Source organism: Alnus glutinosa, chromosome 13 (assembly GCF_958979055.1).
Source record: "Alnus glutinosa chromosome 13, dhAlnGlut1.1, whole genome shotgun sequence".
Classification (NCBI taxonomy): Eukaryota; Viridiplantae; Streptophyta; class Magnoliopsida; order Fagales; family Betulaceae; genus Alnus; species Alnus glutinosa.
This window is the reverse complement of record NC_084898.1, coordinates 1,194,781-1,458,963: the sequence shown is the minus strand read 5'-3', so window position 1 is coordinate 1,458,963 and position 264,183 is coordinate 1,194,781. Positions and strand designations below refer to the sequence as shown.

The following is a 264,183-nucleotide window of genomic DNA, read 5'->3' as shown; positions in this document are numbered from 1 at the left end:
GCCGTTGATCAAGTCCAGCCTACCAAGTTGGAGGATAAACAGTCGCTTGCTGGTGGTTGCCTTGACATAAATACTAGTCAAATCTGCTGAAAGGGTCAGGAAAATGCTCAAATTATGGATTTCCAGAACGTGAAGATCGGTTGAAAAAGATGGCTTAACTCAAAGTCTTTGTAGTGGTTGGGCCGACAAGGATTTTTTACCATTTCTAATGAAATTGTAGAGTCCTAAATGATGTAAATTTAGACTCTCTTTTTTTCATTAAATAGATTGAAAATTATTATTTATTAAAAATTGTAATAAGTTAACAATGAGAATTAAGTATATATATATATATATATATATATATATATATATATATATATATATATATATATATATATATATATATATATATATATATATATATATATATATTTTGCTTAATATCGTAGAAAAGTTTGGATAAAAAACTGTCTTTTCTTTTGATTTACTAAAGAAGAAACATCTCTTCAAAAGTAAAAACAAAATAAAAAAAAATAAAAAAAAACTTTTGGAATGATTTTTATTTTTTATTTTTTATTTTTTTTTGCTGCCTTTAGGGGTGTTAGATGAATCTAGTTGCTCGTGAATTCGGCTCCCTTAAACTTGATTCGAAAAATAAATGAGCCGGTTGTGAACACAATAATCTACTCATATATTAAATGAGGCATACTTGTATAAACCCAGCTCGACTATGACAAAGCTCGTGAACTCGGCTTGTATAAGTTTGACTCGACTCGTTCAGCTCGAATCGTTAACTCACTCATGTGTGAGAGTGTGTGTGTGTGTGTATAATTGTAGTGTATAAATATTGACATAGTAAACATAATATATGTAATACTACAAATGTTCTATTTAGAATGTGAAATATAGATCAAAGTTAAAAGTATATTGAATTTTAATATACTTTTTTAAGTAAAAAATATTATAAAACTTCAATCAAGCTTGAGAAGAGTTCAAACCCCTCTTTTATGTATTCAAGCCGAATTCGGCAGATCCAAGCTCAGCTTGGCTCAGCTCGAATACATCCTTAGCTACCTTAGTAACATGCCACATTTTTAATAAATAGCATTTTCCAAGTCATTCGATGTAAGGAATAGCCGAAATTTACATAATTTTATAATATACTTTGAAATTATAGTGGATCCTGACAAATTTATATCCGGGCAAAGTTTTCCTTCACATTTGATTAAACTCATATCTATTAATAGAGCACATGATTCTCACGTGTAGTTTTAATAAGATCATTATAACATTTAAATTTCACATGCATTTCAAAATATTCACATGAAATTTACTATTGACATATATCAATGTATTAGACATATATCAATCTAACAGACTGAATGAAAGAATTTTATGCATACCAATTTAGAGAAAACTTCATCACCAAATCAAGAACCTACCCTTAGCAATTGTTTGGACTCTTTCTCACCTACACCCCCCCACTTTCACCAAAAAGCTGGTGATCATGTTAGCTCCACTTGCAATTTGGCTACAAAATTGGATCAAATAAATATTTGGTAAGAAAGTGAATGGGAATCATCAATCATGGATAGAGTTGCAAGTTTCCCAACTGGCCATGTGTTAAAGAGATATATAGTTGTTAGAGGATATATTTGACAATACGTTTCATTTTTCTGACATTTTTATATGCACTTTACAAATATACTATTTTTATTCTACTTCTTTTAAAATATTTCATTTTAAAACTATTGTAATATGAGCATTTAAATGTGTTATTGTTAATTGTATTTGAGATTTATATAAATCTAATGTTTTCTCTAGTACTATATGAATTGAAAATAACTAAGAGCTAGAAAATTAGAGAATACATGTAATTTTACCGCGCACATATCATTATGACTTGCCCTACTGTTGTGGAAGTAGTGGCGGCTTGGAAGGCTGTAGGCTTCTACAGTGATTTGGGTTTTTAACGAGTGGTTTTTGAAAGAGATGCACCGAATATAGGGAATGCTTTGTGTCAAGAAAACTTGTGATGGAGTTGTTTCGATCAATTAATCGAGGACACTCAAGTGCAATTAAATAGTATCCACTCATGTCTTGTGCGCCACGTTCACAAGGAGGCTAATGAAGCTGCTCATCGGGTGGCGAAGATGGACATTCTTCGGTCCTTGAACCAAGTTTGGAAGGAAAAATGCATTCTTTTTATTCAAAGTATTGTACTTACTCATCAAGATGTTTCATCTTAATTTTATGTTTTCAAAAAAGAAGTGAAAATATGAAAATTAGAGAAGATAATTATTCTAATGAATAGTAAATATTATCATCCAAATGCATATCCTCTAGAAATGATATGCGTGAATTATTAGTTCTTTTATTATTTCTTTCTTGTTCTTTCGGTCATAATCTTAATTATAATTATTATTATCATAACAGGCACAATTAGGTGAACCTAGAGCTCATTATGAGCTTCATCTTAAAGCATTGTCGGTTCACGTGTCCAAAGTGTAACCCCTTATTCATTGCCTTTGACTGAAGTAAGGGTATCCAATGACATCCCAATTTATTTTATTTTTTATTTTCTTAAAAAAAAAATTACTAAGATTAATTATTTTTATATATACGAGGATTGAGAAACCTTATTCCAACAAGTCTCTGATAGCCTATTCAGTAGTTAGGGTAAGTGGACTTTAAAAATGCCTTCACATTTGCCGTCAATTCGGATAATAAATTGTTGAAGATTCAAATCCATCTATTTAATAGGATAATTTTTTTTTTATTTATTTTATTTCTAATTCAATCTATTAAATTAATATATGTTTAAAATTCATTTTATTCAATATTTTTTTTACATTTTTTAATTTAATAAATTGAATTGAAAAAAAAATTATATTCTAACCCGATTTAAAAGAAAATTTATCCATAAAAATATGCCTGTTGGAGGATAGAATAAAAAACAACTCATTGAAGACGATAATATATTTTAACTAGCCAAATAAAAACGATGAACTGTACTCAACCAAAGATATTGGGAATAAAAAATTCTCACTTGTGATTAGAATATCATAACCATCCGCAGTTCACATCCCATGAATATACCCAAATCTCTTTGGAATAAAGTACAAAAAAATAATTATTATAATTTAATTCAAACTCGACCTATTAAATCTCACTTATTGAGAGTTTAAATAAATAAATAAATAAATAAATTCGCTACTTTAGGTTCATTTGAGTTTGTAATTTTAAAAAATGTAATTTAAAAAAATAATTTTTAGAAACACAATTAATTTTTTAATAAAATTACAGTTTAACCTTTAAAATATCGTAAATAATCTTTAAAATTTCACGTTTTAAAAAAAAATCAAATTCCAAACGATTTATATTATGCGATTTGATATAAAATCGCACTTATTATTTACGAAATCGCAATCTCAAAAACACCCTTATTCCAGAGACTCAAAATTATTCACTTCCTTGATAAAGCTTCATATGCAAGATGAGCAGCGTCTAGTTTTAGTACTCAAACTGCCATGCATCCTGGATTTATTTATTGTAACACCCCATAAATAGAAGTAGTTCATCTTTATCACTTGTACTTATACAATACATTGCAAAAGAACAAAAAAAGGACAACCATTAACAGCCCTTATACAAAAACATCTAACAAAGCATATGGGCTGCTGCTGCATATTCAAGCTTCCACAACTATATATTTGATCTACAAAACTCTCTTTTAATCTCCAGAGTATTGTAGTCAACCAACTGTCTATCCTGCTATTCTTTACCATCACCTCCTTTTCTTTTCACTGCCTGTGCTTGTTTAAGTATGCATGTTTATTTTGTTGCTCAAGGGTTTTGTCCCTCAAATATATCCAAGAGAGAAAGTGCCTGCAGAATTGAAACCAGAAGAAATGGTTTAGAACCCGGAAAACTAAATCTGCTTCCTGATCATCACAATCTATTAAACTGGTATGTGTTCTAAGTTTGGAGGAAAACTTTGTCTTTTGGGTTACCTCTGGGATGTTTAGCTCAAGGCGGAATTTAGGGCCATCATAGTGGTGAAGAACTGGCCTGAAGGAGTCCTCTTCCAGTGGCTCACAAACTTTCCTTGTAATAACTTGGACCTGTCAAAAACAGAGTAGTAAATACCAGATATAAATAAGCATATCAGATGCTTCAACAAAATGGTAACACAATTTTGACATGAGAATATGATTGAGACTATGATTACCTGAGCAGGGAAGCGTGATTCACCAGCGCACTTTTTGTCCTCCCAAGCTGTTGGATCAATGTTTGTTCCTCCAAAGCTTGCAGCCTGGAAAAAAACCATAATTTATGAGCCTGACTGCGCTAAATTTGAGTCAAAGAAATCTTGCCTCAAAGTTCATGAAAACTATTTCTGAGAAAATTAAAATAAGGAAGATATATACAAACCTCAAAAACTCCATGGAGTTGGTGAGTGGAGTAGTTGTAAAGGAAAAGGGGCAAGCCTGGAGTTATAGCCCGAACTGAATCTCTGTAACGTGGAGGCAGGCCTGGAAATATTTTTCAAGCACAAATTTAGCAGCAAATAAATAACAATCAAATAGTTCATATTTCGACTTGATAAGAGCAAATAAATTCCTAAAATACTAAAAGTTAAACATGATTTTTAGCCCAAGATTGGGATTTTCAGACTGATTTGAAGGATATTCTTTCACCCACAGGAAAACGAAGTAATATTCATTTTAAAAGCACAATAAAATAGAATAATCTTAACAGATAAATCAAACCAGATCCCACAAAAAAAAAGATACTGAGAAACAAAACCCTTTAACTGCAAGATGGAGAGCAAATCCATAAAAAGACAAGAATAAAAGCAATCTAGAGAGTGATCCAATACAAAACATCTCCACAGTCTCTTCAAGACGGGTTTTGTGGTTGAAATCATTCAAAATATGCAGCTTAAGACTAAAATTCAGGTCCATAACCATACTCGAGCAAAACACCCAGAAGATAAACAAGAATTCAATTTAAATAGATAGACAAAAAACAGATAGAGAAAGAGAAGGGGTACATACCAAAGAGCTGTCTTTTGAGATTTTCTTGCATAGTATCATTGTTGCAGACAAAGATATAGCCACCAACGGTTTCATTCCTAGGCAAAGACTCAGATGGTGGAAGTGTCTTGAACCTCTTGTCCACAGCACTCTTACCATCCTTCCCATCGTTATTATTATCACCACTGTTCTTCTTAGCAGTGCTATTCTTCTTCCCAGCTTTTCCTCCATAACCATCTTCACCCTTACCACCATTTTTGTACCCCTTAACATTCACAACATTACTGTTATAACTATGATACCCTGGCTTAGAATAAATTCCCTTGTCGAATCCACCATTAATCCCAGGACTCTTCTGAGATCCACCAAAAGCTAGACCATTTCCATTGCTGCTAGCCCCCATCTTCCACCCATCATTGAACCCATTAAAATCAGTCACCTTTGGCTTCAAACTGTTCCACCCATCGTTGATTCCATTGAAATCAGATACCTTTCCCTTGAAACTGTTCCACCCATCATTGAATCCATTAAAATCAGACCCTTTAGGCTTCAGACTGCTCCACCCATCACCGACTCCATTGAAATCAGACCCCTTCGAGTTCAGACTGCTCCACCCATCATTGACTCCATTGATGTCAGACCTCTTCGGCTTGAGACTGTTCCACCCATCATTGAACCCATTAAAGTCAGAACCTTTTGAACCCAAGTTGCTCAGAGAGTTATTATTAACCTCTCCACCAACCCTGATATCAAAATTCTTCCTTTCCTCCGGCCTCTTGGTCGCAAGATTAGTGCTCCAAATCGAATCGTTCACCGAAAGGTTCGCCAAATTCGAGTTCTGCACCCGAAGTTGATCACTGAACTGCCAAAACGATTGCTGGTTGTTCTCCATCTCCATACCCAACTCAAAATTCTCCCCAAACAGTCGAACCCTTTAGAAAAAAACGAGAAAACTCTATCTGGGTATCACAAAAATATCAACTTTATACACTATAAACAAGAACCCAGAACAGAGTAAGAAAAGCAGAAAGAAAGAGAGAAGCAGAGGAAGTGATAAAACTTTTTTCTGGTGTGAGAGAGAAAGCGGGTGGGCAAAGAGAGTTAAATATAGGGGGAATTGGACTACGAATAAGAGAAATTTCGAGGAAAGAGAGACTGAAAACCAGAGGGATAACGTGTGAAATTGTCAAAGTAGAGAAAGAGAAAGGTCCAAAAATGGACGGATTATTAATCAAATTAATCTCGTCGACAAGACAAAATAAAAGCTGATATTTTTGGTGAACGAATAGGTGTGTGCCAACGTCAAAACCGCGTTTTTTCGGAGCGAAAACGGCGACGTGGCCGATTAGGAGGAGAGAGAGAGTGAGTGTGTGTGTGTGTGGGAGAGAGAGAGAAAGAGAGAGTGGGGGGAGTTGGGGACCGGGGGCGTTGATTTTGGGTGCTTTCTAGAAGGTGTAGGAGGTTCGTGGGGGTTCTCGTGTGCGCCCGCGTTCACACTTCACATTGGACTTTTGCTTAGCTGCTAAGCTTTGGAAGAGGTTGGAAGATACGCGTGTGACTCTAGGCCCTGTTTGGTAACTGGAGAGAAAAAATAATAATTTGAATAGGAATAAAATGCGATTGATTTGATATAAAATAGAAAAAAGTTTAATATTTTTTATGAAAATGTGAAAAAAAAATTATTTGCAGTAGGTTTTTTTATTTAAATAATAATAAAAAAAATTGATGTAATATAAAAAGTAAAGAAAAAAAAAAAAGAAGAAGAGAGAGGATAGATGGGAGTTTATCAAATAGGGCCTCTGCCTTCTGAGTTGAGAGCTTTCTTTGGCTCCGTTCCAAGTAATGCTAGAAAGAATTTTTTTTTTTTTTGTTTATTTAAAATTGACATGTTTTTCAAAATCATCATTTAATTTGTAATAGAACAACATTAGATTTTAATCTAATGGTAATTTTAAAAACTACATAAATTTTGGGAGGAGGCAAAGGAGGCACGATGAATCTTCATTCTACCATCACTCGTATGTCTTTTTTTTTTTTTTTTTGAACAAAATAGCATATGCCATCATATATTAATAAATAAAGTCTCAGGGCAAAGACAATAACAAGAGGTACAAGACCCCAATACCCTAAGCCAGATAAATCTGACTTGAGGTTTGGTGGTGGGCCAGTTTGTCATTGTGGATTGAGATAATTATTTTTTTTCAAATGAAATTGGAGAAAATCTCCAATTGTTTTACTTCGTTTATTAAATTTGAGTAATTTTGTTCATCACCCTTTTCACATTCCTCAAAGCCTATGGGGTGGTTCTTCTAACTAAAAAATTAATCTTTATGTGCTAAATGTTATGGAAAATCACGCGAGATAGACTTTGGAGAGACGAGGGGATGTGAGTGATGTATAGCATTACTTATTAAATCGACATATGCTTTTAAAATAAATGATTTTTATATTAGTAATGCTAGATATTACACTTTTACCCTACTACTATTTCATCCGATTGACATGGTAGTACTAATCAACTCTTGGATTTTTTTTTTTTTTTTTTTTTTTTTAATTAGAACTGATCAAATGGTTGATTTGTATTGTCATGTTATCATAGTAGGAAGTGGCGGGATAAAAGTGTGGTTTCTAATATCACTCTTTTTACATACATATTTTAAAGATAAATGCTAAAAACCATACTACTATCCCACAACTATCTTATTCTCCTGACATGGAAAGGTATAGTAGCCCTTGATTTTTCTTTTAACAAGGTATGATCTTAAGGGTTATTTTTAGACCCTGCCACGTTAGCTGGGCAATATAGTTGTGAGATAGTAATGTGTTTTTTAACGTTACTCTTTTCAAAATTTATGCATACACTCTAAAAACATTCAATTTAATATATCAAGTAATGCTAAAAATTACACTTTATCTTACCATTATCTCACCTTATTAACGTGAGTCGTGACAGTACCAATTAGCATTTAGAATTATGTTTTTTTTTAAAACAAAATGAGTGATTAATACTACCACGTCAACCGTAATGAATAATGATAAAATAAAACTATAATTTTTAATATTATTTTAATTGACTATATTGAAGAGATTTTCTTGGAAGATGAAAACTTGGTGAATGAATATATGTGATTATGTTAAAAGTCAAGACCCATTTGCGACAATTTCGATATGGACCATGGGATGCAGCATGGTCTTTGGCAGCAGATCGAAATTGAAAATGAAAATCATCCCCACAATTAGGCCAATAATGACTTTTTCCAGGTCAGAGTGAATGACTTTAAAGGAAACCTAACTCTCTAACAGAGAAATTAGAGGAGACAATTAGCATGAGCTCTAACTCTATCTCTTCTAGAGGAATTATTTATAACTAATTCCAATGCAGCCTAATAAAATTATCATTAAACCTTTTCAAAGTCATCCACTAAAATTAAATTAATATTGTGACAAAAGAACGTTCACATTCGGCTCAATAAATTTTAACTCAAAAATATTTATATTTTAAGATATCTACTTTTTCTAGAGAACAAATGAGAGAGAGAGAGTCAAAGAAAAGGAATTAAGAATGAAATAAATAATCACCTTGACCCCGGCCAATCAATTAACCTTTACATAAAAATAATTATAAGGTTATAAGCCCGTTAAGTGGCAAGCATCCAAAGAGCCACTCCCATAGAACCTCCAATAAAAAGGGGCACACATCTCCAGGTACGTGCATTCTTATTCTCACACTTTATTTATTTTTCTCTTATAGAACCATTTATTGAGTTAAACATTGAAGGCTCCCCCAGTTTTTCAAAACTGACGGCATCGCTAATCCAACCATCCAAAAATAAGCTTAAACAAGAATAATTTGTTTAGTGGGATGTGAATGATTTTGGACTTTTTTTCGACCATCAACCATCAACCATAAGCTCCAAGCCCATCTTAGAAGGAATAATATTTCAACTCTCAAGGTAGCTTAAGGCACTTGATAAAACTATCAAACTCCCTTTTGGGATGCTCATAAAAATTAAAATTAAAATAAATTAATTAAAATTAAAAATTAAAAATTAAAAAATTTACTTGCTTTGGGGATTATTGAGACAATATAAGAATTTTTGGGGAACTCATCACAAGAATAACATAACATACAAACGAGATATGGTGGAATCTACACGTGCTTGAGAAAATTCCTTAAGACCCCTTCGACCATTAAGCGTAAGCCCTAAGCTTACCATGGCAAGTGAACCTGAACTCCCATGATAGCTTAGGAACTTAAGCTCCAAGCTTGGTTGGTAAATAAATAAACTACATTGGAGTCGAGTTTTTACAAGTCAAGTCGAAGTTACTTACAAACAGTTTTGTTCATTTACGACCCTAGTTAAAGTTATTCATAATGTTGTTTTTTTAAGTCTTAACTTGCATTTATGCTCTATTTATTTTGACGTAAAATGTTTTCTGTTATAAAATATTTTCGAAGAAATTAGTTTTTAGAAAAAAATGATTTTTTTAAAAATATTTTCGGCATTTAGCCGTACGAAAAAATTACCAACAACATAAAATAGAATCCTGTAACGTCCGGTCGCCATCGCTAAATTCTACCCAAACTAGCTGGAATCTTGTTTGTCGGAATCCAGCAAAGTCACTAGATTCCAACAGAAATTTCCAGATTCCGACCAAACTGGTCCGAGAAAAACGATTGGAATCCGGCTATACTAGCCGGAATTTGATATGCCAGAATCTAGCAAAGTCACCGGATTCCGACAATCTAATACTAAAATTCGGGGATCTTCAGTGGTAGAGTCAGTTACCAACAAATTCCAGTGCCCGACGATTGTGAATTTCCATAAACGTGCTTGCAAGAGTGAAGATTTTAAAACTTTAAATCCAAAAATCGTAAATCGTTTTTCAAAAATTAAGAAAGGTTTTTACGGTTAAACTGAAAATGATTTATGTTGATCATTATTTTCGCCCCTCACCAAACACCGAAAAATGTCGAAAATATTTTTCAGAAAACATATTATGCCAAAACAAATGAAATATTAGTGTTCGTTTAGTATAACGGTTTCAAAATGAGCAATTTAAAAAATAAATAAATAAATAAAAATAGCGATCTTCAAAACCTAGTCAATAAAACACGTTTTTTTTTACTATTAATGTAAGCTCCAAGACTATCTGAAAAGAGTACCTATTACAAATTCCTTGAGGCCGCGTCAAAATATATAACATGGGCCAGCCACGAGAAAGCCCAATCACCTTGTCTAGCCAGCCATTGCTCTGATTCGATTAATTAGAATATTAATTAAAATGGTTAAATATATTCTTTTGTATTCATTTAAGCTTTTTAAGGTAATTAATAATTTAATACTTTACGTATTAAATTTTACTTATTGATAATAAGTTTGAGCCCGAGCAGTAAAATATTAATTAAAATAATTATATTTTATATTTTATATATATTTTTTTTGTCTTTTCAAGCTTTTAAAATTAGGGGAGATATAACAAATTGAGATTAACAAAACAAAAATGTCCCAAAGCTTAGTACTTTCTTTATTTTATTTCTTAATTTTTGTCAATTGTATTTTAGAACAAATTTAAGGTCAATTGTCAATCATGGAATCAGCTGTTAGCCTGTTAGGTAAAAAAAAAAAAAAAAAAAAAAATCCTAATTAGAATATTAAATCCTAATTATACTATTTTTGGGCAAACTTATATCTCATAATACCATATATTTACTATTAAACTCATTTAAAAATTAAAAAAAAAAAACAAAAAAAAAAAAACGAAAGATATGAGTATTTCATTGATTAAAGATTACAAGGATAAAGCTCTTACATTACAAAGTATAGAGTTCTACAAAATCATAGGCACATGTTATGAGGTCATATAATCAAAAATATTTTCTCTTAAATTTTGTAAATTGTAAATGTAGACCTCTTCTTATTCCTATATTTCTTTATCTTATTATTTATCATGACCACTTTCTTGTTGCCTCTATAGAATATTTTTTTAGGGTACCAAAGGGCATGTTTGGTATGAAATATATTAAAAAAATGAATAATTATTATTAAAATTTAAAAAAGTTTAAATTTAGAGGAATAACTATTTCTTATTTTGAGGATTAGAAAAGTAATCAAGCAAATGGAGTAATTGTTTCATTCCCGCTCTAATCTACGTACCAAATGTGTTCTTGGTATGCTATCACTAGATTGTTTACCAACCCCACCCATACGCCTTGACGTAAATTTAATTTTTTTTAAAGTCATGTCAATTTGGGAGATAAAAGAAAAATAAAAAGATAGTATATAATTAGGGTTGACAATTTTTGACACAATCCGTGAACCTGACACGAAATTAAAAGGTTAAGGTTGATGAGTCTGCTCCGTTTAATTAAATGGGTCGGGTTATGGTTAATTTATATAGCTTTACTTTCATGCTTCAATACAACTTAAACTCGATACACGACATAATAGTAGGCAATTTTTTACATGACCTACGAACCCAATACAAAATTATAGAGTTAGGGTTATGGGGTTGATGAATCTGACCCTTTTAATTAAATGAATCGTGTTAGAATTAACCTATATAGTCTTACTTTCATGCTTCAATATAACCTAAACTCGACATACAACATAATAGCAGGTAATTTTTTACATGACCCATGAACTCAATACAAAATTAGAGGGTTAGAATTGTGGAATTTTAACCGTTTAATTAAATGGGTTGAATTATAATTAACCTATATAATTTTGTATCCATATTTCGACACGATCGAGTCCAACACAAAAACACGAATTACGTCCCTCTATATAACACATTTGGGTCATTTTCAGTTCATTTGAACAAGAAATGAGCCGGTTAGTTTAAATAAAAGGGCAAAGTTGTCTTAAAAAAAAATATAAAAAGCCGATTTTACCCTTATTTTAATTCTAACGACCCTCTCCAGTTCATTAAATGAACAGTTGTGGATCCTTGTCCCTATACAACTTTAACAGCATTAACTGCGCATCCCCTGCCCCACGTTCTGACCAACAGCCTTTGCGGCAATGCAGAAATTATTCAACACATTCGGTGCCACATGACACTAATTCCACATGGGATTAGAAGTACGGATAACTCTTCCACCAAACACACAGACAAGGTCACATGAAGTAAACAAAGCTGCAAGAACGGTTAAGACAACCATCAATGGGCAGTGTCTGTGTCTCTGCATTGAAGTGGGGGTGTTTGATTTAGGTGGTTAAGCGGTTGAAAAGAAGAAAAATGAGGGAACTTCAAAGCCCTTCTTTTGATATCATCGCCCAAGCTTTGTTTCCCTCCCTTCAAGACAGTAAGTGGCGGAGAATCCAACCCAACAAACTACAACAAAAGCAGAAACAAACGTGCACTGACAACCCAAAGCTCTCTCTTACTTTCTTTATATCTGTCAAATCCGTCCTGTTTTAGAAAGAAGCAAGACAGGCAGAGAGAGAGATGGCAGGCATGGCTGCTGCTTGTTCCTCTGGTGTGATGTTCAGAGCTAGAGAATCGGGAAGTAGTAGGGCTTCTCTGTTTCAATACAGAGGGCTTAGGCCAGGGGAAAACAGCATGCACATGGCTTCAGCTAGGCCTAGGTTGGGTTGGTTCATTTCTTCTCCAGGTAAGTGCCAATCATTCTCCAATAAACGTTTGCTATGAATCAATGTAAGTTCACTGAGCATGGAAAACCCCATTTTGGAAAAATGCCCCAGTGATTGAGAAGGAAAGACTAACCATAGCTATACCGTTTCAGGCCTAATCTCAATTCACCAATACATTTTCATGAATGTAGTGATTTTTCAGTCCCAGTTTTTCCCTCCTTTCCTTTTGAAATTCCTATGTATGTATTGGTTTTACTTTTTAGGTAAACTTTATAGGTCTGAGAGCTGTTATAGTTGATATTGGATGATCTCTCTTTCATGGGTTGGTTGATTCTTTCTCCTAGTAACTTTTTGGGTTGCACCTAAAAGTGACAATTTAAGGTCTTGTTTATGTATACATGCATCAGCATGTGTCTGATATGAGCAAAAACCAAAACAATATCCTAGCTCGCTCCTGATTAGAATTGATATTCCTGCAAAGGAAGCTTTTTTCTCTTAGTACCTTGGGTATAAAACATAGGTCACTCTGCTTTGAGGATTAGTGTCATGGTTGGTACTTTCTTACAGTAGCGGAGTGAGGGGAAGAAGGGTGGAGATTTAGAAGTTTTGGAGAAAAGAGAAAGCATGGGAGAGAGAGAGAGAGAGAGAGAGAGAGAGGATGGAAGAAAGTCAGATATCCTGAATGTTTTAGAAAAGAACATATTTTGGGTTAATAGAAATTTTTTCGGAGTTAAATTTCATATTTTAGAAAGAAATAAAAAAGCCCAAATATTTGTTCATACCTTTTTTTTTTCCAGATTTTTAGGACGAATAAAGTGGTTATTCAGATTTTCACAGAGAATTCATGGGGTTTTATTAAATTTTTTGGGGGGTCAAATGGGGATATTATTATATTTCTGGAGCAGGGGAGGTTATTCAAATTTTTAGAAATCACTTTTTCCGATTTTCTGGCTCTGCTTGTGCTCTCTTGTCTTTAATATTTGTACTCTTTTAATTCAACTTTGACGTCTTGTGGGGCATCATTATCTTGGGTTAATAGCTAATACTAGATTTTGATTTCCCATTTTCAGCTCCAAAATGCAGAAAAATCAAGGCCATGGCTTCAACAGTTTCAGCTCCCAAACGAGAAAAAGATCCTAAAAAACGAGTTGTCATAACCGGAATGGGCCTTGTGTCAGTTTTTGGCAGTGACATTGATACATTCTATAACAAACTTCTTGAGGGACAGAGTGGAATTAGCCTAATTGACAGGTTTGATGCTTCAAAATTCTCCGTCCAGTTTGCAGGTCAGATTCGCGATTTTTCTTCCCAAGGCTACATTGATGGGAAGAATGATCGCCGGCTAGATGATGCCTGGCGTTACTGTTTAGTTGGTGGCAAGAGGGCCCTTGAAGATGCCAACCTTGGAACTGAGGTTCTTGACAAAGTGAGTCAGATTTTATTAGTAGTACAATTTAGTTTTCCAGTTTGTAGATCATTCATTCTTTTAAGCTTAAACTTTTGGGATAAATGGTGATTTAACATAGTATCAAAGTAAAAGCTTTGAGTTCGAATCTTGTCTTCGTCATTCTCCTCCCACTTCAATTAAATATTCCACATGTTACGATTTTCTCATTTGCATGTCCTGCAACAGATGGACAGAACAAAGGTTGGAGTTCTAGTGGGATCAGGCATGGGAGGCATAACAGCTTTCAGCGCTGGAGTGGAAGCTCTGGTCCAAAAGGGATATAAGAAGATCACACCATTTTTCATTCCTTATTCCATCACCAACATGGGGTCAGCATTGTTGGCTATAGACACTGGTTTAATGGGACCTAATTACTCCATTTCAACTGCTTGTGCAACTGCAAATTACTGCTTCTTTTCAGCTGCAAATCTCATCAGAAGAGGTGAGGCAGATATCATGGTAGCTGGTGGGACTGAGGCTGCAATCACGGCTACCGGGGTTGCCGGGTTTATAGCTTGCCGGGCTTTGTCTCAGAGAAATGATGAACCCCATAAAGCTTCCAGGCCCTGGGATAGAAATCGTGATGGTTTTGTTATGGGAGAAGGCTCTGGTGTGCTGGTAATGTGACTTGGCTTATGTAATTCTTCTGTTCTTAAAAATATGTTAACTTTTATACTTCTAAGAGTACTAATTTTTTGTAAAACATTTAAGATTATGGAGAGCTTGGAGAGCGCAATGAGAAGAGGAGCTAATATAATTGCGGAGTATTTGGGAGGTGCTATAACATGTGATGCTCATCACATGACTGATCCTAGGTCAGATGGCCTTGGAGTTTCATCTTGCATAACGAAGAGTTTAAATGATGCTGGAGTTTCCCCTGAAGAGGTAAAACCACTCCTTTATCTCAAGGCTGAAAGTATTCATCAACATTTCTATTGAGATATATACAAGCTGTAAGGCCAACTAGATTCTGATCTAGACATCCTAAATCCATGATTCACAGGTGAATTATGTGAATGCTCATGCAACATCTACACTAGCAGGGGATATGGCTGAGTTTAATGCGATCAAGAAGGTCTTTAAGGACACATCAGAGTTAAAGATGAATGCGACCAAGGCAATAAATTAATCTGAAGCCCATTTCATGTGAAACCAGTTCAAGAATTTTAATATGATCACGGCTCAGCAAATTTTCTCTTTATTTTAGCTCAAAAATTACATTTTTCTATTTTAGCTACTCACTTTTTCAAAGCACTTACATCTCATTCTCTATTTTAGCTATTCAATTTCACTATTCCATTAAAAAAAAAAAAAATTCTTATTTTTCTTATTATTATTATTATTTTTTTTTTTTTTTAAAAAAAAAAAAAAAAAAAAATTGTTTGGTGAGTATACATGTAGCAACTCACCAATTTTTTTGTTAAAATAGCTAGCCGGATATAAGTGATTTTTCACCCAAATTTGCATTCTGCCTGCTCATCTAATTGCAACCTAGCTAATTAATTGTTGTTTTTCTTGTTTCAGTCAATGATTGGACATGGCCTTGGGGCTGCTGGTGGATTGGAGGCCATAGCATCAATAAAAGCAATCAGCACTGGTTGGCTGCATCCCACAATTAACCAAGATGTACTACCCCTTTGTCCCTAATTTTCATATTCATGTGCCTCCATTTAGCTAATTCCAATGGTTCTTTAATGCATTTGATGTTTATATATTTCTGTTACTCTTGTAGAACCTGGAGTCTGATGTTTCAATTGACACTGTCCCAAACGTGAAGAAAAAGCATGAAGTTAATGTTGGTATGTCACTACTCTCTCTGTCATCATCTTTCAGGAAATAGTTATGGCAAGAAAAAGCATGAAGGTTAATGTTGGTATGTCTCTGTGCATGTGGGTGTGGGTTTTTGAAAAATGATGCAGGTTTTCATATAGCTTCTTGTATGTCGATCAACTGTCAATGGTTAAAAATTCAAATATATAACATGATGGTGGGAGAATTGCTTTAACCTATAGCAACAAGAAGCCTCTTTTTTTCTTTTTTTCTTTTTCTTTTTGCCATATACGTTTGAAGTATCTGTATAAACAACAGAATACATACATCCAAATGTTGTCTAATTAAAATTTTCTATTTTCTGCAGCAATCTCTAACTCATTTGGCTTTGGCGGGCACAATTCAGTAGTCGTCTTTGCGCCCTTCACACCCTAAATAAAAGTCAGCCCTATTTTCCCTTTCTATTATACTAGAATCACCCATTTTTAGATGTTAAAGTTGTCAAAAGCATAAAGGAGGTTATGGATTCGAATCAAGCAATCTGTAATGAGTCCTGAAGGCAATGTTGCCCTTCAACGATGTCCATGTATCTCATCATTGTTTTGATGAATCAGAATTAGTCATTTTTTCAGCAAATAAAAGGTTGATGCCATTTTTCCCTTTGTTGTTTTTGTCCATTTGTGGGCTTGTCTGCTTATGATGGAAATTTTAGAAACTTATGTCTAGTGGTTTGAATTGTCAGATTCAGGAATAATAAGGATACTATTGCCTTTATATGGACTAATGGATACAAAATTTCCTTGACCTTATAATCAAGGAAGACTATCTCTACTAGTCTTTGGAGAGAAAACTTACACAAAATAACAAGGACAGATAAAAGAAAAACAAATCATTTTGTTCATCATGTGTCCAAAGACTCCAAAATGCACGAAAACTTTAAGAGATTAGTCAAAGAGGGTTCCGGCATAGTCGTCTTTCGAAATTATTTCCTTGAAATGGCAGGGGAGGTCATGGAATTTGACTTCAAAGTCTTCCCCTCTGGAATTGGAATCAGAACAAGGATGACTTGTGAAGCTATGCTGCAGTTATTTGTGCAAAGTATATTTAGTTACAGAACTATTTCCTGAATTCTGCCATCATCTTCCATTAGCTCTTGTCATATGAACTCTCCATCTTCTACAATTTGAAAGATATTTCAAAATTTCTTTTGTTCATTTGATGCCACAAGTTAAAAGTACAGAAGTGAAATATATGATAAAACAAATCCTGATTATCACATAGTGTTTTCCTTTGCTTTTCTCTCTACTGATGGAATATCACATTCCACCAATTGGTTAAGAAAGAATGTTAAATCATACTACAGAGAATTGCATATCAGCAGGATCTAGTCTAGCAGCCAACCTTGCAACTTGCCAACAAAAGTTTTGTCAAAGAATCACTTCCAACAAATAGTTTTGGCTGCTTGAAGTTACTCCCTAAGATTCTACTCGTAGATAGCTAAGCACTAGATTAAAGTAATCCAGCCTTTGTACCGACAATTAAAGCCAGGAAACCCACTAACTTGGTGCTGATTACTGTACTGGCTGCTTAATACGACCAAGCAGATGGCTAAGCTTGATTTTGACACTTGACAATTAGGACTCATTCACTCCATCATCTCTTTTCATCTATTATTATAACTAAACCCCCTATTCTTAGGGGTGGCAATTCTTGTTCGCGTGTCGAAGTATGACTATAAGATTATAACCCGACTCATTTAAGTAAACGGGTCAAACCCCCTCAACCCTAAGCTACTAATTTTGTGATGGGTGTACGTCGGGTTTACGGGTCATGTCAAAAATTACTAACCCCAAATCTTAATCTGATCCATTTAATTAAACGGGTCAAACCCCTCAACCCTTACCCACAATCTCGTGTTGGATTTGTGGGTTTAATAAAAAATTGCCAGTCCTAATTATTTTGTTTTTCCTTTAATAATAAGAATAGATTAGGTTATCATTAGGGATAACTTTTTAGTCTTCTTCTCATCCTAGGCTCAAATTATAAGGGCCCTTAAAGCTGAAGCATCCTGAGCTTTATTACATAGTATAATGAAATGCTTTGTTGTGAGAATATGCCTTTGAAAGATCCTGAGTTTACTTCTGCAATTCAACTCAATTATGTATTCTCATCTGACTTTCGAATATTTTGTAACCATGAATAAGAAATACTTCAATCTGAAAATTATTAGTCATTCTATCCTTGCCTTTTCCCTTCCAGTTCAAAAGGGGAAACCCAACCAACTTGATGCAGACTGCAATTTCTAAGTAAGATTACCTTTGAATATTATGTCTAAAATAATATGGTTCTGATTCCCAAGCATATAGAATAAACCTCACATTCAAAGGGAGAGCTCAATCATTTCTTTTATGATATTTTAGGTTAAATTTCCTTAAATAACCAGATACATACTTTCAGACCACAATTGACAGAAGTTGAAGCATAAAAGAGGCTGCTATCAGGTTCATTGCCCTAATGTCAAAAGATGAAACATTGTTGACCATGTCCATGCCAAAAATAAGGGCAACTTGGTTATTAAATTACTAGTTATCTCAATAGTTTTAACACTACTTTAACTGGTAAGATAAATACGTAAAATATTTAATTGAAATTTGGGGTAGACCAGAATCTCTACTTTGATACTAGTGTATCTCCTCTCGCCACGCCACCCCTGATATTCTCGAGAGGGAATCTCCCACGATTGCAAGGAAGAATAGGCAAGAGTCTTGAAAACCCTACCAGAAAGAGGCAGGAACGATAAGCCTATAAATGAAGAAGATGAAGCTTCATCCGGCATACTCAATTTTCCTCTTCCGTTTGACCATTTTTGCTTTCTTCTCTTGCTAACTTAAGCATCAAAGGTGGTTCCGCCGATACCTCCAGCGAACCTATCTAATCCACTTGTCTTCCTCGCACGCTTTTTCTCCAAGTGGTTGGAATGCGGTCAAGTTAAAACATCAGTTATTCTAAAAGCTCAAAAAAGACACATGAGTTTTAGGCCATATGATGTGCTAGCCTTTCAAAATCCATAGTACACAATTGCTCCAACTCTTTGCCTAACAATATTGGTGCTTGGATCTTTGGACACCATAAAACGACAGGGTACAAGCTAGTGGAGGACCAACAAACTCTACTAAGCTCATCATCAACTGGAGGGGTTGAACAATATTGGCTCCTATGACATAAAAACACTACAATATTACCTCTATAAAATGTGTCCATTACCAAAAAACCCACCACTACCACTGCCCAACAAATTCTGAATCCAAAACACCAATTATTCAACAGGATCAAGACCCCACAAACAAAAGCCAAAAAGAAAAAAGTGTACAAGAAAATCAGATCATGGTGATATTGAGCCCTCCAGCACTAGAAACTACAATGGAATCCAGACAATACAAATGTCCCTTACAAAATGTTTCTAAGTGACAATTAGCACTTCAAGCCCTTTACGGAAATTATTGCTTTGAGAATAAAGATTTGATGGGAAATTGTGAATGAGTAATGATCCCACCTTCATCATTTTGAACTGATGTGGTAATATCCATCCATCCTTATTTTATTATTATTATTATTTTTTGTTTTAATAAGAGCTTATCCAAAAGCTGATGAAGAGTGTCACATCAGCTAGTAGGATGAAGGTGGAATAGGGGTGTGATATTTTTCTTTTTACTCATTACGAATTCAATTATTTAATTACATTTAACACTCTCTTAAAAAGTGAGACACAACATGTAGATATTTAACTGAAATAGAAAGTACACTGTGTAGTCACGATTTAAATCACTACTTATCCCAAAACTTAACCCGATAAAAAAAGATAATTTAATTAATATTTTAGCATATATATATATATATATATAGCCAACCAAATGTTGAGAAAATGAGCAGAATTTCTATGAGCAAGATAGACACAGTTTTGGGAAAAAGGGACCTCACCAATCTTTGTTCCAGCAGCACCCACATCACATTTTCTTTTTGTGATAAATACAAAAACCACATCACATTAAGAATATTAAATATAGTTGGTCGAATGCTTAGTGAACAATGGGTCTTCTTCTAGTGTCATCAACCTCAATTTGACTGGAAGAATATCAAATTCAGCATGATCAATAATATGGTTCAACAACTAATTATGCTTAAAGTTCATATTGTTGGTCGGTAAACTAACATTAATTGTAATCCACATCCTCATGAAATATAGAGAGAAAATTAGTGCAACTCCATTTCCCCTCAAGTAATATAATAGTACCATGGCCTATATATTTAGGTTCTGCAGAGCTCAATGGAGAAAAAGAAAAGGGTGCTTGTCTTTAATAAAATCTTATTCACACAACCATGCCATTTGCTAACATCATGCTCATGCCCTTGTGTTATGATCTTGGTGGAGCTCAATATAGGATAGGGTCGGTAATTTTTGACATGACACAAAATTAACGGGTTATGGTTTTAGCGTAATAGGATTCGAGTCAAACTGAGTCAACTTGATTAGATACGATTAATAAACTAGTTGATCTCGAGTTAACCTGCTTAACTCACAATTGACCCACATAACTTGTATAGATTTAAATTGAATTTCGGCTCGACCTAAATCACATTCTATTAATAATTAATGTTGATGCTTAATGAGGAAGCTTTATCATGTTATTTGTTAAAATGTAATATTATATTCTTTATTGACGTGTTTGTTTACGTGAATTGAATTTATTGGACTGTAATATTATTTTGATCGGATATTGTGCTGAGAAGTTGGGTTATTTTTATCAATTATGATTATAGATAACTGAATATCAATTATTCAATTGATTGCCACAAATCTAGTTGTAAATATGTATAATTGATATAATTTATGCTTATAAGATATGCAATTGTGTTAATCGGTTCATACCAAGAATTTGGGTCAATTTAGCTTATTCATATTCAACATGTCGAAATGGGTTGAAATAAGTCTTGTTCAATCAACCTAATATGATTTGTTTATTAAATGAGTTATACGGTTTAGATTACCCATTTATTTAATCGGGTTATGGTTGACTCATTCGATTAAATTGATCAAGTTATAATTTATCCATATAGTCGTAAACTTATAGCTCAATGCGAACGAACCCGACCCATGAACCAACATTGCCACCCCTACTTATAAGGTATAGAGTATGGGTACTAGATTGAGCTGATCTAGTATGGGATAGATTTAGAAAAAGCTTTGTAGGATAATCGTATGCGTTAGATTTGTACGGCGACAATCTGTTATTCACATATGGACATATGGTTGTTGTTAAAAGACGGTCGTTCATGGGTCGTTTTGTTAAAGAATTTTAGAGGCGACAACTAGTTTGTTGGGTCTAAGTTTGTCGACACAGCAAGTCTTTCTTATACAAAGTTGCAGAGATAATGTGGCCGACTTATCAAATATAAATATATTTTATATATTAATGTTGAAAAAATGATAACTTTGCGCTCACTTGTCCAACTTATTTTTTTATCACATTATTTTGCTAGTCAAAAATAGTAATTTACAATGAAATAAAAGAACCTTTTTTTTTTTTTTTTTTGAAAAATTGCACCATTGGTGATTGTGTTTGGCCTAATTTACATATCGCTCCCTTGGATATCAAAATTAATTTAGAAATCCACGTAATTGGCCTAATTTACAAATCGCTCCCTGAAATTAAATTCCGTTAAATTTTTTGATAAATTTAATTGGGCGTCACGTCAGCGCCATTAAGATGGCAACACGTGTCACTCCTAATTTGTAACTCAACTCAAATTTTAAGGAAACTTTGTAGGTTCCTAAAAATAAAATAAAATAAATAAATAATCTTAAACTTGACTATTTATTTAAGATAAATTAGATTTTATTTCATGCATCTTGATCTACCAATGACAAAGTGATTTGCGGCTCTATTGATTTTATTTAAAAGGGTTAATTACGTTTGACCTCCTTGTTATTTAAAGACTTTATTTTTTTTTATTTCATGTGCTTCATTTCGTATCGTTGATTGTACTTATTTTATGGCTAAAAACAGAAATAATACCTCCGTCCAACTTCCATCCAACTTTTATTCATAAATTGATGGAAGTCTACGTCATTGCCTTAAAATTCGACATATGTCCTTATGCCTAATTAAAAATTAAAAAACTAAAAATATAAAAAACATTAAAACAAATACTTTTTGGAAAAAAAATTAAAAAAAAAAAAAAAAAAATTGTCTTAGGGTTTGGCATTAGAGATGGCAGAATCACCCATATGGGCCGGGGTGACCGAACCCACCCCTAAGCCAAAAGGGAGTTCCCGAAACTACCCATAGGCCAAAAGGGGGTGGCTCAAGGCTCTTGGGGGTGATTTTCAACCACCATCCATACCGAAGCCACCTTTCAATTTTTTGTTTTTTTTCCTTCAAAAAGTAATTTTTTAATGTTTTTATTATTTGAAGTTATTATAATTTTAGTTTTTTAATTGTTTTATTGTTTATTTTTATTTTTAATTGGACATAGGACACATTTTAGTTTTTTAAGGATTCTAATGTAGACTTCCATCCATTTATCGATGGAAGTATCATCCATGTCTTTAATCATAAACAACTATCTGCAATATAAAATAAAACACATGGGGCAAAAATAAAGTCTTTAAACCACATAGGACAAAAATATATTTTAACCTTATTTAAAATGACAAACTTTTATTTTAAATTGGGTTGGAGAAAATTTCTTTAACCTATATTATTAAATTGATATTTATCCTTAGACCATCTCACATGCTCTAAATACGAATGCTAATTTAATAGAGATTGAAAAAATTTCCGCTAATCCAATTTGAAGAGAAATTTTTTTCTTATTTAAACTCACATTACTAAACATAATAGAATAGCTCATGCTTTACATGGGATGTCCAACTGAAAACTTTGAGGAAAAAAAGAAAAAAAGAAAAAATTAATATCAAACTTTTGAACAAATTTGGGCTACCTCTAACCAATCAGATTAAGAAAAAAAAAATCCATTATACATCTCAAATAATTTTTTTTTTTTAAATAAAAATAAAAAAGTGAGAACTTCACTTAATTGTACTGAACTTTCACTATTTTTTTTAAAAAAGATATCTGAACTTCAAAATGTCTCAATTTATAGTATTAATTTTTCAGCAAGTTTCAATTAGGGGTCCTCCGTTAGGATTTTCTATTAAACCCTATCAATTTTTTCAAAATAACCCTCATTTTTTTAAGAAAAAAAATTGTTAAGATTTAAGTATTGGTTAGAATTTAACGGAATTTGCAAAATACTCATTCCTGAATCTTTGAAAATTTTTATAATTTTTTTTTTTAAAAAAAAAAACACAAGGGTATTTTGAGAATTTTTATAAAATTTAACGAAAAATCCTAACGAACGACTCTTAATCTGAAAATTAGATATCCCAAATTAAAACATTTTTAAGTTCAAATATATTTTTTCAAAAAAGATAAAAGTTCAATACCGTTAAACGAAGTTCTCTTTTAAAAATATAAAATAAAATTGTGGAAGGAGGCCCATGGCCTGGTCTCCGGCCATGGCTCCAAAGTTAGACTGAAATTTTTCGTTATACCTTGTAGATAATTAATAAATAAATAAATAAATAAAACAAAAATATCCAGAAAGGAGACCCATGACTTGGTCTCCACGGCTCCAAGGTTAAACTGAAAATTTTCCTCATAGATAAAAAGAAATTCAAAAATAAAAAATGATGGAAGAAGACAGATGACCTGGTCTCTGACACTCTATGGCTCCAAGGTGATAGACTCAGTTTGACCGTTGGTCTCCGGCCATTGAGACCCACGATAGGATCTATTGACTAGTTGTTACTCTTTTTGCTTTCATATAATTGGATTTGTTTCTCCTTTTAATTTATAAAAAAAAAAAAAAAAAATTAAAAATTAAAAAAATTCCTGGGACTGTAACTGTAAAATTAGTGAATTTTTATTACTTGATACAGCTTTCAATCTTGAGCTGGTCTGATCTGGAAGCCATCTTCCCATCGTGTAATCTAATACATTGAACTAATTAAAGCACTAAATTCATCAATAATTGGGTTCCCTTTGGCTAATAGAACTGTGGTAACATGGACTTTGACTTGATTACTGCTAATCTATTGTGTTTGACCAATTGTATGCCATTTCTATGACTTGCTTTTTTAGTATAATATTCGAAATATATATATATATATATATATATATATGGTCAGTAAAACTAGGAGGTATCTTGCTTGGTTAAAAAATTGTTCATGAATCATAATTGTGTGTACAGCTAATTGATGTGAGATGCTTACATCTAGATCTAATTGAAACCATAGCAAAGACAAAGAGATATGAAAATCCAATTAATTAAACTCAAAATCAAGATAAATTGGTATGACACTTCAAAGTAAAAAATAAAAGATAACCAAGGATGGAACCAAGGGGTCGGGTGGCCATTGCCCCTCTTTGTTAAAATTAGGTTTGACCGTTTATTCTTGTTTTGAACTTCCGATGAAAAATCTCGGTTCCGTTCATCATGTTGAAATATCAAACTGATCAACGGTCTAAGTTAATGAGTTGTTCATGATTTTTAGATGGTGCTTTTTGTTTTTTGTTTGAAAAAATGTTCTGATACGACACAAAAGTAAAAGTAATTTTGAGTGTTTTGCGTTTTGGATTTTTGTTGACGTTTTTGTTTTAAAAACATATATAAAACAAAAAGAAGAAGAAAAAGAAAAAAGTATTATCAAACAACCAATGTAGAATTCCTTGACCTAGGGTATAATCACAAATTGGGACTATGAGTATGAGAGGGAACCCTATTTTGAAAATTTTTTAAGATTTTTTTGGCTGGGCAGCTGGTTTATACCCTAACTGTGGTCCTTCACATAAATTAGGTTAAGCAAGCTGTGGCTCCATGCTTCAATGGCATCTAATTTAACTGCTTCATATAAAGAAGAGAATGTGGAGGGGTTAGGTCCCAGATGAAAGTTGTCATGTGTCTACTGGTGAATGCTGCAGAAAAAAATAGTCCCTTTCTTCTGCAAAGGAAGTAGAAAAAGGAGGGAAATGAGGGTCCAGTGGGTCTTAAGCTCCACATCACCAAAGCAAAGAAGCCCTAATCATAAGATCCAAGGGCTGACAAAGTCTCAAAATGAGGTCAAAAGAAAGTTAGGGTTATAGTACCTTTGGGGACCAAAATCCCACTCAGACTCTCACATTTCTTTTCTGTCTATTTTTATATGCTTACATGGAAGCAATTGTGAAGGGTAGCTTCCAAGCACACATAGGCTCAAATCTTTTCCCCTTCCCCCATGATTGTCCTCACATGGATTCCAACCCAAAATGCTTCCTTTTAATGTTTTTATAAGACACCCTCCTAAAATAAACTACTCTTAAACAAACCTTAGTTGCTTTCCTTTTAGTAAAAAAATATAAAGGGTTTGTAGGGTACCCCACATAAACAATGACAAATCCTAAGATGGGTAGAAAGGGCAAAGTTAGGAGAGTGTCTCAAATTCAACTTGCTGGGTCCTTTTGGTTGCAACTTTGCTTATTTATATATCAATCTGATGCAAATGAGGTCTCTAATTTGTGCAGGCTTAAGGGCAGCCAAGAAACCCCAACCAATTTGGTCTCCACGTGGGGTCTGCATACACATATGACTAGCCCCACCATGCCCCAATTGGAGAAATGAGAAATCTATCTTTCTCTCTCAACCCAATTTTAATTTGATTGCTTTGTAGTTAAAGGTTTCTTGTCTCTTTTTCTGTGAAAAGACTTCTTGTCTTTAGTCCAAGGAGTGACAGTAAAAAAGTGTTCCTGGTTTAAGGGGATGGTGGGGGAAATCCGTGGCATGTCCCATTGGATAATCGTAGAGGCCTAGAGGGGATCAAGAAGAAGCTGTCTTTATTTTATTATTTTTTTCCTTTCCTAATTTTCTCTAAAGAGATACTGTTTGCATACCGGGTACAAATCTTATCAAGCATGAATATATTGTCCGACCTATTTAATTAAATATATTGGTTAGAGTGGACATATATACTCCAATCCGCTAATTTCATATTGGGTTCATGTTTTAAATGTCGTGTGTCGGGTTCGAGTCGTGTCATGTGAGACATGAATATAAGACTTTATATGTCAATTCTAACCTAATGCATTTAATTAAGAGAGTCAGACCTTTCAATCTTAACTCGTTAATTTCATGTTGAGTTCGTGTCAAATTTACGGGTTGTGTAAAAAATTGTCAGTCTTAATTGTCGCATGTCATATTCAGGTCGGGTCGGGTCGATGCATGAGTATAAGACTATAAATGTCGATTTTAAACCGACCCATTTAATTAAATGAATCAACCTGTCAATCCTAATCCAAACTAATTTCGTGTTGAATTTGAAGATGGCAATTTCTCAATTTTAGCCCTCAGTGATCAATTTATTAGTTACAAAGCTTTTCTTGAAATTAAGTTTGAAGAAGTGTTTTTAATTCAATCTATTAAACTAATATAAGTACAAAATGTATATGAGAATTACATGTTCTACTAAAAATGCATGTAATTCTAAATTCATTAATTTAACAGACTGAATTAAAAAAAAAATTCTTCGCACCGAACTAAATAAAAACTTTATCCTTTCAATATATGGTATGGTTGACAACATAGCATCATCCCCCACTCAAATTTCTTATACTCATGATGAAGACACGTTTTAGATTGCCCTAGATTTGGTTACTGTTCGATTGATCCAAGCAAGGCAATGTTTGAGTACCCTTTAGCATACCAATATTTGTTTAATAGCTCTAAATATTGAACATATCTTATAAATTGTTTAGTAGCATATCATATAATAAAATATATATGATATGGTTGATTTTTCGGTTTATGATCATATGCTTTGACAATAGAAGAAAAAGAAGAATTTTGTAGATGGTACTTGATAATAATATACTTGATTACATAGGCATCATTCTTGCTCAATTTCAAACTTGGAAAGGTATAGAAACCTAAATATTTTACTCTATTTTTATTAAAACAATTCACTTGCATTTAGACTATATTCCTTTTTCTTTCTTTTTTTCCTAGGTTTTATTTTATATCTAATGAAAGAGAAGCGTGTTTGAGGTACTAGAGATTTTTACTACAACTTCGTTACAAAGTGATAGGACAGTTCAGTTAAGCAATAAGATTTTACAGGTAAATTTAATAATTTAGTGACTAACATGGTAATTATCACGTGGACTGTCACATCAGTTTGTAAAGAGCTTGTAATAAAAACTGTAAAATTTCTGACAATGCTCTTATTAATTATATCGTAATCACGTCACGGCACCCGATAACTGGTTTAATTAGGACCACTCAATCCCCAACCCTTTCATCAATTTTTCCAATTATGTTAAGAAAAGGCATTATAACTTCCCCAATGGGGCAAGGGTCACCAATAAATTAACATGTCCTATATATTATCTTAATCCATATATAATTCAATTATCATATTATATAAACAATAATGGACAGGTGTCGGGCTATAAAGTTATGTATAAGAAATCTACAATGGGGCACAATTATGTACGGGAAACAGGCAAACACACACATAACCCAAGTGTGATTGGTTTGTCTTTGCCCTCAATCATGTTCTCTGATTAAAAGGCTAAAAAAGGTTGGAACACCTAAGCTAAAATGATGCTTATCCTCACCACTAAGCTAATTATTTAAGAAACCTTTGCTGACTTGGACTCAACAAACTCATACTGTTTCCTTGGTGTCCTGTCCTGAATTCACACTTGCTAATATTTATTGATTAATGGTCAGATTTGAATGAATATTGAATTAGCAGTTATTTTCTGTTAATTTCGAAAATACATGTATGTTAATAAATTAACATTAAAACTGCTACATTTTGACATTATATATAACCGAAGTTTTCTTTTTACCAAACTTTCATCATTTTTTAAAGAAGATATCTGAACTTAAAAACGTTTTAATTTATGGTATTCATTTTTCGGAAAGTCTCAATTAGGGGTCATCCGTTACGATTTTTCATTAAATCATATCAAAATTTTCAAAATACCCATCTTTTTTAGGAACCAAAAAAAAATATTAGGATTTAAGTGCTGAATAGAATCTAACAGAATTTGCAAAAATACTCATACCTCAATCTTTGAAAAATTTTATAAATTTTTTTAAAAAATAAACACAGTGAGATTTTGAAAATTTTGATATGATTTAACGTAAAATTTTAACGGATGACTCTTAATAGAGACTTTCCGAAAAATTGATACAATAAATTTAGACGTTTTGAAGTTCAAGTATCTTTTTTCAAGAATGGTGAAAGTTCGATACCCTTAAGTGAAGTTCTTCCCTCCATTGGATCTTGGAGAAGTTTTTGCTATAACCCAGTGTACACCAATTGAACACGTGACATTTATCACAACAGTCATTAAACAATTAAATTTACTTGTTAATTTTTTTTTTCACCCATGTGCCATGTAGGATGTCCGTATGAAAACTGACACGCAAGTTTATAAGAAACTATAGTAAAAATTATAATATATCAAATATTTTTAGTTTACAGATTGATGGTCACAAGCAAATCATGCATTATTGCTTTTAAGGAAAAGCAAATCAACAGGCACTGTTTGTTGAATTAACAACTAATTAAGCACAGTTGGTTAATTGTATTGTGATAAAAGGACATGAATCAATGAAGGGCTTCCTACAAGGTACACAGGACTGATAGGAGGCTCCTAAGGATGCCCACGATGTCAAGTTGAAAAGTACTTGAGCAGGAAAATTAGTATTTGATCACATCCAGAGGTCAAAAGTCATTGTGAAAAATAGTATTTGATAGAAGCAACAAATTTAGAATATTCTTAGCAGCTTTAATTTCTCTAGCTATTCAAAGTTCCAACTAATTGGAACTAGGAATAAAAATTCTCTTCATTCAAGATGCTGATTTATTTGGTCAAGTATAATTTTTTATTTTTTATTTTTTTAAAAAAAGAAAGGTCGCGTTGGAGCATAATTGACCATTTTTAAAAGATTACGGCTAAGAATACTACAATTATTATTATAAGTTTTTTACAAACTAACAGAGAAATTCATGTGACACTTGGCTTATTAGCCACTAAACAAAATTTACTTATCAAATTTTATTGATTTTATTTTGTTAAAAAAAAAAACTCTTCCCTTTCAAAATGTATGTTCGGTTTGTTTGTTAATGCATTTTGGAGGGTTTTTTTTTATTATTTGAAAATAATTTGGCTTAGGTGCTGTAAAAAAACTACAACATATGTGATGTAGTTTTTTTAATGGTTTAGATTTAATTCCAAATTATCCGTGAGAAAGAGCGAGAGTGTGAAATTAAATCTTGACATTTGAAAAAACTACAACACATATATTGTAAACATTAAGATGAAAACAGTTTTGAATGTTTTGTGAGTATTTTGTGTTTTATGATGTTTGTTAATACTTTTGTTTCAAGAATAAAAAAAATAACAAACAAAGACATTATATGCATGCCATTCCTTGTTTAAACTAATTGGTGATTAGGAAAGAACAAATAAAGTGGTGGGGTTAGGCATCTTGCATAAACATATCACATATTCTTCTAGGGGACAAATAGTTGCTTAAGGTGCCAAAGATGCAAAGTAGGAATAGAAACTGGACATTAATTAATCCCACGCTGAATTTAACAAATCCTCTCTTCCTTTATATTGTTCTTCCTAGATGGAGCAAAAGCAACCTAATCCCACGTAAGACAGCATATGTTATTATTCTTGTAATTTGCATTTTACTATTGTCAACTTGTTCCGCAGGATCGGTGTGCTTATTTTGGATTAGAATCTCTTACAATTAGCTGTCTGAACTGTGTAACTGTATTTAACTCGAATCGAAACGAGCACCTGAGACACATACGTTATTATTCTTGTGATTCGCACTTTAATATTGCCAACTTGTTTTGTGGGTCGTGTTTAACTTGGATCAGAATCTTTTTAAATTTAAGCGCCTAATACGTGTATGTTATTATTCTGGTAATTTGCAATTTATTATGCCAACTTGTTTTGTAGATTGTGTTTAACTTGGATCGAAATTCTTTGCAGAATCTCTTTATTGGCTGCTCGAATTGCATGCGCACATAGATGGCGGGTGCAGAGTCCACCAACCCTAGTAGGTAAGTCTTGCAAATAGATACCAAGCTTTACACCTCGAACTGTCCTATGCAAATAGATCCACTTACGCTTTTTATAAAATTACATGCAATTCGAACAACCAATTATGAAAAAACTTTATATATATATATATAGATCATGGATGATGGCTGCTGTGCTTGTGGTGCCAACCTTTGAAGCACAAACACCGACACAAAGCGTGGGTATAATATGTACCAACACAAACGTGTCGACATTTTGTAAATTCTAGAAAAGATAGAACAAGACATGGAAAGAATACGATGATAAATATTATATATATTTTTCATCATAGATAGCTATTGCATGTGACAGATCTACCATTTATATATATATGTATATGATGATCTTGTTAAAAGAATATAAAATACAAATAAATGTTACAACATCGTACTTGTCATATTTTATGGAGACCATAAATACATACTGATCTTTTGTGTTTAAATAAACTAACATATATATTACTACTTTAATTTCTTATACTAATCATAATTACTGTTAAAGAGGAAATAAAATATGACTGTTAGCACACAAAACAATAATATATTAAAATACACAGCAGAGAAAGAAAAAAAAATAGACTTACCTCCGGCTATATTTTCTCAAGCGAATTAAAGAACCTCGCCAACAAAAACTTTGAACAAATATTTTAGTAGAAAAGTATTTTCTAACTTATGCCCACTAATACTTTAATTATTCATTCCATCAAAGAATAAAAATCAATTTTATTTTTAATTCCGCAAATAATTTTTTATTTGGAATAAATTATCGAGCTCCCTTAATTTGTGTATGATTAAACGGTATGTACGTGGCATGTGGGCCAAACTTAAATAATTAAGAGATTTCTAACGATGACAACATGTTCATTATTAAATCACCACTTATCTAAAAGCTTAAGATTATAAAAAATGATAAATTTAATCATTTAATTAATATTTTAACACGTTCTTTCACATGTAGGCCAAACAACACATAAAGTATTTTAACTAAAAATAGGAAGTAAATTACTACTGAATCAAAATTTTGACTCAAGACATTAGCGATATTATGTTAAATCATCGGTTATAAAAAATAAAAATAAAATTAAAAAATTAAGCTGAATTATAAGAAAGGTAGTTGTTCATGAGTAAATTTCTGGTTTATAAATTCAAAAAATCGCCACTATTAAAGGTTTGAAGAATGCCATTCGACGCATGCTTTTCTCCCAACTTGCTACCCATAATATAATAGGTTGCATTTATCACATAAAGAATGCTATATAGGTAGAAATTTTGATATGAATTGTAAAATTATATATATAAAAACTGTTTTTGAGGAGAAAAAAAATAAAAAATTAGGAGTCTATCTTATAAAAATATAATTTTTAAAAAAATTGGGAGGCTGAAGCCCTCCCTACCTTCTACCTAAGTTTTGCCCATGCATATGTGGTAAGAGAAAAGATAGGCAACGAGATTATTAAGAGCTTTGACATTTTATCAACAAATAGCACAACAAACAGGGGCGGAGTCACCTTATAGCTTGGGGGGATTTTTCCTAAAAATTAAAGTTTTACTCTTAAATTGTTTATTTTTTTAGTTTTGCCCCTATTTTTTTTTTTCAATTTTGTCCCCACAATCTCAAATGCTAGCTACGCCCCTGACAACAAATCTTTGGAATAATAATATTTGTAAAAAATGCTTAGAGTGCTATAATTTTCATACAAATTGGTGTGGCAATACATAATAAACGTACTATTCATGTCATCTTCTCATGAGTAGTGTTAGAGGTACTATAACTTTTATTATAAAATTATTTACAAACTGATGTGTCAATGGTGAAATAATTGAGCAAAAAATATGGCTTATCAATTTCTATTAATTATTTCAATTTTCACCAATTACGTATTTCCAAATCAATTTGTAAATGACATTTTAGTAAAAATTGTAATAATTCGAGTGTTTTGCTTTACTCATTTAACTCTATCTCTTTCAAACAAAATGAGGATGCCATTTATTATACCACTTTTTTTTTTTTTTAAATTTTTTATCCAAGTCCAAGAGCACTCACTTGAAATTTCATTTTTCAAATTTATGTAATAGTTTAATTTCAAAGAATCTTAATCCCACCAACGGCAACCTCCATTCATAAGACTTACATTTTTAATAGAGCGCGTAATTTTTACATACATTTACTTTAAAGACAAATATCATTTTAATAGATACTAGTGAAAGCATTTCCTCTCACTCGAATTGGCGAAAAAAAATTCTGATAGATGTCGGAATGAACCCAACACAATAACCAAGAATAACCTTTTAAAAAATACATGTTGATCGTAAATCATAGGTGTGAATTTGTACATAATATTCAATAAAGAGTAATAATATTCTTCACACTCATTTCATGCTGTCAATGTGTTGTGTTTTAAGTGTCTATCAATATCAACTACTTTTTTTATAAATAATTGACATAAAAAGCTATTCAAAATACATTATGATAACTCATATAAAATGAATATAATAAATAAATGTATTCCCTTTCTTTTGATAGAACATTCAAGATTTCTCTTTTTTTCACACAAAAAAAAAAAAAAAATTAATGTGGAGGTGGTCCATCATCCAAACTCTTCCCCCCTCCTAGATCCCATCGAGAATTGCATCTAATAATGACTAAGGAATAGGACATCATGGCAAGATTATACTCAGATTGATCCTAAATGGGGACCAACCTTCATGGCCATTTAATTTTTGTCCATATAATCGGGGATGGAGCCAACTTTTAGACTTTGAGGGGTCAAATTGAAAAAAAAAAAAATTGAGGGGGCCAAAATTTAAAAAAAAAAAAAAAAGGAAAAAAACTTAATTTTATTTATTTTTTGAAAAGCTTGGGGCTTGGGGGGGGGGGCTTGGACCCCAAGCCTTCACCTAGCTATGCTACTGGATATAATTACCAAACTCATCATTCAATTGTATACAACACTTTGATAACTATGAATTTCAATGATCAACTTGCATTCATGGGACCAACCCTCACTATACACGACTTTTCTCACTACCAAACCCATGAAATTTTAGGCAACTTCACATCCATAACCATCTGTTTAAAATGACAACTCTTTCAAACGGTGACCACCTTTCTCTCTTTCATCGATTTGGATCGAGATTCTCTACAATTTTTTTGTTTGAATTGTAGTGTTCAAAAAAATAAACCCCACCAAGGACATTTCACAATTACATGTTCGATTACAAGAAATCTCGAATTATTGGGAATCTCATGAATTGATTATCAAAAGCTTTTATTTTGATTCGGAAACGACGCAATTATAAAAAGATCCGGCTGAAAATCCCGTAAAAATGAGAGGTGGTGGAAAAGTGAGAAAGATGATGAGACGATATGGTGAATAAATTTCTATTTTGTTTTCTCATAATAATAATAGAATATGTCATTTGTTTTGAAACGGCGTCAAATCTAGTTATACCTAAACATTTTCATAAGACTCTTTCTTAGCCCGACACGGTGTCATTTGGCTTAAAAATAGTAAAATTAAGTCTAAATTACTTGTTAGAAGAAAAAAAATTATCTAAACCACTTGTTATTTTTACAAGAAATTACCTATTATTATTATTATTGTTATATTTTTACAATACCTAAATCAAGTATATAATAAAAGACAAACTCCCCAATATTTCGAAAAAGGAAACTAAACCAAACGACACAGTTTCCAACGCCCTATAACCAAGCGAGGGGCCACAAGACTGAACCACGTGGGACCAGCGAGACCGCACGCAGATTAAAAGAGTCAGATCCAACGGTTCCACGTGTCCACTCGGGCCCCACATCCCAATGGCAAGCCACCGTAATTATCCTTAGTCTTGCAGGTCAAACTCAAATCATTAATTCCCACAAAAAAAGAAAAAACAAAAACAAACACTGCCGGGTCGGCTCGAGCCAACGCTGTTGCCTGCTTCGAAGCAGACAGCGACAGGGACGGCAGCTAACGGTAACGGAAATACACCACCTAACGGCTACCGTTACTCCCTCTCTCACGCATCCCAATGTTTCCGTACCACCAACAAATCATGTTAAAAAACACTCCCCGCCGTTATCACACGGCACACCCAGACGTAGTGCTTAGTCTCGCAGCTTTAGAATAAAGTATCAATTTTTTATGAACAATGGAGCAATTTAATTATTTAATTAGCATTTTACAATACAATGACGTCAAATATTTCGGGAGAATCTTTTATTAGACTATAATATAATATATCAAGATATTGTTCAATTCAAAATTTTAAATTAATAAATTTTGAGTTAAATAGTATTTTATTATGATTTAACAACAATATATATATTGTATTTTTTTAATGGTCCAAATTTAATTACAATTTTTTATTATTATTATTATTATTATTTTTATGAAAAACTTGAAATCAAATCTAAATCGTCGAAAAACTACAACACATATACTATAGTTTTTAATTTTTTTTACAGCATCTAAGCCAAATACATTATATTGATTAGTTATACTAACGATATCTTTTAATTACGTAATTTAATTACTTTTCACTCATATTTGTATATTCAATAATTTTCTTCTTACACGTGAATCTATCGTCATATCGATTATACTCTTCCTCGAGCATAAATTCTTCTACCAAGTATCATGCAATTGTCATTAATTGCTAAACGCTTGCAACTATACCACAAAACATGAACTTATTTTCATGGCGTTTTTTAAGGGATGATTACACAATAACAAACATGGTCATTCCATGATCACTTCCTCTATGAAATTATGGCATTGTTTGTTGTAGGGAATTTATGGTTTAGCTTGAGAGGCTATCACTCATATCGACATATCGTAGATTTTACATGGATAGAAGAGATTTCTGATGTTATCTCCGGTATTGTTTATAGTGAATTTAGTATCTCTACTTTCCGATTTCAGTTTTTCTGAGAATTATATAAATGTAATTTTTTATTTTTTATTTTTTTAAAAAAGAGAGAATAATCCTTCCAAACACTGATATTAGTTTTTCTTTAGAATTCCTACATTATTAAGTCGACTTTAATCGTGGTAATAACATATAAAGAATTTTTGGGAAGTCTACTTGCATTCATAAGCAATTCCTGCTGAATCATCAGCTTTGATATTAAAAGTAAGAAATTAACTCATTGCAGTCTTTTAAGAAATCATGATGGCTGCTAGGACTATTAAAATTTTGTTTTTTTACAAATTTTCTTATCAATTAACGTGTCGGTCCATAATTTGATTCTTATAAGCAGAAAAAAAAAACAATTAACTTGTTAACTTAATTAGTTAGTGGATATATTGCCAACCACATGGTCTTAATTATTTCACTAATTATAAACAGTCGACCTGCCACATCAATTTATAAAAAAAATTATAATAAAAGCTATAATACTCAAACATTTTTTCAAAAGATTTGGCTTAAGTGCGGTAAAAAAACAATGCAGCATGTATTGTTAGTGACGGATTTGGAGGGGGGTTATGTCCCGTGGCCCCTACCCATAATATCTTCTAATTTCGTTCCTGTGTGTTGTAGTTTTTCAACTATTTAAATGTAATTTCAATTTTTTCATAAACAAAAAAAGAGAAATTAAATCTGGACCATTAAAAAAACTGCAACACATAGGCTATTTTTTTTTTTAAAATGGACCTAAGCCAAATTATTTTATAAAATCATAGTTTAACATGTTAATCTCTATTATTTTGATAGTTTAAGGAAGTTTCTGTACTTTTAACTTGCAGAAGAAAAGGAATAAAGTGATGTTTCTTAGTATTTTGATAGAAAATGATATGTTTAATAGTTTAATTAATATTTTAACATTTTCCGTTGGATTCGTCGTTCCGTTTACCCGGGTCCCTCCGGTTAGATCATAACTACGGTTAATTAAGTTAGAGAGAGAGAGAGAGGGAGAGAGAGAGAGTTACAGTTAAAGCAAAGAAAGTCGCGTATAATAAGACGCGCGCAAAGCGGATTTGGGGATTCTTCGAAACGGCGTTTTGCAGAGTGTGTGTCCGAGTGTCGTAGAGAGAGAAACATAGAGAGAGAGAGAGAGTTTCTCTAGTGAGAGAAAGCGGCTTTGCGAGCTCACAAGGTGGTTCCGTAACGCTTCTGGGAGAGCCCAAAGGGTGGTTTTGCGTTACGCTTTCGAATCGATCCCAATCGTTACAGAGAGATAGAGAGCGAGAAAGTGTGACTCGGTGTAAAAGCGCAGGATTGGAACCGAAAAGCCGGAGCTTGAGGTGATAAAATCGTCTGAACGGCTTCGGGTTTGATTATAATTGGTGGGGAGTAATTTAGTGCTGATTATTGTGGGTGCTGTTTGTATATAATGAGGTGAGATACGGGGTTTTGGAGGGATTTTTATCATTTTACGTGAGGTTTTATTTTTGTTTTTTTTGGGGGAATTTCGGTGTTTTGACTCGGATTTCAATGATGGCAAATCGAAGCGGGTCGTTTTCGCAGTCAAATGTTTCGGCGGAAGGTGAAATGGCCGTTGGTTTTTGAAAATTTTCTTGGGTTTTCTTTCTTTTTCCGGGAAAATGTGAAAAAAATTGCCCTTTTTGGTTTGGTTTTCTTAGGTCGTGGAAGGGATGGGCTGTATGCGGAGCTATGGAAGGCTTGCGCGGGCCCACTCGTGGACGTGCCTCAGGTCGGCGAGAGGGTCTTCTACTTCCCTCAGGGGCACATGGAACAGGTAAGTGTGTTTGTATGTGTTAAATGCTATATCTTTGTGTTTCGGATCTTCGGTTCTGTTTGTTTCGGTGGAAAAGTGTTTCTCGAAAAAGATGGGGGGTTTTGGTTTTATGGGGGGATCCTTTTTGGGGTCTCGTATTTCCCGCAGGGGCACATGAACAACTGTGTGTGTGTTTAATGCTATCAGCTATATCTTTGTGTTTCGGATCTTAATTTCTGTTTATTTCGGTGGGAGGTGTTTTCCGGAAAAGTGTTTCTCGAGAAAGAAAGAGTGGGTTTCGTTTTTATGGCGTTTCCTGTTTTGGGAGTGTATTTTTTTTTGGTGTGAATTGAAAAAACTTGCTATTTTTGGGCTGTTTGCAGTTAGAGGCATCAACAAATCAGGAACTAAATCAGAGGATTCCACTGTTTCATCTTCCCTCGAAGATTCTTTGTAATGTTATTAACGTTGAGCTACTGGTATTTCTCTATTTGATTTTCTCTCTTCTTTTTTTTACCCTTATTTTTTTGGATTTTCTGTTTGGTCACTGAGAAAACGGGGGAAAGAAAATAACGGGTTGGTTTCCGGCGTGTTTCAATGTATGGGTTTTATTAAACATAATATAAACCCAGATCAGCTGGACCCATTAGTTGAGTTTGGCTCATTTGAATTGGATTTTAGTTTTATGGGTTCCCAAGTGATTGGAACTGAAGTTCCTAACACAATTTCTATTGTCTTTCTATTTTCTGCATTTTCTCAGCAGCCAAACGGAACATTGGAATAAATTGTAAAAATTGTCAGTTCGGGAAGAACTTTATTCATTTGTTTTTTTCTTTTTTGGTGTACTTTTTAGGCGGAACAAGAAACAGATGAGGTTTATGCACAAATCACTTTACAGCCAGAATTAGTTGTAAGAAGCAACATCTTTCAATGTTTGGTCAGCAATTTTTTTTTTTTGTTGCTTGACTGGAATGATTCTAATTGTGTTGAATCATTTTTAGCAAACTGAGCCTACAAGTCCTGATCCCTGCCCTCCTGAACATCCAAGACCAACGGTTCACTCGTTCTGCAAAGTTTTAACTGCCTCTGATACAAGTACCCATGGTGGGTTTTCCGTTCTCCGCAAACACGCCACTGAATGCCTTCCTCCACTGGTAATAATTTTCTTTGCATTACTACATTTGATTTTTCTTTCTTGGTTTCGATAATTCCATGTTATTGATTTCCATGTCTGGATTATAATTCAGGATATGACGCAGTCAACCCCGACCCAGGAATTGGTTGCTAAGGATCTTCATGGTTATGCATGGCATTTTAAGCATATTTTCAGAGGTTACTAATTTCATCTACTTATTACTCTTGTCCTTGTGATTTTGATTTGGTTCTATTGATCTCGGAAGAGATGGGGTTTAATCACTCATCATGAGTTGGTTAAATTAATTCGTAGTGTTAGACATGCTGTTTGAAAAATCAAACAAGATAATCTGTTTTCACTCATATTTCTTCTTTTGTGATTCAATGGACAGGTCAACCGCGGAGACACTTGCTTACGACAGGATGGAGTGTTTTTGTGACATCTAAGAGATTAGTTGCTGGGGATACCTTCGTATTTCTAAGGTATATGCCTTTTCTTTTTTTTTCTTTTCTTTTTCATCTTGTCGCATAATTTTATTTATTTTATATTTTTTTTTGAAGGTCTCAGTTTATTTATATTATTTCTGGTGCTTGCTAATCTTCTTGTTAGTTATATATTCCATTTGTAAAAAGCTTTAATTCATTAAGGAATTGCTTTTCTAGGGGAGAAAATGGGGAGTTGCGCGTAGGGGTGAGGCGCCTTACCCGTCAACAGAGCAGCATGCCATCGTCTGTGATTTCGAGTCAGAGCATGCACTTAGGAGTGCTTGCAACTGCATCTCATGCTGTTGCAACCCAAACTCTATTTATAGTCTATTATAAGCCAAGGTGTGATATGTTCCTTCTTTCAGACAAACTGGAAAAAGACCTTTTCTGTTGAATAATTATTGTAGGGTATCTTATCATTAATTTGTTTGCTTTGGTTAAAATGATCAGGACGAGCCAGTTCATAATAAGCTTGAACAAGTATTTGGAGGCTGTTAACAATAAGTTCGGAGTTGGCATGAGATTTAGGATGAGTTTTGAGGGGGAGGATTCTCCGGAGAGAAGGTAATAAAATCCTAGTACATAGGTGCTATTAGTTTGTTCGTTGTCCGAGTTTTCTTATAAAGATTCTCGACTTCTTGTTCCAAATCTTGATTGGTTAGGTTTTTGGGCACAATAGTTGGGGTTGAAGATGTTTCTCCTCACTGGTCAGGTTCAAGATGGCGATCACTAAAAGTAATTTCTTTATTCCCTTCTTCCTCATTGTTTCAAATTAATATGGCAATCAGATTTCATTATTGTTTTCTTCATTTTATTAGGTTCAATGGGATGATCCTGCATCAATTTCAAGACCTGATAGGGTTTCACCATGGGAGATAGAGCCCTTTGTGGCTTCTGTACCTGCAAGCCTGGCTCAATCTGCTGTGGCAAAGAACAAAAGGCCCCGAACACCCATTGAAATTCCAAATCTTGGTGAGATTTTTGTTTTTTTTCTTCTCACCCATTTACTTTTTGTATTAGATAAGCTGGTTACATTCTAAATTCCTCATCTTTCTTCTCTCTCTCGTATAGACAATACTACTTCCACTGGATCAACTCTTTGGAACCCTGGATTGTTGCAGTCCCATGAAATGACACAATTTATGGCTGAAGGCAACAGAAGTGAAAATCATATTATGTGGCATCCCAAGCATACAGATATTAATAGCAACAACAACAGCAACTCGATTTCAAGGCCTCAAATTGATGGGAGCTGGTTATCTTCTCCTCGTACATGTGTTACTCAGCATCTTTTTCAGGACATGGTGGACGATAGCAAAAGTGTCTCCGCTTGGGCTGCTCTCCCAAGCTATTCAACTCCACACTTGTCGAAGCTAGAGAATGACTCATTTCCTGACCCAGTTGAGAAAGCAAAGAAAGCTGACACTGCTACGAGTTACCGGTTGTTTGGTTTTGATCTAATTAATCACCCTACAAGCTCACCTAAAGTAGAGAAGGCAAATGCACAACCTATCAGTGTCTCTAATGGCTCCACTGAAAGACATGTCAGTACCCTGCCAGCAACTGATTCAGACCATAAGTCTGATCTATCGAGAGACTCTAAAGACACGCAAGTGGGACAGATGCAAGTACCTCCAAAAGAGATTCAGAGCAGGCAAAACTGCTTTGCTTCAACTAGAAGTCGCACCAAGGTGCTGAATGAGAAATATTTTGAAACTTAAATAAATCTATTCAAGAGTTTGTGGCCCCCTCTGCTAATTTCTGAAAATTTACTTTTTGTGTTTGTTCTTCAAAAATGCAAAAGGTTCAAATGCAGGGGGTTGCTGTTGGTCGGGCTGTGGACTTAACCATGTTGAGAGGATATGATCAGCTTATAGACGAACTTGAGGAGATGTTTGACATCAAGGGAGAGCTTCACCCTCGTGATAAGTGGGAAATTGTCTATACTGATGATGAAGGAGATATGATGCTTGTGGGCGACTATCCATGGCAGTAAGTTCTCTTTCAGTACTATCTATCACAAAATAGAATTTGCTTCTTACTGAAAACTGTTTGGAAGTTTCTATATGACATGTTCCTCAGTTTAGTGTTTTTTTCTTCTGTGTTATTGACTTGCAGAGAATTCTGTAACATGGTGAGAAGAATCTTCATATGTTCTAGTCAGGACGTGAAGAAGTTGAGCACAGGAAGCAAACTGCCTGGCTCTTCGACCGACGGTGAGGGCACGGTTATAAGTTCAGATTCAGCCGAAAACTGAAACACTCGACTGTCATTTTGTTCTGTTTATTTGTTTTTTTTTAAGGGTTTTCATTGTTGTTGTTTGTTTGTTGGGGGAGAAAGTTGGTCTATTTTTGTGGTAGGAAGATGTGTGAAGTTGGAGGGGGAAAGACATTGGGTAATTGATAGCTCGTTTTTTAGAGCTATAGCATCTTGAAACTCAAGAAAGCTCATTATGCAGTAGCGGGAGTTTAGGGAGTGTAGGCTTAGAATGTTGTGAATACTTATGGAAGTCTTGGTGGGTGGAAGTGGGGTTGCTGGTGAGTGGGACTGACACTCACCGTGATAGCAGGATGCTGAATAATTGGACGCAGGAGGAGGGGGAGTGGTGGGTAGGTGGGCGCTGGTTGGGTCTCTGTTTCTTGTGATTGTAAATACATGTGTTTTGGAACTAATCTTCCTCTTTAGCCACTGGAAATTGGCAAGGTCCTGTTACTCTTACTCTATCAGCTCTGTCTTTTTTTTGTTTTTTTTTTGTCCTTTCTTCTCTGAGCAAATGGTACAAGAAAACGCTGGAGCAAACAACACAACAGAAAAAAAAAAAATCAAATAAAAAAAGGATCGACAGAGGAAAAAGGCTGAGAACAGGGGATTACCTAAGGAAGGTTAAGGTCATCTAGTAAGATTATGCGTAGGTTAGTTTGCACTGTAATGAACTTTTCGAAATGATTCAAAATCCCGCGAGTTTTTGAGATAAACAGATTCAACTTCCAATTAATTATCTCAGATATTCGTATTAGTGAAATAAAGAAACAATTTTTAGGAAGTCACCCTAAAAAATGATGAGAAATGCTACATGTTTTATAACTCGAGCTTTACTAACTAATGTGGAGCTTATTCATTAGAGATGATCAAAACAATTAATAAAAAGAAATGTTACGGGTACGAATGAATAAACTTCACATTCTCTTAGTAAGACTTCTTTTATAAAAAATTAAGTATATGTAGCATTTCTCACGTAATAAAATAGCCTGATTGGGTGGTGACCTCTTGATTATTGGTTAGCCGGCTATCCTTCCTGTTGATCGTAGCGTGAAGGTGCGTCATTGTAGAGCTCTAATGAGCTGGACAGAACTTGTTCAGGAAATTGCTTTAGGACTCCCTGTTGGCCCAAGACCACCATTTCTACTTTCTGTTCTGCCCCTGTTCGGTTCATTTCATTTTTATGTCATGTTTCTGCATTAACCAGCGACCGTGTTTGCACTTCTAGCATTCATGGGTGGAAGTTCAAAGTGAAAAACAGAGAGATTAGCTGGTTAATACACACGAGAGTGAGCATTTATTACAATTTTTTTTTTTAAAAAAATAAAAATAAAATAAAAACATTATGCAGCAATTCAATCACTAAACAATGAAATTTATGTTACGCAGCAAACAATATGCAACATACTACTACAAGGATTGGGACCCCTACAATTTCAAAGATTCTAAAATTATGAAATTTAGGTCATTCATCGCATTGAACAGCTTGAGAAATGCCACTTGTTAAATAAATGGCATTTCTCAAGCCGTTCGATGCAAGGAACGTCTCGAATTTTGTAGTTTTAAAATTTGCAATTTTTTTTTTTTTTAAAAAAAAAAAAAAAATTGTAGGAAATCCTTCACCTACAAAATAAGTGGCATTCCTCAAGTCGTTCGATGCTAGGAATGTCCTGAATTTTGTAATTTTAGAATTTACAATTTCTTTGAAATTGTAGGAGATCCTTATCCTACAAGAAATAACCTAGTTTGCAAATGTATAGTTCATCACATTGAAATTTGCTTAACATAGTTTACTGTTAAATCACCACTTAACTATGGACTAAGAGTTTGAATTCGGGACATTTTTTCTAGTACTAGATTAAAGCACAACTTCTAACAAAAACTTAGGCTCAAAAGAAATAGTGAATTTAATCATTTAATTAAGAGAAATACTAGAAACCACAGTATTATCTCATAATGCTGATATGTCACTTCTAACCAACAATTCAATCAATCATTGTTAAAAAAAAATCCAAGAGTTGGTTGAGACTGTCATGTCAATATTGTGGAATAGTTATAAGATAAAAATGCAGTGTATAGCATTATCCTTTAATTAATATTATAACATTAATCATGCAATTTATTGTTCTTTAATTATATAATTTATTCAAGTTAATTCAAAGTGGAAAATTAATATGTTGCAGGTATCTGAGTCATGGTTTGTATTGTATGTGTTTCTTTTCTTAAGAGCATACGGACAAGATTTCCTTGACTTGTTTTAGCAGTATACAATCATGTCATTCACAAAGGATAGGAGGGGTAAAAGCAAAATATATTATTATTATAATAACAACTATATTATCTGAGTTATTGGGTAATGCTATTTAGTAAACTATTATATAATTTGGATGACATGATAGTGAAAATTAGTCTTAATTTAGATCAATAAGCTAAGACTCGTAAAAAGAAAAAATCAATGACTTATCGTATTACCGTCTACTAAATATATAGCATTTTCTTTTTTATGTTGTTATATAGTTAAAATCAAATTAATCTAGTCGTACTTTTTGAGATTAGTTTTCTAAACCCAATTCATAATCTAAGCAGTCTTCTAATTTAGAGATTATAGTTATTGGTGAATATTGATAATGTCATAATGAAATTGCTCAGTATGTGCTAAATTGATTTTAAAAATTATTTTCATATATAATTATTTTCTTTTTGTTGGGATGAATCCAATTTGGACAACCCTCGTATTCAAAGCGATGGGCCATAGGCCTACTTGAGGCGGTTTTCTCAATTTTCTCCCGAACTCAAATTTTTAAGTTAATATTTTTATGTTGTGAAGATTATTATAGATTAATATGATTGAATGAAAAAATATATATAAAAAAATATTTGTAATTTTCGTACGTGCCAATTAGAAGAAAAACGTTTTACGTCGAAACAAACAGGTCCTAAATTTAGCCCATTAACCTTGGGCATCAGGTCATGGGTCTTCTCATGGGCCTTGCTTATGCCAGCATCAGGTCCACAGAAGTTTTACATTTAACACATGGATATGTAGTTCTTCACGCGGCAGCATTTCTTTACAAGATTATCAAAATTAACGTGGTGGACACGATGAGGTATGAGAAGGGGAAAAACGATGCCCCCAATTCATTGCTATCCTTATCAACATATGAAATCTTGGTGGATTTTCTTTTCAATTTTGGGTCTTTTAAAATGTGAACAAATATAATTAAAGTGATATAGGACGGAATTTACTAATATTTTCGGTGAAAACAAAAATAGAAAAGATGTCAAAAATAATATTGAAGCAACACCGTTTGATTAGAAGTTTACATGTTCCCAGACAATGGAAGTACAAAAGGAAAGACTTGATCGTCAAGCCATGATTTTATTTTATTTTATTTCCTTATTTAGAATTAAGACTTTATTTTCTTTACTTACTAGGATTAGATTTGCTTTATTTATTTATTTTCCGTATTAGGATTAGATTTACTTTTACTACTAGAATAAGGTTTACTATTGTTACTAGAATAAGGGTCCGTTTGGGTTTGCGATTTCAAAAAGTGCGATTTAAAATAACGATTTTAAAATGTGCGATTTGAAAAAAGTGATTTTTAAAAACGCAGTTAAGCGTTTGGCAAAATCACAGTTTAGCCTTTAAAATTGCGAATTTACCTTTTAAAATTCTGCGTTTTCAAAAAAGCACCATCTTATCTGCGATTTGAAAAAGCAAATTTTCTGCGTTTTCAAATCGCAATTTTTAAAAACGCAGTTCCCAAACGATCTATGTTCTGCGATTTGGTTTAAAATCGCACTTATTGTCTACGAAATCGCAATCTCAAACGCACCCTAAGGTTTACTATTACTATTAGGATTAGAATTACTTTCTCTACAAGTATTTCTTTTCTATAAATAGGCTTGCTTATTATGTAAAACTCAATCAATTGAATTGTTATAAAATCAGAAAATTCTCTCTCAAATACTCCGCGGAGTTTTATATTTCTTTAGCCTACGGGCTTGTTTTTATCTTTTTGGGTAGAAGACGAAGGCGCTTCTCTTTGCAAAATCAAAGACACTGCTTTTTGATTAGTTACCTTAATCTTCCGCTACGTCATAAAGAATGATTAAGAGAGATAAGTCAAGCTCAGACATCTTTTAACAAACATACTACCTACTTACGATTGGAAAATAAATGTAATGATGTCAATGTTTTACTTTTCTTTTTTGGGATGAACATTTCTTTTTTAACAAACAAACTACGTACTTACAACAGAAAACAATATTTGTTTTTGGATGAACAATTATTGAATTAAAATAAACGACGTACAAAGAGGGAAACCATTAGCAAGGACCACCAAAGAACAAACACCCAAAAAAAAAGAAAACAACAAAGCAATACAAACAACCTAGCTGATTGTTCACTCAGGTTCAAGGAGAAGATTGCCAAAAAAAAAAAAAGAAGAGGAAGTTGCCAATTTCATCGGAAGCTATAAGATAAAAGCCAAGTCAGTTGCAGGTCCAGGTTCAGGTTTAGTTTCAAGTTCACTTAGCATCCACAAACAATCAGGGAAGTAAGGTCTAGGAGGGTGGACATTGAATTTGCATTGACTACATTCTAGGACCACATCATCTAAATCAATTAGACAGCCACGACATATGGGAGAGTCTTTAGTCTTCTGGACAAATGTGAGAGGGTGCGGGTGATATTCACTTGTGTAGGTACTTCCAATTGCCATGCATGGATAGTTCTCCAGAACACATTTAGGGTGAGCAGGGAAGTCGCATTCTTTACAGTAATAGAACCAGTGCGTCCGGTCTCTTTTTTCTTCGCAAATTAGACAATAATATTCTTCAGAATCATCTTCAGCAACGTAGGTTAGCTTGAGGAGATGTGTATCATATTTATGCTTCGATACTAGTGGAAGATTTGCACATCTAATTCTCAAGATGAAATCGCAACTGGTGCATATGAATACATACTTCTCGTTGTCCTTGGGACAAGCTTTGCATTTTCTATTCTTAAGGTCCAGAGCAAGGAAAAAGTGATGTTGATGACCTTTGTGTTTAAGCGTTTCCGAAATTGAACCGCATTGAACGTCAAAGAACCTCCAAAGTCAAACAAATTCAGGACAATTGTAGGTGAAGCCATGATGATGACGAGAACAAATATTGCAAAAGAACACCCCACTATTGGTAGGTGTCGTGGGAGGAGGGTGAGAGTGCAAAAGTAGAGAAGTCGGTATTACTCAATCGTTGTGGGAAGTTCAGCACATCGAGTATGGAGAAAGAATTGGCATTGAGCACAGCTGTAGAACAGGGCCGAAATTATGAAGTCCGTACACCCCTCACAAAGCTTACCATCCTTGACCTCATCATCGCAGAGGATTAACTTAAGTTGATGATCATCATGACTGAAATGTTTGATCTCCTCAGGGTGAGGTCCTTTGTCCTCTGCTTGATTAAGCGCCTTGATTATATCAGTTGAACGTCCAACGAAATTGTTGGGAACCGACTCACTAGTCGTAGGCGACTCCTCCTTGTACATATCCCAAGAAAGTCTTAGGCATTCCGTGTGGATGTGGTAACTACATTTCTCGCAATTGTAAGCTGCATACTTTGTATTTACCTTGTTGCCGCATATTCTACAGAACATGTTTTCACGCTTATTGATTTCATGAGGAGAATAGATGAGGTTGAGTAAGTGATTGTGTAGCACAATTTTAATGGTGCGTGGAATTTCAGCACATTTTTTGTGAACCAAGAGTTGGCAGATACTACATAGGTCGACGATGCCCTTGATTAAATTTCCTCTCCACAAGCTTCGCAATCGAACTGGACCCGCCACTTCCAAATGGGGAAGAATTCGTGTTTGTGACAGTCATTAGGATTAGTTGGCAAGCAATAATAATTAACACATTTGATGTTGAGTTGGAAATCACACGAATTACAAGTGTAAAATAAAGAGCGATCGTGAGATGTACAACAAGCATCACAACGTTCATTATACTTCCACTAGAGAGAAAGGGTATGGTCTGGGTGTAGAGGGTGATTTATCTCCTGAGATAGCTCGACACATGATTTGTGAATGATGAAGCCGCTGCATTCGGAGATGGAGCATTTGTAGGCGGGAGCACCCAATAGTACTGGTTCACCGCACACAAAGCAAACAACTTGGTTGTTGCCATCATTTAATTCCAACTTTTCTGTGAAGTCCAAGCAATGATTGTCGCTGTATGAAATGTATCTATGAACGGGGAGGTTACCACACTCTACGCAATTGTGGAGGGAACCCCATATTGGTTTGTTGCAATGCGAGCAATCAACTTTCTTCTCACCATCTTTTTTTGACTCTTCTTTGTATATCAAGTGGTGCTCAGTATACAACCAATTGTCATGACCGCAGTACTTCTCCATCTCTCTGAAGATATCTCTCATTGTCTGTGCTCTTACAACCGAGAGGGAGAGGGAGAGGTGGTTAGAAACTTAGAATTGAGAGAGCATGCAAGATAAAGATGATAGGTCCCAACTGAAAAATGTTTGATGAAATTATTAAAAGGTATATGGGCAATGAAAAAACCTGTATCCATACTTATCTTCCTTCCATCGATTCCAATAGTTTAGAATTTTGAGGGCAATTTTGGCCCCAAAAAAATGATCATCCTAACGTGACCAAAACGTACCATACACAAAAGTTACTAAACTTGGAATAAAGATATATCTTTATTATAAATAAAATAAAAAAGGCAAGTAAAGGTTGGCTTAGCTTGTACTCACTGAATACTTATTGATGACTTGGCTCCAACTCATCGAATTTCGTGTTAATTAATTATAAAAATAATATATTCTCCTTTATTAACACCAAAATCAAAAGTAAACCAAGGAAAAGCGATATTATACTTGTTAATCTACACAAAGAATATCGAATTTTAGTTTGAATGTAATTGCATGAGATAAAAGCAAGAGAATTGATGCAAATTAAGCAAGTGGACAAAGAAGAAAAGCCTACAAAACTTGCTTTTAGTATCCCCAAACATATTTTTGGGGCTAATCTAAATATTTAAAACTTTTTAATTAAAATATTATAGATTAATCTGTATATCAATACGTAGATTGTTAATGAACTCACGAGACATCTTTAATCTTCCTCAATATTAATCAAAAGCTTGCAACTTGACTTTTTAAAATGCAAAATCATCTTATAATTAATATAAGAATTAAACATATATATTAGTGAAGATCGGTGATTATTACATGAATCTATATTAATTAATTCCAATTAGAGATCACTAGCTGAAGTCAAATTCTGACTCATGAGCTAGGCATGCTGTGTTGTTGTGAGACTGAACAACTTTGTATATAAGTTTCATTTTTTGATTATTAGAAGTATTATTTAATAGGTTCCCTTTACGGACCTGCCCGATTTGTCCTTTTAGTATTTTGTTACTTGCTAGTTGGTTCACATCAAATTCTGTGTTCTCTTAACGCTATTTTCATAACGATATTCTCCTTATGAACGTACACCAAATGTTGCCAAATTTATTCTAGACTTACTTTTTTTTTTTTTTTTTTTTATTGTACACAAATTAAGAATATCGAATTTTAGTTTGAGTATAAAGTGGAGTAATATTGCAGCATGTGATAAAAAGCAAGAGAAATGATGCGGGGTTTTCAACCATGTCAACTTTTTCTTTTTCCATTTTCTTTAATTTGCGTCTTAAAATCCCATTAATTCCCACCCATCCAATCTCGTATGCAACTGATAATATAATGTTTACATATTACCTTAACGTTACTGCAGCTGGTTGAGCTCCGGTCCATGTCAAGTCCCGTTGGCCCTCGGGTCCAACAAGGCCTGTTTACTTTTCGGGCTGGTCCGTAACCACCAATGCCGCGAAATTATAACTAGCCTCTTATTTTTTAGGGGAATTTTTGACCGGTTGCCCCCTGTCTGTCGGGGTGCATTATGACAAACAGTAGGACCACTCTAACAATGACTATAAAGGAAAATCTTCACCTTTTTGGGACTAATATAAATATCATATTCTTGGAACTAATGTAAATATTTAAAACTTTTAAATTATTTTTTTGAATTTGTCAAAAGTAAAAAATTATTTTTGTCTTGTTGCGAGTTGCGATCATGAGTCAAGTTATGTGCAGGTGAGGATTAAAATGGGAATGCCTCCTCTATTCTTGCTTGTAGAAACGGTCCATCTATTAAGATTATGCGCAGGTTAGTTTGCAGTACTGTAATGAACTTTGCGAAATGATTCAAAATCCGGCGAGTTTTTGAGATAAACAGATTCAACTTCCAATTAATTATCTCAGATATTCTTATTAGTTAAATAAGAAACAATTTATAGGAAGTCACCCTAAAAAAAAATGATATTGTTACGACTCTCCACAACAACTACATATGTAATTGAAATCAGAAATGTCCCTGTTCGGCTCAGAGTTGGTTGTGATTGCCACGTCAATATTGTAGAATAGTTATAAGATAAAAAAATGTGGTGTATATCATCATCCTTTAATTAATATTATAACATTTATCATGTAATTTATTAATTGTTCTTTAATTATATAATTTATTCAAGTTAATTCAAATTGGAAAATTAATATGTTATCGGAGTCATGGTTTGTGTTGTGTGTATTTCTTTTCTTAAGAGCATACGGACAAGATTTCCTTGACTTTGTCTTGACTTGTTTGGATTCATCGAATTCTTTGCCTATGGCTTTCGTACTTTTACAATTAATTTCATGATTGTATTGCAATGACAACTATGAGAAAGAGGGAGGGATTAAACATGCTCAATTGGTTTTGTTTTTTTGTTTTTTTTTTTAACAGGAAATTTTTTGTAGTCTTTTCTATAGTACGTACTTGAGCCGAATCCAATTCGGACAACTCTACGTAAAGGTTACGAGCCAGATTGAAATTTCTTCTTATTTGGTTGCCATAATTTTTCTATGAAATTGGAACAACTTAAGAGAAGGGGTTGTCACCGTGGGGCCAGGTGAGTCTCACATTCTAGGTTGCTGTCGTTGCCCGAGGTAGGTGGGCCTCATAAACCCATCTCTCTTAGAGTGCTCAAATTTCTTAAAAATTCTAGCAGCCTAATAATACGAGATACTCTTCATGCAAGGCTTACCTACTCTGAACAACTTACGATGTGGGGCCACTTGCTGGGGACATGTGAGCTCTATAACACCTGCTTTATGAGACTACCTGAATTATATGCAGTTCGTACAATCAATTAGAGGAGATCCCAATCCAAAAGAATTAATCATTGTTGAGAGTTCCAAATGCTTAGACTCATGCATAGTCCAGTTCTACCAAATATACATTTTTTAACGAAAAATATTTTACGTCGAAATATAAAACTTTAATGCTACAACAGAAAACATTTTTTTTTTTTTTTTAAAAATTTTTTGGATGAACAATTATTGAATTAAAATAAACAACATACAATTACAAAGAGGGAAACAAACACCCAAAAAAAAAAAAAAAAAAAAAAAAAACAAATTGCGTTCTTACGGAATCTATGTGTACTTTTTGATTCCAAATTAATAGATCCCGTAAGAGAGTACTGTTCTTTTTTGGTGTACTTTTTAGGCGGAACAAGAAACAGATGAGGTTCATGCACAAATCACTTTACAGCCAGAATTAGTTGTAAGAAGCAACATCTTTCAATGTTTGGTCGCAATGTTTTTTTTTTGCTTGACTGGAATGATTCTAATTGTGTTGAATTATTTTTAGCAAACTGAGCCTACAAGTCCGGATCCCTGCCCTCCTGAACATCCAAGAACAACAGTTCACTCGTTCTGCAAAGTTTTAACTGCCTCTGATACGAGTCCCCATGGTGGGTTTTCCGTTCTCCGCAAGCACGCCACTGAATGCCTTCCTCCACTGGTAATAATTTTCTTTGCATTACTACATTTGATTTTTCTTTCTTGGTTTCGATAATTCCATGTTATTGATTTCCATGTCTGGATTATAATTCAGGATATGACGCAGTCAACCCCGACCCAGGAATTGGTTGCTAAGGATCTTCATGGTTATGCATGGCATTTTAAGCATATTTTTAGATCGAGGTTACTAATTTCATCTACTTATTACTCTTGTCCTTGTGATTTTGATTTGGTTCTATTGATCTCGGAAGAGATGGGGTTTATTCACTCATCATGAGTTTGTTAAATTAATTCATAGTGTTAGACGTACATGCTGTTTGAAAAATCAAACAAGAGAATCTGTTGTCACTCATATTTCTTCTTTTGTGATTCAATGGACAGGTCAACCGCGGAGACACTTGCTTACGACAGGATGGAGTGTTTTTGTGACATGTAAGAGATTAGTTGCAGGGGATACCTTTGTATTTCTGAGGTATATGCCTTTCTTATTTATTTTATTTTATTTTTATTGAAGGTCTCATTTTATTTATATTATTTCTGGTGCTTGCTAATATTCTTGTTAGTTATATATTCCATTTCTAAAAAGCTTTAATTCATTAAGGAATTGCTTTTCTAGGGCAGAAAATGGGGAGTTGCGCGTAGGGGTGAGGCGCCTTGCCCGTCAACAGAGCAGCATGCCATCATCTGTGATTTCGAGTCAGAGCATGCACTTAGGAGTGCTTGCAACTGCATCTTATGCTGTTGCAACCCAAACTCTATTTATAGTCTATTATAAGCCAAGGTGTGATATGTTCCTTCTTTCAGACAAACTGGAAAAAGACTTTTTCTGTTGAATAATTATTGTAGGGTATCTTATCATTAATTTGTTTGCTTTGGTTAAAATGATCAGGACGAGCCAGTTCATAGTAAGCTTGAATAAGTATTTGGAGGCTGTTAACAATAAGTTCGGAGTTGGCATGAGATTTAGGATGAGTTTTGAGGGGGAGGATTCTCCGGAGAGAAGGTAATAAAATCCTAGTACATAGTTGCTATTAGTTTGTTCGTTGTCCGAGTTTTCTTATAAAGATTCTCGACTTCTTGTTCCAAATTTTGATTGGTTAGGTTTTTGGGCACAATAGTTGGGGTTGAAGATGTTTCTCCTCACTGGTCAGGTTCAAGATGGCGATCACTAAAAGTAATTTCTTTATTCCCTTCTTCCTCATTGTTTCAAATTAATATGGCAATCAGATTTCATTATTGTTTTCTTCATTTTATTAGGTTCAATGGGATGATCCTGCATCAATTTCAAGACCTGATAGGGTTTCACCATGGGAGATAGAGCCCTTTGTGGCTTCTGTACCTGCAAGCCTGGCTCAATCTGCTGTGGCAAAGAACAAAAGGCCCCGAACACCCATTGAAATTCCAAATCTTGGTGAGATTTTTGTTTTTTTTATTCTCACCCATTTACTTTTTGTATTAGATAATCTTGGAACCCTGGATTGACGCAGTCCCATGAAATGACACAATTTATGGCTGAAGGCAACAGAAGTGAAAATCATATTATGTGGCATCCCAAGCAGACAGATATTAATAGCAACAACAGCAGCAACTCGATTTCAAGGCCTCAAATTGATGGGAGCTGGTTATCTTCTCCTCGTACATGTGTTACTCAGCATCTTTTTCAGGACATGGTGGACGATAGCAAAAGTGTCTCCGCTTGGGCTGCTCTCCCAAGCTATTCAACTCCACACTTGTCGAAGCTAGAGAATGACTCATTTCCTGACCCAGTTGAGAAAGCAAAGAAAGCTGACACTGCTACGAGTTACCGGTTGTTTGGTTTTGATCTAATTAACCACCCTACAAGCTCACCTACAGTAGAGAAGGCAAATGCACAACCTATCAGTGTCTCTAATGGCTCCACTGAAAGACATGTCAGTACCCTGCCAGCAACTGATTCAGACCATAAGTCTGATCTATCGAGAGACTCTAAAGACACGCAAGTGGGACAGATGCAAGTACCTCCAAAAGAGATTCAGAGCAGGCAAAACTGCTTTGCTTCAACTAGAAGTCGCACCAAGGTGCTGAATGAGAAATATTTTGAAACTAAAACAAATCTATTCAAGAGTTTGTGGCCCCCTCTGCTAATTTCTGAAAATTTACTTTTTGTGTTTGTTCTTAAAAAATGCAAAAGGTTCAAATGCAGGGGGTTGCTGTTGGTCGGGCTGTGGACTTAACCATGTTGAGAGGATATGATCAGCTTATAGACGAAATTGAGGAGATGTTTGACGTCAAGGGAGAGCTTCACCCTCGTGATAAGTGGGAAATCGTCTATACTGATGATGAAAGAGATATGATGCTTGTGGGCGACTATCCATGGCAGTAAGTTCTCTTTCAGTACTATCTATCACAAAATAGAATTTGCTTGTTACTGAAAACTGTTTGGAAGTTTCTATATGACATGTTCCTCAGCTTACTGTTTTTCTTCTTCTGTGTTATTGACTTGCAGGGAATTCTGTAACATGGTGAGAAGAATCTTCATATGTTCTAGTCAGGATGTGAAGAAGTTGAGCACAGGAAGCAAACTGCCTGGCTCTTCGACTGACGGTGAAGGCACGGTTATAAGCTCAAATTCAGCCGAGCACTGAAACACTCAACTGTCATTTTGTTCTGTTTATTTTATTTTATTTTATTTTATGGGTTTTCATTGTTGTTGTTTGTTTGTTGGGGGAGAAAGTGGGTCTATTTTTGTGGTAGGAAGATGTGTGAAGTTGGAGGGAGAAAGACATTGGGTAATTGATAGCTCGTTTTTTAGAGCTATAGCATCTTGAAACTCAAGAAAGCTCATTATGCAGTAGTGGGAGTTTAGGGAGTGTAGGCTTAGAATGTCGTGAATACTTATGGCAGTGTTGGTGGGATGGAAGTTGGGTTGCTGGTGAGTGGGACTGACACTCACCGTGATAGAGGGAGGGATTAAACATGGACAATTGGTATTTTTTTTTTTTTTTTTTTGACAGGAAATTTTTTGTAGTCTTTTCTATAATACCGAAGTTGAAACCAATTCGGACAACTCTACCTAAGGGTTGTGGGGCCGGATTGAGATTTCTTCTTATGTGGTTGCAATAATTTTTCTCTGAAATTCGGACAGCTTAAGAGAGGGGTATGGGACTAGGTGAATCTTGCATCCTAGGTTGCCGTCGTTGCCCGAGGTAAGTGGGCCTCGTAAGCCCATCTCTCTTAAATTGCTTGAATTTTTTAGAAATGTGAGGGATGGAAGTCCATATTCACGAGTTACCCTTATTGATATGTTAAATCAGCAAAAGCGATGGGTCATAGGCCCTACTTGAGATGGTTTTCTCAAACTTCGCCAAACATCAAAAACACTTTACGTCAAAATAAACAGAGCCTAAGTTTAGCCCATTAATATTGGGCATCAGGTACAAGGGTCTTGTCATGGGCCGAGCTTATGCCCAGCATGAGGTCCACAATCAATGAAGTTTTACATTTAATACATGGACATGATGAGCTATGAGAAGGGGAGAAACGATGCCTCCAATTCACTGCTATCCTTATGAACACATGAAATCTTGATACAAAAGATGGGTATGCACCAAAGCAATTGAAGAACGACAATTTGGAAGAGGAAAATTAAAACAAAAATGCTACCAATTTAGAGTATCTAAAATGATGTATCTTGGTGGATTTTCTTTTCTATATATTTTGGGTCTTTTAAAATGTGAACAAATACAATTAAAGAATGATTAAAAGAGATAAGTCATGCTTAGACATGCATCTATTAACAAACATACTACGTACTTACGGTTGAAAAATAAATGTAATGATGTCAATGTTTTTCCGCTACTACAGAAAACATTATTTTTTTTGGATGACCAATTACTGAATTAAAATGAACAACATACAAAGAGGGGGAACCATTATCAAGGACCACCAAGGAACAAACACCCAAAAAAACAAACAACAAAGCAATACAAACAACCTAGATGCCAACGTCATCAGCAGACAAAAGGCCAAGATACTCCACATGACACCAGTTCTCACCTATACCTTCCAAATTTCACTTAGTGCCCACAAACAATCCTGGAAGTAAGGTCTAGGAGGGTGGATATTGAATTTGCATCGACTACATTCTAGAACCACGTCACCTAAATCATATTCACAGGCAGGACATTCGGAGGAGTCTTCAGTCTTCTTCTGGACAAATGTGAGAGGGTGAGGGTGATATTCACTTGTATAAGTACTTCCAATTGTCATGGATGGATAGTTCTCAAGAGCACATTCGGGGTGAGCGGAGAAGTTGCATTTTTCACAGTAATAGAACCAGTGCATAGGGTCTCTTTTTTCTTCACAAATTAAACAATAATATTCTTCATAATCATTTTTAGCAGCGTAGGTGAGCTTGAGGAGATGTGTATCATATTTATGCTTCGCTATCAGTGGAAGATTTGCACATTTGATTCCCAAGATGAAATCGCAACTGGTGCATACGAATACATACTTCTCGTTGTCCTTGGGACAAGCTTTGCATTTTCTATTCCGAGACTCTAGAGCAAGGAAAAAGGGATGTTCATGACCTTCGTGTTCAAGCGTTTCCGGCATTGAACCGCATTGAACGTCCAAGAACTTCCAAGGAAATATAAATTTAGGACAATTGTAGATGAAGCCACGATGATGAAGAGAACAAATATTACAAAAGAACACGCCACTCTTGGTAGTTGCCCGTGGGAGGAGGGTAAGCGTCTGAAAGTTGACAAGTCGATGTTGCTCAATTGTTGTGGGAAGTTCAGCACATCGAGTATGGAGAAAGAATTGACATTGAACACAGCCATAGTACGAAGCCGAAATTATGAATTCCGTACACCCCTCACAAAGCTTACCATCCTTGACCTCGTCACCACAGAGGATTAACTTAAGTTGGTGATCATGACTGAAATGTTGGATCTCCCTAGAGTGAGATTCTTTGTCCTCTGCTTGATTGAGCACCTTGATCAAATGAGTTGAATGTCCAATGGAATTGTTGGGCACCGACTCACTAGTTGCAAGTGACTCCCGGTGGTCATGCTTTAAACGTCTTAGGCATTCCGTGTGGACATGGTAACTACATTCCTGACAAGAGTAAGCTGCATACTCTGTATTCACCATGTTGCAACAGATTCTACAGGACATGTCGTCGCGCTTATTGATTTCATGAGGAGAAGAATAGATGAGGTTGAGGAAGTGATTGTGTAGCTTAATTTTGACTGTGCGTGGAATTTCAGCACATCTTTTGTGAACCAAGAGTTTGCAGATACTACACAGGTTGGCGATGTTCTCAATTTCCTCTCCACAAGCTTCGCAATTGAACTGGACCCGCTTCAAAATGGGGACGAATTCGTGTTGGTGACAGTCATTAGGATTAGTTGGCAAGCGATTAGCACATTTGATGTCGAGATTGAAATCACACGAATAACAAGAGTAAAAGAAAGAGCAATCGTGAGATGTACAACAAGCATCACAACGTTCATTACGCCACCACCGGAGAGAAAGGGTATGGTCTGGGTGCTGAGGGTGATTTATCTCATGAGATGGCTCGGCACATGATTTGTGTATGACGAAGCCGCTGCATTTGGAGACGAAGCATTTGTAGGCGGGAGCACCCAATAGGACTGGTTCGTCGCACATGTAGCAAACAACTTGGTTGTTGCCATAATTTAATTCCAGCTTTTCTGTGAAGTCCAAACAATGATTGGTTGAATTGTATCTGTGAACGGGGCGGTTACCACATTCCATGCAATTGTGGAGGGAACCCCATATTGGTTTGCGGCAGCTATCCCACGAGCAATCAACTTTCTTCTCACCATCTTTTTTCAGCTCTTCTCTGTATATCAAGTGGTGCGGACCAACCAACCAGCTGTCATGACTGCAGTACTCCATCTCATTGAAGATATCTCTTACACGTGCTAGTCAAAGCACACAACCGAGAGGGAGAGGGAGAGGGAGAGGTGGTTAGAATTGAGAGATGATGCGAATTGCGAGATACAAAAAGATAATAGGTGTAGCTGGTGGGTCCCAGCTGAAAAATGTATTGATTTTGAAATTACTAAAAGGCATATGCATGGGCAATGAAATTACTAAAATGTATTTGATGAAATTACTAAAACCTGGATCCATAGCAATCTCTCATGTCCATAATCATCTGGATGCCTAATTATTCCATTTTGTCATTACAAATCTATCAAGCTTGTAGGTCTAGAATTGTTAATTGAATATGAAATTTTAGTTTGAGTGTAAATGCATGAGGTAAAAGCAAGAGAAGTGATGCAAAGCAAGTGGACAAAGAAGAAAAGCCAACAAAACTTGCTTTCAATATCCCCAAACATCTTTTTGGGGTTAATCTAAATATTTAAAAAAATTAATTAAAATATTATAGATTAATCTGTATATCAATACGTAGATTGTTGATAAACTCACGAGACATCTCTGGTCTTGCTCAATATTAATCAAATGCTTGTAACTTGACTTTTTGAAATGCAAAATCATCTTATAATATAATAATTAAATAAACATAAATATTAGTGAAGATCGGTGATTATTACATGAATTTATATTAATTCCAATTAGAGATCATTAGTTGAAGTCAAATTCTGACTCATGAACTAGGCATGCTGTGTTGTCTTGAGATCTAAACAACTTTGTATATAAGTTTCATTTCTTGATTATTAGAAGCATTATTAAATAGGTTTCCTTTACAGACCTACTCGATTTATCATTTTTATATTTTGTTACTTGCTAGTTGGTTCACATCAAATTCTGTGTTATCTTAATGCTGTTTTTATAACGATATTCTCCTTATGAACACCAAAATGTGGCAAATTTTATTCTACACTTACTTTTCGTTTTTTATGGAGGGCAAACAAAAATTTCAAAAGTAAATAAGGAAAAGCAAAAGAAAGCTTAGATGCGGTTATTGTACACAAGTTAAGAATATCGAATTTTAGTTTGAGTGTAAAGTGGAGTAATGCAGCATATGATAAAAAGCAAGAGAAATGATGCGGGGTTTTGAGATGCTTCCCTCAACCTTAACGTGTAAACCATGTCAACTTTTTCTTTAATTTGTTTCTTAAAATCCCATTAGTTCTCACCCATCCATGACCAAAATATGCTTAGACAATAGGGCCGTATAAAGATTCTTTCATATTTGTTGTCTGAATTGCTAACAAATGTTTTAACAAAATTTGACTCTAGTTAACTTTAATGTGACTGGAAGAAATTTATAATTTACGCCAGCCATAAAAATTGATTTTACATTTTTCCTAAAAAAAAAAAAAAAAAATCAAAGGCCCTATCAACAATATCTCTTACAGGATATCCCAAAGTATACAGAGACAACCTCATTATTTATTTTATATGTAAAAATAATTTTTTTTAAGTGCTTGAACGCACAGGAAACTTTGTCGTTGAGCAATAATATGCATAAAAAAATAGATATAAAAACAGTAAACTATGTGTTTGTAAACAGCCCACGTAATACGTTGGGTTTGAGTTATATTTATTATTGATTTGATCCTCATCACTAAACTAATTTTTACATTTACATGATATACTTAAATATCTTGCTCGCACTCTTTCCTTTGTTAAAAAATTTCCTCCTTTCTAAAAAAAGAAAAAGAAAAAATTAACAAACAATTCAATCATAAAACATTATTAAAAACACAAAATCAGTTTTCATCTTTATGTAAAATCAGAATATTTTTTCAAATAAAAAAAAAAAAGAAAAAACCTGCTAAAACACTGATGTGCAAATTTTAATACTCACAAACGCACAAATCATTTGCAATATAGTGTATGTGCAAGTACGAGGTTGAATCCACAGGGAATTGTGTTGTAAAAATTAATTTCTATTTAAATTAATTCTATTTTAACATAGTTCCGAATTTTGGGATTTTATAATGTAAAATAATAAACTAAATAAAAAATGAATTAAAAACAATCATTAAAAAAAAAAAAAAACTAAGGTTTTAGAATCCACCTCATCATATCAAATAACACATTCTTGTATTTTATTCATACACCCGATAAACAATTAAGACATATTCATTGTTCAAGGTTCTGTAAAAATTATATTAAATCATTTAATGAATCCAATTTAATAACAAATCACAACGAATATCCAATTGAAATCAAATCATCCAATGTATTCATTTTGATAAACAAATCACAAGAATATCATCTTTCAAACAAATCATTCGATGTATCCATCAGTTAAAACAAATTGAATATTCAACTTTTCGTAAATAATCATTCAATTAAAAGACATAAATATCGGAGTTGCATAAGATAAAATAACAAGAATGAAAGTATTATCAAATGTGAGGTTTCATCATCAACCTTAGTTGAAAAATTAGCTACTCATCAATAAAAAGAAAATACTAAATTTTGTTAAGAACATAAAAATAAAAACTTACAAAGAATAGAAGCCAAATAACCAAGTTGCTGCTATGTATAATGTTGGGATGTCCTAAGTGGTGCCTAGCATGGGGTATTTATAGTAGAAAATTAGGTTAAACTCAACTTTTACAAAATGACACATCTACCCCTCTAAACCCTAATAGGAGAAAAGAATGCTAAGGTTTAGGGCCATATTTTCAAAATGGCACCTCTACCACTTAAAAAACCTAATAAGAGAAAAGAATGTTAGAGTTTGGAGTGTCTGCAGCCGCCAAGAACAAAGAAATTCGCGTTTTTATATTGCGGGACATTTATGACATAGCAGACTTTCGAATTAGAAAAATTATATTTCACAATGATTTTTAGAATTTTCAATTATCTTTCCAACACCGCTAATTTTACTTCAATCCGATACTTGAATTGAAAGTTATGATCAAAATACTATGACTTGTGTAGAACCTAAAATGTAATCCAATCCGATTTTGACTTATTAGAATTTTTTCTAATTTAATCTATTAAACTGTACATATGCAATTCTTATATGCATACATGTTCTATTAAAAATTATATATGAATCATATGCATTTCGAATACATGTAGCTTAATAGATTGAATTTATGAAGAAAAAAAATAAAGAACCTTATAGCCTTTTACCTATAGTCTGTTCCAAGTCTAAAGCCACGAAGGATTGAAGAACAAGCAAGATAGATTGAATTTATGAAAAAGAAAAAGAAAAATGAAAAAAAGAAAAAGAACCTTATAGCCTCTTACCTATAGTCAGTTCCTAGGATTGAAGAACAGGCAAGAAGGTTGTTGGACCATCAAATTTTGGTCTCTTGCATCCTTTTCATCAATCATGCATTTCTCCATCTCGTAAATTAAGGAGTCCAAATATACAATATTTGGTACTCATCAAACACATTAATAAAAAAAAGTTCTAATTTTTCTTTAAATTAAGTTGGAAGAATTTTTTCTAATTTAATCTATTAAACTATACATATGCAATTCTCACATGCATACATGTTCTATTAAAAATTATATAATAATTATATGCATTTTGAATACATGTAGCTCAAATAGATTGAATTTATGAAAAAAGAAAAAAGAAAACAAAAAAAGAAAAAGAGCCTTTTACTTATAGTCAGTTCCAAGGCTAAAGCTACGAAGGATTGAAGAACAGGCAAGAAGGTTGGTGGACCATCAAATTTTGGTCTCTTGCATCCTTTTCATCAATCATGCATTTCTCCATCTCGTAGACACCTTGAGCCTGTTCTTTTGCAGTGACAATATCAACTTGCCGCTTTTTTGATTGGAGGAAGTTTTTCATGTGGAGGCCCCCATGCTGTGACCTGCACCGATCAAAGACATCAACCGTGGAGGGGGAGGCGGGGCAATATCCCAACTTCCCCTTAAATGCGAGAAAACCCATTACAATAAGTGTAATCAAAATCTATCTCCACTTCCTCCAACATTTGAAAATATTTTCTATTGTTTCTTAAGAGTCTAGAAATTCTCAATTAACTCTCATAATTAACATACTTAGTATTTATTTCTTTTCAAAAAATATAAAAAATAAAAAATAAGACACTTGAACTATCAATTGATTTTAAAATAGTTATTTGGATTTTCGAGTGTGCTAAAGCGACCCATCAAACTATCAAAGTGTGCAAAAAAGACAACTTTTTATTATATTCCTATAATACTCTTGCCATGTGTCATATATTCCATTAAATAATAATAATAATAATAATAATGTAGTATTCAAAAAATATGTACACAAGAGAAGAATAGAGAGATTAGTTGGTTAATACACACGAGAGTGTACATTTATTACAATTTTTTGTTTTAAAAAAAAAAAATATGCAGCATTTCAATCACTAAATAATAAAATTTATGTTACGCAGCAAACAATATGCAACATACCACTACAAGGATCGAGACCCCTACAATTTCAAAGTCTCTAAAATATGGAATTTATGTTGTTCCTTGCATCGAAAGGCTTGGAAAATGCCACATTTTTAATGGGTGACATTTTTCATGTCGTTCGATGCAAGGAACGTTTCAAATTTCGTAATTTTAGAATTTACATTTTTTTTTTTTTTGAAAATGTAAAAAATCCTTATCCTACAAAATAGGTGGCATTTCCCAAGTCGTTCCATGCTAGGAATGTCCTAAATTTCTTAATTTTAGAATTTACAATTTCTTTGAAATTGTAGGAGATCATTATCCTACAAGGAATAACCTAGTTTGCAAATGTATAGTTCAACACGTTGAAATTTTCTTACCCTAATTTACTGTTAAATCACCACTTAACTATGGACAAAGGATTTGGATTCAGGACTTTTTTTGGTACCAGATTAAAGCACAACTTCTAACAAAACATTATGCTCAAAAGAAATAGTAAATTTAATCATTTAATTAAGAGAAATGCTAGAAATCACAATATTATCTCACAATGCTGTAATGGCCTGATGTGTCAGTCTAAACCAACCATTGAATTAGTCATTGTTGAAAATAACATTCAATTGTTGGTTGGGACTATCATGTCAACATTGTGGAATAGTTAAAAGATTAAAAAAAAAATTAAAAAAATGTCAATAAATCAAGATGTAATCCTCTTGGAAATTACTGACGGTAAGCGTAGGTCTTTAAAGTCGAACCGTGCACCTCAAATATTTGTATTTCTCTCTGTCACTTCCTCATTTTCTATTTTATTTTACTATTTCAAAACACTCTACATATTATTTTTTACCACTATGTTCATGTTCCAAGCATTTGGTCATCCTTTTAAATTTAAGGTGTGCATGGTCATACATTGCATTTAACTCAATATATATATATATATAGTCCGTTTGAGTTTGTGATTTAAAAATAGTAATTTTAAAATATGCAATTTGAAAAAGTAGTTTTTAAAAATGCAGTTAAGTGTTTGGTAAAATTATAGTTTGGCATTTAAAATCGCAAGCTAACCTTTAAAATTCTGCGTTTTCAAAAAAGTACCTCCTTATCTGCGATTTAAAAAAGTAATTTTCTGCATTTTCAAATTACAACTTTTTAAAAACGTAATTCCAAAACGAATTAATTGGTCTTAAAACTTTGTATTATATGCGGTGCGAACATGAAACCTTGGTGATAAAGCATGCAGGAATAAAGCAGCTGGTGGGTCCCAGCAAAAAATGTATTGATGAAATTACCAAAAGGTACGTATATGGCCAATGAAAAATTGAGATCCTAACGTGATCATCTTCCTTCGATCGGTTACAATAGTTTAGAATCAAAAAATGATCATCCTAACATGACCAAAACATACCATACACAAAAGTTACTAAACTTTGAATAAAGATATATATTTATTATAAATAAAATCAAAGAGGCAAGCAAAAGTTGGTTTGGCTTTAACTCACCAAATACTTATTGATGACTTAACTCCAACTCATCAAATTTCATATTAATTAATTATAAAAATATTATTCTCCTTTATTAACAAGAAAATAAAAAGTAAACTAAGGAAAACAAATATTAGACTTTTATTCTAAACAAAGAATATGGAATTTTAGTTTGAGTGTAAATACATAAGATAAAAGCAAGAGAAGTAATGCAAAGCAAGTGAACAAAGAAGAAAAGCCAACAAAACTTGCTTTCAATATCCCCCAACATATTCTTGAGGCTAATCTAAATATTTAAGACTTTTTAATTAAAATAATTTGAATTAATCTATATATCAATACATATATTGTTAATGATAAACTCACGAGACATCTCTAATCTTCCTCAATATTAATCAAATGCTTACAACTTGACTTTTTCAAGTGCAAAATCATCTTATAATATAAGAATTAAACATAAATATTAGTGAAGATCGGTGATTATTCCCTGAATCTAAATTATTTTCAATTAGAGATCACTAGCTCAAGTCAAATTCTGACTCATGAGCTAGGCATTCTGTGTTGTTGTGAGACTAGACATCTTTGTATATAAGTTTCATTTCTTAATTATTAGAAGTATTATTTAATAGGTTTCATTTACGGACCTACTCGATTTATCCTTGTTACTTGCTACTTGGTCCACATCAAATTATGTGTTTTATTAACTCTGTTTTTATAACGATATTCTCCTTATAAACATCAAAATGCGGCAAATTTTATTCTACACTTACATTTCTTCTTCTTTTCTTTTTCTTTTTCTTTTTTTTTTTTTGTTTAATTTTTTTATGGGGGCAAACAAAAAATTCAAAAGTAAATAAAGGAAAAGCAAAAGAAAGCTTAGACTTGTCATTGTACACAAATTAAGAATATCGAATTTTAGTTTGAGTGTAAAGTGGAGTAATGCAGCATGTGATAAAAAAGCAAGAGAAATGATGCGGGGTTTTGAGATGCTTCCCCTAACCTTAACGTGTAAACCATGTCAACTTTTTCTTTTTCCATTTTCTTTAATTTGCTTCTTAAAATCCCATTAATTCCCACCCGGCCATCCAATCTTAAATAATCAAGTTGGTAATCTTTTATCTTTGATATAATGATAATTTTGAAAGTCACTAATATGTATTGATGAAATTACTAAAACCTGGATCCATAGTTATCTTCCTTCAATCGGTTCCAATAGTTTTGAATTTATAGGCCAATTTTGACCCAAAAAATGACCATCCTAACGTGACCAAAACGTACCATACACAAAAGTTACAAAACATAGAATAAAGATATATCTTTGTTATAAATAAAAGCAAAGAGGCAAACAAAGGTTGGCTTGGCTTGGCTTGCACTCACAAAATACTTATTAATGACTTGGCTCCAACTCATCGAATTTCATATTAATTAATTATAAAAATATTATATTCTCCTTTATTAACACTAAAATCAAAAGTAAACCAGAGAAAACCAAGATTAGACTTATTATTGTACACAAAGAATATCGAAAATAAAGAGAAGTGGACAAAGAAGAAAAGCCAACAAATTTGCTTTCAGTATACAAACATATTCTTGGGCAATGAAATTACTAAAAGGTACGTATATGGACAATGAAAAAGCCGAGATCCTAACTTGATCATCTTCCTTCGATTGGATTCAATAGTTTAGAACCAAAAAATGATCATCCTAATTTGACCAAAACATATCACACACAAAAGTTACTAAACTTGGAATAAAGATATATCTTTATCATAAATAAAATCAAAGAGGCAACCAAAGGTTGGCTTGGCTTGAACTCACCGAATACTTATTGATGACTTGACTTCAACTCATCGAATTTCATGTTAATTAATTATAAAAATATTATTCTCCTTTACTAACACCAAAAGCAAAAGTAAACAAAGGAAAAGCAATATTAGACTTTTATTTTGGACAAAGAATATGGAATTTTAGTTTGAGTGTAAATACATGAGATAAAAGTAAGAGAAGTAATGCAAAACAAGTGGACAAAGAAGAAAAGCCAACTTGCTTTCAGTATCCCCCAACATATTCTTGGAGCTAATCTATGTATTTAAAACTTTTTAATTAAAATATTATGGATTACTCTGTATATCAATACGTAGACTATTCATGAACTCGCGAGACATCTCTGATCTTCCTCAATATTAATCAAATGCTTGCAACTTGACCCTTTGAAATGCAAAATCATTGATAAGAATTACATAAATATTAGTGAAGATTGGTGATTATTACATGAATCTATATTAGTTCCAATTAGAGATCACTAGCTCTGGCTCTTGAGCTAGGCATGTTGTGTTGTTGTAAGACCGAACAACTTTGTATATAAGTTTCATTTCTTGATTGTTAGAAGTATTATTTAATAGGTTTCATTTACGGACCTACTCGATTTATCCTTGTTACTTGCTACTTGGTTCACATCAAATTATGTGTTTTATTAACTCTGTTTTTATAACGATATTCTCCTTCTGAACATCAAAATGCGGCAAATTTTATTCTACACTTACATTTCGTCTTCTTTTCTTTTTCTTTTTCTTTTTTTTGTTTAATTTTTTTATGGGGGCAAACAAAAAATTCAGAAGTAAATAAAGGAAAAGCAAAAGAAAGCTTAGACTTGTCATTGTACACAAATTAAGAATATCGAATTTTAGTTTGAGTGTAAAGTGGAGTAATGCAGCATGTGATACAAAAGCAAGAGAAATGATGCAGGGTTTTGAGATGCTTCCCTTAACCTTAACGTGTAAACCATGTCAACTTTTTCTTTTTCCATTTTCTTTAATTTGCTTCTTAAAATCCCATTAATTCCCACCCGGCCATCCAATCTTAAATAATCAAGTTGGTAATCTTTTATCTTTGATATAATGATAGTTTTAAAAGTCACTAATATGTATTGATGAAATTACTAAAACCTGGATCCATAGTTATCTTCCTTCAATCGGTTCCAATAGTTTTGAATTTATAGGCCAATTTTGACCCAAAAAATGACCATCCTAATGTGACCAAAACGTACCATACACAAAAGTTACAAAACATAGAATAAAGATATATCTTTGTTATAAATAAAAGCAAAGAGGCAAACAAAGGTTGGCTTAGCTTGGCTTGCACTCACAAAATACTTATTAATGACTTGGCTCCAACTCATCGAATTTCATATTAATTAATTATAAAAATATTATATTCTCCTCTATTAACACCAAAATCAAAAGTAAACCAGAGAAAACCAAGATTAGACTTATTATTGTACACAAAGAATATCGAAAATAAAGAGAAGTGGACAAAGAAGAAAAGCCAACAAATTTGCTTTCAGTATACAAACATATTCTTGGGCAATGAAATTACTAAAAGGTATGTATATGGACAATGAAAAAGCCGAGATCCTAACTTGATCATCTTCCTTCGATTGGATTCAATAGTTTAGAACCAAAAAATGATCGTCCTAATTTGACCAAAACATATCATAAACAAAAGTTACTAAACTTGGAATAAAGATATATCTTTATCATAAATAAAATCAAAGAGGCAACCAAAGGTTGGCTTGACTTGAACTCACCGAATACTTATTGATGACTTGACTTCAACTCATCGAATTTCATGTTAATTAATTATAAAAATATTATTCTCCTTTACTAACACCAAAAGCAAAAGTAAACCAAGGAAAAGCAATATTAGACTTTTATTTTGGACAAAGAATATGGAATTTTAGTTTGAGTGTAAATACATGAGATAAAAGTAAGAGAAGTAATGCAAAACAAGTGGACAAAGAAGAAAAGCCAACTTGCTTTCAGTATCCCCCAACATATTCTTGGAGCTAATCTATGTATTTAAAACTTTTTAATTAAAATATTATGGATTACTCTGTATATCAATACGTAGACTATTCATGAACTCGCGAGACATCTCTGATCTTCCTCAATATTAATCAAATGCTTGCAACTTGACCCTTTGAAATGCAAAATCATTGATAAGAATTATATAAATATTAGTGAAGGTTGGTGATTATTACATGAATCTATATTAGTTCCAATTAGAGATCACTAGCTCTGGCTCTTGAGCTAGGCATGTTGTGTTGTTGTAAGATCGAACAACTTTGTATATAAGTTTCATTTCTTGATTGTTAGAAGTATTATTTAATAGGTTTCATTTACGGACCTACTCGATTTATCCTTGTTACTTGCTACTTGGTTCACATCAAATTATGTGTTTTATTAACTCTGTTTTTATAACGATATTCTCCTTATGAACATCAAAATGCGGCAAATTTTATTCTACACTTACATTTCTTCTTCTTTTCCTTTTCTTTTTCTTTTTTTTGTTTAATTTTTTTATGGGGGCAAACAAAAAATTCAAAAGTAAATAAAGGAAAAGCAAAAGAAAGCTTAGACTTGTCATTGTACACAAATTAAGAATATCGAATTTTAGTTTGAGTGTAAAGTGGAGTAATGCAGCATGTGATGAAAAAGCAAGAGAAATGATGCGGGGTTTTGAGATGCTTCTCTCAACCTTAACGTGCAAACCATGTCAACTTTTTCTTTTTCCATTTTCTTTAACTTGTTTCTCAAAATCCCATTAATTCCCACCCGGCCATCCAATCTCTTATGCAACTGATAATCAAGTTGGTAATCTTTTATCTTTGAGTACACGCTAGATCTGTGGCTTTTAAAATTGTGGGACAAATTATTATTAAATTTTCGTATAATTATAATTTTAAAAGTCGCTAATATCTATTGATGAAATTACTAAAACCTGGATCCATAGTTATCTTCCTTCAATCGGTTCCAATAGTTTAAAATTAGAGGCCAATTTTGACCCAAAAAATGATCATCCTAACGTGATCAAAACGTAACATGCACAAAAGTTACAAAACATAGAATAAAGATATATCTTTGCTATAAATAAAAGCGAAGAGGCAAACAAAGGTTGGCTTAGCTTGCACTCACAGAATACTTATTGATGACTTGGCTCCAACTCATCGAATTTCATGTTAATTAATTATAAAAAATATTATATTCTCCTTTATTAAGACCAAAATCAAAAGCAAACCAAAGATAAGCAAGATTAGACTTATTATTGTATACAAAGAATATCGAAAATAAAAAGAAGTGGACAAAGAAGAAAAGCCAACAAATTTGCTTTCAGTATCCAAACATATTCTTGGGCAATGAAATTACTAAAAGGTACGTACACGGGCAATGAAAAAGCCGAGATCCTAACTTGATCATCTTCCTTCGATCGGTTACAATAGTTTAGAACCAAAAAATGATCATCCTAACGTGACCAAAACATACCTTACACAAAAGTTACTAAACTTGGAATAAAGATATATCTTTATTATAAATAAAATCAAAGAGGCAAGCGAAGGTTGGCTTGGCTTAAACTCACTGAATACTTATTGATAACTTGACTTCAACTCATTGAATTTTATGTTAATTAATTATAAAAATATCATTCTCCTTTATTAACACCAAAATCAAAAGTAAACCAAGGAAAAGAAATATTAGACTTTTATTCTAGACAAAGAATATGGAATTTTAGTTTTAGTGTAAATACATGAGATAAAAAGCAAGAGAAGTAATGCAAAGCAAGTGGACAAAGAAGAGAAGCCAACAAAACTTGCTTTTAGTATCCCCCAACATATTCTTGGAGCTAATCTAAATATTTAAAACTTTTTAATTAAAATATTATGGATTAATTTGTATATCAATACGTAGACTGTTGATGAACTCGCGAGACATCTCTGATCTTCCTCAATATTAATCAAATGCTTGCAACTTGACCTTTCGAAATGCAAAATCATCGATAAGAATTAAACATAAATATTAGTAAAGATTGGTGATTATTACATGAATCTATATTAGTTCCAATTAGAGATCACTAGCTCTGACTCTTGAGCTAGGCATGTTGTGTTGTTGTGAGACGATATATAAGTTTCATTTCTTGATTATTAGAAGTATTATTTATAATAGGTTCCCTTTATGGACCTACTCGATTTATCTTTTTTGTATTTTGTTACTTGCTAATTGGTTCACATCAAATTATGTGTTCTATTAACTTTGTTTTTTTAACGATATTCTCCTTATGAACACCAAAATGTGGCAAATTTTATTCTAAGCTTACTTTTCTTTTTTATGGGGGGCAAACAAAAAATTCAAAAGTAGATAAAGGAAAAGCAAAAGAAAGCTTAGACTTGTTACTGTACACAAATTACGAATATCGAATTTTAGTTTGAGTGTAAAGTGAAGTAATGCAGCATGTAATAAAAAGCAAGAGAAATGATGCGGTGTTTTGAGCTGCTTCCCTCAACCTTAACGTGTAGACCATGTTAACATTTTCTTTTTCCAATTTCTTTAATCTACTTCTTAAAATCCCATTAATTCCCACCTATCCAATCTCATATGCAACTAATAATATAATGTTCACATACTACCTTTAAGTTATTGGTTGGGCTCCAATCCATGTCAGGCCTCGTTGGCCCTTGAGTCCAACAAGGCCCATTTACTTTTCAGGCTAGGCCGTAACCACCAGTACCGACAATTATAATTAGTTCCTTAATTTTTCAAGAAATTTCTAACCGGTCGCCCCCGGTCTGTCGGGAGTGCATTATGACAAACAACAAAACTACTCTAACAATGCTTATAAAGGAGAATATTTGCCATTTTGGGACTAATGTAAATATCATATTCTCGGGACTAATGTAAATATTTAAAACTTTTAAATTATTTTTTTGAATTTGACAAATGTGAAATATTATTTTCGTCTTGTTGTGATCATGAGTCAAGCTAGTATTTCTTTTTTCTTTTCTTTTTTTTGAGTAAACACTAGATATATGGCTTTTAAAATTATAAGACAAATTATTATTAAATTTTGATCTAATGATAATTTTAAAATCCACATTAAAAAGTGTAAGAATGAAAATGCATGTAACATTTCTTTTTACCTTTATCTTTTAATGCCCTCTCTTTTCCTTTAGTAAACATAGCTGCTATCTTTGAATGTCAGAAGAAATTTATAAGTTCTTTTAAATATACTAGTTAGATGGCACGTGCAATGCACGTGTTTGGTTCCCGGTGTTATGTATCACTATAGTTGTTAACATTATATATATGATATTGTAGAATAGATTTAATATCTAGATTATTGAACAAGTATATATTGAATTTTTAAAATAAATAAAGTAAAACTATAAAATTTAGTAAGTATGATATACCAAAAGAAAACAAGAGTTAATTTAGATAACACACATATGTTGTTACTCTTGTTTCCAATACCAACAATGCCAAATCTATCATTAATAACCTGAAAAATTGATACAAGATATATTTAAGTTAATAAAGCAATTAGTGGTGAAAATGTTCATTCAGTTTATCTGTATTACTTATTCAGTCCAGAGAGATCACTACAAGACGGTTCAACAAATATCCAAATCAAGAATGTATACATAGCCATACTCCTAAGTAAAATATAGTTAGGTGTCCACCAAGAACATCTTACAAAGTAGTACTCAAAAAAGTTGTGCTCAATAGCGATCCCTGGAGCCAATAGACCGGCCCACAGCCATAGAACCAATAAAACCATCATGAGAATAGAACAGAAAGAAAAACAAAGAAAGAAGCAATCAATACAAAACAATCATACTGCTGGGACTCCGCCTTTTATGGCGAGGCGGCTGCATCATACCAAATCAGTGAAAAACACACAAACATACACAACTATGAGTAGCAAACCATGGCCTCAGTCCATGTATGCAAGATATAGCACCCAGCTTCTCATTTTCTAACTCCTTTTTTCTTTCTTTCTTTTTCCAAAAATTAAAAGCCTTGACTTACCGAAGTAACTGGAGATCTGGATCTTGATTGAGATCTGTAAGAAGTCCATAAACAACCCAATTCAATATCCCGAACAATCCTTCAAAACTTTGATCCAAGCCTCAACCCCAGTTCCATTTAGAGTTGCCACAACCAAAGGAAAAAAGAAAAAGAAAAAAGAAAAAAAGAAAAAGAAAAAAGAAATGAAACGAAAGATTTTGCATAACTGTTGAAAAACACTACAAAATATTTTAAAATGTTTTTGGTTTAAGGTTAAGATAAAAGAACAAGGTTAACCCATGAAAGATAGTTCTGGCTTTTATTTCACAATAATGAAAAATATGATGTTCATATTCTTGTTCCATTTTCATTAAAAGAAATATTAAAAAATAATTAGAAAAGGGGGGAAGAACCCTTGTTGCATAAAGAAATAGCAGCAGCAAGGAAAACTAAAACAAGGATAGAGGGAGAATGCTTGCCAGCCAACCACGGCACTGTAAAGAGAAAAAAAGATTCCCCAAAGATTGAGCAAGTCCCCAGTGCTTATTGTTTTCCATTACATTATAAGCCTTTAGCTAAAAAATTCAGTGGGTAAGCAAAATTTTAGCTAAAACATCAGCTAAATGGATACTCGGTAGGCAAAGTAAATTTTATAGGTGTTAATGAAATCTTCCTACTCTTGACTCACCAAAAGAGAAGAAAGGTAGGAAGCTTGCAAAGGAATAACCACCGAATTTTCAAGGGAAAAGGATGTGCCTGCCTAAGAAATACGTCCAGCCAACCCCAGTCGGTTGTAATAAAGTTCATGCATAAACCTTAGGCATGCAAATCAAGAAGCATTTGACTAAACAAAATTGAAATTGGAGTGCAAACCACAAGAAAGACCATGAGGAGAAGACAAACAAAACAAACCTTGAATGAGATACTGAGGCAGATTGAAATGAATATTTTCTCTTTAGAGATATGCTGCAAGCAATACATTCCGAATCAATTTGTATTATTACTAAAAACTCATTTCAAATCTTAATTTGCAAAAATTATCGAAGTTAACTACTTTAAGAAAGACAAAAATTAAACAAAAAATTCTTTTTAGTTAACCTCCTGCTCCTGCCACTATAGCTATGGCTGTGGCTTGGGCTTCTTGACATATAAGGACTACAAACAGGGCTTCTTGAATAGCTCCGTCTTGACTCACGGCTGCGACTTGTAGAGTAGCTCCATCTCGAGTCATACTCCCTCACCTAGACAAAGTAAATAGAGAAGTAAAGGCAAAATGAGTCAAGAAAACCAGAATTCAGCACATCAAGCATATTGTGACATACCCGTATGTAAGCCCACGAAAAAGGATTCCAAAATTCAGTGTCATCAAGTTTTTTGATATGCAGGGCAAGACAAGAAAAGACCTTACAAAGAGAACAATGACATTTTTTTTAAAAAAATAAGATTGTCAAACACAAGCCGAGTTCCACTCCCACAGTGAAAAGCTGAACATTTTAAACAAAAAGGTCTGTAGGAATACTAACAGCATCATAGTGTGCATAAATACTAACAGTATCATAGTGTGCGTAATAAAAGTCATCATTTAAGTAAAGGAACTTACAGCATACTTCATGTCATCATAGTGTGCATAATCCACAATTCCTGTCATGCCTACAAAAAAGTAGAAAAAACAAATAATTCGAACCAATAAATAAAAGGATTTCCATTCCAATGAAAGAAATACACATCCAAACTGAAAATAGATGAAGTAGATAGAGAACTTTTGCAAACTTTTGCAAGAGTCCCAATGCTATATCCATGGCAGGGTTCACAACATTAATCTGAAATAATGTAAAAAGAACACCAAATTAGGCTTCTTAGTGCACATACAACAGAAAATTAAGCAGGTGATAAACTTTAACAGGCAAATGACCAAATGAATGCAGAGTAATATACATGAAATTTCCTACAATAACAGCTAATTAAGAACACAAATCTGCAGACTGCAATACTCAATTTTATAAAACACATAAATTCAATCTAAATAGCATCACATAGATATTCATTCTATAGTGTGGGTCATATAAATTAAAATGAGAAACAACACCAAGTTAGAGAGCTTGAATCTTAGACCCGAAAGTCTAAGCAATCTTGATTATTCTTATTGTGTTCTGCATAGGAAGCTTTAACCATTCCATCATCACAATGTAAGCCCACTCTATATCCACCTATAAAATTAAAAGACGAGAGTGCATTTAAGAAGTAAAAACTTTTGACGTGGCAAATCAGTGAAACTCATAACGTCAGTTATTGAGCTTTATTCATTTAGCACGTTAAATAGGCCTAGATGCTTTGTTGTCATTCCTAAATGTTTAATTTGCCATATCAAGTCCCATTTATCAGAATCCCAATGCCCAAAACACTCAAACTTTAAACTTCGTAGAATTGCATGCAACATTTTCAATAACCCAAACAAATGAACTTAAAAACAACTTAACACTTACATATATACGAACCAAAACTGGAGGTACCATATAACCAGTAAAGCTTAAAATTACAAAGCATAAAAAAATACATGAATTAAACTCAAAATTATATCAAAGCAAAGATATCTATATATACCTGGTGCTTGGAAGCCTTTGCCGAATGGCCCTGGTCTTCTTGGGACGCAGATCGAGAGGCAGGTACTTCTTCTTCTTGTAAACTTCCCTCAGAACCTCCTGCTTCTGCGATATCACCGTCAACACCTGCGCAATCGACAGCCTCACCACCTTTCTGTATTACCCAGGAAACCCCCCCAAAAAATACCAACAGCAATATCAGAAACAAAGACTTTGCTTTTCGAAAAAAAAAAAAACCAGAGAGAGAGAGAGAGAGTACATCTTGGAGAGCTTGTTGGGTGCACCACCGGTGACCTTGGCGACACGGAGGAGGGAAAGATCCGCCTTGAGATCCTTGAGCAGGTTCAGCAGCTTTGCCTTCGATTTCTGACGCAGCTCATGGGCCTTGATTCTCGCTATGACATTTTCACAAACAAAAAAGCGACAACACAGAAATCAGAAGCAAAACTAAAGCGTGATTTTCGAAAACATAGATACCCATAATCAGAAATAATATGATTTTCAGAAGCATGAAATAAATAAATAAATAAACTGTTCTTCACCTGAGCAGATGATCAAAGGCTCTTGAGCCCTGCCAGACAACTTCAAGACTTTTCTCCTTTGAAATTTTTTCGTTTAATTCCTGAGAAAATGCTGAACTAAACAACAAACCAAATATTTCTTTGGTCGAAATTCAACAAAAAGAAAACTGAAAGAAAAAAAGGAAAAAAGAAAGAAACAGAGAGAAACATCATACGGAGTTTCAGCCTCTTAACAGGCAGAGCATATTCAGGATCTTCAGGCTCGGCAAACCTACTCACAAATTGCACCATCCCTTCATAATATTAAGAAAAAAGATCATATTATAATTATACAAATCAGTATCAAATCGAAAACCATTCAAACACGCTCTAGACAGCAACATTAAACCTGTCAATGACGTGCATTTTCTCTTCTCTGGAGGCGGTTTAAACTCCAACGGCGGTCGAGGCTCAAAAAGCTTCAACAGGTTGGATGTTAGACCAGTGGGTTGGCTCTGCGGCCTCTGCCCAATCTGCATTACAAGCAAAAGTCAATAATCAAGACCACCATATAACTACACCATGATGTTTTTATAAGCCCAGCTGAATTGTTGCAATGATTGTGATTAAAAAATTGTTCCAATACTAAATTCCTTAAAGCAAAATTAGCAAATTTGAAATTCCGATACGAACACTAATTTCTATTTCCTCTACTTAAGATGTGTTGCAGCAAAAACTGAGATGTATAATCAATCATTTGAACCAAATCCACCAAATATAAAGAAGTAAAAAGAATCAAACAAAATCTAACTAAAATTAACAAATCTGTACCATCAAAATATAGATCAACTTTTTCTCTGAGTCAGTCCTAGGGTTGAAGAGATTTTGCAAAAAACCCAAACTACGACCAAACGATGAAACCCAGATAATTTCACAAACAAAAACGAGGAGTCGGATATTTACAAATAGCCCTAAACCATCATTTACGCAAAAAACAGTTTGCATCCGGATAGCAAGTAAACAACACTTTCTTTCTTTTTTCCTTTTTCATTTTTATCCATTTGCAGCTGACCATATAGATTTCCAATTCCAAGACAAGCAACATACGTTGATTAGAAGAACAAAATAAGCCCAAGAAAAATTGCATTCAGCGGCTTGAGAAAAAAATAATAATAATAATACATTGAGGCTTTATATAGGGAAAATAAAAAAGATAGCTTACAAGCAGGTCTCTCCAGACAGAAAAACATAAGAACAAAAGCAAGGATTATTATTCTGAAACCCAAAGCATAGAAGAAGAAATAACTGAAAACGAACCTTGTATGGAGAATTTTTCTGAAGAACAGCTAGATCTCTTGACCGATTGCAGGGTGGAGAGATACAAACCAGGGCACTGATTTTTAATTGCTCTATGCTTTTCTCTCTTTCTCTTAACCGAGCGAATGGACGAGATTTTTGGGAGAAAATCCAGCCGCCTCTGATGGGGTTAGTACTCTGCATCTCCAAGCATGAATGGATTTCTGACAAGAAATTCCAAAAAAAAGGGGAAAAAAAAAAAAAAAAAAAAGAGTCTACGGCAGTACAGTGTTTCAGTGGAGGAGTTGGTAGATAAAATCGTGGATGCTGCATATTGAGATTTGATAAATGACAAGAACGAAACTGAAGATGAAAAAGAAAAGGGCAAAGAAACTGAGTTTTTTTTTTTTTTTTTTTTTTTTTTTTTTTTTTTTTTTTTTTTTTTTTCAGATTGTTCTTCTTTCTGTCGATGGAGAAGAGAAACTGCAGAAACCCTGAAGACAACACCCGGCTATTTACATTAGGAAAGGCCCAAATGGCAATTTCATATAAAACACAAAGCCCCGTAGATTTATTAATAACCGCAATATAGTAATTTTGAAATTTAAGGAAATGCTGAAAGACAAAAATAACCTTATCTGATTTTACTCTAATGTGGAAGAAAGAGGGGCAGAACCATAAAGATACATGTTAAAAGACTAAAATAACCCTGTCTGATTTAAACTCTAATGAAGAAAGAAGAAGGGTAAAACCGTAAAACCGCACCATCAAATAAAAAACACTGTGCACACGTTCAAACAAAAAACACTGCACCGAAAGACAAAAATAACCTTATCTGATTTTACTCTAACGTGGAAGAAAGAGGGGCAGAACCGTAAAGATATATGTCAAAAGACAAAAATAACTCTGTTTGATTTAGCTCTAACGAAGAAAGAGCAATGACAAAACTGTAAATCCATACCTTCAAATAAAAATTACTGTTTGGAATTCAAATAAATATTTTCTGAAAAGGCTTCAAATAAATATTTTACTGTTTGAACTACCTTCACACTTTTTATATATCTCTAAAGTAAAGATATGAGCTAATTAATGGTAATGTATTTTTGTGTATTCTCATTCAGTACAAAAATCATAACTCTTGGTTTGATGGGCTAACAAGCCCATATATAGCCCAAATGATGATCCATTGATCCAGGTTCACCAAACAACTTGGCCGATCAAAGAAGGCAGCAAAGGAAGTTGATTGGAAGAGTGGCTTCTCAGCTTCGGCCACCCTTAAGGGGTGGTTTTATTTATTTATTTTATTTTATTATATTCAATCTTTTGCTTTTTGATTTTTATTTTTTATTTTTAATTTTCTATTATAATAAACATGTGTCGCAATATTATTGTTACCGACATGATACATTAATGGATTCTATCAAATTGTCTAACGGAAAGCGCGTTTAGAGACCTACTTGTGTTTTTTCCTTATCCCGTACAGGAAGTTTTTAGTTATTTTTTATATCCTGGAGAGCTATTTGTAACTCAGTGAAATCAGATTAGTCATTAAATAATTAAATTTATCTGTCAAATTTTATTGCTTAATTTTTTTACCCTAAAGATATTGGGATCCGAATCCCCAACAATATTTGGTACGATTCCGAGCAACAAATGTAAAAGAGTCTTTATGGAGCCAACATGAGGTTGGTGGGCTGACCAAAATATGCTTAGACAGATGGGCTATATAAAGGCTCTTTCGCATTTGTTGTCCAAATTACTTACAATCTAGTTAACAAATTACTGAAAATCTCTATTCAAGATATTGATACGTGAGTTTAAGAACAATCGTGATAGTTCTTTGAGCTTGTTTGAGACAACGAAGTAATGTTATAAGGATGAATCATATTTTCTTTTTAATCTTCTTAAAATTATTGTAATTTTTAAAATCATTATTGGATTAAAATTTAATAGTGATTTATTACACATCTAATGTAATTTTAAAAACCAAACCAATTTTTGAAGGGCTCGAGAAAGACATGGATCTTTCTTTTAATATTACTCAAGATTGTGTTAGGAAGTTTAAAAAATATTTTTAATACTAAAAAAAAAAAAAAGTGTTAGGGGTCTCTGCCCAACCGACAACCCTATCAATTTTTTTTTTTTAAATAATAATAATTTTTAAGTTTTGTATATATATATTTTTAATATTTTTTTTATTAAGAATGACACGTGTTGTCATTTTATTGGCGTTAACATGGCACTTAACGGAATCTGTCAAATGTTTTAATAGAATTTGACTCCAGAATCTAAATTATTTTTTAGCATACCCTAGGAACTTTTGAATTTACTTTGATGTGACAGGAAAAGATTTGTAATTTACGTCAATCATAAAAAATTAATTTTACATTTTTCCTAAAAAAAATTCAAAAGTACTATCAACAATATCTCTTACAATCCCAAAGCATATAGAGACAATCTTATCATTCATTTTATATGTAAAAATAATTATGCTAAGGTGCTTGAGCACACATGAAACTTTATCTTCTTTTTTTCTTTTCTTTTTTTTGTTTGAATAATCATATATTTTATTGAATAAAATTCAATCACTTAGGAGCATAATGCTCCTTAGAAATAATACCACATATATAATTTGGAGTTTCTTCAACCTAAACCATATCTATAACACATAAAATAACCTCTTTGGCTATGGTATGAGTAGCTGTGTTCGCATTCCACTCGACATGGTCAATGCTCCAAGATCTCAATGGAATCAAACCAACTTTGAATCCATCTACAATATGTCCAAACTTACTCCAATTCACTACCAAAAAGAAGAAGGGGGGGGGGGGGGGGGGGGGTTTAAGCTATTTTTGTTAGGGCCGTTTTTACCTAAAGTAGCTCTAGTTTGAGCCGTTTTAAAAACATGTTTTAGTTAAAATGGCTCGAATTATAGCCGTTTTGATCAAAACGGCTCTAATTGCAGCTGTTTTTTTTTTTTTTTTTAAAAAAAAAAGGTCTCAAATTAGAGCCCTTTTTTTTTTTTTTTTAAAAGGGTCTCACATCGATCGTACCACGATCGATCACATAGATCGTACCACGATCGATCACATAGATCATACCACGATCGATCACACATGATCGTACCACGATCGATCATATAGATCGTATCATAATCGATCACATTGATTGTACCATGATCGATTACATAAATCGTACCACGTTACATCACATTGATTGTACCATGATCGATTACATAGATCGTACCACGTTACATCACATTCATTGTACCACGATTGATCACACTTAGATCATACCACGATCGATCACATTGATCGTACCATGATCGATCCCACTTAGATCGTACCACGATCGATCACATTGACCATATCACAATCGATCACACTTAGATCCTACCACAATCGATCACACATGATCGTACCACGATCGATCACACTTAGATCCTACCACGATCTATGTGATCGATCGTGGTATAATTCTATATATCCCCCTCAAATTACTATTTAATTGTCAATGTCTTATACCACGATTGATCATGATACGATCTATGTTATCGATCGTGGTACAATCTATATATCCCCCTAAAACTACTATTCAATTGTCAATGTCCCCCAAAACTACTGATTGTGTTAATGTTTCCCCTCAAACTACCAAAAAATGTTAATGTTTCCCCTAATGACAAAAATACACTTCATAAAATTATTAAAATTAAAAAAATATAAAATAACAAAAAATTATAGAAAAAAATAAATAAATAAAAACTGGTCTCAATTTTTTTTTTTTTTTTTTTTTGATTCAAAGCTAAGTAGTTAGTAGTATATATGTTAACTAATACACACACTTATAAATATTAAGTAACATATATAGCATATATTAATAAATTGAGTAAAAAATGTATTAATTAATTTATTAAAAATTAAAAACTATTGGAGCCATATACTATATTTAATTAATTAGTATACTATATGCTTATTTAGTAGATATAATGATATATATATAAAATTCTTTTATCAATAAATTAAAATTAATTTCAATTTCGGTTGGAGCCGTTTTGGAGAAAAAAATTTCATGTGTTTTTGAACGTGTTCCCTCCTCCCAAAATTCTTTGAATTTTGATTTTTTTTTTTCTCACCCATAAAATCGATCCTCTCTTCTCTCTCTTTCTTTACTCTCTCTCTCTCTGATCTCCGAACCGTCCACCCCCTTCCCGGCCCCTGCTTCCCGTCGCACCAGAGAGAGAGGGAGAGAGCCAAGAGTCTGAGAAGAAGAAGAAGAAGATGAAAGGAGTGGGTGTCTTCAAAAAGGCACATGGCCTAGAGAAACGATAAAGCTAGGTAGGACTCTTCGTTTTCCTTCCCTTGTGTTCTTGAGGTACCCAATCGGTTTATAGCTGGTGAAATTTTTGTTATGATGGGTCGATACTCTTAATGTTAATTGATTTTGAATTTTAGTGGAATTTGGGTGTTGATTTCGTTGGATGTATATGCTGGTGGCCGAAATTTTAGAGGGGTTTTTGATGTGCTCTTTGATATTTGGATTGAGTTTGTTGTTTGAAATTTTAGTAGCTTAAATTGTTGTTCGAAGATTTGAAGCCAAAATTTTCCCTCTTGCTTGCGCTACACATCTTTCCCAAGTTAAACCCTTAAAACGAAATCTTAATTGGGTTGTCAATTCGTCCCAAGTTTTTTTACAGGTTTGGATCTCTCTCTCTCTCTCTCTCTCTCTTGGCGTCTGTGTGTTTTCTGATTTAGGTTTGGAATGAACTTTTGGGTGAATCTGGTTGGCAATTAATTTTGCAGGTTTTTACTTAAAACATTCTCGGGTACATTTTGTTGGGTTTTGAAGAAAATTTAACCCCTTTCGGTTAGAAAGAAATTCTCTTAGGGTTTAATTTGTGTATTCTTATCCTTTTCTGGGTGAGTTTGAGTCGCTGTCTGTGTTAAAAGACAATGAACTGCTTAATACAATTTCGTCTGCTGGTACTGGCTTGAGAAAACAGCAAATTGCAAGACCCACATTTTATAAATTGGTATATCGGTATATGTTAAGCATTCATGTTGGCCTATTTGCTATATAATCGATGCAATGGGTTCTTTATAAGTTCAAATTAGGTTGAATTATATGTTGATATGAGATGATTTTAATTGTAAAACAATCCTTCCTAGATTTGAGTAATCAACTGCTGAGTCTCCTGCTCATGTGCAAAAACCAGGAATTGTTGCAAACCAGAATTTAAGATTGCATGTCAGACACCAGAGAAGACCAATCAGCCTTTACACACCAAATTCAAGGATGGAGATGTAAATCTTCCAGACAAGTGGGTTGCTCAATGGATGCATCTGTTTATTTATTTACTTTTTTTTTTTTTTTTTTATTCTAAGATTGGGCATCTTTCTTCGACTTTCAGATTTAGGATTATATCAGAGTTCTTTGATGGTATGAACTGTTCATTTAGGTTGCTTAGTCTATGTAAAAGGTTTGCATGCTTTAATTTTATGTTTTGTTTTGGTTATGGACGCTATCACTTCTTTTTGGTTCCTTCGAGTTTGGTGGGATTTCATTTTCAGCCATTTCATTTTCACCATGGAATATTTCTGCAAGAAAACGGAAGAGAAGTGAATGATTTAGATAGCAGAAAAATGATACGAGTTTTTTTCATCTCTTGTAGACTATGTATTTTGGTGCAGGCTCGAATTTTCTGTTATGCTTGGATTTCATGATAGTTGAAAGTATCACTATCTCTTGCTCTTTATTGCTTCTTGGTTCAGTTCCCACTTTTCACATGGCTTGGCAACATTAGTGTTAATTGGCTTATATTACTTTAGTTAGAACAGTTTGTGTTCATAGCAGGTGTTTAGGGTTCAGTTGGATCGTTTTTATTGGCGTTTTAGTTCGTTTTTTGGTAATCTTGCTATATCACATATTATATATATATATATATATATATATAACTTCTTTTTATCTAGAGTCGTTTGACTCAAAATATGTTTTTTTTTTTTTTTAAAAAAAATTTAGATCCGTTTTAAGGTTTTAATTGTTTTTGTTAAAACGGCTCAAATTAAGACTTTAATACTTGATATGTGCGGAACGGCTAAAAAAAAAATGTTTCAAACTGTTTTGAGCCGTTTTAAGGCCTTAAAACGACTCCAAAAAAAGAGTTCAAACATCTATTTTTTTGTAGTGATTGTTGTCTGGTGCTTTAATCGCGTTGACAATTTATAGGGCGTCTTCCTCCAATAAAATAAAGAAAGTCTTAATTTTTCTTTAAATTAAGTTGGAATAATTTTTTCTAATCTAGTCTATTAAACTGAAATATATTTAAAACATATGCGATTCTCACATGCATACATATTCTATTAAAAATTATATAAGAATCATATGCCGGTTGAATACATTTCGCTGAATACATTTCGCTTGATAGGTTGGTTTTTTTTTTTTTTAAATTTTTTATTTAAAGAAACAGAGATTGATTTTTATTTTATTTTTTGGTAAAAAAAAAAAAAAAAAAAATCAGTTACTAAAGCTAAGGCTACGAAGGATTGAAGAATAGACAAGAAAGTTGGTGGACCATCAAAGTTTGTGGTCTAGAATCTTGCATCCTTTTCATCAATCATGCATTTCTCTTCTCCTAAACACTTTGAGCCAGCATCAAAGTTCTTTTGCCGTGCCAGCATCAAGTTGCCGGTTTTTGATTGAATGAAGTTTTTCATGTGGAGCCCCCAACGCTCTATACTCTGACCTGCATCTATCAAAGACATTAACGGTGGCCGGAGTGGGAGGCGGGGCATCACCAACTTCCCCTTGTACGCGAGAAAACCCATTACATGCAATTAATGTAATAAAAATCTCTCTCCACTTCCTCCAACATTTGAAAATATTATCTCTTGTTTCTTAAGAGTCTAGAAAATTCTCAATTAATTCACATAATTAACATATTTAGTATTTATCTCTTTTCAAAAAATAAAGGAAAAAAGATTAAAAAGGCCACTTGAACTAGTAGCTAATTTTAAAATAGTATTTTGAATTTTCAAGTGTGTTAAAATAATCTATCAAACTATCAAAGTGTGTCAGAAATGTCACTTTTTTATTATATTCCTATAATACACTTGTCACAAATCATATATTCCGTTAAAGAAATAATAAATTTTTAAAAAAAAAATCAAGAAAAAATAAATGAGGTAGAGGAAGTGATTGTGTAGCTTTATTTTAATGATGCATGGAATTTCAGCACATTTGTAGTGAACCACCCCAAGATCAGCTCTAAGGGTGGCCGGCCACCCCCATTGGTCCATAGGGGTGGCTTGAGACACCCCTCCAGATTTTTGTTTTTTTTTTTTTTTTTTTTTTGCCATTTTAGTTTTTTTTTTTCTTGATTTTTAAATTTTTTGAATGGAATATATGACATGTGGCAAACGTATTATATGAATATTTTGACGAAAGTGAAATTTTTGACACACTTTGGTAGTTTGATGAGTCACTTTAGCACACTTGAAAATTTAGGAAACTTTTTTTTTTTTTGAACGAAAGATCTGAGTATTTCATTCATGAAAGATGACGAGTATAAAACTCTTACATTACAAAGCATAAAGCTCTACAAAATCATAGTCATATGCTATAAGGTTACAAAGTTATACATACAAACAAAATTCTTACAATAAAGTGTTATCTATAACTTCATCTTCTGCTAACCCATCTACAAAAATAGTTAAAGATCAGATCTACTCCGAACAGACTAGATCTAAGACAAGAGTAGCCAAATATTCTAAAAAAATTTATTTAAACTGATCGTGATAGATAAACCCTCACACCGAACTATCCAGGCCGTGAGAGATAACCCTTCACACCGAACTATCCAGGCTATGAGGGATAATTCCTTACACTTGATTATCCTTCATCTCATAGATCGTTTATAAAGGCAGATCTATAGAGAAGAAAACTCTAATTTAAAGTAAAAATACAACCAGAAAACAGCAATATCGGTCATGGAGGAGATAGATGGCACAACACGGAGGTAGATGGACAGATGTATAGCGTAGAGGCCAAAATCACTGATCTAGTCGAAAAACACTTGCAAAAAAAGAAAAGACTAGAATGGGAGGGGAGAGTAAGAGCGGTGAGTAGAAATGAAAAGGGGGAGGATGAGGGACTAAATATGCTCCCTCATCTTTTCAGATCTGTTTTTTGAGAGTTTTTTCTTTAGGGCCGGCTGAGGAAGAGTTATTCATGATAATTAAAGAAAGTTGAAAAAGAATCGGTGGACTATTTTAAAATCAGCTGTGTGTTCATGAGACTTTTTAATATTTTTTTCAAAAATAAAATACTTTTCAAGAATTCTGTCAAACAAATTTTTTTTAAGAAATTCTAAGATGTCATTCCCTACAAAAAAAAAAAACAAAGGGACAGAGAAGAGATAATAATAATGAAGGGTTGTGAAAAGAATTTCTTTTCCTAAATTAATCTTCTGTTTGAACAGGAAAGCCCTCTTTACCCAAAGAGAACGGAAAATGAATAGTGCCAACAATTCTCAATATCAAAAAAAAAAAAAAAAAAAAAAAAATCTCAATGAATCCATTAAAAAAATATTTGAGATGGACCTCACCAAGAATATTGATCGAATTTATCGTATAAAAAAAAATTCGAATCAATATAATAATAAAGTACTTTTCAAAATCATTAATATTCTCCTTTTTATCATTAAAAAAAAAACAAAAATCAAAGGAAGACGGCTCCAAACCACACAGCTGGCAAGTTGGACATAGTGTTCAGATATGCCCAATAATTGAACTCCCCGCCAGTTTTTCTGGAGTTATGTGAAGGGTGACGTAAGCACATTCATATACTATTTTTGACAAGGAATATCACATCTTTTTGGCTTTAGAACGATGGTCGAGCAGAGATCGAGCAGTCTTAATCTATAATTATATTTAGGGATAATTATATTGTTGGTCTCTATAGTATGTTATAATTATTTTTCATTTTTTATAGTTTAAAAAGTTTATGAAATGTCCCTGTGGTATGCAATAATTACATTTTACTCCATAGGTCAATTTTTCTTCTACTATTTTGACGGAATCTGATAACCCTACACGTCAGTGCCACATATCACCAATAAGATGGCGACACTAATAAATAAATAAACTTTTTTTTTTTTTTTTTTAAAAAAAAGGCAGGCTAGCCACCCCTAGCCAATGGGGGGGGGGGGGGGGTGGTGTGTGGCCACCCAACCCCATGCCATTGGGGGTGGCCGCACGCCACCTGCGGCCACCCCCATTGGCTAGCCACTCCTTGGCCTGCCTTTTTTTTTCTTCTTTGTTTTTAATAAAAAAAGAGTTTATTTATTTATTTTTTAATAATTTTTTTTATTAAAATGGATATGTGTCATCATCTTATTGGCGACATGTAGGGCTAACAGATTCCGTCAAAATGGTGGATGAAAAATCGATTAGGGAGTAAAACATAATTATTGCATACCACATGGACTTCCCATTAACTTTTTAAACCATAAAGAGTAAAAAATAATTATGACATACCATATGAATTAACGGTACAATTATCCCTTAAAAAATGCACAATTTGTATATTTTTTTTTCTTCACAATGGGACCTGATATGTGAGCCTACTCTCATATAAAGGGGAGAGTACACTTGTTGTGCACTCTTGTAGTGCAGCAATCAGGCCTCATATCTAAAATGATGGTCCTTTTCGTCGTCACTTCAGGTTTGATCAAAGATTCCAATGAATTCTTACCTTTTCATGAATGCAATTACCAAGTTAATTACCTTTTCACTTAAACGTTTGGCCTATATATATATATATATGTTTGTTCCAGTGATACACTGTACACCACCACAAACATGGAGCACCAGAGAGTGCGCAGCGCCAGCTCCATCTCCTCTGCCCATCCCCTTCACGCCCTAAGACATGCACGTCGGACGACGTTCAACCGCGCGTTTGCCGTAGTTTACGCGTGTGCCATCTCGACACTTCTCTACTACCACGCACTCAAACTCATCCACTCTGCCACGTTCGCCTCCTTCTTCATCTCCCTCTCCTTTTTCCTCTCCGATGCCGTCCTCGCCTTCATGTGGGCTACCCGGCAGTGTTTCCTCATGACTATCGTTTACCGTCAGGAGTACCCTGAAAACCTCGAAAGGGTCTTGAAGAAACCAGACTTTCCGGCGCTGGACGTATTCATATGCACCGCGGATCCGTACAAGGAGCCGCCGTTGAGATTGATCAGCACGACGTTAGCTGTCATGGCTTATGATTATCCAACGGAGAAGATTTCGATCTATATATCGGACGATGGGGGCTCGCAGTTGACGTTGTTTGCTTGCATGGAAGCTGCGAAGTTTGCGAGTCACTGGTTACCGTTCTGTAGGAAGAAAAACATGATAGAGAGAAGCCCAGAAGCCTATTTTGCATCAAATCAGGACTCTTGGTGCTCCGACACTGAAAAGATTAAGGTAATTTTGACCAACACCTTATTGCTATATTAATTGTTAAAAGAAAAAAAAAAAAAAATATATATATATATATATATATATATACTTCTTCTGTTGGTGTTGATATCTTAATTTATATCATCCTTATCAATTTTCTCAGAAGAAATTTCCAAAACCACAAAAAAAAAAAATTAAAAAAAAAAAGAGACCTTCCTACTGATTGGACTACAAAGTAGGCACTTTTGTATCTTCTTTTTGTCGCAACAAGTACAAACTATTCTCTTAAAAAGGTGGTATCCTAAGAAACCTGTAAATTCAAATTATTAATGAGAATGTTATTTGTAGTATGCACTTTTTTTTTCTTCTAGATAACTCTTACTTATGTTATCAATTTAATTTAATATATATTTTAGTTAAAGGTGATAATATATAAAAAGATATACATAAAAGATCACCAAATAATAATATCCTATTAGTAACGCCGCTCCTTTCGTTCCAAAAGCAAATGACTAATAATAGTCAAATTTAAGTATTATGAACCAGAATAGTCTATTCATTATTCACGCTACAAACAGTTTTTTTTTTTGTTTTTTTTTTTGCCCTTTTTAATTCTTTTTCTCTCTATCTTCTTTTACACTATCTTCCACATCAAATAATATTTAAAAAAAAAATAAAAAGTAGAAGATAGAATTTGTTAGAGAAAGTATAAAAAAAAGTAGTTAAAGTAGAGAGTTATTATTTTTCAATAGTTACTTTGATTATTATTTCTGAAGATGCTCTTAATATAAAAATAAAAAACGTGCTATACATTTTTCTTTTCATATTCCTATTTTTTAAAAAATTATCATCCAATTTGTGATGGATTTAATAAAATTTTAAAAAATAAAAAGATAAGAAAAGGACAGGAAAAAAAAAATTATTTCTCTAAAAAAGCAAATATAGAAAAATTGGCCGTACTTGTCCCATGTAGATTGCCACAAGACAAATTGGCCGCAAAAGAAAAGGAGGGACTTGTTCAAAAAAAAAAAAAAAAAAAAAAAAAAAAAAAAAAAAAAAGGAGGGACGAGTAGGACAAAATTTGTATAATAATATTATGTCACTTTCTACGACGTATCATTTTATTTTATTTTATTTTTTGTCATTTTTAGGTGAAGCTTATTTTGGACATTTCTAATTATTAATTGAGAAATATTAATATACTAAGCAAGGGGGAATAATTTAAACTTGAAATGTTGTTCTGTCCAATTTTGTCTTCTATTGTTTCACATGGTTAATTAAATTAATATATAACATGTTGTTGTCGGCATTCGGAGTAATTTTATAGTAGAGTTTTAAAAAATTGAACTACTATTTTTAATAAAATTATTTAGATTTTGACGATTCTACACTTAGCACTCACCCTGGATTCTTATTTCTATAAAAAATAACTAACCAAAACTACTTTTTTTTTTTTAGTTAATAACTTTCTTTTGTGTTTTCCAACCATAATTATTCAAAAACAGCGATTAAGATTTTAAAAACTTGGTCATAAAAGTATAAATGCAGAAAACCTAAAAGATCCCTGTCCTCTTATTTTTTATTTTTCCAAATTTTAAATTCTAATTTATAATGAGGAATTCTTCATAGGTTGGATTTTTGTTGGATTAGTGATATTATCTCATTGAAAAAGAATTAATCAATACTCCTAATTACCATTAGCTTAATCCTAATGTTTTTAACCATGTTATAGATACTATATGAAAGCATGAAAGCCAGGGTAGAGAATGTGCTTGAGAGGGGGAAAGTTGGCGAAGAGTATATCACTGAGGAGCTACAGTCTAGAGCTTTCAGCAAATGGACAGATGAGAGTTTTACTGGCCAAGATCATCCCACTGTCATTCAGGTTTATTTTTTTTTTTTAATCATCATCATCATGGGTTCATAATTATTATTTTTGTTAATATTTACACAATAATTTAAGGGTCATCTCAACTATATCCATGTTGTGCAAAAAGTGAAATGAAGACGACCCAATTCATGGTCCAGATTAAAGTTTACGGATTTAATGATGCACATATATATACATTGTCACGTTATTTAAAATTTTAATTAAGATAGCACCATGTTTAAATGATGTGATATTATATACACCGTTAGATATTTAAATGAAGGGAAAAGTACACATAACCTCCTCAAACTACCATCTCATTGTCAATGTACCCCCCAAACTACCAATTGTATCAATGTTCCCCCTCAAACTACCAAAAAATGTCAATGTCCCCCCTAAGACCAACAAAAAGACAAAAATAACCCTAAATTTTTTTGAATAAGACAAAAATGTCCTTATAAATTAAAAAAATTAAAAATAAAAATAAAAAACTAAAACTAAAACTAAAAAAATTAAAATTAAAAAACTAAAAAAATTATTTTAAAAAAAAAATTAAATAAAAAACGAAAAAAAAATAAAAGAATGAAAAAGAACGTTTTTTTTAAAAAAAAAAAAAAAAAAGCAAACGAAAAAAATAACTTAAAATTATAAAAAAAAAAATTATAAAAAAAAATGAAAAAGAAAAAGGAAAAACTAGTTTTTTATTAAATTAAAAAAAAAATGAAAAAGAACATTTTTTTTAAAAAAATGAAAATTATTATTTTTAAAAAATAAAAAATAAACAAACCAAAAAAGAAAAAGAAAAAACAGTTTTTAATTTTTTTATTATTTTTTTGGTATAAATTTTTGTTATTTTATATTTTTTAATAATTTTTTTAGTTTTTATTTTATTTTAATAATTTTATGAAGGGTATTTTTGTCATTTGAGGGACATTGACATTTTTTGGTAGTTTAAGGGGGGACATTGACACAATTGGTAGTTTGGGGGGTACATTGACAATGAAGTGATAGTTTGAGGGGGTTATGTATACTTTTCCCTTAAAGGAATCAGCTTCAATTCACTTGATTCCGATCGTATGTTTGGCTAAATTAATTGAAAAGTTAAAAACAGAAATTAATCTTAGTGGGCATCCAATTAATTGGCTTTAATTAACCATGAGCAGATCCTATTAGAAAGTAGCAAAAACAAAGACACCACGGGCCACTTGATGCCAAACCTCATCTATGTCTCTAGGGAAAAGAGGAGGACTTCACCCCACAATTTCAAGGCCGGTGCCCTCAATGTCCTGGTAACATTTCCTATATATTTATATTAGAATGCACTATATATATCACAAAGGAAAATATTAGATTTACAATTCTTTTATAACATGTTAACACGTGTGATCAACATATGATTGGATAGTATTTATTTTTTAGGAAAATTGTAAAATCAATCTATATAATTTACTTGATTTGCAATTAGTTCATGTAGTATCAAAATGAACTCATAAGTCCTTGACGTATGCCAAAAAAATAATTTACTCCCTATAGTCAAATTCTGTCAACTGACATAACATATTTCGTTAGTTTAACATGTTAGAGCCAGTAAAATTGTGACGTGCCCTATTTAAATCAGTGTCATACTAACAGAATCTGTTAAATTAGTTGACATAATTTGACTATAGAGAATGAATTGTTGTTGTTGTTTTTATTATTTATTTATTTATTTATTTTTGCATATCTCAAGGACCTCTGAATTCATTTTGATATCACATGGAGTTAATTGTAAATAAGATAAATCAAATGAATTGATTTTGCATTTTTCACTAATTTTTTTTAGTGGCTAAGGTGGCTCTAATCGGGTTCGGATCTGCAGCAATTTGCTGCTTGGTTGCTAGCAATTCGGGCATGAAAGAGCCTTTCCACCTGCCTGAGACCTATTTAGGCGTGTAGGTTTAATAGAGACTCTCTTATATTTACTGCTCGTTTTACTAGCAATCCAAATAGTAAAATTGTTAGGAGTCTCTATCCGTTCCAATCACATGGTAACCTGTGTCAACAAATTGTAAAATAGTTGTAGGCAAATGTTTCTACTTTTGTGCTTATTGTTTTTTCTTTTTAATTGATTTTATTATTGTGTATTGAAGATTCGAGTGTCAGCTACCATGAGCAATGCACCTATATTCCTGACCTTAGATTGTGATATGTACCCAAATGATCCTCAAACACCTCTTCGGGCATTGTGTTACCTCTCAGATTCTAAAATTCAATCCCAATTGGCATACATTCAATTCCCACAGATGTTTCATGGGATCAACAAGAACGACATTTATGCTTGTGAATATAAACGAATATTTCAAACTAATCCGATGGGATTGGACGGACTATTGGGACCTAATCATGTCGGAACCGGATGCTTTTTCAATCGACGAGCTTTCTTTGGAGGTCCGTCGGCAACAAGTGTGTCATCGGAAATCCCCGAGCTTGGCCCGGACCATGTTGTGGACAAGAACACGATTCAGTCCCAACCAATTATGGAATTGGCACACAAGGTTGCAGGGTGCGATTATGAGAACAAGACTCAGTGGGGCTTTGAGGTATTCTTTTTATTTTGTTTCTCTTTCTTAGCTTGTTTTCGATTGTATTGTTTAAGCCTTTAAGAATAAGGACGTCGGCAATTGCTTGTCCAAATTGTGAGCAATTTGGGCAGCCAGCTATAGGGGATTAAGGATTCCTTGCCATTGATTACCCAAATTGCACGCAATTTAATCAACCCCCACATAAAAGAGGGTTGTGGGGCTCATATGCCCCGAACAACACAAGGTGCACCATAGGCTCACTCTTTTTTAGGTTGTCCGAATTGCGTGCAATTCAAGTAGCCAATTTTAGCGAGTCTTGATCGTTTCGATCGAACCTTTAAACCCAAATTTGGTAATATATGGTCCGTAATTATTGAAAAATATATGTTAGGTTTTATGTTGGCTAATTTGGCCTCAAAACTAAGTCTCATTTAAGTCTACTTAGACCAGAAATCAGAAACTTGAAGAATGCTGAGAAACATAAAATGCTCGGTTGGAAGCTCGTTTGGTGGGCATCCGAATGAGATACGTTACCGGAGATAAAGTTAGCCGAATCACACGTGTCTTTGGTGATTTTAGTATTTATCGTGCTTGAATTGAAAACACCTATTCACATGACCCCGACCTTCGGAGTATATTTTTGGGGTCTTTGAATTTGAAAAAAGAAAAATTACCATTTATTTTCCATGCAATTATTGATTAAACAAGCTCGAAAAAGCTCCATTTTTGACAAAATATAGTTATAAATTACAAATGAATTCCTTAATTGTACAATATTTGCATAGATGGGCTTTAGATATGGATCATTGATTGAGGACTACTACACGGGCTATCGGCTAAAATGCGAGGGATGGAGGTCCGTATTTTGCAATCCAAAGAGGCCTGCCTTTTTGGGTGATGCACCAATCTGCCTCATCGACGCTCTGTACCAGTGCCAACGATGGATGATCGGCGGTCTTCAGGTTGCCTTCTGCAAATTCCGGCCAATAACCTTCGGCACCAGCTCTATGGGCCTTCTCATGGGCCTAGCCTACACTAATTATTCTCTCTGGTCCTTTTGGTTTCTTCCTATCACAGTATATGCTTTCCTGCCCCAACTAGCTCTTCTCAATGGGCTTACTATTTTCCCAAAGGTATGGACCTAAACATGTAATTTTCACATATTTCTAAAAATATGTGTAAGAATCACATGATATAAGGACACATATCAGTTTAATGAGTACTGATATTCTTCATATTCATTTATTACACCTATTTCACATTGGCTGACGTGACGTGTTTTAAGTCGTTTATAATGTTAGATACTTAAAAAATAACAAAAGAAAAGCCACTTAAAACACGCTACGTCATGCGGGTTTTACGAGTAACATTACTCTTAAATTGACATCTCTCCTTAAAAGAATAATGTTACTCTTCACAACCATTTATTAGACTCATTTCACACCAGTTGTCGTACCGTGTTTGAAGTGAGTTTCTTTATCAGCCACTTAAAAAAACAAAAGTGTTAGCCACTTAAAACACGCCACGTCAGATAGTGTAAAATGAGTGTAAAAAGTAGCATTACTCATCCTTAAAACATGTGATTCTCACATATATTTTTAATAATGCATATAAGAATCACATGTTATTTTTATATAGTGATTTTAATTCCCAATCCCCAAACTTGAAACATGTGTTGCATGCAGTTATTAGAGCCATGGTTTTTCTTGTACTTGTTTCTTTTCCTTGGAGCCTATGGACAAGATCTCCTTGAATTTGTAATAGAGGGAGGAAGTGTTCAAAGATGGTGGAATAATCAGAGAATGTGGATGATAAGAGGCCTCTCATCCTTCATCTTCGGGTTCCTTGAATACTTCCTCAAATGTTTAGGCATTTCCACCTATGGTTTCGGCCTGACCAGCAAAGTGGTTGATGATGAACAAAGGAAAAGATATGATCAAGGCATCTTTGAGTTTGGAGTCTCTTCACCCATGTTTGTGCCACTAACAATGGCAGCGATAATCAATTTGGTCTCCTTTTTTATGGGAATCCTACAAGTTATAAGAGGCAGCAGCAGTGTGGATGGTCTCTTTCTGCAGATGTTCATAGCAGGTTTTGCAGTTTTGAATTCCTTGCCAATTTATGAAGCCATGGTCTTGAGGAGTGACAAAGGAAGAATGCCGTCCAAAACTACTATAATTTCGACCCTTCTGGCATTGCTATTAATATTAGGAGCTTGGCCCTTTTTTTTGTCATATCTTGCTTATGCAATTTTTGTAACAACTCGGGGAAAGCATTAGTTATATGCGTTATCACTTCAAAAATACCAATCAACTTATAGTTGGAGTTGTCTAGAATTGCTTATAAACTCAATCTCGATCACCTAGTAAGTAGTAAGGAATCAATGTGAGACCTCGCATTTATGAGCTCTTTTATAATCCACCTGCTTTACATGAACTATTCATCTTCTCAATATAAGACTAGAATGTCACAATCTAAGGGCGAAATGAGTAAAAACTTTATTGTTTGTATGTGACCATTGTCAAATTGTTAATTTAATGATTTAATTAATATTCTAACAATGAGAAGATACTGCAGGAAGGATGCCCATCAAAATTATGATAAATTGATAATTGCATAATTTCTTGAATGGACTCCTTGCATAGCAGCTTCAATTATCTTACAAAAATAAAGGAAATTAAGATTTAGAGTACTATTGCATGAAGTGAGAAAAAGCAAATTACACAAACCTCAAATGACTGCATCCAGAACTATGCTGATCTTCCCTCTGCTTCACTAATACTAACATTAGCCGCCTTAAAAAAAGTTGGAAAAGCAATAACACAGCAAACAGAATGTGAATGTTCAACAGGCATGTGCCTGCCTGCACTTATTCCAACTTGGAAAAGGAGGCATGATATTTTTTACTAATGTTTTTTAGTGGTTGAGGTGGCTCTAATCAGGTTCGGATCTGCAGCAATTTGCTGTATGAATTGCTAGTAATTTGGACATGAAAGAGCCTTTCTACCTGTCCAAGACCTATTTAAGCAAGCAAGTTTTATAGGACTCTCTTATATTTGTTGTTCGAATTAGTTATAAGAAGCAACATCTTTCAATGTTTGGCTAGCAATTTTTTTTTTTTTTTTTTTTTTTGCTTGACTGGAATGATTCTAATTATTGTAGGGTATCTTATCATTGATGTGTTTGCTTTGGTTAAAATGATCAGGATGAGCCAGTCCATAATAAGCTTTAAGTATTTGGAGGCTGTTACTCTATCAGCTTTGTCTCTCTTTTTTCTTTTTTCTTTTTTTCTTTTTTGTCCTTTTTTCTCTGAGCAAATGGTACAAGAAAACGCTGAAGCAAACAACGCAAAAAATAAAGAATAAAAATATAAAATAAAAAAAAAAATCAACAGAGAAAAAAGAAGGAAAACAGGAGATGCCCTATGGAAGGTTAAGGCCACTGATAGAGACAACAACAATTGCGGATGAGGATTAAAATGGGAATGCCTCTATTTTTGCTTGTAGAAACGGTCTATCTAGTAAGATTATGCGCATGTTAGTTTGCACTGTAATGAACTTTACGAAATGATTCCAAATCCGGCGAGTTTTTGAGATAAACAGATTCAACTTCCAATTAATTATCTCAGATATTCTTATTAGTGAAATAAAGAAACAATTTTTAGGAAGTCACCCTAAAAAATGATGAGAAATGCTACATGTTTTATAAATTGAGTTTTACTAACTAATGTAGAGCTTATTCATTAGAGATGATCAAAACAATTAATAAAAAAAAATGCTATGAGTACGAATGAATAAGCTTCACATCCTCTTAGTAAGACTCCCTTTATAAAAATTCAAGTATATGTAGCATTTCTCACGTAATAAAATAGCCTGATTGGGTGGTGAAGGTGGTGACCTCTTGATTATTGGTTAGCCGGCTATCTTTCCTGTTGATCGTAGCGTGAAAGGTGCGTCATTGTAGAGCTCTAATGAGCTGGACAGAACTTGTTTAGGAAATTGCTTTAGGACTCCCTGTTGGCCCAAGACCACCATTTCTACTTTCTGTTCTGCCCCTATTCGGTTCATTTCATTTTTATGTCATGTTTCTGCATTAACCAGCGACCATGTTTGCACTTATAGATTTCTAGGAGTTTAATCTAGCATTCATGGGTGGAAATTCAAAGTGAAAAACAGAGAGATTAGCAAGTTAATACACCCGAGAGTGAGCATTTATCACAATTTTTTTTATTAAAAATAAATTAGGCAGCAGTTCAATCACTAAACAATGAAATTTATGTTACGCAGCAAACGATATGCAAGGTACCGCTACAAGGATCGGGATCCCTACAATTTCAAAAATTCTAAAATTAAGGAATTTAGGCCGTTCCTTGCATCGAAAGGCTTGGAAAATGCCACCTTTTTGCCTTTCGATGCAAGGAACATCTCGAATTTCGTAATTTTAGAATTTGTAATTTTTTTTTGAAATTGTAGAAAATCCTTACCCTACAAAATAGATGGCATTTCACAAGTTGTTTGATGCTAGGAATGTCCTAAATTTCGTATTTTAGAATTTACAATTTCTAGTTTGCAAATGTATAGTACTTCATCACATTGAAATTTGCTTACTATATAGTATACTGTTAAATCACCATTTAACTATGGACTAAGGGTTTTAATTCGGCACCTTTTTTATGGTATAATATTAAAGCACAACTTCTAACAAAAACTTAGGCTCAAAAGAAATAGTGAATTTTTTAATCATTTAATTAAGAGAAATGTTAGAAACCACAATATTATCTCACAGTGCTGATGTGTTAGTCCCAACCAACGATTGAATCAGTCGTTGTTAAAAAAAAATTCAAGAGTTAGTTGGGACTGTCACTTTAATATTGTGAAATAATTATAAAATAAAAATATGGTGGAAGGCATTATCCATTATCCTTTAATTAATATTCTAACATTTATCATGAAATTTCTTATTCTTTAATTCAAAGTGGAAAATTAATATGATGCAACTATCGGAGTCATCGTTTGTATTGTATGTGTCTTTTCTTAAGAGCATACGGACAAGATGTCCTTGACAGCTTTATCTTGACTTGTTTGGATTCATCGAGTTCTTTGACTATGGCTATTGTAGTTTTACAATTAATTTCATGATTGTATTTTAATGACAACTATAAGAAAGAGGAAGGGATTAAACATGGACAATTGGTCTTCTTTTTTTTTTTTTTTACAGGAAAATTTTTGTAATCTTTTCTATAGTAACTGAGTCGAATCCAATTCGAACAACTCTATATAAGGGTGGCCGGGCTTAATTGAGATTTCCTCTTATTTGGTTGCCATAATTTTTTTGCAAAATTCGAGCAGTTAATAAGAAGGGAGTTGTTAGGCACAGGGAAGTCTCACATCCTAAGTTGCCGTCGTTGCTAAAGGTAAGTGGACCTTGTAAACCATCTCTTTGTATTTAAGGCTAAGAATGGTTTTTGATCCCCATTTTAAACATGAAAAAAGAAAAAAAAAAATTGAGATCACCCAAAATTGGTCCTACGCAACCCAATCATGCAAATTCTTACCGACCATAACCATCAAAGTAAATAAAAGTGGTCATTAAATATATAATAAAAGGGCTCTAGCCTCTATGAGACACACTAGAGCTACACTTTTTTTTTTGGTGGTCTCAGCCTTCCAGATTTAAACACTGTAAAATTGTGCAACAAGAGAAGTGGATTTCAAGAAGCTTGGGCTCTGATCAGGCCCAACTCATCCAACCCTTTAGCCACCCACAAATATTCAAGCAAAATGATTTCTCAGTCCAACAATTGGTCGAGAGAAGGAAAATAATAAAAAGAAAAAAGAGGATGAAACTGGTATCCACACGGCCAGAACCACGATTTTTTTTTTTTTTTTTTTTTTTGGGGTGTAGAGTCCGAGCTTACCGAAATAAATAAGCATATAAATACATATAATTTTTTTTTTTTTTTTTTATGTGTGTTCGTTCACATTTGTTATTTAAAAATATATTTTATGTGATTTGGTTTAAAATAATGTTTTCGATCTTCGAAAAGTTATTTCGTTCCAAATATAAACTGTCAAAACTTCTATTGGCCAATACTGGTACTACAGGTTAAAGTATTGATTAAATGATCAAATTTACCTCTTCCTATCAGCTTAAACTTTTGGGATAAGTAGTGATTTAACATGGTATCAAAGAAATTTTTATAGGTTAATATAATTGAATGAAAAAATATTTGTGATTTTTCGTACCCGCCAAACATCAAAAACATTTTTAAACGAAAAACATTTTACGTTGAAATAAACGGAGCCTAAGTTTAGCCCATTAACCTTGGGCATAAGGTACATGGGTCTTCGCATGGGCCTAGTCAATGAAGTGTTACATTAACACATGGATATATAGTTCTTTACAAGATGTCAAGATTATCAAAAACCTGGTGGACATGATGAGATATGAGAAGGGGAGAAACGATGCCTCCAATTTATTGCTATCCTTATGAACACATGAAATCTTAGCTTGGTGGATTTTCTTGTCTATTTTGGGTCTTTTAAAATGTGAACAAATACAATTAAAGAATGATTAAGAGAGATAAGTCAAGCTTAGACATCTTTTAACAAACATACTACCTACTTACTACAGAATTTTTTTTTTTGGATGAACAATTATTGAATTAAAATAAACAACATACAAAGAGGGGAACCATTAGCAAGGAACATACACCAAAAAAAAAAAAAAAAACAAACAACCTAGCTGATTGTTCACTCAGGTTCAAGAAGGAGAATATTGCAAAAAAATAAAAAAAAGAATAAAGAAGAAGTTGCCAACTTCATCAGAAGACAACACGCCAAGATACTCCACATGACACCAGTTCTCATCACCAGCTTCCAAATTCACTTAATTAGTATCCACAAACAATCAGGGAAGTAAGGTCTAGGAGGGTGGACACGGAGTTTGCATTGACTACATTCTAGGAACCCGTCATATAAATAACCTACACAGCCATGACATATAGGGTAGTACTCTTCAATCTTCTTCTGGACAAATGTGAGAGGGTGCGGGTGATATTCACTTGTGTAGGTACTTCCAATCGTCATGCATGGATAGTTTCCAAGAACACATTCGGGGTGAGCGGGAAAGTTGCATTTTTTACAGTAATAGAACCAGTGCTTTCGGTCTCTTTTCTTTTCACAAATTAAACAATAATATTCTCCAGAATCGTCTTCAACAGCGTAGGTGAGCTTGAGGAGATGTGTATCATATTTATGCTTCGCTACTAGCAGAAGATTTGCACATTTGATTCCCAAGATGAAATCGCAATTGGTGCATACGAATACATACTTCTCGTTGTCCCAAAGACAAGCTTTGCATTTTCTATTCTTAGGGTCCAGAGCAAGGTAAAAAAATTGATTTTGATGACCTTCGTGTTTAAGAGTTTCCGGAATTGAACCGCATTGAACGTCAAAGAACATCAACCGTAATTTAGTACAATTGTAGGTGAAGCCACGATGATGACAAAAACAAATACTACAAAAGAACAGGTCACTCTTGGTAGATGCCCGTGGGAGGAGGGTGAGCATGTGAAAGTCGATAAGTCGGTGTTGCTCAATCGTTGTGGGAAGTTTAGCACATCGAGTATAGAGAAAGAATTGGCATTGAACATAGCAGTAGAATGGGACCGAAATTATGAATTCCGTACACCCCTCACAAAGCTTACCATCCTTGACTTCATCATCGCAGAGGATTAACTTAAGATGGTGATCATGACTAAAATGTTGGATCTCCCCAGGGTGAGGTCCTCCGTCGTCTGCTTGATTGAGTGCCTTGATCAAATGAGTTGAACGGCCAATGGAATTGTTGGGCATTGACTCACTAGTCGCAGGAAACTCCTCCTCGTACATATATATATATATATATCCCAAAAACGTCTTAGGCATTCCGTGTGAACATGGTAACTACATTCCTCGCAATTGTAAGCTGCATACTCTGTATTTACCTTGGTGCCACATATTCTACAGAACATGTCGTCACGCTTATTTATTTCATGAAGAGAATAGATGAGATTGAGGAAGTGATTGTGTTAAGCAAGTGAAGTTAGTGAAAGAGAAAAAGGTGGCAATCATATTTTCATTATTGTTTTCTTCATTTTATTAGGTTCAATGGGATGATCCTGCATCTATTTCCAGACCTGATAGGGTTTCACCATGGGAGATAGAGCCCTTCGTGGCTTCTGTACCCCCAAGCCTGGCTCAATCTGCTGTGGCAAAGAACAAAAGGCCCCGAACACCCATTGAAATTCCAAATCTTGGTGAGATTTTTTTTTTTCTTCTCACCCATTTACTTTTTGTACTAGATAAGCTGGTCACATTCTAAATTCCTCTTCTTTCTTCTCTCTCTCTCTCTCTCTCTCATATAGATAATACTGCTTCCACCGGATCAACTCTTTGGAACCCTGGATTGACGCAGTCCCATGAAATGACACAATTTATGGCTGAAGGCAACAGAAGTGAAAATCATATTATGTGGCATCCCAAGCAGACAGATATTAATAGCAACAACAACAGCAACTCGATTTCAAGGCCTCAAATTGATGGGAGCTGGTTATCTTCTCCTCGTACATGTGTTACTCAGCATCTTTTTCAGGACACGGTGGACGATAGCAAAAGTGTCTCCGCTTGGGCTGCTCTCCCGAGCTATTCAACTCCACACTTGTCGAAGCTGGAGAATGACTCATTTCCTGACCCAGTTGAGAAAGCGAAGAAAGCTGACACTGCTACGAGTTACCGGTTGTTTGGTTTTGATCTGATTAATCACCCTACAAGCTCACCTACAGTCGAGAAGGCAAATCCACAACCTATCAGTGTCTCTAATGGCTCCACTGAAAGACATGTCAGTACCCTGCATGCCAGCAACTGATTCAGACCATAAGTCTGATCTTTCGAAAGACTCTAAAGACACGCAAGTGGGACAGATGCAAGTACCTCCAAAAGAGATTCAGAGCAGGCAAAACTGCTTTGCTTCAACCAGAAGTCAAGGTGCTGAATGAGAAATATTTTGAAATAAATAAATCTATTCAAGAGTTTGTGGGCCCCTCTGCTAATTTCTGAAAATCTACTTTTGTGTTTGTTCTTCAAAAATGCAAAAGGTTCAAATGCAGGGGGTTGCTGTTGGTCGGGCTATGGACTTAACCATTTTGAGAGGATATGATCAGCTTATAGACGAACTTGAGGAGATGTTTGACATCAAGGGAGATCTTCACCCTCGTGATAAGTGGGAAATCGTCTATACTGATGATGAAGGAGATATGATGCTTGTGGGCGACTATCCAAGGCAGTAAGTTCTCTTTCAGTACTATCTATCACAAAATAGAATTTGCTTCTTACTGAAAACTGCTTGGAAGTTTCTATATGACATGTTCCTCAGTTTACTGTTTTTTTTTCTGTGTTACTGACTTGCAGAATTCTGTAACATGGTGAGAAGAATCTTCATATGTTCTAGTCAGGACGTGAAGAAGTTGAGCACAGGAAGCAAACTGCCTGGCTCTTCGACAGACGGTGAAGGCACGGTTATAAGCTCAGATTCAACCGAAAACTGAAACACTCAACTGTCATTTTGTTCTGTTTATTTGTTTTAGTTTTTTTTTTTTTTTGGTTTTCATTGTTGTTTGTTTGTTTGTTGGGGGAGAAAGTGGGTCTATTTTTGTGGTAGGAAGATGTCTGAAGTTGGAGAGAGAAAGACATTGGGTAATTGATAGCTCGTTTTTTAGAGCTATAGCATCTTGAAACTGAAGAAAGCTCATTATGCAGTAGTGGGAGTTTAGGGAGTGTAGGCTTAGAATGTTGTGAATACTTATGGAAGTCTTGGTGGGTGGAAGTGGGGTTGCTGGTGAGTGGGACTGACACTCACCGTGATAGCAGGGGCTGCAGGGTGCTGAATAATTAGACGCAGGGGAGGAGGAGGAGGTGGGCGCGGGTTGGGTCTCTGTTTCTTGTGATTGTAAATACATGTGTTTTGGAACTAATCTTCCTTCCTCTTTAGCCAGTGGAGAATCTGGAGATTGGCAAGGTCCTGTTACTGTTACTCTATCAGCTTTGTCTTTTTTTTTTTTTTTTTTTTTTTTGTCCTTTTTTCTCGGAGCAAATGCATGGTACAAGAAAACGCTGAAGCAAACAACACAACAGGAAAAAATAACAAAAACAAATAAAAAAATTATCAACAGAGGAAAAAGAAGGAAAACAGGGGATGCCCTATGGACTGTTACTGTTACTGTTACTGTTAGTTTCTGGGAAGTCGCCCTAAAAAATGATATTGGTAAGACTGTCCACTACAACTCTGCATACGCAATTGAAATCAGAAATGTTGTATTAACTCGAATGATGTAATAAAATAGGCTGATTGGGTGGTGAAGTGGTGACCTCTTGATTATTGGTTAGCCGGCTGTCCTTACTGTTGATCGTAGCGTGTAAGGTGCGTCCTTGTGGGGCTCTCATGAGCTGGACAAAACTTGTTCAGGGCATTGCTTTAGGACTCCCTGTTGGCCCAAGACCACCATTTCTGCTTTTTGTTATGTCCCCTATTCGGCTCATTTCATTTTTATGTCATGTTTCTGCATTAACCAGCGACCGCGTTTTCACTTCTAGCTTTTTAGGAGTTTAATTTAGCATTCATGGGTGGAAATTCAAAGTGAAAAAATAGAGAGATTAGCTGGTTAATACACGCGAGAGTGAGCATTTATCACAATTTTTTTTTTAAAAAAAATAAAATAAAATTATGCAGTTCTTTGACTATGGCTATTGTAGTTTTACAATTAATTTCATGATTGTATTGCAATGATAACTACGAGAAAAAGGGAGGGATTAAACATGGACAATTGGTTTTTTTTTTTTTTTCCAAGAAATTTTTTGTAGTCTTTTTCTATAATACCTAAGCCGAATCCAATTTGGACAACTCTACATAAGTGTTGCAGGGCCACATTGAGATTTCCTCTTATTTGGTTGCCATAATTTTTCTATGAAATTCTGACAACCTAAAAGAGAGAGTTATGGGGCCAGGTGAGTCTCGCATCCTAGGTTGTCATCGTTACTCGAGGTAGGTGGGCCTCGTAAATCTATCTATCTTAAACTGCTCGAATTTCTTAGAAATGTGAGGGATGGAAGTCCATATTCACGGGTTACCCTTGTTGTGCTAAATTAGCAAAGGCGATGGGCCATAGGCCTACTTGAGGCGGTTTTCTCAAATTTTGCCGGGACTTAAATTTTTAGGTTAATATTTTTAATATTTTTATGTTGTGAATAAAAATTGATTTTTATAGGTTAATATAATTGAATGAAAAAATATTTGTAAATTTTGGTACCTGCCAAACTCCTAAAACATTTTTCAACAGAAAATATTTTACGTCGAAATAAACAGAGCCTAAGTTTGGCCCAGTAACGTGTGGCATCATGTACAAGGGTCTTGTCATGGGCCTTGCTTATGCCCAGCATGAGGTCCACAATCAATTAAGTTTTACATTTAACACATGGACATCATCAGCTATGAGAATGGGAAAAACGATGCCTCCAATTCTTTGCTATCCTTATGAACATATGAAATCTTGATACAAAAGATGGGTACGCACCAAAGCAATTGAAGAACAACAATTTGGAAGAGGAAAATTAAAACAAAAATGCTACCAATTTAGGGGATTGGAGTATCTAAAATGATATATCTTGGTGGATTAATTATCTTTTCTATTTTGGGTCTTTTAAAATGTGAACAAATATAATTAAAGAATGATTAAGAGAGATAAATCAAGCTTAAAATAAACAATTATTGAATTAAAATAAACAACATACAAAGAGGGAAAGCATTAGCAAGGACCACCAAGGAACAAACATCCAAAAAAAAAAAAAAACAACAAAGCAGCACAAACAACCTAGCTGATTGTTCACTTAGCTTCAAGTTTAGGTTCAGGTTCAAATTTAGATTCAAATTCAGATTCACTTAGCATCCACAAACAATCAGGGAAGTAAGGTCTAGGATGGTGGACACTGAATTTACATTGACTACATTTTAGGACCACGTTATCTAAATCATATCCATAGACATGACATTCGGGGAAGTCTCTAGTCTTCTTCTGGACAAATTTGAGAGGGTGCGGATGATATTCACTTGTGTAGGTACTTCCATTTGTCATGCATGGCTAGTTCCCAATAACACATTCAGGGTGAGCGGTGAAGTCGCATTTTTCACAGTAATAGAACCAGTGCATACGGTCTCTTTTTTTTTCGCAAATTAGACAATAATATTCTTCAGAATCATCCTCAGCAGCGTATGTGAGCTTGAGGAGATGTGTATCATATTTATGCTTCGCCACCAACGGAAGATTTGCACATCTGATTCCCAAGATGAAATCGCAACTGGTGCATACGAATACATGCTCCCTGTTGTCCTTGGGACAAGCTTTGCATTTTCTATTTAGAGACTCTTCAGCAAGGCAAAAGAGATGTTGATGACCTTCGTGTTTAAGCGTTTCCGGAATTGAACCACATTGAACATCAAAGGACCGCCAACCAACTTCAGCACACTTGTAGGTGAAGCCACGATGATGACGAGAACAAATATCACAAAAGAACACGCCACTCTTGGTAGTTGCCCGTGGGAGGAGGGTGAGCGTCATAAAGTTGATAAGTCGGTGTTGCTTAATTGTTCTGGGAAGTTCAGCACATCGAGTATGGAGAAAGAATTGGCATTGAACACAGCTGTAGAACGGGGCCGAAATTATGAATTCCGTACACCCCTTACAAAGCTTACCATCATTGACCTCGTCATCGCGGAGGATTAGCTTAAGTTTGTGATCATGGCTGAAATGTTGGATCTCCTCAGGGTGAGGTCCTTCGTCGTCTGCTTGATTGAGCGCCTTGATTAAATGAGTTGAACGTCCAACGGAATTGTTGGGCACCAACTCACTAGTTCCAGGCAATTCCCTGTGTTTATCCTTAAAACGTCTTAGGCATTCCGTGTGGACATGGTAACTACATTTCTGACAAGAGTAAACTGCATACTTTGTATTCACCTTGTTGCCGCAGATTCTACAAAACATGTCATCGCACTTATTGATTTCATGAGGAGAATAGATGAGGTTGAAGAAGTGATTGTGTATCATAATTTTGACTGTGCGTGGAATTTCAGCACATCTTCTGTGAAAAAAGAGTTGGCAGATACTACATAGGCGGGCGAAGTCCATGATTTCCTCTCCACAAGCATCGCAATTGAACTGGACCTGCTTCCAAATGGGGAATAATTCGTGTTTGTGACAGTCGTTAGGATTAATTGAGAAGCGATTAACACATTTGATGTCGAGTTTGAAACGACACGAATGACAATAGTAAAAGAAAGAGCTATTGTGAGATGTACAACAAACATCACAATGTTCATTAAAAGGCCACCACCTGAGAGAAAGGGTATGGTTTGGGTGCAGAGGGTGATTTATCTTCTGAGATAGATCGGAACATGATTTGTGAATGACGAAGCCACTGCATTCAGAGACGAAGCATTTGTAGGCGGGAACACCCAATAGTACTGGTTCGTCGCACATGCAGCGAACAACTTGGTTGTTGCCATCATTTAATTCCAGCTTTTCTGTGAAGTCCAAGCAATGCTGGGTTGATTTGTATCTATGAACAGGGAGGTAACCACATTCCACGCATTTGTGGACGGAACCCCATATTGGTTTGCCGCACCACCTGCAATCAACTTTCTTCTCATCGTCTTTTTTCAGCTCTTCTCTGTATATCAAGTGGTGCGCAAGAGTTAAACTGTCATGAGGACAGCACTCCATCTCTCTCAAGATCTTACACGTGCTAGTCCAAGATGATAGTCAAAGCACACGACACAACCGAGAGGGAGAGGTGGCTAGAATTGAGAGATAATGCGATATAAAGATGATAGGTGTAGCTGGTGGGTCCCAGCTGAAAAATGTATTAATGAAATTACTAAAAGGTATATGCATGGGCAATGAAATTACTCAAATGTATTTGATGAAATTACTAAAACCTGAATCCATATATATATATATAGTTATCTATTCCTTGGATGGCCATTATCGTTAGGATGATAAAAATGTATTTGATGAAATTACTAAAATCTGGATCCATAGCAATCTGTCATCGGTTATTTCTATATTTTTAATCAATCCTGTCCATAATCATCTGGATGCCTAAATTATTCCATTTTGTCATTACAAATCTATCAAGCTTGTAGGTCTAGAATTGTTAATTGAATATGGAATTTTAGTTTGAGTGTAAATGCATGAGATAAAAGCAAGAGAAGTGATGCAAAGTAAGTGGACAAAGAAGAAAAGCCAACAAAACTTGTTTTCAGTATCCCCAAACATATTCTTGGGGCTAATCAAAATATTAAAAAAAATTAATTAAAATATTATAGATTAATCTGTATATTAATACGTAGACTGTTAATGAATTTACGAGACATTTCTGATCTTCCTCAATATTAATCAAATGCTTGTAACTTGACTTTTTGAAATGTAAAATCATCTTATAATATAATAATTAATTAAGCATAAATATTAGTGAATATCGGTGATTATTACATGAATTTATATTAATTCCAACTAGAGATTACTAGCTGAAGTTAAATTCTGACTCATGAGCTAGGCATGCTGTGTTGTTGAGAGACTGAACAATTTTGTATATAAGTTTCATTTCTTGATTATTAGAAGTATTATTTAATAAGTTCCCTTTACGAACCTGCCCGATTTATCATTTCTGTATTTTGTTACTTGCTAGCTAGTTGGTTCGCATCAAATTTTGTGTTATCTTAACGATGTGTTTATAATGATATTCTCTTTATGAACACCAAAATGTGACAAATTTTATTGTACACTTTTCTTTTTTATGGGGGACAAACAAAAAATTCAAAAGTAAATAAAGGAAAAGCAAAAGAATTAAATCTTAGATGCGGTTATTGTACAAAAATTAAGAATATTGAATTTTAGTTTGAGTGTAAAGTGGAGTAATGCAGTATGTAATAAAAAGCAAGAGAAATGATGCGGGGTTTTGAGATGCTTCCCTTAACCTTATCGTGTAAACCATGTCAACTTTTTCTTTTTCCATTTTCTTTAATTTGCTTCTTAAAATCTCATTAATTCCCACCCATCCATGGCCAAAATATGCTTAGACAGGTGTGCCATACAAATTAAGACTTTCACATTTGTTGTTCGAATCGCTAACAAATGTTTTAACAAAATTTGACTCTTGGTAGGAACTAAATTGTTTTTTTAGAATATCCCAGGAACCTCTGAATTAACTTTGATGCGACAAGAAGAGATTTGTAATTTACGCCAACCATAAAAACTAATTTTACATTTTTCCTAAAAATAAAAAAAAATAAAAAAATAAAAATCAAAGGCCCTATCAACAATATCTCTTACAATCCCAAAGTATATAGAGACAACCTCATTATTCGTTTTATATGTAAAAATAATTTTTTAAAGTGCTTGAGCGCACATGAAACTTTACTGTTGAGAAAAATAGATATAAAAACAGTAAATTATGTGTTTGTAAACAGCCCACATAATACGTTGGGTTTGAGTTATACTTATAATTGACATGATCTTCATCACTAAACTAATTTTTACATTTACAAGATATTCTTAAATATCTTGCTTTCGTTCTCTCCTTTGTTAAAATTTTTCTTCTTTCCTGAAAAAAAAAAAGTAATAATAACAAACAATTCAATCATAAAACATTATTAAAAACACAAAGTCAGTTTTCATCTTTATATAAAATCAGAATATTTTTTCAAATAAAAAACAAAAAACACAACACATTAATAAAGAAAGTTCTAATTTTTCTTTAAATTTAGTTGGAAGAATTTTTTCTAATCTAATCTATTAAACTGATGTGTATTCAAAACATACATATGCATACATGTTCTATTAAAAATTATATAAGAATTATATGCATTTTGAATACATGTAACTTAATAAATTGAATTTATGAAAAAAAAAAAGAAAAAAAAAAGAAAAGGAAAAGAACCTTATAGCCTTTTACCTATAGTAAGTTCCAAGGCTAAAGCTACGAAGGATTGAAGAACAAGCAAGCTTAATAGATTGAATTTATGAAAAAGAAAAAGAAAAAAGAAAAAAGCTAAAGGAAAAAAAGAAAAAGAAAAATAAAAAGAACCTTATAGCCTTTTATATACCTATAGTCGGTTCCAAGGCAAGAAGTTTGTGGTTTAGAATCTTGGTCTCTTGCATCCTTTTCTTCAATCATACATTTCTCATTCTCGTAAACACCTTGAGCCTGTTCTTTTGCGGTGACAGTATCAACTTTCCGCTTTTTTGATTGGAGGAAGTTTTCCGTGTGGAGCCCCCCATGCTGTGACCTGCACCGATCAAAGACATTAACCGTGGAGGGGAAGGCGGGGCATTCCCAACTTCCCCTTAAATGCGAGAAAACCCATTACATTTGAAAATATTTTCTATTGTTTCTTAAAAATCTAGAAAATTCTCAATTAACTCTCATAATTAACATATTCAGTATTTATTTCTTAAAAAAAATATAAAAAAACTACTTGAACTAACAACCGATTTTAAAATAATCTTCTAAATTTTCAAGTGTATTAAAGTGACTCATCAAACTACCAAAGTATGGCAAAAAGACTATTTTTTTATTATATTCCTATAATAACCTTGCCACGTGCCATATATTCCATTAAAAAAATATGTACACAGTGAGAAAAACAGAAAGCTTAGCTGGTTAATACATGTGAGAGTGAGCACTTATTATAATTTGTTTTTTCAAAAAAGAAATTATGCAGCAGTTCAATCACTAAACAATGAAATTTATGTTATACAACAAACAATATGCAACATACCACTACAAGGATCGAGACCCCTACAATTTCAAAGATTCTAAAATTATGGAATTTAGGTTGTTCTTTGCATCGAACGGCAAAAATATGGAATTTTTCAAGCCGTTCGATGCAAAAAACCTCTCGAATTTCGTAATTTTAGAATTTAGATTCTTTTTTTTAATTTTTTAATTTTGAAATTGTAGGAAATCCTTATCATACAAAATAGGTGGCATTTCTCAAGTCGTTTGATGCTAGGAATGTCTTGAATTTCGCAATTTTAGAATTTACAACTTTTTTGAAATTGTAGGAAATCTTTATCCTACAAAATAAGTGGCATTTCTCAAGTCGTTCGATGCTAGGAATGTCCTGAATTTCGCAATTTTAGAATTTACAACTTTTTTTAAAATTGTAGGAAATCCTTATCCTACAAGGAATAACCTAGTTTGCAAATGTATAGTTCATCACATTGAAATTTGCTTACCATAGTTTACTGTTAATTTACCACCTAACTATGGACTAAGGGTTTGAATTCGAAACATTTTTTCTAGTACCATATTAAAGCATAACTTCATATTATCTCACAATGTTGATGTGTAAGTCTCAATCAACCATTGAATCAGTCATTGTTAAAAAAAATTCAAGAGTTTGTTGAGACTTTCACATCAACATTGTGGAATAGTTATAAGATTAAAAATTAAAAATGTGGTATATATCATTATTCTTTAATTTATATTATAACATTTATCATGTAATTTATTGTTCTTTAATTATATAATTTATTCAAGGTAATTCAAAGGAAAATTAATATGTTGCATTTGTATTGTGTGTGTTTCTTTTCCTGAGAGCATACGGACAAGATTTCGTTGACTTTATCTTGACTATGGCTGTTGCTATTGTAGTTTTACAATTAATTTCATGACAACGATGAGAAAGAGGGAGGTATTAATGTTAGAAATAATCAACATATTATTTAATCTAACATGCGCAGCGGAAAACGAATAAACAGGATTCAGGCTTACCTCTAGCCATGTTTGCTCAAGCGTCTCCACGATCCATCTGAAGAACAAGAAAGATTATTTGAGGGATCTTCTAACCTATGCCTATTGCTTGATGGCTGTACTGATGGTGTACACAGGCACTCTATTTATAGGCTAGGTTAGGGACCCTCAAAATGGTAAACACCGTATTTGTTTCCTTCCATCAAGGAAACAATATCGTTAATTGATTTTAAAATCAATTAACCGATTCCATATTTACGGTAATCTAAATTAATAGAAATAACCATAATACCGATTCCATATTTACGGTAATCTAAATTAATGGAAATATCCATAATGCCGTATATGTTTATTGAAAAATAATAAACATAGTAAATACCGTAAATGTGATATAAAGGCCACAACCAAAAAGGAATAATATATTACATTCTCCCACTTGGACTTTATAACACATGACCATATGGTATTAGGTTCTTTAGTTTTGGCCAATCTTTTATGGAATCCTCCAACTCAGTTAAGAAATGTTTCACACGAATCATGGCGGTAAAACCATTATAAAATTAGGTCGTCCCTTCCATGTATCACGATGTAAAACACTCCTTACATGAGTACCTTATGGATAATCAAGCTTTATGAATGAACTTCCTATAAGTCATTCGGGTCCAACTTTATTTATCCTCATGGATAAAATAACAAATGTGCACAAAAAATCTTTATTACAATAACTTTATGTCTATAGACCAAAAAGAGACAAACCAAGTGAAAATGAATTAATAAGTCTCATATATTCCGCATGACTTTATTCTTTCTTTACCGGTAAACTTTAAGTCATGGGATCCGCAATCATTAATTCAGTACTTATATGCTCAATAGACCCTTTATATCTCTTAATGTTATCTCTCGTACTGAGATACTTAATGTCGATTTACTTCTGCTTCTACTCTTTATTCTTATAAAAGAAGATTATAGTAGAATTACCGCAGAGTATCTTTATGGTCTAACTGTAAAATCGACAAGATTGAGACTTTCAACAAATGTCTCAACCTTCATGCCTGTGTACCAAATTCATAGCACGCTAGACTTTTAGCTTTCTTGGTAGACGTAGCAACTATAGTCTGCAAACTGCATCTCTAGGATCTATCCTTCAATAAAAAGATATATACCTTAGAGTAGACTTTCTACTATCTACACAATCAGCAAACTCAAATCTAAACAACTAACCACCTTCAAATGGAAAGTGTATCCTTAGGTTAAGTTGTTCTTCTTGGTTCCTTGCATATACCGCAAGGCTTTATTTGCAGCACTTTATTGACTCAATATACTTATTGTCAGTCATATGGTTATGTATAATGCAGACGCTTAAAACTTTTCATCTGCCCTTATTCCAATACCTTTTGGGACATTAATCTGTATTTAATTAGTCCCTCTTAATTGCTACTGAATGTGCAAATCCTTCATTCTAAATTTTTTCCAAATTTTTTTTCAATGTAGGCCTTCCGAGACAATGTTAATATTCTTTATGTCTCTGTGAATCTCTATGTCAAAAGACATAAGAGGTTTCACCCAAATCCTTCATTTCAAAGTTTTGTGAAATGAACTTTATGTAGCAAATCTAAATCATCACTTGGAAATATAGGACTAGAAAGATTACTGTACTCCCACTGACCTTAAGGTATATATACTAATCAACAAGGTTTTCTATAAACAATAACCTTGTAAAAAGTATCTTACCATTGAGAGATCTATCACAGCCCATAAATAGAATTCTTTAATTTGCAAGCTTTCTGACTGTTGTTTATAAAACCTTTTGATTGTTTCATGTAAACCTCGTCCTTAAGATCCCTATTCAGAAAAGTTGTTTTCGCATCCACTTGATGTAGCTCTGGATAAAAAATAAGCTACTAATGCTATGATCATCTTGATGAACCATCCTTAGACACTGGAGAGAATGTTTCACGATAATCAATGCCTTCCTTATGAGTAAAACCATTGGCTACGAGTCTAGCTCGACCCTTCAGCCATGGACTTAACTCTCACTTCATGACACTGAATCTCAATGAGGAGTTTTCTCCATTCATAGCATGTGAAAACAAATTTGGATCATCTTTATGTCCAATGTCAACATCAGACTCTGGGAGGTATACAACATGATCACTAAGAATTGTTGATCTACTTATTCTATAGGATTTTCTTAATTCTACTTCCTCTGCATTTTGCAATGGGAGAATAGACTTTTGAACCTGTTCTGTATGAATTGGTTGTTCTAGAAATGATTGTGGCTCAGGATAATCAATCTGATTTTTCCTGAATTCAATCATTCATCCTCTATGAGGAGGAGACTTGGCCAACTCTAGTGCTTCCTCAAATTCCAATTTATGTGAATGAGCACTCCCACTAGGTTCTGCATCCTCTAGAAATTTTACAATCAACAACCCTAAGATTATATGAAGGATAATAAAACATTAAAACCCTTTAAAGTTTACTAGATAGCTTATAAAAGATCCACTGGTTGTCCTTGAATCTAATTTCCTAAGGCGAGGATTATAAATCCTCTCTTTAGCAAGGCAACCCCATATGTGTAAATAATGTAAACTAAGCTTCCATCTATTTCATACTTTAAAAGGTGTCATAAGGACAACCTTAGATGAAATCCTGTTTAACATATACACAACGGTCTTCAAAGCTTTACTCTATAAGGGTAATAGCAGTTTAGTATTACTAATCATTTCCCCTTTGTGTGTACCTACCTTAATACTCTATGCCTATATTAGATCTTATGATCTTCATATTGTTTCTCTTCTTCTTCCTTATAGGTATTAAAAACATTCAATACCCCAACTTTAATATTTAGAAGATAGAGATACATAAACTTTATATGGTCATCACTAAAAGAGATAAAAATATCTCTGACCATTTAGGCAATGAGTATGGAAAGGTTAACACCTTTCAATGTACATGATCTCAAGAATTTTAAAAGGCTCTCTTTGGCACCTCTAATGGTCTTGTTGGTATGCTTTCCCTTATGCAGTCCACACAAGAATCAAAGTCAGTAAATTACCGACTTTTATTTACTGTATGGAGATATATTTCAATCTCCAAAGCCATAACCATAGCATTTTAAATTCTCAAAGACTCTACTTTACGTCAACATCAGTATGCAGAAATAAACAAATAATTTTGTTTCAAAAATTGGGATGTAGGTCAATTTTAAATAGACTTTAAATAAACCCCAACCAATATTCCACCAAAAATAAGAAAAATTTCAAGTTTAAAATAAAAATTGAAATTTTTAACAAGCCAAACTAGAAAATATATTTCAAAAAGATTATGGAATATAAATCATTTTTGAGGTCAAAATTATAACTGAATTTTAAAATTAACCTATAGATCCCAACAAGCTCAAATTATAAACACGTGTTATTCACTTTTAAAAAGATTCTGCATTTGTGTTGACAACGTGGATTGTTAAACCATAATCAATCCACAACATATTTGAATGAGTCACTAAAAGAGATTCACGACATACTAGATATATGAGATTATCTTTATTTTAAGTCATTTCTCATACTTCACGCAATCTTTCTATATATGCCCTTAATTTTTTTCTTATTGCATGAGAAATAGGTATCTTGATTGCCATAATACTTTATTGGCACCTTATTCTCATACTTTAATTGTTGGGCATGATTGCACTTATCGGTCTTTCCCTTAACATGAGTAATCATGTAAACATTTTATGGATTCTCTCATATCCTTGAACACACATGGTTAGAAGTTTATTTACTAACCATTTATCCTTACGTGTGTTACAAGATAAAATTCTACACTTAGAAGAGAGAATTCAAAAATAAAATGACCAATAATGACTCAAAAAATCTCAATCTTTAGGGACTTAAGCTAAGCTATAATATCATTCATTCCTATAATGATATTATAAACACTTTAGAAACTGTAAAAGGTTTGTCCTTAAAGCTTTTTCTATTAGGGTTCTGGCCAAGTTTTGTTTGAACTTACTAAATGTTCATAAACAACCTTTATAAAACTTTGGCTCTAAAACATTCAGGAATAAATCCCTGATGACTTTAGTGACATGAGATTTCATGAACATCTAACTTAAGTGATTAAATCACTCCCACCGTTCATGCTTAATAATCTCACGTGGCGTACTTAATTCCGCGGGAGTAGGTGATTTGTCCACACGGAGCACCAAAATTTTTAACACCCCAAATGAATAAGCATATTAATATTTTTTAGTCAGAAAAATATTAGCATAATGTATTGGAATATGAAACTACCAAGGTAGAGTAATATGAATAGCTGCAATAACCTAAAAATAAAATAAATACTTTAATGCTATGAATTAACTTTATTTTAAATTAGCCAATGCCAATTTAAATAGTAAATTTCAACCTACCTGTGGGCAAAGGTTGCATCACGAATGAAATTTACTCTTTATTAATAAGACTAAAGCAAATTTAAATATTAATAAATAAAATTCTTCGTACCTTTGGGCAACCGAAAGAAATTTTACTTTTAATACTAAATTTGTTATCTTATTCTAATTAAGTCATAAAAATAAAAACTTCCCTTTGGGGATAAGTAATTAAATTTATGAATTAACTACAAGACGATATCAACTTTATTTTAAATTAGCCAATGCCAATTTAAATAGTAAATTTCAACCTACCTTTGGGCAAAGGTTGCATCACGCATGAAATTTACTCTTTATTAATAAGACTAAAGCAAATTTAAATATTAAAAAATAAAATTCTTCGTACCTTTGGGCAACCGAAAGAAATTTTACTTTTAATACTAAATTTGTTATCTTATTCTAATTAAGTCACAAAAATAAAAACTTCCCTTTGGGGATAGGTAATTAAATTTATGAATTAATTACAATACGATGTTAATTTTTCTATATGAAGTTCATGTGTACGATCCTTATGCAATTATTACAAAATTAGGATGCTTTGGCTCTCCCAAAATCATAATAATCACGCTGTAATTCATGAACATCTAATATATCTTTATGAGGTTCATGCGTGTAATCCTGATGTAATTATCATACAAAAATGGGATGCTTTGGCTCTCCCATAATTATTATGATAATTACGTGTGTGTAATCTTGATGCAATTGTCATTCAAAATTGGGATGCTGTGGCTCTCCCAAAATTATCATGATAATTGCTACTTCATTAACATCTAACAACTTTATAGATGCCCCCTGAATATCCCCAGGAATATAACAAACCAATACTTAAAAGGGGTAAACAGCATTTTCCAAGGTGCAAGCAGATGAGCTCCCAGGAAAGTGAGGGGGGTCACACCGGACACACTTAAATCCCAAGACTTTCCTTGCCAGAACTTTCCCCGACATTGCATTCTTAGATATTACTGTAAACACACCAGTATATATGGTATTGTTAATTATTCTTAGGTCTAGGCATCAAACAATTTATATTTAAACAATTTAAATTTAAAATATATATTCCTCAATTCATGTATTAAATAAACAATAATTTTAATACACAGTACTGTAAATAATAAAGGGAATAAAACTTTAATATGAGGACATAATAAAACACATGGCCTAATGGTTTAGTAAGTGGCCAAGGCTCTTTACACCTGGTGAACCCAGGTTCTAAACACCATAAGGCCTAAATTCCCCTTTTAAAAGGAACTTGATGGGTTACTGAAAAGGGTTGCTGTATTGGGCTGACCCAATTGGGTTAACCCACTTAATTTGGGTTGGGTATCTGTATTGGGCTACTATATTGGGTTGGGCTTTTGGGTCACAAGACTCCAAATGGGCTACTGTATTTGGCAATTAGGTCAACCCACTTAATCGGGTCAGGCCTCTAGGTCTATGTATAATGCTGACCCAAACTAGGTCAGCCCACTTAAATAGCCCAAAACTGCATGGGTTTTAAAAAATCCTACCCGAAAATATATCAAACCCAAAAACTTTAATGGGTCGAAACCCTACCCAGTCACCAACCAACCCGACCCGTAATGTTCCAGATGGGTTGAAAACCCTAAAAATGGAACCCTAGCCGCCACCCCTTTATGAAAATACCCATATCAAGATTACAACAACTCAAAATTAGGCAGTATATCACAATACACAGAATAGTGATAAAACAAAAAATAGTTATATCAAATTTATGGGTTTTCACAAACAGTACGTGAACAACAAATATTCACAAAATAATCGCTAATGCGTTTCTATCATATCACAAAAGACGAAATATTGCTCAAACAATATTGACAAACAGAAGTGAACAATACCAAATAGAATATACTTGATTCAATATTGATAACCAATAAAAAATACTTGATTCAATATTGATAACGCATAGTAAAATTATATGCTGAGCAAAATAGCACAGAGGCTGGCTCTGATACCACATGTTAGAAATAATCAACATATTATTTAATCTAACATGCGCAGCGGAAAACGAATAAACAGGATTCAGGCTTACCTCTAGCCATGTTTGCTCAAGCGTCTCCACGATCCATCTGAAGAACAAGAAAGATTATTTGAGGGATCTTCTAACCTATGCCTATTGCTTGATGGCTGTACTGATGGTGTACACAGGCACTCTATTTATAGGCTAGGTTAGGGACCCTCAAAATGGTAAACACCGTATTTGTTTCCTTCCATCAAGGAAACAATATCGTTAATTGATTTTAAAATCAATTAACCGATTCCATATTTACGGTAATCTAAATTAATAGAAATAACCATAATACCGATTCCATATTTACGGTAATCTAAATTAATGGAAATATCCATAATGCCGTATATGTTTATTGAAAAATAATAAACATAGTAAATACCGTAAATGTGATATAAAGGCCACAACCAAAAAGGAATAATATATTACAATTAAACCATGCATGAATAAAGCACTTGGTGGGTCCAGCTGAAAAATGTATTAATGAAATTACTAAAAGGTAAGTTTGGACAAACAAATTACTAAAATGTATTGATGAGAGTACTAAAACATGCATCTATAGTTATCTTCCTTCCATTGGTTTCAATAGTTTGGAATTTTTAGGGCAATTTTGACCCAAAAAATGATCATCTTAATGTAATCAAAATGTACCATACACAAAAGTTACAAAATTTGGAATAAAGATATATCTTTATTATAAATAAAATCAAAGAGGCAAGCAAAGCACTAGGTTGGCTTTGAATGCACTTACCGAATACTTATTGATGACTTTATTTCAATTCATTGAATTTCGTGTTAATTAATTATAAAAACATTATTCTCCTTTATTCACACCAAAATCAAAAGTAAACCCAAGAAAATCAATATTAGACTTGTTATTGTATATAAAGAATATCAAATTTTAGTTTGAGAGTAAATGCATGAGATAAAAGTAAGAGAAGTGATGCAAATTAAGCAAGTGGACAAAGAAGAAAAGCCAACAAAACTTGCTTTCAGTATCCCCAAACATATTCTTGGGGCTAATCTAAATATTTAAAACTTTTTAATTAAAATATTATGGATTAATCTGTATATTAATACATAGACTGTTGATGATGAACTCACGAGACATCTTTGATCTTCCTCAATATATATAAGAATTAAACATAAATATTAGCGAAGATCGGTAATTATTACATGAATCCATATTAATTTCAAATAGAGATCACTAACTCAAGTCAAATTCTGACTCATGAGCTAGGCATTATGTGTTGTTATGAGACTGAACAACTTTGTATATAAGTTTCATTTATTGATTATTAGAAGTATTATTTAATAGGTTTCCTTTACGGACCTACTCGATTTATCCTTGTTACTTGCCAGTTGGTTCACATCAAATTTTGTGTTCTCTTAACGCTGTTTTTATAACGACATTCTCCTTATGAACACCAAAATGTGGCAAATTTTATTATAAACTTACTTTTCTTTTTTATGAGGGGGCAAACAAAAAATTCAAAAGTAAATAAAGGAAAATCAAAAGAAAGCGTAGACTGGTTATTGTACAAAAATTAAAAATATCGAATTTTAGTTTGAGTGTAAAGTGGAGAAATGCAGCATATGATAAAAAGCAAGAGAAATGATGATGGGTGTCGAGATGCTCCCCTCAATCTTAAAGTGTAAACAATGTCAACTTTTTCTTTTTCCATTTTTTTTTTTTAAAAAAATTTGCTTCTTAAAATCCTATTAATTCCCACCCATCCAATCTCCTATATATATGCAACTAATAATATAATGTTCACATACTACCTTAACGATACTGGTTGGATTCCTGTCATTGTCAGGTCCCATTGGCCCTCGGTATACCGTCCCACTTTTATAAAAAAACGTAAATGAAAATTTCGAATTTTCATATGACATTACGACATCATCAAAGTTACGAATTGGCAGCGGATATATATATATATATAACTTCAAAATTTTCACTTACCTTTTTTTTGTAAAAGCGGGGCATTACACTCGGGTCCAACAAGGCCCATTTACTTTTTGGGTTAGTCCGTAACCACGAGAGTCAACAATTATAATTATCCCCTTATTTTTTAGGGAAATTTCCAACCGGTCACCCTCGGTCTAACGGGGGTGCATTATGACAAATAATAAGACTACTCTAACAATGCTTATAAAGGAGAATATTTGCCTTTTTGGGACTAATGTAAATATTGTATTCTCAGGACTAATGTAAATATTTAATACTTTTAAATTATTTTTTTGTTATTGTCAAAAGTAAAAAATTATTTTTGTCTTGCTGCGATTATGAGTCAAGTTGGTAATCTTTTATCTTTGCAGTACACACTAGATATGTGGCATTTAAAATTGTGGGATAAATTAGGCCAATCACAAGAATTGATGTGCATCTTTCCCATTTTAAAAAATAAAATAATAAGAAAATAATAATTTTTTTAGAAATATATTAACATATAAGTTAATTAAATGGGAAATTGCAAATGGCGCCGTTTAGATAAAAAGAAAAGTGGGAATCAATGGCGCTAAACCAAAATTTTGCACGTAGTTCAATCGATTGTGATACAATCAAACTATTTTTATAATTTTTAAACTATTTTTATAATTTTATTGGACTATTTTTATTATTTTTTTAATCCAGGTACAACCGCTTCCAATTCTCATTTATATCTGCCCTATTGCAGTATGTGACTTACAAGAATATCTTCCCTCATTGTTGGCCGGTGGGATTGTGTCTTATTCTGGGAGCGTTTTGTTTATGAATTATGAGGCTTTAGTTGGGTTTTGACGAAAAGGTCTTGTTTTTTCAGTTTTTGGTGAAGGTTTCAACTTCTAACACGCAATTGCAAACAGACCCACTTAAAATTTCACTCAAGGGCTGCTTAGCAAGCAGGTAATTCACTCTCTCTCTCTCTCTCTCTCTCTCTCTCTCTCTCTCTCTCTCTCTTATTCATTTTGGTTGGTTTATTTATTTTTATTTTGTTATAGCATTTGTTGTAGCTCTGAATAAGCTTTATGTGACAAACTAATATAGGAAAGGCGAATTTGGGAACAAATTAGGAGTTGGGAGATTGTGATGTAAAGTAGGCCTTACCCAGATGGCTTGCAATGATCTGGTTGCTTATAGGCTTGTTTGTATGTTTCGATTCAACTAGTTCAAGCATCATTTAGTAGGTGTTCTTCGTGGATTCACCGTGAACATCGGTGATTATTACATGAATTTATAATAATTCCAATTAAAGATCACTAGTTGAAGTCAAATTCTGACTCATGAGCTAGTCATGCTGTGTTGTCGTGAGATCTAAACAACTTTGTATATAAGTTTCATTTCTTGATTATTAGAAGCATTATTTAATAGGTTCCCTTTACAAACCTACTCAATTTATCCTTTCTATATTTTGCTACTTGCTAGTTGGTTCACATCAAATTCTATGTTATCTTAACGATGTTTTTATAACGATATTCTCCTTATGAACACCAAAATGTGGCAAATTTTATTCTACAATTACTTTTCATTTTTTATGGAGGGCAAACAAAAATTTCAAAAGTAAATAAGGAAAAGCAAAAGAAAGCTTAGATGCGGTTATTGTATACAAATTAAGAATATCGAATTTTAGTTTGAGTGTAAAGTGGAGTAATGCAGCATATGATAAAAAGCAAGAGAAATGATGCGGGGTTTTGAGATGCTTCCCTCAACCTTAACGTGTAAATCACTTAACGTGTAAATCATGTCAACTTTTTCTTTTTCCATTTTCTTTAATTTGTCTCTTAAAATCCCATTAATTCAATCCCATCAATGACCAAAATATGATTAGACAGGTGGGCCATATTAAGACTCTTTCATATTTATTGTCTGAATCACTAACAAATGTTTTAACAAAATTTAACTCCAGCTAGAGACATCTGAATTAACTTTGATACGACAGGAAGAGATTTGTAATTTACGCCCACCATAAAAACTGATTTTACATTTTTCCTAAAAAAAAAAAAAATCAGTTTTCATCTTTATGTAAAATCAGAATATTTTTTCAAAAAAAAAACAAAAAAAAAACACCCGCTAAAACATTGATGTGCAAATTTTAATACTCACAAGCACACAAATCGTTTGCAATATAGTATATGTGCAAGTACGAGGAGGGAATTGTGCTGCAAAAATTAATTTCTATTTAAATTAATTCTATTTTAACCTAGTTCCGAATTTTGGGATTTTATAATGTAAAATAAGAGTAATGCTACACATCATCCTCTTGTCCACCTTTTATCCTCCCAAAATTGATGTGGTTCTTAAAATCACCATTGGATCAAAATTTAATAATAATCTATCATAAATTCAATGGTGATTTTAAGAGCCACATTAAATTTGGGAGGACAAAAGGAGGACAAGGGGATGATGTGTAGCATTACTCGTAAAATAATAAACTAAATAAAAAATGAATTAAAAACAATCAATAAAAAAAAAACTAAGGTTTTAGAATCCACCTCATCCTATCAAATAACACATTCTTGTATTTTATTCATACACCCGATAAACAATTAAGACATATTTATTGTTCAAGGTTCCGTAAAAATTATATTAAATCATTTAATGAATCCAATTTAATAACAAATCACAACGAATACCCAATTGAAATCAAATCATCCAATATATCCGTTTTGATAAACAAATCACAAGAATATCCTCTTTCAACCAAATCATTCGATGTATCCATCAGTTAAAACAAATTGAATATTCAACTTTTGGTAAATAATCATTCAATTAAAAGACATAAATCAATTGATTGAATATTGGACTTGAACAATAATTTGATAAATATTGGAGTTGCATAAGATAAAATAACAATAATGAAGGTATTATCAAATGTGAGGTTTCATCCCCAACTTTAGTTGAAAAATTAGCTACTCATCAATAAAAAAAAATACTAAATTTTGTTAAGAAAATAAAAATAAAAACTTACAAAGAATAAAAGCCAAATAACCAAATTGCTGCTATGTACAATGTTGGGATGTCCTAAGTGGTGCCTAGCATGGGTAATTATAGTAGAAAATTAGGTTAAACTCAACTTTTACAAAATGACGCATCTACCCCTCTAAACCCTAATAGGAGAAAAGAATGCTAAGGTTTATGGCCATATTTTCAAAATGTCACATCTACCACTTAAAACACCTAATAAGAGAAAAGAATGTTAGAGTTTGGAGTGTCTGCAGCCGCCAGGAACAAAGAAATTCGCGTTCTTATATTGCGGGACATTTATGACATAGCAGACTTTCGAATTAGAAAAATTATATTTCACAATGATTTTTATCATTTTCAATTATCTTTCCAACACCGCTAATTTCACTTCAATCCGATACTTGAAATGAAAGTTATGGTCAAAATAATATGACTTGCGTAGAACCTAAAATTTAATCCAATCCGATTTTGACTTCCAAAATTTGCATTTTTTTCACTTTAAAATTACCGTTTTCTCTCCATGATCTGCAAAATACCAAAATACAAAAACTAACCAAAAACATTAAAAAATAACAAAGCTAAAGGTTTAGCAAATGTGAATTAAGGGGTCCAAATATACAATATTTGGTACTCATCAAACACATTAATAAAGAAAGTTCTAATTTTTCTTTAAATTAAGTTGGAAGAATTTTTTCTAATTTAATCTATTAAACTGTACATATGCAATTCTCAGATGCATACATGTTCTATTAAAAATTATATAAGAATCATATGCATTTTGAATACATGTAGCTTAATAGATTGAATTTATGAAAAAAAGAAAAAAAAAAACAAAACAAAAAAAAGAAAAAAAAAAAAAGAAAAAAAAAAACTCTTTTACTTATAGTCAGTTCCAAGGCTAAAGCTACGAAGGATTGAAGAACATGCAAGCTTAATAGATTGAATTTATGAAAAAGAAAAAGAAAAAAGAAAAAGAATCTTATAACCTCTTACCTATAGTCAGTTCCAAGGCTAAAGCTACGAAGGATTGAAGAACAGGCAAGAAGGTTGGTGGACCATCAATCATGCATTTCTCCATCTCGTAAACACCTTGAGCCTGTTCTTTTGCAGTGACAATATCAGCTTGCCGCTTTTTTGATTGGAGGAAGTTTTTCATGTGGAGCCCCCCATGCGGTGACCTGCACCGATCAAAGACATTAACCGTGGAGGGGGAGGCGGGGCAATATCCCAACTTCCCCTTAAATGCGAGAAAACCCATTACAATAAGTGTAATCAAAATCTTTCTCCACTTCCTCCAACATTTAAAAATATTTTCTATTGTTTCTTAAGAGTACTCTAGAAAATTCTCAATTAACTCTCATAATTAACATACTTAGTATTTATTTATTTTCAAAACATATATATAAAAAAAAATAAAAAAAATAAAAGACACTTGAACTATCAATCGATTTTAAAATAGTTATTTGAATTTTTAAGTATGCTAAGTGACACATCAAACTACCAAAGTGTGCCAAAAAGACCACTTTTTATTATATTCCTATAATACACTTGCCACGTGTCATATATTCCATTAAAAAATAATAATAATTTAGTATTCAAAAAATATGTACACACGAGAATAATAGAGAGATTAGTTGGTTAATACACACGAGAGTGAACATTTATTACAATTTTTTTTTAAAAAAAAAATTATGCAGCATTTCAATCATTAAATAATAAAATTTATGTTACGCAACAAACAATATGCAACATACCACTACAAGGATCGAGACCCATACAATTTCAAACTTTCTAAAAATATGGAATTTAGGTAACTCCTTGCATCGAAAGGCTTGAAAAATGCCACTTTTTTAATGGATGGCATTTTTCATGCCGTTCGATGCAATGAACGTTTCGAATTTCGTAATTTTAGAATTTACAATTTTTTCTGAAAATGTAGGAAATCCTTATCCTACAAAATAGGTGGCATTTCTCAAGTCGTTCCATGCTAGGAATGTCCTGAATTTCGTAATTTTAGAATTTACAATTTCTTTGAAATTGTAGGAGATTGTTATCCTACAAGGAATAAGCTAGCTAGTTTGCAAATGTATAGTTCAACGCATCGAAATTTTCTTACCATAGTTTACTATTAAAATCACCACTTAACTATGGACTAAGGGTTTGGATTTAGGACTTTTTTCTGGTACCAGATTAAAGCATAACTTCTAACAAAAACTTAGGCTTAAAAGAAATAGTGAATTTAATCATTTAATTAACAGAAATGCTAAAAACCACAATATTATTTCACAATGCTGATGACCTAATGTGTCAGGCTCAACCAACTATTGAATTAGTCATTGTTAAAAAAAAAACATTCAAGTGTTGGTTGGGACTATCACGTCAATATTGTGGAATAATTATAAGATAAAAAAAAAATTAAAGAAATAAAAAAATAAAATAAAAGTCAATAAATCAAGATGTAATCCTATTAGAAATTATCGATGGTAAGCATAGGTCTTTAAAGTCGAACCGTGCACCTCAAATATTTGTATTTCTCTCTTTCACTTCCTCCTCTTCTATTTTATTTTACTATTTCGAAACACTCTACACATTATTTTTTACCACTACGTTCATGCTCCAAGCATTTGGTCATCCTTTTACATTTAAGGTATGCATGGTCATACATTACATTTAACTCAATATATATATATAGTCCGTTTGAGTTTACGATTTAAAAATAGCGATTTTAAAATATGCGATTTGAAAAAATAATTTTTAAAAAAACAGTTAAACGTTTGGTAAAATTGCAGTTTGACATTTAAAATTGCAGGCTAACCTTTAAAATTCTACGTTTTCAAAACATCGCCTCCTTGTCTGCGATTTAAAGAAATAAATTTTTGCGTTTTCAAAACGTAATTTTTTAAAAACGCAATTCCCAAATAAATTAATTGTTCTTAGAACTATGTATTATATGTGGTGTGAACATGAAACCTTGGTGATAAAGCATGCAGGAATAAAGCAGCTGGTGGGTCCCAGCTGAAAAATGTATTGGAAAATTACCAAAAGGTACGTATATGGCCAATGAAAAACTGAGATCCTAACGTGATCATCTTCTTTCGATCGGTTACAATAGTTTATAACCAAAAAATGATCATTCTAATGTGACCAAAACATACCATACACAAAAGTTACTAAACTTGGAATAAAGATATATCTTTATTATAAATAAAATCAAAGAGGCAAACAAAGGTTGGCTTGGCTTGACCTCACTGAATACTTATTGATGACTTAACTCCAACTCATCAAATTTCATGTTAATTAATTATAAAAATATTATTCTCCTTTATTAACAAGAAAATAAAAAGTAAACTAAGGAAAAACAATATTAGACTTTTATTCTACACAAAGAATATGGAATTTTAGTTTGAGTGTAAATACATAAGATAAAAGCAAGAGAAGTAATGCAAAGCAAGTGAATAATGAAGAAAAGCCAACAAAACTTGCTTTCAATATCCCCCAACATATTCTTGAGGCTAATCTAAATATTTAAGACTTTTTAATTAAAATAATTTGAATTAATCTATATATCAATACATATATTGTTGATGATCAATTCACGAGACATCTCTGATCTTCCTCAATATTAATCAAATGCTTACAACTTGACTTTTTCAAGTGCAAAATCATCTCATAAATAATAGTGAAGATCAGTGATTATTCCCTGAATCTAAATTATTTTCAATTAGAGATCACTAGCTCAAGTCAAATTCTGACTCATGAGTTAGGCATTCTGTGTTGTTGTGAGACTAGACAACTTTGTATATAAGTTTCATTTCTTAATTATTAGAAGTATTATTTAATAGGTTTCATTTACGGACCTACTCGATTTATCCTTGTTACTTACTACTTGGTTCACATCAAATTATGTGTTTTATTAACTCTGTTTTATAACGATATTCTCCTTATGAACATCAAAATGCGGCAAATTTTATTCTACACTTACATTTCTTCTTTCTTTTCTTTTTCTTTTTCTTTTTTTCTTTTTTAATTTTTTTATGGGAGCAAACAAAATATTCAAAAGTAAATAAAGGAAAAACAAAAGAAAGCTTAGACTTGTCATTGTACACAAATTAAGAATATCGAATTTTAGTTTGAGTGTAAAGTGGAGTAATGCAGCATGTGATAAAAAAGCAAGAGAAATGATGCGGGGTTTTGAGATGCTTCCCCTAACCTTAACGTGTAAACCATGTCAACTTTTTCTTTTTCCATTTTCTTTAATTTGCTTCTTAAAATCCCATTAATTCCCACCCGGCCATCCAATCTTGTATGCAACTAATAATCAAGTTGGTAATCTTTTATCTTTGATATAATGATAATTTTAAAAGTCACTAATATGTATTGATGAAATTACTAAAACATGGATCCATAGTTATCTTCCTTCAATCGGTTCCAATAGTTTTGAATTTAGAGGCCAATTTTGACCCAAAAAATGACCATCCTAACGTGACCAAAACGTACCATACACAAAAGTTATAAAACATAGAATAAAGATATATCTTTGTTATAAATAAAAGCAAAGAGGCAAACAAAGGTTGGCTTGGCTTGCACTCACAAAATACTTATTAATGACTTGACTCCAACTCATCGAATTTCATATTAATTAATTATAAAAATATTATATTCTCCTTTATTAACACCAAAATCAAAAGTAAACCAGATAAAAGCAAGATTAGACTTATTATTGTACACAAAGAATATCAAAAATAAAGATAAGTGGACAAAGAAGAAAAGCCAACAAATTTGCTTTCAGTATACAAACATATTCTTGGGCAATGAAATTACTAAAAGGTACGTATATGGACAACAAAAAAAACAAATCCTAACTTGATCATCTTCCTTCGATTGGATTCAATAGTTTAGAACCAAAAAATGATCATCCTAATTTGACCAAAACATATCATACACAAAAGTTACTAAACTTGGAATAAAGATATATCTTTATCATAAATAAAATCAAAGAGGCAATCAAAGGTTGGCTTGGCTTGAACTCACCGAATACTTATTGATAACTTGACTTCAACTCATCGAATTTCATGTTAATTAATTATAAAAATATTATTCTCCTTTATTAACACCAAAACCAAAAGTAAACCAAGAAAAAGCAATATTAGACTTTTATTTTGGACAAAGAATATGGAATTTTAGTTTGAGTGTAAATACATGAGATAAAAGTAAGAGAAGTAATGCAAAACAAGTGGACAAAGAAGAAAAGCCAACTTGCTTTCAATATCCCCCAACATATTCTTGGAGCTAATCTATATATTTAAAACTTTTTAATTAAAATATTATGGATTACTCTGTATATCAATACGTAGACTATTGATGAACTCGCGAGACATCTCTGATCTTCCTCAATATTAATCAAATGCTTGCAACTTGACCTTTTGAAATGCAAAATCATTGATAAGAATTACATAAATATTAGTGAAGATTGGTGATTATTACATGAATCTATATTAGTTCCAATTAGAGATCACTAGCTCTGGCTCTTGAGCTAGGCATGTTGTGTTGTTGTAAGACCGAACAACTTTGTATATAAGTTTCATTTCTTGATTATTAGAAGTATTATTTAATAGGTTTCATTTACGGACCTACTCGATTTATCCTTGTTACTTACTACTTGGTTCACATCAAATTATGTGTTTTATTAACTCTGTTTTTATAACGATATTCTCCTTATGAACATCAAAATGCAGCAAATTTTATTCTACACTTACATTTCTTCTTCTTTTCTTTTTCTTTTTCTTTTTTTTTTTAATTTTTTTTATGGGGGCAAACAAAAAATTCAAAAGTAAATAAAGGAAAAGCAAAAGAAAGCTTAGACTTGTCATTGTACACAAATTAAGAATATCGAATTTTAGTTTGAGTGTAAAGTGGAGTAATGCAGCATGTGATAAAAAAGCAAGAGAAATGATGCGGGGTTTTGAGATGCTTCCCTCAACCTTAACGTGCAAACCATGTCAACTTTTTCTTTTTCCATTTTCTTTAACTTGCTTCTCAAAATCCCATTAATTCCCACCCGGCCATCCAATCTCTTATGCAACTGATAATCAAGTTGGTAATCTTTTATCTTTTAGTACACGCTAGATCTGTGGCTTTTAAAATTGTGGGACAAATTATTATTAAATTTTGATATAATGATAATTTTAAAAGTCACTAATATCTATTGATGAAATTACTAAAACCTGGATCCATAGTTATCTTCCTTCAATTGGTTCCAATAGTTTAAAATTAGAGGCCAATTTTGACCCAAAAAATGATCATCCTAACATGATCAAAACGTAACATGCACAAAAGTTACAAAACATAGAATAAAGATATATCTTTGCTATAAATAAAAGCGAAGAGGCAAACAAAGGTTAGCTCTTAGCTTGCACTCACATAATACTTATTGATGACTTGGCTCCAACTCATCGAATTTCATGTTAATTAATTATAAAAATATTATATTCTCCTTTATTAACACCAAAATCAAAAGTAAACCAAAGAAAAGCAAGATTAGACTTATTATTGTATACAAAGAATATCGAAAATAAAAAGAAGTGGACAAAGAAGAAAAGCCAACAAATTTGCTTTCAGTATCCAAACATATTCTTGGGCAATGAAATTACTAAAAGGTACGTATATGGGCAATGAAAAAGCCGAGATCCTAACTTGATCATCTTCCTTCGATTGGTTACAATAGTTTAGAACCAAAAAATAATTATCCTAACGTGACCAAAACATACCTTACACAAAAGTTACTAAACTTGGAATAAAGATATATCTTTATTATAAATAAAATCAAAGAGGCAAGCGAAGGTTGGCTTGGCTTAAACTCACCGAATACTTATTGATAACTTGACTTCAACTCATTGAATTTCATGTTAATTAATTATAAAAATATCATTCTCCTTTATTAACACCAAAATCAAAAGTAAACCAAGGAAAAGAAATATTAGACTTTTATTCTAGACAAAGAATATGGAATTTTAGTTTGAGTGTAAATACATGAGATAAAAAGCAAGAAAAGTAATGCAAAGCAAGTGGACAAAGAAGAAAAGCCAACAAAACTTGCTTTCTGTATCCCCCAACATATTTTTGGAGCTAATCTAAATATTTAAACTTTTTAATTAAAATATTATGGATTAATTTGTATATCAATACGTAGACTGTTGATGAACTCGCAAGACATCTCTGATCTTCCTCAATATTAATCAAATGCTTGCAACTTGACCTTTCGAAATGCAAAATTATCGATAAGAATTAAACATAAATATTAGTAAAGATTGGTGATTATTTCATGAATCTATATTAGTTCCAATTAGAGATCACTAGCTCTGACTCTTGAGCTAGGCATGTTGTGTTGTTGTGAGACGGTATATAAGTTTCATTTCTTGATTATTAGAAGTATTATTTATAATAGGTTCCCTTTATGGACCTACTCGATTTATCTTTTTTGTATTTTGTTACTTGCTAATTGGTTCACATCAAATTATGTGTTCTTTTAACATTGTTTTTTTAACGATATTCTCCTTATGAACACCAAAATGTGGCAAATTTTATTCTAAGCTTACTTTTCTTTTTTATGGGGGGCAAACAAAAAATTCAAAAGTAAATAAAGGAAAAGCAAAAGAAAGCTTAGACTTGTTACTGTACACAAATTACGAATATCGAATTTTAATTTGAGTGTAAAGTGAAGTAATGCAGCATGTAATAAAAAGCAAGAGAAATGATGCGGTGTTTTGAGCTACTTCCCTCAACCTTAACGTGTAGACCATGTTAACATTTTCTTTTTCCAATTTCTTTAATCTACTTCTTAAAATCCCATTAATTCTCACCCATCCAATCTCGTATGCAACTAATAATATAATGTTCACATACTACCTTTAAGTTATTGGTTGGGCTCCAATCCATGTCAGGCCTAGTTGGCCCTCGAGTCCAACAAAGCCCATTTACTTTTCAGGCTAGGCCGTAACCACTAGTATCGAAAATTATAATTAGTTCCTTAATTTTTCAAGAAATTTCTGACCAGTCGCCCCCGGTCTGTCGGGAGTGCATTATGACAAACAACAAAACCACTCTAACAATGCTTATAAAGGAGAATATTTGTCATTTTGGGACTAATGTAAATATTTAAAACTTTTAAATTATTTTTTTGAATTTGTCAAATGTGAAAAATTATTTTTGTCTTGTTGCGAACATGAGTCAAGCTGGTATTTTTTTTTTTTTTTTTTGGAGTAAACACTAGATATATGGCTTTTAAAATTATAAGACAAATTATTATTAAATTTTAATCTAATAATGATTTTAAAATTCACATTAAAAAGTGTGAGAATGAAAATGCATGTAACATTTCTTTTTACCTTTATCTTTTAATGCCCTATCTTTTCCTTTAGTAAACATAGCTGCTATCTTTGAATGTCAGAAGAAATTTAAAAGTTCTTTTAAATATACTAATTAGATGGCACGTGCAATGCATATGTTTAGTTCCCGGTGTTATGTATCACTATAGTTGTTAACATTATATATATGATATTGTAGAATAGATTTAATATCTAGATTATTGAACAAGTATATATTGAATTTTTGAAATAAATAAAGTAAAACTATAAAATTTCGTAAGTATGATATACCAAAAGAAAACAAGAGTTAATTTAAATAACACACATATGTTGTTACTCTTGTTTCCAATACCAACAATGCCAAATCTATCATTAATAACCTGAAAAACTGATATATTTAAGTTAATAAAGCAATTAGTAGTGAAAATGTTCATTCAGTTTATCTGTATTACTTATTTAGTCCAGAGAGATCACTACAAGACCGTTCAACAAATATCCAAATCAAGAATGTATACATAGCCATACTCCTAAGTAAAATATAGTTAGGTGTCCACCAAGAACATCTTACAAAGTAGTATTCAAAAAAGTTGTGCTCAATAGCGATCCCTGGAGCCAATAAAACCATCATGAGAATAGAACAGAAAGAAAAACAAAGAAAGAAGCAATCAATAATTCAAAACAAAACAATCATACTGCTGGGACTCCGACTTTTATCAGTTTATGGCGAGGAGGCTGCATCATACCAAATCAGTGAAAAACAACCACACATACAGAACTATGAGTAGCAAACCATGGCCTCAGTCCATGAATGCAAGATATAGCACCCAGCTCCTCATTTTCTAACTCCTTTTTTCTTTCTTTCTTTTTCCAAAAATTAAAAGCCTTGACTTACTGAAGTAACTGGAGATCTGGATCTGGATTGAGATCTGCAAGAAGTCCACAAACAACCTAATTCAATATCCCGAACAATCCTTCAAAACTTTGATCCAAGCCTCAACGCCAGTTCCATTTAGAGTTACCACAACCAAAGGAAAAAAAAGAAAAAATGAAACGAAAGATTTTGCATAACTGTTGAAAAACACTACAAAATATTTTAAAATGTTTTTGGTTTAAGGTTAAGATAAAAGAACAAGATTAACCCATGAAAGATAGTTCTGGCTTTTATTTCACCATAATGAAAAATATGATGTTCATATTCTTGTTCCATTTTCATTAAAAGAAATATTAAAAAATAATTAGAAAATGGGGGAGGAACCCTTGTTGCATAAAGAAATAGTGGCAGCAAGGAAAACTAAAACAAGGATAGAGGGAGAAGAATGCTTGCCAGCCAACCACGGCACAGTAAAGAGCAAAAAAGGTTCCCCAAAGATTAAGCAAGTCCCCAGTGCTTATTGCTATCCATTACATTATAAGCCTTTAGCTAAAACATCAGCTAAATAGATACTCGGTAGGCAAAGTAAATTTTATAGGTGTTAATGAAATCTTCCTACTCTTGACTCAACAAAAGAGAAGAAAGGTAGGAAGTTTGCAAAGGAATAACCACCGAAATTTCAAGGGAAAAGGATGTGCCTGCCTAAGAAATACATCCAGCCAACCCCAATCGGTTGTAATAAAGTCCATGCATAAACCTTAGGCATGCAAATCAAGAAGCATTTGACTAAACAAAATTGAAATTGGAGTGCAAACCACAAGAAAGACCCTGAGGAGAAGACAAACAAAACAAACCTTGAATGAGATACTGAGGGAGATCGAAATGAATATTTTCTCTTTGGAGATATGCTGCAAGCAATACATTCCGAATCAATTTGTATTATTACTAAAAACTCATTTCAAATCTTAATTTGCAAAAATTATCGAAGTTAACTACTTAAGAAAGACAAAAATCAAACAAAAAATTCTTTTTAGTTAACCTCCTGCTCCTGCCACTATAGCTATGGCTGTGACTTGGGCTTCTTGACAAATAAGGACTACGAACAGGGCTTCTTGAATAGCTCCGTCTTGAATCACGGCTGCGACTTGTAGAGTAGCTCCATCTCGAATCATACTCGCTCACCTAGACAAAGTAAATAGAGAAGTAAAGGCAAAATGAGTCAAGAAAACCAGAATTCAGCACATCAAGCATATTGTGACATACCAGTATGTAAGCCCACGAAAAAGTACTCCAAAATTCAGTGTCATCAAGTTTTTTGATATGCAGGGCAAGACAAGAAAAGACCTGACAAAGAGAACAACGACATTTTAAAAAAAAAATAAGATTGTCAAACACAAACCGAGTTCCACTCCCACAGTGAAAAGCTGAACATTTTAAACAAAAAGGTCTGTAGGAATACTAACAGCATCATAGTGTGCATAAAAACTAACAGTATCATAGTGTGCGTAATAAAAGTCATCATTTAAGTAAAGGAACTTACAGCATACTTCATGTCATCACAGTGTGCATAATCCACAATTCCTGGCATGCCTACAAAAAAGTAGAAAAAACAAATAATTCGAACCAATAAATAAAAGGATTTCCATTCCAATGAAAGAAATACACATCCAAACTGAAAATAGATGAAGTAGATAGAGAACTTTTGCAAACTTTTGCAAGAGTCCCAATGCTTTATCCATGGCAGGGTTCACAACATTAATCTGAAATAATGTAAAAAGAACACCAAATTAGGCTTCTTAGTGCACATACAACAGAAAATTAAGCAGGTGATAAACTTTAACAGGCAAATGACCAAATGAATGCAGAAATCATAAGTAATATACATGAAATTTCCTACAATAACAGCTAATTAAGAACACAAATCTGCAGACTGCAATACTCAATTTTATAAAACACATAAATTCAATCTAAATAGCATCACATAGATATTCATGCTATAGTGTGGGTCATATAAATTAAAATGAGAAACAACACCAAGTTAGAGAGCTTGAATCTTAGCCCCGAAAGTCTAAGCAATCTTGATTATTCTTATTGTGTTCTGCATAGGAAGCTTTAACCATTCCATCATCACAATGTAAGCCCACTCTATATCCACCTATAAAATTAAAAGACGAGAGTGCATTTAAGAAGCAAAAACTTTTGAAGTGGCAAATCAGTGAAACTCATAACGTCAGTTATTGAGCTTTATTCATTTAGCACGTTAAATAGGTCTAGATGCTTTGTTGCCATTCCTAAATGTTTGATTTGCCATATCAAGGCCCATTTATCAGAATCCCAATGCCCAAAACACTCAAACTTTAAACTTTGTAGGATTGCATGCAACATTTTCAATAACCCAAACAAATGAACTTAAAAACAACTATAACACTTATAAATATACGAACCAAAACTGGAGGTACCATATAACCAGTGAAGCTTAAAGTTACAAAGCATAAAAAAATACATGAATTAAACTCAAAATTATATCAAAGCAAAGATATCTATATATACCTGGTGCATGGAAGCCTTTTCCGAATGGCCCTCGTCTTCTTGGGATGCAGATCGAGAGGCAGGTACTTGTTCTTGTAAACTTCCCTCAGAACTTCCTGCTTCTGCGATATCACCGTCAACACCTGCGCAATCGACAGCCTCACCACCTTTCTGTATTACCCCGGAAACCCCCCAAAAAATACCAACAGCAATATCAGAAACAAAGACTTTGCTTTTCGAAAATAAAACCAGAGAGAGAGAGAGTACATCTTGGAGAGCTTGTTGGGTGCACCGCCGGTGACCTTGGCGACACGGAGGAGGAAAGATCCGCCTTGAGATCCTTGAGCTGGTTCAGCAGCTTTGCCTTCGAATTCTGACGCAGTTCATGGACCTTGATTCTCGCTATGACATTTTCACAAACAAAAATGAGACAACACGGAAATCAGAAGCAAAACTAAAACGTGATTTTCGAAAACATAGAAACCCATAATCAGAAATAATATGATTTTCGGAAAAATAAAAACAAATAAATAAATAAAAACTTTTTCTTCACCTGAGCAGATGATCGAAGGCTCTTGAGCCCTGCCAGACAACTTCAAGACTTTTCTCCTTTGAAATTTTTTCGTTTAATTCCTGAGAAAATGCCGAACTAAACAACAAACCAAATATTTCTTTGGTCGAAATTCAACAAAAAGAAAACTGAAAGAAAAAAAGGAAAGGAAAGAAACAGAGAGAAACATCTTACGGAGTTTCAGCCTCTTAACAGGCGGAGCAAATTCAGGATCTTCAGGCTCGGCAAACCTACTCACAAATTGCACCATCCCTTCATAATATTAAGAAAAAAGATCATATTATAATTATACAAATCAGTATCAAATCAAAAACCATTCAAACACGCTCTAGACAGCAACATTAAACCTGTCAATGACGTGCATTTTCTCTTCTCTTGAGGTGGTTTAAACTACAAAGGTGGTCGAAGCTCAAAAATCTTCAACAGGATGGATGTTAGACCAGTGGGTTGGCTCTGCGGCCTCTGCCCAATCTGCATTACAAGCGAAAGTCAATAATCAAGACCACCATATAACTACACCATGATGTTTTTATAAGCCCAGCTGAATTGTTGCAATGATTGTGATTAAAAAATTGTTCCAATACTAAATTCCTTAAAGCAAATAGCAAATTTGAAATTTCGATACGAACACTAATTTCTATTTCCTCTACTTAAGATGTGTTGCAGCAAAAACTGAGATGTATAATCAATCATTTGAACCAAATCCACCAAATATAAAGAAGTAAAAAGAATCAAACAAAATCTAACTAAAATTAACAAATCTGTACCATCAAAATATAGTTCAACTTTTTCTCTGAGTCAGTCCTAGGGTTGAAGAGATTTTGCGAAAAACCCAAACTACGACCAAACGATGAAACCCAGATAATTTCACAAACAAAAAAGAGGAGTCGGATATTTAGAACTAGCCCTAAACCATCATTTACACAAAAAACAGTTTGCATCCGGATAGCAAGTAAACAACACTTTTTTTTTTTTTTTTTCCTTTTTCATTTTTATCCATTTGCAGCTGACCATATAGATTTCCAATTCCAAGATAAGCAACATACGTTGATTAGAAGAACAAAATAAGCCCAAGAAAAATTGCATTCAGCGGCTTGAGAAAATAATAATAATAATAATACATTGAGGCTTTATACAGAGAAAAAAAAAAAAGATGGCTTACAAGCAGGTCTCTCCAAACAGAAAAACATAAGAACAAAAACAAGGATTATTATTCTGAAACCCAAAGCATAGAAGAAGAAATAACTGAAAACGAACCTTGTATGGAGAATTTTTCTGAAGAACAGCTAGATCTCTTGACCGATTGCAGAGTGGAGAGATACAAACCAGGGCACTGATTTTTAACTGCTCTATGCTTTTCTCTCTTTCTCTTAACCGAGCGAATGGACGAGATTTTTGGGAGAAAATCCAGCCGCCTCTGATGGGGTTAGTACTCTGCATCTCCAAGCATGAATGGATTTCTGACAAGAAATTCCAAAAAAAAAGGGGAAAAAAAAAAAAGAGTCTACGGTAGTACAGTGTTTCAGTGGAGGAGTTGGTAGATAAAATCGTGGTTGCTGCATATTGAGATTTGATAAATGACAAGAACGAAACTGAAGATGAAAAAGAAAGTGAGTTTTTTTTTTTTTTTTTTTTTTTTTTTTTTTTTTTTTTTTTTTCAGTTTGTTCTTCTTTCTGTCGATGGAGAAGAGAAACTGCAGAAAAAGCAAAAAGACAAGCCAAACCCTAAAAACAACACCCGGCTATTTACATTAGCAAAGGCCAAAATGTTAATTTCATAAAAAACACAGGCCACGTAGATTTATTAATAACGGCAATATAGTAATTTTGAAATTTAAGGAAATGCTGAAAGACAAAAATAACCTTATCTGATTTTTCTCTAATGTGGAAGAAAGAGGGGTAGAACCGTAAAGATACATGTTAAAAGACGAAAATAACCCTGTTTGATTTAACTCTAATAAAGAAAGAAGAAAGGTAAAACCGTAAAACCGCACCATAAAGAAAAAACATTGTGCACACGTTCAAAAAAAACACTGCTCACCGAAAGACAAAAATAACCTTATCTGATTTTACTCTATGAGGAAGAAATAGGGGCAGAACCGTAAAGATATATGTCAAAAGATAAAAATAACTCAGCTTGTTTGTTAAGTTACATAATAGTATACAGTAATGCGTGTACGGTTTATGTACTTCTTTTTTTACTTTTTCATATTTTCTACTACTGATTAACATAAAGACATTTTTTTTTTATATATCACATCAATAATTTTTTATTATTATTCAAATAAAAAAATTCACTACAAAACAAATTTTTTTTCACATTTTATATCACATCATCACCTTTTATTAATTTCAAAATTAATAATCCACTACTCTATTATATTATGTAGTCGTATTTGCTAAACAAACCATGTAAATCCATACCTTCAAACAAAAATTACTGTTTGAGCTTCAAATAAATATTTTTTGAAAAGGCTTCAAGTAAATATTTTACTATTTGAACTCCCTTCTTTTTCTTTTTCTTTTATAATAAAACAATCCACATCGCATTAAACTGAAGCTAAATTGTCAGAGAATACAATATGTTGGATTTTTTTGAACTCCCTTCACACTTTCTATATATCTCTAAAGTAAAGATATAACGGAGAAAGAGCAAAAACAAAACTGTAAATCCATACCTTCAAATAAAAATTACTGTTTGGACTTCAAATAAATATTTTACTGTTTGAACTCCCTTTACACTTTTTATATATCTCTAAAATAAAGATATGAGCTAATTAATAATAATGTATTTTTGTGTATTCTCATTCAGTACAAAAATCATAACTCTTGGTTTGATGGGCTAACAAGCCCAGACCAAATGATGATCCAATGATCCAGGTTCACGAAACAACTTGGCCGATCAAAGAAGGCAGCAAAGGAAGTTGATTGGAAGAGTAGTGGCTTCTCAGCTTCGGCCACCCTTAAGGGGTGGTTTTATTTATTTATTATTTTATTATTTTCTATCTTTTGCTTTTTGCTTTTTATTTTATATTTTTAATTTTCTATTATAATGAACACGTGTCGCAATATTATTGTTACTGACATGATACATTAATGGATTCTATCAAATTGTCTAACGGAAAGCGCATTTAGAGACCTACTTGTGTTTTTTCCTTATCCCGTACAGGAAGTTTTTAGTTATTTTTTATATCCTGGAGAGCTATTTGTAACTCAGTGAAATCAGATTAGTCATTAAATAATTAAATTTATCTGTCAAATTTTATTGCTTAATTTTTTTACCCTAAAGATATTGGGATCCGAATCCCCAACAATATTTGGTACGATTCCGAGCAACAAATGTAAAAAAGTCTTTATGGAGCCAACATGAGGTTGGTGGGCTGACCTGCTTAGACAGATGGGCTATATAAAGGCTCTTTCGCATTTGTTGTCTAAATTACTAACAATCTAATTAACAAATTACTGAAAATCTCTATTCAAGATATTGATACGTGAGTTTAAGAACAATCGTGATAGTTCTTTGAGCTTGTTTGAGACAACAAAGTAATGTTATAAGGATGAATCATATTTTTTTTTTTAATCTTCTTAAAATTATTGTGATTTTTAAAATCATTATTGGATTAAAATTTAATAGTGATTTATTACACATCTAATGTAATTTTAAAAACCAAACCAATTTTTGAAGGGCTCAAGAAAGACATGGATCTTTCTTTTAGTATTACTCAAGATTGTGTTAGGAAGTTTAAAAAATATTTTTAATACTAAAAAAAAAAAAAAAAGTGTCAGGGGTCTCTGCCCAACCAACAACCCTATCAATTTTTTTTTTTTTAAAATAATAATAATTTTTAAGTTTTGTATATATATATTTTTAATATTTTTTTTATTAAGAATGACACGTGTTGTCATTTTATTGGCGTTAACAAGGCACTTAACGGAATCTGTCAAATGTTTTAATAGAATTTGACTCCAGAATCTAAATTATTTTTTTAGCATACCCTAGGAACTTTTGAATTTACTTTGATGTGACAGAAAAAGATTTGTAATTTACATCAATCATAAAAAATTAATTTTACATTTTTCCTAAAAAAAATTCAAAAGTACTATCAACAATATCTCTTACAATCCCAAAGCATATAGAGACAATCTTATCATTCATTTTATATGTAAAAATAATTATGCTAAGGTGCTTGAGCACACATGAAACTTTATCTTCTTTTTTTCTTTTCTTTTTTTGTTTGAATAATCATATATTTTATTGAATAAAATTCAATCACGTAGGAGCATAATACTCCTTAGAAATAATACCACAAATATAATTTGGAGTTTCTTCAACCTAAACCATATCTATAACACATAAAATAACCTCTTTGGCTATGGTATGAGCAGCTGTGTTCGCATTCCACTCGACATGGTCAATGCTCCAAGATCTCAACGGGATCAAACCAACTTTGAATCCATCTACAATATGTCCAAACTTACTCCAATTCACTACCAAAAAGAAGAAGGGGGGGGGGGGGGGGGGGGGGGGGGGGGTTAAGCTATTTTTGTTAGGGCCGTTTTTACCTAAAGTAGCTCTAGTTCGAGCTGTTTTAAAAAAAATGTTTTAGTTAAAATGGCTCGAATTATAGCCGTTTTGATCAAAACGGCTCTAATTGCAGCTGTTTAAAAAAAAAAAAAAAAAAAAAAAAAAAAAAAAAGTGCGCAAATTTGAGCCGTTTTTTTTTTAAAGGTCTCACATCGATCGTACCACGATCGATCACATAAATCGTACCACAATCGATCATATAGATCGTATCATGATCGATCACATTGATTGTACCATGATCGATTACATAAATCGTACCACGTTATATCACATTAATTGTACCACGATCGATCGCATTGATTGTACCATGATCGATTACATAATTGTACCACGATTGATCACACTTAGATCATACCACGATCGATCACATTGATCGTACCATGATCGATCCCACTTAGATCCTACCACGATCGATCACATTGACCATATCACAATCGATCACACTTAGATCCTACCACAATCGATCACACATGATCGAACCACGATCGATCACACTTAGATCCTACCACGATCTATGTGATCGATCGTGGTATAATTCTATATATCCCCCTCAAATTACTATTTAATTGTCAATGTCTTATACCACGATTGATCATGATACGATCTATGTGATCGATCGTGGTACAATCTATATATCCCCCTAAAACTACTATTCAATTGTCAATGTCTCCCAAAACTACTGATTGTGTTAATGTTTTCCCTCAAACTACCAAAAAATGTCATTGTTTCCCCTAATGACAAAAATACACTTCATAAAATTATTAAAATTAAAAAAATATAAAATAACAAAAAATTATAGAAAAAAAATAAAAATAAAAACTGGTCTCAATTTTTTTTTTTTTTTTGATTCAAAGCTAAGTAGTTAGTAGTATATATGTTAACTAATACACACACTTATAAATATTAAGTAACATACATAGCATATATTAATAAATTGAGTAAAAAATGTATTAATTAATTTATTAAAAATTAAAAACTATTGGAGCCATATACTATATTTAATTAATTAGTATACTATATGCTTATTTAGTAGATATATATATATAAAATTCTTTTATCAATAAATTAAAATTAATTTCAATTTCGGTTGGAGCCGTTTTGGAGAAAAAAATTTCACGTGTTTTTGAACGTGTTCCCTCCTCCCAAAATTCTTTGAATTTTGATTTTTTTTTTCTTACCCATAAAATCGATCCTCTCTTCTCTCTCTTTCTTTACTCTCTCTCTCTCTGATCTCCAAACCGTCCATCCCCTTCCCGGCCCCTGCTTCCCGTCGCACCAGAGAGAGAGGGAGAGAGCCAAGAGTCTGAGAAGAAGAAGAAGAAGATGAAAGGAGTGGGTGTCTTCAAAAAGGCACATGGCCTAGAGAAACGATAAAGTTAGGTAGGACTCTTCGTTTTTCTTCCCTTGTGTTCTTGAGGTACCCAATCGGTTTATAGCTGGTGAAATTTTTGTTATGATGGGTCGATACTCTTAATGTTAATTGATTTTGAATTTTAGTGGAATTTGGGTGTTGATTTCGTTGGATGTATATGCTGGTGGCCGAAATTTTAGAGGGGTTTTTGATGTGCTCTTTGATATTTGGATTGAGTTTGTTGTTTGGAATTTCAGTAGCTTAAATTGTTGTTCGAAGATTTGAAGCCAAAATTTTCCCTCTTGCCTGCGCTGCACATCTTTCCCAAGTTAAACCCTCAAAACGAAATCTTAATTGGGTTGTCAATTCGTCCCAAGTATTTTTACAGGTTTGAATCTCTCTCTCTCTCTCTCTTGGCGTCTGTGTGTTTTTTGATTTAGGTTTGGAATGAACTTTTGGGTGAATCAGGTCCGCGATTAATTTTGCAGGTTTTTACTTAAAACTTTCTCGGGTACGTTTTGTTGGGTTTTGAAGAAAATTTAACCCCTTTCGGTTAGAAAGAAATTCTCTTAGGGTTTAATTTGTGTATTCTTATCCTTTTCTGGGTGAGTTTGAGTCGCTGTCTGTGTTAAAAGACAATGAACTGCTTAATACAATTTCGTCTGCTGGTACTGGCTTGAGAAAACAGCAAATTGCAAGACCCACATTTTATAAATTGGTATATCGGTATATGTTAAGCATTCATGTTGGCCTATTTGCTATATAATCGATGCAATGGGTTCTTTATAAGTTCAAATTAGGTTGAATTATATGTTGATATGAGATGATTTTAATTGTAAAACAATCCTTCCTGGATTTGAGTAATCAACTGCTGCGTCTCCTGCTCATGTGTAAAAACCAGGAATTGTTGCAAACCAGAATTTGGAACTTAAGATGGCTTGTCAGACACCAGAGAAGACCAATGAGCCTTTACACACCAAATTCAAGGATGGAGATGTAAATCTTCCAGACAAGTGTGTTGCTCAATGGATGCATTTGTTTTTTTTTTTTTTTTTTTTTTTTTTTTTTTTTTTTTTTATTCTAACATTGGGCATCTTTCTTCGACTTTCACAGTTAAGATTATATCAGAGTTCTTTGATGGTATGAACTGTTCATTTAGGTTGCTTAGTCTATGTAAAAGGTTATGCATATATGCTTGAATTTTATGTTTTGTTTTGGTTATGCACGCTATCACTTCTTTTTGGTTCCTTCGAGTTTGGTGGGATTTCATTTTCAGCCATTTCAGTATTGGGCGGTTCACCATGGAATATTACTGCAAGAAAACGGAAGAGAAGTGAATGATTTAGAGACAACAGAAAAATGATATGAGTTTTTTTCATCTCTTATAGACTATGTGTTTTGGTGCAGGCTCGAATTTTCTATTATGCTTGGATTTCATGATAGTTGAAAGTATCACTATCTCTTGCTCTTTATTGCTTTTTGGTTCAGTTCCCACTTTTCACATGGCTTGGCAACATTAGTGTTAATTGGCTTATATTACTTTAGTTAGAACAGTTTGTGTTCATAGCGGATGTTTAGGGTTCAGTTGGATCGTTTTTATTGGCGTTTTAGTTCGTTTTTTGGTAATCTTGCTATATCACGTATTATTTATATATATAACTTCTTTTTATCTAGAGTCGTTTTACTCAAAAAATGTTTTTTTTTTTAAAAAAAAAAAAATTTAGATCCGTTTTAGGGTTTTAATCGTTTATGTTAAAACGGCTTAAACCAAGACTTTAATACTTGATATGTGCAAAACGGCTAAAAAAAAATTGTTTCAAACTGTTTTGAGCCGTTTTAAGGCCTTAAAACGACTCCAAAAAAAGAGTTCAAAACATCTATTTTTTTTTGTAGTAATTGTTGTCTGGTGCTTTAATTGCGTTGACAATCTGTAAGGCGTCTTCCTCCAATAAAATAAAGAAAGTCTTAATTTTTCTTTAAATTAAGTTGGATGAATTTTTTCTAATCTAGTCTATTGAACTGAAATATATTTAAAACATATGCGATTCTCACATGCATACATATTCTATTAAAAATTATATAAGAATCATATGCCGGTTGAATACATTTCGCTTGATAGGTTGGTTTTTTTTTTTTTTAATTTTTTATTTAAAGAAACAGAGATTGATTTTTATTTTGTTTTTTGGTAAAAAAAAAAAAAAAAAAATCAGTTACTAAAGCTAAGGCTACGAAGGATTGAAGAATAGACAAGAAAGTTGGTGGACCATCAAAGTTTGTGGTCTAGAATCTTGCATCCTTTTCATCAATCATGCATTTCTCCTAAACACTTTGAGCCAGCATCAAAGTTCTTTTGCCGTGCCAGCATCAAGTTGCCGGTTTTTGATTGAATGAAGTTTTTCATGTGGAGCCCCCAACGCTCTATGCTCTGACCTGCATCTATCAAAGACATTAACGGTGGCCGGAGTGGGAGGCGGGGCATCACCAACTTCCCCTTGTACGCGAGAAAACCCATTACATGCAATTAATGTAATAAAAATCTCTCTCCACTTCCTCCAACATTTGAAAATATTATCTATTGTTTCTTAAGAGTCTAGAAAATTCTCAATTAATTCACATAATTAACATATTTAGTATTTATCTCTTTTCAAAAAATAAAGGAAAAAAGATTAAAAAGGCCACTTGAACTAGTAGCTAATTTTAAGATAGTACTATGAATTTTCAAGTGTGTTAAAATAATCTATCAAACTATCAAAGTGTGTCAGAAATGCTACTTTTTTATTATATTCCTATAATACTCTTGTCACAAATCATATATTCCGTTAAAGAAATAATAAATTTAAAAAAAAAAAATCAAGAAAAAATAAATGAGGTAGAGGAAGTGATTGTGTAGCTTTATTTGATCTAAGACAATGATAGCCAAATATCCTAAAAAAATTTATTTAAACTGATCGTGATAGATAAACCCTCACACCGAACTATCCAGGCCGTGAGAGATAACCCTTCACACCGAACTATCCAGGCTATGAGGGATAATTCCTCACACTTGATTATCGTTCATCTCATAGATCGTTTATAAGGGCAGATCTATGGAGAAGAAAACTTTAATTTAAAGCAAAAATACAACCAGAAAACAGCAATAGCGGTCATGGAGGAGATAGATGGCACAACACGGAGGTAGATGGACAGATGTATAGCGTAGAGGCCAAAATCACTGATCTAGTCGAAAAATACCTGCAAAAAAAAGAAAAGACTAGAATGGGAGGGGAGAGTAAGAGCGGTGAGTAGAAATGAAAAGAGGGAGGATGAGGGACTAAATATGCTCCCCCATCTTTTCAGATATGTTTTTTGAGAGTTTTTTCTTTAGGGCCGGCTAAGGAAAAGTTCTTCATGATAATTAAAGAAAGTTGCAAAAGAATCAGTGAACTATTTTAAAATCAGCTGTTAGTTAATGAGGTTTTTTAATATTTTTTTCAAAAATAAAATACTTTTCAAGAATTCTGTCAAACAAATTTTTTTTAAGAAATTCTAAGATGTCATTCCCTATTAAAAAAAACAAAGGGACAGAGAAGAGATAATAATAATGAAGGGTTGTGAAAAGAATTTCTTTTCCTAAATTAATCTTCTGTTTGAACCGGAAAGCCCTCTTTACCCAAAGAGAACGGAAAATGAATAGTGCCAACAATTCTCAATATCAAAAAAAAAAAAAAAAAAAAAAAATCTCAATGAATCCATTAAAAAAATATTTGAGATGGACCTCACCAAGAATATTGATCGAATTTATCGTATAAAAAAAAAATCGAATCAATATAATAATAAAAGTACTTTTCAAAATCATTAATATTCTCCTTTTTATCATTAAAAAAATATAAAAAAAAAAAAAAAATCAAAGGAAGACGGCTCCAAACCACACAGCTGGCAAGTTGGACATAGTGTTCAGATATGCCCAATAATTGAACTCCCCGCCAGTTTTTCTGGAGTTATGTGAAAGGTGACGTAAGCACATTCATATACTATTTTTGACAAGGAATATCACATCTTTTTGGCTTTAGAACGATGGTCGAGCAGTCTTAATCTATAATTATATTTAGGGATAAGTGTATTGTTGGTCTCTATAGTATATTATAATTATTTTTTATTTCTTATAGTTTAAAAAGTTTATGGAAGGTCCCTGTGGTATGCAATAATTACGTTTTACTCCCTAGGTCAATTTTTCATCTACTATTTTGACGGAATCTGATAACCCTACACGTCAGTGCCACATATCGCCAATAAGATGGCGACACTTGTCTATTTTAATAAAAAAAAATATAAATTTATTAAAAAAATAAATAAATAAACCTTTTTTTTTTTTTTTAAAAAAAAAAAAAAGGCAGGCCAAGGGGTGGCCAGCCACCCCTAGCCAATGGGGGGGGGGTGGCGTGTGGCCACCCAACCCCAGGCCATTGGGGGTGGCCGCACGCCACCTGCGGCCACCCCCAATATTGGCTTACTACAAAAATTTTGTCAAATTGCCACGTGCATTTTGACACGTGTACGGCACTGTACACGTGTCAAAATGTTTGCCACGAGTATTTTGACACGCGTCTTACACGTGTCAGATGTGCAAGACTCTAATTGCACATTTTGACACGTGTATTTTAATACACGTGTCAAAACGTTTTTTTTTAAAAAAAAAAAATCCAAATTGAATTTTTAAAACTTAAATTTGGAATTTTTTTTCAATTTAATTTTGTTATTGTTTATTTAAATTTATTTGGGTTAATAAATTTTTGTTTTTTTTTTTCCAAATTTTATTATTTTCGACCACAAAAATACAAAAAAAACAAACGGAACATTATTAGAGAGAGAGAGACGTAGAGATCCAGAGAGAGAGAGGGAGGCAGAGAGAGATAGGGAGAGAGAGAGACATAGAGATACTGAGAGAGAGGCAGAGAGAGATAGGAAGAGATACACAGAGAGAGAGAGAGCGCGCGCAGAGAGAGAGAGAGAGAGAGAGAGAGAAAGAGATAGAGAGGAAGAGAGAGTGATAGAGAGAGAGACCGAGAACACTGTACCGAGCAGAGAGAGGTGGAGAGAGGGCTGCTCACCGGCGGGAAGGGCGGATGCGCGGTGGCCGGAAGCTGGCCGCTGCGGCTGTGACGGAGAGGGAGAGAGAGAGAGAGAGAGAGGTAGAGAGAGAGAGACCGAGAACACTGTACCGAGCAGAGAGAGGTGGAGAGAGGGCGTCTCACCGGCGGGAAGGGCTGATGCGCGGTGGCCGGACGCTGGCCGGCGCGGCTGTGACGGAGAGGGAGAGAGAGAGAGAGAGAATTCAGAAACCCATTTCCGATCTGTATATATATATATATATATATATATATATTTAATCTATTATTATATTATTATATTATTTGAATTTTAAAAATTATATATATATATATATATATATATATATATATATATATATATATATATATATATATGCACATATATAAGCAGGAAAAAACACATATAACCGGGAGAAACCAAACAATTGGGCACGTGTACTCAGTACACGTGCCCAATCTGGGACGTGTATTTAAATACACGTCCCTAATTGTTAAAATTCTATTTAATTAAAAAAAAATTATATTTGAAAAAAAATAACAGTTTGACACGCGTATTAAATATGCGTGTCCAATTGTTTAAATTCTATTTAATTTTAAAAAAATTATATTTGGAAAAAAATAACAGTTTGACACGTGTATTTAATACACGCGTCCAATTGGACACGTGTATTAAATATGCGTGTCCAATTGTTGAAATTCTATTTAATTAAAAAAAAATTATATTTGGAAAAAAATGACAGTTTGACACGTGTATTTAATACTCCAATTGGACACGTGTATTAAATACACGTGTCCAATTGTTGAAATTCTATTTAATTAAAAAAATTATATTTAGAAAAAAAAATAACATTTTGACACGCGTATTAAATACACGTGTCCAATTGGACACGCGTATTTAATACGAGTGTCCAATTGTGGACACGGTACAATTAGACACGTGTATTAAGATACACGTGTCTAATTGGACGCGTGTCTACAGTAATCGGTACTGTAGACACGCGTCCAATTGTTGTGATTTTTGTAGTGGCTAGCCACTCCTTGGCCTGCCTTTTTTCTTCTTCTTTGTACCATATGAATTAACGGTACAATTATCCCTTAAGAAATGCACAATTTGTATATTTTTTTTCTTCACAATGGGACCTGATATGTGAGCCTACTCTCATATAAAGGGAGAGTACACTTGTTGTGCACTCTTGTAGTGAAGCAATCAGGCCTCATATCTAAAATGATGGTCCTTTTCGTCGTCACTTCAGGTTTGATCAAAGATTCCAATGAATTCTTACCTTTTCATGAATGCAATTACCAAGTTAATTACCTTTTCACTTAAACGTTTGGCCTATATATATGTTTGTTCCAGTGATACACTGTACACCACCACAAACATGGAGCACCAGAGAGTGCGCAGCGCCAGCTCCATCTCCTCTGCCCATCCCCTTCACGCCCTAAGACATGCACGTCGGACGACGTTCAACCGCGCGTTTGCCGCAGTTTACGCGTGTGCCATCTCGACACTTCTCTACTACCACGCACTCAAACTCATCCACTCTGCCACGTTCGCCTCCTTCTTCATCTCCCTCTCCTTTTTCCTCTCCGATGCCGTCCTCGCCTTCATGTGGGCTACCCGGCAGTGTTTCCTCATGACTATCGTTTACCGTCAGGAGTACCCTGAAAACCTCAAAAGGGTCTTGAAGAAACCAGACTTTCCGGCGCTGGACGTGTTCATATGCACTGCGGATCCGTACAAGGAGCCGCCGTTGAGATTGATCAGCACGACGTTAGCTGTCATGGCTTATGACTATCCAACGGAGAAGATTTCGATCTATATATCGGACGATGGGGGCTCGCAGTTGACGTTGTTTGCTTGCATGGAAGCTGCGAAGTTTGCGAGTCACTGGTTACCGTTCTGTAGGAAGAAAAACATGATAGAGAGAAGCCCAGAAGCCTATTTTGCATCAAATCAGGACTTTTGGTGCTCCGACACTGAGAAGATTAAGGTAATTTTGACCAACACCTTATTGCTATATTAATTGTTAAAAGAAAAAAAAAAAAAAAAAATATATATATATATATATATATATATATATATATATATATATATATATATATATATATATATATATATATATATACTTCTTCCGTCGGTGATGATATCTTAATTTATATCATCCTTATCAACTTTCTCAGAAGAAATTTCCAAAACCACAAAAAAAAAAAATTAAAAAAAAAAGAGACCTTCCTACTGATTGGACTACAAAGTAGGCACTTTTGTATCTTCTTTTTGTCGCAACAAGTACAAACTATTCTCTTAAAAAGAAACCTGTCAATTCAAATTATTAATGAGAATGTTATTTGTAGTATGCATTTTTTTTTTTCTTCTAGATAACTCTTACTTATGTTATCAATTTAATTTAATATATATTTTAGTTAAAGGTGATAATATATAAAAAGATATACATAAAAGATCGCCAAATAATAATATCCTATTAGTAACGCCGCTCCTTCCGTCCCAAAAGCCAATTTTACTGTTTATTAGAGCATTTCTAACCTAATAAGCAAATGACTAATAATAGTCAAATTTAAGTATTATGAACTAGAATAGTCTATTCATTATTCACGCTACAAACAGTTTTTTTTTTTGTTTTTTTTTTTTCCTTTTTTAATTCTTTTTCTCTCTATCTTCTTTTACACTATTTTCCACATAAAATAATATTTTAAAAAAATAAAAAGTAGAAGAGAGAATTTGTTGGAGAAAGTATAAAAAAAAGTAGTTAAAGTAGAGAGTTATTATTTTTCAATAATTACTTTGATTATTATTTCTGAAGATGCTCTTAATATAAAAATAAAAAACGTGCTATACATTTTTCTTTTCATATTCCTATTTTTAAAAAAATTATCATCAAATTTGTGATAGATTTAATAAAATTTTAAAAAATAAAAAGATAAGAAAAGGACAGGGAAAAAAAATTATTTCTCTAAAAAAACAAATATAGAAAAATTGGCCGTGCTTGTCCCATGAAGATTGCCGCAAGACAAATTGGCTGCAAAAGAGGAGGGACGAGTAGGACAAAATTTGTATAATAATATTATGTCACTTTTTACGACGTATCATTTTATTTTATTTTTATTTTTGTCATTTTTTGGTGAAACTTATTTTGGTCATCTCTAATTATTAATTAAGAAATATTAATATACTAAGCAAGGGGGAATAATTTAAACTTGAAATGTTGTTCTGTCCAATTTTGTCTTCTATTGTTTCACATGGTTAATTAAATTAATATATAACATGTTGTTGTCGGCATTCAGAGTAATTTTATAGTAGAGTTTTAAAAAATTTAACTACTATTTTTAATAAAATTATGTAGATTTTGACGATTCTATACTTAGCATTCACCCTGCATTCTTATTTCTATAAAAAATAACTAACCAAAACTACTCTTCTTCTTTTTTTTTTTTTTTTTTTCTTTTTTTTTTTTAAGTTAATAACTTTCTTTTGTGTTTTCCAACCATAATTATTCAAAAACAACGATTAAGATTTTAAAAACTTGGTCATAAAAGTATAAATGTAGAAAACCTAAAAGATCCCTGTCCTCTTTTCTTTTTTTCTTTTTTATTATTTTTTCCAAATTTTAAATTCTAATTTGTAATGAGGAATTCTTCATAGGTTGGATTTTTGTTGGATTAGTGATATTATCTCATTGAAAAAGAATTAATCAATACTCCTAATTACCATTAGCTTAATCCTCATGTTTTTAACCATGCTGTAGATACTATATGAAAGCATGAAAGCCAGGGTAGAGAATGTGCTTGAGAGGGGGAAAGTTGGCGAAGAGTATATCACTGACGAGCTACAGTGTAGAGCTTTCAGCAAATGGACAGATGAGAGTTTTACTGGCCAAGATCATCCCACTGTCATTCAGGTTTTTTCTTCTTTTTTTTTAATCATCCATGGGTTCATAATTATTATTTGTGTTAATATTTACACAATAATTTAAGGGTCATCTCAAGTATATCCATGTTGCGCAAAAAGTGAAATGAAGACGATCCAATTCTTGGTTCAGATTAAAGTTTATGGATTTAATGATGTATATATATATATATATATACATTGTCACGTTATTTAAAATTTTAATTAAGATAGCACTATGTTTAAAGGATGTGACATCATATACACCGTTAGATGTTTAAATGAATCAGCTTTAATTCACTTGATTCCGATCGTATGTTTGGCAAAATTAATTGAAAAGTTAAAAACATAGATTAATTTTCATTATTAGGTACTTAAATCTTAGTGGGCATCCAATTAATTGGCTTTAATTAACCATGAGCAGATCCTTTTAGAAAGTAGCAAAAGCAAAGACACCATGGGCCACTTGATGCCAAACCTCATCTATGTCTCTAGGGAAAAGAGGAGGACTTCACCCCACAATTTCAAGGCCGGTGCCCTCAATGTCCTGGTAACATTTCCTATATATTTATAGAATGCACTGTATCACAAAGAAAGTATTAGATTTACAATTCTTTTATAACACGTTGACACGTGTGATCAACATATGATTGGCGAGTATTTATGTTTTAGGAAAATTGTAAAATCAATCAATATAATTTACTTGATTTGCAATTAGCTCCATGTAATATCAAAATGAACTCATAAGTCCTTGAGGTATGCCAAAAAAATAATTTACTTTCTATAGTCAAATTCTGTCAACTGGCATAACATATTTTGTTAGTTTAACATGTTAGAGCCAGTAAAATTGTGACGTGCCCTATTTGAATCAATGTCACGCTAACATAATCTGTTAAATTAGTGGACATAATTTGACTATAGGGAATAAATTGTTGTTGTTGTTTTTATTATTATTATTATTATTATTATTTTGCATATCTCAAGGACCTCTGAATTCATTTTGATACTACATGGAGTTAATTGTAAATAAGATAAATCAAATGAATTGATTTTGCATTTTTCACTAATTTTTTTTTTTGTGTGGCTGAGGTGGCTCTAATCGGGTTCGGATCTACATCAATTTGCTGTTTGGTTGCTAGTAATCCGTGCATGAAAGAGCCTTTCCACCTGCCTGAGACCTATTTAGGCATGTAGGTTTTATAGAGACTCTCTTATATTTACTGCTCGTATTACTAGCAATCCAGACAGTAAAATTGTTAGAAGTCTCTATCCGTTCCAATTACATGGTAACCTGTGTCAACAAATTGTAAAATAGGTGTAGGCAAATATTGCTACTTTTGGGCTTATAGTTTTTTCTTTTTAATTGATTTTGTTATTGTGTATTGAAGATTCGAGTGTCGGCTACCATGAGCAATGCACCTATATTCCTGACCTTAGATTGTGATATGTACCCGAATGATCCTCAAACTCCTCTTCGGGCATTGTGTTACCTCTCAGATTCTAAAATTCAATCCCAATTGGCATACATTCAATTCCCACAGATGTTTCATGGGATCAACAAGAATGACATTTATGCTTGTGAATATAAACGAATATTTCAAACTAATCCGATGGGATTGGACGGACTATTGGGACCTAATCATGTCGGAACCGGATGCTTTTTCAATCGACGAGCTTTCTTTGGAGGTCCGTTGGCAACAAGTATGTCATCAGAAATCCCCGAGCTTGGCCCGGACCATGTTGTGGACAAGAACACGATTCAGTCCCAACCAATTCTGGAATTGGCACACAAGGTTGCAAAGTGCGATTATGAGAACAAGACTCAATGGGGCTTTGAGGTATTCCTTTTATTTTGTTTCTCTTTTTTGTCTTGTTTCCTATTGTATTGTCTAAGCCTTTAAGAATAAGGACGTTGGCAATTGCTTGTCCAAATTGTGAGCAATTTGGGCAACCAACTAAAGGGGATTAAGGATTCCTTGCCAATGATTACCCGAATTGTATGCTATTTAATCAACCCCCACATAAAAGAGGGTTGTGGGGCTTATATGCCCCGAACAACACAAGGTGCACCACAGGCTCCCTCTTTTTTAGGTTGTTTGAATTGCATGCAATTCAAGCAGCCAATTTTAGGGAGTCTAGATCCTTTCGATCGAACCTTTAAACCCAAATTTGGTAATATATGGTCCGTAGTTATTGAAAAATGTTAGGTTTTATGTTGGTTAATTTGTCGTCAAAACTAAGTCTGGTGTAAGTTTAAATTTGTCAGCTTAAGATGGTACTTAGACCAGAAATCAGAAACTTGAACAATCCTGAGAAACATAAAATGCTCGGTTGGAAGCTCGTTTGGTGGGCATCCGAATGAGATACGTTACCGGAGATAAAGTTAGCCGAATCACACGTGTCTTTGGTGATTTTAGTATTTATCGTGCTTGAATTGAAAACACCTATTCACATGATCCCGGCCTTCTGAGTATATTTTTGGGGTCTTTGAATTTGAAAAAAGAAAAATTACCATTTATTTTCCATGCAATTATTGATTAAACAAGCTCGAAAAAGCTCCATTTTTGACAAAATATAGTTATAAACTACAAATGAATTCCTTAATTGTACAAAATTTGCATAGATGGGCTTCAGATACGGATCATTGATTGAGGACTACTACACGGGCTATCGGCTAAAATGCGAGGGATGGAGGTCCGTCTTTTGCAATCCAAAGAGGCCTGCCTTTTTGGGTGATGCACCAATCTGCCTCATCGACGCTCTGTACCAGTGCCAACGATGGATGATCGGCGGTCTTCAGGTTGCCTTCTGCAAATTCCGGCCAATAACCTTCGGCACCAGCTCTATGGGCCTTCTCATGGGCCTAGCCTACACTAATTATTCTCTCTGGTCCTCTTGGTTTCTTCCTATCACAGTATATGCTTTCCTGCCCCAACTAGCTCTTCTCAATGGGCTCACTATATTCCCAAAGGTATGGACCTAAACATGTATTTTTCACATATTTCTAAAAATGTGTGTGAGAATCACATGTTATAAGGACAAATGTCAGTTTAATGAGTAATGCTATTTTTAATAATCATTTATTACACCTATTTTACATTGGCTGACATGACGTGTTTTAAGTCGCTTATAATGTTAGCCACTTAAAAAATAATAAAAGAAAAGCCACTTAAAACACGCTACGTCATGCGGGTGTGACAAGTAACATTACTCTTAAATTGACATCTCCCCTTAAAAGAATAATGTTACTCTTCACAACCATTTATTAAACTCATTTCACACCGGTTAACGTGCCGTGTTTGAAGTGAGTTTCTATATCAGCCACTTAAAAAAACAAAAGTGATAGCCACTTAAAACACGCCACGTCAGATAGTGTAAAATGAGTGTGAAAAATAGCATTATTCATCCTTAAAGTATGTGATTCTCACATATATTTTTAATAATACGTATAAGAATCACATGTTATAAGGAGAGATGTCAATTCAATAAACTGCGTGGAAGGAATTTTTTTCTATCGAGTTTAGAGAGAGGAAAACTTTAAATCAAGTCGTTATTTTTATATAGTGATTTTAATTTCCAATCCCCAAACTTGGAAAATGTGTTGCATGCAGTTATCAGAGCCATGGTTTTTCTTGTACTTGTTTCTTTTCCTTGGAGCCTATGGACAAGATCTCCTTGAATTTGTAATAGAGGGAGGAAGTGTTCAAAGATGGTGGAATAATCAGAGAATGTGGATGATAAGAGGCCTCTCATCCTTCATCTTCGGGTTCCTTGAATACTTCCTCAAATGTTTAGGCATTTCCACCTATGGTTTCAGCCTGACCAGCAAAGTGGTTGATGATGAACAAAGGAAAAGATACGATCAAGGCATCTTTGAGTTTGGAGTCTCTTCACCCATGTTTGTGCCACTAACAATGGCGGCGATAATCAATTTGGTTTCCTTCTTTATGGGAATCATACAAGTTATAAGAGGCAGCAGCAGTGTGGATGGTCTCTTTCTGCAGATGTTCATAGCAGGTTTTGCAGTTTTGAATTCCCTGCCAATTTATGAAGCCATGGTCTTGAGGAGTGACGAAGGAAGAATGCCGTCCAAAACTACTATAATTTCGACCCTTTTGGCATTGCTATTGATATTAGGAGCTTGGCCCTTATTTTTGTCATATCTTGCCTATGCGTTTTTTGTAATGACTCGGGGAAAGCGCTAATCATATGCGCTATCACTTCAAAAATATCAGTCAAGTATAGTTGAATTTTTTTATAATCGCTTATAAGCTCAATCTCACCTAATAAAAAATCAATGTGAAACTTAGCATCTACGAGTTGCTTTATAATCCATCTATTCTGCATGAACTATTCATCTTCTCAATATAGAACTAGGGTGTTACAATCTAAGGGTGTTATATTTCTTGCTCTGAAATGAGTAAAAACTTTATTGTTTGTATTTGACCATTGTCAAATTGCTAATTTAATGATTTAATTAATATTCTAACGTTGAGAAGATAAAGGAAGGATGCTCACCAAAATTATGATAATTGCATAATTTCTTGAATGGACTCCTTGCATAGCAGTTTCAATTCTCTTACAAAAATAAAGGAAATTAAGATTTAGAGTTGTTCTTTCTATCCTCCGGTGACTTTCCATTTCTACTATTGCATGAAGTGAGAAAAAGCAAATTACACAAACCTCAAATGACTGCATCCAGAACTATGCTGATCTTCCCTCTGCTTCACTAATACTAACATTAGCCGCCTTAAAAAAAGTTGGAAAAGCAATAACACAGCAAAAAGAATGTGAATGTTCAACAGGCATGTGCCTGCCAACAAGCCTTCAGAACTGGTGTGTAACTAGTGCACTTATTCCAACTTGGAAAAGAAGGCATGATATGCTCCATAATTTATGGTGTTCTGCTATGGAGAACTGCTGATTCTTGATTTTGAACCATCTCATTCTCCCTACAAACGGAATAGTACTCACTACTAAGGTAATCGGCCAGAGCACTCCATTAAATATACACTCACACTCGATGATCCTTCAATGGCTACTGTTATCTGTTCTCTTGATATATTGGTGATATTTGAGCTATCATCGTCTTCTTGTTGTTGCTGCTGCTGTTGTTCCGATGATTCACTCTGTTGCTGCTGGTTGGAAGCTGTTGTGGTTTCTTGCTGGAAGGCCTCTGATATAGTAGGTGGAGCAGGATTGTGAAGTTTGGTGGTGGGGACGATCACCAAGCGTCTGCAGAGTGGACAAGTTGAGTTCGAGTGCAGCCAGTGATGTATGCATTCAACATGAAACACATGTTTGCACAATGGGATTTGGAGCAACTCTTCTTTGATCTCGAATTCTCCCAAGCATACGCAACATCTGTGAAAAATATTTCATAAAATATCGTCACTTACCTCAAAAACTAACATAATAGGAAATGGAAACTTAAGCATTAGAATTAATATTTTAACACTTCTGCTCACTTATAGCCTTACATAAAATATTTAACTAAAATGAACGGTGAATGACTGATATCACAAGGTTTAAACTCATAACTTTTGTCCTAATACCATGTTAAATCGGTACTTATCCCAAAAATTTAAGCCGATAGAAAACGGTAGACTTAATCATTTCTATCACAGTTCAACTTACACCTTAATTGGCAGATTGCTGATAATATTTTAAAATGTTTCCCATTTTCTATTTCATAGATCTTGCTAATATGTCTTGCAATAGAAGTTAGTAATCTTATACAAACTTCCAAACTTGGCACTTTAGTTAGCACTAGACACAACTTATGCAAAAACTTTCCAGACCAACTAAAAAACTTGAGCTCTATGAGCAGTCCAGATCTTGCTGGACTTTAAATTGACAGAAGCAATCTGTCTTTCTGATCATGGTACAATGGAAGTGAATAACACTGTCAAAAATTTACTTGGAAGATACAGCAAACAGGGGATAAATGGATAATCAAATATAACATAATATGGGGGCCACAAATTAAGCAAAAGGATATCTCAAAAGGGCCAAGTAATTAGAACTTCCAAGGCAAAAAAAAAAACTGTAGATTGCACTTTGATATATGTTGTTCTTATCTAGTTGGGGGTACTTTTTCTGAAGAATATCGAATAGTACCAAAATGTTTTTCTTTTAAACTTTATTCATATTTGGTCACCCTCCACTCCAAAGATATCATTTCTCACATATTCTAATACTTTCTTATCAGGCATGTTCAGAAACGCACTTTTGAAAAAAAATAGTGGATGCCATTAGAGATTCCAAGTGGCATGTGAAAAGAATTCAAATATTTATCCAGCTAGACGATATGGGGCATAACTGGTTACAGGAACAACTCTGCAAAACTGTAGGGGGTTTCGAGGATGTGTCATTATCTAGGCCGTTTGTGGAGTTTGGAAAAAGAAAACTTTATTGGTGGTCAATGTCAATACCGTTCATCTATCTCGGCATGATGGTGGAAGTGATATAAAGCCATCCAGGGCATCTGTTGCAGGGCATAATTGACAAAAGATCGGCTTTGTTTGATAATACTTTTTTTTTTTTCTTTTTTTTATGTTGAAACAAAAACACTAATAAAAAGTACTTCAAGACAAAAGCATTAACAAACGGAGCCGTGACATTACTCCAACAACAAAAACTTAGCTCAACACTTATTTGGATCAAAACTAAGTAGGAAATTGGAAAGGAAAAAGAAGAGAGAAAAGAAATTAATAACATACTGTGATTCCCTTGTCCTTAGTTCCTCATCAAATAAGATTACTGGAAGCTTGTCCTTGATATCCCCCTTCAGACCTACCTCACATGTCTGCAGAAAATATGAACAAAAAGAGAACGAGATGAATATATATTGGATTAAAAAAGAACAGCTATCATCTAATTTACACTGCATCTGTGATCTCTAGCTTGAAAACTTTGACAAAGATCAGGAAGAGAACTGTCAAATTATGCTCATCATCATTAGCATCACATTGATGCTATGCATGTACATAAAACAAAACAACACATGCTCTACTTGTTTTCTATTTGCATGTGTGTTTGCATGTATGTATGCAAGTGTGTGTGTGTGTGTGTGTGTGTGTGTGTGTGTGTGAGAGAGAGAGAGAGAGAGAGAGAGAGAGAGAGAGAGAGAGAGAGAGAGGGGTCTTACTAAGGTAATAAATGAATTAGCTGGATTAGAACTTATAGGAAGTATTGGTGGAGGATATGAGAGAATGGAAGCTCTCCTCTTGAGGTAGAACAAGTAAAACAGCAGAAGGAGAATAATAGAAAAAAGGATGGGAATTGAGAATATGAAAGCTTGGTAAAGCTTAAGTTGAACTGCCTGAGAAAGGTGTGAAGGATTTGGAGGTTGAGGAAAACCCATCGAGTCCAAGATATAGGAGAGCTTCAAAGGCCTTGTTGAGTGTATTTATGCAGAAAAATCTTGTTCTGTGTGATCTTTACACACATACACACAAAGAGAGAGAGAGAGAGAGAGAGAGAAGTACTAAAAGATTGCTGGTGGATTTGGAAACTCATTAACGATTGTAACTTGTTAATAAAATATCAACAAGCAAAGAGCTTTTGAAGATCATTTTTACATGATGATGGTGTATCTTCTTCTTTTATATGATGGGACGAGCCCAGGACTCTCCACTAATTTTAAGGGCCCTCACACAAAGCACTTCGGCCCATTTTTCTTTGTCCTCCCTGCATGGGCCCAACATGATCATGAATCCTTCCATTGCTTAGTTGATCAACAAAGAAAAAGAAAAAGGGACTCGATTGATATAAGATATGCTCAGATAAAACAATTTTAATTAACCACCAGGTTTCTGCAGACTTGTTTATTGTCAAGAGATGCTGGAAAAGGCCTCACTTGGAAAAGAATTTGTGAGCTTCTGTGGTAGGTAACACTTTGTATATGTATGTCAAAAAAGATCAATCAGATTCAAGGTTGGCACTTGGCAGGTCAAATGGCTTAATGCCCTTGGTACCATTAGGTTAGCAAAGTGGGTTTAACTCAATATCAAGAAATTGACACATTTCTACCTTATAAGTTTGAACATTTAAGAGCAACTAAGCCCACTAGTGTTAGTGTATTTAGGCATGTATGTTCCCCGATGGACATGAGATTTCTTGGGGTCTATGATCAATGTAATGAGTAGTTTCATGTGAGAGATTGCTCGAACCCCACATGTTTAGACAGTTTGAACCCCACCTATTTGGACTATTTGGGCACTTCATTGTACGAGATCTCCATCCGTTCTTTTAGTGCCATATATGTTAAGCGAACCTCCTAAATGTTTTTATATTTTTTTAAAATTGTCAAATCAGTGCAGCCTTTTTAAGTGGGGGACAAAAATAAAATAAAAAGAAATTATATTGGAATATTTTTCTTACATATAGTTTCTAGTCCACCGTGAGGGAAAGAAAAAAGATAGGGTTGTGCCCTACACTTTGAGTGGTTATTACTTATTAGAGCCAAGCCTTTCTTTCTTTCTTTCTTTCTTTTTTTCTTTTTCTTTTTCTTTTCTTTTCTATTATATAATCAAAGAACTTATTCTCTTGAAAAGGTAAAATTCTTTAATTCATTGCACTAAAGTGATGATGTTTTATCATTGAACTTTTCATTATTACATAAACACTGGATCAAGCACGAAGCATCAATAAAGCATGACTATCATATCCTCATGCACTAAAGTGATGATGTTGTTAGCTCCAGCCTTTTTTATTTTATTTTTTTCAAAGATTTTTTCTTTACATCATATAATTGCGAGTCATGACATAACTTTGAAAGCATATATGTGTAGGGATCGGATCTCCTCCCATTCAAATGCCTCCAATTTCTTAACAACAAAAAAGGTGGTTATTGGTTGTTATATATATATATATATATGGCTAACAGTGTTAGATTAGCGTTAAGGGACGGGTTCGACGTGGGTAATTTTTAGCCTTCGAATCTATTTTTTTTGTCACATGTCTAAAATCGGACAGAAGACGGGAGAAAATTTGAGGCATTTGAATGGAAGGGAATCCGGTCCGTTGTCTAAAATCGAACTGGAGATGGGAGGAAATTGGAGGCGTTTGAACGGAAGGGAATTGGATACGTATGTTTATATAAAGAATTCAAATTACAACTTTGAGTAGGTATGTTGACATGGTGTCCAAGTGCAAGGCATATAGTATAGTTTTGTCTTGTACGAACTCATTCTTTAATTAGCCACTTAATTAAGAAGTGCTCCGAAGCATCATAGCATACAAGATTTGAGGCCAACATTTGCTTTTCTGACATATCTACCCTATTTTAATGCATTTCACATAGAAAGATCCTACTTGGTGCAACTTGTCCACTTTTAAGATCTTTTCTAAGATGCTTTTTAATGTTAGAACCGTCCCTTACTTGAAGTGAAGAGAGATTACTGTTGTTGGTGGATTATGAAGAAGCCTCTTTATCAAAAAGTTGATATAAAATCTGTAACGATTTATGAAAAACGCTCGTCATATCTGCACTATTAAGTAAACAATTCATGTGAAAGTTTGCACATATGAACTCTTTTATAATCTACTCATTCTATGTGAACTTACCCCAGCTCTATGCAGCAAGTCATCACAAAGGCATCATCTTCTCAATGTTGGATTAGGGTATTACAATCTCTCCGCTCCCTCCGTTAACTCCTTAACGTCTTCGTTAGGACTATGTTATACATTTGTACTATCACTCTAAAATGACCAGTCAAAGTTACAGTTGAAGGTCTCTAAAATCGCTTATAAAGTTAAATCTCACATAGTAAGGAATTAATGTAGGACTAGACTTAGCAATCATGAACTCCTTTATAATCCACCAACTCTTAATGTGAGACTGGAGTGATACATATCAAAACCTCAGACAATGGATTCTCTGCCTATAAAAAATGCTTTTGCTTAATTCACACATAATTGAATTGAACAAAGTCCTCCTACTTTTATTCCTATTTCCTAGTAATCCTCATAAATTACTATTTCCTAGTAATCCTCATAAATTACCAACTTAATTGGGAAATTTTTATGTGTAATAGGAAAAAGGTGAATCCAATTACTATTAGGTGGCGGCTGATCATGCTAAATCTAAATCTCATGATTTAACTATAACTAAATGTAAGCAGTTTAATGATTGGTGCTTGCCAAGAAGGGTGACTTTGATTTTAGGATAAAGTTTTTCAACAGATTGGATTGAAAGAAAATTTTTCCAATACAATTTATTAAATTGATAGGAGTTCAAAATGCAGATAATTTTATCACATATATATATATATATATTAAAATTAATTAGAAAAACTTTATAATTTCTATCATTTCATGGATCCCTGATGATAGTTTGAAAGTTTCTCACAATGACGATAGACTAGAAAGATGATAAGGACACATGTAATTCATGTGAATTGTTTAGCTTTAGTATTAATTAGTGGCGTATCAAGGCAGGATCTCTTGTTGGGGTGGGTGATGACTGGTATGCATAAGACAAGATCTCCAAATATTTCTTTATTTTGACAAAAAAGTGAAACTAAATGATAAGGATTAATATGTATAACAGCAATAGACCTCATGTCAGAAAGCAAAATCCAACACTCCGAGGCTCAGTGCATATATACTACTAGCTATATATACTAAAGGTCAAATCCATACTAGGTAGTTATCCTAGGTTTAAACATTATTATTCAATAGACTCTAGTAGAGAAATAAACATGTTATAATTTAAGAATAATGTTAGGAATACTTAGCATTTTACTATGGAAAAATGTTAGTCCTATGTACAATTTACGTAAAGTTAGCTTCCGCGTTGACGGGTACTGCCATGTCAGTCTCAAAAAAAATTACTAACATGGTATTATCACGTTAGCTCAAAAAAAATAAAAAATAAAATTACCAATCTCTCCCCCAAGGAGTAGTTGGCCATCCCAACCGAATCTTTCAAAGTGGTCGCACCACCGGCATAACCTTTGAGGTAATCAGGGGTGGTCGCGACCACCAAATCTCTTCGATATGGTAGTCACAGCCACCAGATTTAATTTTAGAATTTACTACAAAAGTCCTACAAATTGATGTGATGGCCAATATGATTGATAATACATCAACTTCTAGTTATTAAGTAGTTGATATGATATTATTCAGATAGGCTCTCATCTTAATTTGTGATTTCTTCATATAAATAAGTAAGAAAGTTTTTCATAGTAATAGTACCCTAAATATTTCCCATTCTTTCAATTTGATTTCAAAGTTTTCTTAAATTCATCTGGACTGTCATATATCCCCATATAAAGGATCATTTCGAACCCTTTTTTTTTTTTTTTTTGTAATTCGAACCAACTTGAATAGGCAGATTTCATTGCTCATTAGCACAACCCCATAATGATGGGCAGATATTTTCTGAATCACTTCCCCACTGGTCAAAGGATAAGAATTTAGATGACTAGGAACGGGGATCATCCCAAGCTGCACTCGCAACAATAAGACATTTTTTTTTTTTTTTTTTTTTTTTTTTTTTTTTTTTTTTTTTAAGGATGTCAATTTTTTAAACAATTTGTAAACTCAATACGAAATATGAAATTAACAATTTAGAGTTCAGATGTCTGACCCATTTAATTAAATGAGTTAAATTAGAATTTACACATATTTTACTCATACATCAACACGGTCCAAATCTGATACGTGAACACAAATTGCCTTCTCTACTTTTTTGGCGGACAACAATGAACATATTGACATTATCCAGGACATTAGAATACAGGACTACCAGAGTGGAAGGTTCAGTGCAATTGTGATTTTTTGGTCTTCTGCGTTTAGGGTTGAATTGTGCTTAATTTGCATTTCAATCAAATCATGGAAGAAGCCAAACAAGCAAATTATTAAGCCCATAACCAAGATGTAAAAATTTCAAAATATATGCTCACATTCCATTGCACATCTGCAACTTCTAGCAACTGCATCGATTTTCTATTGCCATCAATCCAACTATATTACAAAAATGAAAAATCCCAATAAGTAGGGACAGAAAGTAAGATTCATAGCATATGAGATTACACCCTGCATACAAGCTTTTGTTTCCTAATGGTCTTCCTCTCAAAGCCAAAACAATCGATTCAAAATAAACTAATACTTCCTCTTCCTTATTTTGAAACTCATTGATCGGATAACATCGTCGTCTGTATTGAGCGTCTGCTCAAGAATCGCAATGGACTCGGGTTTTGTGAAGTAGGTGAAGAGAAGATAGATACCATCCAAGTATGTGTTAGATTCCCCAGCTTTGTTTTTCTTCTGGATGCCATAGGCCAACGGAATGACCCCTCTGTTGAATACCTCCACATACATGCCACCCCCAGCAACAAGCAACTGGAAAATCAGCACAATTAGGAATTATTTAGTAGTCACCCTGAATCCCAGATATAAGAAATCTAAAGAGCAGCACTAGCTAGGCCTAGGAACAAACTTCAAATAAGACGGTGCTTCAAGTTTTCATACCCTCATTATGCATCTTCGAGCTGATTAAACTTAAAATCTGTGGGCATATATTGCCTGAGAGCTTACCTTTCGTAGCTCCTTAAACATCATTCTTTTATTCCAATTTGGATAAGCCCTTACTTGGTTATTAAAATCATGGTCTGAATGGAGGATTCAAACCATACCCAAGATATCCTACTCGAATGTTAAACAGCAACTTCATCCAAAATAGACCAACAAGAAGTTCACACCATATTTAACAGAAACTTTGCAGCTCAAAATCCTTGCAGCTCTACCATAGGAGATGAATGGCTATAATATAAATATAACACGTTGGGACACCATTTAACTTAAAAGCATTGAAGAGTTGGCCCAATTATGCTATATCAACCACAAATCCTAGCAACCGGTAGCCAGTGTAGCACACCATCTACCTCAAAAGCATTGCAACGCCGATCCAATTATGTTATATCAACCACTAAATCTGGCAACCAGTAACCCATGTAGTGTCAGAATAATATTGGAAAAGTATATCTGAAAGAGAGAAAGAGCAGAAACAAGTAATGGACTACATTGTATTCGATAACTTGTTCCTCACAATATTACATAGGTCTCTATTTATAGAGAGACACTGAGTGGTAAGCAAGAAACCCTAAACTACATATGGTAGGATATAAAGCTTATCAATTACCTGCCTATATAAATATATTCTTCCATAAATAGCTAAACTAAATAAGGTAGAATATATGCGTCAATTCTGCACATAATGAGGCATCAATTCTGCTAACATCTCCCCTCAAATTGATGCTGGACGATCTAGAAGCATCAATTTGTCAATTAGGAAAAACAATAATACTATAACTATAAAATATTTTAATATCCCCCCTCAAATTCAAGATGGAAAATTCTGAAATCTTGAGTTTGATTATTCTTCTTTCTCTGAAAACCTTGAACTGGAAGAGCAACGAAAACCTTGAACGGGAACTACTTCCCCTGAAAACTTGAAACGAGAATTAATCTCCTTGAAAACCTGGAATCACCGATCAAAACCGGATCACACCCAGAATCGCATATTGTACTCGGCTACTACCCAGAACCGGAAAACCTGGAATCACCGATCAGAATCGAATCATACCCAGAACCTGAAAAAACAATTGCCCAAACCAGATCAACCAGATCGGCTAGGCACAGTACTCGTTCGACAGCACACCCACCGCCAAACATGGCCAATAGCTCAGTCCCAACTCCACATAAACTGCCGAAGAGCAGTTTTAGAACCCACCGGAAATCACCCTAGAACAGAACCTCCGAGAAACACCCAGAAACAGAATTTCCGAGAAACACCCAAAGGGACATAATCAAACAGAACACCAAAGGAACACTTTGATACCCACTAACCCAGGAAATTGAAAGACTAAGAAAACCTAATTTAGATGATTTGTGGCTCTGATACCATGTCAGAATAATATTGGAGAAGTATATCTGAAAGAGAGAAAGAGCAGAAACAAGTAATGGACTACATTGTATTCGATAACTTGTTCCTTACAATATTACATAGGTCTCTATTTATAGAGAGACAATGAGTGGTAAGCAAGAAACCCTAAACTACAGATGGTAGGATATAAAGCTTATCAATTACCTGCCTATATAAATATATTCTTCCATAAATAGCTAGACTAAATAAGGTAGAATATATGCGTCAATTCTGCACATAATGAGGCATCAATTCTGCTAATATGTAGAACATCATTTACCTCAAACTCATTGCAAAGCCGCCCCAATTATGTTATGTCAACCACTAATTCTAGCAACCAGTATCCCATGTAGAACATCATTTACCTCAAATTCATTGCAAAGTCGGCCCAATTATGTTATGTCAACCACTAATTCTAGCAACCAGTATCCCTCAAAGAACACCATTTACCTCAAAAGCATTGCGGAGTAGGCCCAATTACATTATATTAACCACTAATTCTAACAACCAGTATCCCATGTAGCATACCATTTACCTCAAAAACACAACAGAGTTGGCTCAATTGTGTTATATCAACCACTAATCCTAGCAACCAGTATCCCATATAGCACACCATTTACCTCAAAAGCACTGCAAAATTGGTTCAATTATGTTATATCAACCATTAATTCTGGCACAACATTTACCAGCCCAATTATCTTATATTAACCACTAACTCTTGCAACCACTATACAATGTGATGTGGGACTTAACCAGTCACACTCCAACTTGCATACTCGGACTATAAACATATAAATCACAAGACGTAATGAAGCTCACAATCAAGTAGACATGGTATAGTAATGGCATATAAAGTATACACGATTGACATATGATCATGAGTACATGACTCTATAAGCTTTTCTTCCATTGGTATTAAATGGGAATTCATGAAACAGCAAAATAATAACAAAAATATTAATTTTTTTTTCTTATTTTCATCTTTTGTTACCTCCTCGTACTTCTGGGTAAGAGTGAGTCGTTCATCCTCGGACATGTCGGGTCTGAGAACCGCCATGGTCTCGTACTGTCGAAGCCCCGGCGGGCACTCGGGCGCCTCCTTTTCCTCCACGGCCGTCGCGCCCGGCACGGGAGGGTACGGCGGGTCGTCCTCCGACCCGAACCCGCCCTCGAAGAATGAGCCCGAGAAGTCCAAGGTTTGAGCCTTGACACACAGTCCGAGGTCGCTTCTTCTGGTTCCGTGAATCAAAGGTTTCGGTTTGGAAGCGAAAGGAGTGGTGGGTCGAGATGGGAATTGGGGAAGGGGGTAGGGGCACAATGGGGAATTTGAGTGGGTGAGCGTGGAGGTGAGAGAAGAGGACGCCATTGGGCTTGAGCTCTGGTGTGGAACAATGTGCCAGGTGAGAGTGGGATAGATAGATAAGGAGGGTTTTGTGCGCACCACCGCGCACGTTAGCAAACTATACCTCTCAGCAATATATTTATTTATTAATTTTTTCTCAGCCTTCAACATTTTTCTATCGGAAGTTGCATATCAGTCATAACTGTGAGAAGCCATGATAAGGTTTATTTGTCCGAACAATTATTTAAGGCAAAAGGAAATAATAAATTTAATTATTCAATTAATATTTTAATACTTTCTCTTATACATGGTTTTAATTTCTTTATTAATAAATAAAGCTAAACACGTAAAATATTTAATTAAAAAATAAAGGTGAATTAACTGATACAAGATTCGAACTTATAATATTTTTTTTAATATCATATTAAACTTTTAAAATAAGTGATGAATTAATCGTTATCATTCGTTCTATATTGATTTGAGCTTAAAATTTACATAGTGCTTTTTAATGAAATTCATTCAAATATCAAACAAAAATTTATGAAAGGTCACTTGTGTTATTTCTTTCATTCTTTGTTTCCTGTTATTTACCGAATAATGCTACTCTTAATATTCATTTTATACTGGTTGGTTGGGGTGACGTTGTTTAAGTGATTTTTTATAAAAATTATTTTTTTTTAAAACAAAAAACAAAAGAAAAAAACATTTAAAAAAACATTATGTTTGTCAATGTAAAATGAGTGTGTAGAGTATCATTACTTTATTTTAATACTCAAATATTGTTTTCATATTTTCTATTTCACGGTTTTGGAGCCTACCTGTTTGGGAATGCATTTAAGAGAAAAATGACGGTTTAAAAAATATATGTATATATAAAAGTTTAACATTTTTGCACCGGGAGTGCGGTTTGAAATTGTGAAAATTCATATTTTTAAAACATAGGATAAACTGCACGTTTTGAAACCGCTAAACAATACGAATGGCAATCCAGGACAAATTGCTGGATGCCAAATAACATTCACTTTCTTCTATTTTTCCATTGGACTTGGGCTATTACTCGGCCCAATAAAAGTCCAGGACCATTACTTACCTTTTCATCTAAGACCATTGATATGGATCTCTGTTACCGGGTTGGATTTGAAGAACACAACCCATTTGACCCAATTTTGTTTTTCCTTTTTTCACGAAAAACCCTAAAAAGGAAATTCTGTCTTCCCCATCAAGCAAAGCGAAGAGAGAAGAGAAGACAAAGAGCGAAGTTCGAAGAAGGGAGAAGAACCACAAGGAGCCACAGAAAATGGATCCGAAGCTAACAGAGGTTTCGCAGCTCTTCGAGCGCTTCAAAGCCGCGTTCGTAAGGCACGACTACGATACCTGCGACGGACTCCTCTCCCAACTCAAGGTACTGTTCGAAAAATCCAGACTTTTTGTGCCGAATACTTGTAAGTCGTTTAATCTGCCGCCGTTTTTTCTGGGTCGGATTTGTTTTCGATTAGGAATCAAAGATTGTTTGCGTTTCGGATGGTATGAGATTAATGGTGATAATGGATTTGCTGAATCTGGGTCCAAATTGTTATGGCAAAGATTGGAACTTTGCGATAGGATTAGGGTTTTGGTTTTTATTGTGGTATAGCATGAATTAGTTACTATATGTTTGGTATGATTGAAAAATTGGAAGAATTGATATAGTTTGAGCTTATTTTATATGTATCATTTTAAAATTTTCGTAAACCTTTTTCCGGGTTATTTGGCAGTTTTAGCTATGGCTTTTCTTGAATTGTGGATTTGGGATTTGTACGGACTTGTTGAAAGTAGCCATCTTTGTGTATCAGTTTATGGTTGCTAAGGTGGAGGTCGAAGCATTGAGTGATTGTTGGTCAGATAATAATATGTATAGTTTCAAATAGGGTTTCGTACATACAAAGTTGTGGAATTGGATTATTTTGGATGTGATTTATGATGGCAGCAGCGTGAGCCCTTGGATGTGATTTAGGATGAGGGCGTGTATGAGCTGAAGCCTTTTTCTAGGTGGGTAATATCTGAGTGAGTTGGATTTGTCTTATGTCTCACATTGTTGTTTTCCATTTTTCAGGTCTTGCTGACACAATTCAGAAGCCTTCCGCCATTGTTTGAAGACACGCCTAACGCAATCCATGAATTAACTTTAGCAAGTAACGCTCTTGGCTCATATCAGTTAATATGTTGTGTTTCTTTTGTCATTGGTTTTACATTTGTTTCACTGACCTATGGATTTTGGTGATATGAGGATATCTTGATAATCAATCATAACCATGTGCGGATTAAAAAGCAATATGCTTCATGTCTATGTGGCGCTATTAACTTGGCATCCAAGAGGAGGCATTAAGGAGTAGATCTTAATTCTTTATGATAATATTCCAATAACGGGAAAATTTGTTCTCTTTTAATCCCCAGTGTATTTGGTGGGGTTTGCAATACGAGTCATGCTCTGCCATTATGTTTAGGTCGCAAAAGAAGTCATAACATCATTTGAGTCCTGATATTTTTGAACCTCGTGCACTATGGTACTACCCATTATTTGATTTATCTATTATCTGGAACAGGTAAGAGAAGATAACAATAATCAAAACTAAGAAAGCATGAGTGTATCTAACGCATCAAATGTTCGATTATGATATGTGGACCTCAAATATGTTTTGAAATGTGGAATACATACTGTAATGAACAAGGAATACACATTAGTGTAAACAATTTAGATGGATATAAGGTCCAAAGTGTTACTACCATGTTAGGACACCATAATATTTGAGCATTCTGTTCCGGATTGGGCTATTGTTTATGTTCCTACTTTTCCCTCACGGAATTTGGTAGATCTAATTTGTTTTCTAGATTGTAGTAGCTGTTAGAGGCTTGATTCTCTTGGTTCTCTTTTATACTTTTTGTGTACGAGGGTTTTGCCGTTGTTTATAAAATTATTATTATTCATAAAAAAAATAAAAAATATTGGAGCATTCTATTTATTGTTTAATTAAACTCTCATTGTCTTGTATCTGTGGAGTCTATAAAATTGGAGAATATGTAAAGTAAGTGTATCTGATTTCCATTTTTTGTTTCTGAGATATTTCCTCATGATTTAGTGTGCCTGAGAACTTTCAGGGGATATATATGAGCATGCTGTTGTTCTCAGTGTGAAGATCGAGGATCAAGATGCATTCGAGAGGGATTTCTTTCAGTTGAAGCCTTATTACACAGATGCTGGGTGAGTTTACATTGCATTCAATTAATCTATGTATTACTTCCTTGTTACTTATCAAAAAATCTATGTATTACTTCCTTGTATAAAGAGTATATACATCATCACTTGGTATATATTTTGGGGGTCATGAATTAATTTGTTTGGGCATTGCCTAGTGCCTACAACTATCCTCACATCAATAACGGTAGCACAGGAATTTTAAAGATTTTTTTTGGGGAGGGGGGCACATGTGGCTTTGCAACTGCTTATAATTATGTATTTAAAAGTGAGGTTACAAGAACATATAATTAATTAAGCATGAGATCATAAAAAATAATAAGAAGAAGAATAAAATCTGGATCAAACAACATGCCTGCTGCCGACTCTTTCCTACTGCTTTGTCTCTTAGAACTCAGTCCTTTTTTTTTTTTTTTTTTTTTTTTTCATATATTATTAATTTTTAAGGTATGCTAATGAATTTTCATTTTCTTTGGAGCAGAAGCCGGCTTCCACCATCCCCTCAGGAATATCCAATTTTAGGTCTCAACCTGTTGAGACTCCTTGTGCAGAATAGAATTGCTGAATTCCACACTGAACTGGAACTTCTTTCTCCGACTGCTTTGGAGAATCTTTGCATTAAGCATGCGGTGGAGTTGGAGCAATCCTTCATGGAAGGGGCTTACAACCGCGTGTTGAGTGCTCGACAAACAGTGCCACATGAGACTTATGTCTACTTCATGGATCTTCTGGCGAAGACAGTCAGGTAATTTGGTTAATTCTTATCTTCGATAATACTTTTGTGGGTATAATGAATTTAAAGTAATAGGCAACAACAAACTGCAAACAAGCATTTGGAGATCTCTTTCTGAATTATATTGCAATGTTACTCCATATCTGTAAACTTTACATGAAAAACAAGCTTTTCACATATGCGATTGGTGGAAGTGGTAAGCCTTTTCATCCGATTCATCAGTTTTTAATTTATAGGTTAGTATTTACTCTCTAAATTATGTTTAATTTTTAGTTGATTTCTTTTCTCACTTTCAGAGATGAAATAGCTGGATGTAGTGAGAAGGCATATGATTATCTTTCAATTAATGATGCACGACAAATGTTGCTGTACCCTTCTGACCAACAACTGTTGGAATACATCAAGGAGGTATGCATTGTTGCCGCACGTCATTTTTTTTCTTCCAATTATTCAAACTTTCTGTCCAACTTGGGAGCAATTTAAGTGATCTCTTGTTTCAACAACTATCTGGTTAGTGGTGAAATACCTTTAGATCATGTCCAAACTCTTGCCAGAAGCCCTTTGTTTAAAGGTGGGAATGCTGCATCACAAAGTTGAATGTTAGGAGCAGCCAATTGTTTGGGATGAATGAGGCTCTAGCCCAAGGGATTAGCCATGGTTCTGGGATGTATCAAAATAGAAGATATGGCTCAAATACTTGATGGCTATAGTTTTCTGGATTTATGTTAATTACTAAAAACACAATTAGATGTTCCATTAGTTATGAATCCACCATAACGGAAAGACGCCTCTCCCACCAATCGAATATACATTTTCCCTTTCATTTTATATTCCTCAAGTCTTTCACCACCAAAATTAAATAAAAATATAAAATAAAAAAAAATATATAAAAAATCCTCATAATCTGTTACTTGAATGCAGGAGCATACTGAGTGGGAGATAAAGAATGGCTTTGTATTTTTCCAGAAGGCAAAAGACTCTGCACCTTGCAAGGAAATACCTTCTCTGCAACTGATCAACCAGACACTCAGCTACGCAAGAGAGTTGGAGCGGATTGTGTAAAAGAGAGCCAAACTGGCAACGGTTGTTAGTCTGCTATCAATTCCAATACCGATGCCGATTCTGTTATTTCAAATTATTTGCTTCCCAATTTGTATCCTAATCCGACCACTCTGTGGCACAAATTTTCAACATGTGCCTTGGCATTGGCATTCATAATCGCTTAGTGTTCAGTACATTTTTACGTTTCTTAAAGTGGGTATTATTCTCTGAATTTTTCTCTACTGGCAATGCAAATCTTAGATATTATATCTGTATCAAAGGCTTTTGAAGAGAGACAGTTTTCTTTCAAACTGAGTCGGGGGCATTTCTCTAAACTAGTCTAGTTTAATACACTGTCTTATTAAAAATGCATATGAAAATTACACGCTCTAATGAGACATGCCCTAACAGACCAGTTCAGAAGAATTTCATCCAATTTAGTTTGGAGAAAACTTTGGTCCTTTGAAGAGCGAAGTTCACTGTTTGACTCATTACCCGAGTTTTTGTTATTTGTTGGTGATAAGCATTAAGCAAGATGCCTACGACAAGGGGCATTCAAGCAGAGTTCAATGGTCAATAAATCTCAATTTGCATATTAATTGGATGTGGACTTCCTCCATACTTTCCTGCCTTGAGGGCAGACAAGGGTCCTCCACCCTTGCCTCAATGCCGTGGAATTATGGCCATTAAAAGTGTTGGTGTATGTATAGTGCTATCTGTTTGTTAAAATTTTTGTTTTTTTATTTTTTATTTTCTTCTCAAAACAGAAATATTAACAAATAATTTAAACACAAAACACTCTTAAATATCCAAAAAAAAAAACCCTTTAAAATCATTAGGTTTAATATCATATAAAACAAACCATTAGATATAGAATCCTCGATCACTATTATTATCATTTCTTTAACAATTTTGTGGGTTTGGTTGAGAATTCTATACCTGAGGGTTCGATCGACCAAAACTACATCATTATAAAAACTAGCTATATTTTCAAAAGCAAAACTGAGCAACCGACAAAATTGATGAAGAAACCATAATAATAGCCATTGAGGATTCTATATATCCAAGGGTTGGACTTATATGATATAAATGTAATGGTTTTGGTATATAAATGTAATGGTTTTGGTAAAACTTGTGATTTAAAAAATAGTCTCAAACTACCTTTAAAATTATACATTATTAAAAAATACATCCTTAACGGTGTGAAAACGTAAATTTTTTTTATATTTATAACCTGTTATTTTAATTTTTTTCAAACGAATTACTTTTCATAATTTTGTTTAAAAATACTTGTTTGGCAAAATCGTAGGACGAAACACTTTTAACACTTCTTTAACTCTTAAACTATAAAGTATTTTTGTAATTTAATTTCATAGGTGAGCTTTTAACTCGCAAGATGACAAAACTTAAAATTCAATGGGCTATCAGAAGATAGATTCGAGCTATCAACCAAATATTCATTAACTTCTGTGCATACTTTCTTCCCCAAATAAACTAATGTGCAGGCAAAGTTGCTAGCTAACCCCACAGTGATCCATGATCAATTGATTTAATTAAAATTTAAGACTTGATATTTTCATTACAATTGGCGGGTCCCAATTTTGACAATAATCGCACCATGACTTGTCTTCAAGGGAAGTATTCTCTAGAAACAAAAATGGTTGGTACTCAAGCTTGAGCAAGAATCATTTTTTGCTTTCATATATATCCCGTGCTCCAATAGCAAAAGCTTCTCACTGACCTGCCTTATCCTGCTACTGTTACTGATCAAGTCTCTTCCTCAATATATCACTCTCTCTCTCCTTTATGCTGAGATTTTTTTATGTGAAAAAAGATGAACTGTACTTCTGTTGATGTCTTCTTGAGCATTTGGATGGTTATTTAGAGTCTTGAGCTTCACTGGGAGGTGGGTTTTGGATTGCAGTACTTTCACAGCACGAACAAGGATGACCCAGCTGGTGTGTATGCTGAACTTTATCTCATCATTTCTTGGTTCTTTCTTGTATTTTATTAGATGTTTAATTCCTTCAACACTTCCTGTATCTGCCGCCTGGTTGATCAGAAGGCTGATCACAAATCTTATGTTTTTCTTTCTTTGGTTTTATACAAAGTGTAAAAGAAAAAGAAAAGGAAAAAACAAAAAAAGTACCGCCTTTTTGTGATCACCTAAGGGATATTTATTATAGGCCCAGTTGAGAACCCAATAATGAGTGAAGTTTCCTTAAAAATAGAACGGGGGGTGGTTCTACAACCCAAAAATAGAATAGGAGGTGGCCGAACCACCCCCACAAGCTGTTGGGGATGTTCGACCACTCAACCGGTGAAGGGGTGGCCACCCCTTTCAGTTTTTATTTTTTATTTTTAATAATTTTTAGAGGCAATTTGGATAGTTGAAATGAAAAATTCACGAGCACCTCTCGTGTGGCTTTTCTTCATCCATTTTAACTCCAGATGCTTATTGAGAGTATAACTTAAAACGGTGTGGTAGTTGGAGGGTGTTAAAGTGTCATTTTTTAATGTTCAGTGGTTTTTAGAGGGGTGTGAGTATAGTTTTTAAGGGGCTAAATAGCAAGTAGTTTTGAGGCTTATTATACTAACCATTGTAATTGAAGAGTCAACTTGAAAAACGTTTTCCATAACGCATCTAGAAATGAACAGTTTCATGGTCAGTACAAATACTGGATGTTAAGGCAAAATACTGGTGTTGAACAACCCAAAACTTGATGTTGAAACTGATATAAGAAAACTAGGTTTCTATGTTTTTTATTCCTTGTTTGCTTGCTCAGAATTGAGAGAAAAAGAACAATAAAACATCCTCGAGTGTATTGTATTTGTCTCTAATTTCTTAACTGAAACCAACCAAATACTCTCTTCACTTCTTTTTGGGACAAATGATGATTTAACATGGCATGGGAGTAGTTATTTTGAGTTTAAATCCTGATTCTGTATTTTACTTTTCATTTCAATTAAATATTCTACGTGCTAAACTTATTTATTGAAGGAAGTCTAAACCCATACATGGGGTGTTAAAATATTAATTAATTGATTAATTCCGAAAAAGAATTTATCGATTCTCTCTCAATTGGTTGAACGGTTGGTATGATGATTTAACTTCACGGGCGAGGTCTTGGTTCAAGTCCAAGAGGGCCCAATTTAATCATTCACCATTTCCTATTGCTTAAGGTTTCTTACAACAATGATTTAATAGAATCATCATTTTGATTTTCTAGGAGCAGTTAAATGTTGGGATCAGGAATCAGGATGACCTTTTCTTTTCTTTTTTCTTTTTTCTTTTCTTCTTTTTTTTTTTTTTTTTTGGTTCAAGTGTCAAGGCAGGTAAAACAGATTTTGAATGTTTGTTTTGGATTTCATTGGTTTAGCAGGCCAAGAGCATTCATTTCATGGAAAGTGTGAAGTCTCCCTCTTCTGTTTCTGTAAAGCAAGAAGCTTCCCACAATGATGAACTCTTCATGCAGAAGAGGTTATTCTTTTCTGATAGCCTCAAGGTCTGTTCTCTCTAACAATTTATTTTGAGTTAGGCAAATCTTTTCTTATTGTTTACCTGTGGAGTACATGATATAATTTCATATCAAATATAGAAACTAAAATAAAAAAAGAAAAAAAAAAGGGGACTCATATAATATTGTTGGACTCAAACCCTGCATGTTGCATCAAGGTCTCACCTTCAAAATTTTGTGTTTATCCCCCCAACATTACCCATTGAGGAATATAATGTCCCAAGCTAGCATTCTCATGATTTAGTTCTTGTGAACTGTCATATTTATCAATCTTATAATGGCCCCATGTTAGAAATTTGAATTATTCCATTGAGGAATGTATAATGTTCATTTGCATTTATCCGTTTGGGTTTGTGATTTTAAAATGTTGATTTAAAAATAGCGAATTTAAAATGTGCCATTTGAAAAAGTGATTTTTAAAATTGCAGTTAAGTGTTTGGTAAAATTCCAGTTTGGCCTTTAAAATCGCAATTAGTCTTTAAAATCGTGCATTTTTTAAAATGCACCTCCTTGCCTGTGATTTAAAAATGCACTCCCAAATGATATATTTCTTTGATTGGGTTTAAAATCACACTTTTGGTCTGCAAAATTGCAATGCTAAACGCATTGTTACAAGTCCCTTCCAGTGATGCTTCAACTTCAAGCAAATATATGAAAGAAAATATATGTAACAGTATCCTGTAAATTGGATTACAAACTCTCCTTCCCTGCAAATGTATTTAGGAATTGAAGGATCTGAGGAAACAGTTGTACTCAGCAGCAGAGCATTTTGAAGCAGCTTACAGCAAAGAAGATCAAGATCACACGTGAGTCATCCCAACTTTATTTATTTATTTTTTTCACTATTTTCATTTTCATTTCTGTTTTCTGGACAGAAAGTTACTGACTTACTGCACTATCTGAGAGATGGGGTATTTTTCCTTCTATATTTTTCATAGTTACATTTGAGAAGATTAACTCTGTACTTCAAAAAAAATGTGCATAGTGTACTGGTGGAGACCTTGAAAGATTATGCCATTAAAGCTTTCGTCAATACTGTGGACCACTTGGGTTCTGTGGCATATAAGGTTAATGGATTTTTGGATGAAAAGATCTGTGAACTATCTAGAACTGAGCTTAGGTTCTCTTGCATTGAACAGGTATTCCTTTTGTTCACTTTTCTGTCAGTCAGCATATGAATATTGGTAGCTAGAAACTTTCTATATAGAAACCTGTCCTCCACACCCATGATTGTTATTCATATTAAATCACCACATATCCCAAAAGTTTAAGTTGATAGGAAGTCTAACGCTTTCCCTCATGTCCCCTTAATAAAGGATAGCCAACATGTAAAGTATTTAACTGAAATAGAGGGTGAATTGTAGAGTTAAGGTTCGAACTCAGAACTTGTACTCCGATATTATGTTAAAGAACCACTTAACCCAAAAGCTTAAGCTTATACAAATGAGTGAATTTAATCATTTAATTAATATTCTAACAACAACACGTCTGAATCACGTTTATGGTTGGATTACAAATTATAATTTAGAGTATTGGGGAGTCATAATTTTAACCTGTTACGATCCTAAAGGTTAAGGATTTAACCAAATCAATATCAACAATCTTAGAGCTTTTTAGATCAATGGTTAGGCTCTTAGCAAAGTTAACGCCACTGTCCTGAATGGATAATGTTTAAAACATGGGCTGTGAGCGCAGCTTCTTTACTCGCCTCCTTTCTTTAGGTTTCATTTGTTGTATAATACATACTTGAACTTGACAATTTTAGAATTTGCAGAGTTTTTAGCCTATTTACTTTTCTTTTTCTTTTCACTTAAAAAAAAAAAATTGCTGGAAATTTCAGAGACTCCGAACATGCCAATACTTCACTGATTGCGGGGGCCTTTTTCAACAATCATTGGCTGTAAAATTTCCCAGGCATCATAAGCGGTACATCTTTCCAGGCAAATACATTCTCCTCTGCTATTTCACTTTACCCTAATTTACAATACTTTAAAGCTTACATTTGTGGGTGTTAATGGTCATGCCAATTTTGCTTTGTTCAGCTGGGACAACCACGGATGCTGTTGGCCACTCTCAACCGATACATAAGAAGGCTAAAGAGGACTTCTGTCAGTTTGGAAGTGGTATTACATCTGCCCTGTGCTGCATTTAGTACTATCTTTTACTACAATTTCCTTACAAACTCACGTGATAGTCCGCATTTATAGATATCATGCGGACTATCACGCCAGTTTGTAAACGTGGTAAGTGTTAGGTGGACTGCCACGTAGCAGTCCATATTTTAGTGGTCACCTCAATTTGTAAAGAACTTGTAGTATAAGTTGTAATGCCCCTGGCAACACTTCGTTCAATGAGCATGTCATCCTAACATTTGAATCTTAGTGAAAAATTATTTATTACGATAAGGTAGCATAGTAGCTTAATTTTTTATGACCTAAAAACACCTCAGCAATTTGAGAAGTAGCATTACTAATGTTAGGGTTGGCAATTTGCGTTTGCATGCCGGGTTCAGGTCATCCAACCCATTTAATTAAACGAGACCCTAATCCCTGTTACTAATGCCCTTCATACAAGCTACTAGGGAAAGCTGATGGCCTGATAAGTTGTGTTTTTGGATTTATAGGCAAAGCTGTTCACGCAACAACTAGTGAGACCCCTCCAACAATAGTCAGGTAGATGTTGGCACTACATTGGTTTATTTTTTTTGTGTAAACTTTACCAAGCTCATGCTCTATCGGTAAACAATTTTGATACAGAAAAAGGCACCCTGCTCTATGGTCTCCACAATCTTCCTCAAGACCTGGAACTTTTCAGTTTACAAAAGTTGCATCCCGCAGAGCACCAGGTTTGTGAAAATGGTTTTGTTCTTATTATGGGAATTAGAATGTCATTACAAATATATCATCTCACACGTTGATAGGTGTACTTGATTGTGTGGTTCAGAGGGTCTTTGCTGCATATTCTGTACTGATCATAATCTCTTTTTCCTTCCCATAAAATCAGAGAACCGATCAGTCTCACCATGTCGCTTTCCTTTCATACGGTCTGGATCTCTTGTTAGGAGATCAACTGCTACGAACTATTCTACCGCCAATAAACGGGTAAGCACAAAAACCACCGGTTGCTCTAAAAGTAGACGGTAATTTCAGGAAATTCGGGTAGGGAATGAGAGGTAGGGTGCATGGATTGGGATGCCGGGTGAGACCCTGGGGTGCGAGATCCACCTACTCGGACACCCCGAGCCCCGCACCCCTCTCTCATTCCTTACCCAAACAGAAACTTCTTAACTCAAAAAAAAAAAATGTTTTATGTTTGCAGTACCCATCAGAGCCCCGGAGGTCAGTTTCATTGCCTATTCATGCTGAAAGAGACAGGTCAAAAGGTATTTTACAAAATTCTGGCAAAAGCAAAGGGCTGTTGAAGGCCTTGCTTAGCATGCACAAGTCCAAAAGAGAAGGCATATTATACAAATAGTTGGATGAGAATTGAAAGGAAGAACAGAAAGCAGCATGCTAGGAAGCAGAATGACCAACGCCATTGATGGTTCCTCCATATGCCTTTCTTACCTGACAATACGATTTTGCCACCAGTGCTTCCTTTCATTTGTAATTTGTACAAAGCATCTCCCTCCTGTTCAAGTCTCACATTGAACAAATCTGATTTGAATGTTTTGGGGAACTGCATATGTAAACTATACATAGTTCACGGAAATTATATTGCACAAATAGGGCACTTTAATATGCTTGTAGTTTCACGGTTTAAAATGGATAAGTATTCGCTGCAATTTGGTTACGAGCACAAATGAGAGCGGGCCTCTCAATGGGGTTACTTGCCAGGACAGATGCCCAGACAGTCTGAAGTGCAGAACCCACCTGCTCGGGCAACTAGACCCCATTAGAGTCCTCTCTCATATTCACCTGTCTCTAGTTTTATGATTTGTGCAATGGAAACCTAATGTATAGTGTTCAACTCCAATTTGAATCCTTAAGTTTGCCAACAAGCATAGATGAAAATGGTAACTATCTGTCATTGTCTTGATATGGCATTGTCATTTACACTTGCAATATAAAGACGCACGGTATTTCAATCATTTTGAATAATATGCTTTCTAATATGACATATACAAAGTTTGTAGCTCGAGATCGTAAATGGATTCAAGTACCATTCTCATCACCTCTTTCATGATCTTTTCTATAGGACTCCAGCCGTGACTTTTCTTTCTGTTACTTCAAAAGCAGCTGCTTCAGCTTCAGCCACTCAAATTAGGGCGCTATATATCACCTGATGTTCAAAGTCCTAGATCAAAACTAGGACGCTCTTCTATCTCCCTTGTACACGTATGCTCCTTAGAAGTCTTCTTCACGTTATCGATAGGGCCATAAGAAGAACAAGGAGTCGAGCTTGATTTACCAAAAGGGAAAGCTCCATCACCCCTTTGAGTCCCAGCCTCGACTTTGTCCAAACAAGGCTATACAACACAATTTGCAACAAAATACATTATTTCTAAACCAAGCTGAAGAGTTCACAAACAAGCAAGATCAAAATGAAATTCATAAAAAATAAATAAATAAATAAAGTAAAATAAAATAAAAATAAAAATAAAAAAAAGGAGGAAAAAAAGAAAAGAAAAAGAAAAACTGTAGACTGGTTAAAACATTTATGTAGATATATGTAGGATAGAAAAGCTAACTTAGACATCGCATGAGTATTTGGGTTCCAGACGTACTCAACAATATAAATCCCCCACTTGAGTTTGATTACATGTAACCTTTCCCACCTCTGAGGGTTAATATTCTTAAAGGTTTACTGCAGTATTAATCTTGGGCTTCACCTAATGTAAATTTTGCTTTTTGTGCTGATATCGATACAACTAAAGACAACAGAGCCCTCTTGGGACTGGATCTATACAAATTTAAGGATTTCTATATACAGAGTAGGTTTACTGATCTAGGATCCAAATAAAAGTAGAAAAGTGACTAATAGAGATATTAAAGAGAATTATGGCCTGGACCTGGTGGGAGTTTTCAAGATCGACATTCTTGGACGATTCACTGCCATTACAACTAGATACAGCTGCAGAATTCATTTCAGGTCAAGTTCTCATATAGTTAGACATTAAAATTTAGAATTGGAAAATGCAAAATGCGCGAAGTTATATTAAAACTTACCTTCACAAGATATAAGATCAGGAGAGTTCCCAATGTCTATATTTTCACTTGATTCCCAAATGCCCACATTTTCACTTGATTCATGAGGTCGCAAAGATGCTCTCGGCGGTTGAATATCTTCAGGAAAATCCAGTAAAACAATGTCTGAAACTTGAGGCTCCTTGGTAGAGGAACCCAGTTCCATTGTGCTATTATTCACATAATCTGCAACATTGCTTTCCTGAGCCGTAGGCTTTTGGAGGATGGACAAGATCTGATGGGCTGCACAAATTCAAGCCAGAAAATCACTGGCAGATAGGTTTAATACAGCGATGAGTTGATATCAGAAATGCAGCTTCATAAACTGTCGAATTGTCTTTAAAGTAATCCAGCCTAGAACATGACATAAACAGAGTATGTGTCTGTAATGACTCTGATGCCATTGGACATTCGAGCGTACGAGATATGCAGACAATACTCAGTTCTCTTTCAGTGCATGATGTATTATTGACTATTAAAAAAGTGAAACAGAAACGGATGCACTATGACCAAATAATTTAGTAGAACACTCATTGCCTCAACTTCAATTTTCAAAAGCATAAAAGAATACTAGAGATGCCTACAAAAGTTAAACGAAACATCCAATGAGTAGCAAGAAGCCTATAAACTCAACCCCCCATTTTGCTTAAATTTATGTGACCCAGCTAGCAGAAACATAGCAATTAGCTGCATCAAATTGTACATCTACCTTGGGCCTGGAGGTGGAAGGACATTCACATTTTAAAACTTTGTAGAGCTGTTATTACGTAGGATAGGAAGATATGCAGAAATTTGTATTATGTAAACAAAATCAAAGTGCCACAAAAAAGAAACAAAAGACAAAGAAGAAAACTTTTCAAATTTCACAATGTTCTGTGAAGCACCAAGTAACCTTTCACCCACCATCACGTATTGGCTTGTTTGTAGGAACTCTCCTGCTTAATTTGATCTCATCTACACTAGAGATGCTAAAATTTGAAACCGCGTCTTTTTCTAAACAAGCATTGTTTTGGGGTGCTCCTGTAGATTCAATCCAAAATATTTTCATGAGGGAAGATCAAGACCTGTGCAAAGATCAAAATGAAAATAAAAGAAAAAGAACTAGAGCCAATACCAAAACTCAAATGTATCTCTTATCACATGATACAAATACTGAAGATGCCAGTTAGCATAGCTTTCGACAACCCAACAACAAGATATATGAGAACTCAAAATTAGCTTTTTATAGCAGATCATACCTTCAGGTCTTGCACATGGCTCACCAACCTCCACCAAATATTTGGGTAGTTCCAGCAGACTTCCTGTTCTCACATCTTCTGATAAACTGAGGAATTTACGGCTCAGGATGGTTTTATCTTCATTTAGTAAGGTAACCTGTCATGCTTGACAGTATTACTTATTTGTAAAGGAATGATTACCTCTAATTACCATCTACAGTGTAACCTGCATCCCTTCATATTTACGGCAGGGAGCTTAAATTAAGTTCAAAAGGGGGGGAAAAAACCTGCATCTGGAAAGAACCACAAAATGAAACTTTCAGGATTCCACTGTGATACTTCTTGGTCTTTTGAATTATCTGACCAGTATATAGAGCATGCCATTCTGCATTGCAAAGGAAATAACAGCATGAGGAAAATCAGTCGGACAACATTCACAATATAACTGAAAGGTATTTCTAGAAGTTCAAATGTAACTACAAGTGTCGCTCTTTTATCCCTACAAAATGAAACAAATACCAAAATATGCACACTATTGCGCATAATCTGTTGTAAGCTAAGCAATCTAATTTCATGACCTATAAGATTCTCAATTTTTCTAATTTATATATTGAGATAAGACCAGTCTTTGAGACTACAGAGACCATTATGAGAATTATTTCAGATCCTAACCATTTAATTTGTTTTAAGGAGCAGCAGTGGACCAAAAACATTGTTACAAAAAGCTTCATTTAGGGCTGTAGCCCATGTCAAAAAGTGAATGCTTACCACTTTGAAAAATCACAAGAAGGCTAATTAGGAGAATGGGAAAATATTTAGCGTAGGTATTAAAATGAAAAATCAGAACAATAAGAGATCACAGGATAGATGTTACATGCAATGATGATAGATGAAACCAAGCATCCTTCAAAGAATTCAGATGACAATAAAACTAAACTATAGATTTTATCTTTATATTTTTTTCTTCCTGAAAGACAACTATTAAACAACCAACATGAGAAAAGTACCAAGTTGATGAAAAACTAATCATACTAACCTTTTACAACAGATTTTTTGTCTGTACGACACACCTCTTGCCCATGCATCAACCCTGATTTTTGAATAATATTGCCATCATTCCCTTGAATATTCAAATCCATTAGAGGTTCATGGTTTCCTTCATGTTCCCCAATTTCAATCAAATGACCATCAAATGCTATTGATTCACCAGATTTTATAACTTCATCTTTTTTTAGAAACCTGCTATCTAAAAGTTTCCTGCTTGCATCATACAGCAACACCTGAACAGGGACGCAGAAAGGAAGTGTAAGCATCATTATGGACAGAAAGCCAGTGAAACAAAGGAAATAAATTAAAGTCAATCTATCTGCAATTTATTTTATTAAGTAACAAGGGATGTGTAATTGCATGGTTGATTAGTCAGATATGGAGTGGGTAACAGGTAAAACTGAAACTACTGATGAGAAAGTTTAAGGGAATATGTTTTTTGCCAAGACCAACAAACAAGATAATTATCATGTGAATAAGAAAGACTATAGCTCTGATAATCAACCTGCCTCCCCAGGGAGCCGCAGATAGTAAGTCGCAAGAAACCATCATGATACTTCTTGGCTTTTTGAGTTAATTGTGTAGTGTAAAGGACCTGCCATTCTGTCATTAAGAAGAGAACATGTTAACCTGGATGGAAAAAACACAAAAAATAAAAAATAAAAATAAAAGTCATGCAATAAATCCCAAGGGAGATCCATGGTACTCCTGCAATATAAAGTAAAGATAATAAAATCCAAGACACAATCAAACAAACAATTGGGTGTGTGTTCTGTTGTTTCGACTGTCTTGATGATTTGAAACATACTAATGAAATTAAGCGAGTCCAATTTGTGTAAATGCAAGACTCCTAACAGTACTATTTTTGTTCCATTATTCTCACATATTGATCTTTTGACATGTTGCAATGTCAGTGCATGACATTCACAATTATGTTTGTATCAGAACTTGGTCTCCATACAACAGTGTGTAAATAGCTGTCAGCTTCAAACATAACACAAGATTATTGAAATCCCAATGGCCTTATAAATCTAAAACATTATACATGATGAATATGGACAGCTCAATTACACAGTAGTGAATTGTTGGTTAGCATTATTTTGATTCGTAAAGCATTCCAATCGAACTTCTATGTGCATAGAATATATGGATGGGGAACATGCTTGGTGAAATGTTTTACTTCAGTTTATTTCAATTAAGAGCTTACTGTTTTACTATTTCAATTGAGTCGCTCGGCCACTTTTAGGACCTAAAACTCTGCTGATGAGCTCTCAAGGGTCTCTAACTGATATAAATGCAGCAGGTAACTCCCAAACTAACCTCTTAAGCTAGGTTTTGCTTTATCTGGACTACTCTCTGGTGCCCCATGCTTGTCCAGTTTACTCTTCTCGAAGTCTCAAGTGAAAATCAGCTATGATGTTATGCCAATGGAGTATCATATTTAGTATCATATGTAAGGGAGCAAAATTTAACTCTAGAACAACACCAAAAAGATTGGGCGATTAACTGGGAGGCCCTCATATTGCAGATATCTGAAACCACAAACCTAAGACAATAGTTACAAACCCCAAAAATTAAGACAAATATTGCAGTTATAAGGGCATAGAAGACAAGTGTCATACTGGAGTTTATCGATATGACAGAGGGGAAAAGGTGAACGTACTTTAAAGCAACTGAAGGAGGGAGAATTTATTAAACAATTATAGTGCAAGAATTAATGTTCATACTGACCAACCTTTTCCAACATGTTTACTGAGGTCAACATAGTTCTCTTGTCTATGCGTTGTCCCGGTTTCCTTAGAAACATTGCGATTGTCTCCTTGAACATTCAAATCCGTAAAAGGTTTAAGTTCTCCATCATGTTCTCCAATTTCAACCAATTGCCCATCAAAAGCTATCGATTCACCCGACCTTATTACTTCATCTTTTTTAAGGAACCTGCTATTTAAGAGTTTCCTACTAGCATCAAAGAGCATGACCTGAATAGAGACCCCAAAAAAGAGATTGTTAGAGTCAGCTGTTTTCCATCAAAATAAAGTGAACCTCTCTGCATCACATGAATCACTAAACAAAGATGTCTACTGACATCATTGAGGAGCGACTTAAGGAGTCCCTATCAGGCAATAAGATAATTAACAACTTAGAAGAGGACCTGGAGAATGGCTGATTTATAGAATGGTTTACTTATTGAGATCAACAATCATGATGATTGGACTTGTGAAGAAGAAATTAATTGGAAATAGGAAAGTCAACCTGCCTCCCAAGGGATCCACATGCTACAAGCTGTAAAAATCCATCATGATACTTTTTGGCCTTTTGAGTTACTTGAGAAGTGTACAGAACCTGCCACTCTACATTGCAAAGGGTATCACGTTAAACAGGTAAAACAAAAATAGGAGAGAGGAATATACATAACAGAATGCAATGAATCCCAGGGGCAGGTTATTGAAGTCACTTGAGCCTTTCTCATTCCCAAAATGCACCTCAAAGAAAGAGGTTTGCTCAAGACTTGTAAAGCCCACAACCCAAGCAAACCTTGGCAATGTGGGACTCTTAACACGCCCCCTCACGTGTGGCATCTTTTTGAACAAACACGTGTTTAACATCGGGAGGGAAGGCTCAACATTGTCCAAGGGCTTGTGGCTCTGATACCATATTGAAGTCACTTGAGCCTTACTCATTCCCAAAAGGCACCTCAAAGAAAGAGGTTTGCTCAAGGCTTATAAAGCCCACAACCCAAGCAAACCTTGGCAATGTGGGACTCTTAACACAGGTAACATGAAGCAACTAGTACCAGTTTGACAATTAATCAACTTCTTGCCATTATAGGAAAGACATAATTTTGTAAGTCATATTACTATTTAGCCATTGCACCAAAAAAAAAAAAAAAAAGTGTCCATTGAAGGTGCAGCAGCAAATTCACAAACTAACCTGCGATACTTGGTTTTGTTGTATTTGGACTACTCTGTGGTGCTTTATACTTGTGCAGTTCGCTCTTCTTGAACTCTGAACCACAAGCAACTTTTAGAAGTATGGCAGGCAATAAGCTCATGTACGCACAATGCTATGTAATGCAAAATGCCGTTTTTATGTGGGGAATCCTCACCTGCCGAGTGACTCAAACAATTGGTGTTTTAACTGTAAAAGCCAATGATAAAGTGAATTGCATCTGAACTGGATTTTTTCACCAAAAAGTTAGGTTGCCCAGTTGCTCTATACTACCTTAAATATGATCCATTAATTTATGCACCATATACCAAATATCCTCTTATACTAGCCTGAACAACTTGACTAGGAATTATGAAAAACGCAGACATGAAATGCTGTTTTAAATTAATGATCATGTTTATGTGAGTCATTATGCTAACCTCTTATAATTTTATGTGAAGGGCTCAAAGTTGGTCGTGCTTTATTCTTCTCCACATCATTCTTTCTACCTTCTGAACAAAATTAAAAATTAAAAAAAATAGAGAAAAGAACACCAAAAATGCACCCAAAAAAAGTTCTTAAGCAAAACATAAGAAACCCTTAAAGAAGAAATTGTTATGACAATACCAAAAGAAACTGAATGATTCCTGAACTTTTGTCTTTGCAGCAAACTGGGTTTCTCAGTGGTTTTCTTATCACTTCCTTGTGAATTCAAATCAGATAGTGGTTTATGATCTCCCTCGGGATCACCCACATCAACAAGACTAGCATTGAATGTCAGTGTTTCGCCCGAGCTAACTACTTCATCCTTCTTCACGATCCTACATTCCAAGAGCTTCTCGCAATCATCATAGAGCATGATCTGTGTGCAACAATTCACAAAGTGCAACGAAGGACCAAAAAAAAAAAACCTCGGATTAGTATCCTCCAGATTTTCTAAGGTAAATCCAGGGTGAAATTCTTCAAATCTTAACCATTTATTTCTAAATTAACTGGTTCAGATTTTGCCCATCTCAGCATTTATCACCTTTGGAAGATCCTTAATTTCTTTAATTCATTGTACCTCACTAAGTTGAACGTTGAGCGACAAAATTTGATTGATTTTGTTAAAATATTAATTAAATGATTAAATTTTTTATTTTTTATCGACTTAAATTTTTAGAATAAAGAATAATTTAACATTGTATTAAAGTAGAGATTTTGAATTTGAACATTTTTTTATAATTTACCTCCCATTTATATTATATGCTGCCTGAAAAAGATTTTGAGCTCACACATAAAAAAAAGAGTTTGAATATTAATTAAATAATTAAATTTATCATTTTTAATCATCTTAAGCAGTGATTTATCACGACTTAATTATAAAAACAATGCTTAATTTTAAGAACTCAACAATAGAGTTATCCAAACCAGCAATCTTTCTGCTTCACTAAATAATTTTACCAAAATTTTCAAGGAAAACACAAAACATTACTCTTTAACAAAGCCATAGAAATACAAGATAAATGCAGTTTCAGATCTTGATTTCGGTCCAGAAAATGAACAGCCGCGCTTTCTAAGTTTATAAGCACATGGATTACACTAATTTCTATAAAACTCAATCATTTTAGCTCAAAAGAAAAAAACTGCGCTAAAAATCAAGTAAAAAATCTCGTCAAATTTGATAAATTAAAGAATTCAAAAAAATACCTTGTTGGTAGAGATGTGGAGCTCTAAGAAACCGTCCTGGTAAACTTTGCGCTTCTGCTTCGTGTGCTTTGTGTAGGTCACGTTCCAGCGCTTCACATTCGCCATTGTCAGAATCCCGGATCTGAGGGCCAACCAAATTGACCAACAAAAAAAAAAGGTTCGAAACTCGGATCCCCAAAGGAGAGGGTTTTCTTTTGGTTCTGAGTGGCGGGAAGTGGAACAGCTTGGGTTGGTGGAATTGCGGACGGGGACGACGTCGTTTAAATGCAACTTCGTGATTTATGGGAAATACGTGGGCTTGTGGATAAGAGTTCATTTGTGGGCTGGGGCACGTACTTTAATCTTGCTCGGTCATTAATCAAACGACTCTTATAAAAATATATATTTAATATGATTATAGTTGACTTATATTACATAAAGCATTCTTAGTAGCCTCAACAAAATAATTTTTAACTATTTTGGTGAGCCAATTTAATAAAAATACTAAAAAATCACTCACAGCAGTCTTACCAATTTATTTTTTTTCCCAGTTAGTGCTTCTTCTTCTCCTTCGGCCGAATCAATCTTACTTACTTCATTTTTCTTTGTTTTTTTTTCTCTCTCTATATATGGTTATTTTTTAAGCAGGAGCAAAAGAAGCAGACAAACAACAATTAGGTTAGATCTATTTCATTTTTTTTAATTAATTATATATCTGTATTATAAGAATATTCGATCAATTGACTATTTCGTGCTCAATGAACCATTTCGTCATGCATGAATGCGTTTGTTTTGTGCTCCAAGAATTTTTCCAAATTTTGGGAAATTTAAGTTTATTGAGTTCGTGACTTTCCACATTTTGGTTAAAGATAGTGTGGATGTTTTAGTTGACTCCATTTTGGTTATAATAAAAAGGAAGAACACAAATATCATAGTTGAACTTTTGTCCCTAGTTGTTCACAAAGTTTTTGTTCTCTGTTTTGTTGATTTGTTGGGACTATTCTGGTTTGACACTTGTGTGCTTAGTTGTTCACATAGTTTTTGTCCTCTGTTTTGTTGTTTGTATGGTCTTTTACGACCCTTTGTTTGTACTTTGATGTTTGGTTAGTAATAAAATGTTCACTTATTCATCCAAAAATATCATAGTTGAACTCCATGTAATATTAAATAATTAACACACCACAGGTTGAAAGAAATAGTAACTAAGGCTGAGTTTTGAGTTCTGAATTACCTTGAGAAATATTGTTCACATATGGTATTATATTTAGAAAAATATCCTTAATATATATATAGCAGCTTCAAATGGTTTAGTCACCTAAAGCATACTTGAATATATGCAATTCCTTAAAAAAAAATTATAGGATGAAATTGGATCAAATGGGATTGTCTTAAACTTTTCTTTTACCCTAAACAAACAGATCCATAGTTGGACACTGTTTTATACATTCTTTCGTGGGCTGGAAAGTGGTTTGATATTCAAAAGTACGTAGCGTGTAGCAAAAGAAAATATTCAGGGTTCTGATTTTGATGTTTGTTCTATTGTCTAGCTCTCCTTGTTTCTAACACCAACTTATTGAATCCCTAATCAATTTTTTCTTTAGCTAGAATAAGGTGAAATTTTTTAATCCAGATACATGTGTTACATCATTGTTTGTGGTGTTGCAAGTACATTGTTCTGTTGGATTTTTTCTTGCTTAATTTTTTTCTGGATTTGAACAATTAGTGTATTATATTATAGGGGTGACTCACAACTAGGCCTATGATGGAAAATGTCAATGAGTCACATGACAAGCTTGCAACACCATCTACAAATGTTGAAACTCTCTTGCCTTCCTTGTAAACAGAATTGGATCCCACGAAAAAGAAAAAGAAAAAATCAGAAGTTGTGAATCAGTCAGTTGTATGGCCGCACTATACAAAAGTGGAACCAATTGACAAGGAAACCCCTAAGGCAGCATGCAATTATTACAATAAGATCTTAGGGTGTCATTGGAAAAATGTCACTTCAACTTTGATGACTTACCTTACCTCTAACTATCCAACCTCTCCACTTAGACAATCTGGAAAATTCAATGTATCTAAAAGTCTAACTCTATTGCAACAGTCATTTAAGAAAATGCCAGAGGGCGCTAGTAGCAATACTAACCAATTGGGATTTGTGAAGTATGATCCGATTAAAGTAAGGAAATTGGTTGTTTAATATTTTATCAACGAGGAGTTGCCTTTTAGGCATGTTGAGAGTAGCGGGTTTAAAGAATTGATTAATGGAATTAAACCAAGGTTCAATTTACCATGTCGCATAACTCTATAAAAAGATTGCATGAAATTATATGTGGAACAAAAACTTAATTTGAATGCTTTTTTAAGGGGTAAAAAAATTTGCATCACTACTAATATATGTACATCTCTTCAAAATTTGAACTACATGGTTGTTACCGCTAGATGCATAGATTTTGATTGGAGAATGCATAAGAAAATAATCAAATTTAACTTAATTTCAAGTTATAGGGGTGAAAATATTAGAAGAATGTTGGAGAATACATTGATAGAATAGGAGATTGAATTAGTGTTCACTATTATAACTAATAATGCTACAGTCAATGATGTGGCAATTGGTTAAATGAAAAGAAAGTTGACGGACAAGAGAGATATTATTTTGGAAGGTGAATTCCTTCACATGCGGTGTGCCGCTCATATATATTAAATCTTGTTGTAAATGAAGGCTTCAAAGCATTGAGTAATTGTGTTTCTAATATTAGGAACGCAGTGAAAGTTGTGAGGTCTTCACTGCAAAGAATGACAAAGTTTAAAGAATGTATAAAGTGTGAAAAAATTCAACGTACAAAGACGGTATCTCTAGATGTTCAAATGTTTAGTGCGACTGAGAAGTACCAAAAAGTTTCACTTGACTTGGGGAGGAAGATGGTAATCCTTTTGTTGTTCCTAGCGATACTCCGTGGGAAAATGCTAGGAAATTTGTGAAGTTTTTGAAACCTTTTTATGAAGCCACATTGAAGTTTTCTAGTTCAACTCATGTCACCGCTAACTCATATTTCATTCAACTTTATATTATTCAAAAGACATTGGCTGATGGATGTATGAGTTCTAATCATATTCTTAATGCAGTGAGTTGGGATAGGAAAAAAAAAGTATAAAAAATATTGGGGGACTATGGATAAGATTAACTTATTGTTGTATGTCGCTCATGTTATTGACCTGCGCACTAAGTTAAAGGCGTTAATTACAATATTACTTGGTAAAATGCAGTGGCCCTGAGTGGGCGAAACAAATCGAGACAAATGTGAAAGACCTTTTGAACCATTTGTGGGAGCGATACAGTAAATTATGTGGGGGGGGCTTTGTCTCGCTCGGATGCGGGTGTGGAAAGTTCAACTATTACTTCTATAGATGTTAGTGGTGATAACGATGATGATACACTTACAGAGATGGAATATTGGATCCAGTTCACCCAACACATTGAGGAAGTGAACAACTTGGAGTGTCTGACGGAGTTGGATCGTTATTTTTTGGATGGGTATGAAGCAACAACAAAAGATTTTGACATCTTACTTTGGTGGAAGATTAATGCACCCAAATATCTTATACTCGCAGAGATATCTCATAATATATTGGTCATTCCTATTTTCATAGTTGCATCTAAGTCTGCATTTAGCAACGGAGGACGTCTATTAGATACCTTTAGAAGTTCATTATTTCCATTGACAGTTGATGCCTTGATTTGCACACAAGACTGGTTAAAGGGCAATCAAGACTTGGAGAATGAGAAGATTATTGAAATCATTAATGAGCATGGTAAATATAAAATTGTTATAAATTCATTTTACTTTTCATTATTATTTATTTATTTAATTCATTTTTTTTTCCTTCTATTGTAGTTATAGATGATTGAGAGCAGAGTTACAGAAAGCCAGAAACAGGACCATGCTTGGATATGTTCATTGTTTAATATGTTTATGAACTTTTGGTTATAAACTTTTTAAATATGTTTATGGATTTTTGGTTGTTGGTTTGTTTAAAAACGGTGGTTGAATTTTAATAGACTTACTTTTAATCATTAAATTTCAGGTTTATGAAGGTTTGAATTATTCAGCATTGGAATTTACAGAAATTGATCAAGGGTTGATGGTTTTGTGGCCTTGTGGGTGCTTACTGCTCTGTTCATTGTAGTTTGTTGTTGCTGTGTTTTGTAGTGTGATGCTTCTGTGCATTGCAGTGGTGTTGGTTTTGTTTTTTTGGGTTTCTTTTGTGTATTATAAGGACTTCTTGATTGAGTTTGCTGGTGTGTTTTTACAATTTGATTGTTTTGTTGTTTTAGTTTGTTGCTATTTGTGAATAGCTAGCTTAGTGTTTAGTTGATGCTACTGTTTACTGTTTAGGTGGTGTGATATAGTCTGGAGTATATATTCTCTTGTATTTGATCTTTATAAAGAATTTGATTCATAAAAAATAAAAAAAATAAAAAAAAAAAAGTTTCATTTGAGATTTAAGATTTTTGCATCCCTAATTTAATTTCTTGATTGAATTAGGCCCAATACCTTAAAAATAGCTAAAACCGTTTAAAAAAAAGCCCAAAAAAATTTAAATGAAGTCCAAAAAAATAGGTTCAATACCTAAAATAGGCCCAAAAAGAAATTTTTATTTTTATTTTTTAAAAAAATTTCTTTACGTGGTTTGGATAACCGGTTTCACTTGGGTAATCGTGTACCCTCCGGGTAACCGGGGTACCCGGTTCCAGAGCCGGTTATTGAAAATCAATAATCGGATACCTCAGAGTCAGTTCCCGGTTATTGCCTGATAACCGGGAACTGGCTCCGGGTTTACACCCATGCTTCCAAGTCTTTTATTCCATCATATCTCACCAAAACCTTCTTCTATCTTGTGCAAGTGTTGTCCAACCCAAAATTTTTCTATTGTTGTATTATTTCATAAATAATTACATTTTTCCATTTAGCTTTGATATTTCTTCTACTTTTGGTTGTAAGTCCTTGGGCTAGTGCAACTTTGTTGCACTATTTGAGAATCGGTTATTCATAATATTTGGACATCGTATTTCTTTACAGTTATGAGTTTCAATAGTTACTAATTGTCTAAGGCGGTGTGGTTGTGGTTATAAAAATTTGATAACCGCTTGTACACCCCTACTAGAAGCAGAAGGCACCTCTTGTCGGACTTGGTTTAAGTGGTATAAAACGAAAATTATGACATTTTTGATATAATGCTTAGCTTAGGTTGTCGTTGGATAGTTCATAAACCAAGTTTGGATGAAAGAAACTTCTGAATGTATTTATGATATTGTTTTGTTAGAGCAATCTGTTCAATTTCTCTAATTGAGTTATAAAAGTATTATTGTATTATTGAAAAAAATAATAATAAAGAAAGGGCAAGCGTGCAATGTCGTATAACTGTAGGCCTTAGTGATTTTGGGCCTGTTTGGTAAGTAATTATGTTGTGGAATATTTATGTGTTGTTTAGTAAGAAATGATTGATGTGATATAAAATTTGAGAATGTTTTATAGAAAAGTGAAAAAATTTTGTTTTGTAGTGAGTTTTTTTTATTTGAATAGTAATAAAATATGATTGATGTGATATAAAAAGTGTAAAAAAGTTAGAATGTTTTTTATTTGATTTTTTTTAGAGAAGCGAAAAGAAAAAAAAGGGAGAGTTGAGAATGGTTATATATATATATATATATATATATATATATATGATAAATAGCAAGAGTGATGGCCAACTAGTAAAAAGCAAAAGAGGGTGCGTTTAAAATTCACGATTTTAAAGATAAATTATGATTTTATTAAATGCTTAATTATATTTTTAAAAAATTTATTTATAAATTGTACGTTTTGAAATCGTAAATCTAAATGGGTACGTATGTTATTACACGTATCCACCCAAAAAAAAAAAAAAAAAAAAAAAGTTAAAATGTGAGAAAGAAAATTTATCCATGGGGAGCATCATTCTACTGTGATGAAGAGAGTATACAAGGGTATGAGATCTAACACATGCGAGATCTCCAGCCACCCGCCATATATAGGTCTGATCATGAGTATTAGCTAAATTAAACCCACAAAAAAAAAAAAAAAAAAAAAGAAGAAGAAGAAAAGAAAACAAAGAAAAAACAAATTTGATAAGTACTGGGAAGTTAAAATCAACCCTAATTCTTAAAGGACATTAATTGACTAATCATGATAAATAAATAAAAATGCTAGAAATTACATTTTTATTCCACAATATTGATGTGACAAGCTCAACAAATTTTTGATTTTTTTTTTAGTAGTTCCATATATCGTATTTTTATCACAAAACTATACCACAATGTCGACGTGGCAATACCAACCAACTCTTAAATTTTTTACTCCAAAAAAAGACTTTTGAAATTTTTTTTTGGGAAAAGTATACATAACCCCCTCAAACTACCACCTCATTGTCAATGTACCCCCCAAACTACCAATTGTGTCAATATCCCCCCCTAAACTATCAAAAAATGTCAATGTCCCCCTAATGACAAAAATGCCCTTTATAAAATTATTAAAACAAAATAAAACTAAAAAAATATAAAATAACAAAAATTTCTTCCAAAAAATAATAAAAAATTTAAAACTGTTTTTTATTTTAAAAAAAATTATAATTTTCAGTTTTTTTTTTTCCTTTTTTTTTCTTTTTTTTTTAAAAAAAATTGTTCTTTTTCGTTTTTTTTTATTTTAATAAAAACTGGTTTTTTTTAATTTGTTTTATTTTTTACAAAAATAAATAAATTTCTGTTATTTTTTGTTTTTTGTTTTTTTCTTTTACAAAAAATTGTTCTTTTTCGTTTTTTAATTTAATAAAAATTGGTTTTTTTTTTCTTTTTTTCATTTGTTTTATTTTTTATTTTTTAAAAAAATAAATTTCAGTTATTTTTTGTTTGCTTTTTTTAAAAAAAAAAAAAAAAAAAATTGTTCCTTTTTCGTTGTTTTTTTTTTTTTAATTTTAATTTTTAGTTTTTAAATTTTAATTTTTTAGTTCTAGTTTTAATTTTTTGAATTTATGAGGACATTTTTGTCTTATTCAAAAAAAATTAAGGTCATTTTTGTCTTTTTGTTGTTCTTAGGGGGACATTGACATTTTTTGGTAGTTTAAAGGGGGACATTGACACAATTAGTAGTTTGGGGGGTACATTGACAATTGAGTGGTAGTTTGAGGGGGTTATGTGTACTTTTCCTTCTTCTTTTTTTTAAAAAAAAAACGAAGAATGTTGGTTGAGCTGCCATGTCATCATCGTGGGGAATACATTGTGGGATAAAAATGTAGTTTCTAGCATTACTACATCAACATGCATGTGATTGTCATATCAAAATTATGGGATAACTATAAGATAAAACTGTGATTTTTAGCATTATTAAAACAAATATTATCAATTAATATCAAGATGAATTTTAATAATCACAAATTTATACATCAAGATATTGTTTCATGGTTTATCTAATAATTATATGCTTTTCCCAATATTAAGAGACTAATTATCCACGGATCTTACCATCTTATATATATTATAATTAATTAGGAGTTTTTTTTTTTTTTTTTTTTTTTTTTTTTTTTTTTTTTAAAAAAAAGTACAACAGTAGTCAAGCATACAAGAAGAATTCAAGGAACTTTAAAAGAGAAAGAAAAATTCATTCCAAAACAGGGAGGAATGGACGAACTAGAGGTGAGAATGCAGCTAGAGGTAAATCTAGTCACGGCCCAATCAGTCACATAGTGAGCGCAGAAGTTTGCACTTCGGTTGATGTTACTAGCAGACCAGCTAGTAGTAGGGGAAAGTGTTAAAATAAACTCCGATATGATTGACGAAATACGCCAGTCTTGAGTAATCGTAGGATTATTGATGGCAAGGTTGACTATCAATGAATCACCTTCAAAAGTTACACGGGACAGCCCCATAGATGAGCACAGTGTAGCTGCAAGAAGAGCTGCGGTTGTTTTTCCATACAACGGGGTGCAAGGGGGACTAATTCTCGTCAAAACTTGAATAATAGCACCTGTAGAATCTCGACAAACAGCTGCCTGCGCTGAGAAATTCCTACGGATTGCTGTATCATAATTAATTTTGAAGCAAAGAGGAGCAGGCTTAGTCTAGACCTGGAGAACAAGAGAAATTTTGTTTGACCAAGCCCGGAAGTGTGTCCGAGATGAACGGTTAACATCAGCTGAGATTGATAAAGCATTCGGAATCCAACCCTAATGATGAGCTTTGTTTCGAGAGTGCCATATACGATCACAAGCTACCATTGCAAAAATTTGGAATAGATGAAAATCTTCAGGAGGAATACCTATTATTCCCGAATGAAGAATAATATTTAGCCAATTAGAAATTTCAGAGATACAGAGGGCAGTAATGTCCAATGGCCAGAAAGAGTTCCTCCAAATGAACTTCGCAATAGGGCATGAGAAAAAAAGATGAAGCTGTGAATCTGTTGAAGCAGAACATAGAGAGCATGAGGAATCCCTCTGAGAAGTGACAATAGATTGTGCAATACGATCCTTGGTGGGGACAATGTTCCAGACCATTTTCCAGAGGAAAAGTTTGAGTCTATGATTTAGCTTCAGCTAGGGTTGGCAATTTTTGACACGACCCGCGAATCCAACACGAACACGACACGAAAATTTCGGATTTGGGTTTATAGTAATCGGGTTCGGGTCATAATCGGGTTAACCCGATTATGACACGACTACAACCCGTTTGTAAAAAAAAAAAAACTGAAACAAAGAACAAACCTAGCAGCTGCAGGCCCGCATCTTTTCTTTTCGGTTTTCCTTTTCACTTTCTTTCACTTAGTTTCACGCCTCCTCTCCTACGGTCTGAATCAGCCGTTTCAACTTTCATTGGTTTCATAATCATGCCTCCTCCGAAGCTCCGATCCCCAGACCCTGACTCCCTAAGCTATCGTCGACCCACTCGTCGTCGTCGTCGATCGAGCACTGGTTGAACCGGAACGCCCTCCTGATGGCCTCGCTGAGATGGTTGAAGAAGTTAGAAGTTGCCCGAAATCCAAGTCCAATCCGAACGGTCGCCTTCTGCATCTCCCTCCTCTGATTCGTTTTGTTGTTGTGGATCTTCTTTGATGATCTTCTTTGTGGATCTTTGAGATGGGGCGTGAGAGAGGTGGACAGAGACAAAGGAGGAGGAGCAGCAGCGTTGAGACGAGGAAGAAGACGAAGTCACAAGGCACAACGGGTTACCCGGGTCGTGTTCGGGTAACTCGTTTAACAATAAGGTCGTGTTCGGGTTTGAATATTCAACCCGATTAATAATCGGGTCGGGTTCGTGTTGAACCCGAATATGTAATCGGGTCAGTCGGGTCGACACGAACCCGACCCGCTGACCCGGATTGCCAACCCTAGCTTCAGCTTCCACAAACCTTTCCAACTGCTAGGAGTAACAGGCGAAACTGGAGGGGATCGAGAGGAAGAATATAAATGATGAGCCGTCTTGGTAGAGAAAACCCCTGAAGCCGATGCAATCTAAATAAGAGAATCAGACATAGCTTGAATAGAGACTTTAAGAATTTCTGAAACTGTTCCGGGGGCAAAAAGAAAAAGTAGTAGAGAAAAATTCCAAGTTAAATATTATGGATGGATAAGATCCGAAATCGCCAAAGGGTATTCCAAGCAGAGTCTTGGAACTCGAGGTACATGTTGGAAATTGGGTAAAGTAGGAATCCACGGCGAATGCCAAATATCCAGAGAACTTGAATTATGAGGTATATAACAAGAACCCGACTTAAGCAAAGGGACAACAGATGTGATGCCATTCCAGATATAGGAACCTGTGCTTAGAGGGTAGGAGAGTAGAGTTCCATATTTAATATATTTCTCCTTGAAGAGGGGAATCCAAAGTGCATCATGATTTACCAGAATCTTCCAACAAAGTTTGGCAATAAGGGAAACATTGATATCTTTCATTAGATGGAAACTCAAACCACCCTGATCTTTTGGCAGACAAATCGAATTCCACGACTTCAGAGAAAGATTATGAGCGTTATTAACAGGGAAACCCCACCAAAAATTCCTGAAAGCAGTATATAGTCGATGGCAAAAGATGTCAGGGAACAGAAAAGAACTCATTGCATAAGAAGGGATAAAGGAAGCTACTACTTTAAGCAAAACCAATTTCCCAGCCTGTGATAGAGTTTTAGATCTCCATCCTTCTATTTTCCCTTTGACCTTTTGGAGAATATCCAAAAAAGAAGATTGTTTAGAACGGCCAAAAAACATAGGTAGGCCCAAATGCTTGGTAGAAATAGGAGTCTCAGCATAGGGGATAATATCCAGAATACTGGCTTTGGTAAATGCAGTAGTATTTGCACTGTACAGAATATTTGATTTATCCGTATTAACCGTCTGACCCGACCAAAGACTATATTGAGTTAAACAATCCTTAATAATACCAGCTTCCAAAGAGGTGGCATGTGTAAAGATAATCAGATCATCCGCAAACAGAAGATGATTTAAAGGAAGACATCTCCGAGAAATCTTAAATCCCTGTAGACTTTGATGTAGGAGTCTGGAAATTACCTCAGTACCTAAAATAAATAGAAAAGGCGAAAGTGGATCACCTTGACGTAAACCACGAGAAGGCCGAAAATGACCAAAAGGGGATCCATTCAGCAGAATTGAGAAAGAAGAAGTAGAGATACAAATTCGGATCCAATTAATCCATATTGGGTTAAAACCCAATTTCTCCATAATAATCATGAGGAAGCCCCACTCCATTTTATCAAAAGCTTTTTCCATATCAATATTTACAGCCATTAAACCACCTCTTCCCTTTTTATTCTTGAGAGAGTGAAGCATCTCATGGGAAAGAATAGAATTATCCTAAATATGACGACCTGACACAAAAGCAGTTTGCAATGGAGAAATAATCTTCGATAAAAGGGGCTTGAGTCTGTTAGCCAATATCTTAGAGATAATCTTGTAAATAATGTTACGAAGACTAATAGGCCGAAAATGATGAACAACAGAAGCTCCTAATCGCTTTGGGATTAAACCAATGAAAGTATGATTCCGTTCTCTAAGCAATGTGTTAGAATCAAAAAAATTACCAACAGCTAGCAATACCGTAGTCTTGATAGAGTCCCAATATTTGACATAGAATGTTGCAGGGATCTTTGTTAATTAAGTTCCGACATGAATATGTGTTGAGTTCCATATTAGGTATGTTTAATTGGTGGAATTAGGTTATATGAGTGATTTTAAAAAGTCTAATAATAACTAATACTTTTAAGGTTATATCTAGCAAATATGTGATTAGTGTTTTATAGTGCTTTCTTAAATAATCATTAAGAGTATCAGAATCTTATTGAGTGGAGAAGATTAGAGCACCTTTGTAAAATATGGTTGCATGAAAAAGTGATTAAGATGAGGGAGCTACAACTGTAACTTAATTTTATATCCCCAAATTCATTATGTTCCATGAAAATTATTTCAACACCTTTAATTAATGCGTTTCATAGTTATCTCAGTTTGTAAAATAATTTTGTTTTGTTCCATGATATATATCATTTTTTGACCAAAAAATTGTTCATTTCTATTAAATTGAAATAGGGCTGATTTTTTTTTACAGAACTTGTGAACCCAACCTGAATCTAACAGAAAATTAACGGGTTAGAACATGGGATTTGACCCATTTAATTTAGGGTGGACCTATATAATCTTATACCCATATCTCGATATGACCTGAATCTAACACGCAATATAAGAGCTGGCAATTGTTGACATAACCAGCAAACCTGACACGAATTCAATGAGAAATTAGCGGTTTAGAGTTTAAAAATCTTACCCATTTAATTAAATGAGTCACATTAAAGTTGATCTCTATAGTTTATATATAAATTATACTATGTCTCAATACAATTTAAACTTGAAAAAAAAAAAAATTTTACCATTTTAACTTGAAATGAAGAGGACCATACTCCTATTATTTGGCACAAAGACACTTAATAAAGGTGTGGTTAACTAAATTATTAGTGAATAAGTGCTCCACTAAATAAAGAATGAGAAAAAGAAATAACACTCGGAACGTCATATCATGTTGTCAAATGGAATGATTCTTCTTTTCTTCCAATTTGATGGCTTTGTCCTTAGCTTGATATCAATTCAAGTATCCTCACATATTTTAAGAAGGATTCTGAGTTTCAATCTCCTATAAATGCATCGTAGGTTGTAGCTATTATATATGCTTCCCGACATAGATTTTTCCTCAACGTACGTAGCTATATATGTTTCCAATCAGCCCATCTTCTTTTCCTCAAACAATCAACTTTCAACGCTTGGAGATACCAAAATTAATTGGAAGCATGTAATGTCAATTATATCCCCCACAAGCATGTATGTTTACACTTAATTGGGGTGTAGGCTTTGGATAAGGGTATATAATAAGAATTTGTATACATAAATATTATTGTATCATTTTTCGTAATTATGAAAAAAAAAATGAAAAGAAAGAAATTAAATCTCTATTTGATGACTTCTTGACTTGTACTCGATCATATTATATGGATTCTGTAATTAATAATCATTTTGTTTATTGTTAGAGGTGGTAATCAGTGCGAATTATGATAAGTAATTTTTCTGCAAGAGTAATATTATATAGGGATAACTTCATAAAATGGTATCGAATTATACGGCGTTTTGAAATACAGATACTGAACTAGCAAATGTCTCAAACTGGGGTATCCAAGTTTCCAAACGTCTCACTTAAGGGTACTTTGTTTAACAGCAAATCATATCGGAGTTACCTTTAAGTGAGACGTTTAAAAACTTGGATACTCCAGTTTGAGACATTTGCTAGCTTAGTACCCTTATCTCAAAACGACGTATAATTCAATACTATTTTGTGAAGTTATCCCTATTATATATTATATTTTTATGTTATAATTATTTTATAATATTGACGTGATAGTCTCAACTAATTCTTAATTTTTTTTTATTATTTTATTTTAAACAAAGATCAATCCAATGATTGCTTATAATTGACACGTCAGCATTGTGGGATAGTTGTAATATTAAAATGTTGTTATATAACATTACTCTTTCTACAACTATCCTACAATGCTAACGCGTAGAGCTGTAAATGAACAACTCCGTTCAATAATTCACTTGTATAAACTTGACTCTAATCTAAGTGTTGATTGATACAACCATTTTAGTATTGTGAGATGGTTGTGAGATAAAAATGTAGTATATAACATTGTAAAAAATTTTGAAACTTAATTGACACTACGTTCCTCATTATTTTTTTTTTTTTGGGCGAGGGGGTGGGGGGGGAACGTTCCTCCTAACTAGTTGTTTTTGATAAATAGTTCTTATTTGGTTAATTGCTAATTAAAGGAAGAGTCAAATTAACAAGAAAGTATTTGGTGCATTTTAATATTAATCAATAAAATCAATAATTAAATTTTCTTACTATTATGGTAATTATATAGTTGGTAAATGTAAATGTAAGGGAATTTCAATTTGCATTACCATCCCTCAATATACAATATAGATAGATATCAAAAGTCACCCATAGATTGTACAACAATATACTTAAAGAATATTGGGTGAGAAAAAGGTGTTTCTTTAATAAAGCTTTTGCTTTGCAGTATAGTTCAGACCCATATACAGCACATATGGTTGGACTGTTGTCTCTTAATTCTTAAGGATGATGTACTAGTGAATTTGCCGCCATCAATATATTGAAATAATATCAAATAAAAATATTCTCATATAGTCGGTCAATTCACCTTAAAGAGAGTTAGATATATATATATATATATATTCATATATATGTCACTCAACTTATACCGGCAAGTGATATTTCTATCTCTTAACTAATCTTAATTTGAAGTATTTATACGATCTTCTATATACATATCAAATATGCTATCATCCTTCAAAAAAAAAGAAGACTCATTCAATTAAACGAGTAAGATTTTTTAACTATAACTCTCTAATTTCGTATTGTTTTCAAGTTGAATTCATGAATCTTATCAAAACTTGAGACCCTTATAGTTATGAGTGCTAAGTCTCGTATTAACTCCTTATTAGATAATACCGGACTTTATAACTAGTTAGTTTAAAATAATAGCATAAATTTAACTTTAACCCTTTTCCTGAATCGATTGTTACACATGATTAGATGCGCAACTTTGCAGAAGCATGTATATATATATATATATATATATATATATATATATATATATATATATATATATATACTTAATGCATTTGTACCTCATATTAACAAAGTGTTTGTGTAAAAGTCGTGGTATGGTAGAGATTTGAATGTTTATCCATTTATCATGATCCTGGGTGGAGATACGACTTTCTTTGACATGTTATCTAAAGTTGAATCTCTATCCAAACCAAAAAAAATTCCAGGTGGAAATTATGGAGTCGGTAAAATGAAAAAACCTTATAAATATAAAGGATTATCGAAATCTCACAGGATTGTGATGGGTCTGCGACATTAGGATTTTATAGCATGCATAAAGAGGAACATACACAAACAAAAGCAGAACTTATGCTTGGGGATTGAATGCCTAAAGGCATACAAAGAAAGAAAGAAAGAAAGCTAGATCGAGAGATCTAGATTTGAATTGCGTACGTGTGTTCTTGCAGCTAGCTGAGAGCTTACTGGATTTTTGGTCATGATGGGGGAAATGGGAATAGAATCACTATTCAACTTCAAGACTGATCAAAAGTTGATCAGGACCACCATTGGCTCAAGTCAGCATTGCACGCGCACTGCATTCTATGTTGTCCTTGAATGACAATGATCACATTATTAATTTATAGTAATTAATTATAGTTATTTTTATGGACCATATCCTTGTAGTTGTAGTATTTGAGATTGATAAAATGCTTCGGCGGCTTGAAGGGAAGATCGTTGAATATATAACATAATTGGAACCAAATCCAAAAGTTTAAGTGGTAGTGTCTCTCACATTATAAACAATATGTATGTACATTTCGTGTATATATAGTAATGCTTGAGACATGTACGCACCCTAGCTAGGTTAGAATTTTTTTTTATTTTTTTTAGTTCAGTCTATTAAATTAAAATGAGTTCAAAACCCATGTAAGTTTCGATGTCGGCCTACCTAAATATTATTTAATTTAAAAAAAATTACTTTCTCTTAATCCATGAAATATATGATGCTGTCATGAAAAATGATAAAGTATGGACAACTACTATCCAAGAGGGTAGCAAAGGTTTCATGCTCACGAAAGATTTTGACAAGACGAGAAGTAAAAGGCCTTGTAGATGGTGGACCAGATAGCCCATGTGATGCCATGTGGGAAACATCGCATTTTTACGCCATAAAATATCATGAACTTGTAAGCACAAGGGAAAAACCATATGCCAGTCAGAAACGAAGCCTATAGGCTATAGCTAGCGATGGAGCTGGAGGTGGTCCTTTTGACAATTAAGCTACGTACTCAAAAGGCCTCAATCAATATTTATCAATTGACTCACATGATCATATCAAAAAGTCTTCTCATTTTGTTCTATAAACGAATCGTGGGATGCCAATTTCTCTCTCTCTCACGCGCGCCCACACATACATACCTTTTTTTTATTTATTTTTTATTATTTACTTTATCTCTAAAAAAAATTGAACAAATCCTATCCACAAATTATAGTTAAAGTTTCTTCATATACAACATCATACAAACATGAGGAATGCTAGAGTATTTCTTTGTATTTTTCAGGTGTTCTCTTAGAATGATATAAATGTAATTTTTTTGATTAAAAAATTACATAAGTGCCATCCAAAAGGACATAGATGTAATTTTTTAATTACATCTATACCATTCTAAGAGAGTATCAGGAGAACACTGTAAGTTGTTCTAACATTTTTTTAGTTCTACCTATTTTAGAAGACAGAATTTTGATGTGACAAAAAAAATATTTTTAAGAAAATTAACTTTTTCAAATGAGGTCATATATCTTTTTTAAGTTTTGAATTTGGCTTGATAAGTTGAATACTATGTGAACGGCGACAACAAGATTCAAATTTTAAGATCTTTATTTTATTATTAAATTAATTATTGCTAATTTTAAAAGTTTATGCTAGCTAATAAAAATAGATAAATTTAATTATTTAATTTATATTTTAATACGCCTAAAATATATATTAATATTCTGCTTATGGGTATTTTATCTTAAGATCGATGTGATGTGATTATACCTTTATCTTTTACATTTGTTCTTGTGTTTTTTGTTATCTTATATAACAGAAATATTGCGTAATACATTCCCAACGTGCGTTGGTGTTTGTGTATATATATATATCCAGCACCTCACAAAATGATAGATTAATTGTTAAGGGCGGCCGCCTCGCTAGCTTCATGGCGAAGTAATCTTTAAATGGATCCATGAATGAATATATTAATCGAAAATTTGGGTCACTTCAGTACCATTCCTAAGTAGACATGACAGGGCATAAATTAAATAACCTTTTTTTTTTTTCTTTTTTCCTGGTCTGGGGCCTCATTCTCAGAACCACAAACTGGAACATTCTGAAATTGATCTCAGTACATGCAACAGCAAGTGACTAAAAATGCCTTTAAGGTTTTTAGCTAGCCTAGGGTTTATCAATGTCATATCCCACCGATGTGGGAGTACCCCACAAAAAGAAAACCCTTTCAGCCACCAAACCCACCAACATCTCTCAAGAACAAGAACCAATTGGCTACAAGTATCTCCCCATGCATGCCACTCCCTTCACGTGGACAGCTCGTGATGTAAGTAGGTGTAACTTCTTTTTATTATTTGACTTGTTCAATATTTTTTTCTTTCCCCCTTACTATAAAACCAGGGTCCCAATACAAGATTCCCCATTGGAAAAGGTTGCAGAAACACAAAATATTCTTCCAAAGGATGGTACCCCTGTGCCCTAAATTACACCCTATCAGCATCCCTGTACCCTCCTATTTAAAAACATTTTGGACCCACTGTATCTAGATTCTCTACCAAAGCCAAACATTCCCACTCCCAAGAGTATTTTACTCTTGTTTTATCAGTCCCATCACCCATATATATACCCCTCCCTCCCTTTCCATCTTCCTCACCAATTAAACCACTACCTTTCTTCTCCCAACAGAATTAAACACCCAGAAAAAAGGAAAAAAAAAATGTCAGGTGTTTTGCGTTTCGACCCAGATGGCGTTTTTCACCTAGCGGAGGGCTCTTCCCATGGTGGTAGTAGTTCGAGGAAAAGGCAAGTTTTGGTGTACTTGCCGACCGGCCAGGTGGTCTCATCGTACTCCTCGCTTGAGCAAATGCTGACGGGGTTAGGTTGGGAGAGATACTACAGAGGCGACCCTAACTTCTTTCAATTCCACAAGCATTCTTCCATCGACCTAATCTCTCTCCCTAGAGAATTCTCCAAGTTCGGCTCCATTCAAATGTTCGATATTGTTCTTAAAAACTCCGATACCTTCCGTGTCCGAGACATGTGAGTCCGTACGTCTGTTTGTCTGTCTGTCTCTCAACATATCATGCATGTGTTTCTCTCGTGTACGTGAGTTGTTGTCGGTTGTTGTTTGTGGTTTCTGGCTCCTGTGTTCTTGTTTAGTATTTTAATAAATTTAGTAGAAAGTTGGTGTCTTGTCTGTGCGTGGTACGTAACTAATTTTGTAATTAATGCTTTTGCAAGTTCGTTAATATGAGTGTGGCTTTGTAATATGTTGTAATATTAATGCAAAATGCATGTCATGGGGATTTCACGTCAGCTTGACAGACTTGTTATTTATCTTCCTTCCCTTCACTTACTTCCATATTTGGCCTCCAAAAGGACAGCTTTTTTACTTTTTTTTTTTTTTTGAAAGTATTAACCATTAACCCAAAACACACGAAATACTAAAAAAAAATTACTTTTATCTTCCAGTCCCGTCACAATCGAAAGCAAAAATCACCCACTAAAAGGTTTTACAAAAGGAAAGCATTATGCTTGTGCCATATCAGCAAACTGATCAGTTTGGTGTGTGTTTCTAATGAAGTGACAGTCGGCGCTTTAGCAACAATGATCTAGAGGTTAATGATAATAATTATAACGAAAGGAAGTGATGATGTGAGAGTGGTTAAAAGCATTGTTTTGAGAGGCATTCGTCACGCTAGCCTGTAAAATTGCACAGCAGCCCATCTGATCACAAAGGGACGCCTATCTGCCTAATTAAGTATGTAGAAATTGGTTGAAAATACCCGGACGTACAACATTCAAAAGAGTAAATAAGTAAAAAAAAAAAAAAAAAAAAAAAAAAAGGAAAAGAATGAATAATGCTTTATACACATGCACTACTATTTCCTTTTAATAAAAATTAATTTAAAGATAGATTGACAGTGCCATATCAGTGTAGTGGAATATGCTCTCTCCCTTTATATAGCGTTATGATAAAAGAATAAGGAAACAATGAAACAAAAACCAAGCCATATTAATTTTAGGAGCAACAATTGAATATAGTGTTAGAAATCTTCAACATATTGCTTAAACTAACTTGCGCAGCGGAAAACAAATAAGACAGGGATCTAGGCTTACCTCTAGCCATCTTTGCTTAAGCGCTTCCACGATCTATCTAAAGAACAAGAAAAAGTTATCTGAGGGATCTTCTAACCTATGTCTATGACCGAATTGCCGTACTGATGGTGTACACAGGCTATTAATTTATAAGCTAGGTCAGGGACCCTCAAATATGGTAAATACCGTATTGTTCCTCCCATCAAGGAAACAATATTATTAATTGATTTTAAATCAATTAAAACGATTCCATTACGGTAATTTAATTAATTAAATTACCTAACCGTAATACCGTATATACTATTTATTTATTAAATATTTATAAATACTTCTTTATGTGGCATATAGGCCATATATGGAGATAATATCTTACATATAGACCCACAAGATCCTTAATCTCTTGTAAAGCCCATGAGATCCCCACTCATCTAAAATCAATAATTTAATTTTGATCCATCTATGAGGATGAGCTTTAATATTGGAGAGACTTTTTTTTTGGGGTTCACTCTCTTTTGATCACTTAAAGCTAGCATTCTATCATATATCCTCTTGTTAGGAGAGAGAGATCGAGAGAGAGGATGATAGATCATAGATAGATATGATATAGATCCATTAGAATGACTTAATACAATCATATATAATGAGTGGAGTAGTAATTGTAAGACAGGCCGGCGTCGTAATTTAGAGGGACCCATGTATACAGAAAGAGGGAGAGAGGATGGGGGGTTCACGTGAAGCAGATGGTGACAGTTTATATATCACAAATGACCCAAGCTCAGATCGATTGACACTTTTCCAAATGGTGATGTGTGATGAATTGACCCACTTTCTCTAGTGTGCAGTGGCCATGCACGTGGCACACATCCTTTAATTCTCTACATGAAGGCAAAATTTATTTATATAAATTGACCTAAAGCTTCACCTACGTACGTGAACGTGTGTATGTGTGACCACATTGCTTTGTTGGAGATACCGTGAAAAGCCTGGCTGCACATGAAACCTTGAAAAGCTAGATATGGCATTGCCATGCTTCTTTGTCTGCATTAACAAAGGCTCTCAAAGCTTTGGTAGCTGGCTGCAGAATCACATGTAGTAGTCCTATCCAGCAATTTGTAAGAGATCGAGTTCATATAGAGCCATTGGACTAAATAAAGTTTGAACTGTTTGACTATTTATTCGGACCGATAGGTCATGTCCAAATAATAATGCAGGAGAAGACAAATGTTAATGTTTGTTTATTTTTAGTTTTCTTTTCTCAATTAGGATTTTATTTTTATTTTTTTCATTTTCCTTGTTAAATTAGAAGGAGATCTTGGTCTATACTGTTGGAAATAATTTTGGATGGTGCACAAAGTTCTTATTGAAATAAAGTAATATCAATATGAAAATTAACAATTAAATAAATAATTGTTAAACAAATAATTGATTGAAAAATTATTGTTGATACTAGACTAAATTGATCCGAAATAATAATAATAATAAAATAAATACTGTACAAGAGATTAAAATTAAATTAAGGAAAGATCTCACAATGCTATAGAATCACGCAAGAGCGTTGTCCTTAAAGGTTGATTCGTGCCTCCCGGAGTGTATAACTCGGTGTGATCGGATCTCTTGATACGCAACCTCCCAGGATTAGACTATAGCATCTATCTTCGTTAAGGATACACTTCCAATAACAAAGATCAAATAGAACAACCCTTTGATCAAAGTGGATGGGGCACTTTAGAATATTTTTCTTGTAGAAAAGCTAATAATATAACAATAGCTTTATGGCTTAAAACCAAATTCACGTTGAAATATATGAATGCACGCTAGAAAAATATGTTAGAGGTTTTAGCCAAAGGAAGAAGATAGTTCTCAAATGCATTGGGAACTCAATTTATATAAACGGTCAAAAGATGTTAGCACTATAGATTTTATTTTAAGGCTCATGAATGACAAACGGTCATAAGACTCATAACTATTAACCGTTACAAATCAAAAGTAATAAACTTTAATAATGACAAAATGTTTGAAGATTAAAAATCCATAAAAACAATTTTTTTAATAACCAACGGTTACAAAATAAAAACTCATAAATATATATTTTAATAAATCAATTTTTTTCTTTGCCATAAAAACTCATGAATATATTTTAATACCAAATGGTAAAACATTTAAAGATGGCTAAAAATGAAATAATGTTTGTAACACACATATTACAACATATACATGGGATACACTCAATGAAACAATTCAATTATAAAGTATCAATTAAAATTCAAAATCTTTCACAGTTATTTTTCTATTAATTTGTATGCTTATTTGGGGCAACTATAATTTTTCTTTTTTTTATTTGTTATTTTCTTTCTTCTTGAATTTATTTTTTAATTTTTAAATCTTAATTTCTGTTGCTATCAGAACAATCTTAGGTCTATCGGGTGCCAAATAATTTGAACAAAATATTGCTGGAATTCTTCATTGAAATTTTGCGCAAGAGTAAACCTGCACCGCACAAGGAAGTTGATTGTCGGCATCCAATTGGACTCATGTCTCCGGCCAATTTGACATGTGGAAACCCCCGTACAAGGGTTAAGCCCAAACGGGCCGGGCTGCCTTTTAACATTCGTACGTACTTGGAATGTGTAAAATTTTAAATCCCATAGTAAAATTAATAATTACACTATTGTACTATTGATTTGAGTTTTAAATAAAATAATTTCGTTTTTTTTAAATAAAAATTATTTTTTTTTTCGAATTTATAGGGGTATTTTTGTTAATTTTATTAAAAAAAAAATTCTTATGTTATTTCTATCTTTTTGCTGGCATTGGGGTATATGAACTTTTTTCTTCATTTTAATTATCCGCTTGTAAAATCCCATAGTACTATTTTTTAAGGTAAGAGAAACGGCTTACTTCTAATGAAAAAAATTATCGGAGATTGTGCAAAAATAAATGGTGGAGATTAATTTTAAGATTGTGGGAGTACAATTATTTTTTCACTAGCTAGAAACAATCTCTCAGGTTTATTTTTGCTCGTGAGGATCTCCAATAATTTTTTTCATAGGAAGCAAGCCAAACTCAATAAGAGTTTTGAGTATTATATAATATTTATTATTGAATTTTTTACTCAGCCTTGTGGCATCTAAATTTAAGATGAATTAGTTTTTTACACCATGAACTTTTAAAATGACTTTTGTTATACTTAAAAGTTTTCACTATATTTAATAGATTAATACTCGATCTGTGTACGTATGATGCCTCACCCTATCATGCATGTGACATGCATGCAGGATATTTTTTTTCCTCTTATTTTGATTTTTTATTAGAAGCTTCTCATTTTTCCATTAATTTTTTCAGAGAAAATTATTGTTATGGAATTAATTAATCATAAATTAAAGAGTATTGTTTTATTGGTCGTGGACATTAACGCCTTGGAATAAGTTTTGATAGGAAGAATTGTCGTAAATTGTCAAGACTACCATGATATTTAAAGAAATACCTTAATTTATACATTATGAGGTGGTATTAAATATCAAAATTTTGATACAAATAATGTATAATGTTGCAACTAATAATTAATATTTGAAGTAAAATATCAAGTTAGCCCCTGGCCTGTGGTTTGGATTGCTATCAATTTAATTGGCACCTTAATTGGGTTATCAATTTTATCAAATGGACTTTAATTCTTTAATCTTAATTAGATCGATCCTAAAGCCTATATTTACGCTTCCACCCTCTATTATTTGGATGTAACATTACAATGCCAAATTGCCAATCAATAGTTGCTTGTTTGATATCTTTCGCTTGAGTCTCATGTTTAGTTGTCAAGGCTTGGCCTACACCGTACCCTATTAGTAGGCCAAGCCTTGACACTATCAGATATCTTCAAATAATTAACACTATCAGAATTACGATTACCTAAACTCTCTCCTTTAAAGAAATTTTCAGGTATCTTCAACCATTTTCTAGCATTACTACATCAACATGTGATTGTCATATCAAAATTATGGGATAATTGTAGGATAAAAATGTAATTTTTAGCATTATTAAAATAAATATTATCAATTAATATCAAGATGAATTTAATAATCACAAATTTATACATAAAAATATTGTTTCATGGTTTATCTAATAATTATATGATTTGCCCAATATTAAGAGACTAATTATCCACGGGTCTTACCATCTTATATATATTATAATTAATTAGGAGTTATAAAGGCATTGCAGGGATCTTGTTAATTAAGTTCCGACATGAATACGTGTTGAGTTCCATATTGGGTATGTTTAATTGGTGGAATTAGGTTATATAAGTGATTTTAAAAAGTCTAATAATAACTAATACTTTTAAGGTTATATCTAGCAAATATGTGATTAGTGTTTTCTAGTGCTTTCTTAAATAATCATTAAGAGTATCAGAATCTTATTGAGTGGAGAAGATTAGAGCACCTTTGTAAAATATGGTTGCATGAAAAAGTGATTAAGATGAGGGAGCTACAACTGTAACTTAATTTTATATCCCTAAATTCATGCATTATGTTCTATGAAAATTATTTCAACACCTTTAATTAAAGCGTTTCATAGTTATCTCAGTTTGTAACTATTTTACGAACAAAATTTTGTTTTGTTCCATGATATTATGACGTATATTTCAAATTTTAAATGATATGACAATATATATATATATATATTATTTTTTGACCAAAAAATTGTTCATCTCTATTAAATTGAAATAGGGCTGATTTTTTTTTTACAAAACTTGTGAACCCAACCTGAACCTAACAGAAAATTAGCAGATTAGAACAAGGGATTTGACCTGTTTAATTTATGGTAGACCTATATAATCTTATACTCATACTTCGACATGACCCGAATCCGACACACAATATAAGAGCTAGAAATTGTTGACATGACCAGCAAATCTGACACGAATTCAATGAGAAATTAGCGGTTTAGAGTTTAAAAATCTTACCCATTTAATTAAATGAGTCGTATTAAAGTTGATCTATATAGTTTATATATAAATTATACTATATCTCAATACAATTCAAACTTGACAAAAAAAAAAAAAAATTACCATTTTAACTTGAAATGAAGAGGATCATATTCTTATTATTTGGCACAAAGACACTTATAAATTAAGGTATGGTTAACTAAATTATTAGTGAATAAGTGCTCCACTAAATAAGGAATGAGAAAAAGAAATAACACTCGGAACGTCATATCATGGTTGTCAAATGGAATGATTCTTCTTTTCTTCCAATTTGATGGCTTTGTCCTTAGCTTTGATATCAATTCAAGTATTTTAAGAAGGATTCTGAGTTTCAATCTCCTATAAATGCACCGTAGGTTGTAGCTATTATATATGCTTCCCGACATAGATTTTTCCTCAACGTACGTAGCTATATATGTTTCCAATCAGCCCATTTTCTTTTCCTCAAACAATCAACTTTCAACGCTTGGAGATACCAAAATTAATTGGAAGCTTGTAATGTCAATTATAGCCCCCACAAGCATGTATGTTTACACTTAATTGGGGTGTAGGCTTTGGATAAGGGTATATAATGGGCATATAGATTTATATTGGCATTATAGTGCGTGACCATGAGATCGAGAGTAGTTTCCTATGTTGATAGTTATTACTAATCCAGGATATGCCTGCTTTAGAACACATTTAACTTTAGCATTATTCCTCTAATGTTGCTTTCTGTGCATGACTAAAATAAATTACGTGTTGATGAGTACATATACCTCCAGCTTAATTAAATTAATTAAACTAATACACTTAGTATAATATCATTTACATTACTTTATGTAATTAATTAGTTCTATTAAAAACATAATGGGGTACATATCCAGCAAGGAAAGGCCGAAACGGCGAACCCCTTCGGGAATAAAACAGGAAAAAAAAAGAAAAAAAAGAAAAAAAAAGAAAAGGAAAAGGTGATGCAGGGAGATCCGAGTCAAATGATGTTGAGCTGTCAGATTGCACATTGATGGCGCTGAATTACTTGGAGCGGGCAGATCAGCGCAAGATTGACAAGAAATCGTGATATGGCCTAATTGGGTCAATTTTTGAGTGCGCGACAGTATTTTAGCCATAACTTTGGCTACGAGTGTGTGATTCGCGCTTATGACCCTAATTCAGAAAGCTCTCTTTGGCGCTCACGTCGTGGCCGCCCACCTACGCTCGGTGCGCCTCGTTTCAAGCTCACAATCCGCTATTTTCCCTTTAAAAAAACCTAATTTTAGATATATATATATATATGGGAAAAAGACACTTTGCCCCCCTGTTTTATCCACGGTCTGGCGATGTACCCCCCAATGTACCAAAATTGTTAGATGACCCTCCCGAACTTGCCAACGTGTGGCAAAATTTTCCTTCTATCCACTTACCCGTCAATTTAAACGGAAATTTGGTCACATACATTGCACGTGACCTTTTAAGCATAAATCATTCCCAAATTGCCCATCTGAAAAACGCATCGTTTCAATATTATACATCTGAAGACTCTGAACCGGCCAAAATCGACATGTACTAGCTAAAAAAGAACAGAACCGGCCGCTGAAAAAGAACAGAACCAGAACCGGCCAAAACTCGCTGGTAAACGCCGAAACCATCTAAAATCTCACCGGAAAAAATGAATTTGACTGAAGCATGCCAAAAGATACCAATGCTAGTTGAAAGTCACTAGAAAAAATAAACATCAATCGAAAACTCGCTGGAAAATACCAACACTGGTCAAAAATCGCCACTCTAAACATCGTCATTTTGGTAGACGACAATTTCCTCGTGCGTGTCACCGATCGCTAGACAAGCGCGGATAGGGATTGAAATGATGAGATTTCCACGGTTTTGTTTTTGTTCGTCCTAGCTTTTAGCTTTTTAATCGCTTCTCCACTGAAGCTAAAGATTCTTTCACTCAACGGCTCGTTGACGGAGAAGGAGACCTTGGGACCGCCCTTTGGTAATTTCAGCACCATCGGCGAAATCAACCGAGAGTTCCAGGTAAAGTTCAGTTGCTTCGAGATGCTTTTCACCCCGCGAGACTTCTCGGCGAAGGTGTTGAAGAAGTTCCAAAATGAAGTGCCGTAGGCGAGCTCTGTGACCTGGACGGTCAAGATGGGCTTGAAATGTCGCGAATGAACAAATTGGTGGCAATGGCGTGGATAAACTCCGCTCTGTCGTCGTTGCATGTGATGTACACGTAGCCATTGGAGTCGGTCCTTATGCGTACACTCTCCCTCTTTTCTTTGTCTGAAACATCACTGCATGCATTTGCTTTGCTTAATTGGTTTGTTCGGTAGAAAGGTGTGAACAATCTTTAAAGGTCTTTGCAGTGGTCCTGAGGCTGAGGCCATGAATGTGGGAAGAACTGTCTTTAGAAGGCTTTTCAATTCATCATGGCTGATAAGAAGCTGGTCTTTGGAGATTTGATGCTGACTATTTATCTTCCAAGAATCCTCCTCCAATGCTTCTCGCTCCACTTTCTCTTCGTGGGTCCTTCCCATATTCCTTGTTCTATCACTTCCCGCGTGCATTCAAACACCAAAGCACTCTGAAACCCGCTACAACGTTTCATAAGGTAATCACACTTTGTAATTCTTTTTATGCAAAACCATGTTTTTCTCAGAATAAATTTAGCTGGTTTTAGTAACACCGCCGTATCCCATGCGTTCAACGAATTTTCAGTCCCAGAAAATGAAGAAAATTCAAAGGGAGTTGATTTCCTCCATATCATGGAAGAGCGTGGGATAGGTGGTAATTCTGAGCCCGATTTGGGATAGATTTTTGGCAGCCTCCTTATTTTATTCTGTATTTCATTTTATTAGGGTTTTGCTATTTTTGGTAAAATCCTACTAAAAGTTGAATTTTTAGTTAGATTAGCCCGGCTTGTGGGCGTTTTCCAGCATCACTAATTATTGATAATTTTATTGAAGTTCAGAGATTATCTCTGCATTTTTGGGAAAATTTTCTTTGTTTTTTTTTCCTTGCAAACTGCCTATTGAATAGCCTACAAAATAATCACTATTTTGTCCGGCGTCAAAAGGTTTCCACCTCTCTCTTCCCCAATTTTTTTTTTAACGAAACATATTATTACAATATCTATCATAGATAGAAATCGAAATTTCTACTACGTACACTTGATTTATAACATGGGTTGCTGCTTCTATAATTTTCTTTCCTTTTAACACGATAAATTTGTCAATATTGCACATGCCACCCGCAGACTCGACACATCTTCATATCTGATCCCATCCATAATACCATCAAATTTACTCCAGTTTCTATCTGTTGCAACCACAACATTCACAATCTGCACAACATCTCTGGCCTCCAAGTATAATCTCCTATAGTCCCAAGTCACGGCTGAACTCTACTACAAGAAACACCACTAATGCTTCATGAATATTGATGATAGCTCGGGATCAACCGGCTACACGTGGATTTTAATATTTATAAGTTTACTACTCGCAATAGTACGAATCGGTTGTACTATAGTAAGGGTGATCGAACCACAGAGATTATTGGATGTTTTGCGTAATGGAATATCTAAAGAGCGTATCTAACTTAATTTATCAACAAAATTAAAAACAAAAGTTGTAGAATTGAAGCTACAACGATAAAGTGAAAGAAATGGAAACGGAAATGAAATTAACTTAAAAGAAAACTTAGGGTGTTGATTATATCCAATCCTCAACCTATGCAATGCTTAAAGTCTATATGGATCTTCCTAACATGCTTGATATGAGCGCGTAATGGGCGTCAACCACTACGACGACCTCGACATGAAAATACTTTCGTTAAGACGTAATCATAAAGCACCTAGATTTACGTTAATCAACTCCACGTAAAGATTAAACTATAATTGAAAAACATTTTACTCTACCGAAGGTGTGGAGTGACTAACGTGCCCTAGCTTACTACTCTATAACACATCCTAATAAGTATACACAATACACGAAAACCCTAATTAGGCCACAATGATAAGATATCAAGTTTCACACCAAATCGTTCCACATAAAATTAAACTACAATTGAAAGACAATTAGACTACCAAAGGGATGAAATGATTGGTGTTCCCTAGCATACCCTATAAGGTAACTCTAATGAGAAATCATACATCATGTCAAATAGCACCATTGAAAAAGACATCGTTCTTGTTTCCAAGAACGTTGGTTTTACTCAAGACTTCAAGGAAAACTCATAGACAAGTTAAACTCTTTTTCATGAATAAATTTGATTGGAATCTTGATACCAAAACCTTTTAGCATGGGTTTTGATATCCTCTAGCCCTCAACAATCATCAAACATCTAAAGAAAATCCTAAGAACATCAAGAACACTACATGATTTTGGATAGGACTTGGATCAAACCCTAAGGACTAAATTAGCTAGACATGAATTGAATCTAAGTTAAGCATAAATTTAAAGGAAAGCAGTAAAGAAACAAGAAAGAAACGAATTAAAAACAACTATATTAAACTTAAAGAAAATCGGATTACAAGAAAGAAAGAAAATGAAGAACAAGCTAAACTAGAACTTGAAATTAAGGAAAGGGGACAAGCTCTCTGGAACTAAGCCCAGAAATCGTGCACTAAAGGAAACTAAAAACGCAAGGAATTGAAGTGATACATCTGAGCAAATCCGAAATCTCAAAAGATGTATGATCTAACCTATAACCCTAATCTCATATATATAGAGAATTGGATTTACAAAAGATCATAAAGAGTGAATCCTAGCCGCACAAACAGAGCTGGTCGACGTTCATTTCTGTCCACAAAATCCAACTTTAAATTTGGATCGCACAAACAATACAAAGATCTGAGAATATCTGAACTTTCTGGAAGACACGATTTCGATCGATCGAAATCATGTCGATCGATCGAATAGTCGATCGATCGAATTATTGCTGTACAAATAATCGATCGATCGAAATGCCTTGGACAATTTTCCATTTTCTCAGGATCAATTTCGAACTCTGGAAATGACTAAAATACCCTTGATGTATTTTCAGGTCTAATTCAAGTATTTTGAATTAGATTTCAATTAAGACCTGAAAATAAGAGAAAACACTAAAACATAACAAAACGTTATATATACAATACGTACTAGGTTTAACAAATGCAAATTAAGGGGTCTTGAATTGAATAATTCAAGACTTATCACACCCCCAAACTTACATAATGCTAGTCCCTAGCATTACAACTAGAAATTAAAATATAAACAACTAATCTACATCCTCTTTCGTGGGAAACGCGATTGCATTTAGCACATGCAACAAGCTTTTTAAACCCCTAGGCTACCCTAGTGGACGAGTGAAGTCTCGTGAAGGTTTAGCAGAAAATGCTACCTACAAACATTAACTTTACAAAATATACATGTTACCTAATAAAAAGAAGTATCATCACAACAATGGTTCATAATTCATGAACAACTTTAAACTAATAAACTCCATCTTCACACAGTTTAAATAATCATAGTCTACTCATTTACAAATGGCCGGCTAAGATTTCACATGTTAGAAATGATGCAGTTTGATATTAACATACAATTATGAGGCTTTCAAAAAGAAAATTACCTACACACATGCTCCAGTGTCTCAAAATTCCTTATATCTCTCGCTGGATGGGATAACTAAGGCATAGGCATACTTTAATATTATTTACATTATTTATTATGGTTGTGCAATGCTCAACTCCTTTAAGCTTCTAAATGACCTATGTACCAAGTGTTAGGCCAGTGACTCCCAAACCAGATGGTTTTAGGGCACTAGATGTAAAACATCCCTAAGGGCTTAATAACTCAAGTCAAGAAGAACTACGAAGTCAAACTAACCATTTTTTTATTAACTTACATCTTTTGACACGAACACTCAATGCTTAATGAGGCAAGAGGTCCGGTTACTCAATGACCCTGTCTGACTCGGTTCTCTCTACTGTCTATGGACTGAATACGGCTCGACAGGTGTGGACTGCTCTTGCCAGCAAATTTGCCTCGCAGTTTGGCTCAAGAATTACTCACTTGAAGCAACAATTGCAGAGTTTACGTCAAGGGTCCATCTCCTGCCCTGAGTACCTGCAGGCTGCCAAATCTGCAGCCGATCAACTTGCTGCAGTTGATCAATCAATCCCAGATGGAGACTTGATTGCCTTTGTGATAAATGGCCTTAACCTTTCTCACACGAATTTCATCACCACATATTCTCTCACCACTCGAGACAAACTACCCAGTTTCGATGATTTTTCTGATGAACTGTTGAACTTTGAGATGTTGTTGACTTAACAACAAACTACTGCTGCTACTCCTGATTCCTCAACCTTTGCCCTGTTTTCTCAAAAACAACATGTCAATCGAAATTTCAGTAGGCACAAAGGCTTCCCACAGCCCCGGTCTGGTTTTCAGCTACGATTCTCTCCACAGTAACCTTGTTTCTCTCCACAACAGAGGCATTTTTCTCAACAAAGGGTTCCTTCTCAAAATCTTTCTCAGTCTCCAGCTTCATCACAGCCGTCTATGCTCCAATCTGAACAATCTGAACACTCCTCTGCTTCTCAAGGTAACGCAGGAAATTTATTTTCCACTACTAATCGTCCACCTTGTCAGATTTGTGGCATGCCAAGCCATAATGCTCTAGACTGTTTGCACCGTATGGATTACTCCTATCAAGGTCGCCATCCTCCTCCTCAGCTTGCTGCTATAGTGGCTCATACAAATTCCTCTCTGGAAAATCAGCAGTGGCTTGCTGACAGTGGAGCTAATGCTCACATTACTGGTGACATTAACAACTTGCAGGATCAGCAGCCCTTCCTGAACACAGATGCCGTTATAGTTGGCAATGACACAAACCTACCCATAGAGCACACTGGTTCAACTCTCCTACACTCTCTCCATTTTCCTTTGCATCTTAAAAATATTCTCCATTGTCCTCAAGCTTCTACTGATCTTCTTTCCATCCAAAAACTTTGTTCTGATAACTCATGTTATTTTATTCTCACTGCTTCTCATTTTTTTGTTAAGGATCTTCGGACACACAGCATCCTCTTGGAAGGGAAGAGTGAGAATGGGTTGTATCCCTTGTTGCTTGGAAAGAATAAGCTTCATGAAGCCAAGACTTTTACTGCTTTTTTAGGAATTAAAACTTCTTCCCTTATGTGGCATTTTCGTTTGGGACATCCTTCTTTTGATGTCGTTAATCGTGTTGTTCGTGACAAACAATTACCTTGTTACTTCTTATGATTTTAATAAATCTGTTGTTTGTGTTTCTTGTCAATTGGGCAAAAGTAAGAAGCTTCCTTTTCAATGCTCCTCTCGAATTTCTGTGTCCCCTTTGGACTTAATACATAGTGATATTTGGACTTCTCCCGTGTCGTCTGTAAGTGGCCTTAAATACTATGTCATATTTATTGATGATTACTTTAGGTTCAGTTGGATTTATCCCCTGCATCTTAAATCTGAAGTCCTAACCAAATTTATTCAGTTTAAATTACTAGTTGAAAATCAGCTTTCTTCACAAGTTCAATCTGATGGTGGAGGTGAATATACCTCTCACCATTCAATATTTTCTTACTAAACATGGGATAAATCATAGGAAATCATGTCCTTATACTTCCCAACAGAATGGACTTGCCGAAAGGAAACTTAGACATGTTCTAGAAACTGGTTTAACTCTCTTAGCACATTCATCTCTCTCCAATAAATACTACGGCTGATGCCTTTACTGCAGTCCACATAATTAATCGACTGCCAACTCCCATTCTTGACCATAAGTCTCCATTTTCCAAACTTCACTCCACAGAACCAGATTATAAATCTTTAAGAGTTTTTCGTTGTCAATGCTTTCCTCCCCTTCGTCCTTATACCAATCACAAACTTGAGTATCGTTCCAAATCTTGTGTCTTTCTTGGGTATAGTTTTGCAGGTTACAAATGTTTGGACCCATTAACTAACAAAGTATATTTGTCACGGCATGTCATTTTTTATGAAACTAAATTTCCAGCAAAGGATACAGCTTACTCTCAACTTCCATCCAAGCTCAATGCTGCAGGTGATTCTCCTTTCTTTATTAATCTTCTTGTTGCTATTACAACTGCTGCCCCTACCCTTCCTAATTCCACAGCAGGAACTACTTGATCTTCACAACCCTTAAATTCTGCTCCTATTGTCTCGGATGCAGCTGCTACTCCACATCCTTCCCATTCACTTCAGGTACCTACGGCCACACCTATCTCTAATTCTGCTATACCTTCTCCTATTCCTATAACATCTTTTTTAGATCTTGTTCCTAACCATGTTACTTCTGATATTTCATCTTCACACCCTATGATAACAAGATCTAAAACAGGATCTCTCCGTCCCAAAACTTTTCCAGACTTTCAACTCTTCAACTACCAAATATCCCCTCATTTGCCATCACACCACTCTGTAGGAAGTTGAACCTGCATGCTATAGAAAAGCAGCCAGTCATCCTCTTTGGAAAGCAGCAATGCAACTTGAGTTTGATGCCCTGATCTCTACTGGTACATGGTCTTTATGTCCTAGACCTCTCACTCATAATATCATTTGGAATAAGTGGGTATATAAAGTTAAACGGCAGGCTGATGGTTCAGTTGAAAGGTTCAAGTCCAGATTGGTTGCAAAAGGCTTTGATCAACAATGTGGTGTCTGATGAGTGCAAAATATTGTATATTTGGACCCATTGATTTACATTAGTTAGACCTTTAGCCTTATTATTTTCTGATGCTTTGGTTAGTTTTTGTGTTTTTATATTTTGTAGGTCAATAAGTGAGGAATGACAAAATTCATGTGGAATTGCTTGAAAAATTCGGAAGTTCTGAAGAACTCGATCGATCAAATTTTGCCCGAAGTCGATCGATCGAATAAAATTCGATCGATCGAAATTTCCCAAAACTTACTTTTGCAGAAACGCGCCAAAACACCCAATCAGGAGCTTCTCCATGACAAAAAGCAGTTCTCCCTCTGATTTTCGCAGCAGAACATGCTGGTTTCGTGACCTTGGTTGTCTCTAGTAAGAGAGGAACCCTAGAGGGGGTTAGATGAGTCATTTTACATGGATTTCTAGCCCTAATTTCCTTCTATAAAAGCCATAGCCATGCCTCCTTGTTGGAAGAGTTCAGAGAGCAGTAGATAGGTTTAATTTCGTACATTTTGTAGTGTATTCCAGTAGCTTTTGTTCTTAGACACTTTCTCTTTGTAAAGCTTGTCTTTTATTTCCATGTTTTTTCTTCATTTTCTTGTGGTGTTCTTAGTCATGGAAGGCTAGTAACCTTAACTAAGGTTGATGATGAAACATTTCCAGTGATGACACTCACACTCTTGTTATACTACTTGCACATTTAATGATATATCATATTTGTTGTTCAAATTCCATTCATTTAATGCTTCATATTTTGCAATGAATGTGAGTGGTGGTAGATATAGGACATTTAATGTGTTTCAACCGATGGATACATTGTTTTATCAGTTTGAATGATGATATCCATTATGATTTGTTCATTGAATGGATACATTGAATGATTTGATTTCAAATGGGTACTCTTTGTGATTTATCTTTGAGTTGGATTCATTTAATGGTTCTAGAGTTAGTGGTTAAGACATTTGAGTGACATCCAGAGCTTAATGTTCTTTGGGTGTTCAAGTGGAAACCAAGAATGTGAGTTGTTGGATTTGGTTTGGTAGATTCCTTAGCCTTAGTTTCTTTTAATTTGCATATTTCATTTCATCTCTTTTATTTAGTCTTTTGTTCTTGAATTAATCCTCAAACCTTTGGAACTAGGTTAAAATGAGGTTGATTAAACGAGACACCAATATTTGACCATTTCCCTGTGGATTCGACCTCGCACTTGCACATAATATATTGCAAACGATTCGTGCGCTTGCGAGTACTCATCAAAACACACATCAAGTTTTTGGCGCCGTTGCCGAGGAAATCGGTTCAAAAATTAGTTTTTGTTTGATTGATTTTGTTTTTCTACTAGTTAGATAGATTTTTGTTTCATTTTTCTGTTGTTTAGCTTATGTTCTGTATTCTAAGTTCTTTCTTTGTTTCTTCCGAATCTGTTCTGCAGCTTCTGCAACTTACTGGGTGCCCTGAAGAATCGATCAATCGAAAATAAATTCGATCGATCGAAATAGACTTCGATCGAACGAATTTCCTGCACAGCAGCAGCTCGGAGCAAGGTGAGTATCTCTGTTCCAATACTTCTTTTATTCCATTTTGTTCATTTTTGTTCATAATTTGTTTCTGTTTAATAGTATTTTGTTGTTTGTTTAATTTTCTTTTAGTTCATTTCTGTGTAGTTTGTGTTTCATATTACCCTCAATTTGTTTTATTTTGTTCTAACACAAAAAAAGAAGAAGAAGAAGAAGAAGAGAGATTCTGTTCTGTTTTTGTTCCTGCAACATTTCAAAGATTCGATCGATCTACTACAATTTCGATCGATCGATTTTCGGTCGATCGACCTCAACCTAGAAGGCAGCTCCTGGATAAGATCAGTAGCAGAAATTTTTACCAAAAATTCTTTTTGGTCCCAATTTGTAAGTATTCTTATTTTTACTTTTGCTGCTATCTTTGTGTAAATTGTATGCATTTTTGTTAGTCTATACCTTTTATCTCAGTTGTGTTATTTTTCTTTTAAAAAAAAAACAAACATTTTTTGCTAGTGTGGGTCTACTTAGTTATCTAAGGGCAATGACAAGGTGAATTCTGGCAATGAAAGGTCTTGGGATTTAAGTGTGTCCAATGTAACCCCCCTTACCTACCTGAGAACTAGCCTAAATTGTACTTTGGAGAACTTTGCTCCCCATTAGCAAATTTTTTTTTTTTTTTTTTTTGTTTGTCTTTTGGTTAAACATTTGTGTATGTTTGGTGTATGCTTGGTAGAAGATCATTGAACCTAGACATCTTTAGATCCCGAAATTAACTAATCTTAATTTGAAGTATTTATACGATCTTCTATATACATATCATATATGCTATCATCCTTCAAAAAAAAAAAAAAGACTCATTTAATTAAACGGGTAAGATTTTTTAACTATAACTCTCTAATTTCGTATTGTTTTCATGTTGAATTCGTGAATCTTACCAAAACTTGAGACCCTTACAGTCATGGGTGCTAAGTCTCGTATTAACTCCTTATTAGATAATACCGGGCTTTATAACTAGTTAGTTTAAAATAATAGCATAAATTTAACTTTAACCCTGGCCTTTTCCTGAATCGATCGTTATACATGATTAGATGCGCAACTTTGCAGAAGCATGTATATATATATATATATATTTATATGCTTAATGCATTTGTACCTTATATTAACAAAGTGTTTGTGTAAAAGTCGTGGTGTGCTAGAGATTTGAATGTTTATCCATTTATCATGATCCTGGGTGGAGATACTACTTTCTTTGACATGTTATCTAAAGTTGAATCTCTATCCAAACCAAAACAAAATTCCAGGTGGAAATTCTGGAGTCGGTAAAACGAAAAAATCATATAAATATAAAGGATTATCGAAATCTCACAAGATTGTGATGGGTCTGCGACATTAGGATTTTATAGCATGCATAAAGAGGAACATACACAAACAAAAGCAGAACTTATGCTTGGGGATTGAATGCCTAAAGGCATGCAAAGAAAGAAAGCTAGATCGAGAGATCTAGATTTGAATTATTGCGTACGTGTGTTCTTGCAGCTAGCTGGGAGCTTACTGGATTTTTGGTCATGATGGGGGAAATGGGAATAGAATCACTATTCCACTTCAAGACTGATCAAAAGTTGATCAGGACCACCATTGGCTCAAGTCAGCATTGCACGCGCACTGCATTCTGTGTTGTCCTTGAATGACAATGATCACATTATTAATTTATAGTAATTAATTATAGTTATTTTTATGGACCATATCCTTGTAGTTGTAGTATTTGAGATTGATAAAATGCTTCGGCGGCTTGAAGGGAAGATCGTTGAATATATAACATAATTGGAACCAAATCCAAAAGCTTAACTGGTAGTGTCTCTCACATTATAAACAATATGTATGTACATTTCGTGTATATATAGTAATGCTTGAGACATGTACGCACCCTAGCTAGGTTAGAATTTTTTTTTATTTTTTTATTTTTTATTTGTTCAGTCTATTAAATTAAAATGAGTTCAAAACCCATGTAAGTTTGATGTCGGCCTACCTAAATATTATTTTATTTAAAAAAAATTACTTTCTAGCTCTTAATCCATGAAATGCTGCTGTCATGAAAAATGATAAAGTATGGACAACTACTATCCAAGAGGGTAGCAAAGGTTTCATGCTCACGAAAGATTTTGACAAGACGAGAAGTAAAAGGCCTTGTAGATGGTGGACCAGATAGCCCATGTGATGCCATGTGGGAAACATCGCATTTTTACGCCATAAAAAATCATGAACTTGTAAGCACAAGGGAAAAACCATATGCCAGTCAGAAACGAAGCCTATAGGCTATAGGTAGCGATGGAGCTGGAGGTGGTCCTTTTGACGATTAAGCTATATACTCAAAAGGCCTCGATCAATATTTATCAGTTGACTCACATGATCATATCAAAAAGTCTTCTCATTTTGTTCTATTAACGAATTGTGGGATGCCAATCTCTCTCTCTCTCTCTCTCACACACACACATAATTATATATATATATATATATATATATATATATATATATATATATATATATATATATATATATATATATATATATATATATATATATTATAAAACTGATTACGGACATGCAACAAGTGACTGTCCAATCATCAAAAGTATATCTAAAGAATATTATTGTCTTTTCATTAATGATTATATAAGTTGCATGCATATATATGTACTAATTCAATAATGATACTGTTTTAAAAAAAAAATCAATAATGATACCCACGGAGACTATATAAATATATAAAACAAAAACTACATGATTTTTATACCTTTTTTTTATTATTATTGATTTTTGTTATTATTTACTTTATCTCTGAAAAAAATTGAACAAATCCTATCCACAAATTATAGTTAAAGTTTCTTCATATACGACATCATACAAACATGGTACTGATGGAGTCATGCATGAGCATCGAATAAATAGAGATAAATCAAAGCTTTATACCAAATTAACTGGAATTGATTACATGGGACTCTTTTATGTCACTCGGTGATCTTGTCAAATGTCATATATATGTCCTCCTTAATTTATCTCTTTGTCTGACTACCATAAAGTTTGTTTGATAAAACTTTTTAAATTATGTTTTTAGTTCTAGCTATTTTAGAAGAAATAATTTTGATGTGACATAAAAAATATTTTTAAGAAAATTAACTTTTTCAAATGAGGTCATATATCTTTTTTAAGTTTTGAATTTGGCTTGATAAGTTGAATACTATGCGAATGGCGACAACAAGATTCAAATTTTAAGATCTTTATTTTATTATTATATTATTAAATTAATTATTGCCAATTCTAAAAATTTAAGCTAGCTAATAAAAATAAATAAATTTAATTATTTAATTTATATTTTAATACACTTAAAATATATATTAATATTCTGCTTATGGGTATTTTATCTTATCAATGTGATGTGATTGTACCTTTATCTTTTACATTTGTTCTTGTGTCTTTTGTTATCTCTTATATAACAGAAATATTGCGTAATACATTCCCAACGTGTGTGTATATATACATAGAGGAATGCTAGGCATCTAAATACTTATTTTTAGAATTTAGTTCTAAACTGATGTGTTACAATCCCATGAGATCTATCATTTTGGAAAATGTACCACAATCTCATAGAATTGTGACACATCAGTTTGGAACTAAATTTTGAAAAAAAATGTTAAGATATTGTCTAGCATTTATATATATATATATATATATATATATATATCCAGCACCTCACAAAATGATAGATTAATTGTTAAGGGCGGCCGCCTAGCAAGCTTCATGGCGAAGTAATCTTTAAATGGATCCATAAATGAATTAATCGAAAATTTGGGTCACTTTAGTACCATTCCCTAAGTAGACATGACAGGGCATAAATTAAATAACCTTTTTTTTTTCTTTTTTTCCTGGTCTGGGGCCTCATTCTCAGAACCACAAACTGGAACATTCTGAAATTGATCTCAGTACATGCAACAGCAAGTGACTAAAAATGCCTTTAAGGTTTTTAGCTAGCCTAGGGTTTATCAATGTCATATCCCACCGATGTGGGAGTACCCCACAAAAAGAAAACCCTTTCAGCCACCAAACCCACCAACATCTCTCAAGAACAAGAACCAATTGGCTACAAGTATCTCCCCATGCCACTCCCTTCACGTGGACAGCTCGTGATGTAAGTAGGTGTAACTTCTTTTTATTATTTGACTTGTTCAATATTTTTTTCTTTCCCCCTTACTCAAAAACCTGGTTCCCAATACAAGATTCCCCATTGGAAAAGGTTGCAGAAACACAAAATATTCTTCCAAAGGATGGTACCCCTGTGCCCTAAATTACACCCTATCAGCATCCCTGTACCCTCCTATTTAAAAACATTTTGGACCCACTGTATCTAGATTCTCTACCAAAGCCAAACATTCCCACTCCCAAGAGTATTTTACTCTTGTTTTATCAGTCCCATCACCCATATATATACCCCTCCCTCCCTTTCCATCTTCCTCACCAATTAAACCACGTACTACCTTTCTTCTCCCAACAGAATTAAACACCCAGAAAAAAGGAAAAAAAAAAAAATGTCAGGTGTTTTGCGTTTCGACCCAGATGGCGTTTTTCACCTAGCGGAGGGCTCCTCCCATGGTGGTAGTAGTTCGAGGAAAAGGCAGGTTTTGGTGTACTTGCCGACCGGCCAGGTGGTCTCATCGTACTCTTCGCTTGAGCAAATGCTGACGGGGTTAGGTTGGGAGAGGTACTACAGAGGCGACCCTAACTTCTTTCAATTCCACAAGCATTCTTCCATCGACCTAATCTCTCTCCCTAGAGAATTCTCCAAGTTCGGCTCCATTCAAATGTTCGATATTGTTCTTAAAAACTCCGATACCTTCCGTGTCCGAGACATGTGAGTCCGTACGTCTGTTTGTCTGTCTGTCTCTCAACATATCATGCATGTGTTTCTCTCGTGTACGTGAGTTGTTGTCGGTTGTTGTTTGTGGTTTCTGGCTCCTGTGTTCTTGTTTAGTATTTTAATAAATTTAGTAGAAAGTTGGTGTCTTGTCTGTGCGTGGTACGTAGCTAATTTTGTAATTAATGCTTTTGCAAGTTCGTTAATATGAGTGTGGCTTTGTAATATGTTGTAATATTAATGCAAAATGCATGTCATGGGGATTTCACGTCAGCTTGACAGACTGGTTATTTATCTTCCTTCCCTTCACTTACTTCCATATTTGGCCTCCAAAAGGACAGCTTTTTACTTTTTTTTTTTTGAAAGTATTAACCATTAACCCAAAACACACGAAATACTCAAAAAAAATTACTTTTATCTTCCAGTCCCGTCACAATCGAAAGCAAAAATCACCCACTAAAAGGTTTTACAAAAGGAAAGCATTATGCTTGTGCCATATCAGCAAACTGATCAGTTTGGTGTGTTTTCTAATGAAGTGACAGTCGGCGCTTTAGCAACAATGATCTAGAGGTTAATGATAATAATTATAACGAAAGGAAGTGATGATGTGAGAGTGGTTAAAAGCATTGTTTTGAGAGGCATTCGTCACACTAGCCTGTAAAATTGCACAGCAGCCCATCTGATCACAAAGGGACGCCTATCTGCCTAATTAAGTATGTGGTGAAGGAGAAATTGGTTGAAAATACCCGGACGTACAACGACATTCAAAAGAGTAAATAAGTATTAAAAAAAAAAAAAGGAAAAGAATGAATAATGCTTTATACACATGCAGTACTACTATTTCCTTTTAATAAAAATTAATTTAAAGATAGATTGACAGTACTATATCAGTGTAGTGGAATATGCTCTCTCTCTCTCTTTATATATATATATATATATATATATATATATATATATATATATATATATATATAGCGTTATGCTAAAAGAATAAGGAAACAATGAAACAAAAACCAAGCCATATTAATTTTAGGAGCAACAATTGAATATAGACCCACAAGATCCTTACTCTCTTGTAAAGCCCACGAGATCCCCACTCATCTAAAATCAATAATTTAATTTTGATCCATCTATGAGGATGAGCTTTAATATTGGAGAGACACTTTTTTTTTTGGGGTTCACTCTCTTTTGATCACTTAAAGTTAGCATTCTATCATATATCCTCTTGTTAGGAGAGAGAGATCGAGAGAGAGGATGATAGATCATAGATAGATATAGATCCATTAGAATGACTTAATACAATCATATATAATGAGTGGAGTAGTAATTGTAAGACTGGCCGGCGTCGTAATTTAGAGGGACCCATGTATACAGAAAGAGGGAGAGAGGATGGGGGGTTCACGTGAAGCAGATGGTGACAGTTTATATATCACAAACGACCCAAGCTCATCAGATCGATTGACACTTTTCCAAATGGTGATGTGTGATGAATTGACCCACTTTCTCTAGTATGCAGTGGCCATGCACGTGGCACACATCCTTTAATTCTCTACATGAAGGCGAAATTTATTTATATAAATTGACCTAAAGCTTCACCTACGTACGTGTACGTGTGTATGTGTGACCACATTGCTTTGTTGGAGATACCGTGAAAAGCCTGGGTGCACATGAAACCTTGAAAAGCTAGATATGGCATTGCCATGCTTCTTTGTCTGCATTAACAAAGGCTCTCAAAGCTTTGGTAGCTGGCTGCAGAATCACATGTAGTAGTCCTATCCTGCAATTTGTAAGAGATCGAGTTCATATAAAACCACCTGACCAAATAAAGTTTGAGCTGTTTGGCTATTTATTCGAATAGATAGGTCATGCCCAAATAATAATGTAGGAGAAGACAAATGTTAGTGTTGGTTTATTTTATTTATGCATATGTGTTTTAGTTTTTCTTTTCGATAAGGATTGTGTTTTTCCTTTTTCATTAGGATTATGTTTTTATTTTTCAATTATAAATGTGCATGTGTTTTAGTTTTCCTTCTTCAATTAGGATTTTATTTTTATTTTTTCAGTTTCCTTGTTAAATTAGGAGATCTTGGTCTATACATGTGATACACGCTCAATGAAACAATTCAATTATGAAGTATCAATTAAAATTCAAAATCTTTCACAGTTATTTATGTATTAATTTGCATGCTTATTTAGGGCAATTATAATTTTTCTCTTTTCTATTTGTTATTTTCTTTCTTCTTGAATTTATTTTTTAATTTTTAAATCCTAATTTCTGTTGCTATCATAACAATCTTAGGTCTATCGGGTGCCAAATAATTTGAACAAAATATTGCTCGAATTCTTTATTGAAATTTTGCGCAAGAGTAAACCTGCACCGTACAAGGAAGTTGATTGTTGGCATCCAATTGGACTCATGTCTCCGGCCAATTTGACATGTGGAAACCCGTACAAGGGTTAAGCCCAAACGGGCCTGCCTTTTGAGTTTTAACATTCGTACTTGGAATGTGTATGATCGATCCAATAGCAAAATTATCCGCTAGTAAAATTTTAAATCCCATAGTAAAATTAAAAATTACACTATTGTACTATTGATTTGAGTTTTAAATAAAATAATTTCGTTTTTTTAAAATAAAAATTAATTTTTTTTCCCGAGTTTATAGGGGTATTTTTGTTAATTTTATTAAAAAAAAATTTCTTATGTTATTTCTGTCTTTTTGCTGACCTTGGGGTATATGAACTGTTTTCTTCATTTTAATTATCTACTTGTAAAATCCCATAGTACTATTTTTTAAGGTAAGAGAAATGGCTTACTTCTAATGAAAAAAATAATCGGAGATTGTGCAAAAATAAACGGTGGAGATTAATTTCAAGATTGTGGGAGTACAATTATTTTTTCACTAGCTAGAAATTAACAATCTCTCAGGTTTATTTTTTCTCGTGAGGATCTCCAATAATTTTTTCATAGGAAGCAAAGAGTTTGGAGTATTATATAATATTTATTATTATTGAATTTTTTACTCAGCCACGTGGCATCTAAATTTAAGATGAATTAGTTTTTTACACCATGAATTTTTAAAATGACTTTTGTTATACTTAAAAGTTTTCACTATATTTAATAGAATACTCGATCTGTGTACGTATGATATATGTCTCACCCTATCATGCATGTGACATGCATGCATGTACTGCACGCATGCAGGATTTTTTTTTTTTTTTTTCTCTTATTTTGATATTTTATTAGAAGCTTCTCATTTTTCCATTAATTTTTTCATAGGAAGCAAGCCAAGGACGGTCAGCTGCTATTCGTCATGGCGTTTCCAATGGAGGGGACGAGACACATGGAGTGATCTGTCTGAGTGGAGATGACAGAGCAGGAAAGGAGTGGAGGTCGAAAAGTACCTGAGCATCAAAGGTAACGACGGTGGAATGGTTTCGCAGAGAGAGTTGTTGTTGTTGTTGAATCCGTACCATCGTAGCTTCAAAATTCTCGGACAACCGTTGCATTTTGGGGGGCTTTTCAAATTTTAGGAATGTGTGAACAAGTGAAACAGTACTGGTCTCTGAGCTCGAGGTTGGGCTTTCAGAGATAGGCGAAAGGGTGTGGGAGTGAAGGAGAACTGGAGAAGAATGATGAAAAATACCTTTGAAGTTTCGAACCCACGATCTGAAATTGTATTATTTACTGTGCACTTAAGTTGGTTGTTGTGTTCCCCGTGTTTTCTTTAGAAAACAGAAAACCGTTTATGAAAACATCTTAAAGATGTTTCCATATTTTGTGTTTTTCCTGGTTTTTGTTTTCACTTGTTTTTGTTTTCAAAACATTTACCCAAACGGCCTAATCGCATTTGAAACGTGTTTCCCTATTTTGAAAACAGAAAACCTGTTTCCGAAACAGTAACCAAACAGGCTCAATCTCTCAGGTTTATTTTTGCTCATGAGGATCTCCAATAATTTTTTTCATAGGAAGCAAGCCAAACTCAATAAGAGTTTTGAGTATTATATAATATTTATTATTATTGAATTTTTTACTCAGCCTTGTGGCATCTAAATTTAAGATGAATTAGTTTTTTACACCATGAACTTTTAAATTGACTTTTGTTATACTTAAAAGTTTTCACTATATTTAATACACTACAAGAAATTCGCTCATTAGCGTCTACCCTTAGTGGACGCTAAAAGTCCAAAAGTCGACGCTAATGAATATTAGTGTCGACTATTGGACGCTAATAAGTTGATGTTGAAAGACCGACGCAGATGCTCATCTGCCGATCATCAGCGTCGACATAAGGGTCGACACTAATGATCGTTTATTAGTGTCGACAAATGTCGACGCTAATGCTATTCTCAGTCGACACTAAAACTTATACTACATTTATGATAAGTCGATGCTGATAATATATTATTAACGTCGACAACAATGTCGACGCTAATAGTATATCATCAGCGTCGACACTGTGGACGCTAATAACCTAAAAAAAAAATTAAAAAAAAAAATATTTTTAGTGGAGTAGCGCTAAAGCTTTTCAATATTTTTAAAAAATAAATTAATTATTTATACAGGATCATTAGCATCAACCCTAGAGTCGACGCTAATGACCTATTATCAGCGTCGACAAATATAAGTCGACGCTAATAATAGGCTATTAGCGTCTACATTTAGTGTCAACATTGATAATTATTTATTAGCGTCGACGTAAGTGGACGCTAATACTAAAATGTTGTTGCTATTTCTCAACCCGCGCGAGGTAAAATTTCCCACCAGGTTATTAGCGTCGACACCAAAGTTGACGCTAATAATGCGTTTTTTTGGACAATTAGCGTCAACTAACTTGTCGATGCTAATAATGTTAATAGTCGACGCTAATAGTCTATTATCAGTGTCGACTGCCAAAGTCGACGCTAATAGTCGACTATCAGCGTCAACTTTTTGTTGACACTGATAGTGTCGCCCCTAATGGGCGAATTTCTTGTAGTGATAGAATACTCGATCTGTGTACGTATGATATATGTCTCACCCTATCATGCATGTGACATGCATGCATGTACTGCATGCAGGATATTTTTTTTCCTCTTATTTTGATTTTTTATTAGAAGCTTCTCATTTTTCCATTAATTTTTTCAGAGAAAATTATTGTTATGGAATTAATTAATCATAAATTAAAGAGTATTGTTTTATTGGTCGTGGACGTTAACGCCTTGGAATAAGTTTTTTTTTTTGAACGAGAAAATCTGCTTCTTATTAACTGATAACATAAAATGATCCCCAATAAAAAAATCTAGAGACACAAACGTTCCCTAACAATAAGATCTGCAATACAGTTTGGAGGTTCCTCTAACCAAACATCCGAGAGATTTTGCTCCACTGCCAATCTAGCCAAAGTATGAGCTACATTGTTACACTCCCTTTTCACGTGAACAAAAGTGGCAGTTCTAAAACCTTGAAGCTCTTGTATTATACTTTCTGTGAGATGACCAGTTTTAGCTAGACGAGGAAGAGGGGAAATTATGTCATTCACTACCTGTGCTGCATCTCCTTCCAATATCACCTCAAGGAAACCAACCTCCTTACAAAACTTGACTGCCCAGAGTGCAGCCAAAGCTTCAGCCATACATGCTTCCGTTCTTTGGAAAAATACCATGCAACGTGCCCCCATAAAATCCCCCCTACTATCTCTTGCAACCATACCAAGCCCAATAGAGCTATTTTTTTGACTGATGGCTGCATCCCAATTGACTTTTATATGATCATTTGGAGGGGGCTTCCAAGCTTGTTGAAACCGCATTGGAGGCTCAGTATTTGACTCAGATGTAGACTGATCTGGATTTGAGCACCGCATAAATTCCTCCAGAGTCATTTTTGCTCATGCGAGTATGTCAGATGGGGAAGAAAAGACTCCTTCAAAAATAAAAGAGTTTCTTCTCAACCACAACCTTCTAGCCGTTATCACCATCAATTCCATAATTTCTTTTTTGAAACGCACCTGAAACTCTTCAAACAGAGTAAGGAAGGAGCTATAGTTGGTCTCACACTTCTGAAATTTTGACAGTGATCCTCCCCAGACATCCTGCGCGGCCGGACAAGTCCACAGAACATGGATAACAGTTTCCCTCTCCGTTTTACACACTGGACACAGGTCATCCTCAATCACTTTTCGGCGCACCAGGTTTACCCGAGTTGGCAATATATCATGGAGTGCCCGCCATTTAAACACTTTCACCTGATTTGGAACTCTTAGGCTCCATAGAAGCTTCCACATCCCTTGGTCACTTGTCCCTGAAGAACTTTGTCCTCTATCCATGTCATGCAAACTGTATCCCAAGTGGTATGCACTCCTAACTGTGAACTTGCCATCTTTTGTGTCCTTCCATATCAGTCTGTCCTGGGGAAGATTAGGACTTAGAGGAATATTCAATATGACATCTGCCTCCTCCTGCATAAACACTTCCCTAATGAGATCTTCTTTCCACACACCACGATCTTGATCAATTATCTCCCCCACTAGAGCATGCAAATCAAGAAACCTAGGAAAGGATTGGACAGTGTGGAAAGTTGGAGTTGGCAGCCACCGAGACTTCCATATGCTTATTGATCGACCATCTCCCACCCTCCACAACAATCCCTGCTCCAATAATTCCCTGGCATTGCAGATGCTCCTCCATACAAAAGATGCTCGGGGCCCAATTTTAGCTTCCATAAAAGTGGAGGAAGGATGGTATTTGGCCTGTAAGATCTGAAAAAATAAGAGAATCCGTATTTGGTAAAATTCTCCATCCTTGCTTTGCTAAAATGGCATTGTTGAAAAGGACCAAATCCCTAAACCCTAGGCCTCCTGCCACCTTTGATTTACTCATTCTTTCCCAGCTCATCCAGTGGATTTTAGAGGACTTCGACATATGATTCCACCAGAAATTTTGCATCAATGCATTGAGCTCCTTACATAAAGAAACAGGTAATTGGAAGACACTCATGCAGTAAGTGGGAATAGCCTGAACCATAGCTTTAACTAAAACCTCCTTTCCTGCCTGTGATAGGAACTAAACTTTTCAATTTGACAATTTATTAATCACCTGCTCCTTTATGTATTGGAAAGCTTGTGCCCTTGATTTACCCACAAAAGTAGGAAGACCAAGGTATGCGTCAATGCGGAGTGTTTCTGTTAGCCCTGACAATTGTAATATCTCCTGTCTACTTTCCCAACTTGTATTACGACTGAAAAACATTGAGGTCTTCTGCACATTCAGTTTCTGACCTGAGGCTTGTTCATATCTGCCCAGAATTCGCATCAACCTCCTCCATTCAACAGCGTTAGATTTGCAAAAAAGAATGCTGTCATCAGCAAAAAACAGATGACTAATCCTCGATCCCTTCGGAGAGGTTGGAACCCCTGAAATATGTCCTCTCTGCTCAGCTCTCCCAAGTAATGCACTAAGACCTTCTGCACATATAAGAAATAAATATGGGGAGATGGGGTCCCCTTGTCTGAGTCCTCTTGACGGCTGGATATTCCCAACCGGCCTTCCATTTACCAAAACTGCATACCGGACAGAGGTAACACACTACATCACTAAATCAACCCAACGTACATCAAATCCCAGTCTTAGCATCGCAGCCCTCAGATATCTCCATTCAACCCTATCATAAGCTTTACCCCCATATACCCCACCCGACTCCACATTCTTTGCTGCATTGTGTGCATTGTTTCAAAAGCCACGATAACATTATCAGAAATTAACCGGCCAGGGATAAAAGAACTCTGTGCAAAAGATATAATATGGGGCAAGACTGCTTTAAGACGATTGGCCAAAACCTTTGAAACCAATTTGTAAATGACATTACATAAACTTATTGGTCTAAATTCAGAGACATGCACCGGGCTATGCACCTTAGGAATAAGTGCAATATGAGTTGTATTGATTCCTTTGACCAAAAAACCCGTTTGGAAAAAATGATTTACAGCAGAGCATACCTTCTTGTGAATCATGGCCCAGTTGGATTGGTAGAAACAGGTTGAGAAGCCATCCGGACCTGGGGCCTTCATGGCTGGCATGTCGTGCATCGCAGCAGAAATTTCCTCCACAGACAACTCTGCCAATAGTTTTTTATTCATCTCCTCAGTCACGCTCCTATCTAGAGCATCCAGACAGTCTTCCATATCCTCTTCTCTTCCTGCCCTAAAAAGATCCGAATAATAGGAAACAAATGCTGACTCAATTTGTTCATGAGTTGTACACTCCAATCCCTCCATATTTTGAATTTTCTGAATAGTAGCCCGTTGCTTCCTCTGGGTGGCACATGCATGGAAGAATTTTGTATTACGATCTCCAAACTGCAACCAATTTACCTTAGCCCTTTGCCTCCACTTTAAATTGTCAAGACTACCATGATATTTAAAGAAATACCTTAATTTATACATTATGAGGTGATATTAAATATCAAAATTTTGATACAAATAATGTATAATGTTGCAACTAATAATTAATATTTGAAGTAAAATATCAAGTTAGCCCCTGGCCTGTGGTTTGGATTGCTATCAATTTAATTGGCACCTTAATTGGGTTATCAATTTTATCAAATGGACTTTAATTCTTCAATCTTAATTAGATCTTAAAGCCTATATTTACGCTTCCACCCTATATTATTTTGATGTAACATTACAATGCCAATCAATAGTTGCTTGATTGATATCTTTCGCTTGAGTCTCATGTTTAGTTGTCAAGGCTTCGCCTACACCGTACCCTATTAGTAGACACTTGACATAAGGAAGCTAGGGCGGGCAACCATTTTCAGGTATCTTCAAATAATTAACACTATCAGAATTACGATTACCTTAACTCTCTCCTTTAAAGAAATTTTCAGGTATCTTCAACCATTTTCTAGCATTACTACATCAACATGTGATTGTCATATCAAAATTATGGGATAATTGTAGGATAAAAATGTGATTTTTAGCATTATTAAAACAAATATTATCAATTAATATCAAGATGAATTTTAATAATCACAAATTTATACATAAAGATATTGTTTCATGGTTTATCTAATAATTATATGCTTTGCCCAATATTAAGAGACTAATTATCCACGGGTCTTACCATCTTATATATATTATAATTAATTAGGAGTTATAAAGGCGTTGCAGGGATCTTGTTAATTAAGTTCCGACATGAATATGTGTTGAGTTCCATATTGGGTATGTTTAATTTGTGGAATTAGGTTATATAAGTGATTTTAAAAAGTCTTATAATAACTAATACTTTTAAGGTTATATCTAGCAAATATGTGATTAGTGTTTTCTAGTGCTTTCTTAAATAATCATTAAGAGTATCAGAATCTTATTGAGTGGAGAAGATTAGAGCACCTTTGTAAAATATGGTTACATGAAAAAGTGATTAAGATGAGGGAGCTACAACTGTAACTTAATTTTATATCCCCAAATTCATGCATTATGTTCTATGAAAATTATTTCAACACCTTTAATTAATGCGTTTCATAGTTATCTCAGTTTGTAACTATTTTACGGACACAATTTTGTTTTGTTCCATGATATTATGATGTATATTTAAAATTTTAAATGATATGACAATATATATATATATATTATTTTTTGACCAAAAAATTGTTCATTTCTATTAAATTGAAATAGGGCTGATTTTTTTTTTTTACAAAACTTGTGAACCCAACCTGAACCTAACCGAAAATTAGCAGGTTAGAACAAGGGATTTGATCCGTTTAATTTATGGTAGACCTATATAATTAATCTTATACTCATACTTCGACATGACCCGAATTCGACACGCAATATAAGAGCTAGCAATTATTGACATGACCAGCAAATCTGACACGAATTCAATGAGAAATTAGCGGTTTAGAGTTTAAAAATCTTACCCATTTAATTAAATGAGTCGTATTAAAGTTGATCTATATAGTTTATATATAAATTATACTATGTCTCAATACAATTTAAACTTGAAAAAAAAAAAAAAAAAGAATTTACCATTTTAACTTGAAATGAAGAGGATCATACTCCTATTATTTGGCACAAAGACACTTAATAAAGGTGTGGTTAACTAAATTATTAGTGAATAAGTGCTCCACTAAATAAGGAATGAGAAAAAGAATTAACACTCGGAACGTCATATCATGGTTGTCAAATGGAATGATTCTTATTTTCTTCCAATTTGATGGCATGGTTTTGTCCTTAGCTTGATATCAATTCAAGTATCCTCACATATTTTAAGAAGGATTCTGAGTTTCAATCTCCTATAAATGCATCGTAGGTTGTAGCTATATATTATGCTTCCCGACATAGATTTTTCCTCAACGTACGTGGCTATATATGTTTCCAATCAGCCCATTTTCTTTTCCTCAAACAATCAACTTTCAACGCTTGGAGATACCAAAATTAATTGGAAGCTTGTAATGTCAATTATAGCCCCCACAAGCATGTATGTTTACACTTAATTGGGGTGTAGGCTTTGGATAAGGGTATATAATGGGCATATAGATTTATATTGGCATTATAGTTCGTGACCATGAGATCGAGAGTAGTTTCCTATGTTGGTAGTTATTACTAATCCAGGATATGCCTGCTTTAGAACACATTTAACTTTAGCATTATTCCTCTAATGTTGCTTTCTGTGCATGACTAAAATAAATTACGTGTTGATGAGTACATATACCTCCAGCTTAATTAAATTAATTAAACTAATACACTTAGTATAATATCATTTACATTACTTTATGTAATTAATTAGTACTATTAAAAACATAATGGGGTACATATCCCGCAAGGAAAGGCCGAAACAGCGAACCCCTCCTGGAATAAAACAAAAAAAAAAAAAAAAAAAAAAAAAAAAAGAAAAGGAAAAGGTGATGCAGGGAGATCCGAGTAAGATGATGTTGAGCTGTCAGAATGCACATTTATGGCGCTGAAATTACCTGGAGCGGGCAGATCAGCGTAAGATTGGCAAGAAATCGTGATATGGCCTAATTTGATCAATTTTCGAGTGCGCGACAGTATTTTGGCCATAACTTTGGCTACGAGTGTCTGATTCGCGCATATGACCCTAATTCAGAAAGCTCTCTTTGGCGCGCACGTTGTGGCCACCCAGCTACACTCGGTGCGCCTTGTTTCAAGCTCACAATCCGCTATTTTCCCTTTAAAAAAACCTAATTTTATATATATATATATATATATATATTCCATTTATGGTAATTACTTTTCATTTATTGTTTAAGTGGTAATTCTGAGCCCGATTTGGGATAGATTTTTGGCAGCCTCCTTATTTTATTCTGTATTTCATTTTATTAGGGTTTTGCTATTTTTGGTAAAATCCTACTAAAAGTTGAATTTTCAGTTAGATTAGCCCGGGTTGTGGGCGTTTTCCAGCATCACTAATTATTGATAATTTTATTGAAGTTCAGAGATTATCTCTGCATTTTTGGGATAATTTTATTTGATTTTTTTCCTTGCAAACTGCCGATTGAATAGCCTACAAAATAATCACTATTTTGCCCGGCGTCAAAAGGTTTCCACCTCTCTCTTCCCCCCCTTTTTTTTTTTTTTTTAACGAAACATATTATTACAATATCTATTATAGATCGATAGAAATCGAAATTTCTTCTACGTACACTTGATTTATAACATGGGTTGCTGCTTTTATAATTTTCTTTCCTTTTAACACGATAAATTTGTCAATATTGCACCTGCCACCCGCAGACTCGACACATCTTCATATCTGATCCCATCCATAATACCATCAAATTTACTTCAGTTTCTATCTGTTGCAACCACAACAGATAGAAACTAAATTTCCAGCAAATGATACAGCTTACTCTCAACTTCCATCCAAGCTCAATGCTGTAGGTGATTCTCCTTTCTTTATTAATCTTCTTGTTGCTATTACAACTGCTGCCCCTACCCTTCCTAATTCCACAACAGGAACTACTTGCTCTTCACAACCCTTAAATTCTGCTCCTATTGTCTCGGATGCAGCTGCTACTCCGCATCCTTCCCATTCACTTCAGGTACCTATGGCCACACCTATCTCTAATTCTGCTATACCTTCTCCTATTCCTATAACATCTTTTTTAGATCTTGTTCCAAACATGTTACTTCTGATATTTCATCTTCACACCCTATGATAACAAGATCTAAAACAGGATCTCTCCGTCCCAAAACTTTTCCAGACTTTCAACTCTTTCAGACTACCAAATATCCCCTCATTTGCCATCACACCACTCTGTAGGAAGTTGAACCTACATGCTATAGAAAAGCAGCCAGTCATCCTCTTTGGAAAGCAGCAATGCAACTTGAGTTTGATGCCATGATCTCTACTGGTACATGGTCTTTATGTCCTAGACCTCTCACTCATAATAACATTTGGAATAACTGGGTATATAAAGTTAAACGGCAGGCTGATGGTTCAGTTGAAAGGTTCAAGGCCAGATTGGTTGCTAAAAGCTTTGATCAACAATGTGGTGTCGATTATATGGAAACATTTAGTCCCATGATCAAGCCTTCCACCATCCGTATTATATTGTCTCTTGCAGTTCACTTTTCTTGGAGTATTCGCCAGTTGGATGTGTCGAATTCCTTTCTCCATGGTCAATTATTTGAAGAAGTATACATGGAACAACTTCAAGGGTTTTATGATAAGGCGCAACCTGATGCTGTTTGTCGTCTTCACAAGGCAATTTATGGTTTAAAACAAGCTCCCCGAGCTTGGTTCACACGGCTCTCTACATTTCTCCTTGATATTGGTTTTAAGGCTTCTCTTGTGGACAATTCTCTCTTTATTTTAATTTCTAGTGCTGTGCAAATTTATATGCTTGTGTATGTGGATGATATTATTCTCACAAGTACTAATCCTTCGGTTCTTGAATCTATGGTTTGTAAATTACAATAAGAATTTCCTCTTAAGGATTTGGGTCCTCTTAGCTTCTTCTTGGGAATTCAAGTCAGCCGTGCCTCTCATGGACTTCATCTTTGTCAAAAGAAATATATCACTGATTTCCTCACATGCACTCATATGGATGGAGCCAAACCAGCTAAGTCACCATGCTCTTCTGGCTCCAAATTATCACGATATGATGGTACTCCTCTCGATGATCCCTCCATTTATCGACATGTTGTCAGATCTCTACAGTACTGCACTTTAACTCGTCTAGATATCTCATTCTCTATGAATCAACTCTGTCAGCATCTTCATTCTCCAACAGATATTCATCTATCAGCAGCTAAGCGTGTCCTCCGCTATTTGAAGGGTTCTATTGATCACGGCATATGGTATTCTAAAGGGTCTCTACAACTGAATGCTTTTTGTGATTCAGACTGAGCTGGTGACCCATATGATCGTCGTTCTACATCTGATTTTGCTGTGTTTCTCGGCTCATGCTTGATCTCCTGGAGTGCAAAGAAATAGCCGATTGTTTCAAGATCCAGCACTGAAGCAGAATACCGATCCTTAGCTACTACTGAACTATATTGGCTTCGCATGTTGTTTAAGGATCTTCCTGTTTCTCTTCAACTTAAACTGATTCTATGGTGTGATAATGTTAACGCACGATTCCTCACTCTCAAGTCCAAGTTGTTAGTTGTCGCACCACCTATCAACTTGAGGGGAGATTTTAACCTAAGTCCTATACCATTAGTCAATTCAACATGTGCAGATAATGATCCCCCAAATAAGGTGCAGTCGCTCAAGAGATTCAATGCAGTTGCAACTCTATCATGTTCAAATGCTGCAACTCTATCACGTTAGAAGACTCAATCGCATGAAAGGTTCAATTGTATTGAACCTCTATCACATCTGAATATAACACCACAATTGGACTCAATTTAGATATCATCAAGAGATTCAAATATGAGATAATCTTCTTCTGTTTTGTATAGATTACTAAATTCAAATTTCAAATGTATTTTACCTTAGCTTAAACTCTCTAGCAGAGTCTTCACGTGTAAATCATTTTTGTCTATAAATACAAAGTGCTACATATGGAATTGCTATCTAGCCAATCCATAACAATTATCAATTCTTTCAACCTTTCCCTTGATTCTCATTGAAATGGACTTTTATCAATAATAAATAAATAAAAAGATAAAGTTTATGGTTCAAGATGGATTTTGTGGATTGCATTCCCTTTCTAATTAAAAATTAAAAAAAAAAGAAAAAGAAAAAAGAAAAAGAAAGAGCTGCATGTATTGATTTTGTGTCATCTCAAGTCCGAACACTTGTACGAATCATTGGCATCGAAGCTAGATATGAAAACTGAATCAGAGTGCCACGTAACGCACCACTCATTTTCATACTCGATCATAAGAGCATCAAAGCACAGGATGATGCTTATTAATTTCTCTTTAATTTCTTTGAAAATATTTCAAGTTTAAGTATTCGTTATATATGAATTAATAAGAATTTGTATAAATAAATATTATTGTATCATTTGTCGTAATTATAAATAAAAAAATGAAAAGAAAGAAATTAAATCTCTATTTGATGACTTCTTGACTTGTACTCGATCATATTATATGGATCTTGTAATTAACGATCGTTTTGTTTATTGTTAAAGGTGGTAATCAGTGCGAATTATGATAAGTACTTTTTCTGCAAGAGTAATATTACATAGGGATAACTTCATAAAAGGGTATCGAATTATACGGCGTTTTGAGATACGGATACTAAACTAGCAAATGTCTCAAATTGGGGTATACAAGTTTCAAAACGTTTCATTTAAGGGTACTTCGTTTAACAGCAAATCATATCGGAGTACCTTTAAGTGAGACATTTAAAAACTTAGATACTTCAGTTTTAGACATTTGCTAGTTTAGTACATTTATCTCAAAACGACGTATAATTCAATATTATTTTGTGAAATTATCCCTATTATATATTATATTTTTATGTTATAATTATTTAATAATATTGACGTGGTAGTCTCAACTAATTCTTGGATTTTTTTTATTATTTTATTTTAAACAAAGATTGATCCAATGATTGCTTATAAGGAAAATGTTAGATTTACAACACCAATACAACAACCGTACAACAATCCCTCACATGAGGGTGGGTCCTACATACTGGGGCCCACCCTCATGTGAGGGGTTGTTGTACAGTTGTTGTATTGGTGTTGTACAAGAATCAAATCCCTTGCTTATAATTGACACGTCAGCATTGTGTGATAGTTGTAAGATTAAAATGTTGTTATATAACATTACTATTTCTACAACTATCCTACAATGCTAACGCGTAGAACTGTAAATGAACAACTCTGTTCAATAATTCACTTGTATAAACTTGACTCTAATCTAAGGGTTGATTGATACAACCATTTTAGCATTGTGAGATAAAAAAGTAGCATATAACATTGTAAAAAAATTTGAAACTTAATTGACACTACGTTCCTATTTTTTTTTTGGTGGGGGGGGGGGGGGGGGGGGGGGGGGGGGGGGACATTTCTCCTAACTAGTTGTTTTTGATAAATAGTTCTTATTTGGTTAATTGCTAAAGGAAGAGTCAAATTAACAAGAAAGTATTTGGTGCATTTTAATATTAATCAATAAAATCAATAATTAAAATTTCTTATTATTATGGTAATTATATAGTTGGTAAATGTAAATGTAAGGGAATTTCAATTTACATTACCATCCCTCAATATACAATATAGATAGATATCAAAAGTCACCCATAGATTGTTCAATAATATACTTAAAGAATATTGGGTGAGAAAAAGGTGTTTCTTTAATAAAGCTTTTGCTTTGCAGTATAGTTCAGACCCATATACATCACATATGGTTGGACTGTTGTCTCTTAATTCTTAAGGATGATGTACTAGTGAATCTGCCGCCATCAATATATTGAAATAATATCAAACAAAAATATTCTCATATAGTCGGTCAATTCACCTTAAAGAGAGTTAGATATATATATATATATATATATATATATATATATTCATATATATGTCACTCAACTTATATACCGGCTGGTGATATTTCTATCTCTTAACTAATCTTAATTTGAAGTATTTATACGATCTTCTATATACATATCATATATGCTATCATCCTTCAAAAAAAAAAAAGACTCATTTAATTAAACATGTAAGATTTTTTAACTAAAACTCTCTAATTTCGTATTGTTTTCATGTTGAATTCGTGAATCTTATCAAAACTTGAGACCCTTACAGTTATGGGTGCTAAGTCTCGTATTAACTCCTTATTAGATAATACCGGACTTTATAACTAGTTAGTTTAAAATAATAGCATAAATTTAACTTTTAACCTTTTCTTGAATCGATTGTTACACATGATTAGATGCGCAACTTTGCAGAAGCATGTATGTATATATATATATATATGCTTAATGCATTTGTACCTCATATTAACAAAGTGTTTGTGTAAAAGTCGTGGTGTGCTAGAGATTTGAATGTTTATCCATTTATCATGATCCTGGTTAGAGATACGACTTTCTTTGACATGTTATCTAAAGTTGAATCTCTAAAGTTTATCCATTTATATGCTTAATGCATTTGTACCTCATATTAACAAAGTGTTTGTGTAAAAGTCGGGGTGTGCTAGAGATTTGAATGTTTATCCATTTATCATGATCCTGGGTGGAGATACGACTTTCTTTGACATGTTATCTAAAGTTGAATCTCTATCCAAACCAAAAAAATATTCCAAGTGGAAATTCTGGAGTCGGTAAAACGAAAAAACCATATAAATATAAAGGATTATCGAAATCTCACAGGATTGTGATGGGTCTGCGACATTAGGATTTTATAGAATGCATAAAGAGGAACATACACAAACAAAAGCAGAACTTATGCTTGGGGATTGAATGCCTAAAGGCATGCAAAGAAAGAAAGAAAGAAAGCTAGATCGAGAGATCTATATTTGAATTGCGTACGTGTATTCTTGCAGCTAGCTGGGAGCTTACTAGATTTTTGGTCATGATGGGGGAAATGGGAATAGAATCACTATTCAACTTCAAGACTGATCAAAAGTTGATCAGGACCACCATTGGCTCAAGTCAGCATTGCACACGCACTGCATTCTGTGTTGTCCTTGAATGACAATGATCACATTATTAATTTATAGTAATTAATTATAGTTATTTTTATGGACCATATCCTTGTAGTTGTAGTATTTGAGATTGATAAAATGCTGGGTTAAATACATTTTAACCCCTCAAACTACCACCATTTCTCCGAATGACCCCCCAAACTACCAATGCTTAGATTCTGGCCCCCTAAACTATCACTTTCTGATTTGTTGGCCTCATCTGTCCATTTATGCCATCAATTCTAAACAGAAACCCGAAAATACTCCTCCTACACTTTGAAATTCTCACGGTTAAGGGAGGGGTATTTTTAGGTTTTTGGCCAATTTCTGTTAAAATTGACTGCATAAATAGACGGATGAGGCCAAAAAATCAGAAAGTGGTAGTTTGGGAGGCCAGAATCTAAGCATTGGTAGTTTGGGGGGCCATCCAAAGAAAGGGTGGTAGTTTGGGGGGCTAAAATATATTTAACCCTAAAATGCTTCGGCGGCTTGAGGGAAGATCGTTGAATATATAACATAATTGGAACCAAATCCAAAAGTTTAAGTGGTAGTGTCTCTCACATTATAAACATTATGTATGTACATTTCATGTATATATAGTAATGCTTGAGACATGTAAGCACCCTAGGTTAGAATTTTTTTTTTTTTTTTTTTTTTTTTTTTTTTTTTTTTTTTTATTTGTAATTCAGTCTGTTAAATTAAAATGAGTTCAAAACCCATGTAAGTTTCGATGTCGGCCGACCTAATTATTATTTTATTTTTAAAAAAAATTACTTTCTCTTAATCCATGAAATATATGCTACTGTCATGAAAAATGATAAAGTATGGACAACTACTATCCAAGAGGGTAGCAAAGGTTTCATGCTCACGAAAGATTTTGACAAGACGAGAAGTAAAAGGCCTTTTAGATGGAGGACCAGATAGCCCATGTGATGCCATGTGGGAAACATCGCATTTTTACGCCATAAAAAATCATGAACTTGTAAGCACAAGGGAAAAACCATATGCCAGACAGAAACGAAGCCTATAGGCTATAGCTAGCGATGGAGCTGGAGGTGGTCCTTTTGACGATTAAGCTATATACTCAAAAGGCCTCGATCAATATTTATCAGTCGACTCACATGATCATATCAAAAAGTCTTCTCATTTTGTTCTATTAACGAATTGTACGTGGGATGCCAATCTCTCTCTCTCTCTCTCTCTCTCTCTCTCTCTCTCTCTCTCTCTCTCTCTCTCTCTCACACACACACACACATATATATTATAAAACTGATTACGGACATGCAACAAGTGACTGTCCAATCATCAAAAGTATATCTAAAGAATATTATTGTCTTTTCATTAATGATTATATAAGTTGCATGCATATATATGTACTAATTCAATAATGATACTGTTTCAAAAAAAAAAAAATCAATAATGATACCCACGGAGACGATATAAATATATAAAACAAAAACTACATGATTTTTATACCTTTTTTGTATTGATTTTTTTTATTATTTACTTTATCTCTTGAACAAATCCTATCCACAAATTATAGTTAAAGTTTCTTCATATACGACATCATACAAACATGGTACTGATGGAGTCATGAGCATCGAATAAATAGAGATAAATCAAAGCTTTATCCCAAATTAACTGGAATTGATTACATGGAACTCTTTTATGTCACTCGGTGATCTTGTCAAATGTCATATATATATATATATATATATGTCCTTAATTTATCTCTCCGTCTGACTAGCATAAAGTTTGTTTGATAAAACTTTTTAAATGATGTTTTTAGTTCTAGCTATTTTAGAAGACAGAATTTTGATGTGACAAAAAAATATTTTTAAGAAAATTAACTTTTTCATCAAATGAGGTCATATATCTTTTTTAAGTTTTGAATTTGGCTTGATAAGTTGAATACTATGTGAACGGCGACAATAAGATTCAAATTTTAAGATTTTTATTTTATTATTATATTATTAAATTAATTATTGCCAATTCTAAAAATTTAAATTAACTAATAAAAATAAATAAATTTAATTATTTAATTTTTATTTTAATACGCATAAAATATATATTAATATTCTGCTTATGGGTATTTTATCTTAAGATCGATGTGATGTGATTATACCTTTATCTTTTACATTTGTTCTTGTGTTTTTTGTTATCTTATATAACAGAAATATTGCGTAATACATTCCCAACATGTGTGTATATATATATATATATATCCAGCACCTCACAAAATGATAGATCAATTGTTAAGGGCGGCCGCCTCGCTAGCTTCATGGCGAAGTAATCTTTAATGGATCCATAAATGAATATATTAATGGAAAATTTGGGTCACTTCAGTACCATTCCTAAGTAGCTAGACATGACAGGGCATAAATTAAATAACCTTTTTTTTTTTTTTTTTTTCCCTCATTCTCAGAACCACAAACTGGAACATTCTGAAATTGATCTCAGTACATGCAACAGCAAGTGACTAAAAATGCCTTTAAGGTTTTTAGCTAGCCTAGGGTTTATCAATGTCATATACCACCGATGTGGGAGTACCCCACAAAAAGAAAACCCTTTCAGCCACCAAACCCACCAACATCTCTCAAGAACAAGAACCAATTGGCTACAAGTATCTCCCCATACATGCCACTCCCTTCACGTGGACAGCTCGTGATGTAAGTAGGTGTAACTTCTTTTTATTATTTGACTTGTTCAATATTTTTTTCTTTCCCCCTTAATTACTATAAAACCAGGGTCCCAATACAAGATTCCCCATTGGAAAAGGTTGCAGAAGCACAAAATATTCTTCCGAAGGATGGTACCCCTGTGCCCTAAATTACACCCAATCAGCATCCCTGTACCCTCCTATTTAAAAACATTTTGGACCCACTGTATCTAGATTCTCTACCAAAGCCAAACATTCCCACTCCCAAGAGTATTTTACTCTTGTTTTATCAGCCCCATCACCCATATATATACCCCTCCCTCCCTTTCCATCTTCCTCACCAATTAACCCACTACCTTTCTTCTCCCAACAGAATTAAACACCCAGAAAAATGGAAGAAAAAAAAAAGTCAGGTGTTTTGCGTTTCGACTCAGATGGCGTTATTCACCTAGTTCCTCAAGCGGAGGGCTCCTCCCATGGTGGTAGTAGTTCGAGGAAAAGGCAGGTTTTGGTGTACTTGCCGACCGGCGAGGTGGTCTCATCGTACTCCTCGCTAGAGCAAATGCTGACGGGGTTAGGTTGGGAGAGGTACTACGGAGGCGACCCTAACTTCTTCCAATTCCACAAGCATTCTTCCATCGACCTAATCTCTCTCCCTAGAGAATTCTCCAAGTTCGGCTCCATTCACATGTTCGATATTGTTCTTAAAAACTCCGATACCTTCCGTGTCCGAGACATGTGAGTCCGTACGTCTGTTTGTCTGTATGTCTCTCAACATATCATGCATGTGTTTCTCTCGTGTACGTGAGTTGTTGTCGGTTGTTGTTTGTGGTTTCTGGCTCCTGTGTCCTTGTTTAGTATTTTAATAAATTTAGTAGAAAGTTGGTGTCTTGTCTGTGCGTGGTACGTAGCTAATTTTGTAATTAATGCTTTTGCAAGTTCGTTAATATGAGTATGGCTTTGTAATATGTTGTAATATTAATGCAAAATGCATGTCATGGGGATTTCACGTCAGCTTGACAGACTTGTTATTTATCTTCCTTCCCTTCACTTACTTCCATATTTGGCCTCCAAAAGAACAGCTTTTTTACTTTTTTTTTTTTTTGAAAGTATTAACCATTAACCCAAAACACACGAAATACTAAAAAAAAATTACTTTTATCTTCCAGTCCCGTCACAATCGAAAGCAAAAATCACCCACTAAAAGGTTTTACAAAAGGAAAGCATTATGCTTGTGCCATATCAGCAAACTGATCAGTTTGGTGTGTGTTTCTAATGAAGTGACAGTCGGCGCTTTAGCAACAATGATCTAGAGGTTAATGATAATAATTATAACGAAAGGAAGTGATGATGTGAGAGTGGTTAAAAGCATTGTTTTGAGAGGCATTCGTCACACTAGCCTGTAAAATTGCACAGCAGCCCATCTGATCACAAAGGGACGCCTATCTGCCTAATTAAGTATGTGGTGAAGGAGAAATTGGTTGAAAATACCCGGACGTACAACATTCAAAAGAGTAAATAAGTATTAAAAAAAAAAAAGGAAAAGAATGAATAATGCTTTATACACATGCAGTACTACTATTTCCTTTTAATAAAAATTAATTTAAAGATAGATTGACATGCAGTACTATATCAGTGTAGTGGAATATGCTCTCTCTCTCTTTATATATATATATATATAGCGTTATGCTAAAAGAATAAGGAAACAATGAAACAAAAACCAAGCCATATTAATTTTAGGAGCAACAATTGAATATAGACCCACAAGATCCTTACTCTCTTCTAAAGCCCACGAGATCCCCACTCATCTAAAATCAATAATTTAATTTTGATCCATCTATGAGGATGAGCTTTAATATTGGAGAGACACTTTTTTGTTTTGGTTCACTCTCTTTTGATCACTTAAATCTAGCATTCTATAATATATCCTCTTGTTAGGAGAGAGAGATCGAGAGAGAGGATGATAGATCATAGATAGATATAGATCCATTAGAATGACTTAATACAATCATATATAATGAGTGGAGTAGTAATTGTAAGACTGGCCGGCGTCGTAATTTAGAGGGACCCATGTATACAGAAAGAGGGAGAGAGGATGGGGGGTTCACGTGAAGCAGATGGTGACAGTTTATATATCACAAACGACCCAAGTTCAGATCGATTGACACTTTTCCAAATGGTGATGTGTGATGAATTGACCCACTTTCTCTAGTATGCAGTGGCCATGCACGTGGCACACATCCTTTAATTCTCTACATGAAGGCGAAATTTATTTATATAAATTGACCTAAAGCTTCACCTACTTACGTGTACGTGTGTATGTGTGACCACATTGCTTTGTTGGAGATACCGTGAAAAGCCTGGCTGCACATGAAACCTTGAAAAGCTAGATATGGCATTGCCATGCTTCTTTGTCTGCATTAACGAAGGCTCTCAAAGCTTTGGTAGCTGGCTGCAGAATCACATGTAGTAGTCCTATCCAGCAATTTGTAAGAGATCGAGTTCATATAGAACCATCAGACCAAATAAAATTTGAACTATTTGACTATTTATTCGGACAGGTAGGTCATGCCCAAATAATAATGCAAGAGAAGATAAATGTTAGTGTTGGTTTATTTTTATTTTTTTTTGAATGGGCAGTGGATTTGAACAGTATTATTCACATGCAAGAATCAATTCAAGTGAAGTAGAGCCGGATTTGGTTGCCTGGATTTTTGACTAAATCTAGTTCTTCAATCTTAATTAGATCCTAAAGCCTATATTTACGCTTCCACCCTCTGTTATTTAGATGTAACATTACAATGCCAATCAATAGTTGCTTGTTTGATATCTTTCGCTTGAGTCTCATGTTTAGTTGTCAAGGCTTGGCCTACACCGTACCCTATTAGTAGACACTTGACACAAGGAATTAAGGGCAGGCAACCATTTTCAGGTATCTTCAAATAATCCTATCAGAATTACGATTCCCTTAACTCTCTCCTTTAAAGAAATTTTCAGGTATCATCAACCATTTTCTAGCATTACTACATCAACATGTGATTGTCATATCAAAATTATGGGATAATTGTAGGATAAAAATGTGATTTTTAGCATTATTAAAACAAATATTATCAATTAATATCAAGATGAATTTAATAATCACAAATTTATACATAAAGATATTGTTTCATGGTTTATCTAATAATTATATGCTTTGCCCAATATTAAGAGACTAATTATCCACGGATCTTACCATCTTATATATATTATAATTAATTAGGAGTTATAAAGGCGTTTCAGGGATCTTGTTAATTAAGTTCGACATGAATTTGTGTTGAGTTCCATATTGGGTATGTTTAATTGGTGGAATTAGGTTATATAAAGTGATTTTAAAAAGTCTAATAATAACTAATACTTTCAAGGTTATATCTAGCAAATATGTGATTAGTGTTTTCTAGTGCTTTCTTAAATAATCATTAAGAGTATCAGAATCTTATTGAGTGGAGAAGATTAGAGCACCTTTGTAAAATATGGTTGCATGAAAAAGTGATTAAGATAAGGGAACTACAACTGTAACTTAATTTTATATCCCCAAATTCATTATGTTCCATGAAAGTTATTTCAACACCTTTAATTAATGCGTTTCATAGTTATCTCAGTTTGTAATTACTATTTTAGGATCAAAATTTTGTTTTGTTCCATGATATTATGATGTATATTTCAAATTTTAAATGATATATATATATATATATATATATATATATATATATATATGAACCCAACCTGAACCTAACAGGAAATTAGTGGGTTAGAACAAGAGATTTGACCCGTTTAATTTAGGGTAGACCTATATAATCTTATACTCATATCTCGACATGACCCGAATCCGACACGTAATATAAGAGCTGACAATTGTTGACATGACCAACAAATTTTTTTTTTTTTTTTTTTTTGAACAAGATAGCATTTGCTATCATATATTACTGAAACGCCCCAAGGGCAAGTACAAGGATAAAGGTACAAGACCCCCCTAAACCTTAAGTCAGAAACAAGTCTGACTTGAAGCAATTGCCTAATTACAATCCACAAATATTACAAGGACCCCAAATAAATCACCTCTTTACAATTAAAGCCCATACAATCAACATAAGAGGATTGGCCTAGTCTACCCAGACACCAAATAAGCCCATGAACATTTGTACATTACAAATAGACAAACTGTGATCCACAGTAGACACATGGGAATGTACACAGAAAACAGAAAAACCCAAAGCAGCTGCCGGCAGTAAGACAATGGCGGAATCTGCCGGAGACGGCGGCGCGTGGAGGACACGCGCCGTCCCCGGTACCACCCAATAGAGGAACGACCACTGTAGACCCCAACCAACGCCGTGCACGGCCATAAAAGGTGGAACGTGGCCAACACGCGCGCCGAAGAGCGACAGGCATTCAAGCCGTGCCGTCCACGCGCCGGGAACCGAGTACCGCCGTGGCCTGAGCTTCCGGCAGCTGGAGCGGACGACGATGGTGAATGCCGCTGGGGGGCGCGTGTCATGAAATAAACACCGGAGGAGTGTAGATCTGGCACCAAAGATGAAGACCAAATTTTGAATAAACCGGCCAAAACCTCCGTAAAAGACACGAAACCCGCCACAATCCCAAGCTACAACACCTACATTTGAGCCTTCCTGCTAAGAAGAAGAGAAAGAGAAAAGAAAAAACACAAACAAACCACCATAGCCTTGATAGGCTAGGGGAACAACAACTCCACAGCCTTAATGGCTGGGAGAACGCTAGCCTCTACTGAGAAAACTCAGGAGGAACCAAAACCTTAGTCCAAGAGGACTAAGGGACAAAACCAAAGCCGGGGGGAAGGAGGCTGGCCTCCCTCCCTCAGCACCGACGAGATCTCTGTTGTCTGCAAGAAAAGAGAGAGAGAGAGAAGCTGAGAAAATCGTGAGATTGACTTTACATGACCAACAAATCTAACATGAATTCAATGAGAAATTAACAGTTTAGAGTTTAAAAATTTTACCCATTTAATTAAATGAGTAGTATTAAAGTTGATCTATATAGTTTATATATAAATTATACTATGTCTCAATACAATTCAAACTTGACAAAAAAAGAAAACGAATTTACCATTTTAACTTGAAATGAATAGGATCATATTCCGATTATTTGGCACAAAGACACTTATATAGGTATGGTTAACTAAATTATCAGTGAATAAGTGCTCCACTAAATAAGGAATGAGAAAAAGAAATAACACTCGGAACGTCATATCATGGTTGTCAAATGGAATGATTCTTCTTTTCTTCCAATTTGATGGCTTTGTCCTTAGCTTGATATCAATTCAAGTATCCTCACATATTTTAAGAAGGATTCTGAGTTTCAATCTCCAATAAATGCATCGTAGGTTGTAGCTATTATGCTTCCCTTGACATAGATTTTTCTTATTATTATGGTAATTATATAGTTGGTAAATGTAAACGTAAATGTAAGGGAATTTCAATTTGTATTACCATCCCTCAATATACAATATAGATAGATATCAAAAGTCACCCATAGATTGTACAATAATATACTTAAAGAATATTGGGTGAGAAAAAGGTGTTTCTTTAATAAAGCTTTTGCTTTGCAGTATAGTTCAGACCCATATACATCGAGCTCGTCTATACGGAGGACGAGGGTCAGACCCTCATCCTACGTGGCACATTTTTTAGTCTTTTTTATTATTTAAAAAAAAATTCAAAAAAAAAGGCGTGAAAGACTTTTCCCCTTTCCCCCCATTTCAGAAAACCCAAATTCCTCAAAATTTCAAAATTCCCAAACCTCATCCCTCCATCTCCACCGTCCCCCTCCCCCACCCACCGCCGACCGCTGCTGCCCACGACCACTCCGACCATGCTGGACGCCGCACACCTACCAAGCCGACCGTTTCAGCTTCCCCCTCACCCACTGACATCGATTCAGCTTCTCTCCCCCACAAGCACCGCCGATCGCCACCCACCGCCAACCAAAAGCTCCAACGCAGACCCACAGTCGATCAATCTCTCTCTCTGACTTATCCATGGTTTTTTCTTGATTTCTTGGTATGGGTAGGTGTTAATTTGAGTTTTGAATAAATATTTGCAGCAGGTCTTGATTTTTTGGTTTGACATGGTTTCTATGGTTTTGTATTTGTTATTGTTCAAAAATTCCTGTTCTTTTTTGTATTCGTTGATGGCTCATGTCGTAAAGATATTTCAGGTTCTTGTTCAGAAAATCACAGTACTACCTAACTACAATTAATCAAATATGATTCACTAGGATATAAACGTAGCAGCGCCAGTTCTTCAAGCAAACAAAGCTTTAGGAGAAAGAAACAGCCTACTAATTTTTCCACTTTCTTGGAGCTTGAACATGATAAAGTACCGAAAAATGATTTCCACAACTAATTGTCTGTTTTCTTTATTTCTCTTCAAAAGTTCAAATAATGATTTAATGTTGCTTCCATCTACACAGATAACCAAACAGATCCTAGACCCTACCTTAAACTAAATGGCAGATGGCATTGCCAATTTCCATTTTATAGATTGTGCTAATGTTTCGGTTCTCTTTCTTTCTTGCAAATGGCTGTATGGTCATATGTTGGTTAATTTTTGTTATTATCTGTTTCGTTTGCTAGAAACTTTTATTAGGATTGCAATGTTTTCTTCGGTTTTTGGATATTTATCGGATGAGCTTGAGAAATTTGTGGTGTAGAAAATGTTTTTTTATTTGTTGATTTGATTGTAGAGTAATTGCCAACTACTCTGAGCAAGCACTAATTAGACCCGATGTTGTTCACTACTTCAATGATCTGGTTGTACATATGGATAAGAGATTCTTGTGCAGTACTCCCACGTATTTGAGTTGTCTGCTTTGGCTTTTTCAAAGAAAATAGATCTCTTGAATTTTTTTTTTTTTGTTACTGGTGGGTGGTTTGTTAACCATTTTTCTTACTTATCATTAGATTTAACTGCTTCTAAGTGATGTGTGGTTTTTTTGCATTTTTTTGGTATTACTAAGTTCTTGTATAGGTTTTACAATAAATTCAGTTGCAATGATAGATGATCATGAAATTCGAAAATGCAAAAGGGTGAAAGAAGTTTGCTTTTAATTTTCATGGAAATCCAAATGCTTCTTGAATTAGTGCAACATAATGTTTTACTTTTTTTATTTGTGGTTTTCTAGTAGTTAAACTTTGTCACTACTACTTGCTTGCATCCTTGGAATTCTTTCATACGTATATGTAATTAAGGTGTGATCAAACTTGTTTCCACAAATACATTACTCATTTATCTTGGCCATATAAATTCAGAATACTAGTTTCAAAAGTGTAGGGGCTCCTTGCCATTGTTGAAAGCCTAAACCTTTGAGAACACCCTCGGGGTGAAGATGGACCAATGCAACTTAATCGAAGATAAAAAAAAAAAAAAAAAAAGGTCGACTTTTGTCTCAAGATGAAGATGAACTTCCTTAGAGTGAAGATGAAGCAAAGTAGAAACTTACTTGAAGATCAAACACTGTTACAATGTATTTTGTTGTTGTTTTGGCACTATTTTGTGCTCTCTCTCTTTTTCTTTTTTTTCTTTTTCTTCTTTTTGTTCTTGTAATTTTTCTTCCGTAATGTTTTAGCTCTTTGCGAAGGCAACATTGAGCTCAAAAAGATTGAAGTTTGGTTTTAGAACCGCGGGTAGATGGATGTGAATATGTTAAAGATGAAAACTCGTGCACTTTGTCACTGTTAATTTATTTACTATGTTATATTTTGATAAAAAAAAAAAAAAAAATTCTCTTTGTAGTAAATTTTCCTTTGAACCTTAGAGTTTAAATGGACCTTAGTAAATTGTTTAAATTTGGTGTCAAGTATGATGATGAGTTGCCAAATTAGAGTGCTTGAGTGAAACAAAGTGGATTATGCCAAATCTTTGTGTCCTGTTGATGTTTGAGAAGAAAAAGAGTCGAATTCTGCACTAAAATTTGCATGTACAAAATAGCTATATATGTCTTTAATGACCTGATTTTTAAATGCAGTGAGTGCATGTACAAAGCAAAACAGCTAGATAATCACATCCGGTACAAAATAAGATGACAATACAAGTCCAACAACACCTATAGTGCCTCTTCAAAATCCAATATTACAACATAAAGATATAAACTTCTCTATATCTTTATAACATACAATGCTTGAAATAAAATTAAAAAATCCAATGAAAAGGCTAGAGCAATTTGATAGTGTTTCTTCATCAATCGGTACTTTTATTTTTCAACGCCAACTGCATGCATTCCCTCTTAAGCAACTTTCATATCCATGGATTACAATCTATTGCATTCCAATAACCGACTTCTGGAGGTTATTCAACCATTCTACTGATGCGCAGGGAGAGCAACAACCAAGGTAATAGGTATTACTTTTATGTGACCACCAAAGTATTATTCTTATTATTTTGAAACACGATAAATAAAATCCAATTTCTTCTTACAACAAGAATATATTCTACCAATCTTATACAATAACTTTCCTAATAAACAAACAAACAAAAACTATAATTTTTAACACAATCTCACAAAGGGAGAGGTAGGTATCTCTGCTAAACATTGGAGGATGAGAGGGAGGTGATTTACAGAAGATTATGCAAAAGAACAAATTACTTTTTCTTCCGAGTCAAAAATTGAACTAAAAGATGAAGACAACACTGTCATAAACTCTGGCCTTCTGATTCTGAGCCACGCATTCAGAAATCCACATCAAATTCCTTATCTCCTGCTCCCTCAACCTCATGTAAGCAAAGAAAACACCATAATGGAACTGCAAACCACAAAGCACAAGATACATCAGGAGTAAACATGAATAGCTTATTAACAGTCAACAAGAATTAGAAGACAACAACGGTTTGAAATGACTAAAGAAGCTAGATGTAATCAGGCATGGCAATCTTCTCACTCTCATAAAAATGGCTACTCAATTGCTGAAATACAAACCTGCTGCTCAAATGCTAAGCAAAGCCTTTTCACCTCCTCTTCATAGAATGCCTTGTCTAGCATCTGGCTCTCTCCATAGGATAATTTAGCAAAAATAGACTGATAAGGAGGATATTTTTCCATGACAGCACGGACCTACAATGGCAACCAAACAGAGCACTTCAGTCACAAACACTGCCACACTTAAAATATTGAACATAAATTACTACAAGTCCCATAATAACTGCCAATCAAGTGGTAATGGTTAAGAAGAAATCCTTGTCCACACACGACAAAGCAAAACAAGTACCAGTGCAAGTATATTCACCAGTTTTGACATCATACGCAGATCAGAAAAAGTGAAATTTCTAAATTCTAGGCTACTAAATCCATTTCCTATTAAGCATGGTGGAAGTCTGAATCTAAGGCTATTGACAAAAATTTCCAACCCTCAGATAGGTATCATCTTGCAAGATGCCAAAGTTCAAGAAACTAGAAGACCAGAAATAAGCCTATCTATGTGGCAGTGGGTTGGAATGACCATTTTAGATACCAACAGGCCAATCTTTCTTTTGTATAATCTTAAAAATGTTTTGCTACTTCTTACCATAAATAGATCCGGTGCCCAGAAATAAAGAAATCCTAGGTTTGTAAAAAAACATATCAATGTTTACTGCATAAAGGAGAAAGCCCTGGAGGGAACCACAGACTAAAGATTGGAAGGATTAACAAAGAGAAACCATTACAAAAAAAATTGTGAACAGTAGAAGAGTACCTATTAATGGTAATATTGACAGCCCTTTTAGGAGATCAGACATGATCTATCTAGTCGCACCCCCAAGTTTCTCCATAGACAGATAAGCACGGTAAGCAAAGGGGTTTGAGAAACCCCCCCAAAAAAAAACCACAAATAAGTGAGAGAGAGAGAGAGAGAGAGAGAGAGAGAGGGAAACTGATCGTAGAGAGAGAGATTGACGGTGGTCGGAACGGTCAGCGTGCGGCGTGGTCGTGGTCGAAATGGCTTTCGACCGGAGGTGAGGGGGGAGGATGGAGAAGCGTGGGAGAGGAGATGAGGAGGGGGAAAAAATTTGGAGCTCCTGGTTGGCGGTGGGTGGCGATCGGCGGTACTCGTGGTGGAGAGAAGCTGAAACGCTGTCAGTGGGTGAGGGGGAAGCTGAAACGGTCGGCTTGGTAGGCGAGTGGCATCCAGCATGGTCGGAGTGGTCGTGGGCGGCAGCGGTCGGCGGTGGGTGGGGGAGGGGGATGGTGGAGATGGAGGGATGAGGTTTGGGGATTTTGAAATTTTGAGGAAAATGGATTTTCTGAAACAGGGGGAAAGGGGAAAAGTCTTTCACGCCTTTTCTTTTAGAATTTTTTTTTTATATATTTTTTTAAATAACAAAAAAAAAAAAACTAAAAAAGGTGCCACGTAGGACGAGGATCTGACCCTCGTCCTCCGTATAGACGAGCTCATATACAGCACACATGGTTGGACTGTTGTCTCTTAATTCTTAAGGATGATGCACTAGTGAATCTGCCGCCATCAATATATTGAAATAATATCAAACAAAAATATTCTCATATAGTCAGTCAATTCACCTTAAAGAGAGTTAGATATATATCCATATATATGTCACTCAACTTATATACCGGCCGGTGATATTTCTATCTTTTAACTAATCTTAATTTGAAGTATTTATACGACCTTCTATATACGTACATATCATATATGCTATCATCCTTAAAAAAAAATTTAGAAAAAAAAAAAAAAAACTCATTTAATTAAACGGGTAAGATTTTTTAACCATAACTCTCTAATTTCGTATTGTTTTCATGTTGAATTCGTGGATCTTATGAAAACTTGACACCCTTACAATCATGGGTGCTAAGTCTCTTATACACTTATATCATATATTTTAACTCTTATACACTTATAAATATATTTATAAATATTTAATCTCTTAAATATTTATACCTATCTTGATGAATATTTATTTCACAAATATTCGTACGTATGTTATTCCTATTAATAGTCTTTAAATCATATTTTAAGATATTTTATTCAATATCTTAAAATACGGGGTATTACATCAAATTACTATCTATTTTGCAATTAGCCCCAGAAACTGTCAACACTTCGACTTCGGCTCTCCAAACTACCAAAACATTTGAAAAATGCCAATTTTGACAAAATATGCCCATAATACCCCTGCCACGTGTCATTTTTCAATTAAAAAAAAACTAAACTAAAAAATACTTTTTTTATTTTTTATTTTTTCTAAAAAAGGAAGGATCAAATTTTTTTTTTTTTGAAGGGTATACCTATCAACTTCTTTGGAACAAGGAAAAGTATATACAAAATATATTTATTTTATATTATATTAGTATTTTCCATTTTTTGTTTTTATTTTTTTGTGATTTTCTTCTTCCTTTCCTTTTTTTTTCACTTAATTTTTCCATCTAATTTATATATTATTTTTCCTTTTGTAAATTTTACATTGAATCATGCGACCCCCTTCCGAAGCATTTTCCTTTTTTAAACTAAAAAAAAAAATCTAAGTTTTTTTAGTTTAGTGTTTTTTTTCAAATTTTTTATTTTTTAATTGAAAAATGACATGTGGCATGGATATTATGGGCATATTTTGCCAAAATGATCATTTTTCAACATTTTGGTAGTTTGGGAGGCCAGAGTCGTAGTGTTGACAGTTTATGAGACTAGTTGCAAAATGAGTGGTAATTTAGAGGGTTATACTATAATTTTTCCTATTCTTTTTTATTTTTATTTTATTTTCCTTTTGGTCAAGAATTGGAGCTTTTGATTGCTTATCAATAATGTTGTTGCTTTGTGGGTATGTGGTTGTTTTTTTTGGGAGAATTTATAATTGTTGGTTACTTTTGGCCTTTTTTCTTTTTCTTTTTCTTTTTCTTTTTTTTTTTTAAAAAAAAAGAAAAAAAAAAATGAGAGATACCCATTTGGAATTTTCCATTTGTCTGAATATAAAATATATCAGTTTCTAATTCTATCATGAAAATCCATGTTTGGTGCGCGTGTGAGCCAAGCGTCGCTTTTTTCTGGTCGATCTTGGCGGTTTTCGGTCGTCCGGCGTCGGTCCTCTGTCTGGGTGGCGCCGGTGTCGGCGCGTGTACGTACACACGCGCCGCAGTCCGGCTTCTTGGCCTTTTTCCTCCACTGCCGGCAGCTTGCTTTTTGGGTGATCTCTGCTTCAGTGTCGTGTGTTTTTTCTCTTTTCTTGGGTCACAGTCTGCTTGTGTTTGGGTTCAATTTTTACGGGAATATTTTGTTGGCTAATTGCTAGATCTGAACTCTTTTCTTTAGAAAGCGAGCATTAACGTAAAGAGGCTCAAATGGCTTTCTTGTAAAAGTTGTATTTCTGCTTGTGCAGCTGTTTATTAAGCCAGATCCTTCTGGTTTAGAGAATGGGGGGCTTGTCCCTTATTTTCAAGTTGTAAGCCTTAGGTTATTCACCATATCAATGAAAGATTATCGTTTCTGTTCAAAAAAGAAAAAAAAAAAAAAAGAAAAAAAGAAAATCCATCCCAGTATGTGCACTTTTGATTTTAGTCATTGTATATGCACTTTTGACTTTGGTCATCATGAAGGATTTTAGAAAGAAAAGAGCGACTCAAAATAAAAAACGAGCCATAAGAGTAAAAATAAAAATTGAATGGAAAATAAGTATCGGTTGCGGTGAATGATAATTGTGGAGGAAATTGTCTTATTTATAGTATAAAGCATATGACAGATTTTTTGAAAAAAAAATGACAGTTAAGATAAGATAAACTTTCAATGACCGTTATGAAAAGACAAACATTCAAAAAAGATTAAATTTAAGTGGACCCTTAACAATAAAGGTCTAATTAAATTTGCGGTTTCAAAAACATAAAACATGTGATTTTATTTTAAAAAAACAAAAAGAAAATACAGTTAACCATTTGGTAAAATCACGATTTAAGATTTAAAGTTGCAATTTAATTTTTAGAATCATACTTTTTTTCTTTTTTTCTTTTTTGTTTTAAACGTATACAACAATTTTTTTGAATATGCAGTATCAAATAATACGTTTTCTGTAATTTTATTTAACAACGTATTTTTTACCAACAAAATCGCAGAAAAATGAGACTATAAATCAATGAAATTAATTTGTCAATATCGCCAATGATTTATACAAACAAAGTGTTTACTTGTATGAGAATCTCTACACTGCTCCCCAAACGAATATAGAATATCATTGTACTATTTTCAAAATCAACATCCAGATATTTTACACTAATATTATAATCAAATTAATCTTGTGGGGTCCTTTCTATGATCATAATAATTAATAATAGCCCCTTCAAAAAAAAAAATAATAATAATAATAATTAATAATAGCACCACTTTGACTACTTCCTAACTTGTTCTAATTGTGTCTCTCAATAAAAAAAAACATTGGTTAGCTTAATTTCATCTTTTTATTGTACCCCACACAACATTGAGAATAATTAGAGTAGGCCTAAGACAACAAGCTACAATTATATTAATTAAGAAAAAAATGTTTGGATTACTATAGTTTTTTAGTATAATCTTTTTACAAATTTACGTAACAGTATCTTAATGGTAAAAATATGAAGTAAAAAAAATAAATGAAAAGATAAATTTAATTAGTTTATAACTTATGTGGTAAATATCACATAAGTTGTTGGGTCAATTTGTGAATAACTTATAGTAGAAGCTACAATATAATAAAATTTGAAATTTATTTCTTCAAGGATCTAAAATATCCGTAATTATTTTGCCTTTTTTTTTCAACTGGTTCTCACATTTGAGTTGAAGTTGAATCAGCAAATATTAATTAATTAGTGAAAAGTAAGTTTTGCTTTAATTAAACATCACATTAGCTATGCACATTAGAGGCACTAGCATTTGTTTATTATGTGTATTTATTTTATGGTTGAATTATTAAAGAGAGTTTGCTTAGGTGGTTGGAGACACACTAAGGTGTTCAATCATAGCATATAACACATAATACAAATTTGGAAATTCTTTGGTTCGTGGCCGAAAAACCTCAATCTATTAACAAAGGTCATCACACAAGACTCTCGATCATTCGGGCAACGGTCACACCACATCTCTAAGGGCTATTCTCAAATCTTGATGGTATTTGAATCACTTCCCAAACCATAAGGGATGGTGCCATTAAAAGGTAGTCGCATCACTCCAAGACTCTCGACTCACCGCAACACCTTCCAATCTGAATGAAAATCTACGTCAATTAACTATCCAGCAATTATTGTGAGATATTTCGTATAAGATCTATCTGTTCAAATAAATTTTAAATTATCATGAATCCTAATGACCTTCTCGTAAAAACTGTCTAACAATTTAAACAGGTAACTGTTATAGGATCTTAATTTCCGTACCCCTTAAAGAGTGTCACGACAACCTATTAACTTTTTTTGTTTTTACTTTTTCTTTTATTATTTTATTGAAATTGCAGATCCAAGGGAGCTTAATCCTGGTTGGGTAGGAGGTGCAACATAGTATCAATCCCCATTAGTTTATCTCTATTGACTCAACTATTACAAGCTGTTGGATTCCGTTGGAAATGGAATCAGACACTGCAAAGTGCAAATTGGATTGGATTACCTCACCCTCCTCTCTTTCAACCTCTTACATTATCGGAAAGCAAATCCCGGGAAAAGAAAGTCCGTGGAAATGGCCGAACCGGAGGAACCCAAGTCAACGGGGGAGGAGGAGGAGGAGGAGGAGAGAGTAGAGGCGTTGATCATGGACTTCGATAATCTAGATGACTCCTGGTCGTGGGATCAGATCCTCTTGCTCTCCGACAACAACATCGACAACATTAGCCACAATCCCATGTCACCACTCTCCGACCAGCTCTTCTCTCCTCCCTGGGCCTTCGCAGATGGAAACGACGACGCAGTGCATGCCACCTCTGCTCCCCCGGACTCCTCTCCATTGCTCTCCTGTGAGTTTCGTATTCCTTCTTGGATTGGATTATGATTTTTTATTATTATTATTATTTGCTTTGTTTGGATGGGAGATGTTGTAGTGAAAGTTTGAAACTGAGTGGAAAAGTTTGGTTCTTGGTGCTTTTGCTTTGTTCGGTTGCTGAAAATGATAAATTACCGATCGAAAGGTTAAATTGATATTGCTTTTTTTTTGTTGCTAATCATTTAATTAATACTTAACACTAAGTAAAACTGATAGAAAATGATGAATTAATGTTAAATTCATAGAAAATAGTGAATTTAATAAGTTAATCAATAGTCTAACACTCAAGAACACTTGCTTTGATTACACATCTAAGCTAAAACTGATTAAAAAGAAGAAGGATGGATTTAATTAATATTTTAAAAGAGAAAGAAAATGAAGCACGAAAATCCTGGATGACAGAAAAAGAGAAGGATTAAACTGAGAGAATTATGGTTATATGGCCCTTCTCTTAGGAATTGACGCAGAATGAAAAGTGTGGTAGGACTAAATCTCATTTTGGGTAGATGCCCTTATATCCATAAGGGCTTTTCTTGAACCCTCGAAAGAACTCTGGTGTACCAGAAACTAAGAGAAATCTAAAAGAGAATTTTACTGAAATATGAATAATTAGATTTTTCGTTTTACGGATTGCGATTGGTAGAAAATTCGACTCCCAAGTTATAACATTCATGAATTGACCCTATTTTTTTTCAAAATGAGGAAATAGAACCCTAAAACATGGAAATATAAGAAATTAATGAACAATAAAATTGACCCCTATACTTTGTCCAACAATCAGGAACCAAAGGGCATGAACTAATTAATTGGCCAGTTTATTTTATTTTCTACTACTTAGTTTCAGGACAACCAAAGGGACAATTGCATGACAGCTGAATTAGTGAATTGGATGGAGTTTGTTGATCCTGCTGAGCCCGAGCTTTAACTCGGAGACTTTATCACCATCTAGTTTTGAATATATTCCATTGGGTGATCAGTGATGGGTCTATATGGTCTGTAACAAAAATTGGACAGTTATGCACTGCTTGCAGTTTCTCTGTTATATTATGGCTTCACTCAGTAGTTCACTCATTGAAGTTTCACTATATGCAGGTACTCCCAATTCAGCAACTGAAATGCAAATGGAGATCGGAAATAATAGAAGAGTTCCATCTCCACTTATGGGACTGAAGCCCCTAGATGATTTAGATGGGTATTGTGTAATCAAGGAGAGGATGACACAAGCACTTCGGTACTTCATAGATGTGACGGAAAACAATGTTCTAGCTCAGGTTTGGGCACCCATAAAGAATGGGAGCCGGTATGTGCTCACAACTTCAGGGCAACCTTTTGTTCTTGGTCCACATAGCAGTGGACTTCATCAGTATAGAATGCTCTCTCTGGCATATACATTTTCTGTGGATGAGGAGAACGACGGAGTGGTTGGGCTTCCTGGCCGTGTTTTCCAGCAAAGAGTGCCGGAATGGACTCCAAATGTGCAGTATTACTCCAGCAGAGAGTATCCACGTCGTAATCATGCCCAGAATAACAATGTTCAGGGAAGCTTGGCATTGCCTGTCTTTGAGGCTTCTGGCCAGTCCTGTGTTGGTGTACTTGAGATCATCATGACTTCAACAAAGATCAACTATGCACCTGAGGTTGATAAAGTCTGCAAAGCACTTGAGGTTGGTCTCCTTTCCCCTTGCTGTGCATGTCAAACTTCATGCTTCATTCCTATTTGGTGACTGCCAGGTGATGATTCTACTCTTTATGAGATTCTTATGGAAAATGTTGTTGCCTATGAGATTGTTCACCTTGAAAAATATTGGTAACTTCAAGCATTTCAAGATTCCTCAGTCACAATTTCGGTTGTTGTGCAGGCAGTAAATCTGAAAAGTTTCAAGATATTGGATCATCCAAACACACAGGTGAGCTGCAACTATATCATGCATGCCAAATCTGAGTCTTTTGGGAACCAAGAAGATAAATATGGTGTTTTTTCTTTCATTTCCCCCCCCAACCTCCTTTTTTTTTTTTTTTTTTCTCACAGATGTATATACTTGGCAATGCTTTAACCAGATTTGCAATGAAGGTCGCCAGAATGCGCTGGCTGAAATTTTGGGAATATTGACGGTGGTGTGCGAAACTCACAAATTACCTCTGGCTCAGACTTGGGTTCCATGCAGGCATCGCAGTGTTCTGGCCCAAGGTGGTGGTCTCAAGAAGAGCTGTACTAGCTTTGATGGTGGTTGCATGGGACAAGTCTGCATGTCCACAACTGATGTGGCCCTCTATGTTGTAGATGCTCACATGTGTGGTTTCCGGGAGGCCTGTGTTGAGCATCACTTGCAAAAGGATCAGGGGGTTGCTGGGAGAGCATTTTCGTCCCATAGCTTATGCTTCTGTGAAAACATTACCCTATTCTGCAAAACTGAGTACCCCTTAGTACACTATGCCCGCATGTTTGGTTTAGCCAGCTGTTTTGCCATCTGCTTAAGGAGCACTCATACGGGAGATGATGATTACATTGTAGAATTTTTTCTGCCCCCAAGCATTACAGACTTCTATGAACAACGGATTTTATTGGGCTCCCTATTGGCAACAATGAAGCAGCATTTCCAGAGTCTTAAGGTTGCTTCGGGTATTGAACTTGAAGATGAAGTATCCGTCGAAATCATTCAAGTTTCTACGAATGAGAGAGTTGATTCAAGACTTGAATCTTTACAAATACCCTTATCTATGAAATCACCACCTAGGCCTGATGGCTTGCTGAATAAGGGAGATGTGGTGCAGTTAGAATCATCAAAACAGCAGTTAGTGTTGCACTTAAATGACATTAATGATAAAGGCACCATTGCAAATAATGTTGGCGAAAGTGTCGATCACTTTTCTTCTTTAGAAAATAAGGAGATCAGAAAGACATCCGAGAGAAAGCGTGGAAAAACTGAGAAATCACTTAGTCTAGAAGTTCTCCAACAATATTTTGCTGGAAGTCTTAAAGATGCTGCAAAGAGCCTTGGTGGTATGCTTATACACTAAAAAATTGTTGCTTGCAATTTTTTCTTATATAGATGTGGGTGATGCTGAATTTGTACATAAAAAACTGGATGTTTATTTGCAATGGCAATTAAAATGTATTGTTCTTTGAAATGTTCTTGCTTTACAGTTTGCCCTACTACAATGAAGCGTATCTGTAGGCAGCATGGGATCTCCCGGTGGCCATCTCGCAAGATCAACAAGGTCAACCGTTCCCTCTGTAAGCTAAAGCATGTAATTGAATCTGTTCAAGGTGCTGAAGGAGCATTTGATTTAAATTCTCTCACCACGAGTCCTCTTGCTGTTGCTGTTGACTCTCAGCCTTCCAGTTTGAATAGGTCAAATCCACAAAAATCACCATCCTTTAAACTCTCTGAACCTCAGAAAAAGAATGAATCACCCACAGGTATAACACTCAAAAACAACGAACAGGCTGGGATGGAAGTTCTATTGCAAGGACGAAGAAAGTTGAGTCCGAAGAACCTTATTCGTGATCGTAGTAGTTCTCCACCAGAGCTTGTTAGAGGCTCAAACAGGTCCAAAACGAGGAGTGGCTCACGTGAAGAGAGCGCCGGGACTCCTACTTCACATGGTTCATGTCAAGGCAGTCCCCCGGATGGAAGCACACGGGCAAAGCATCTATATATTTCCTCCATCAACGAGCAATGCAATAAAGTAGGCGGCTGCCCTGATTTGGCATATCAACCCCCAGGGGCACCCAATATATCAGCTACATACTTAATACCTGATGGTCTTTTGATGACAGAACCTCAAGAAACATTTGGTGGAATGCTAATTGAGGATGCTGGAAGTTCAAAAGATTTGAGAAATCTTTGTCCTTCAGTAGCAGATGCTATGTTGGATGAGCAGGTCCCAGAGTTTTGTTGGACTAACCCACCATGTCCCAGTTTGGCTCCTAACCAATCTATGGCTACTCTTGCTCACACCATGCCACACGTTACAGCTAAGAAAGAGATGAACAGTGTCACGATAAAGGCAACATTTAGGAAAGTTATTATCAGGTTTCGGCTTTCTTTGAGTTCAGGTATTTTGGAGCTGAAAGAAGAAGTGGCAAAGAGGTTGAAACTCGAAATAGGAACATTTGGTATCAAGTATCTGGATGATGATAATGAGTGGGTATTGATAGCCTGTGATTCAGACCTGCAGGAGTGCATAGATATTTCAAGATCGTCGGCCAGCAATGTCCTCAGGCTTTTGGTTCAAGATGTAATGGCTAATCTGGGGAGCTCCTGTGAGAGCTATGGGGAGTGAGGATTAGTTTGTGCATATTAGTGAGTCTGTACATATATCCATTCTTGTAGTGTTAGGATGCATGGGTAAGTTGTTGATCTTGGTTTTAAGTCTCGCTCTAGTTGTAAGAAATTTTCCGTTTAATTAAAGAAGTACCACTTTCCTAGATCATTGTCATTAGACCTAAAAATTGTGCTAGTGATTAAGATTAAGATTCTCTTCTATTCAGATATTGATATTCTGATATAAACTCTGCGCGAGTAAGGAATCCTCAAAATATATTGAAGTTCTTTGGTTTGTGATTCATGCTTGTGTGCATAGGATGCAAATTGGGAGTGTCACATGTTCTTAATTATAATTGCGGCACTCTAACTTGCATAGCAGGACAAATGATGAAAAATAGGGTGTCACGTATCCTTAATTATAAATGTGACATTCTAGCTTGCATTACAGGACAAATGACACAAGTTAGGAGTGTCACGTGTCTTCAATTATAGATGTGGCACTCCAACTTGCGTTATGTGCATACATGACACGGGACACAAGCCATACTCACATCTAAATAGGTGTTGGTGTTTAATTGAAATTTTTCGAGAGTACTTTGCTAATGCAATCCTGTAGTTATTTTTCTTTTTGTAATATTCAACAAAATAATAAAAATCAACCCTAATCCCCCGTCTTATAAACTCTATAAAAACTTACATGGGTAGATCAAAAATCAAATGTCCTTTATAAGGAATAAAAGTATTATTAGGCTAGAGGGCCATTTGTAATGGACGCCTATACTTAAGTAGTGTAGGAAATAAATGTCCCAATTATCATAATAATATCCGGCTTGTTTGACAAACCATTACCAACTCTCCCTCTTTTTCTTTTCACTTTTTCCATAAAAGTCGAATAAAAAACATTTTAACTTTTTTACACTTTTTATATCACATCAATCATATTTTATTATTATTCAAATAAAAAAAACCTACTAAAAAACAAAACTTTTTCACTTTTCTATAAAACATTCTCAAGTTTTATATCACATCAATTATCACTTCTTACTATACAATACATAAATATTCCCCAACACAATTATTTACTAAACAGCCCGATATCTTTTACTCGAAATCAGGGGGTGGACTTAGGCTACCTAGCTAGCTATAGCTTTGGAGCAGTAGTGCCCCTCCAAAGCTTAAATTTCCATCTAATTTATTTGTTTTTCATGAGATATACCCTTTGAAAGAATTTTTCATCCCCCAAAATTCTTGTTTTTTAGTTATGTTTCTCCAAACCTAAAATTTTAGTTCCACCCCTGCTCAAAAACTTTAAGAATGTCTAAAACCAAAACGAAACCATAGAGAAAATAGTAAAGTATAATTTACTCATTACTGTACTATGATAGTTGGTGAGCACAAAAAAGAAACTACATTTGTTTGTGATAATATCAGTACTGCACTGTGATAGTTGGTGAGCACAAAAATGAAACTACATTTGTTTGTGATAATATCATTATTGCACTATGATAGTTGGTGAGCACAAGAAAGAAACTACATTTGTTTGTGATAATATCATTATTGCACTATGAAAGTTGGTGAGCACAAGAAAGAAACTACATTTGTTTGTGATATATTATATATCACCCTAGAATAACGACACTTCTTAGAAGTGGGTTACATCCGGTCATCCGCCGGTGGTGATGGGAGTGTCTCTCACCATTCTAAGGTGCACTGCCAACCTTTTTAGCAGAGTCTTCTCCTTCCACCACCAGTTCTGACAGATTCACCTGGCCTTTACTCTTCCTTTCTGCAATCTGTCGCTTTGTTGATTTATAGAAAGTGGCATAGAGAATCAACTGGGCCAGTGCAAACGCTGATCCCACCCCATTGGGTACCTGAGACCAAATCAATAGCCTCAATTTTTAAATGAAACCCATTGTCATACTTGCAATGTTAATTTGTTTTTCTTTCTTTTTAAAAAGGAAAAAAAAAAAAAAAAAAGTGTTTTGGTGTGACATAAAAATAAAAACAGTATCTATGTTTAGAATTAATGTTTTTGTTTTGTAAACAGAAAAGAACACAACAAACATATATAACCTTTGTTTCTTTGTTTTTTCTTTGCGTAAGATCATGGAGAGAGAGAGAGAGAGAGAGAGAGAGAGAGAGAGAGAGTATGTGAAATTACAAGGATGAAGGGGTCAAATCGAATAAGAGCATAAGTACTCCAGGCAAGACCATTGGCAAAGCAAGCGAGGGAGAGGAAAAAAGGCATATACTCCACACTTCTTGTGGTAAGCACCAATTTCTGCACCGCACACAAAAGCATCTTCGTCAACATTAGACAAATTACAATGATCTCAAACCGTCAAAATTAAAAGATAAATATAAATAAAATAATAATGAGCACCGGAAGTAACAACTATCAAATATTTACCAAAAATATATATATATATATATATATATATATGTCCATTTGTCAAACATGCATGCATTAAAATATTAATTAAATAATTAAATTTACTATTTTTTAACAATTTAAAATTTTAAAATAACTAATGATTTAACATGATATCATAACAAAGATCACGAGTCCGAACCTGTTTTCACGTGTTTTTATATGCCTTAGATTAATCCAACACATGCATGCATGTGAAATTATAAAAAATTATAAAAACAGAAAAATAATTTCACCAAAAATCAGTACCATATTTGCCATATATATGGGAATACATATAGTAGATCGACTAACCATGACAACCAATGGTGAAGCATACATCATGACGTTGAACAAAATGCATATGATGCCTACAATCAGAGACCGCTCCTTATACGAATGGGATAGGGCTAGAATCAAAGCTGTGAGGACGCCGATGAATATCAGTTCAACCAGCAAAACCAGCAAAACTATGACCCTCTTTTTCTTGTCGGAGAAGATGAAGAAGAGGATTATGTAGGTGAGCTCGATGGCGATACCGGAGCCGTTGATGGTCACCACCAGGATGCTGTGGGGGTGCACCATGGGCATTCCGTACAAGGTCCAGACCAAGCAGTTCACCATGGTTGCAAGATATGGTGCTGGTGAGTAACGCTCCACTGACCCTTTCTTCCATATTTGAACAAAAGTTGGCCTGGAAATTAAATCCCATCATCACCAATAGTTAAAAATGAAAAAAAATATATGTTTATATATACCTGCGAACGTCAGCGGCCGACTCGTTTGGATAATACCACGAGATCGGCTGTTCGAATCCAAACAGTCCTTACTCAACAGATACACAATTCTTGGTGGCGGGATCATGTATTTAAAGTCTACCAATCATTTTTTTAAAAAAAAATAGTAAAAAATAAAAGATATAAGAAGATTTTGAGTTTGGTTATATGATCTCAATTCCTAAAATGGGAACTCTCTCTGTTGATGTTACTCCAAACTCCAAATTATATATATATATATATATATAACCCTTCAACCTTCATCGAATGAAAATGATATAACTAAAGAAAAGAGAGAGAGGAAGGAGGTATAGCAAAATAAGGTTTATTAAGGCCTAGCTCCCTTTAGATTGAACCTCTTGATTAACGGTATTGGAAAGCCAAAAATGCCCTTGAAGCCATCCAAAAAGACAAACTTGTATTTTTCTTTCAATTTTTTTTTCCCAAGAATTAATTCTTGTTATGGGGGCAAAATACTGGGAGGGTGCATGCCAATATCAGTGCCATTTGTGTATAGATATATGGAAAGGAAGCTTACACTGGGGACATGAACAAGAAAAGTGAGATAATGTTTCCTGAAAGCAAGCAGAAAGAACCCCGCATCAGTTTTTGAATTTAGCTGAACAAAAAAAAAAATGGTAATATATATATATATTTTTTCTTCTTTTTTCTTTTCTTTTTTGTCAGAAATGAAACAAACTAATATTTACTAACTAACCCACCTAGGATACCAACGGTTGTTCGAGCAGCTTCGGCAGAAACCATGTTGCTGGAGCTAGGTAGCTGAAGAAGACAACAATATATGATGGAGAAAGCTAAAAGAAAAGTGGATCGATTTTCACGTTAAAAGAGAGAAAAGGTTGTGTAAATTGAAGTAGTAGGAATTAAGTTGGTGGTTCGGTGAGGGTCTGTTTATAAGCTTTATGTTTCGGATGACATCCAAAACTGGTCGGTCACTTGCATGACATGTATTGGGTCGTGCAACGTGAAGCAACACATGGATAGGACTGCCTTAAATGAAGGTGGTAGAGGAATAACATTTCCGATAGAGAGAGAGAGAGAGAGAGAGAGAGAGAGGGCACCGGGTTCAAGATTCTCAATATATACCCTAGCGTTACAGGTATAGAATGCTAAGAATGGCGGCCATTTGGCATTCCTGCCTGTTTCCCTGAATTTAATTCTATCTTATCCGAATCCATGAACGGTGAATTTCTTTTTGGATAAAAAGACCTGCCAGCTTCACTTTAATTTATGGCAGTTGTGAATTATTAACTAGCTAGCTGCCGGTTATGGTATGATTGATTGTGTCTCCACTTTTAATATCACAAATGTTTGACCATAATGTTAAATAAGAATTAATAAGTACCTTTACTCATTCCGCATATTAATATCGTTTACGGTTATTTGTTCGAATGTTCGAATAATAGATGATTCAGATAGGTGATTAATCATAAGAGAGAATTTATAAGACTCATTTGTTTAACTAGTTATTCGGTCATGTGAGTCTCATAAGTGGTCTCTCACAATCACCTGTCCGAATCATCTTCAGTTCAGGCAAATAGTTGTGGATGATCTTGATACCATCCGATTAATTAAATGTTATTTTGGCTAGTTGGAA

General features: G+C 34.0%; 19 protein-coding genes, 2 long non-coding RNA genes and 2 pseudogenes across 39 annotated transcripts; 13 read left to right on the top strand and 10 right to left on the bottom strand.

Annotated features, from left to right (window-relative positions):
• Positions 1–3,493: 3,493 nt before the first annotated feature.
• LOC133854025 (DCD domain-containing protein NRP) lies at positions 3,494–6,114 on the bottom strand. Its single transcript, XM_062290045.1, has 5 exons — positions 5,043–6,114; positions 4,417–4,517; positions 4,214–4,297; positions 3,996–4,106; positions 3,494–3,870 (listed from the first exon to the last, which is right to left on the bottom strand). Exons 1-5 carry the CDS (start codon positions 5,917–5,919, stop codon positions 3,829–3,831), a joined length of 1,215 nt encoding a protein of 404 aa, XP_062146029.1. The 5' UTR covers positions 5,920–6,114; the 3' UTR covers positions 3,494–3,828.
• A 5,952-nt stretch (positions 6,115–12,066) lies between these two features.
• LOC133854389 (3-oxoacyl-[acyl-carrier-protein] synthase I, chloroplastic-like) lies at positions 12,067–16,495 on the top strand. The gene is made up of 8 exons (XM_062290575.1): positions 12,067–12,639; positions 13,690–14,045; positions 14,253–14,684; positions 14,778–14,951; positions 15,070–15,183; positions 15,591–15,692; positions 15,799–15,865; positions 16,204–16,495. Exons 1-8 carry the CDS (start codon positions 12,474–12,476, stop codon positions 16,269–16,271), a joined length of 1,479 nt encoding a protein of 492 aa, XP_062146559.1. The 5' UTR covers positions 12,067–12,473; the 3' UTR covers positions 16,272–16,495.
• A 19,518-nt stretch (positions 16,496–36,013) lies between these two features.
• Positions 36,014–41,067, top strand: LOC133853823 (auxin response factor 9-like). 2 transcript variants are annotated; one of them, XM_062289849.1, is made up of 14 exons: positions 36,014–36,529; positions 36,627–36,742; positions 37,105–37,200; positions 37,575–37,631; positions 37,723–37,875; positions 37,969–38,053; positions 38,248–38,338; positions 38,519–38,683; positions 38,792–38,905; positions 39,004–39,076; positions 39,160–39,313; positions 39,413–40,032; positions 40,158–40,333; positions 40,460–41,067. In XM_062289849.1, the coding sequence occupies exons 1-14, from the start codon at positions 36,478–36,480 to the stop codon at positions 40,596–40,598; spliced, it is 2,091 nt and encodes a 696-aa protein (XP_062145833.1). In that variant the 5' UTR covers positions 36,014–36,477; the 3' UTR covers positions 40,599–41,067. The 2 variants fall into 2 exon arrangements, with proteins under 2 accessions (XP_062145833.1, XP_062145832.1); XM_062289848.1 differs by having other exon boundaries at positions 36,015–36,529; positions 40,146–40,333.
• Positions 41,068–48,760: 7,693 nt separating this feature from the next.
• On the top strand, positions 48,761–53,153 carry LOC133854531 (auxin response factor 9-like; annotated as a pseudogene).
• Positions 53,154–54,529: 1,376 nt separating this feature from the next.
• Positions 54,530–56,401, bottom strand: LOC133854530 (uncharacterized). Its single transcript, XM_062290766.1, has one exon. The coding sequence runs from the start codon at positions 56,399–56,401 to the stop codon at positions 54,530–54,532; it is 1,872 nt and encodes a 623-aa protein (XP_062146750.1).
• Positions 56,402–78,675: 22,274 nt separating this feature from the next.
• On the top strand, positions 78,676–80,072 carry LOC133854219 (uncharacterized). The gene is made up of 2 exons (XR_009896792.1): positions 78,676–78,869; positions 79,748–80,072. It is a non-coding gene; the product is annotated as an uncharacterized LOC133854219 (long non-coding RNA).
• Positions 80,073–84,140: 4,068 nt separating this feature from the next.
• On the top strand, positions 84,141–91,711 carry LOC133854216 (cellulose synthase-like protein G3). Its single transcript, XM_062290303.1, has 7 exons — positions 84,141–84,252; positions 84,365–85,001; positions 86,710–86,862; positions 88,011–88,136; positions 88,977–89,426; positions 90,194–90,541; positions 91,094–91,711. The coding sequence occupies exons 2-7, from the start codon at positions 84,390–84,392 to the stop codon at positions 91,685–91,687; spliced, it is 2,283 nt and encodes a 760-aa protein (XP_062146287.1). The 5' UTR covers positions 84,141–84,252; positions 84,365–84,389; the 3' UTR covers positions 91,688–91,711.
• Positions 91,712–97,347: 5,636 nt separating this feature from the next.
• LOC133854527 (auxin response factor 9-like) lies at positions 97,348–98,460 on the top strand (annotated as a pseudogene).
• Positions 98,461–101,242: 2,782 nt separating this feature from the next.
• On the bottom strand, positions 101,243–119,918 carry LOC133854526 (uncharacterized). The gene is made up of 3 exons (XM_062290764.1): positions 119,647–119,918; positions 105,603–105,842; positions 101,243–103,165 (listed from the first exon to the last, which is right to left on the bottom strand). Exons 1-3 carry the CDS (start codon positions 119,916–119,918, stop codon positions 101,581–101,583), a joined length of 2,097 nt encoding a protein of 698 aa, XP_062146748.1. The 3' UTR covers positions 101,243–101,580.
• A 7,519-nt stretch (positions 119,919–127,437) lies between these two features.
• LOC133854977 (serine/arginine-rich splicing factor SR30-like) lies at positions 127,438–132,636 on the bottom strand. 9 transcript variants are annotated; one of them, XM_062291262.1, is made up of 13 exons: positions 132,252–132,636; positions 131,342–131,465; positions 131,169–131,246; positions 130,977–131,072; positions 130,691–130,825; positions 130,445–130,566; positions 129,595–129,654; positions 129,435–129,484; positions 129,158–129,238; positions 128,934–129,076; positions 128,749–128,802; positions 127,916–127,971; positions 127,438–127,629 (listed from the first exon to the last, which is right to left on the bottom strand). In XM_062291262.1, exons 8-13 carry the CDS (start codon positions 129,480–129,482, stop codon positions 127,472–127,474), a joined length of 540 nt encoding a protein of 179 aa, XP_062147246.1. In that variant the 5' UTR covers positions 129,483–129,484; positions 129,595–129,654; positions 130,445–130,566; positions 130,691–130,825; positions 130,977–131,072; positions 131,169–131,246; positions 131,342–131,465; positions 132,252–132,636; the 3' UTR covers positions 127,438–127,471. The 9 variants fall into 9 exon arrangements, with proteins under 9 accessions (XP_062147246.1, XP_062147245.1, XP_062147242.1 ...); XM_062291261.1 differs by having other exon boundaries at positions 130,445–130,594; positions 130,977–131,056; positions 132,252–132,635; XM_062291258.1 differs by having other exon boundaries at positions 130,445–130,594; positions 132,252–132,634.
• A 10,571-nt stretch (positions 132,637–143,207) lies between these two features.
• Positions 143,208–150,182, top strand: LOC133854217 (cellulose synthase-like protein G3). Of its 2 annotated transcripts, XM_062290304.1 has the most exons (7): positions 143,208–143,270; positions 143,375–144,011; positions 145,782–145,934; positions 146,346–146,471; positions 147,310–147,759; positions 148,545–148,892; positions 149,533–150,182. In XM_062290304.1, exons 2-7 carry the CDS (start codon positions 143,400–143,402, stop codon positions 150,124–150,126), a joined length of 2,283 nt encoding a protein of 760 aa, XP_062146288.1. In that variant the 5' UTR covers positions 143,208–143,270; positions 143,375–143,399; the 3' UTR covers positions 150,127–150,182. The 2 variants fall into 2 exon arrangements, with proteins under 2 accessions (XP_062146288.1, XP_062146289.1); XM_062290305.1 differs by lacking the exon at positions 143,208–143,270 and having other exon boundaries at positions 143,350–144,011.
• Positions 150,183–150,432: 250 nt separating this feature from the next.
• LOC133854218 (probable E3 ubiquitin-protein ligase RHA4A) lies at positions 150,433–153,466 on the bottom strand. The gene is made up of 3 exons (XM_062290306.1): positions 153,072–153,466; positions 152,644–152,729; positions 150,433–151,285 (listed from the first exon to the last, which is right to left on the bottom strand). Exons 1-3 carry the CDS (start codon positions 153,285–153,287, stop codon positions 150,898–150,900), a joined length of 690 nt encoding a protein of 229 aa, XP_062146290.1. The 5' UTR covers positions 153,288–153,466; the 3' UTR covers positions 150,433–150,897.
• Positions 153,467–157,854: 4,388 nt separating this feature from the next.
• On the bottom strand, positions 157,855–161,367 carry LOC133854525 (small ribosomal subunit protein bS6c). The gene is made up of 2 exons (XM_062290763.1): positions 160,846–161,367; positions 157,855–158,272 (listed from the first exon to the last, which is right to left on the bottom strand). The coding sequence occupies exons 1-2, from the start codon at positions 161,365–161,367 to the stop codon at positions 158,033–158,035; spliced, it is 762 nt and encodes a 253-aa protein (XP_062146747.1). The 3' UTR covers positions 157,855–158,032.
• Positions 161,368–162,370: 1,003 nt separating this feature from the next.
• LOC133854904 (26S proteasome non-ATPase regulatory subunit 8 homolog A) lies at positions 162,371–166,434 on the top strand. The gene is made up of 6 exons (XM_062291171.1): positions 162,371–162,598; positions 163,289–163,367; positions 164,332–164,434; positions 164,910–165,173; positions 165,458–165,569; positions 166,083–166,434. The coding sequence occupies exons 1-6, from the start codon at positions 162,494–162,496 to the stop codon at positions 166,221–166,223; spliced, it is 804 nt and encodes a 267-aa protein (XP_062147155.1). The 5' UTR covers positions 162,371–162,493; the 3' UTR covers positions 166,224–166,434.
• A 1,417-nt stretch (positions 166,435–167,851) lies between these two features.
• On the top strand, positions 167,852–173,460 carry LOC133854359 (protein ABIL2-like). 7 transcript variants are annotated; one of them, XM_062290528.1, is made up of 11 exons: positions 167,852–168,160; positions 169,439–169,467; positions 169,585–169,708; positions 170,444–170,526; positions 170,706–170,859; positions 171,561–171,660; positions 171,763–171,843; positions 172,344–172,392; positions 172,477–172,565; positions 172,724–172,821; positions 173,039–173,460. In XM_062290528.1, exons 1-11 carry the CDS (start codon positions 168,149–168,151, stop codon positions 173,192–173,194), a joined length of 975 nt encoding a protein of 324 aa, XP_062146512.1. In that variant the 5' UTR covers positions 167,852–168,148; the 3' UTR covers positions 173,195–173,460. The 7 variants fall into 7 exon arrangements, with proteins under 7 accessions (XP_062146512.1, XP_062146510.1, XP_062146508.1 ...); XM_062290526.1 differs by having other exon boundaries at positions 169,582–169,708; XM_062290524.1 differs by having other exon boundaries at positions 169,433–169,467; positions 169,582–169,708.
• A 258-nt stretch (positions 173,461–173,718) lies between these two features.
• LOC133854358 (uncharacterized) lies at positions 173,719–181,968 on the bottom strand. 3 transcript variants are annotated; one of them, XM_062290520.1, is made up of 15 exons: positions 181,788–181,968; positions 180,726–180,960; positions 180,539–180,610; positions 180,102–180,176; positions 179,424–179,521; positions 178,906–179,149; positions 178,491–178,565; positions 177,676–177,773; positions 177,160–177,403; positions 176,411–176,508; positions 176,145–176,280; positions 175,810–175,926; positions 174,889–175,149; positions 174,732–174,793; positions 173,719–174,188 (listed from the first exon to the last, which is right to left on the bottom strand). In XM_062290520.1, the coding sequence occupies exons 1-15, from the start codon at positions 181,890–181,892 to the stop codon at positions 174,009–174,011; spliced, it is 2,100 nt and encodes a 699-aa protein (XP_062146504.1). In that variant the 5' UTR covers positions 181,893–181,968; the 3' UTR covers positions 173,719–174,008. The 3 variants fall into 3 exon arrangements, with proteins under 3 accessions (XP_062146504.1, XP_062146505.1, XP_062146507.1); XM_062290521.1 differs by having other exon boundaries at positions 180,539–180,607; XM_062290523.1 differs by lacking the exon at positions 178,491–178,565.
• Positions 181,969–198,899: 16,931 nt separating this feature from the next.
• On the top strand, positions 198,900–199,426 carry LOC133854810 (flowering-promoting factor 1-like protein 2). The gene has a single exon (XM_062291078.1). It carries the CDS (start codon positions 198,951–198,953, stop codon positions 199,275–199,277), a length of 327 nt encoding a protein of 108 aa, XP_062147062.1. The 5' UTR covers positions 198,900–198,950; the 3' UTR covers positions 199,278–199,426.
• Positions 199,427–220,012: 20,586 nt separating this feature from the next.
• Positions 220,013–220,667, top strand: LOC133854701 (flowering-promoting factor 1-like protein 2). The gene has a single exon (XM_062290959.1). The coding sequence runs from the start codon at positions 220,069–220,071 to the stop codon at positions 220,393–220,395; it is 327 nt and encodes a 108-aa protein (XP_062146943.1). The 5' UTR covers positions 220,013–220,068; the 3' UTR covers positions 220,396–220,667.
• Positions 220,668–225,673: 5,006 nt separating this feature from the next.
• On the bottom strand, positions 225,674–226,252 carry LOC133854522 (uncharacterized). The gene has a single exon (XM_062290759.1). The coding sequence runs from the start codon at positions 226,250–226,252 to the stop codon at positions 225,674–225,676; it is 579 nt and encodes a 192-aa protein (XP_062146743.1).
• Positions 226,253–240,468: 14,216 nt separating this feature from the next.
• Positions 240,469–241,136, top strand: LOC133854744 (flowering-promoting factor 1-like). Its single transcript, XM_062291011.1, has one exon. It carries the CDS (start codon positions 240,514–240,516, stop codon positions 240,862–240,864), a length of 351 nt encoding a protein of 116 aa, XP_062146995.1. The 5' UTR covers positions 240,469–240,513; the 3' UTR covers positions 240,865–241,136.
• A 7,464-nt stretch (positions 241,137–248,600) lies between these two features.
• On the bottom strand, positions 248,601–250,382 carry LOC133854499 (uncharacterized). The gene is made up of 3 exons (XR_009896816.1): positions 249,865–250,382; positions 249,111–249,245; positions 248,601–248,937 (listed from the first exon to the last, which is right to left on the bottom strand). It is a non-coding gene; the product is annotated as an uncharacterized LOC133854499 (long non-coding RNA).
• A 4,292-nt stretch (positions 250,383–254,674) lies between these two features.
• LOC133854311 (protein NLP7) lies at positions 254,675–259,537 on the top strand. The gene is made up of 5 exons (XM_062290446.1): positions 254,675–255,079; positions 256,198–256,769; positions 256,965–257,012; positions 257,164–258,106; positions 258,251–259,537. Exons 1-5 carry the CDS (start codon positions 254,806–254,808, stop codon positions 259,390–259,392), a joined length of 2,979 nt encoding a protein of 992 aa, XP_062146430.1. The 5' UTR covers positions 254,675–254,805; the 3' UTR covers positions 259,393–259,537.
• Positions 259,538–260,765: 1,228 nt separating this feature from the next.
• LOC133854377 (bidirectional sugar transporter SWEET4-like) lies at positions 260,766–263,632 on the bottom strand. The gene is made up of 5 exons (XM_062290562.1): positions 263,288–263,632; positions 263,104–263,140; positions 262,105–262,483; positions 261,541–261,660; positions 260,766–261,250 (listed from the first exon to the last, which is right to left on the bottom strand). Exons 1-5 carry the CDS (start codon positions 263,328–263,330, stop codon positions 261,077–261,079), a joined length of 753 nt encoding a protein of 250 aa, XP_062146546.1. The 5' UTR covers positions 263,331–263,632; the 3' UTR covers positions 260,766–261,076.
• Between the last annotated feature and the right edge of the window lie 551 nt (positions 263,633–264,183).

Bases quoted from the DNA above. Each gene is read 5' to 3' on its own strand.
- LOC133854359 (XM_062290524.1), top strand. The intron at 169,709-170,443 runs GTCTGTTCTCTC...AAATGTATTTAG, and splicing joins TCTTTTCTGATAGCCTCAAG to GAATTGAAGGATCTGAGGAA. The intron at 172,566-172,723 runs GTTTGTGAAAAT...CCATAAAATCAG, and splicing joins TGCATCCCGCAGAGCACCAG to AGAACCGATCAGTCTCACCA.
- LOC133854217 (XM_062290304.1), top strand. From the start codon at position 143,400: ATGGAGCACCAGAGAGTGCGCAGCGCCAGCTCCATCTCCTCTGCCCAT. The intron at 146,472-147,309 runs GTAACATTTCCT...TGTGTATTGAAG, and splicing joins CCGGTGCCCTCAATGTCCTG to ATTCGAGTGTCGGCTACCAT. The intron at 147,760-148,544 runs GTATTCCTTTTA...AAATTTGCATAG, and splicing joins AGACTCAATGGGGCTTTGAG to ATGGGCTTCAGATACGGATC.
- LOC133854311 (XM_062290446.1), top strand. From the start codon at position 254,806: ATGGCCGAACCGGAGGAACCCAAGTCAACGGGGGAGGAGGAGGAGGAG. The intron at 256,770-256,964 runs GTTGGTCTCCTT...GTTGTTGTGCAG, and splicing joins AAGTCTGCAAAGCACTTGAG to GCAGTAAATCTGAAAAGTTT. The intron at 258,107-258,250 runs GTATGCTTATAC...CTTGCTTTACAG, and splicing joins TGCTGCAAAGAGCCTTGGTG to TTTGCCCTACTACAATGAAG.
- LOC133854358 (XM_062290520.1), bottom strand. From the start codon at position 181,892: ATGGCGAATGTGAAGCGCTGGAACGTGACCTACACAAAGCACACGAAG. The intron at 178,566-178,905 runs GTTGGTCAGTAT...TTTTCACTTGAG, and splicing joins CAGTAAACATGTTGGAAAAG to ACTTCGAGAAGAGTAAACTG. The intron at 175,927-176,144 runs GTATGATCTGCT...TTGAATCTACAG, and splicing joins GCCATGTGCAAGACCTGAAG to GAGCACCCCAAAACAATGCT.
- LOC133854377 (XM_062290562.1), bottom strand. From the start codon at position 263,330: ATGGTTTCTGCCGAAGCTGCTCGAACAACCGTTGGTATCCTAG. The intron at 262,484-263,103 runs GTAAGCTTCCTT...TTTAATTTCCAG, and splicing joins TTCTTGTTCATGTCCCCAGT to GCCAACTTTTGTTCAAATAT. The intron at 261,251-261,540 runs GTAATTTCACAT...ATTTGGTCTCAG, and splicing joins GATTTGACCCCTTCATCCTT to GTACCCAATGGGGTGGGATC.
- LOC133854525 (XM_062290763.1), bottom strand. From the start codon at position 161,367: ATGTTGAAGGCTGAGAAAAAATTAATAAATAAATATATTGCTGAGAGG. The intron at 158,273-160,845 runs GTAACAAAAGAT...CTGATTTTCCAG, and splicing joins TTACCCAGAAGTACGAGGAG to TTGCTTGTTGCTGGGGGTGG.
- LOC133854744 (XM_062291011.1), top strand. From the start codon at position 240,514: ATGGAAGAAAAAAAAAAGTCAGGTGTTTTGCGTTTCGACTCAGATGGC.
- LOC133854522 (XM_062290759.1), bottom strand. From the start codon at position 226,252: ATGACTCTGGAGGAATTTATGCGGTGCTCAAATCCAGATCAGTCTACA.
- LOC133854810 (XM_062291078.1), top strand. From the start codon at position 198,951: ATGTCAGGTGTTTTGCGTTTCGACCCAGATGGCGTTTTTCACCTAGCG.
- LOC133854530 (XM_062290766.1), bottom strand. From the start codon at position 56,401: ATGGAGTACTGCAGTCATGACAGCTGGTTGGTTGGTCCGCACCACTTG.
- LOC133854025 (XM_062290045.1), bottom strand. From the start codon at position 5,919: ATGGAGATGGAGAACAACCAGCAATCGTTTTGGCAGTTCAGTGATCAA. The intron at 4,107-4,213 runs GTAATCATAGTC...TGTTTTTGACAG, and splicing joins AATCACGCTTCCCTGCTCAG to GTCCAAGTTATTACAAGGAA. The intron at 3,871-3,995 runs GTAACCCAAAAG...TCAATTCTGCAG, and splicing joins TTGAGCTAAACATCCCAGAG to GCACTTTCTCTCTTGGATAT.
- LOC133853823 (XM_062289848.1), top strand. From the start codon at position 36,478: ATGATGGCAAATCGAAGCGGGTCGTTTTCGCAGTCAAATGTTTCGGCG. The intron at 36,530-36,626 runs GTGAAATGGCCG...TGGTTTTCTTAG, and splicing joins GTCAAATGTTTCGGCGGAAG to GTCGTGGAAGGGATGGGCTG. The intron at 38,054-38,247 runs GTTACTAATTTC...TTCAATGGACAG, and splicing joins TTTTAAGCATATTTTCAGAG to GTCAACCGCGGAGACACTTG.
- LOC133854977 (XM_062291262.1), bottom strand. From the start codon at position 129,482: ATGCCAGGAATTGTGGATTATGCACACTGTGATGACATGAAGTATGCT. The intron at 128,803-128,933 runs GTTAACTAAAAA...TATTGCTTGCAG, and splicing joins TATAGTGGCAGGAGCAGGAG to CATATCTCCAAAGAGAAAAT. The intron at 127,972-128,748 runs GTTTGTTTTGTT...ATATTGAATTAG, and splicing joins CCCTCAGTATCTCATTCAAG to GTTGTTTGTGGACTTCTTGC.
- LOC133854389 (XM_062290575.1), top strand. From the start codon at position 12,474: ATGGCAGGCATGGCTGCTGCTTGTTCCTCTGGTGTGATGTTCAGAGCT. The intron at 14,046-14,252 runs GTGAGTCAGATT...GTCCTGCAACAG, and splicing joins GAACTGAGGTTCTTGACAAA to ATGGACAGAACAAAGGTTGG. The intron at 15,693-15,798 runs GTACTACCCCTT...TTACTCTTGTAG, and splicing joins ATCCCACAATTAACCAAGAT to AACCTGGAGTCTGATGTTTC.
- LOC133854216 (XM_062290303.1), top strand. From the start codon at position 84,390: ATGGAGCACCAGAGAGTGCGCAGCGCCAGCTCCATCTCCTCTGCCCAT. The intron at 88,137-88,976 runs GTAACATTTCCT...TGTGTATTGAAG, and splicing joins CCGGTGCCCTCAATGTCCTG to ATTCGAGTGTCAGCTACCAT. The intron at 90,542-91,093 runs GTATGGACCTAA...TGTTGCATGCAG, and splicing joins GGCTTACTATTTTCCCAAAG to TTATTAGAGCCATGGTTTTT.
- LOC133854218 (XM_062290306.1), bottom strand. From the start codon at position 153,287: ATGGGTTTTCCTCAACCTCCAAATCCTTCACACCTTTCTCAGGCAGTT. The intron at 152,730-153,071 runs GTAAGACCCCTC...TATTTTCTGCAG, and splicing joins CTAATTCATTTATTACCTTA to ACATGTGAGGTAGGTCTGAA. The intron at 151,286-152,643 runs GTATGTTATTAA...TATTTTTCACAG, and splicing joins CTAAGGACAAGGGAATCACA to ATGTTGCGTATGCTTGGGAG.
- LOC133854701 (XM_062290959.1), top strand. From the start codon at position 220,069: ATGTCAGGTGTTTTGCGTTTCGACCCAGATGGCGTTTTTCACCTAGCG.
- LOC133854526 (XM_062290764.1), bottom strand. From the start codon at position 119,918: ATGGGTTTTCTCGCATTTAAGGGGAAGTTGGGATATTGCCCCGCCTCC. The intron at 105,843-119,646 runs GTTATAAGATTC...CTCGCATTTAAG, and splicing joins GAACTGACTATAGGTAAGAG to GGGAAGTTGGGAATGCCCCG. The intron at 103,166-105,602 runs GTATATAAAAGG...CTTGATATACAG, and splicing joins TGCCTTGGAACCGACTATAG to AGAAGAGCTGAAAAAAGACG.
- LOC133854904 (XM_062291171.1), top strand. From the start codon at position 162,494: ATGGATCCGAAGCTAACAGAGGTTTCGCAGCTCTTCGAGCGCTTCAAA. The intron at 163,368-164,331 runs GTAACGCTCTTG...GAGAACTTTCAG, and splicing joins CCATGAATTAACTTTAGCAA to GGGATATATATGAGCATGCT. The intron at 165,570-166,082 runs GTATGCATTGTT...ACTTGAATGCAG, and splicing joins TGTTGGAATACATCAAGGAG to GAGCATACTGAGTGGGAGAT.